The sequence below is a fragment of the Pogona vitticeps genome, chromosome 5 (assembly GCF_051106095.1).
Source record: "Pogona vitticeps strain Pit_001003342236 chromosome 5, PviZW2.1, whole genome shotgun sequence".
NCBI classification, from domain to species: Eukaryota; Metazoa; Chordata; class Lepidosauria; order Squamata; family Agamidae; genus Pogona; species Pogona vitticeps.
Window position 1 is genome coordinate 164,528,272 of NC_135787.1, and position 230,620 is coordinate 164,758,891.

The 230,620-nt window shown below is 41.5% G+C and overlaps 6 protein-coding genes across 12 annotated transcripts; all 6 read left to right on the forward strand.

The window, feature by feature from the left end:
- The first annotated feature begins 21,720 nt into the window (after positions 1-21,720).
- CBX7 (chromobox 7) lies at positions 21,721-46,836 on the forward strand. 3 transcript variants are annotated; one of them, XM_020787612.3, is made up of 6 exons: positions 21,721-21,958; positions 24,077-24,120; positions 30,531-30,596; positions 32,295-32,361; positions 33,368-33,710; positions 42,059-46,836. In XM_020787612.3, the coding sequence occupies exons 1-6, from the start codon at positions 21,890-21,892 to the stop codon at positions 42,214-42,216; spliced, it is 747 nt and encodes a 248-aa protein (XP_020643271.1). In that variant the 5' UTR covers positions 21,721-21,889; the 3' UTR covers positions 42,217-46,836. The 3 variants fall into 3 exon arrangements, with proteins under 3 accessions (XP_020643271.1, XP_078232278.1, XP_020643272.1); XM_078376152.1 differs by lacking the exon at positions 21,721-21,958 and adding an exon at positions 23,531-23,977; XM_020787613.3 differs by lacking the exon at positions 21,721-21,958 and adding an exon at positions 23,531-23,967.
- Positions 46,837-66,188: 19,352 nt separating this feature from the next.
- On the forward strand, positions 66,189-81,848 carry CBX6 (chromobox 6). Of its 2 annotated transcripts, none has more exons than XM_020787650.3 (5): positions 66,189-66,566; positions 66,772-66,815; positions 67,084-67,149; positions 67,325-67,391; positions 76,009-81,848. In XM_020787650.3, exons 1-5 carry the CDS (start codon positions 66,498-66,500, stop codon positions 76,969-76,971), a joined length of 1,209 nt encoding a protein of 402 aa, XP_020643309.3. In that variant the 5' UTR covers positions 66,189-66,497; the 3' UTR covers positions 76,972-81,848. The 2 variants fall into 2 exon arrangements, with proteins under 2 accessions (XP_020643309.3, XP_020643310.3); XM_020787651.3 differs by having other exon boundaries at positions 66,218-66,566; positions 76,063-81,848.
- A 24,119-nt stretch (positions 81,849-105,967) lies between these two features.
- NPTXR (neuronal pentraxin receptor) lies at positions 105,968-138,451 on the forward strand. The gene is made up of 5 exons (XM_020787652.3): positions 105,968-106,853; positions 126,089-126,314; positions 127,941-128,185; positions 133,048-133,227; positions 134,631-138,451. Exons 1-5 carry the CDS (start codon positions 106,215-106,217, stop codon positions 134,853-134,855), a joined length of 1,515 nt encoding a protein of 504 aa, XP_020643311.3. The 5' UTR covers positions 105,968-106,214; the 3' UTR covers positions 134,856-138,451.
- A 7,453-nt stretch (positions 138,452-145,904) lies between these two features.
- On the forward strand, positions 145,905-155,041 carry DNAL4 (dynein axonemal light chain 4). 2 transcript variants are annotated; one of them, XM_020787762.3, is made up of 4 exons: positions 145,905-146,028; positions 150,476-150,586; positions 151,598-151,681; positions 154,075-155,041. In XM_020787762.3, the coding sequence occupies exons 2-4, from the start codon at positions 150,515-150,517 to the stop codon at positions 154,237-154,239; spliced, it is 321 nt and encodes a 106-aa protein (XP_020643421.1). In that variant the 5' UTR covers positions 145,905-146,028; positions 150,476-150,514; the 3' UTR covers positions 154,240-155,041. The 2 variants fall into 2 exon arrangements, with proteins under 2 accessions (XP_020643421.1, XP_072856221.1); XM_073000120.2 differs by having other exon boundaries at positions 145,918-146,028; positions 150,408-150,586.
- A 734-nt stretch (positions 155,042-155,775) lies between these two features.
- Positions 155,776-187,822, forward strand: LOC110075916 (extracellular serine/threonine protein kinase FAM20C). Its single transcript, XM_020787607.3, has 10 exons — positions 155,776-166,757; positions 168,719-168,882; positions 169,375-169,453; positions 172,716-172,808; positions 174,987-175,102; positions 175,894-176,074; positions 178,145-178,254; positions 182,778-182,859; positions 184,205-184,264; positions 186,027-187,822. Exons 1-10 carry the CDS (start codon positions 166,264-166,266, stop codon positions 186,292-186,294), a joined length of 1,647 nt encoding a protein of 548 aa, XP_020643266.3. The 5' UTR covers positions 155,776-166,263; the 3' UTR covers positions 186,295-187,822.
- Positions 187,823-193,303: 5,481 nt separating this feature from the next.
- On the forward strand, positions 193,304-229,670 carry SUN2 (Sad1 and UNC84 domain containing 2). 3 transcript variants are annotated; one of them, XM_020787643.3, is made up of 18 exons: positions 193,304-193,789; positions 199,672-199,836; positions 203,719-203,915; positions 204,912-205,052; positions 206,037-206,132; positions 206,961-207,054; positions 209,011-209,081; positions 209,431-209,552; positions 210,672-210,887; positions 212,994-213,071; positions 213,553-213,596; positions 214,747-214,912; positions 215,427-215,642; positions 217,440-217,524; positions 218,038-218,153; positions 219,547-219,714; positions 223,338-223,430; positions 224,824-229,670. In XM_020787643.3, exons 2-18 carry the CDS (start codon positions 199,703-199,705, stop codon positions 224,938-224,940), a joined length of 2,154 nt encoding a protein of 717 aa, XP_020643302.3. In that variant the 5' UTR covers positions 193,304-193,789; positions 199,672-199,702; the 3' UTR covers positions 224,941-229,670. The 3 variants fall into 3 exon arrangements, with proteins under 3 accessions (XP_020643302.3, XP_078232280.1, XP_078232279.1); XM_078376153.1 differs by having other exon boundaries at positions 193,408-193,789; positions 203,722-203,915; XM_078376154.1 differs by lacking the exons at positions 223,338-223,430; positions 224,824-229,670 and adding an exon at positions 223,196-223,316.
- The last annotated feature ends 950 nt before the right edge of the window (positions 229,671-230,620 follow it).

Consider the following 230,620-nt stretch of genomic DNA (forward strand, 5'->3'; position numbering starts at 1 on the left):
TCCACTCAGAACAGGCCTCACCATAGTCGACCAAAGAAGTTGAGTGCCCGTGCCCAGTGTCATATCCAGAGGTTGGCTTTGGGAAATAGAAGTATGAGTGCTGCCAGCATTGCTGCAGAAATTGAAGAGGTGGGAGGGTCAGCCTGTCAGTGCTCAGACCATGCATCGCACACTGCATCAAATTGATCTCCAGGGCTGTCATTCCAGAAGGAAGCCTCTTCTAAAGATGATGCACAAGAAAGCCCACATACGGTTTGCTGCAGACAAGCAGACTAAGGACATGGATTTCTGGAACCATGTCCTGTGGTCCAGTGAGACCAAGATAAACTTATTTGGCTCAAAGGGTGTCAAGCGTGTATGGCGGCAAACAGGTGAGGAGTACAAAGACAAGTGTGCTGTGCCTACAGTCAAGCATTGTGGTGGGAGTGTCATGGTCTGGGGGCTGCATGAGTGCTGCTGGTACTGGGGAGCTACAGTTCACTGAGGGAACCATGAATGCCAACATGTACTGTGACATGCTGGAGCAGAGCATGATCCCTTCCCTTCGGAGACTGGGCCACAGGGCAGTATTCCAACATGATAACGACCCCAAACACAACTGCAAAATGACCACCACCTTGCTCAAGAAGCTGAAGGTACAGGTGATGGACCGGCCAAACCCTATTGAACATCTGTGGGCATCCTGAAATGGAAGGTGGAGGTGCGCAAGGTCTCTAACATCCACCAGCTCTGTGACGTTGTCATGGAGGAGTAGAAGAGGACTCCAGTGGCAACTTGTGAACCTCTGGTGAACTCTATGCCCAAGAGAGTTAAGGCAGTGCTGGAAAATAATGGTGGCCACACAAAATATTGACAATTTGTGCCCAATGTGGACATTGTCACTTAGGGGTGTACTCACTTTTGTTGCCAGCGGTTTAGACATTATTGTGTTACTTTGAGGGGACAGCACTTTTACACTGTTATACAAGCTATATACTCACTGCTTTACATTGTAGCCAAGTGTCATTTCTTCAGTGTTGTCACATGAAAAGATATACTAAAATATTTATGAAATGTGAGGGGGTGTACTCACTTCTGTGATACACTGTATGTTCCGAAACATAAAATTGTTTCCTTTGCATGAGTATTGATTGCATTCTAGTAGTTCAATATTTAGTTGAGCTATTGTAAACAAACAGAGAGGTCACCAAACAAGTGAATTAAATTAATGGCCTTGGATTACTTAGCCAAAACTATTTGACTTGAAGATAAATATCTTGTTTCTCAGATTTAAATGTTGTCATCAAATATTAGATTTTTTTTCCAGCTACAATCCCTTCCTCCCACCCACTTGGGATGCATTGCTACAGGCAGAAGTAGGAGAACTGGCTGTACAAGATAAGATACAGGTGTGTGTTGTTAACCATTGGCTCAAAATTCTTAACATACAATTTGGCAGATTATCATCAGTTCTCCAGATAAGAAGCAAAACACTGAATGACATGTTTGCACCTAAGCCTGCAGCAGCCCCTGAATGCGGAACCTGAGAAATACCACCTTGGCCATTGACAAATGCAGCCAAAGGAAGGAGCTACAAACAAAGGAAGTTTCTTAATAGCAGCAGATGAAAGCTGTTCTTTTAAGTGTTTTTATTTCTCCTTCATTAAAAAAAAAAAGCACCAAAGAAGTATCTAACAGATCAAAACTAATAAAAATAACAACTCCAAAACATTTTTTTTTAAAAAAATCTGGAAACAATTCAAAAGGCCAAGTTACAAAAATGTAACTTGACACCTTTTCTTAAAACAGAGAAAGCTGGTTTTGGTTTTGGCTCTAAGGGATTCCACAATTTGGGAGTAACAAAGGAAAATACACTCCTATATGTGTCTCTCAAGAGGGCTTTGTGAAGGCCAGTACAGTTATCTCTACCTCTGGATAGCCTCAGGTCATTTGTGGTTGCACCTTTCGCTCACTGGAGCAAATAAAGGACCTAATTTTCGCTTGTAAGTGTGTTGTCTGCAGATCTTAAACCTGACAGGCTTGTAAGGAAGCAGAGGGACCTTAGATAGCTGGAATCTGCATTAAACATATTAGGATCTAAAGTTAAAGCAAACAGCTTGAGTAGAATCTGGACTATGATTTGACAACCACATTGTACTGTTGGATTTGTATACAACAGTGATTCTCAACCTTTCAGCCTCCAATTGTTTTGAATGTCAGCTCCTAGTATCCAGCAAATATCAAAGTCAGGGGTTCGGATTTTAAGAAAGCCTTAAAAATATATCTTGTTAGGCTAACATGATGCCCTGCAGGATTGTTTTTAACTGTACTCTTCCTTGATTTTGATGGTCTTTAATGCATTTAGCTGGTTTTAATGGCTTCTATGGTGGGGTTGTTTTATTGGATCATATTTTATTGCTAAATCTACTTTTACTTACTTGTTTTTATTCTTTTATCAAGATTATAAACTGCCTTGAGTGCTATTTTCTACTTAGTGGAAATGTGGGCTATAAATGGAACCATTAAATAAGGAAGCAACCAAGGGAATGAACGAACTGAAGTCCAAAACATGGAGAGTCACAAGGTGAGAAGTCGTCGTCATCGTTTAGTCGTTTAGTCGTGTCCGACTCTTCGTGACCCCATGGACCAGAGCACGCCAGGCCCTCCTATCTTCCACTGCTTCCCGTAGTTGTGTCAATTTCATGTTGGTTGCTTTGCAGACACTGTCCAGCCATCTCATCCTCTGTCATCCCCTTCTCCTCTTGCCGTCACACTTTCCCAACATCAGGGTCTTTTCCAGGGAGTTTTCTCTTCTCATGAGATGGCCAGAGTACTGGAGCCTCAGCTTCAGGATCTGTCCTTCCAGTGAGTACTCAGGGTTGATTTCCTTCAAAATGGATAGGTTTATTCTCCTTGCAGTCCAGGGGACTCTCAAGAGCCTCCTCCAGCACCACAATTCCTCCAGTCCAGCCTTCTGCATGATGTATTCTGCATGTAAGTTAAATAAGCCGGGGGACAATATACAGCCTTGTCATACTCCTTTCCCAATTTTTAACCAATCAGTTGTTCCATATCCAGTTCTAACTGTTGCTTCCTGTCCCACATATAGGTTTCTCAGGAGATAGACAAGGTGGTCAGGCATGCCCATTTCTTTAAGGACTTGCCATAGTTTGCTGCGGACCACACAGTCAAAGGCTTTTGCATAGTCAATGAAGCAGAAGTAGGTGAGAACTAGTGCTGTACAAACCTCCAGGCCAGGTGTGTTTGCTGGCTTGAACAATAATGAGACTCTACTGATGCTTCCTGTAATAGATATTTTTGACTTTCAGCATCTTCTCGCAAGCTTTATAGGAGATCTGTGAGACACAACTGTTGGATGGCTCAGTGGTTTAGGTGTCTGGCTGTGGAGCAGGACATTGGGAGCTTGATTCTCCGCTGTGCCTCCTTGACAATCCATAGGATCCCTTCCAGCTTTGCACTTCTAAAATCACCATCATGGGGCAAGGAGAAGGGGTTAATGAATGCTTTTACTGTATCCTGTAGTTCGGCTGTTGAAGATTTGGCTGAAAAAACCTCCAGTGAAAGGGTGAAAAAAAATCTAAATATATCAGCCTAACAAGATTAGCACCACTAGAGTCTCACATGGTTAACATTAAAAAATAAAACAAAAACCCTGCTACTCAATGGTGCTCCCTGAATAATCTACCCTGAGTAATCTAATTTCCAGCTGAGGAAAATATTTGTATCACAAAGAACCTATTTAATGCCAGCTAATGGACTACATGGTTGTTATGCAAAACAAAAAACACACAAAAAGCCCCTAGAGTTATGAACTACGTGACTGTGTTTAGTGTTCTGATGTAGTAAAAGATTTATCGGACCAGCTGCTTAACTTTGTTTTAGCAGAATGATAGATTAGATAGGATTTTAATTTTAACTGCTCTATAGAAACTTACTTTTATTCTTGATGATAAGAGTGTAACAATTTCTGTAAAGGTTGTTGGCTTCTCAGGAGCAACTGCAAAAAGTAGTTCATTGAAGGCAATTCCTTCCCTGTATTATTCAACCTGAAGTATAGATTATATGGTGCATTTTGGTTAGTTATAATGTCCTTTGGTTGATGCGATCAAATAAAGATGAAACTCCCTCCCACACAAAATGACTCAATTTCAAAATCCAAATATTAAGATTTTAAAAAGGAGATTTTAGTTATTTATTTATTTATTTAAACATTTGTCACCTGCTCCTGTATGACAGGATCTCAGGATTTCAAGAGGCATTTTGTACCTGAGTTTGAAATGTAACCATTTCAATTAAGATTCTTTGCCCAAAGTTTGATTCAGTTCACAATGTGAAGCAGCCATCCTAGTTTCACAACTGAATTTTATACCTTTTCATCCTTAAATAAGGTTCAATCACAATTGCCAAAAAAAAAAGTTGCACTGTTTCTGCTCTTACTGTATTTGGATCATTTCAAAATTTTCTGTTCACACAAAACATGGCTAATATTGATTCATTTGCCCAGGCAATTGGTTTATTTCCTCCTCACCAGGAGGGTAGTTTTAAAATGTACCGATGATGTATCGCTTCATTCCTTATCATTTCAGCACACGTGAATATTACTAGTGATTTACTTCCTTTGCTAAGAGGTCAGGTTTTTGTGTGCTGCGACCACTTCATGGCCACTGCAGTTCTACCTTATTAAAAATAATATTTTAAAGGAATATTCATAAATCACTAGTAGCATCCGCCACTACCACACACACACACACACACACACACACACACACACACAAACATGAATACATAGCTCAGAAGGAGACAGCCTCCCCACCGCGCCTTGTGGGTAAAAAAAGGGCTTGAAAGGAGAAAAGGACATTTCCTGCTATGAACTATAAAGAAAGGGGAGCTGCATTAACATCTCTTCACAATACTTGGCAAGTCTTTTAATACCTGCTTCCTCCTCTCAATACTGTTCAAGAGGGAAAAGAAAAATGAAAGTCAAGAACTGAGAGAGAGCTATGCAGGTAAATAAGGAAAAGGGGTTGAGTAAGTGAAAGAGAGAAGGGAAAGGGGGGGAAATGCTTGCACTGCTTTAGTGATATATCACTTTTGTAATTTTTGACCCAAGAAACAGTAGAGCAAATGAACTGATACAAAATTAGAGCACTGTAGCCTACAATAATGGTTCAAATAAAAAGAAATGTAGTGCTGTAGTTCAAAACCATGTAAACGTTCCCACCGATATATATATATAGCACATGACCACTGGAAAAAAGTATCAGTACAAGAGAGAGTGATGAAAACTATCAACTATCAGTATAACTGATGTTCTTTTTGAACGTGTGATTGAACCCTAGTTTAAGTGAAAAGACAACTTGTCAAATGGAAATTCCCAGAAACAAGCTGGAAATAGGCATTGTCTTATCCAGTTATCTTGATTTTGCATATCTGTCTTTTACTGACTGCTAGCAGGACTGCCTCTCCACTAGCCTAGGGGAGACCATACACTCTTCCATTGACTCTTGATCTGCTTGTTCCAGAACTGGGCCCTTGCCTGCAACTGATGTCTAACCTGGCAAAGTCCTGATATGTCATCTGCCCGCATTCCCAACAAAGCCAAACAGATCATTGCCAGGAAGGTGGCAACTCTCTTGCAGTTCCTGGGCTAGAAATGTGTGAAATGGGTTTCAGGCCCAGCTGCATTTTCAAAAACCAAGCCATGAGCTGAAAGGCAGTAAATCAAGAACAAAGGTCAGAAGAACCACAAAGATATATTTTCAGGATAGACCATTTAGGAAGGCTGGCCAAAAAAACCAAAAAAAAAAACATTAAATTTACTATTTAAAATTTGTGGCAAGGACACAAAGGAAAAGAGAGATCTAAAGACAAAAGACTGTATAAAACTGTGAGAGAAATTTTAGACAAAGAAAACCACCCACGTCTGGAGAAAGGGAGGAATGTGTGTGTGCCCTTTGAAGCTTCTTGCAGAGCTGTATTTGCCAGATACTATTATCTGACCTGGGTGGGTCAAGTTGTATCACTCTCCCTTCCCCTCCCTTTGCTCCTTGGACCCAGTTTGCGCTTTGAGTTCAGTTCTTATGTAATCTAGAAAGTCTCCTGGGAAATCTGCAACCAATCCTATTTCAGTCACTGAAACTCAGTCTTATGCCAGGGGAGAAAGGTAGGACAGAAATGGAATTAACTAAGCAAGCAATGACTTGCAGTCCATATGGCAAAGATGGCCAATTGGTGCCCCTTCAGATGGTGCTGAACTTAACATCTGTCATCCCTCACTGTTGACAATGCAGGTTAGGGATGACGACAATTGGAGTAGGACCACAAAGTGCTCGCCCTCTTCTACATATCTCGGCAAGTGACTAAAATTGCCCACTAGAGGGCGCAGTCACACTGGCACCCAAAGGGGCTTTGCCAGTTATATTGGTGGGCTGGGAATTTGTTGTCATCTTGAATACATTTATTACAGTCGTGGCCAAAAATATTGGCACCCTTGCAATTCTGTCAGAAAATTTCTTCTCTCAGAAAATTGTTACAGTTGCAAATGTTTTTGTACTCACGTGTTCATTTCTTTGGTTTGCGTTGGAACAACACACAAAAAAAACCCTTAGAATAAAAGTCAAATCTGATACAATCCCATAGAAGAAATGTAGTAGCCCTCATGGTCAACCAAAGAGTGGGGAAAACTGTACTGGGATACAATCTCAAAAATGACAGAATGATTTCAATACGAATCTAGGCAATCCTTTCAAAATCACAGTCATCCAAGTTTATGAACCAATCACCCATGCTGAAGAGGCTGAAATTGACCAATTCTACAACACCTTCTAGAACTGACAGCAAAGAAAGATGTTCTTCTCATTCTAGGGGACTGGAATGCTAAAGTAGGGAGGCAAGTAATAAAAGGAACAACACATAAGTTTGGCCTTGGAGTTCAAAATGAAACAGGGCGAGGGCTAATAGAGTTTTGTCAAGAGAACAAGCTGGTCATCACAAACACTCTTTTCCAACAACACAAGAGGCGACTCTACACATGGACATCACCAGATGGGCAATACCGAAATCAGATTGATTATGTTCTCTGCAGCCAAAGATGCTCTATACAGTCAGCAAAAACAAGACCTGGAGCTGATTGTGGCTCTGATCATCAGCTTCTTATAGCAAAATTCAAGCTTAAACTGAAGAAAGTAGGAAAAATCACTGGGCTAGTCAGGTATAATCTAAAGCAAATCCCTTATGAATACACAGTGGAAGTGAAGAACAGATTAAGGAACTAGATTTGGTGGACAATGTGCCTAAAGAAATATGGATGGAGGCTCATAACACTGTACAGGAGGCAGCAACAAAAACCATCCCAAGGAAAAGGAAATGCAAGGAAACAAAGTGGCTGTCCAACGAGGCCTTACAAATAGCAGAGAAGAAAGGGAAACAAAATGCAAGGGAGATAGGGAAAGTTACAGAAAATTGAATGCAGACTTCCAAGGATTAGCAAGGAGAAACAAGAGAGCCTTTGTAAACGAACAGTTCAAAGATACAGTGGGGTCTTGACTTGAGAACTTAATCCGTATTGGAAGGTGGTTCTCAAGTCAAAAAGTTCTCAGGTCAAATCTGCATTTCCCATAGGAATGCATTGAAAACCATTTGATCCGTACAGTGGGGTCTCTACTTAAGAACGTCTCTACTTAAGAACAATCCAACTTAAGAACAGCTCCATTTGCTAAATTTTGCTTCTACTTGAGAACAGAAATCCAAGATAAGAACAGGAAAAAAAAACCTTTCCTGCTCTTTTTTTAACCTTAGGTCATCTTAGGTTAAAAAAAAATTCTCCCCATAGTGGTAGAGTATGTATTAACCAGCTTTGGTTAATATACGAACGCACCTCTACATAACAAAAAAACAGCCAGAACGGATTAATTGGTTTTCAGTCCATTCCTATGGGAAATTTTGCTTCAACTTAAGAACATTTCAACTTAAGAACACCATTCCAAAACGGATTAAGTTCTTAAGTAGAGGTTTCACTGTAGTTTCTATGGACGGAAAAGAGCAGATACAGATTAAATGGTTTTCAATGCATTCCTATGGGAAATGCAGATTCAACATAAGAACTTTTCAACTTGAGAACCACCTTCCAATACGGATTAAGTTCTTAAGTAGAGACCCCACTGTATCTGCTCTTTTCCGTCCATAGAAACTAATGGGAAGCTGCTATTCTGCCTTCGACCACTAGAGGGGGATATTTTGTTTCTTTTTTTCTTAGGTCAAGAAAGGTTCAGGGAAGGCAGGGAAAATACAGTCCAGGCAGTACAGTACCAGGCAGTCCGAAGACTGTCTCCCAATCCACTCTCTAAACGCTGGGAGGAGTGAGGAAGCAGATAGGCACCCTTTTCACTGGCCAACAGTTAACTGAAAGTTCACATTTTGCACTTTCCCTGCCTCCCACGTGGTTTTTTTCAGTTCTTAACTCAAATCTAAGTATGTAAGTCAAGTCAATATTTTCCTATGAGAGCAGTTCTTAAGTCAAAATGTTCTTAACTCAAGCCGTTCTTAAGTCAAGACCCCACTGTATAGAGGAAAATAAAAAGGAGAAAACCAGAGATCTGTTCAAGAAAACTGGAGATATTAAAGGAATATTTTGTGCAAAGATGGACATGATAAAGAACAAAAATGGTAGTGACCTCACAGAAGCAGAAGACATCAATAAGAGGTGACAAGAATACACAGAGGAATTATACCAGAAAGATTTGGATGTTCCGGATAACACAGATAGTGTGGCTGCTGACCTTGAGCCAGACATCCTGGGGAGTGAAGTCAAGTGGGCCTTAGAAAGCATGGCTAACAACAAGGCCAGTGGAGGTGATGGCATTCCACTTGAACTATTTGGCTAACCAAAGTGGACTTTTTCAAATGACTCTGGAAACTTTGAATATCTGTTTATAAGCATTTGGGCAGCAGGAACAGAATGGCACAACAAGGACAATTTTGGAATGAAATAAAATCTACTCTTCAAACAATACTAGAAATAGTGAGATCCCACTATCAAGAGACAAAATTGTCCAATCAACATCAGAAGAATTACAGTCCGCAAGCAACAGGGAACAACGAAGAAGGAAATGAGAATATTCTAGATGATATATGCCAATCAAAGCAGGAGCAGGAGAGGAGAGTACTAAGGGAAGACAAAGAGATAACAACAGCAAAATTAACAACAACAACGAAAAAAGCCTGGAAGGTCCATTGAAGATAGACCAAGTACATAAAGAGTTAGTGGACATAAATCAGATGTATAAAATGGTTTCAGAGGATATGAAAGATGGCAGAATGCTTAGAGACACAGAAATACTAAATGAGAAAAGAGAAATTGGAGAGGGAATTACCTAGAAAGATGAAAAAAGGGAAAACAAGGAAGGGCCCCTTAATATTGAAAATATGTATATATTTAACATCGGGAACAGTAAAAGGGTATACTCTGTATATTAGAAAGGAGAGTTAAATTGAAATAAGGAAGCCCTAATCAGGGTAAAGATGTAATATGGTGGTTTTTTATTTTAAGTAAACTAAACTAGATACAGTATAAAGCTGGGTCATGGATCTGGAACCACTTTCAATAAGAATGTTATTAGAGGACCTTGAGAATATTATATAATATGAGAGTAATATTATGATAGTAGTCATACTATATACTAAAATGTGTACATGAATGGTTTGAATGTTTGAAAGATGTTTGGAATTTGGGGGGACAACCGGGAAGACACTGAGATGTAAAAAACAAATAATTGTAAGCAAGCATGTAACACAATGTTTGACAAGCACAAAACAATGTAGATAGATTGAAAAATTAATAAAATGTTTATTAAAAAAAAGAAAGCATGGCTAACAACAAGGCCAGTGGAGGTGATGGCATTCCAGCTGAACTATTTAAAATCTTAAAAGATGATGCTGTGAAGGTGCTACATTCAATATGCCAGCAAGTTTGGAAAACTTAGCAGTGGCCAGAGGATTGGAAAAGATCAGTCTAGATCCCAATCCCAAAGAAGGGCAGTGCCAAAGAATGCTCCAACTACCAGGCTGGGTGGCCCCGCCATCGGTAGTCTGGGAAACACCCAATTGCATTCACTTCACACGCTAGCATCACAAGTTCAAAATCCTCCAAGGTAGACTTCTGCAGTATGTGGACTGAGAACTCCCAGAAGTACAAGCGGGATTTCAAAGGGCCAGAGGAACTAGAGACCAAATTGCTAACATGCACTGGATTATGGAGAAAGGCAGAGAGTTCCAGAAAAACTTTTATTTATTTATTTATTTATTTATTTATTTATTTGTTTGTTTGTTTGTTTGTTTGTTTGTTTGTTTGTTTGTTTGTTTGTTTGTTTGTTTGTTTGAATTTTTTGGCCCTGCCCCCCCAGACAGCGTCTACTTGGGGCGGTTTACAAATATCAAAAAATCATAAATATAATTAAACATCATAATCATTAAACATCTATTTCTGCTTCATTGACTATGCAAAAGCCTTTGACTGTGTTCACCACAACAAACTATGGCAAGTTCTTAAAGAAATGGGAGTGCCTGATCACCTTATCTATCTCCTGAGAAATCTAAATGTGGGACAGGAAGCAACAGTTAGAACTGGATATGGAACAACTGATTGGTTCAAAATTGGGAAAGGTTTATGACAACGCTGTATGTTGTCTCCCAGCTTATTTAACTTATATGCAGAATACACCATGCAAAAGACTGGACTGGAGGAATCCCAAGCCGGAATCAAGATTGCCGGAAGAAATATCAACAACCTCCAATATGCAGATGATATCACTCTGATGGCAGAAAGTGAGGAGGAATTAAAGAACCTCTTAATGAGGGTGAAAGAGGAGAGTGCAAAAATGGTCTGAAGCTCAACAGCAAAAAAACAAAAACAACCCAAGATAATGGCCACTGGTCCCATCACCTCCTGGCAAATAGAAGGGGAAGATATGGAGGCAGTGACAGATTTTACTTTCTTGGGCTCCATGATCACTGCAGATGGTGACAGCAGCCACAAAATTAAAAGAAGCCTGCTTCTTGAGAGGAGAGTGCTGACAAACCTAGACAGCAACTTAAAAAGCAGAGACATCACCTTGCCGACAAAAGTCCGCATAGTTAAAGCTATGGTTTTTCCAGTAGCGATGTATGGAAGTGAGAGCTGGGCCATCAAGGAAGCTGACCGCCGAAGAATTGATGCCCTTGAATTGTGGTGCTGGAGGAGACTCTTGAGAGTCCCCTGAAATGTAAGGAGAACAAACCTATCCATTTTGAAGGAAATCAACCCTGAGTGCTCACTGGAAGGACAGATCCTGAAGCTGAGGCTCCAATTCTAATGAGAAGAGAAAACTCCCTGGAAAAGACCCTGATGTTGCTAAAGTGTGAAGGCAAGAGGAGAAGGGGACAACAGAGGACGAGATGGTTGGACAGTGTCATCGAAGCTACCAACATGAATTTGACCAAAGTCCGGAAGGCAGTGGAAGACAGGAGGGTCTGGTGTGCTCTGGTCCATGGGGTCACGAAGAGTCAGACACAACGATTAAACAACAACAAATCGTTCTGAAATAGAGAAGTTCCCAGTCATAGTGTTCCTTAGCAGAAGCGTTCTGCTGGCCTTTAGAAAAATTGATATATCTAATGTGCTCCAGAATAGGATGGCTACTCCTGCATGTAGCAAACCTGTCCCTCCCTCCCTTGGATGAAGACAGGTGGACATCACACCATTGTTTTTGAGCAGGAATTTCTGGAGTGATCATCATACAAAGACTTTCCTGGACTGGGCCATGCATTCATTCAGTATCTAGATAAACCCAAGATGCCTTTTGGAAGTGCAACCCTTCCATTGGTGCAACCCTTCCATTGACTTTCCTGATGCTACCTGATCTCAACAATAAAAATGAACCCCTTCTGATCATTATTAATTTTTAAGCAACACCTGTTTTGATTTTTTAAATAAATGACATAAAGAGATACAAGAAAATGGTGTCCCTTGAGGAAATCTTCTACCTGAAGCGCCTACTATCCTCGGGGGGGGGGGGGGGGAGCCTGTTTCCCCTGTGATCAGAGGCACCAGGCGCCACCTTGTGGTGGAGCCAAGAAAGTTCAGTGGCTTCAAACACAAAATCATGCTGCTTTCCCAAGGAAGAAAGTTCTGCCCACAAGGGTCCACGATGGAGCAGTTATTTAATGAAATGAAATATATTCCAAAGTGGACATTATCCATAATAAATGTTGTGGCCATTGTAAGTTGATTGCCAATATTCCATTCCTTTGCAAGATGCTGTAGTAAGTGGTTGCTGATGTCTCTTGCCTGGAACTGATTTTCATTATCTATCTGAGTCCAGTTTCGGGGTCTGGATGTTAAAAACGAACGGCCTTCTTCATCCTTGTGGAACGACCTGCGTCAGGGAGGGGGAGAGGAGTCCAGCCCAGTCGGTTCTCTTTGGCTGGTCCTGGGCTTCCAATGCTTACCCATATTGGTATCCTTCTGGATTGGCTGTTTGAGTTGGACATGCAAGGAGCCTTCCTGAAGAATGTGAGGACTGAGAATACATTTGAGCATCTCCTAAGCAATGATGGCAAGCTGTTAGCTGTTCCTTCCATTCTAGAAACACCACTAGATTGCTTCCCACATGAACAAAGAAGAAGGCAGTCCGACTTGGCACGTGGGACTTCCCGAAGGTGATGCTCTGGGATTATTCAATAGCAGCCAAGCGATGGGTTTCCTCTGGATTCTGCTTAACCCCCGTGCCTTTTGCTATCTACAGGAAACCCCATGGTGATATTATTTAGGGATATGAGTTAAAAGACTCACCAAAATGGAGATGGCATCCAACTCTCACTCACCTTTTCTTCTAATGCAGGCGAGGACAGGCCATGTTCATCAATGGTAAGGCATTTGATTGAACTGGATTAGGGCCAACAAACTAAGACTCAGCAACAGAAATTCTTGTGCATGATTTGTCTGGTTAAATTGTGTTAACAGCATTTGATGACTCTTAAGACTCAGGTAGAATAGCATAAAATTTCAGGAGAAAGAAATGCTCAAAATTCCCTTTAAAGTGACTAGATTTTTTTTTAGATACATTAAAATGTATATCATTTCCACCTTTAGGTTATTTTTGAAATTTAAGTTCATTACATGTGTGTTTTTCCATTAGGTTATTTATTAAGGTAATTGAATTATTTGCAATGCATTTACAGCTAATTAAGCTTCAGGCCCTTTTGGATGAAACCAGTGCTCTGGATCCATTCCAGTCAGGCTTCAGGCCATGTCACAGCATAGAAACAGCACTGGTCACCCTGTTTGATGGCCTGCTGAGGGAGGCCGACAGGGGCAAAACATCTCTGTTGATCCTCCTCGATATCTCAGCCACCTTCGATACTGTCGACCACGGTATCCTCCTGGGGAGGCTCTCCGAGTTGGGAATCGGTGGTCTGGCACTTGCCTAGCTCTGATCCTTTTTGGAGGACCATCCTCAGAGAGTACAATGTGGGGAGAGTGTATCGGCCCCATGGAGTCTCAACTGTGGGGTTCTGCAGGGCTCAACTATTTCCCCAATGCTGTTTAATACAGTGGTGCCCCGTATAGTGAGGTTAATCCGTTCCGGATTAACCTTCGCTATGCGAAAACATCGCTGTACGGGGCAGGAAAAGCCTATTGGAACGCATTAAACTTAGTTTAATGCGTTCCAATAGGCGCCCAAACTTACCCCTCCAGCGATGTTTTCGTGGTCCGGCGGCCATTTTGGAGCCGCCAATCAGCTGATCGGTGGCTCCAAAATGGCCGCCGGATGACCCGAAATGGCCCCCGTCAGTGTTTTCGCGCCCTCCCCTTGCTTACCGAGGTCGCGAAAACGCTGCGGGGGGGCATTTCGGGTCGTCCATAGCCATTTTAATGCGGCAATTGGGGCAGCTCCGTATAGCGATCCCCAAAAAGGGATCGCTATACGGATTCTTCGTTGTACGGTGCGCTCGTTAAGCGAGGCACCACTGTACATGAGGCCACTGGGTGGGGTCATCAGGTGGGTGTGGGGCTTCGTGTCATCAGTACTCTGATGACACCCAACTCTACATCTCCTTTTCTCCAACAACAGCAGATGCTGTTCTGTCCCTTCAGCGCTGCCTGGAGGCTGTACTGTGATGGATGCAGGAGAACGGACTGAGGCTGAACCTGGACAAGACGGAGGTCCTGAGGGTGAGTGGCCCCACCATCGGTAGTTTGGGAAACACCCTCTCTTTTCAGCGGTGACTCTCACCACGAAGAGTGATGTTCGCAGCTTGGGGGTTCATCTGGATCTGGTGCTTACCATGGAAACCCAGGTGGTATCAGTGGTCCGTTCTGCCGATTTCCATATGTGGCGGATTGCCCAGCTGCGTTCCTATGTTGATGTTGGGGCACTCGCCACTCTGGTCCATGAGCTTGTAATCTCGAGATTAGACTACTATAATGCGCTCCATGTGGGGCTACCTTTGAGACCGATGCAGAAGCTTCAAATGGTGCAGAACGCTGTGGCCAGATTTCTCACTGGGGTAAGAAAATATCAGCATATTTCCCCCACTCTAGCTGCCCTGCATTGGCTGCCCGTTAGTTTCCACATTGATTCAAAGTGTTCATGATGACATATAAAGCCCTAAATGGTTTAGGACCTTGATATCTAGCGGAACGGCTCCTCCCACCTAGATTTACCTGAATCCCTTGTTCTGGCCAGGACAGGTGGCTGAGGGGCCTAATGCCAACGGAGGCCTGAAGAGAAAGAACAAGAAACTGGGCCTTCTCACCAGTGGCCCCTTGCCTCTGGAACAGTTTGCCCACAGAGATCTGCCTGGCTCCCTCGCTGAGTGTTTTTAAGAACAAACTGAAGACCTGGCTCTTTAGGCAGGCTTTCCCTCCTGTCATCACTTAATTACTCTTTGCCACCTTGAATTATGTTATTAATGTTGTCTATATTTTATTATTTTGCTTTTATTTTTATATCTTATTGATAGCTGCCCAGAGTAGACTTCGGTATAGATGGGCGGGAGTATAAATCAAATAAATAAATAAATAAATTTCTCTTCCCAGCACCAGGAGAAGATCTGTATATGCTTTTAGGACTATTAAGAACTGTATTTTTTCTTTAATCTTAGAAGGTACAATCCACTTCTTCACACAGATGGAGCAAAGGAGTTTGGCCGCAGGTTCATATACATAGAAAGACAGGATAAGAGGGATGGGGACCACACACATTGGGGGGAAAGAGAGGTGTGTTGGATGAAGTAGGTTGTAGTGCCCTAAAGCTCATAAAATGTTGTGAGCTTCTGGGGGATTATTTAGAGTAGACTATGTCTAGATGGGCAGCATATAAATGCAATAAATGCAATAAATGCAATAAATAAATGCAATAAATGCAATAAATGCAATAAATAAATAAATAAATAAATAAATAAATAAATAAATAAATAAATAAATAAATAAATAAATGTTGACACCTGCTGATACAGACTAGCATGGCTAGCTCAGTAAGACAATTTGCTGGTTTTGCCTACATGGCATCTCTTGCTGTTGTCCCTCTTGGTCATGTCAGCTTGTTATGTCTGTCTGTCTGTGAACATCTTGAGTTGCAAATGGGAGCAGTTTCTCCTCATAAAGGAATTCCAGGAACACCAAACCCTGCCATTCTCTATCATTGCTATGCTTCACTTGATTCAGTAATGTGTCTCTAACAGTGATTAGCCCAGGAAGTGCAAGACCCCTCCGGCAGGCAGGTGTGCACACGATAGCTTCCCACTGCGAAGGTTTCACTCTTGATTGCTCATGGCAGAGATGGACAAGAAAAACATCAATGGAGGCTAATTGGCCCTACCTTTATAGTAGGAAAGGAAAATGCAAATTCAATCCTCATCCCAGTTCATCCCATGAAACTCGCATTTGATAAAGTCTCTCTCTAGGGAAAGACTTTTATTTTTACAGCTTTTCCTCTCTCCACAGGCAAGACTCATCTATCTGTTTATAGGTCAAGAATGGAGAGCAAAGTTTTTCTCCCTTGGCAATAGTTTTCTTTGTTTTTAGAAAGATGAGATGGAGTAATAAATAAATGAAGAAGGGAAGCTTTGTTTACCCTTATTGACAATTTATGGGGTAATTCATTTGTAATGGCATCACCTGCTGGACTATAAATATAACTGCAAATAAGATGCAAATAAGGCTTTTCCTTCTCTCTACCTGTATAGCCAGTTAAAGTGAAGAGACCCTGGGACACATGAATACCCCAGTGCAACTTCATAGTAAGTAAATGTGAGTGAATGCACAATCTGTATATACCTCTGTTGCATAAACTACACTATCGATTGTGGCATGCAAGATAATAGAGGCTGATAAATTGGGAAAATTGTCTCTGTGTTCAAGGACTCATCTGAATATGCTAAGCACCAATTATCAGAATGCCACAGGAAGAGGCATTTTCTGATGGCATCATCTTCAGGTGAGCCCTTAGAACCAGAAAAGGAACATTTTTCTTTTCCCCCAGGTATAACTTGGGAAAGCTGTCTTGGCGAAAAAGGAACTTTTCAAGGCTTTTCTTGGGATTATGGATGTGAATGGAGAGGATAGCCAATTGGATGATTGGCTATCTGCTCCTCAGGCCATCCTCAAATTCCTATCATGTAATTGATCCTGTACTTCTTTTAACATCCCAGCTGCCCAAGTGCATAATAAGTGAAAGTGTATAAAAGCGTGTCCGCACTCCAGCAGTGCACCAATGCAACTTTGCCAATGAAAAGGATTTAACACAGAGTGTATTTGATAAATGTCAATTAATCCCCATAATACCTGATTTAAAAAGGGAGAACACTAGAATACATTCAAATGTTTGACATTTGCAGTTGATTTCTTTATTACATTCTCAAGTCCATAGCAGAACATTTGCTGAACTGCCCTGAAACTAAATTGTTTTAAACAGAATGCAATAGTTGTACACATGCTGTATAATCTGTGTTTCTCTGTGCTTATTTAATAAATACAACTGTTGAACACCAGCCTTTATTACCTGTTTCAAAGCTGTTAGTGATAACTGGTCCTATTTATAGTAAACAGTCCTACCATTGCAACAGCCAAGCAATTAGATAATTATTCAAATGAGTAGCTGACAGTCCTTATGGTGAGGATTCCATCAAGCAAATTCCAGTTTTCAAATGTGCTACATGCAGCAATGTACTTAAACCAAAGATGTTATTCTTATAGATTAGAAGATAATTTGTGAAACTGGTTAATAGTCTTTGGAATGGGTTACATATTAACATAATTGAACAACTAGCCATTACGGAGAACCATCTTATATCTTTGTGTGTTGCAGATAAATAGACTTTTTGGAGGATGAAAGGAGCACATTGTTTGCTTTGGTACCTTTGCTTGATATCAGTCATGGGGGTGTCTACACTGACAAATAATGTGGGAAATGGTCTGGGACTTGTATGACCAAGTTTTTATTATTTTCCATTGACTACATAATGCACATGTCAATGTGAATCAGTCTAGAATCCTGCCCCCCGATCTGTAGTTTTCCCCTCCACTGTTGGGGCTTCCAATTTTTTACAGTGCATCCATTCACATTGATTTAAACAGTGTAACCAACTGAGCCAGTGTAGAGAGGCTATTTCAAGCTACTCCACCCAGCTACAGAAGCACGGAGAGAGGCAGGACAAGCTGGGAAAACTCCCTCCTGTTTCAATCCTCTGTTCTCCAAACCTAGTGCCTGGTTGTTGTTTTCTTTTTCTTTTAAAGGCTTACTGTCCTAACACCAGGGCAGCTAGGTGACTAAAGAAAAAAGAGCAAGGGGGTAGCAGAAAGAAGGAAGACTGCAGCTTGTTAAGGTGACTTTGTTCTAACTGTGCCTCTTACAAATCTAACAACTTCAGAAGACGTTGCAAACAAAACTGCAAACAAAGTTGAGTGGCAAAAGTTGTAGTCCAGCAACATCTGACAACCCAAGGCTTAGATAGCCTGTTACTAGAGTGATAGTGAGACTTAGTAATGGCTTGTTGTTGTTGTTTAGTCGTTAAGTCATTTCTGACCCTGATGTTGGGAAAGTGTGAAGGCAAGAGGAGAAGGGGACGACAAAGGATGAGATGGTTGGACAGTATCATCGAAGCGACCAACATGAATTTGACCGGACTCCGGGAGGCAGTGGAAGATAGGAGGGCCTGGGGTGCTCTGGTCCATGCGGTCACGAAGAGTCGGACATCACACACGCACGCGCACGCGTGCACACACACACACACTTTGGGTAGTATTCTGTGTACCTCACAAAGAGTCCACAAAAGCTCATGCAATAATAAATGTGTTTGTCTTTCAGATGACAGTGGACTCTGAGTTGTTTGACTAACACTGTAATTCCTTGGAAATCATGCGCTATTTCAACCTCACAAGAGAAAATGCTCAAAGCCAAGCTGTGCCTGACTACAAGAAATAAAGGAATCTACTTTTCACCAGCTCAGACTGGTTGTCCATCTAGCCCAGTACAGTACTGTATTCAGTAACTAGCTGAAGCTCTCCAGGATCTCAGATGTTTTTCTCATCATCTGCTACATCTGCTACCCGATCCTTAACTTCGGATTCCAGAAATGGAACCTATGAAATGGGAGGCAATGTATACAGTGAGTGGCTTTTCTGTGTTATGGCGCTTGCATGGCATCATTGCTACAAGGAAGGGTTTCAGGTGTTGGTGTTTCCTTCAAAGGCTGTTTGGTTGTTTTAAAACTCCCAGAAGCCTTCACCACTACCTGTGCTAGCCAGGATTGCTAGGAGTTGTAGTCCCAAGAACATCTGGAGACTCAAGGTTGGGAACCACTGTTTTAGCCAAAAGAAGACACATAGTTCATTCTTGCTATGTGCCATCAAGTTGCCTCTGACTTACGGCAACCCTATGAATGAAAAAAAAAATGAATGAGTGCTCTCCAACATGTCCTGTCCTGTCCTGCTCAGCTCTTGTAGTTGCAACCTCTCTTTTTCTTTAGGGAGTTGGCCCATCGCATGTTTGCTCTCCCTCTTTTCCTGCTGCCTTCAACCTTTCCCATCCTTATTGTCTTTTCCAGAGAATCTTTCCCTCTCACGATGTGCCCAAAGTAGGACAGCCTCAGTGTCATCATTTTTGCCTCCGGAGATAGTTCAGGCTTCATTTGCTCTCGCAGCCCACTTGTCTGTATTTCTGGCAGTCTAAGGTGGCCACAAAGCTCTTTTCCAACACCAGATTTCAAATGAATTCAATTTTTTCCCCTGTCAGCTTTCTTTCCTATCCAGCTTTCACACCCATACAAGGTGACTGGAAATACAAGAGTGTGAATTACCTTGATCTTGATTCCCAGGGATACATCCTTGCACTCAGTTATCTTTTCTAATTCCTACATTGGTGTCCTCCTGAGTCTCTTTTCTTGGCTGCAGTCTTAACACGTTGACACCAATTGTTAATATTCAGAGCGCCATCTGCTGGCAATTGAAGAAGCCACCGATGGGGCCAGAAGTTTGTACAGTATACATTACAGTCAGTGGTGCTGCAGTCCTTCTCTGCAAAAAAGGGCTCTAGAGATTCGGCTTTGAATAGACTCCAGCTCTTCCGAATGAAGACATAAATGGTATCAGGCTGCCAAATCTGACTACCACTGGTCATGCTGGTTACGGGGTTCTAAGGAGTGTTTGTTCAAACTCTTATTCGTATGAAGGCAGTTCTTTCATCGGAACGAGTCAGCACAAATATTTGTTACAGTTTTATGAGACAACACTGCAAGTGCAAATCCTTTTTATTCCCAGTTAAATAAACTGGGGAAAAGAACACCCTCAGCTACCCTGATCAGGATGACCCGGAGGATTTCTCAATTAAAAGCAAAATTATTAACTGTCGACCTATTACAAGGCAAGGAAAGAGCCCAAACATTTCCCACGAACCAATGACAGCACAAGAAAGCCGGTTCCGGGTAGCAGTGGACCAATAGGGATGCACAGGATGGGTGCAACAATTTGAATCCCAGATTTGTAAACAGGGCAGGAGGATGAAATTAACGTTTTGCTACAGGTTGTTTTCTCCCTGAACTACAACCTCTGCCTATCTACCGCACGTGGCATTTGCTGGTTCTTGATAATTATTATTCTGCCAGGTTTGTTAACCATTTGAATTTTCCTTCAGTACTTAGCTGGCGGAATGTTATAAATGTGAAGTGACAGGAGGCACTTTTTCCTGATGCTGATCAACAAGGCGCAGTCCTACGTGTACTTGCCTAGGACCAAATCTCGTCGAATTTAACACGGCTTTCTTCACAAGAGACACGCGTGGTTGATTCACTTTCCCTACCAGTGTGTAGAAAACTCAGTACTTGTTGATGGAGGGGGGGCGTTAAATGCAAGGGCGAACGATCTCTTACTACGTACTAGGGCAGGGAGAGTAAGATGTTAAGAACAGGTGTTAACTCAGGGACTGAACGGAGAACGAGAAGCAGCATCACCCGATTTGGCAGAGGGGGGGGGGAAGAAAACCCACACGTATAAATCATGCGAAGGACCAACCGGTCCCAAATCTTTGCAGCTCGGCCTTGATGGACGGCTTGCTTTTCGAGCTTAATTTCCAAGGGAAAGCACCAGAAAGCAGCACACTGCTCCAAAAATACTCGTTGCTCGGTTTGGAGGGGGGTTCAATCTCCTTTTTCCTACGCGTCAAAGTGTCTTATATATATTCAGGCGCCAGAGGAACCCATTAATATTATACATCGAATACGATTTTGGGGGGGAAAATCACTCGGTGTCTCTTTTAAGAATTAGCTCATCTGGGGTACGTTTTCGGAGACTGCACGGCTGTTCATCAGACACACAGAATGTAGGCTCTCTTGACGGATATTTGCACACGTGCCAGGTAGGATACGCAGGAAGTCCTATATAACACAGGAGAGAGGCTCGTGTGTAAAAAACCCAAAAACCACCCTTCCTTCACCTAACCGCAGAGCCTAGCCGCTGAGAGAAGAGCGCTCTCCCGTCCTACGTTCCCCAAAAGCAGTGCTAGAGGCCCTTATTCCCAGGTAATTGCATACACAGGACTGGAGTCGTCGTGCACCCTCCTAGACGTGTGCATGCGCGCGCGCCCGCGCGTGTGTTTTAATGCAATGTTGCCGGTGGTGGGGTTCTTTTCCCCCCCCCCGCCCCGTACTGCACCAACTCTGGGCATCGGTGCGCGACCCAACAGGCTGAGAAAGGAGGGACAAGAGATTTTCTGTATCTTCTCCCCAGTCGCACCGCGCCCGGTTTTGCTTTAAAAACCGAACCGCTGAAATGGGTGGCTCTTTCCCCCTCCGTCTGGAAGAAGGCAGGTAAGAGAAGCTCGCGCCGCTTCCCCATCTTGCCCCGGCTGGAGGGAGAAATTTCCAAACGACACCAAGGGTGAGCGGGCGGGTGCAGCCCGGAGTCAAGCAGGTTGCTTGTGGGAGGAGCAGCAGCAGCAGCAGCAGCGCGCCGCCGCCGCCGCTCAATCAGGGCTGCCGAGGCCGGAGCGGGTTCCGCCAGGCTCGCTTCTTGACAGGAGGCGCTCCCGACCAGAGGGGCGGGAGCTCGGGCGCTTTCCCTTGCTCGCGCGCGCCTGGGAAAATGTTGCGCAGGTTCTAAAATGGAACGTTGGAGGCGGCGTGATTGAGCGCGCGAGCGGCGGCGGCGGCGGCGTGCGCCTGAGAGGGAGTGAGGGAGTGAGTAAGCCAGCCAGCCAGCCAGCCAGCCAGGGAGCGAGCGAGCAAGCGCGAGATTTGCAACCGCGGCCGCAGCTCAATCGGCGGCACGCAGACCGACCCGCACAGAATCTACGACGAGCAGCCGCCTTCGTTTTCCTTTTCCTCCTCTGCCACCGCCGCCTCCTCCTCCTCCTCCCGCATGGAGCTTTCCGCTATTGGGGAGCAGGTGTTTGCGGTGGAGAGCATCCGAAAGAAGCGCATCAGGAAGGTGAGTTCCCGTTTGCTTTGGCCCACTCGCCTTCGGTTTTGCCGAGGTACAAAACAGTAGCGAGGGGAGGAGGCGGGGGGCGCATCTCGTGTCCATGCCTTCTCAACGACTTCTAAAGCAGAAGACGCACGGGCTCCTCTGCTGCCTGTTGGTTTTTGCAGATGTCTAGAACAGCAACGGCACATTGCCCTGTGCGCCCGATCCTCAAGTCTTCTACGCTGCGAGGAAGGGGGCGTGGCGGAGCATCTGATGTTCCTGCCGGCAGGGGGCGGCAGTGAAGCCCTAGTGACCGTCCTAGAGCCCTTGAAGGCACGTGCGCGGTTGGCTGCTGTCATACTCCGAACAAAATTTGGGAAGAATACAGATTATTCCAAGTCACCACGCGGTGAAAGCATGGACTGATATTATATTTCACTATTTCAACCGCTCAGTGTTCAGTGTAATTCTGTGTTTGCTACTCATAAGTAAAATTCAGTTTAGTATCTCTTACTCTTAGGAGAATGTTCCTTTTGCAGTTTTTAGATCCCTTAGTGCTTTATTTGTAATCATAACAAAGTGGTACAGCAGAGGATGCTTTCTTGCTAGAAGAGCAGATGGAAAGTTGCCAATTAAAATGCATATCTGCCTCATAAAGCACCTGCTCTTCAACTTGAACTGTTTGCCCATTTCCTCCTCCGTAGACCTGCAAAGACCGCCCTGTAGAATGGAGGAATTTCTATTGGATCTTTCAGAATTTGTTGTTAGTTTTCAGTGCATGTTGATGGAGCAAAAAGGAATTACTGAAAGCTGAGTTAGATGTTGGAAAGATCAACAAGTTATTGTGTCGTCTGGGTGTTTTGGAATAACCTCTTGTCTAATTGTTAGGCCGTTAGTTTTGACCATCCAGTTGCCTACCCTTTGGTGGGGTCTCTGTGTGTATTGCATGTGATAATGTATCCCATTTCATAGACGCTGGCATGGTCAAACAGTGGGAAATGTGACTGCCTTATAAATAGGCTTGTACTGAACTGTGGAAAGTCGGAAGCCCCACAAACACTTTACTGTATAAGCTGTTGACTAGCAGATTCCCCCAACAGAAAATGTTGCATTGGGGAGGCCAAATGACTTTCCCAAAAGCCTCCACATCTTATGAGGCAAATTTCCACAGACATTTCCAAGTTAGGCCCAGCTGTTCAAGAAATTTGTGGTTTTTAAAAGTATAGAAGCATTTTCTGATTTTTGAGGCCCATATTTCAGCTTCATCTTTTCAATCTTTATAACTCTGCATGTTGTACTTTGGAAATCACAGTTGCACAGTCAAACAGTTGTGCCTAATGTTGCTGTTCTGCTGGAGTTTACTGCTCAAGCCTTCTTTACCCATCCATGTATGGTATGAAACCAAATCATCACCGTTGGACAGGCTCCTGAATCAGACAGTAAGGAGCACATGATCTCTAGTATTAAAGGAATGGGGGAAGTGGCAGTAGGCTGACCTTCCATGTTGCAAACCAATAGGAGTGAAGGTGGGTGGAGATACTGGGGAATTTGCACCTCCCCAGGCAACTTTCTGTACTTCCTTAGGAAAAGCAGACTGAGAGCCATTCCCGTAGCCTAGACTCCTACTCTATGCCCGCTGTCATTATGATAAGATTACATCATTGTAGAAGGAGAAACTCGGTTAATCAGATTATAGTATGCTTTAAAGTAGAGCACGTGTATGTGTGTGGTATGTGTAGAAGACCGGAATGGCTCCTGGGACAGCAAAAAAGCAAGACTGATGCATATCAAATAAGCCACGCAACCTGGAGGAAAGATTCTTAAGAGCTTCTGCAAAAACAGTATTCCTTTCTCCATTTCTAAGCACTCCTCCTTATTGATATACAGTATTCACGGTCATCCATGAAGTCCTTCAAGATTGCTGGGCGTTTTTGCACAGAGTCACTGATTATATCTGTGTGGTATATCGAAGGATTCAGCTCAGCAAGGAAAGGTTTACTTTTCAAATGGAAAGGAATTGGACACATCTAAATGTATGATGAGGTTTGTTAGGGCAGACATTCTGGTTATTTGTTTATTTCTGCATCCTTCTGTGGAACTGGGTTCCATAACTGACTTTTTCTCCTTCTTCTTTTTCTGTAGGGTAAAGTGGAGTACCTGGTGAAATGGAAAGGATGGCCCCCCAAGTAAGTTTCAGGGTATTTGTGCAAGTAGTATCTATGTTGAGTGTTTTCCATTTTATTTGTCTGTATACTCAATTATGTTGGCCCCAATTCCAAAAGAAGTGCTTTACTTCCGTTGCTAGTAATATTAACCAAATTCAGCTAATTGGTTTTAATTTTTTTTAAATCTCTTTTTTTCGAATGCTTGTTGCTAGGATGTTGTAGAAGATAGCTAATTGCCAGGAAGATGGTTTCTTTCCTGGATGTTTACATAAAAATCTTTAGAAAATACCACTGGAGTAATCCCATGGAAATTGTTGCTATAGTCTTCAGGATGGTGGAGATTGACATAAGTGCATTGTGATTACAGTACTTCATTTGAGTAGCAACTGGACAGTAACCTGGAGTCCACAATGTTGGTTTGACTTATTATCCAACCACTATTTGTGGTGATCACAATCCTGTCCCCACTCTTAAGTCTCCTGACATACTCAGAAGGCAAGAGAGAGAGAGAGAAGCACATTTGTTTTTCCTTAGGTGGGGTATTATTTGGAAGCATTTCCTATAACTACTGGAAAGAAGACCTCCAAGTTGTGGGTGGTTCTTGCTCCTCACAACTTGGGAATGTGGATTTGTCAGTACGTAACAATCAACTTCCAATGTAGTACTCAAAAATAATTGGCAGTTGGGTGCTTTCCCCCCTTGCTTTGGGTGCAACAGAATCAGCGCTGATTCTTTGAAGAGTAAAAGAAGCTTTATATTCACTGAGGCATTTTATATCGATTAAATGGAATAATGCTGCCTAGGGTTTATAGCTATGTAATGCCTCTCCAGAGGTAGCTGCATTTCAATAGGAAGCAATTGTTCCTTACTTTGCAGTGTGTATCAGCATGAAGGATTGATACAGCTGTCAAATCATTCATTACTAATGTATTGGCTATGTAAAGAAAAAGTTTCCCTGTTAATCCGTGCATAGAGACATATCCATTCTTCTGCCCTGCACAGATAAAATTACAAATACAGTAATGTAGTGCACATTTAAATTGAAGAAGTTGGAAGGGGCTCGGTGCTAGTTAATATCAGATGTAGCAGGTGGTGCACTTGGATGAGTTTAGACCCTGAATTTAATGGCTTTCAATGTAATATAAATCACTTCAACTTACACATCTTAGTACATTTTAATAGGCAGTTCCTTATGAACTTTCTTCAGACTTGAATTTTGACCCTTTTTCATTAACTGTATCACATTTCAGAGCAGAAATTGTTTTTTAGTCCACGATACTTGTCCATTGTTTATTTTCTTCCATAGAAGTATAGTGGCAGCCTACATTCATTTGGCCTAATAAGAGTATTATAATAAGAAGGACTTGGGGGATTTTTCTTTATGGCCAGGAAAGATACCCTTGTTCTGTGGTTTTCCCCATCCCTTCCCCTTCATTTTTTCCCCTTACGTTCCGTGGCAATCAAATCCTACGATAAAAATATGATGAGCTTGCTGATTCCTGAAGATTGCAAACAACAACAGGGCTTCATCTATGCATCACAGATCATGTTGAAGGTTGCCACTTTTTAACAGAATCCAGGTCCCCAAATATCAGAATTATGGGATGTTGTCCCCCACAACCTTCAAAAGAAGATGTATCTCATGGCCCGGTCCTACATCCTTGCGTTCCAACGCAATTCCTTTCCAGTCTCCTCAGTGCTGATTTTTACCAATTATCCGGGTGTGTTTGCATTTGTCTGCTTTACTCAGAAATCCTACCCAGCTTTTTCTGTTTTTCTCCTCTCTGGCTCAGAAAGAAGGCAAATGTCGCAGTTCAAGAGTTGTTTGGCCTTCCCCTGCTTCTTTCCCTGGGCTGTCCCTCCTCCACCTCTTGTCATTTATGATCCTCTCTCTCTCTCTCCCCAGAAGAAAAATAACTGCTTGCCCGCACACCCCGCCCATTAGAGCCGGGAGCCAGGGATTTGAAGGGTTATGGCTCTGAGTCAGCTGCAAGCTTGTTTACAACTTGGATTGGGACGGAGGGAGGGAGGGAGGGAGGGAGGTGGTCACATGACTTGTATTTTCCAGAATGCGTGGTCTGCAGTTCTGCTGCAGTCTAGTCTCTGCGTTTGGGTTTGTGTGTGTGTGTGTGTGTGTCTTCCTGCCTGCCTGTGGTGAACTGCACTGTTTTTCTATATGCAGTGTTTTCTCACTGCAGTCAAGCAAGAAGCTGTACTGCAGAGGAATGGGCAACACCCACAAGAGATTTTTCAAAAAATATATACATAATAAATTCCCAACCTTCTCCTTGCCTCGCGTCTCTCCCCTTTCCTCCCTTCCCCCCCCCCGCCCGCTGTCACCTGTCTTCCTCTGAGGACCCCTCAGCCTCTCTTTCATGCATTGCTCGAAACAGATGCCAACATTCTCTGTGGCAGGAAGGGAGAAGACAAAACACTGTCATTTGCTTGAGTCAAAAAATTTGGTTTAGGTTGAGGATGTTGCTGCTGTAGCTTGGCATGAAGAGAAGGGGTGCCCGGGATGGGAGAGAACTCTTAAAAGAGAGGAAGAGGTTGACTAATAATGGAAACCGAAAGAGAATTAATGAAAACGAGGCTGGAGAAGACCTGAACTATTTTTAACCTTGCCCTTCCCCAGAGAGATGATGTGAAAGACATCTCTGAATTAAACGTATTGACTTATTTAACACCAGGCCTTGTTTGCTGAGACTCAGGGCAGGTAAAAATGCTTTCCCTTGCTGCTGATGTTCTCAAGCCAGGCATGTGAAGCTAGAGGTTGTTACTGTCCATTGCATTTGGCAGGCAAAACCTACAGCTGGGCAGTTTATTAAGGTTGAAATATCTAATATTCTGCCTCTCAGTCTGGCAAGAAATCCCCAATGAGAGACAGCAACCTGAACCCAGTGAATCCATTCCTGAGGTGGAGGCCAGGATTCTCTCAGTTTCTGTACTTATCTACCTCATCTGTAGCCATCCTGCCATCCCTCCTTTTTTAAATTTGTTATCAAAGTTAACTTATCAGAAGGAGTTCTGCAATATATGAAGCTACCAAAAGAGCATAATTTGTTTTTTTTAATATACAAGGATAACATTTTAATTTTGAACACAAAATACAAAACATGGGACTCCATCCAAAAATGCTACAATAGTCTCTGTGCTTGCATCTATAATGGTTGCAATTAGAATGTCATAATAAAGCAAAGTTTGTCATTATGAGAATGACCTGAGAAGAGAGGTTCCCAATTTTTGGATAACAACCTGAGAGTTTCTTATGTTAGCTATGCTGTCCAGGCTTCCAGATGTTGCAGTGCAAATTCATCTGGGAACCTGTAAGTCGATAACCACTGTTCTAAGACCTTTCTAGTTGTAATGATAAACCAAAATTTATTATATTCTTATTGCCGCTATTATGGATTCAACAACAGACAATATTGTAGCATTTATGGAGAGTCCCAGAGTCTGGATTTTGTGTCCATTATTAAGAAATTATGGTCATAATAGAGGCTCTTTTGGTTGTCATAATACAGAAAATTTCGGTATGTTTGATAGCACATTAGAAAGAGAGATCATAGGAGGCTTACAAGGGAGATAGGAGAGAACAGGGCCTGAGAGAATAGAGTTTCATATCCCCACCTCAGGAATGGAGTCACTGGGTTCAAGTTGGGAACCTCTGCCCTACAATCTGTCCATACTGGCATATTACCTCCTTCCCCCACACTCCCTGTGCAGCTTTATGTTGTTTCCGCCACCTCATTTCTTTGCTATAAGAAATTTAGCTTTTAATGCAATTCCCATCAATTACTGTACCTTTGTGCCATTTAAATGAAGTTTATCTTGTGGCCTAAATATCTTGTGGCTCAACTCCCATCTTCAGAATAAATTTTACCTTTTATTTTCATATGTAGCATTGTATAGCTCAGCAGGTTGTTGAAAGAATTAAAAACCAGCTTAATCACCTCAACAGTTTTGATTTCTATTAGTGTTACCATACTTTAAAAATTCATATGGGGGTATTTAAAACTATTAAAATAAAATATTGTAGATATTTTCCATAATTGCAATAGTTAAAGCATGTGATGGGCCATTTTTTAAATGCATAGTGCCTTTCTGATAACTTACTTTTCAAATCACTTCCTCATTTTCTCTTGTATCTGTCATGTCTGTTTTTCATCAAGATACTGTGTCATTTTAATAAAATCCTGTTCAGATTGATAATCATCCTTTCCATGGTGTATTTCTTCCAAATTTCTAATTTGTAGGCAACGAAAATATGTGGAAGATCAACTTTGCATTTTATCCCCTCATCTCCTTAATGGTCTAATCCTGCATATGCTTACCCAGAAGGAAGTCACAATGGGCTGAGTGGGATGTATTTTCTAGCAATCACAACCTAAATGTCAAAAACCTATTTCTAGAAAATGAATTGTGTTTATTTTCATCATAAATATGAAAACAGTTGTAAATATGAAATATGGAGGTTGTCCTAGTCACAAAATGGTCAGTATTTCTCTCTAGCTTTGGAGGGTATGCCAGAGGTCCATGTTGGGCAGCTGGTGAGTCCAGGTTTGCAGGGGCAGTGCATCTGCTATAGCAGTGGTCCCCAACCTTGGGCCTCCAGATGTTCTTGGACTACAACTCCCAGAAGCCTTCACTACCATCTCTGCTGGCCAGGATTTCTGGGAGTTGAAGTCTAAGAACATCTGGAAGCCCAAGGTTGGGGACCACTGTGCTATAGGTTTGGACGTGAGTTTTATGAGATCTATCCAGGGTGCTGAACCTTATCCCTAAACTAGGTCCATCCCCTTGGGTAGATGCAATGAAGTTCAGATTAAAACCCATAGTGGATTCATGGGCCCTGCAAACATGGCTGCTATTGTGCTGCCAAAACAGATTATAGTAACACACTATATGTGGAGCTGTGTAGATTGTGAATTACAAGGATAGTGGCTAGTGCCTTGTCTATTAATGCATATAACTGCAGTTTTTCATGCCATCACAATACAGTGTACTTGCATTGACCCTTTCAAAATCCCAGACCTCCCACCAATACATTTTGGATTACAACTCTCATCATCACTGATTATTGGCCATAGTGTCTGGCAAATGGGACTTGTATTCTGGTATACCACAGGTTGCCCACTCTGTCTTACATGATCTTTACATGTTACTATATGTGCAATGGGAGGGAGATGGTCACAGAAAAATACGCCTTTTAAAATGAAGTGAAAGTTATGGTTCTCTTTTCTGAGAAAGAGCCTAGAATGTCCTAATAATATGGTCCAACTCTGGGCATGTTCAGTGCTAGTACCTGCTAAAGATGTTGCCCAATTCTGTTTCTTGGTTTTACTCATGGCCGTACATCTACTTCTGTTTTTATTTGCTAAGGAAGGTCCATCATGTAGACCACTGGTTCTTAACCTTGGGTTACTCAGGAGTTTTGAACTGCAACTCCCAGAAGCCTTCACCACCAGCTGTCCTGACTGGGGTTTCTGGGATTTGCAGTTCAAATGCATCCAAGTAACAAAGGTTAAGAACCACTGATGTAGACCTGTGCACTTGTCCTTCACCTGTGAACATTATGTTTCTGGAAGAGCTAGGAATAAAAACTCACACACACCCTTGTTTTTTGCTACAACTTCCAGACTTCCTGAGCCATTGTAGCCACTGGCTATGCTACTGGGATCTGTAACGCAACTTCACCCCCAAAAAGTCATTTTCCCCAGTTCTGATTATTGTTAGTGTTTATGTTTTCACTGAGTTCTTTGGTAAGAATGTGTTATTGTCTCCTTTTGCTCGGTTATTTGATGAAGATTTTTTTTTTAATCTGGTGGATATTCTGGGTTTTATATGGCTTTGTTATGTTTGATGTGTAAGTCATTCTTTGATCCATAGTGGATAGAAAGAGTTCTTATAGTCAGCTTACAGTGTGTAGAATTCCAGAAATATTTGCAGTGAGTCCTAGATTGCAGCTCTGACATTTTTAACCATACAGGCAACAAAAACCATAATATCTACAAATCTTAAGAACCTAGCATTGTGTTCTATCTTCAAAGACAGCATTGTATTCTATCTTTGAATCCAACAGAATTTTCAGGCTTTCTGCAGAGGAGGAATGCTCTGTTTTTTTTTTAATGGAAGACCTTGTTTTGGTTGGCTGCTACAAGCAGATGTAGCCCAAAAGCAGAAGATTTATAATCTACCTTGTTCAAGAGGAATCCTCACTCTGATTTGACCTGTCTCTTCTATAGAATGATGTATGACATAATTTATATATTCTACAGGGACACAAGAAATGCAAAGATTTCAATATTCACCCTTTGATTGATTATAGTGTCTAGATGATAGACAGAGAAGTGCTAGAACTTTGGAAGTGGTAGCAGATGCTTACTTTACCAGAAACTGTTTGGTGTTTTTCTCTTAATATTTTCTGTTAGATACAGCACATGGGAACCAGAGGATCACATTCTTGACCCACGCCTAGTCATGGCTTACGAAGAGAAGTAAGGATCTGTTTTCTTTCTTTTGGGGAAATTAATCCAAAGTATCTGGCATGTCCACTGAAGAGGTCTAATGGGTCTAAGAGGAACAATAATAATGTTATATAGTCTAGAGACTGGGCTAGAGCAGTAATGGAGAATCTGTGGCCTCCTAGATGTTGGATTGAAACTCCAAGCCTTCTTCGCTATTGGCTGTGTTGGCTGGAGGAAGTTGCACTTAAGCAACATTGGGAAAGTTGTGTGTTCCTCATCCTTGTCTTATACTTGAGTTTCCCTGTGTAAAGGATTCTCTGAATATGAGTGGTTCATATAATAAAAGAATATATCATATTCCTGTTTGCCTGAAAATTGAATCTCTGTTACATGTTAGGGGATTACATGGGTGCTACAAAACTGTTCTTTTTGTCTACACATTGTGTGATAGACATGGGGTAGGTCCACTAGCATCCATGTGACTTCCTGTAACGGGGTGGGAGTCCAGTGGCCTTCTAATGTTATGGATCCCAGCTTCCCTTAGCCCCAGTCCCCAGGGATAGGGATTATGAAAACTATAGTCCAACTTTGGGAAATCTACCCCTGTGATAACATATAATTGAAGCCTCACATATCTACGTCTTTTGTGTTATAATGGGAATGACCATTCAGTATATACAATTTTGATTCTTTTCTGAAGGAGCTTTATAAGGTATGAGCGGAACATTCATGTATTAACAAGCTTTTCTCTAGCAGTTTGATGCTTATGTACCAAGTAGATATGAACTCAAGACATGGTTACATTGGAAAAGAAATTCATTAAGAAAAAACCCCATTGAATTTAGCATGATTTAAATTGTATTATTAAACAGCGACTAAACGACACACATTCAAGCAAGGATTTTTTTTTGACAGGAAATTGTTTTATTTTTACCATAAGCAAGTTATTTTAACGCCTTGTGAGTGGCTCATTTATTTAAACATAGAAGTGAAGTTGATTTACTTTAAATCAGTTCACCAAATGGAAACTCCTCTGTCAGTTCAATTTTCACCCCAATTTCTTGACTATTGTATAATTAATGTATCACACTGCTGCATCCTGCCTGCAATCCAAATGCAATTTAAAAAAAAAATTCATGTCCACCTTAGCGTTGTATCACTTAGCTGCTTGGTCAAACATTTTTTAAAAATTATTTTCTCTGCATTGATTGCCATTCTTAACACTACAGGGAGTTTCTTGTCCATTTCACAAGAAGATCGATGAGTGATATGTACACATCACATAGTCTGTGGGGTTGGCTTTTGGAAATGGAACAATATATATAAACATAGTTGAAATTGGTACAACACACATTGTACAACACAGAGAACAACTTAAAAATGGATTAAAATTCATTCCAAGGGGACACAAATTTCGATTCAAATACTATGCAACTGCTGTATGATTCAGAATCAATTTAACTTTATTTCATTTATACTAACACATATTCTGAGCTGTTATTGTAATGTAATCACACCGTCAGCTAAGCACTGCTGATTTAGATTGTAGGGAAAGGAAACAGTTCTAACTGGAGTCAGGTAAAACCTTTTTCATTGTAATTTATATTCATATCAGCTTGAGATCTTTAGTATGTCTGTGTAGCATGTGTGAACAAGCTTACAAAAGGCTTTGTTGATTTTCACATTAGGTTAACAGATAAAAGTGCTAAATATCTTCTGTCTCCTCAGGGAAGAAAGAGAGCGTGCCTCAGGTTATAGGAAGAGAGGCCCTAAACCGAAACGACTATTGCTACAGGTAATTCCTAGATTTGCTCTGTGCTATCCATTACTGTGGTGCTGGAGGAGTGCAAGGAGATCAAACCGGTCCATTCTGAAGGAAAACAACCCCAAGTGCTCACTGGAAGGACAGATCCTGAAGCTGAGGCTCCAAAACTTTGGCCATCTCATGAGAAGAGAAGACTCCCTGGAAAAGACCCTGAAGTTGGGAAAGTGTGAAGGCAAAAGGAGAAGGGAACAACAGAGGATGAGATGGTTGGACAGTGTCACCGAAGCTACCAACATGAATTTGACCAAACCCTGGGAGGCAGTGGAAGACAGGAGGGCCTGGCGTGCTCTGGTCCATGAGGTCACAAAGAGTCAGACATGACTTAACAACTAAACAACAACAACAATCCATTACTAAGTCTCACTATTACTCTGTTAACAGACTATCTAAGCCTTGGGTTGTCAGATGTTGCTGGACTACAACTTTTAGTCCTGTAGGCTGTCACCATGGTTCACGGGAATTGTAGTCCAGCAACAGCTGCAGGACCAAGTCTGGGGAAGACTGCTTTAGGAGTACTTCCACCGCATTTTAATGGAGAAGTTAGCTTTCAGAATCACAATTTGACTTAATAGCTTGTCGTCAAAATTATGCTTTGACCACAATCCTACTTTCAAAGCAGCAGTGTTAAGATTATTTTGTGCACATAGTTTTAGTAATTGCTCTAACTTGCAAAAGTTGTATCTCTGTACCGAGCTGTAGGAGCAAGGGAAGGAAACTTGCGGCTCTCCAGATGTTCCAGACTTCAGGCTATAAGTCCACATCCAGTTTTGAAAATTAGGAACTCTTAAGTATTAAGCAATGTATTGGGGCATGTCTCCCTGAGGCTTCCAAGAAATGCAAAACATCATTTTATGTTGGGGGAGATTTGTTGGGAGTGAGTTGCTGCATGCCACAACCATACTTTGCTCGCCCTGCTACAAGTCCCAAGCATTTCACAAAATTGTCAAACTGAAAGCACCTTCTTCTGTTTTGGCAGAGGCTATATAGCATGGACCTCAGGAGTGCGCACAAAGGGAAAGAGAAACTCTGCTTCTCTCTGTCACGAAGGTTTGGCGGAGGAGGAAACAACCTGTCAGGGACCAAGGGAGGGCAGACGGATTTGCCTGAGAAGAGCGGGGGAGCAGTGTTGCCCTTCCCTCTTCGGAAGCAGAGCAAGAACCAGAAGTACCTGCGCCTTTCACGGAAGAAGTTCACCCGCATGTCAAGCTTGGAGAGTCGGAACCGTCGCCGGGAGTTCTTCCTGAAGGAGCCAGTGGCACTGGAGGAGAGGCAGACTCCCAGTGACTGGGATGAAGCCACGCAGCCTGCCAGCAAAGAGGGTAATGTTTGGTGCCTTGCTGTGCCCATCACCTCTCACTTTCTTAACATTCTTCCTCCTTGACTGCTGTATTTTGTATTCTGGGTGTGCAATATTGAGCTGGCCCTTTAGCTTTTACTGGACCCTTTCTCCCAAACAGAGGCTTTCTGCAGATGGACTCAAAGGAATATCCCCAAGCGAAGAGTTGCACTGGCAGAAGACACACTGTCTCTGAAGAGGAGACAGCAGTAGAGGTGGGCAAAAAACACCAAAACAGTGGTTTGTGCCAGTTTGTCCTTCAGCCGAACAGCTGTTCGTGCTTCCCAGCCCTGCCCCCTCCAGAGGGCTCCTGGAGGAGGCAGGGTAGGGAAGTTAAAGCACTGACACTTGAGTGGGTGCCTGCTGGAGGAGGCAGGGCTGGGAAGCACCAAATTCTTCTTTGGATGAAGGATGAACCAGCACTAACCGGCAGTTGTTGTCCATCTCTAATCAGTAGCATTGTATGTGTTTAATGGGGCTGATCCTGTACTAGTAGCTTGTTTGTCCAAATGGATTAGCAGTCACAGCACTATCTTCCCAAAGAACAATGGCAGCTGTTACAGTAGGAAATGCTACTTTGTTCAGGTGCTTAGGGCTTGGTACTACATAAGCAGCTTTGACGGCGAGCTCAGATGTGTCTCGTAACTGTTGTTTCCTTTGGAGACTAAGGCGAAGGAAGAAACACTTGACTGTATAGCTCTTCCTTCTGCTGCAATATATTGTGGCAATGGTACAAAGTTAAGCTAAGTTTAAACGTTATTCCCTCAGCCTAGAAAACGTAGGCAATTCAGGTTTGAGGTAGTGACAGTTAGAAACAAGGTTATCTAACAGAATAGCCTGTGCCAGCCTTCCGCAATTCAGCATCTTCCAGATGTGTTAGTCAACAACACCCATCAGTTCTAGCAACGTTCCTGTGCCGGGGAATTATGTTTAGTAGTTTGACACATCTAGAAGGCTGGTCTGCTTCCTCACTAAACTACAACTACCAGATATAATAATCATCTGCAAAAATGTTTCCCCCCCCCCAGAAATAACTGAAAATTTTCAGACATTTTACATTTATTATTATTATTTTATTTATATCCCGCCTATCTAGTCAATTAAGACCACTCTAGGCGGCTTTCTAGAGAGAACTTAAATATATAAAGTCTCAGAAGTCTTTCATTAAGGTCTTCATGTTATATAATTTGAATACCATGTCCTAGACATATTATTTATCATTGTAAAAAAAATTCCACACTCCTTATTTATTGTTTGATTTTTCTGGAAAAAGCCCAAAAACTGCTTTTGGGAAAAAAGGGGGAAATCCTGGGTTGTTGTTTTTTTTTTAATTTTCCCACCTTTTTTCCGGGCCTTCTCATCTGTGGTCCAGTCTCAATCAAGAAGGCACAGTGGGGAATCAAACTCCCAACCTCTGGCTCTACAGCCAAATACCTGTTGGCAGTCAGTTGACCAAAGATGTCCATAGAGGTAGTGAAGGACAGGGGGATCTTCAGCGCATGAGTTGAATTTTCTGGATTGTTTCCATGCTTCACCCTCCCAGTCAGCAACATAGTAAGGAAAGAGTAATCTCCCTCTTACTTAAGATCAGAGGTAGTACTGGGGAATTTTGGACGCATAGAGGGAGCAAATGCAGGTTCTCAGCTGCAGTGTGAGGGTGAAGCTCCAGCTGGCACTCGGAAAGGGGATCCTGTGATCTCTGGAGGACTGGGCATACCTGTGATGTCAAGCATATCGCCACACCATCTGATGTCGTCTGTTCTGCGCAAGGTATGCAGATGGGGTCTGGCTTGCAAAAGTGGTAAAGTGGTTCTCCACCCCTGCCAGTGAAATATTTTGCATTTTGAAGAACTTTGCTTCCCTAAGTAAACATCACACTCAGCAGAACAGCTACTGTATTGAACACCAGCAAGCCATCCCTCTGTACAAGGACTATGTACATATTCCATGATCTGAGAAGGAATATTCCCTTGGTGACATGCAACTGGAAAGCCCCGTTTTATAATCTGGGTGTGCAGGGCCAATTCAATAAAGTTGCTACCTTTGAATAGTCTACTTCTGTTAGCAGTGAGGGTGGGGAAGGAGTTTTTGATGTCATTGTAGTTCCACAGTGCTTTATTTCCTATGGTTTAACTTGGTTTTGTCCTGAGATGAAGCTGATTGTCTTTGGCCTAAAAAAACATGTTTAAAGATATTTTCTTATATAATGATAAAAGTTTATAAAATGTTCACGATAGATAGGTAGATAATTACAGTGCTGTGCTGGGCATACAGTAGTATCTAGTTCTGTGCTTGGATCTGAACCCTGGGGGGGGGGGTTTCCTCACAGATTTAGCCAGAACTGCCAATTCACTTGATATAGACTGTAGGCCTTTGCAAAGAACGTGGAACATTTAACAAAAGATTATGCCAAGCATGTAACTCTGCAATCCTTCACAGATTGAATACCTGTTCCTCTTGCTGTTCCTGTAATAGGAATTTTCCAGTGAATGATTTCACATAGGTGTTGTGTGTTAGATGTCTGTAGTTATTCAGAACAGATGCTTAGTTTACATGTTCAGTCCCTGATGTCTTTCGCAAAAAGTTCTTAGGAAGCAAATGCTGGGCAAAGCCCTATTGCGTTGAGATTTAGGCAACCAATGTGAGTCAAAGTAGACAATATTGGCCCAAATGAATCAGTGGTTTATTTTTAGATAAGGCAGCTGCACATATTTATGGAAATAGGAAAACAATTTTATTTAGCTATCTTAGCCTCTGTGATATCGTTTTCGAAATTTGTGCTTTATAATTGTGGTAACCCCAACATCCCCCTTCACGGATTGCTGCCTTGTTGTGGTGAAGGGACTTGAGTAATTCAGAGAAGCTATGGGCAATGCCAGGCAGGGACACCCAAGACAGACAGGTCATAGTGGAGAGTTCTGACTAAACGCGATCCACCCAGCTGGATGTGGTCAAACAGATGGCAAGAATAAACATTGACATCCTGGGCATCAGTGAACTAAAATGGACAGGAATGGGTGAATTCAATTCAGACGATTATCATATCTACTATTGTGGGCAAGAATCCCATAGAAGAAATGGAGTAGCCCTCGTAGTCAACCAAAGAGTGGGAAAAGCTGTACTGGGATACAATCTCAAAAATGCTAGAATGATTTCAATACGAATCCAAGGCAGACCTTTCAACATCACAGTAATCCAAGTTTATGCACCAGCCACCGATGCTGAAGAGGCTGAAATTGACCAATTCTGTGAAGACTTACAACACATTCTAGAACTGACACCAAAGAAAGATGTTCTTGTCATTATAGGGGACTGGAATGCTAAAGTAGGGAGACAAGAGATAAAAAGAACAACAGGTAAGTTTGGCCTTGGAGTTCAAAACGAAGCAGGGCAAAGGCTAATAGAGTTTTCTCAAGAGAACAAGCTGGTCATCACAAACACTCTTTTCCAACAACACAAGAGGCGACTCTACACATGGATATCACCAGATGGGCAATACCGAAATCAGATTGATTATGTTCTCTGCAGCCAAAGATGCTCTATACAGTCAGCAAAAACAAGACCTGGAGCTGATTGTGGCTCTGATCATCAGCTTCTTATAGCAAAACTCAATCTTAAACTGAAGAAAGTAGGAAAAACCACTGGGCTAGTCAGGTATAATCTAAACCAAATCCCTTATGAATACACAGTGGAAGTGAAGAACAGATTAAGGAACTAGATTTGGTGGACAGAGTGCCTAAAGAAATATGGATGGTGGCTCATAACACTGTACAGGATGCAGCAACAAAAACCATCCCAAGGAAAAGGAAATGCAAGGAAGCAAAGTGGCTGTCCAACGAGGCCTTACAAATAGCAGAGAAGAAAAGGGAAACAAAATGCAAGGGAGATAGGGAAAGTTACAGAAAACTGAATGCAGACTTCCAAAGAATAGCAAGGAGAGACAAGAGGGCCTTCTTAAATGAACAATGCAAAGATATAGAGGAAAATAATAGAAAGAGAAAAACCAGAGATCTTTTCAAGAAAACTGGAGATATTAAAGGAACATTTTGTGGAAAGATGGACATGATAAAGGACAAAAATGGTAGGTAGGGACTTCACTGAAGCAGAAGACATCAAGAAGAGGTGGCAAGAATACACAGAGGAATTATACCAGAAAGATTTGGATGTCCCGGACAACCCAGATAGTGCGGTTGCTGACCTTGAGCCAGACATCCTGGGGAGTGAAGTCAAGTGGACCTTAGAAAGCCTGGCTAACAACAAGGCCAGTGGAGATGATGGCATTCCAGTTGAACTGTTTAAAATCTTGAAAGACGATGCTGTTAAGATGCTATACTCAGTATGCCAGCAAGTTTGGAAAACTCAGCAGCGGCCAGAAGATTGGAAAAGATCAGTCTACATCCCAATCCCAAAGAAGGACAGTGCCAAAGATTGCTTCAACTACCATACAATTGCAGTCATTTCTCACACTAGCAAGATTATGCTCAAAATCCTCCAAAGGAGGCTTTAGCAGTATGTGGCTTGAGAGCTCTCAGAAGTACAAGCTGGATTTCGAAGGGTCAGAGGAAATAGAGACCAAATTGCTAATATGCGCTGGATTATGGAGAAAGCCGGAGAGTTCCAGAAAAACATCTACCTCTGCTTCATTGACTGTGCAAAAGCTTTTGACTGTGTTGACCACAACAAACTATAGCAATTTGTTAAAGAAATGGGAGTGCCTGACCACGTTGTCTATCTCCTGAGAAATCTAAATGTGGGACAGGAAGCAACAGTTAGAACTGAATATGGAACAACTGATTGGTTCAAAATTGGGAAAGGAGTGTTCTTGGGCTCTGTGATCACTGCAGATGGTGACAGAAGCCGTAAAATTAAAAGACACCTGCTACTTGGGAGGAAAGCGATGACAAACCTCGACAGCATCTTAAAAAGCAGATACATCACTTTGCCGACAAAGGTCTGCATAGTCAACGCTATGGTTTTTCCAGTAGCAGTGTATGGAAGTGAGAGCTGGAACATAAAGAATGCTGACCACTGAAGAATTGATGCTTTTGAACTGTGGTGCTGGAGGAGGCTCTTGAGAGTCCCCTGGACTGCAAGGAGAACAAACCTATCCATTCTAAAGGAAATCAACCCTGAGTGCTCACTGGAAGGACGGATCCTGAAGCTGAGGCTCCAGTCCTTTGGCCATCTCCCTGGAAAAGACCCTGATGTTGGGAAAGTGTGAAGGCAAGAGGAGACGGGGATGGCAGATGACAAGATGGTTGGACAGTGTCATCAAAACTACCAACATGAATTTGACCAAACTCCGGCAGGCAGTGGAAGACAGGAGGGCCTGGCGTGCTCTTCTCCATGGGGTCACGAAGAGTCGGACATAACGACTAAACAACAACAAATCCCAACACCCCACCCTATTCAGCAGAAGTATAATTTTAATCTGTGAGGCTGTTCAGCAAACACTGTATAGACTGAGTACTGTACTAAGACTGAGTACTAAGAGTACAGAGGTCATATTTTAGGAGAGAATATACTTTACCTTGAACTGCATAGTCCTGTGCATATGGGACTCTTCCTGATGTTTAAATGAGGTTGGACTACTACAATAATATGGTGGGCAAAATACAGTATACATCTATAGCAGTATGGCTATAGATTAGAGGAAAGGCATTTGTTTTGAACAGCATGTGTAGGGGAAAGAGAATTATCCTGTACAATATATAGAATCCTTCCCACTTTGGAAGGACTCTGTATATCAGATAATTCTCAAGCTTGGGTTTTTTGCCAACTTTAGAAGGAGGAATGACTGAAAAGTGGCTTGAGATGTTTGGGGCAACTAGGACAAAGCAGGTTATGCTTGGTTATAGGCAATTCTGAAATATCCTTTTAATGTCGGTTGTTGCAGAATATAAGTGGTGCACAACTGTAATGTGGGAGCAACATTCATGTGGCTGCTGCAAACATACACATTTAAAAAATACTTCTATCACATTGTTTCCAGTTGTAAACAAAGTGGCTTATCCTTTAAACTCAGGTAATCAAAGAAGATTTATCCGGTTCAGTCAGTCTAGGGAACTTTCAGTGGCTGCTTTGCAAAGCCCTTGAGGTGCAGTCAGCAAAACTAATAGAAATATGTAAACCTTGTATATATATTTTTTAAAAATCTCCTTTCTATATGTGCACACATAAGGAATTCCAGGAAGTGCCCAGAGAACAGAGTCATTGTCAGGTGAGAGTAGACACACCTCATTTATCAGAAGCCAGGAATACCCAGCTAAAAGGCACATGCTCCATTCCCAGGTGAGAAAGCAGAGAGCTGGTCAGGTAAAGTAATAGAAAATGGAGGCTTTCCTCCTTCTCTATGACCAAAATCTTACCAGGAAGAAATCATACAGTATCCCATGAAGGGAGGCAATTGCTCAAGCAGTTTTTTCCCCTTGTCTTTCCATCCATCACGCTGCCAGATGCACCATTGCTTCCTTTATCAGTTGATGTGGCAGAGCACAGGATGGAACAACTTGTGCAGTTGTCCTTGCACAGTTGTGTTGGGCAATAGGTTTCCAGCCTATGTATCTTACATTGGGATGGAGCTATTGCCGCTCTTCTCTTTCCCCAAGACCCAATGTGGCCATGTAGAAGAAGGGCCCCCGCATTACGAGCTGGTTTCTTGGGCCACATAACAAAACAAGCTTGTTTATATGGAGGAGGAAGAATGTAACTTCCCACTTAAGCTTAAAAAGAAACATGCTTTGAAAAGAGTTAACAGCTTTTCCTTTTCGTGCTTTGTGGCAGCTGGGTGGAGAGAGTGCCATTTTTCCTGAACTGTTTTCTTCAAACATTTTAAGCCAGAAGAATAGCAGTAATATATCACAAAATAGTAGAGCCATGCAGTTTGAAACAGAAAAGCAACTCAATGAACAGTGCACCTCTCCAGAGTGGTTTAACTAAGGAGGACCTTAAATTATGTGACAGGAAAATACTGAAAAGCAGTAAACTAAGGGCAAGAAATACAGTCAACTCAACACTGACCCTGGAACTCTCATCCTAAGAATATGGGACTGGGGATTTTACTCACTTCCATCATTTTGATGAACTCTGATGAGGATGAAAATGTTTTAACCGAAGAGCAAGATGATCAGGGCAAGCCAATGGGCAGCCAAGCAATCCACGGTGTGTGTGTGTGAAATGGGAGAATGTTGCCCCAGAAAAAAAAATAATGGTTTAAAATATTTTGAAAATGAAAGAATTAAATTAAACTAAAATAAAGTAAAGTAAAAAATGAAGAGATAAATTCCAAACTGAAGACAGGGCAGCACAGACAATGATGAGCAGGGCGAAAGGGAATTTTTTTAAAAAATAAATGTAAACCAATAGTGAAGGAGAGGCAGCAATTCAGTCACATGACAGTGAATCCAAAATGGAGGAAGGGCAAGCCAAGGAGCTCAGTCAGCAGCAGAACCTTAAAAGGAACAACTAGCAGCAAAGAGCATCGTTTCAAATTTCCTTCCACCTTTCCTCTAGGACATTCTGATTGGCAGCTTGACAACTCTTGTCGCCAGACCTGTGACTTTTGGTTGGGATAGCAAATGAAGTGATTTTGCATACATGGGGTGAAAAGCAATTAATGAGAAAACAGAGATGGTGACAAATAGTCTGTGTGCCTCTTATTCATCACAACTGGTCATTCATTTTAAGAGGCTCTTTTCCAGAAAGGGATGGTAGAAGACAAAAATGAATGAGAGTGCCTCTTCCTTGTTTGTTTTCACTCATCCTAACCCGAACGTCCCATCTTTAGTAAGTACATTTCAGTGCTAGTTCTTGATGTTAACATGCTGTCAAGTCAGAACCGACTTACATGACCTTAACAGGTCTTTCAAGGTAAGTGAGATGTTTTAGGTAAAATCCAAAGGGAATCCTTGCACAGCTACTTTTTCTAAAATTACAACTGAGATATTTAAGGGGTAATTTTATCAGTTCCACTCCCACAGTGACTTCCCATGGCTGCACAAGGATTTGGACCCTGGTCTCCAGAGTCCTAGTCCTTCAGTCTCCAGACTCCTAGTCCATCAGTCTATTCGCTACACCACACTGGGTATCAGTGTTAGCTAGAACTGCTGAAGTTGCATTCTTTGGACAGATCAAGTGTACAGTGTATGTCAGTCTGTACATGCTGCCTCTTTTCAGCTGTGGTGTTTTGTTTGTTTTTGTTCTTCCATCTCTCTCCACTGCCCCTATGCCAGTTCTGCCATAATTGTCTGAAGATCCTTGTTTTTCATTGGTCTTCAGTTTTTGTGTTTCCACTCTCAAGTGGTATTATTTTTCTTCCTTCCCCTTCCACAGTGGGCCAAGAGATGGCAGAAGGCAGCCTTGCTTGGAGCCCCGCCCTGCCCCCAAATGAAGTGACAGTGACGGACATCACAGCAAACTCCATTACCGTGACTTTCAGAGAAGCACAAATGGCAGAGGGCTTCTTCAGAGACCGGAGCATCCAATCCTGAATCTCCATTTTTATTTAAGGGTTTTCTCTTTCTTTCTCTTTCCTTCTTTCTTTTTCTTTCTTTCTTTCTTCCTTCCTTCCTTCCTTTCTTTCTTTCTTTCTTTCTTTGGGTGACTTTTTTCTCTTTTGCTCTTGTTTATTTCCCTGTGTTTTGAATGATTTTTTTTTTTAGAGTGGGTGACTTTTTAATTATATTATTTAACAAGCAAAATCCGAAACCGTTCCTTCACAAATGTTTACAGAGGATTTTGATTTTATTTTGACTGTTTCTCTCACCGGCTCTCTTTCTTTTCTTCCTCGTTCTCCTTCCAAATACGCAAAAACAAAAAAAGGCAATGTGGGGGTGCCTGTGTTTTTCCTCATTTGTTACTATAAGATATATAGATATATATTGAAAGAAAAATAGCATATATAGATATATTACTTGTCTCTTGTTGCTTTGTCTGTCTGGGAAACTAAAGCTCTTTTCACTGGCAAAGATTCATACTCACAGTGAATTGTAGAAGGATATCCGTTCCCTATAAAAATTATGGCATATCTTCATAATAAGTGTCTGGAAATAGGGGAGATGCCAGACTCAAACGTCCCTTCCGTATCTCCGTGTAGATTTTCCTTGTTCAAACTAAGCTCTTTGGCCAACTCCCCTTTCTGGTGACATCCCTGAAAAGCAGGGGTCTCTTCTTCTTTGTGTGTGTGTGTTTAAATGTTTCTTCCCCGACAGGACTTTACATGATATGATCCACTGGTATCCACAGTGCTTCCACAAATAATATGGGAGGCGACCTGTACAGTTGGCAACTGACTTGCTTGCGTTACTCACAGGGGCTCCTGCATTGATGCTTTCCCTGTTAGTTCTTTTTTAGAAATGGAAGTGTAAGGAGCCATGCTGTTATGAGCAGGCACATAAGTACAAGTGAAGGCCAGCTTGCTACCGTTCATGCCGTGGTAGAGACCAGTCGTGTTTAGACTCTGTCCCTAGGGAATATTCAGCTTCACAGCAAAATTAATGGGTTGCTCGGTAACTGCCACTTTCAAGCAGGCCTTATATTGTATAGGAATATGTTTTTGGTCTGTGTGGATCTCTGTGGAGTCCTGAGAGGTCATAGCTGTCACAGTTGTATACACTTGAAGTGTGTGTTCTAGCATTTTCTGCAGTGCCCATAGATTCTGTGGCAGATGTAGAAGAAATCTCCATCAACCACTGGACATGGAAGGGTTTTTTGCTAGGGAGGAAACATGTAGCTTCCTTAGTGCAGAATACCTCTGAGGATTATGACCATGTTAGTCTGTGTTAGTGAGGTGGGAGACCCACAGGGTTGAAGACGATCTCAGGATGGACTCTGGGGGCTGTTGGACGTACATTGGCCCCCATGCTGTGCAGACTAATTCTTTAAAAGGAGGTGAAGATGCATATTCCAAATAATGAGGAAATAATGAGTTGTAAGAACCAAGCTACCATGGTTAGCAGCTAATGAACAGTAGCTTTATGAATGTGCTTTCTATTGACTTTGGCATCATGAGCTAGAGGTGGAATTGCCAACTATTTGTAAATTTTGTATGTGAATAACTGGAAGAATTTCCTAGATTATCTGCTTCAGCCAGTGTTCCTTGAGCATCTTTTCTGGTTAGGAATGTGGCAGTGACAAGATGTGCATTGCTACCAAGCGAGTGTTGGCACTTGCTGTGGTGTCTTGTGTTTGAATATTTGCCAGGCTCTGGCTAATGTAAAGAATGCTGCATAAATTGCTATTCTTAACTGAAATTGATGGGATCTTTGTGCTTGGCTTTTATTACGTGCCCACCATCGTGAAGTTTACATTACAGATTTCATGGAGCTATGGCTCTTTGACTGAGTTAAAGGTAGGGGATGAAGGGAAGACTTTTCCTCCAGAACCAGAAGAATTGTAGCCATTGCCTTTCTGGCCAATATTTTGGGCCATGAGTAGATATAGATGGGCACTAGCAAATGTTGATCTGTTTGATCAAAGTTGCCTTACACCGAGTCAAACCATTGGTCCATCTATCCCAATATTGTCAACTCTGATTGGCAGTGACTCTCAGGGTTTCAGCAGGAGGTTTTCCTAGCTGTATCTGAAGATCCCTTGTGGTCTCCCTTCCAAGTACTAACTCAACCTGATCCTGCTTAGCTTCTGAAATCAGATAAGACTGGGTGTACTCAGGGTGATGTTGTGGTGAGTGAAGGATCAGAAGTACTGGATAGGGGGAATGACATATTTGGAAGATAGTTATGAGGCTTGTGAAATTCTTCTATTTTTAATTTGGTGTGAAGGGGACAAAGTTCTCTTGATATTAGTTCTCTAGTCCTAATTTCAAATCTCTGGAAATTATGTAAGTCTTTCCATTCAAGTGGAGGTATCTCTCTGTCAGGATCGCTGCCTTTGCCAGAGGGAAGCTGCTTACAGTTCCACAGAGCCTTGTCTTGCACTTTAATGCCTTGAAACTTGTGCTGGACTTCCTTGTGGTTTTGTTTTTCAAAAGAATTGTTGTATCTTCGGACTGTATAGCTTTAGCATATGTTCTTGTGTGTGCGTGTATGTGTGTGTGTGTGTGTATGCTTTTTAAAAGTTATTTAAACAAGTGGGAACTCCAGAAAGATCTATCTTTCTATGGAAGGTGAGGACGAAAAGCTACAAAGTAGGGTTGTAATCCTCGTCAGATATACTTAGACTAAGTCCCAATGAAATAGTGGGGCATATTCCTTAATAACAATGTTTAGGACTAGGGATTGAAAGAGAAGATAGTAGAACAGAGAATGTTGCAGTATATCTTTTGATTTCTTCCACTTTATTTACTGACCTCATCTTTCTCCCTGGGTGTGCAAAATTATATTAACTCAGAGGTTTATAAAGCTGGATTTTAAAATCCTTTGGAGATTCTTAAATACATTTTGCATGCAGCTGTTTTACCACAGACTTGATTGAAGCCTCAGGTCGTGAAGTAACACTACAAATCCCATACAAGGTTATCACCTGCCAATTTAGAGAGAGTATCTGCCTGTTTAAAAGCTGTACAACTGCTGTGAGTTTTTATAAACCCTTTCTTTCCCAGAGGTCATAAAGGGAGAGGTGCCATTATGATGTCAGAAGATATAAATCATGATATTTCAAGCTATTCACACTAACAAAAGAGGGATGGCTCCTTGGGAGTGGGAGGTGTATACTATGGTTCCTTCCCCCTTTAGTCTATTCTGCCCTCCTTTGTCTTTCCATCGAGCTTCAGAATAGCTAAACATCTGGGTTATCTAGATGCCTGGCTATAAATGTTTCACTTTCCAGGCAGCATTAGGGGACTAAGAGCTTAGTTCTGAGTTCTTAATGTGAGTTGTTATGTGCTGTCAAGTCATCTCCATACGGTTACCCTATAAATGAGCAATCTCGAAAATGTTCTGTTCTCCATAACCCTGCTTAGTTCTTGCAAGCTGAAGTCTGTGGCTTTTTGGGGGGGATCAATCGTATCACATATTTGATCTTCCTCTTTTCCTGCTGCTTTCAACCTTTCCCAGCATTATTGTCTTTTCCAGAGAATCATTCTTTCCCCTGATGTGCCCAAATTGAGACAGCCTCAGTTTCATCATTTTTGCCTTCAGGGAGAAATCAGGCTTGCTTTGATCTAAGACCCGATTGTTCATCTTTCTGGTAGTCCAGGATATCTGCAGAGCTCTCCAGCACAATTTTTTTTCTTTTCATCTTTATTGCTTCACACCCATACATAGTGATTGGAAATACGAGAGTGTGGATGATCTTGGTCTCTAGTAACACATCTTTACATTTGATGGCCTTTTCTAATTCCTTTATTGCTATCCTTGCAAGTCTTTTGATTTCTGGTTTTGATTGAGACCTGGACCAATTGTGAGAAGTGGACTGTTTCTCCTCAAAATAACCTTCTGAGAACTGAGGAAAAGAACAAATTTCATGTGCACACTTTAGTTAGCTCTTCCAAAAAGTTACAACTACAGTGCTATCGGCACGTTCACTACTCAACGTTGGCCAGTTCGTTACATGAGAAGAACATGGTCTTTTCATGAATATCATCTGCTATGAATATATAGGCCTTTGTCACCCTTGGTGTCAAATATGTGGAGGCTTCATGGGTGGGCAAGATCTGAGAAATTGCATTTATCCTTGGGATGTTTCAGGAAGTGCATCAACCCCTGAAAATGGAGAGAAAGCACAACACTGGAAGTGGCCAAAAGTTCTTTTCAGAGTTTGTAAAATGCTTGTTTTAAATCTCAAAGATTTTATGGGTCTCTGCACCTTTTTCCGAAGGAGAATCCCTACTTGTGGAAGCTTCCAGGAGAATTCCCTCCTTTTTCTTTCCTTTTCATTCTCCTTCCCCTTTCTTCCCTCTTTCTCTCACACACATATTTAAAGGAGGGGGGTATGGAAGCAGGGCTATTTAAAAAAACTGCCTTGAGGTCTCATGCAGCCTGCAGGCAAATGTTATTCCCAACCCTCCTCCTTCATGTCATTAGCCTGTCTTACCAAAACGAATAAATGGCTATCCTTTCAACTGGCAGTATCTGAAGCATGTCAACAGACTGTATTGCTAGACCTGAATAGTGAAGTGGACTAGCCATCAACTGACTGCCTGTTTATCCCCCCACTGCAGTTTTAATCCTCAAACTGGCTTCAGAAATTGGCAGGCAATAATACCAAGAAGTGCTTCATGTTTCAGTTTTAATTCCCAAGATTCAGATTGTAGAGGTATAGATGTCAGCTAAAATGTTCTCGGTTTTCTATATGGATTCATGTTCAAAAAGGGCAGGGATATGATGTTGTATAATAATACTGGGTTCCTAAATTTTATATAGCCTTCTTCACTTCATTCTTAATAGAGTGTAGAAAGTGTACTGCAGGTGTGACTTCTAATATATTTGTTCTACTTTTATCTGTTCTGTAAATGGAAAGTCTTCCTAGATGTTTCCATCTCCGCCTAATTTTAAAACAGAAGAAACTGTTTTGAAAGAAAACATAGTTTGTCATTTCTCTTTCGTCAATTCCATATGTACAGTACAAACATAGAGGCCAATATCCTGTTAGTAGGTCCAGCTAAGGTAGACTTATTGACCTAGTAGGATTTACTTAAGTTTGATTCAGTGGTCCTACTCTTTGTTTGTGACTGGCAACAGGATATTGGCCAAATTAGTTCTTTCTCATATCTCACCACCATCACCAAAACCCTATGAATTCTATTGTAATAAGGAGGCTGTTAGTCTTATTAGCCTGTTTTATAGTTCTCTAGGGCAGGAAAATGACTGTTAAACAAGTTCACATCTACAATACAGATGTGCCGATATTTTTTCCAAGCCTAGTATCCAGAACTCTATGTCTCTTCCCTGCTGACTTTTGATAATAATAAGAAAAAATAAGGGGGAAAAACTGTTTTGTTTATTTGTGCAGGAGGAAGCCCTAGCATAGCCTTTCCAAGGTGCTCTGTGTATGTGTTGACCACAGCTCCAATCATTCCATCCAGCATGGCCATGCTGTTTGGGCCTAATGGGAGTTGTAATGCATTGTCGGTGTCATTCCTGCACACCTAAAGAGTGCCAGTTTAGGGAAGGCTGTACGAGGAGTTCCCACAGGCGGAAAGGTCTCTGCCTCCTATAAGAGGATGTGCATTTGTATGTAGGCGTATGTTATTTTTAAACTTTGAAAGGTTACTAATGCCTGTCCTTATATAAAACAGTTTCTACGCATATTTAAGTGCATCAGTGAGAGAATGGCATTTTCTCAAGAGAAACTGAACTTTTTAAGCTATGTGAGGCCAGACTCTTAGGAATAATAAGAGGAGGAGATATAGAAGAAAAAGAACGCTTTACATTCTGTCTGACATACAGTAGTTTGCCTCTCCTAATTTAGGTTTGGAGTATTCCTCCCCAGTCCTTTTTGCAGAGGGGGGTGGAAATAATTTGAAACAGCGTTGTCTTGAGAACTTTTTTGGTGGCACACACTTTCAGTAGTGCTAATTTTAATATTGAAAAGTAGTTTTGTATAAATCTCTCCTCCCCCCCCCCTTTTCACAGTCTCTTAGGAATGTGTTGAATCTAAGGTGTTGCCTGTTACTAAAGAGCAAATGGATGGATTCTGAGAGCATGAATCTAGAACTTTCCCCTGCCAGTGCCCCCACCATACTAGCCCCTGTGCCCAAGGTTAGTGCTGTAAGGGCTTTGAAAAACATTAGGACTAGAAACAAATACAAACATAAGTTAGCCAAATAAAAGAAATATCATCAAGAGAAAAATATTGCCAACACTTTTAAAATCCTATACACGCAAGCCAGAGACTGAAATCCTCTGACCTGCTGTTGTACGTCACAACTGGAGGAGGCCTATTGAATCAGTGGAACTTGCAGAGTAGTTGACTCACCAAATTCCCACTGATTTAGAGGACCTAGTCTTCTTGTGATTTACTACACAACACCTGTATTTCGGTCTGTATGGATTAAATGGAACATTTGCTTGGGCTCACCCAATTTTAAATCAGGGGCTTACATTGGGTATTGGGTATACTATATGAAACCCATTGGCAGTTGGATCACACCAAATCATCCTGAAGGCCCAGAATGTGCTCTTTAGAATTGGGATGCAATGTCTTCTGTTTTGATAGAGCATAATGTCTCCCCTAGCGGTTCAAAAGCATGCAGAATGCACAAATGCGAGTAGATAAATAGGTGCCACCTCGGTGGGAAGATAAATGACGTTCCGTGTCTAGTTACACTGGCCATGTGACCACAGAGGATTGTATGCGGACAAACACTAGCGGAGATGAGCACTGCCACCTAGAGTCGGACACGACTGGACAAATTGTCAAGGGGAACCTTTACCCTTAATGTATCCCCTATTACATATTTTTCTCATGTGCTCAGTGAATTGCTGTGAAGGTATGTGTCTTTTTATGGCAGGGTTCTACCTTTTGTCTGATGAAGCAGCAATCCGATATGTTCAGTTTTCCATGTGGCTGCATTTTCTTGCTTGGAGAAGCTGTGCGTGTTGAATTTCTGTATGTCCTGCTGCTGTTTATGACAGGGAAGTTACAAGAGTCACAGGCAAGGGAGTCGGTAGCCCTAGATACAGTCAGTCCTTTTGTCATCTTGCAGGAAATGTTGACATTACTATAAGTATTTTTCTCATCCCTTTCAACAATGCCTTACTGTGTGTACAGGATTCACGGTTATCATATGGCTCTGCACTGCTTTTTTAAAAAAAGTGGTAGTGCAGTAATTCTGGGAAATTACTTCACTGTACATCTTCTCAGCATCCATTTAAGTTCATTCATTTAAAAACTCTTTGCATTTAAGTATAGAGTTCTAGGTGGCAGAAAATAGACATTTGACTTAGTATGTATAGTATCGCATTTTGAGGTACTGGTTCTGTTCATACGCAGTGGCAAGCCTGAATTGCTAGCCTGTCTGGGCTTACTGTAAATGAGCAGTCGTCGGGTGTTTGCAGCTCATTTGCTTTTATGTTCATGCAAGTTGGTGAACTGAACCGGAAATTAAAAATTTCATACGATTTCTGACCCTGATGTCCTGATTTGCTGCTCCCAAACAAGCAAAGGTTTGTAAACAAGGACTAAAACAGGGGTTAATAATGTTGTCTGCTTAAACATGGCGGGTGTGAATGTAGACAATGACACTAACATTCTGTTCTGTTTATGACAATTCAAATGTGCAAATGTGACCTTTTTCAGTTTATTTTTTAAAAAAACAGACAGAGCTTTCTGGTAACTTCTGAATAAATAGAAGATGTTCGTTTATAGCAAGAAATGTGTTGAAGCACTTTACAGAAATATCAGTTTTCTGGTTCTAAATAAATTGTACAAGCAAGTTCAAAACTTAGGATTGGGTTTGTAGATGATTAGTTTCCTTCCTTTTCAACTATAAATATACCAGATGGGCGGGATATAAATTAAATAAATAAATAAATAAACTACAGTTGGGTATCACTTTTGAAATGTTAACATCGAAGTACAAGTTTCCTCCTTGTGGGAGATAAACAGGACAGAATTTGTAAGTCTGTCATTATTGAGTGAACATTAAGCAAGTGTAAGGAACAGGGAGAAAGAATGTCAGTTTAATAAGCTTTAAATTGCTTTAAATATATGGCATATTTCTTGCCCAGCAGAATGCAAGTAAAGAAGATGCTGATGCTGAGTGGATACACTGTGATGTTTAAAATAGTTACATTATGCACGTGTGCAATCAACAAATAGTAATCAGTGAAGAAAGTTTGAAGACATGAAAAGTGCCCTCAGATCATTAAATGAGATGGCTCATTAGCAGAAGTTTTTCTTGGTTTCCAAAACTGCTGTAGAATTCTGTTCATTGCTAGTAAGATTCTTCTTACGTGGTTCAAGACTGAGGTGCACTCTCTCACCAAAGTTGGCTTCAATATTACGATGTTAACATTTCAATCTTATAATCTTACTTTACAAAACCATGCCAAAGTGATTAATCTAATTCAGCTTGTCTTCTAGATTGGTGATTGCAAGCTAATCCAAATTGAACTCCAGCCATTTTTTACTGTTGAATAAATTCCCTCTATGCACCTAGTTAATTTTAGTCATGGAGTGGTCCACCTTTTTTGGCATGTGAGTGGTGGTGGATATATGAAAAGGAGTATATAGAAAATGAGCCACGTTTCAGTTCAATTAAGACTAGTGTGTATAAAAGCTTGTACACAGCATGTTCTAATGCCCAAGTCAGAGAGAACATGGGATCATTTAATATTTCAGCTTTTGAGCGTATTGTTCTGGAAAGAATTGGCTTTAAGCTGTAGCAGGAAGAGATGTGAGTGGGTGTATAAGAAGCTGGGACATGTATAGTCTAAAAGGGAAGTGTAGTCCTGGAACAATGGAACTTTAAGAGCTATGTATGCTCTAAAATTTGGTATCTTTCAGTGATGCAATGTCTTGCCGTGTGATATTTTTACTTCAGCCATAGAAAATGTAAAAGGAATAAGACCAAGACCATAATGGTTATGAAGAGTTGACTTCATAAGTTGTTGTATAATCATATTGCTGGTTCTTGAGCAATCTGTACACATTGGCCAAAATCCAGTTGCATAGTATAGTAAATCGCACTAGAGAAAGCCTATTGAATCGGGGGGGAGGGGGTTGAAGAATAAACTCTCTTCCATTGCTTCAGATTGGCCTTTTCTAATTCTAATTCCAATTTACTCTAAAGTAAATTTACTTTAGTAAGTCAGAATAGTCCTGTTTGAATCAATCAAACTTTTGGAGTCACTAAATCCCCATTGATTCAGTGGACCTACTCTACTGTAATTTACTACACTAACCCACAAGATTTTGGCCAGTGACTCAAAATAGATAATGCACTGACAACATGAATGAGTTGACTGTAGATAGTCATTTTGCTTGATGATTTTGGGCTGTCAGTTTCACAGGTATTGTAGTACCCTTTAAAGAAAAGGGAAGAGCTGTGAGCCAGTGAAATGTGGGTCAGGTTTATCTTTTCTAACAGTAAGGAATGTTCTTGGAAGAGGTAGCCTTCCTCTGTTTCCCTTGATTTGGGAAGTGTAAAAGGTATTGTAGAATACCTTTCTCTTTCTGAAAAAAAAAATCAGAAATACCACAAAGCAAGGGTCCTCCCCATGTGTTGCATATTGAAGCTAAGTTTTCATTTGCAAAGCCAAATTTAAGGAAATCTCAAGAAATGGGGGTGGGGAATACATTCAAAGCATACAAGTGTTGGCTCATTTTATGAGAATGAGATTCTGTCCTTTTCCAAAATGATTAAGCCAGTGGATTTGGTGAAAGAAAGAAATGTGAAACAGGGTCTTTAAGGAAGAGGGGCTTGTAGTCCTGGTACCAAAGTTCTAATTACTCAACAAGCATATCTGATTTTTGGCCAAAGTACTATTGATTTGTTCTGTAAAAAAATGCACCAGTTTAAAGAGAAGAGAGGCAAACACCATAGTTACACTTGCTTGCAAACTAGGCTGCATATTCTGCCTTAGCATCCATCTGGTTAACCAACTAGCAGATTTGCACTAATATTGAATATGAAGGCAGCAGTCCTGTGAACATTTATCTTGGGAGTAAACTCCACTAAACCCCAAAACTTCCTTTTGTGTAAACATACATAGGATTGCACTGTAAATGCTTATTTCTGTGGTCTTCAGGAATGTGGCTGTGGTAACATCCACTGCAGTTGTATAATGCCACAGGTTGCTCTTAAATGTTATCTTCCTGTCTTACAACTAGCCTTTTGGGCTCAGGTTCATGGTGAGCTTACCATTCTAGGAAAAATATATACCATCCTTCTCTAGAATCGGATACAACTCCAACTTCATTTAAAAATCTCAGTACTTTCAAGTACTACGTATCAGCAATAAATTGTGTTGCTTCAACCCCTCCCCCATTCCCACTTCCAGCAAGCTCATCAAATGCAACGTTGTGAATCTCTTCCATTTATATGTGTGTGTGAGAGAGAGAGACTTATATCTTAATGCATCTTTTCATAGTTTTCCCTGACAAATTGCACTTTAATACCTAATTATGGTTATGGGGCTAAGTCAGGCTCTGGGTGGGATTTAAGCAATGCAGCAGCAGCTTTTTCCTAATGGCTGTTGTGTTCTTTAACTAGTAGCAGGCTCTGCTTGTGAAACTGGGTTGGGAAGTGCTGAGTGAAGAGTCTAAGAAATCAGAAGGGAACATTAGGGCAATCTGATGAAGATAGAAAGCTTCTTGTAGTGCCAAATCCAAGTTCATCCTGGTGAAGGGGGTTTGAGATGTGTTCTTCCTTTGTCTTTGCACTGCTTCTTATCTTAAGATGCTGGCCTGAATCAACTGCTTAATTCTGTATTGTTTTCTTTGGGACAAACTGTTTGGGATGGGTGGGAGAGAAAAAACAGACCTGAGGCACGTTCCTTTATTTTAATTTAATTGTGTATGTATGTCGTGTTGTGTGTTTGTTTGTGTGTGCGTGTGTGTGTGTGTGTGTTTCTCTTCCTCCTCCTTATTGGCATGATCTCTGAGTTAGTATCTTGATGTAGTATCTGAGTTACCCTTGCACATGAAAACTTCCGTTGCACAGAATGAGCTTCTTTGGATTTTTTTTTAAATTTTGTACAGACTAACTGAATGTATTTGGGGAGGGAGGGGGCTGAGGGAACAAATTCCAAACAAATTTAAAAATAAATAAGTTGAAGTTTTAATGCCTTTTGTGAGTGAATGAGTGTTTGCTGCAAACTGAGATTGTAATACAAATAAAAAGGTCAGAGCAAGTTTTAATTGACGCAATGTGCGGCTTTATTTTTGTACTGATAATGGTTAAGAGACTGTACAGCATCTATTTATTTAGATGATTTATGTGGTATATGTTGCAAATAAGATTATAAAAGAGCATTAAATGAGAACTGACATTTAGCTAATGTCCTGTATCTGTGTCTTCCTTTGATTGTATTCATTTATGGGGAATGGTGGAGAGCCAGGGTGATGTTGGGTGACTACAGTATTCAGTTTGGATGTGAAGAAACCTAGATTTTAATCCCCGTGCAGCTCGTAGGATAGTCGGCCAAAGCTGCTTCCAGGTGCTTGTAAAGACAACAGTGCTGCTCCCAGCTCCTGGAGGAAAGGTAGATTTTAAAAGTCAAACAAATTTTGGTTTTTCTAATGAGCTCTCAGCTTTGCCCTGAAAATTGGAAAAGATAATTGGATAAGTGGGAAAGGGTTTGATAGCTGACAATGTGTGTGAAGTTGTTCAGGATGTTGGGTTAAGTCCATCAGGATGTACACTGGCCACTGCAGCTCTGTGAACATCTAATGGTTACTGAGCTCTGAATTTGATTGATAGTGAGCAAGTGGCGAAGATGCTGAGCACTGTCATTTTGCACAGCACGTGGAACTTAACAAGTTGCAACTGCATCAGTTTCTAGGTTTATTTTAAAAGCAAAGGCTCTTATCTCTAGGTAAATAGCATTTTACACAGAAGATACCTGGTCATCACCGGACAAAGAAAAATATTTTCAGTGAGAGGCTTGTCTTGTTCTACAGCAGTGGTTCCCAACCTTGGGTCCTCAGATGTTCTTGGACTGCAAATCCCAGAAATCCTGGCCAGCACTGCTAGTGGTGAAAGCTTATGGGAATTGCAATCCAAGAATGCCTGGGTTACTTAAAGTTGAGAACCACTACCGTACAGTAACCTGCTCCAGCAAACAAAGATTCTCACCAATATAAATGTCTGAGCGTACAGTGAATGAAAGATGGGAAGAGGTGAGGATAACCTGGAAAAAAAGAGGAAGATAATATAAAATACTGTAGGTTCATCAGAGAAAGTGTCAAGCAATGGGGAATAACAAAGGATGGCACCATGCTTATAGAGTCAATATAATTTCTTCCTTTTACCCAAACAGGTTTGTTGTTGAGCCGACATAGGTTTCTTAAATTTTCATAAAATGTGAGTCTACTCAGTCCTTGTTGGGTCTTCCTAGTAACCTCTGAATGGAAGCTGAAATGTACTGTCTCTCAAGCTGTTCTTTCTGCAATGAACTTTGCAGGTGCTTCTAGACTCCTCTCCAGGTAACGGCTGAAGTCCTGTTGCTTAACATAGTTGCAAGTAGAGTAGGCCCACTGAATCAGTGGAACTTTTGGAAGAGTTGACTCAACAGATTGCCACGGATTTGGTGGGCCGACTCTACTTGCAATTGACTGCAAAGCAAAGGATTTAAGCCAATGTGTAAATTGTTCCTTGTTCCACCCTTTGTCCCTCTTGATAAAATTATTTTTTATGTTAAACATTTGGCTCTGTTGTTTTCATAGGGGATTTCTTTTTCAAAAATTCTTCCTTACTTGAAACATCACAGAGGTTGCAAGCCTGTTGTGCAGCTCCATGTGCACAACAGAAGTGGCAGCGGCGGCAGTGAACTTCATCACATCACATGGGCACCTTAAAATAGCAAAAGGAAACTTTTAATAGGTGGTGATTTGTTGCTGCTGACTGTGTCATGCCTCTTGCGCGTAGAGTTGTGCAACAGGATTTTCGCTAGAAGTGCAAACTAGCACATTTTATTTTTAGGAGTTTGATACGGCTTTGTTAAAGACTCTCATGTAAAGGCAACTAAATGGGGAAAAAAACACCACCAGTTTTCTCTCCATTGTTGCCTAGTCCTGGGCAGAATGAAGGAGTCATTGGCAGTAGAGCTCATTAACTCTCCAAGCAACTGCAGAGATGTGCCGGTGGGCAGGCAGGGGGTTCACCCTGACTGATGGAGATTATCAGCAGTTCCTTTATAGCAGTGATCCTCAACCTTGGGCCTCCAGATGTTCTTGGACTTCAACTCCCAGAAATCCTGGCCAGAAGAGGTGGTGGGGTAGGCTTCTGGGAGTTGTAGTCCAAGAACATCTGGAGGCCCAAGGTTGGGGACCAGTGCTTTATAGGATAGCCTGTGTAAAGAAGAGGGCCACCACTAAGGGGGAAAAAACACCCCTTCTAGATCTGTAATGGGGGGGGGCTATATAGTCTTTTTCAAAAAGACAAGCAAAGCTGGACAGTTGACTGTGGAGCTAGGGGTCAAGAGTTCATTTCCCCACTAGGTCTCCAAGGAACAGAGCCAGCCAGTGTGGCCTTGGGCAAGCGACATGGCCCCAGAGAGCCTCTAGAAAAAAAGAGGCTGGTAAACCACTTCTGACTACTTTATACCTAAAAGACCCTGAGAAGGATCATTATGAGTTGGAACTGACACCATGACACACTCTTATTAAGGGAGTGAAGTGGCAGAGTTCTACAAAGTTATGCTAGGTATGGATGAAGTGGGCTAAAGCTGAATGGTTAGAGATTAAAGGCGAGTGGAAGGAGGGTGCAACTTCACATGGCATGTACTTAAAACTGTGGAATTTGCTACCACATCCTGTAGTGGGGGTGCCAGACTGAACAACTTCCCAAAAGTGTCTGGACAAAAATATGAAGGATAAAGCTATCAATGGCAAGTAGTCAGGATGTCTGTATATCACCTCCAGTATTAGATGCAGTGTGGGCCTTTTGATCTTCCTTCAGCAGAGGTCTTAGAAATTCCTGCTATACCACGCAACACTGGCTTAGGGATGAAATATGAAAGAGCACAGCAAACAAAAGTTACCAAGTAGCAGTTTTACCTAAGTCTTCCCGTTTTTCTGGGATGTGCTAAAAAACACACACACACACACAATGTCAAAGCCATATGTGAGGCACAGACTATATTTGTTTCATGTATATTCAGTTTAACTTAAATTGTGGTGACAACATGCAGATTTCCTGATGTTGGATCATAATGTCCATGGTCCACAACTACTGGCAGTGTTAGCCAAGTCTGATTTGCAGTCCAACTATGTCTGGAGGGCCACAAATTGTTTGCACTGGTTTTATATAGGGAGGATATAGGAAGGGAAGGAAAAAACCCAGTTAGGATAAGTTACTAGTTCCCCTCTATTCAGCACTGGTTAGGCCTCATCTAGAGTACTGTGTCTAGTTCTGGACACCACACTTTAAAAAGGATCCCAACAAACTGGAGCAAGTTCAGAGAAGGGCAACAACGATGATCAGGAAACAAAACCAAGCCCTATGAGGAAAGATTGAAAGAACTGGGCATATTTAGCCTTAAGAAAAGAAGACTAAGAGACAATATGATAGCACTTTCCAAATACTTGAAAACTAGTCATAGAGAGGAGGGGCAGGATTTGCTCTCGGTCATCCCAGAGTGTAGGACACATAATAATGGGCTCAAGTTACAGGAAGCCAGATTTAGGTTGACTATCAGGGAAAACATCTTAACTCTTCGAGCAGTACAACCATGGAACCAATGACCTCGGGAGGTGGAGAGCACTCCAACGCTGGAGGCATTCAAGAGGAAATTCGACAACCATCTGTCAGATCTGCTTTGAAATTTATTCCTGCATTGAGCAGGTGGGCTGGACTCGATGGCCTTACTCAATTATTCTATAGGCAGATCTGGTCTATGAGTTGGAGACCCTTGTTGTTAATTTTGCACATTCTTTGGAATTCTACCTTTGTTTTTTTTTTTTCAGCAGCATCACTTCAGCCACACAACAGGCAGAGTTTGGGAGAAGCTTCAAATCTGTTTGCTTAAAACAATTAAAGGATAATGTCTGCAATTTCATGGAGTGCAAGAAGCCCTAGAAGGGATGAAAGTTCCTTTCTGAATCACGGCTCTTATTTCTCTAGCTCTTGAACAGGCCTGAAGTGCTTGATGAAGGAGATATTATTTAGATAATGTTAAGAAACAAGTGAATTAGTTGGTAGTTGTCTTGACTCCATTCCCTCATTGCTTACATCAGTACAGTACAAGAGGTCAAGGAACCTATAGTTGGCCTAAAGGGTGGATTTTTGTTTGGGCTGTATGATATCTTGGACTGATGCAAGCAATATAGAAACATGGTGCCATTATATAAAGCTGGGATTGTAGAGGCCACCTGGTTCAATCCTTACCTTGGGACAGGCTCTGCAATGCAGTGTGCAGCTACAACATCCCTGCCAGATTTCTCTCCAACTTCAGTTTAGATGCTGCCAACAAAACTGAGTCCATCGCCACTTCTCTGATGCAATAATGTCTTTAAAAAAGATTGCCACAACTCCCTTTGCATACATCCCGCTTCAAGAGAATGTGGGCAAAGTGTTCCAAATTCACAGAGGGAATCAATACCTTATCCAACTTGCTATGAAAATATATTAACACAGTAAATGACTTACTGGGCTTTGCTGCATAGTTAAACATCGGTTTGAATCTGACATGTGAAGTTACAATGCCATTAACTGAATGAAGTAATACTATGGAAAAAAATACGCTGTCTTGGAGTGTGGGTGTCTGCATGAAGAGGCAGTGGTATAACGTAATGACATGGATAGCATGCCAAAGAATGCTGCAGAAGTTTCAAAACAGTTGGATAGGCATCACAGCAGCTACGAGAAAGAGCTTGAGTAACAGCAGCTGCAGGCAAGGTATGAGGCTGAAACTTTACAGACAATTATATTTATTGTAACAGTTCTTGAACTTGAAGCACCTCGTGGAGAACCCAGCTCCAGAAACTTGCAGCTACAGAACCTCTGACAGATGACCATCCAGTGAAGAGGAGTCCACCATCTCCTGAGACAATCTATTCCACACCTCCTCCTGTTTGGAGCCTTCTCCTTAATGTCTGCTTAAAATCTAGCCCCCTACTGTTTGCACCCACTGGTTCTAGTTCTGAACTCCAAGACACCAGTTTACCCCATCTTCTGCAGGACAGCCCTTGAGTTATGAGAGCTCCTATGATTCCCTTTTAATCTTCTCTTCTTAAAACTATACATACGCAGTTCTTTCAACTGCCCTCTAGAGCAGGGGTCCCCAACCTTGGGCCTCCAGATGTTCTTGGACTTCAGCTCCCAGAAACCCTGGCCAGCAGAAGTGGTGGTGAAGGCTTCTGGGAGTGGTAGTCTAAGAACATCTGGAGGCCCAAGGTTGGGGACCACTGCTCTAGAGAATTCCCAATCACAGCCTGTTTGGACACACTCCAGATTTCCCATGTCATCTAAAATGTGACAGCCAGAACTAGGCACAGAACATGGGCTTATGGATCAGTTTACTGCTCCCTCTTTATCTCTCTCTCGATCCTTCGTAATAAGGTCCAGTGTTCTGTTTCCAGCATTCTCCATTGGAAGTCTGTTTATATAAACCTGTATGCAATGATGGTTATCTTTCCCTGTTTAACACCAATTTCATGGATTCTGAAGCGTGCCACTTGTTTTATAGAGCTATTCATCCATGTCAGCTATCAGGACAAATACAGATACCCTTCATGAATGTGTAAAGTTGCTTTTTGGAGTATATAACTCACTAAATTCAGCCTGCATTAGCTGGGGGTTTCTGGTCCAGAAATTTTAAGATGTAGAATTGATGTAGCGCCTCCTATTTGAAAGTTACTTAAGTTAATGCTCTCCCTGATATCTTTATTTGTGAATTTCCCAAAATATGTAGCATAACAATCACCATTCTTGGTTACAAGGACTGGCTAGCAAGTGATAGGGAGAAATAGCCTGACGGAGCAGCAGTGTTCCATTGTCAGAGGAGACAGCATTGGGCTACATGGTATAAGGCAGCTTCCCATGTTGGCAAGACATGTTGATGACAGCAGTGTGCAGTATAAAGCAACAAGAAGATTTAACCTTCACCATGCTGATAGTTGTACAGAATCTCAGATGATAGCCCTTCAGATGTTGTCAAACTACAAGTCTCATAATCCCTGACCATTGGGTGTGTTGGGTGGTGCTAATGAGAGTTGGAGTCCAATCATCCCTAGAAATATAGAGGTCCCTCCCACTATAATTCAAAGATAGGTTTATGCTCCCTTCCAACTGTACTATTTTTTAAATGTCACAATCATGTCTTCAGATATGAATATTTAAATCTCATTGTGTACAAGCCAGCCATATGAATAAGGAAGACAAGAAAGAAAGAAAAAGCAGAACGGGGAAAAGGAAGTAACATGATTCTATGATACTAAATTTGTCATCACCATGTTTGGCCCAGCTGTCTAGAGACGAACTATACCATGGTGAGTATTTACAAAGTGTGTACATATTAGTGTCATCTTGTGTACCCTTACAATATCATCCTCCACACTACTCTGTGGATACAATGGACTGCCAGAAAGACAAGCAAGTGGATCCTAGATCAAATCAAGCCCGTATACTTCCCAAAAGTAAAAAATGATGAAATGTTGTATTTGGGGCAACCTCTCAAGATTTTCTGGAAAATAAAATAATGCTGGGAAAATTGAAAGCAGCAAGAAAAGAGGAAGACCGAATATGAGACAGATTACTCAGCAAAGGAAAGCTGAGCAGAGCTGTTATTGATAGGAATTTTGGAGGTCCCTCACTCACAGGTTTGTCATACATCAGAGGTGATTTGATGGCACATAACCACAACATCCCTTAAACTAATAATTTTGACCAAACAAAATATAAACATGAGAAGTCCAAAGCAGAAGCAAAGAAAATATAGTAGCACGATACAAAATATGGACGAGTGAGTGAATGTGATGGCAGCAGGCATCACCATGGGTTCCTGCCGATTGTACAATGTTATGTCAGACGGTGTTGCAATTCATAAGAAATGCCCTGCTGGATCCAACCAAAGTCTTGTCTTGTCCAGTGGTCTGTTCACAAAGTGGCTAGTCATTTGTCTATGGGGAGTTTGCAATCAAGACATGGATGTAACTACATCACCCACTCCCCAGCAACCAATATATGGAGGCATAACTCTCTGATAACTGGAAGCGATATAAAGCCATCACTTCTAGTTGCCTGCTTCTCTTTTCCAAACTTATCACTAACATTCTATGGTGATCAAACAGCTTAGATCACAGTGAATGTGTGTATGTCTTGGGGCTGTAATCTTACCTTAGAGTTCTTGAACAAAACACAAATAAAAATGTCTTTGGCCCTGACCCCTCATCAGTTCCTTGATTGATCTAAGGATAAAATTATGCTCCTCTTTCTTTCACTTCTGTTTCTTATAAAATGTCTTTGTGAAGCAGACATAGAGGGCAAAAGATCTTATCCTTTCCCTCTCAGCAAGATGTCACAGCAATTTTGAAACATCCTGTACAGTATTGTGGCATTTGCTAGCAAGGTTGATAAAGAAGTGATGACACATTGTGATTTTATAGCAAACATTCAAAGCACTGTATGAGCTTTTTCTGAAAGCATTTTTAAGAGGAAGATACAAGCTGAATTTATGTTGGCTTTGGAAAACAATATTTGCAAAACTAGATGTGTATATTTTGATACTTTTCTGCTCCAACATTTATTTGGCAATCTGTATATTTGCCACATTTCCAGTTAGCATTTATCAGTAATTTGATGTTTAGCATTGTGGACTAATTTTATGAATACATAAACTGTGAAATGAACAGAGGGATAAAATGATCAACTAACGGTAAATAATAAAGAACAAGTGGTGGAAACTACCGGATGTAGTCTTTTTCAGTGCAATTCCTCTGGGAAACAAAATGTGTAATGTGGCAGACCTTAATTTCCATTAATTTCCTTATCACTTTTATTCCAATAGTGACTTGCTGCTTAATTTCTTTGTGTACTTCATCTTTGGGGCATTTTCTGATAGTAAACAAAACAAGGTACCAAGCGCTCTCCAGAGTGCTGATTGCTTCAGCAAAACAGACAAGCACCTTTATATCAGAGTGCTTGTTTTGTCAATATGACGAAATTGGGCAACACAGGTAATAACAATATTGAAGCATAAAGAATGCGGTTTATACTTAGAAATCTATATACATAGAATCTAACATGACAAAGTAACTTATGTGTTATGCATGATTTGAGATGGTAGTTCACTGCATGGAGGCACTCTTAGATTTAACAGAGAATACACATAGTGATAGTTCACACAGCATGCAGTGATAAGCAAATCCTTGCATGCATGTTCTGTGCTGTCAAATTGTTTCTGAACTTACGTGTCCTTCACAGGGGCCTCAAGGTATGTGAAATATTCAAGGAATAGTTTACCATTGCGAACACATACATCCTCAGTTTCCATGGGTAAGTAAGGGTTTCCTGAGTCCTAGTCTAACACTTTGTCCACTACACTGCACCAGCTTGCTGCTTAATATATACACCTTATCACTGTGAATGTATTAAACATTGTTGTCTCCTGTCTCATCTTTCTGGCATGGGTGTGCATCTGACACATGTGGCCATTGGACAGAGAAAGAAACAACAGCCAGGTATCCTTCCACCACAACTGGATCTAGCTAAGAATTTCTGTCAATCCAGTTTCCTGCTGTCCTCACTGGTTGTAAGGGAGAGATTGGAAAAAGAAAGGAAAACAAGGTGTAGGTCCAGCTTGGAATCTTTTTTTTCCACCAGGATTTCATGCTGTATATTAACTATTGCAAACTGCTTTGGGAGTACTTCGGGACTTAAATGTGGGGTTGGTGTGTTTGTGTTTGTACATATAAATATTTTTATATACTTATAAGAATCACTAACAAACAGAAGTATTTAAGCAAATACTCTTTTCCAAACAAAATACTTCTGTTGGAAGCCAAAACATTTTGCTTAAATACTTCTTTTAGTTAGTCACTCTTACAAATGTACCTTTATTTTAATTATTAAAACAGATCCAGAAAAACCTGATTGAAGTGCTCTTTAGTTCTTTTTTATGTGCACATGAAAAAAGCAAAACAGCCGGTAAGACTTACTGCAAATGGAGAAGCTAATCAACTCATCTCACAAACATACAAGTAAATGTCACAATGAATATTCAGTATACCACCTTCCTGAGAAACAGTTCTATATAGCTTGAAAGCCATATTTGGTTTTTTTAAAGTAATAGTAACAGATGTAGTACACAACTCTGAATTTTGCTTCTATTCATGCATCATACGTTCTCTTTTTATTTTGAGGGATCTTGTGGCCGACCATTCTGTCACTTTAAAGTGACATGATTTAGCATCAAGAGGTAAAGCAAGAAGCTGACACTTACTTGCATTTAAAGTTTAAATAGTGGTAGCTTCTTGCTTTACCTCTTAATCATGCTACATGATGAACTGTATGTGTGGATCAGCTACCGTGGATCAACTGCTGCTACTCTAACTTCCATTATCACCACACGGCCTCTTAAACAAAATACACTGGAAATAGCTGTGAGCTTGGCTGGCTTGGTCTCTTTGACAAGAACTTAAAAAAATGAATGTTAGCAATTTTTAATGATTGCAGATGGTCCCTTGAATAGGTAATTCACTTATGGAGGCTGAGTGCCTACACATTGATGTTAAAGGGACCAGTGTCTGAAGGGAAAGGAGAGAGAGACCAGAGGGTTTCTAGCTAGGTAGCTTCAACTGAATTGCCTAATATGGAGGATGAGGCAGCACAAGTTGCACCTGAGGGATTTGTTGTCTGTTGTATGGGTGCCAATTTGGTTCTTCAATCCATTATTTTTGGTGCTTTAAGATTTCATCTACACTGCTCATTTTGGAGCAGGGTGGTGCAGGCTAAATAGGATAACTTGGGTTGGGTAGATATATGATATGCCATTTGATGTGATTCTTGCATCCAAATGTCATATTGAAGCTGAAGCTGAAGAGGTTTGCCTCTTTCCATTTTGAATGTTCAATATCACGAAGTGGCTTAATATGTAAGCCACTTTAGGATATCTACAAATTGAACACTTCCTCCGCTCCTTGGTGAAGGGAGAGGGAACTGATTTTTTTGAGACACTGATGCACCATTGCTGATGTCCTGATAATTATTATTTTTTTATTAATTCATTGTTATTTTTTTTCTTTGCTGTGTCTTAAAGAACTAGTTGAAAAACTGCCCACAGATTCAGCTGTAGCTCAGCCGGCCCTTCAGATAAAGCAAAGAAGAAAATACTTTAAAATTATTTAAAAGTGATGCAGTGCATCAGCAATGGTATAAAATGTGGTTGGGGGGGAATTAACTTCCCCTCCCTTCCACTGAGGAGCAGAGGAAATGTTCAATATGATGATATCCTGAAGTGTGTCTCTTATTAAGCCACTTCACAATATCAGAAGTTCAAAATGGAAGAAGCCTTGATAGACAGAAGACTTGCTTTTGGTCCATTCCCTGCTATTACTTGCACTAGAAACAGACCAAGCTAGAGAGATCCCACCATATCAAAAAAAAAGTAGAAGCCCCTGACAGGGGCTCAGAAAGGAGCAAGAAGGAATACTCTGGGGATGTTTTGATTCACTCCAGTAATTATGTCATGCAATCACTAGAAAAAAGAGTGGCAACCCATCCCCAAAGTGGGCCAAACAGTAGGACAAATGCCAGTCTGATTGCTCTCTTTCTCTTGCTGTTTGGAAGTATGGAGCATATACTGTATATATACTTCATATAATTAACTATGAATGCCATCCTGTATGTATCAGCAGCAACGCCTATAGTTTTCACTTACATTTTTTATTTGCAGAATACACATGTAAAGAATTGCAGAGAACCAGGGTTGATCAGTTGTTCAGTTCCAGGAGAATAATAGGCCAATGTAGTTATGGTCCAGGAATGCGCAATACACTGGAAGCGCTGTGAACTGTATGGATACTGTTTTGTTTTTTCAAGATGTAACGCATCTTGAGAACTGTTGTGACATATATGGTTGGGACATAAAATTTGTAAATAAATGTATTTAGGGAAAACATTGCATGTGAAATGGTTGTGAACATTCATTCAGATTGTGTTTGGAGAATTTTCTGATTTACATGACCAGTCTAATGTGTGAGCTAGGACTTGGCGTTCATCTTTCTTATAATAATAAATATAATAATTTATTGCGGCCATATGACCCATACAGAAATGGAAGCCAAACAGCACAAAAGAGAGAAGAATGAAGGGGGGGGGGTGAGAAAAACAAGGAGCATCTTTCTTGTAGTGTAACTGTGATTCTGATGTTTCAAAACCATACAAGTTATCATGCCTTATATACATTCCTCTCATAAAATAATACTGTAACTGAAAAATAGAAAGTTGTTCAGGAGCAGTTCATTAACTGGATGGGGGAGCCTCCACTCCCAATTTTCAGGGGGATGCCTCCCACCCTGATCACAAACCACTTATGGATGCAATTAAGTTGTGAACCATTTGATTTGTCTGGTTTTCTTTCTGCTTGCAATATTAGTTTTTCTTCCACTGGGCCTTCATCTACTTGTTTTTGATTATCGCTCTGCTGCTTCCTTCGTCGAAGTCTTGCCCTCTCCAGTTTCCCACATAAGGGGTGGGAGGATACCCAAAACAAACACCTTGGATCTGAATATAGACAGGGGAAGAATGTGTGCGGTGTTGTACTATTTAACCAGGAAGGGCTGTAGGACAGCAACAAACTATGACAACAATGAGCTCCTTAAGTTTTTATGGCTCTGTGACATGTTGGGTTTTTCAAATTATTAAAATTATCTGTACTTTCAGAGGCTCGGATAAAATAGCTCATGGTGTAAAAAAAGGTTACCTCAAATTCTCAAGCCCTCACTATCCTCTAAATTGTAACGTTTTGCAGAGTCTAACACCGACCCAAGGCAAAACAGAATCAGCAATAAATGGACAACGTCCTTCCTTTGAAGACTGGGAATCTGGGCTGAAAAATGTCTAGTATCCGATTTTACGTGTACAAAAACATATTTAGAGAATTAACCTTTTTTAATTGTCCTACTCTTACCATACTAAGGTCGAAATCAGATGTTTATTATACATGTATGTACAAATATATACTGTGTATGTATATTTATAAAGAAAAGGTGCATATATATACATATGTATACGCGTACACATATACAGTACACACCTATATAATAAAAATCAACTTTGACGTTAGTACCGTAAGAGCAGGACAATTAAAAATGGTTAAGTCTCCAACTATCTCATATACTGTATTTGTAAAAAGATACCCCCTTCGTAGGTTCGTTGGGAGTTTTTCTTAACAAGGAATAACCCTCATGATGTTGTGATGGTGGTGGGAGCAAGACAGGAGATAAACAGAGAGCGCGGCGGGCGCCAGCTGAGAAAATGGAAAGAATAGCGGGAAACCTTCGCGAGGGCGGGGGCGAGCGAAGACCGAGGAGAGGGCGCCCCCCGTGCCGCCGAGTCCACGCTGTACTTTCCTGTCCTCGCTCTCGGCACGTCCGCCACCCCTCTTCTTCTTGAAAAACACACCCCTCCCGGCCCCTTTAAGAAGCTCGCGCCTGCGCCTTGCCGACTTCTCGTCCCCTCGCCCCCGAGGCCTGAAGGAAAAAAACAACAACACATACACCACAACGGGGTAAGGGAAAGCGGGAGGGGGGGGGGTTGACGGTGGAGGTCGTCGTTTTACGTCACGTGTCTTCCGCGCGGGCGGAGCGCGCGAGAGGGTGCTTTAGACAGGAGCGTACGCAGGCGCGCGCGCCTTAGCCTGTTTGCTGGTGCGCGCTCCCGCTCTCTCTCGCTCTCTCCCGCCCCGCCCCCCCCCTGCTTTCGCGCGCGTGTTCGCAGCTCGAACGAGCCCTTCGAGTCGCTGTAGCGGGAGCCGCCGAGTCCTGCGCCCGCCCGCCCGCCTCAAGTCTCTCTCTCTCTCTCTCTCTCTCTCTCTCTCTCTCTCTCTCTCTCTCTCACACACACACACACACACACACACACACTCACACACTCACTCACTCACTCACTCACACTCTCTCTCTCTCTCTCCCTCAGCTCTGAGGAGGGAGGAAGACAGGCGAGGAAGCGGGCGGGATTATTATGGGCTGTGGGTGCCGCTGAGCAAAGATGGAGCTGTCTGCAGTGGGTGAGCGGGTCTTCGCGGCCGAATCCATCATCAAACGACGGATCCGAAAGGTGAGCGGCGGCGTTGGCCGGCGAGGGAGGGCCCGGCCGGGGCTTGGCGTGGGGTTGCTGCCGTTGCCACCTTTCTAACCTGCTCCCGTCTCTTCTCCCCTCCTTTCCCACTTGCCCCCCTCTCTCCCCCCCCCTCCCGTTTTTGGCTTTGCTTCCCTCTCCTCTCCCCCCCCATCCCTCTCTGCCAATTCCCCGTATTTTGCAGGGACGTATCGAATACTTGGTGAAATGGAAAGGCTGGGCCATCAAGTGAGTTGTCTTCTGATCTCTCTCTCTCTCTCTCTGCCTGCATGAAGCCCCGTTCGCGCCTCCTGGGCCTCTCGCTGGGCTAATGTTATGCGTCCCTTCGCTGAGTGCACAGACACACGGTGCCTGTAGGGTTTGCTTTCTTTCTCATTTTTCCATTCAGACACCCACCCTCAACTCCTCAACCTCGTCTACACTAGTATCTGCCTTTTCTTTCTTTCTCCCTTTCTGTCTTTTCCTTGTTTAACGGTGCCTGTCTGCGTCTCTGTAGGTACAGCACTTGGGAACCTGAAGAGAACATCCTCGATTCCCGTCTGATTGCTGCTTTTGAGCAAAAGTGAGTTTAAGATTGAGTCTGGAAAGCTAAGGGAAGGAATAGACACAAGTTGGTATGGCTTTATTTGGTGTGGCAAAGAAATCAAAATGTTACTTTTTTAGAAGGAACTTTTCTTTCTTCCTTTTTTCCTCTTGAAATCAGCGCTTCTTAAAATCATTTGTTTTCCTTCCCACAGAGAGCGCGAGCGTGAGTTGTACGGACCTAAGAAGAGAGGACCCAAGCCTAAAACTTTCCTGCTGAAGGTAACTCTCTCTTTGACAGCTTACAATTTCTTAGAAAGCCAGTTCAGAGTGTCACCGTTTTATAATGGTAAAGTGCTTAGATGTCAAGTAATATTTGAAAGGAAAATAATTAATTAGGGAAGGGATGCAGGTCAAAATGACAGCATCATATGTTGTCTTGTGATGTGCTCCCAGGAATGCTATACGTTATTGGAAAGGAGCAGATATTTCTCTGTTTCTGTGTCAAGAGTTAATTCTCACTTTAGTAAACAGTAAAGGTGTGCACATTTGTATTTTTGGACTGCAGCTCCCAGAATCCCTCAGGGAGCAAGCCAATAGCTAGTGTAGTGCAAAAACACAAATATGTGCACCTCTCATAAAAAGATTTTCACTGCTATATCTGAAGAGTGGTGTGCTTGTCCAGTGTGGTAGTCAGTGTATTCACAAACACACTCTAGTACATTACAAACTCCAATACTAAAACACACATACACACACAGAGTAATTGTCATAAGTGATTGGGAAACAATTACCAAATAATATTAGTTTCTAAATCAGAATAAAGTGAATCTGGCTAGAGTGACAGTTACCGTTTTGTCTGAGCTTTCACAAGTTGTCAAAATTCCCCAGAGAATCCACCTTCTTCAGGTTGCACCAAATTTGGTGGGTGGACTTGCATAAATTTTCTTAATCCCTAATTAAGAAGTGCTTGGTTGCCCTTTCTCCAAAGGATTTGTTTGAAGGTTTTATTGTTTGATCCTTGCCCCGAGTTTTGCAGATTGGGGATGCAAACTGGAAACATTAAAATAATATTGATGATCAAGAACTCAACTCTGCCACAGCGAAGTAGTTAAGGAATGTGCGGAAAAAGCTGCAGATGCTAAATATGTATTCTGGAGTTTCGTCATAACCTGATTAGGATCTTGCATGTGTCCAAAACAGTTTAAATGAATTTTAGCACTGTTGTGATTACATCAAAAGCAGCACAAAAAGTCTCTATCTTTCATTTACAAAAATGTCCATAAAAGTAGAAGGCCTTATGTGAATCTTGGCCATGTTGGGAGGGACTAAACCTTGGATGCTGAGGAGAATTTGCAGAATTTGCATTGAACCTAGGATAGCACAGCTTGGAAAAGATTATCTGTCATGGAGTTGAGAAATTTTAAATGATTGTCAAGAATGAAAAAATTCTGGTTGCCTGAGTGCTTCATAGATTAATACTGAGACTTAGAGAATTGGAGGGGGAATTCTAGCACTTTCCTTGATAGAGGGTGTATAATGTCTTTATCTAAGATTTGCAAAAACGTTATACCTAAACATTTGTTCATAAATACAGATGTGGTCCAGTAATTGGTTTGATTTGAAAACCAACATGTCTGTTTTTACAAATCAAATTTAAGTGCTAAAATTCAGAAACTCCTGGCTTTTCTTGTGTAGTACTGAAGTAAGATGGCCAGTACCTGAGGACAACTCAGTACTTGTTCAGCACTTTGAGGAGAATTGTGTTGGTTTTCCACAAATTGACCACTTCAATGTCCACAAATTGACATGGGTTCCATAGCAGTAACCAGGCACTAACTGGTAGAGCTCATTCATCAGACTGGAAGATCTATGCTGAAGCATTTCATATAAAAGTTTGACCATGTGTGTGCTTGCACATAAAGATGCAAATGATGCATTTACATGCAAAATCGGAGGGAGATTTAAAGGGTGTTACAATCTGTTTCTAAATGGAAACATTTCTTTTCCAGTTAGAAAAGCTGTTAACACATTTAATGTACCTTGATTAAAACTTCATAAGGCTGCTAGTGACTAGATAAAATTTATTTCAAGGATTGGCGTCCATATTTTGCCAAATGGCCAACTTTGCATTATAAATATTGTATTCCATTATCAGTAGATTTCTAGTTGTTATCTTGGAGATAGAACAGGCTATAGTTTAGTGGGATTTAGACAGTAAAACTGTCCTGAATATCAGAGGTCGTCAACCCCCGGTGCGCGGCCCAGTACTGGTTCGTGGCCTGAGCCAGACTGGGCCACAGAGACAGACCCTCCGCCACCTCCGCATGGACTCCCCTCCCCACAGCTGCTTTGCGCATGCACATGCGTGCCAGCGCTGGTGTGAGCACTCCCCCACCCCTTCACACATGTGCCCGGGCACCCGCAAGAAGGGGTGAGTGGATGGGCGTGCAGGCACTCCGCATGTATGAAGGCGTAGGGGAGCGTACACACTGGCGCATGCATGCTCCCCCACCACTTCGCGCATGAGCCCAAGAGCGCCTGTGGAGAGGTGCCCCACCTTCCTCAGAGGCTTAGCCATTCCACAGTCCCAAAAAGGGTGGGAAGCGCTGCTGTATATGACCGAAGAAGACATGCCACAAGGAAATGTAAGTAGTGATTTGCCCATATGTTTACAGATTATGGAGAAGTTGGACATAGACTATTGGACATCTAATATAATTTATCTAAAGCATCTAATCTGTGATAGATTCATTACCTACAGGAGGTAGACATACACTGTATAAGCTGAAGAGTGAACAAATCTTTTAGTTTGGCTTTTTCAGTCTACATATGGGCTTCAGCCTGGCACAGTTATTTCTTCAGTTGCCACCCAAGATAATCAGATACTCTGATAAAGCAGAGACTTAAATATGGTAAAAGTAACCAAGAGTCTTGCGGCACCTTAGAAGCTACCACTTTTTGATTTTGTATAACCTTTCGTGGACTGTAGCCTCCTTCATCAGGTGCATCATAAATATAGTAGGCACATTTACTTATGTAGCTTTTCACTTTTCCGCCTTCTGGTCTCTTGCCACTTTGCCACACTGAAGTCCTTACTTCTGCACGCCCATTCTACTAGATAACTGGTTTTCAAAGAATGTGATTTTAGTTGCCATATAAATTATAAATGTAAAAGTGGATGTTTGTGAGGTGGTCTGTAGCAAGCAAAGTTTTCTGAGCTCACTAGGGAATTTCCCAAGTATGGCTTGCAAGATCTAGCCTGTGATTTGCAGAGCAGTGGTGGAAAGAGCTGCATGCTGGAACAAGCAATGCTTTCTCCCTTCACTCAACATCTGCTCTTTTGCTTTTAATCTTCTATAATTCCTTCATTAAATTATCATTTTGGAAGCCTATTTATCTTCTCTGCGGTCTTTCCTTTATTCTCTAGAAAGGGAAAATATTCTGAGCTAAAACGACCAGATGATTGAAACCCAAAAAAGGAGAAAATGATGAATTCCGCATTCTGCTTTTGATGAGAAGCCGGAGAGACCTATTTCATTAACAAAACTGTTTTTCTTCCCTTATGTGTTGGTTCAGACCTAATTTGTACTTCGACTAACTTCAGTTGTTTTGATTTCAATGAGGTTGTTCTGAATATGATTAAGTTTGGATCTCTCCCTGTATATTATCATAACTCATGTACAGTGATGCCTTGTAAGACAAAAATAATTCATTCCGCGAGTCATTTCATATTGCGAAAATTTCGTCTTGCGAAGCATGGCCATAGAAAAATTTGTCTTGCGAGTCACCAAAATTCGTCTTGCGAGTTTTCATTTCACAAGGCATTCGTCTTGCGAAGCATCACTGTATAAGTACGAAGAAGCACAACTTAAGACATGCCCATCTCTAATTATAAATGAGAGTCCCAAAAATTCATGGCAGGTAGTTGTGCCAGGCTTGCTTCTTAAAGGTGAGTTAGAAAAATGTAGGCTGCATTGGAGATGTGGTTTTCAAAGTACACCCCAGGCAGCTGCTGGTTGGATATTATGCCAGCTCCTCAAACAAACAATTCCCATGTAATTTGCGTATTCTCTGCCCCCCCCAACATATAGCCTTCTTTTGAAACTGTGAGTTGCTGTTTGGCCAGGGAACAGGACGGCACAAAACCTGGAGGGTCCCCGTCGGGAAATTGGGGCTAAAATGTAGTCTATCCACTAGGTGGAACCAATTGTAGCTAAATGAAAGCCAAAATAATAATATTACCTACTGGTTGGAAGTAGATCTTCGTTTTGCAGTCCTGCTTGGTTGTTCAAAGTCCATGATGTATCCTTGGTGGTGCTGGGGGGAGTGGCAGCTTTTTCTGATTTCCTCAGTAGTGCCAAAAAAACCCACAAAGAACTGAAATGTTATTTTTCTCTAGAAAACAAATATCAGGGTCTATAACTTAGTTGACAGTAGTGACATTTGAAATTTGCATGATCAATACAATAGAAAACATGGCACTGTTTCTCCATTAAAGATAAAATAATAAAGCTTCCCCAGGCCAAAATACATGCTAAATGTGAGTGCTACTGGACACCTGTACATGAATATATAAAGAAAAAAATGGTTAGGGCAGATTTGGAAATTAGAAAATGTGTGTGTGTGTTTTTCATAAGGGCTTTCATAAATTTCGTAGAGTCAGACCAGATTTAGAATATTGAGAACAAATAGGAAAAATGAGAACCTTAGCCATAGTGAAATCAGTGTAAATTCTTAGAAATATAGTGTTAAGCGCTAGTCTCATTGGAAGGTCCTTTTTAAAATGCAGCATAGAAAACATACTCTTTCGCAATTTGATACTATCATAATACTGTACCCTGTTTTGCTTGAATATATTCATTTCTAAAATTGGGTTTCCAGATTACAAAAATCTATATGAAGTACTAGTTGACTGGAAATCCTTATGTGTCTCTAATTTCTCAGTTTCTTGGGTTTGTTTGAAAGATCTGTTCCTTAATGTGAATATACTGTTGATAGAGGGAATTACAGTATTAAATGCTGGTGGGTGTTTAATACAGAGATTTCTGGGTTAGTCTCCCAAAGCCCCATGCCCTCAAGCTGTACCTAGGGGCAGAAGAACTAAATTGCCACTGTTGCCATCTTAAATTGGTGGGAATTCCCATGAATATTACTCTCCTAGTGAAGAGGAAGAGATGTGCTAAGCTGGCGATTGTGGCTGAAAATACTTTGCTCTCTTCCCCAGTTCCCCAGATGGGGAAAGGGAAGACAAGAAGTCTGGGCTCCCTAGCAAAATATCAGGCAGAGAAGCTCCAGTTAGTCAGATATCCAGTGACATGAAAAGACTTGGCAGTGCTTTATGAGATTGTCTGCACAGGGAGAGGTGTGTGTGTGTATAAGTGCATGGTCCCACTCCTGCACTAAAGGAGTAAGAATGTAAGCATTTGAAATAAATAGGTGTGTTATGGCAGTGGAATACAGGAGGGCCCAGCGTGCTCTGGTCCATGAGGTCACAAAGAGTCGGACACGACTTAACGACTAAACAACAAAGATGTGTTATGTTTCTAGGAGATGGGGACAAACATAAAATTACTATGTAACTGATCATCCATGCTGTCTTGCTCTGTTGCTGGAACTGCATTTTGACACATCAAGAGAATAGAGAATTACTAGTTATGTTGCTGTTAAAATCTTAGATGAGAGGCTGTATGTCTATATTTACAGGAAGAAGGAAACTGAAATATTTGCCTGCAGTTCTTCTTGTGGGCACCAGATGGTGGGAAAAGCTTATTGAGCCTTAACTAAACTGAAAGGAAGGGTAGTAAATGGACTGGTGACTTTGGGGGTTGGATTGAAACATATGCTGTGTTCATTGCCTATAAGCAGTTGGGCCGTTATAGACATTGTGTTTTTAAACTCCATTGATGAAGGCAGCTACATCTGACAAAGAGTTTGGAAAATATATTTAACATAGAAACAGTATATTTATCATTTAGATATTTGCGGTGTAATGGTATCCTAGACCTGCTGCTATTTCTTTTTGAGGTGGGCAAGGAAAATATTTTCATTCTGGTTTTTATTGCTCTATTGGGGTCACAATTTTTGATGGTTGCCATCTCCTTCTGCAGCCCCTTTTCTTAACTTTTACACTTTTTGGGCAGTTTCTTTAAGCCTCTTGAACTGACGCTTGGGTGGAAGTATGACAGTAGTCAAGAGGAAGAAATTAAATGTCCTTTTCCCTCTTCTACCGGTACAATTTCACTGCTGCAAATGGAAAAAAACCTTTCTGTTTATGGGAAGCTTTTGTTGGATCTGATCCAATGATGGTGTTTGCAAGTAATGCTGAGTAGTGGCCAAAAAGATATTCTCCCCTCATTTTCCCATGTAGCTGAGCAGGAATAAAACAGAACTCTACTCCATTTTAGCAGATTCTTGTTTATTTTAACTATGAAGTAGGAATCATGGTATGAAATTTATAGTAGTTATTTGCTAAATAAACCAAGAACAATCACTAGGTTTTTCTGGTTTGTTTAAAACCTGTTTTAACCTGTAATTTTGGGTTTGTATGTGATGACAAACCACAAGTTTGCTAAAACAAAGCTAAATTCTGACTTACTAGTTCTCTGTGGGTGTGGGAGGAAGATGTGGTCCTTCTCTGCAATTGTATATGAGCTCCTTAAATTGATTTCTGAACATTCCTGTTCAGCATTGGTTTGCTCTAGGTCCATTATAGGCAAAGCTTTCTTTCAGAAATGTTTGCCTTTCTGTTCCTTCAGATCCTTTTGATTTCAATCCCCAACCTATTAGAGTTCATCTAGCACAGGGATAGGACTCATCCTCCCTACCCATTTGTCTGGTGCCAGATTCCTCAGACTACCCTGCTCAAAACTTGGGCAAAAAAATTGAGAATCGCTGCTGTTGGAGCTGTGAAGTAACACAACTACCCCTCTGAAAAGTTTTGAACACAAATTCAAAATGAAATAATTTCAAAAGGACAAATTCTTAGAAGTATGGAGTTCTTAGTACAGAAAGAGAGAGGATAATCCTTGCTGAAAAAACTCCTCAGTATCCTTTGAAAATTGGATTGAACAAGGAGAGTTGGTAATTAGCTATCAGCTTGCATTCACATAAAACACAAAAAATAAAATTATAAAATGATGTATTTTAGGTATAAACAAGGGCTTTAGTGTTCAACACTTTTTAGCCTTTCAAATATTATGAACACACTACAAGTAAATGTCAAGGGGTCATGGATTTCTGCTCAAAGTGTATTTGACCGTGAATATTCCAGCTCCTTATCTGCTGCCTGAAATCCTAATAACAAGTTGATAGAGAAATTTATGGGAAAATCTAGTTGCATTCCTCAAACCAAAGCTTCATAGCTCAATGTGGTACATTTCTTAGGGCCCATAACCCAGCCTTAAAAGGTCATAATTGCTACAGTAATTGGTTTTGTGCCATATGCTGACCATGTTATCACTGAAACAGCGAGTTGTATTCATTTGTGTGATTCTATCCCCTCATTTTTTTATATTACTTAACAAAATGCCCCCTTCAGAGGCTGCAGCTGATTGATAGTGGAAAAAGTGCTGCTCAGACCTTTCCTCTGTTCAGAACTGGCTTCCTCCCTCACCTTTCTGCCTGAAGCAAAATGAGAAAAGGATGTAAATATCTCTTCTCTCTATTACAGAAGGAAGGTGAATTAGAATTTATTTATTACGGTCAGGTGACTAGCCCAAGAGGAGGAAGGTGGTGTTTTTGAGAGAATAAACAGTGTGAAAGGACAGCCCATTCCTTTTTGCACTTTTTTCCTGCTCCTCTGCTCTTGCTTGCTGCTTCCAGGGCTGATTTTTAACTAAAAACAAAGTCATCAAGGAAAAGGAACAAAAGCAAATGCATCACTTGTCATCTGTTGCTTAGGTGATAAGCTTGTGCCTGGGTTATAGCAGTTTTTAATAAAGAAATGCTGCATGTCAAAGGCTAACCCAGAACTCTTCTGCTCCTAACTTCTATGTACAGAGATTTTTTTAAAAAAATCAAGGGTTATTTGATCATGTGTATTCCTTCCTTCGTCAATATAGCCCAAATATGAGTATACTACCTCCGTGAGAACTAGAAGACATAATAGAAATTGTGTAATAATTGTTCTTTGAGAATTAAATGGATCAGTATACTGATCATTTTGTTAAATCCTGTGTCCCTATTTACTCATTTTCTAAGCTCAACAGTGTATTTAACAGATTTTTATTCTCATACATAGAAGGAATCACTTTTTGATACTGTAAAGTAGGATCTGCTTGAAAGCTTTTTTGAAATATGATTAATTACACTGTTGCTATCCTAGTTGGTGGCTTTTCCTCTCAGGAAGGGCTGTAATGTTCTAGTGGAAGTCATTTGAAGACACAATACGTGCTAGCTCTGTGTACAGACAAAATTAGTTACCTTTTTTTAAAAGCTCCTTTCCATAATGACATATAGCTGATGTTTTGGTTGTTTCTAACTTGTTCTGCAGTTTATTTTTCTGTTTAAATATTCTCAGCAATAGCAATGTAACCACAAAGCTGGATAATAAGCATACCTTAGAAAAAGGACTTTTATTCTGGAAAAAAATGTGGTATGATTTTTTTAAAACAAAAATTCCAGAAAGTGAAAATGTGTGGCATGTATTTCATATATTGTGACTGGACTCTGTGTCTACAGGAATATCCTTTTTAGACTGAGTTGAGCCTGAGCTATTTATTCATTTCATTTTGTGTTTTGGAACATGATAGATTTGAGTTTGAGACTTATGCAGAGCTCAATCCTTGTTTCCTTCAATTTGGAATATCTGTTATTTAAAGTGCTTAAAGTTTGGTATGTAGAATTGGTTGTACTCCATTCTAACTTCGTGTTTTCTATTTTCCCCCATCCACTGCAGGCTCGGGCCCAAGCGGAGGCCCTACATATTGGGGATGTACATTTTTCTGTCAAGCCTGGTTCTAGCACATCCTCACCAAAGCTTCACTCTAGTGCTGCAGTGCACCGGCTGAAGAAGGACATCCGGCGATGCCACCGTATGTCCCGGCGCCCATTGCCACGCCCCGATCCCCAGAACAGTGGTGTGGGTGGAGGCACTGGCATACGTCCCCCTGTCTCTCCCTTCTCGGAGACCGTCCGCATCATCAACCGCAAAGTGAAGCCTCGTGAGCCCAAACGCAGTCGAATCATTCTCAACCTGAAGGTCATTGATAAAGGTGGGAAGACAACAAGTGGTGGAGGAAGCTTGGCACGGCCCAAGATACCCTCACGAAACCGTGTGATTGGCAAAAGCAAGAAGTTCAGTGAGAGCATGCTTCGCAACCAAATCCGACACATGAAATTTGGAAGCTTTCCTCTGTACAACAAGCCATCTGCTCCGACTCCGTCTTTGGAGGGGAAGACAGAGGCAGGAGGCTCTCAAGGTGCCTCATGTGGGATCATGGGCTCTGCTGCCTATGACACACGCAGTTCCAGTTCCTCTGACTGCCCTTCACCAGCGCCACACTCCTCATCTGATCCAGATGATTCCCCACCTAAGCTGCTTCCTGAGACACTAAGTCCTGCCATTCCTGACTGGCGTGAGTCAGAGGTCCTTGATCTGTCAATTCCACCTGAGTCAGCAGCCACCAGCAAGCGGTCTCCTTCAGGGGGAAGTGGAGGGGGTCAAATGCCATCCTCTCCATCTTCTTCTGACCCAGAGCAGGAGGCTGGTGATTGGCGCCCTGAAATGTCCCCTTGCTCTAATGTGGTGGTCACTGATGTCACCAGCAACCTCTTAACAGTCACCATCAAGGAATTCTGCAATGCTGAGGATTTTGAGAAGGTTGCAGCAGCTGGAGGTGGTGGAGGCACCGGCAAATGATAGGCTCTTTCACTAGGGTTGAGGGAGGGGGATGGGACAGGGAGGCTCTACTGCAAGATCATGCATGGTGTGAATGCCTGTTTTCTCCTATCTCTTTCTTCTCATCTGTTCTTTCTCCTTTTTTGCTAGGAAATTGAGATGGTAGAAGAGTAATGGGAATAGATATGTTTGAAATTCCCAAACAAAACAGCTGCTAAGGATTATGATGGGACACATCTTTTCCCCTTTTGTTTTCAAGTGTTCCATCATGCTGACTTTTGAGTCCCATGAATAAGAACTTCAGTGGCTGAGTGGAGATATTTAGCAGAAGATGGATATATTTTGCCATCCCATTTAATGAAACAGGGAAGTCCTTTGACCAAACACATATGCAAGGTCATTGTTCCCTGTTTTATATTTCTCTGCAATTATAATCTTTCTCACCTTTCTCTTACATCTGTCATTTGAGTAAGATGGCAAGCATTGCATATACCACAGGAAAAAGCAGATTTGAGGGCAAAAAGTAAGAACAAAAGAGTAGATCACTGTGGTTAGGTGCTACTGAATTGTGGGGGGATTCATTTGTTATAACCCTATGGTGCGCTCCAGTTACTTTTTCACCTTACATAATATTAGAGGTGCTAACTTGGCTATTATGATAGCGCTTTTCAACAGCCTGGGTGCATTTTCTCCCCTTTCCATCTGTCTTGAGCTGTCTTTGTCAGTCCTGGTTCAAGCACATCCTTAGCATATGGGTTGGGCTTGTGATTTAAGCTTCTTCCCCTTTAATTGTGCTCTCAGCCTTGCCCTGTCTTTGCCTGCCATTCCTTCTGCTTCTTTACACTGAGGCACATGGGTTTGCTTCCTGAAATCTAGTAGTGGTGAAAAGGAGAGTAACTCCTCATCTGTACTTCACTGTGGGAGTGATGGAAATGTGTGGAAGGATGAAGCCTTATTTTGTTTTGATGAACGTAAATCCATTTAAAGTGGGGTGGTTAAAAATGTGTGCATTTCCCCCATCAACATCTCTTACTAGGTGAGTAAGATAGAACAACATTAATATCTGCAGTTCCCAGGATTTCAAGCTGCCTCTACAGTTGCCAACCAAAGGTGCTCAGAAGCTGTTGTAAAATTTCAATATTTTTCTCTTGGATCTTGGTGTGTATGCGTGTCATGCATGTACAGCGTATGTTCACCTCTCCCTCCCATCCTCTTACCCACAGCACCTTGCTTTTCATGAAATTATTCCAGTTGAAACCTTTAACATCTTGCCTTGAAAGCAAGTTAAAAATGTGGCTATTTTCACTATCTCCTTCCACCACCCATAGTGTTAATAATCATGAACTCATCTGCAGCTGATGTCCAGGGTTCACAGCATAAGTAAAACCATTTCTACAAGCTTCTGCTTCATATTATGTTCCAGCCTTGTTGCAACCTTCTCTTCCCCCTCCTGTGTGCCTCTGTTTTGTTAACTGGTGGCACCTGTGTGTGTGTGTGTGTGTGTGGTGTATACTGTTGCCTGTCATTCTGTTTGTAAACTTTGTTACCCTGTGGGGGAAGGGGTACGCTTGAGGTAATAATTCTAAGGGCTTGTCTGCATGCTACACTGTCACTGAAATGACTAAATCCAATTTTTAATGGCATCTCTCTTTCCTGTATTCCTGTTAACAACTTTCTACCTTTCAAGGGCTTGCTTTGTGTACTTTCATTTTCATTTTTGTTTGATTTACTTGTTCTTTACCTTGAGTTAATTATTTATCAGTACATGTAAAGGTTGGTGCTGCAATTACTGTGGTTTTCAGTCCTTGACTGAGAGTTTTTTTCTTAAAGTGAGGTGCTTTGACCCTAGTCTCTTACATTAGGAAGGACTCCTCCCTTTTGTTTTGTAAGCTGCCCCACCTTTCTTCATTGGCTTGCAAAGTTCTACTTGACTTTATCTTGCTTAATAAGACACCAGGACTTTGCCAAGTACAGGATAGAGAGATGATGTGTAGTAATACCTTATTAATAATCTTAAATATGAGTGTCTGTATGTAGAGATGCCTACCAAAATCAAAATGTGTAATGTTAAACTGTGTGATTGTCTGTGACAGCTTGGGTGTAGTCCGTATCTAAGACATGAGATTCAAAATGTTGCTATTCCTTTATCTTACCATGCAATACCTTTTGTGTCTTCTTACAAAACTCTTTCAAAACCAGTGAAATCTAGACGGTGTGCAGGGTTATGAACCTTCACATGCCTCCCACTGATGTTTGAGTCCAAGGCTTTCTGTAATTCCACAGGTGCATGCTTTGGAATAGCTCTTTGTTGTTTTTATGAGTTAAGTAAAACTGTATCATTGCTTTGCCTCAGAAAAAGTGGGAGGCTTTTTTTCATGGGAATTAGTTTTAATGGCTGTAGCTTCAAAGGTGGGTGGGCTGGGTGCGGGTAGAGATGTATAACGGGTTCAGCAGGGAGACTTGTATTAAAGAGACTTTAAAGGAGAAAAAATAGAAGAAATATTTTATGAAGCTGCAACAGAGGAACTATTATAATGGGTGGGTGCATACTAGTCAATCGTGTTTTAAGATTGCTGGGTATGTTTGTGTGGCATTTTGGTTTGAATTTTGTCTAATATTTAAAAAAAGGTTGATGGGCGGTTTGAAAGGGAATTTTAATAGGAAAATGTTCTATGATTGTAGCACATGTTCCCTTGGCTTATTTGTCCTTCCCCCATCAGTGGCTTATTTTTTGTCACCTTGGTTTCTGTGAGTTTCCACTGAGTAGGGCATTTGCCTTCCTTAAATATGTTGTGCAAAATTGTAGTCTTTTAGAAGCTGTCTGGCTTAATATAAAGTACCTCCAAGGGCATCAGGTTGACTTGTTTGTTTGTCTGTTCTGTCAGTGACAGAAGAAGGCTAGGTCAGGGCACTAGGTTTGTTGGATTTTTTTCCAGCAGAAACAACAAGATCTCCACTTACCAGAAGTAGTGGGTTGGGGGTGTACAGAGGACAGCTTCACACATTATGGTAAGGACAATTGCACAGCGGTTTTTTATTACCCCTTCAGCATGAAGGTAAGAGAGGCATACCTCTTTTCTGGGCAGTAAAACTTTAAATGCATGCCCAGGAGGTATATTTTTGCCATTATTCCAGAGTGTATATTTACCACGTGTCTTTAGATGTGCAGCTTCCTCAGTATTTTTGTGTTCTAGTATGATACATAATGAACAAATAGGAATTTATTTTTGCTATAATCTGTGAAGCAGCCGGAATGTGGAGTGGATTAAAGCCTTAGACTATGGCTGGGCAAATTGCAGCCCTCTTGCTGACCTCCAGTTCGCAATGGCTTTTGCCAGCATAGCCAGTGACAAGGAATATGACTAACTGGAGTCCAACCACATCTTGAGGGACACACGTCACCCACTTACCTCAGGCCAGTGGGACTCAAATTGCAAGCATCTGTTTCTGAATCCAAAGTATGTATTCAAATAACAGCTCCTCCATTGCTGTGGTGCCAATATAGGAAGTGGCATCAGACAAATTGTACTATAGCATCTTAAGTTGTGTGCAGATGAGGACTGGTGGTGTGCCACATTGTTGATACTTTGGTCTACTTGGAATGGTAATCATCAGAGTGGCATTGAAAACCTCGACCTGGCTCATAGCTGGTGGGTGCTGATTCAATTACAGCCAGCACTCAGATTTTTCATCTGGAGGTACCCCAAAGGGTTTCCTCGGGGAGGAGGAGAAAAGTTGACAGCAAAGCCATTCTGGTTGACACACAGAAGCCAGTTGAGTGGAGCAGAGTCTGATGTTGTACTTGGTGGCTGGTTGCAGACGTGTTGTCCCTTCTGTCTCCTTACAGCTTCATCTCTTAAGAAGCCCAGGCTTGGGTTGTGGACTGGAGGAACTGTTTCACAGAGATTTGAGTTTGCATAGCATCAAGAGCCACTCTGATGCACAGACAAGCCTGGTCACTTGGTTGTGATATCAACCACTCATTTTGGCAGCTCCTTCCCCTGAAGAACTTACTGGGGAGTTAGGATTATACTGGCTAAGTAGCTCATTTTCTCCCAAGGATTTAAATATTTCCCCAACACAAATCCAGAAGGAACTGTTGTTAAAGGGAGAGGATGTTAAAGGTGTACATCCTTGGAATGTAGGCGGTGTTGTTTCCTGTCATGGAACTTTCCCACTTGTTTGGCATGCACTCTCAGGAAGCAAATTTATATTGATTAGTGGCAGCCCTGGCCTCTGACACAATTTAGCCACTAGAGGGTGATGGAGAACTACTTAATGGTTGACCTATTCTTCATTGCCTTGAATCTTATCAATTCTTTGTTGTGATTAAGAGGATAAAAGACATTCTATAGACACATTTTCATTGAGGATGGCATTTATTATTTGTGTCTGTGCCATGTTTTTTGGTCCTTTTTGTTCTTAGACAGGAGTGTTTGATGAAAATGGGGGAGGGGGAGGAAAGGAAAGACTAGTTTTGCAAAAAAAAGAAAAAAGGAAAAGTTTTTTTAAAAAGGGTAATGAGATTTTTACAGAGAGAAGAGGATAGAGAATTTAAAAAATATTAAATGCAGTGATTGCACAAACTGTAGTGATATTAGCTGGTCTTTAAAGAAGAGAGTATTTTTAGTATTTGTGTGTGTTAGAGAGAACAGTGTTCAGATAATTCAGACTGGGTAGGAAAAATCAAAGTGTGAAAAGAGCAGCAGCTGGTGGAAGCAAATCCATATCCTAGAAAAATATTTTTCTTTATTACCTTGAAGTAGGTAGAGAATGCCTTCTTTCCTTTCGCCATGGATAAGATAGCACCAGAGTTTAGCCTTTTCTGACAAGTCTTTGCCAGATAGACTGTGTGGTATTCTGTTATTAACCTGTTGTACAAGTTAGCCTAGTCCCCAAGATGACCTACTGAGGTGATACCTACTGAACTGAATAGGACATGTTGTTTTGTGACTGTTCAGAAAGATCTAGGATCCTTAGCAAAGAAATGAATGTTAGTCAAGTGTGAAGGAAACAAGATCTTAGAAGCTGAGAAAATTTCCCCCTCATTCCTTACCATTTCAGTTTCAGAGCATCCTGGGGTGACATTTTAAAATTTCATGTAATTAACCAAATTCATTCTATGTCTCTCCCCCCCCCCCCCCATATCTCATGTGCTCAGAACAGCTTTCCTAAAACAGGAGAAATCATCAGGACCTTTCTGGGAAAGACAAGCACCCTTTAAGACAAACTAGATGGTAATATTTGCTTTCATTCTGAGTCCTGAGGGAAGGCAGATGAAGGGAGCAAAAGTGACCTTCCAGATCTAATGTGTAGCCTAGATTTTGTAGGAAGTGTCATGAAAGGCGAGTACCCACATACTGTGTAGCCTAGTATGGAGTTCACCAATGTGATAGTTGGGGCTAAGACTGTCCATAAAATTACTAACAAGTGTAGGATGGGTTGATGTACCTGGCCTACAGTGAACCAAGGGGATGAAGGATTCCTGATTTTATTGGAGTAAGATTGTGTCATGCTACTCTGTAAACAGTGTTCTTTTGGATCTGTGGAAGTAGCTTTTATTTTTATCTCTTGCATGCAATATTGCACCTTTGCTTCCCTGTTCTTAATTGTAGTAACCAGTGGCAAGGCAAAGCTAAAATGGAAGTTTGGCACTTGTTTAGGAAAAGGTATTAGATTTATTTCTGAGAAATGAGCTCTATGTTTAGCTATGTGCTTGCATCGTTCAGAGAACTGATTTTTTAAAATCTGTTCACTCAAGAAGGCTCCCTTTCCCCCATAATATTGACTCATATCATGTGAGCAGTGATCTCCTTCCTCAGAGGGACTTCCATCCTGTGTTTCAGTACGTGCAAACCTATACTTCATAATTCATTCTTGATTGTTATGGTCGTATGCACAGGGAGTGGACAGTGATAGGGAAGTGTAAGAGAACAATAAGCCAGACTTGTGGTTTTGAGTGAGCCACTGAAACAGTGCACTTCCCATCTCAGGAAAGACATTCCTATTTGTTGTTCAGTAACTCAGTCCCCCAAGGATGAAGATGGGGATGCTATATGTAGCTCTACCTCCATTAAAAGTGGGTGCTGTTTAGACAACAAAGACCCATGCGTGGCTTTTCATGTTGAGTCAAAAGTTCTGTTGCTTTGCAACTTGATATGCACTTAGTCCTTCATGTGGACTGGCTGTGTGAGCGAACTATTTTGGGGGAAGAGGAAGGAAGCAGGGATAACAGCAAAAAAGATAATGTTTTTCTTACAGCAAATATTGACTCCACAGGGGAATTGTTAGGCCCATGTTCCCAGTTCATCAAGGATCCTTGATGGAGCTTGGGCAAGGGAGGAAAGCAGTATGGAAAGCCGTTCAAATTCAGAACACTTCTGTGTGAGCCATCATGGCACTGTTCTTCCTCACCCCCTTGTGCCTGAGGTCCTGTCCTGTTTTACCTGGTTTACACTGTACTTCACTGTTGCCTGCTTTGCTGCATTTTTGACTATCCACTAATAATGTAAGAGCTAGGATTTTTTTCTCATTATAAGTATATGTACTGTGTATATATAGATAATCCTCCATTTAACCAACAATGGTGCTTTGTATTAAACAAAGGCAGTGTGGGCCAGTAATGTAATCACATTGTTGAGAATAAGGAATGCCTAAATGCTGTGACCTGCAAACTGCTTAGCTTCCTTTTGAGGATCTCCTGTTTCCCAGGCCAAAATAGGGATTAAATGTATGTGTTAAGAGGGTGGGTGAAGAGCTGCTGTTGTGAAAGCAGTTCTCAGTGCTTAAAAACAGCTCTAGTTGTATTCCCTGTTAATATTTCACCAAGACCAGTAGTAGCTTTGAACAAGTTAAGGTTTTGAAGACTCACAAAAATGAAGCTTGAAGTGGGAATATTCTTCCCTTTGTGGCTTTCATCCCCAGATTGCTGCAACTATAGCTACCTTGACTGTCTTTTGTTCCCTGTCACCTGCACTCTCTTGCTGCGCTCAAGAGCTATATTGCTTCCTATTCATTTAGCTTATCAGGGGTTCTGAATAGTTAATCCATAACATATTTACAGCATATAGAGCTAAACCAATCCCTTTGTCTATCTATTTCTGCCCGGCTATTGTGATGGACAGTGGTTTTCCTGTATTAGTGCCATGATGTCATTGTCCAGCATAGTTTCACTTGCACCTCCTGGTGACTAGCAGAAATAGAATACAAAGTATATTTAAAAATATATAAATACGCTATAGGTGGACTTAACTTGCATTGCTTAGGCATCCTGCACAGGAATGTAAGGTTTGGATTGCAGTGTTTCAGTTGGATAGATCTTCTGAACCACCAAATACACCCAATCTTCGTTAAGATATATGTTGTGACAAAGAAGAGTTTCCTTCTATACTTCATCTCAGGGTTGGTTCATGAAAACTCAGAGGGATTAGGCAAGTAGTTAGTCTATATACTACTGCTGCCTCCATTGGTGGCTCTTAGAGATGGTACATACATAATAGGACACAGTTTGAGAACAAAACTAATTTTTTATTCCCTGGGCTGAAGATCAGTTTGCCCAACTGTAATAAGAATATTGAAAGACTATAATGCTCAGGTTGATCTTGTTGATTTGCTTAACATTGCTTGGCTGTGTTCTGTATTTCACAAATGCTGAGTGGAATGAACAGAATACTGTATTGCATTTTTTTTTTCTTGGCTGTATTTCCTCCTTTTTTATATCACAAAATAAAACTGTCTGGGGATTGCAACAGTTCTTTTCTTGTTAAGGAAGAAATACACTTAAGAGATGTTAAGGTCCAAATTATTTCTTGTCCCTTAGGGACATCCCATATCAAGCACTGTCCCTGAATAAATTCAGAGAACACCTGAATGGGCATTACGTTCCTTGCATTTCAGGGTGGAAGAAACAATCCTGCCTCAGCTGCTAAAGAAAAAGGAGATGCCGCTAATAAGCACAAGGCAGAGTTATATTCTCTGGGTGAAAAGGGTGTGTGTAGAACAGAATGAATAGATGGAGGGAGAAGTGGGGGAAGATGAAAGAATACAGAATCCGAAAGATTCTTTACAGTAAATAGTAAACTATGCTTTGTAGATGGAGATATTTTGCAGATTAATTTAAATTTTTCTTTTTGTCAAATTCATTCACTTCCTGATTCCAACAAGCTAGAAACCCATTCCTGTTTTGCATAGCACTTAAAAAATAATTATAAGCACATGCTTTAAAATTTAAGTAGTCTCATACCATGGTCTCTAGCATGAGCCATTTTAACCCCCTTATTGTTTGCCTCACCTCTTATGTGTGTTGTTTCTTTCAGGCTCTTGGAGAAACAGCTATTCCATGCAATGTTTGCAGGAATCAGTCTGTGTCATTAAATAGTATAGCAGAGAATATTTACTCAGAGGGCAGCACAGTTCTGCTGAACCTCTTACATCAAATCTTTCAGTGGCCGTTTCTTCAAAATTAAATGTATTTCAGAATGGGGTAACATTCATGCATTATCTAGGAAGAAGCTCTCTGAAGTTGTATCAGTATCTGTGAAGCAGCCATCAGCGCTGCTGCAATGGTGCTTTTCCATTAATCAAGGCAAATATTGTAGTAAAGGATCTGACCTATGGAAACTGCTGTAAGTATACTATGAAATGAGTGGTAGATTGCTCTGTGGTGTTCATAGGCCCTTTAAGTGGTAATGCAGCCCTTTAATCTGATGGTAATGAGGTGGTTTTAATTCAGAGGATACATTTTAGTCATAGGATCTAAAATGGGAAAGGCAGTGCAAATATAAAAAAGCAAGAAGACACTGAGCTGGGTGAATGTTCTCTGAATATTTTCTAAGACGAATTGGGATTCCTAAGGAATTCAAATGTGCTTCATGATAGCTACTTGTTACACCTTGAGATAAATATATCTAACAATGACTTTGGTGAAGTTCTAGATACTTTTCTACCCAAAAACCTTTGGGTCTATCCCAAAACCACTTAATATATCATGTTGTTGTCTTTTGTCAGTTCTCTGGAAGAAAAGCCTGCCATTTTAATATAGATAATTGCAAGGAGGTACAGAATTGGTGCTTGCTCCTCATTTTGCGTCCACCATTTATACTTGCCAACATCAGGCCTCAACACTGAAAGTTCTGATGATGATTCCTCAAATAATTTATGAATATTTGTGGCCCCTTGTAACATATAAGGGTTTTTCAAGGCAACTGGGGTACTCAGTTTGGCCTTTCAAAACTCAGATATTTGAGTGCTTCATTAGAAGCCTGTGCATTCAATTTTTGCAAAGTTGAGGCCTCGTTCTAAATCCTGTAAAAGTGTGAGTTGAAGTTTCTGTGTTCTTGCCTCATGGCATACAAAATAGGCTTTAAAACCAATAGCTAAATATATATCTGGTAACTTTTTTATTTTGGAAAATATGCATTTAATGAAATAATTGTGCACGAATGAAATGTTATCTATTATTATTATTGTCTTATAATTCTTCATTTTTAAATATAGTGTTTGCATTTGCTTGGTTGCTTTTTAAATCCAGTTCTCAGCTGGCTAAACTATCTAGATTGGATGGATAGGAAGTGTTGTGAGGTGGGTGATTTAATCACCCCTCCCACTGGCATTTCCATCAGGAAAATGGCTTGCTCCAGGTTTTGCAGGGTGGGGTGCTAATTACTCTCGTATCCTTGTACATTTTGTTCTTTCTGCTGCTCTTGAGTATTGTATCAATGCCAGAAATGGGGAGTTAAAAAGATGGACCCCAATAAATTGTTACATTCCAAAGCTGCTTGCCTTTCTTGTATTTTTGTTCTTCAATTGAAAAAAAAAACCTCAAATAATACAGATTATATCTGCCTTACAATGGGCTCAGACCTCTTGATTTCACTCTGGTTACTCACTGCAGGCCAGGCCTGTAGCAGTTACATCTCATTGCCGTAGTAGGCTAGAGTCCCGTGTACTGCAAGGCATGTGGAGCTTTCATGTATGTTAGTGCCTCGTTCTCCTAAATGTCAAAGTGCTTTGGTCTTTCATATTTTGAAATCAAGAGATATGTGCAAATTTGTTTGCAAGTTATCAGAGTATTGCCAGGACCATGAAATAAAACTTCCAGAATCATCAAAGAATTATGGTGCTAGAACTGAAAAACCAAACACCAATTTTCTTTTGATAGGTTTTCTTCCTGTTGCTATTACAAGGTGCTGATCCCCAGTATAGTGGACACATTCCTTCAGCTGTTTGATAGTTCCTCCACTTTGGAACATCTTAGTGTTTTGTTTTGTTTTTGCAAATCTCATGGGCTGATCCTATGGAAATCTAGTTCCTGTTTTCAGTTGCAGTAGTTTAAATAGAAGACTGGATGGCACAACAGCTCTCACTGTTTTTAAAGTTTATCCTTCTTACTTTAAGGAGCCCAGCTGTCTATGGTTCATCTCTTGTCTTTTCTCTGAAAGGCAGTGCTTTTCTGAAATAGGTAGCATGGTGTTATGGGTTGTGGCCTAGACAGAAAGCTTACTGAGTGACCATGTATCCATCACACCACCTATTATCCTAACCTAAATGAGAGCATGGTTGAGTGGGTTTAAGGGCTGTACTCTCATTCCCAATGCCTTGGAGGAAGACCATATGAATGCCTTGGAGGAAGGGCTTATTAAGAATGTAATGGAAGTTCAGCCTTCATTTTCAAAGATGACCATCTTCATCAGATTCACCATTTGGTGAGGAGGGGGTGAACAAAGAAAGTCATTAACTAGCCCAAACAAGCCTGGAAGATACAGACACAATAGGGGCAGATTAGCTGATCCTAGGCATGTTGGGCTGTCAAGAAATCACATCCTTCCCCACTTTTCCTCTACATCCTTGATTCTTTTTCTTTTGAATCTTTAACCCCTTGTTTGATAGCATTTCACCAAGTGCTTTGGTTTTGAATGACAGCTGCCCAGTTGACATGGTCAATACTAAAATCTTTCATGTCTTCAGTGTATACTTGAGTTATTTCTTTTGTCCATCATGCAATCAAGCATCTGCAACAAGTTTTCCATAGAAGATCTATTTTGGGAGACAGTTGGCCAACATTTTGAGAATGTGGACAGCCCACTAAAGTTGTCATTGTTTCAAAATTGTAAAGATGCTTTTCATGTGTGTTTGCTCCAAGACTTCAGTGTCAGAGACTGCCTTTTGATGTTTAGAATTCTCCAAATACAGGTAAGATGAAAATGATTGCAATCTTTTGCATGGCATTGATAGATAATCCATGCCTCCACTCCACAAAGTAGGGAGGATAAAACAACAGTTTTATACATCTTCAGCAACAGCTTGATTCCATGTCAATTCCACACAGAAGATCAGTTTTCCAAAGACAGTGTTGACTTTGGAGATTCATCGGGTCACTTCATCAATGGGAATGCATCAGGAGATACTGCCATCAAGGTATGTAAACTTACCTATTTCAGTAAGGAGGTGTTCATATACCTTCACCTGGAGCAGGCTGATACATTATCACTATATTATACTTACTGATCTTTAGGCCAAAATTGTTGCAGGGCAGAGGAAAACAGATCAAGATTTATTTACATATTCGAAAGTATGGTTGCATTTAATGTGCAATCATCGGCGAATAGAAGCTTACACATGTTGCAAAATGAGATTTTAGTTATGGCCTGTAGAAACTGCTGATTGAACACTTTCCCATCCATGTGATATTGTCACAAAAGGGTGACTACTAGATCTTCTGTATCCCAAGAAGAAGAATATTAAACAGCAAAGGACCTCACAAGACGCATTTAAAAATGCAAAATGAATATACTTTATTACTTATTGATTACAATTCTAATAAATGGGGTTTCATGCATTCAACACATTCACACTACATACATACTCACCAAAGAGAGAATAATTCTTTATTCGCATTGTCCAAGTTCCAAAGAAAGTAGTTCAAAAAGCTTTTTGGTCTCAGCAAATTATGGTTGCCCAGACCCCTCTTTTTATATTCCTTTTAGGCAGGTTGCTAGCTGGGCATGTGCATTAGATGTTTCTTTGTTTCCCCCTAGATATATGCTCCTTATCACTTATTGTGAAGTATGGAATGCTTAATGTGTCTTCCATCACTTAGTGGACCAGTGTGGAATCTGCTTGCTCAGGAGGATCCTCGTACAGACCTGGGCAAAGTGCGTCCCAAGGGCCACAAACGGCCTGCGAGCTGCTCCTGTCTGGCCCGCAGACAGTTTTGAACATCAAAACCATTTATAGTTTTTTGTCTAAAGTTGATCAGTTGCTTAAACATACCGCAAAAAAACTCTTCAGTATTTGTGAAGATTAGCAAGTTTAAAATAAAAACAATCCTAACATCACTGTTTCATTTTATTTTTAAGTAAAGTTGGTTTGGCCCCCGAGCACAGTTCAGATTTTTCATGTGCCCCTCCTGTAGAAATTAATTGCCCACCCCTGTACCAGGGCCTGCTTACTCCCCTTTGCTCTACTCCCTCAGCAGCAGATGGTTTTTGTCAACTTACTGAAAGCATAGTTCAAAACGTTCAGTTCAAGAATTGGATTTCTCACAATGAGGGCTTATAGCCAGAAATACGAAGTCTCATAGTTCTCTGAGTTTTGTTGGTCTCCATCTTTGTGTCCTAACTCTCTCTCTGGTTCTTCACCTTATCCAGACCAAACACGCACACACCTTACATTATTGAAGGCTAACACAAGCATTTTCATCCTTGTAGGCATCCTAGAGCATCGCAGAAAACATAAAAGTTGAAGCAAGAAAACAGCCTTTTTTTAACCCTGTTTATAATGGGGAAAGGATCAGAGATGTCAATTACAGGAGCTTGCATACCATGGATTTCTCATAGGATATTTGTGAAGTTCTCAGGACACCCCAATTTCTTCATGATTTTTCATGCTGTATCAAGCTGTAGTCAAATCTATGTTGTGTAGAGGTTGACATGCTGCTCTTAATACTTTCCTTGTAACCATCCTAAATGGCTTGAAGGAAGAGCAGAACAAGAATGCAATAAGTAGATTGCAATTGCCATCTTTTGCATGTGCTCCCTAAAATACTTCAAAAGGAATAATTTAATGTGGCCAGGTACAATGTAAGATTCTATTTTCTAATTTGCTGTGAGCCAAAGCTGCTTTAAGTTTTATTTCACATTTTGCTCCCCTGGGCTGCTGCAGAATTCGTGAGATTGCATAGACATAAAGGCTGCATATTACATAGTAGTACCCCCTTAGTTTTTGTTCTGTTTTCTGTTGTTTTGCATAATATGCCTGCTGTAATGTGCATGTCAAAAACAATTGGAATTTCTGTCTCACCAAGACTCTCCCCATGTGCTGCCAATGCTGGGTGAGAGAAAGGCTCAGGATTTTGCAACATCTCTAACCAAACAAGTGCCTAACATGGCGCCATAGAAGGATATGCATATGACCTTAGTAAGACTTACTAGTTTATTTTCTGTACCACACTGTCCTGTAATATGAGTAGCATCTCTTGCTCCTTGGGGTTGGGGGGAGAAGCTGGTGCACGAAATAAGCCTTAAGTGATGAATCAGAAAAGTGTCTTGACTGCCGGTTCCAACATGGACTCCGTGGTAAGTCCCACTTGAAATGAATGGGACACGTGAAAGAATACGGAAGTCCTCTTGCGCAGTGTGATGACATTGTTACAGAAGCAGATCCCAAGGAATTGTGCCCCCTGCTCAGATATTTGAGATTTTTGCTTACACTATCTGATTAAAATCCTGCTAGTTTCCACCCAATTCACTAAGATATTTCTGGCACATTTTTTAAAAAACAGAAATAAAAGTTTTTAAAGTCCTGTCCCAGCTAAGAATGAGCAGGACAATCCTTACTTCAAATTTCATCTGAGCTGTTGATTCATTAGACAAGCTACTACCCTTGGTTTTCTTGCCCTGCAGTTTGTGGATAATATTGGCCTCCCTTTTAGCACTGCTGTAAGGTTTACTGAACATATGGGATGACACCTGGCAGATGAAACACTGCTAGATTAAATGCTGTTGGGGATTGGAGCCTTCAAAGTGTGAAGCCATCCTCTACTGTCAATAGGATATAAATTGTCGCAGGGAAGTCTTTCTTCCCCACCTAACTAAATTGCCTTATTTATTCAGCTCCCTGGACCAATAGGTCTGTTGTTTATTTTGCTGCCTCTTAGTTTATTTGTTTTGAGGCCGAAGGTTTAGTCATGAAGAACTTCAGAGTTCATGCCTTATTCTTGCAGGCTGATTTGCTTGCAGTGTGCTAACAGCCCATGTCTGCCTTGTCACCTCTGCATTTTAACCTGCCCAGTGCTTTATATTTTTGCTACCAGTTCTCCAGAAGTTGGCAGCAGAGCATACTGACTGGCTGTTAATTACAGGCAGCCTTTTGAAAGAAATCCTTTAATCTCTCATTTGGTTGATTCTCAAAGCTGCTGTTAAACCAGCATCTGTCACCAGCCTTCTTTCCTGCAGCATCTTCCCTTCTGAAAGAACAGCTTAGGGGAGGGAGAGGAGAAACAAGACGGTGGCTGTTTCCAATAAAAAGGCTGGAACACAGAGAACCTAAGTGTGCAGGGCAATGCCAAACAGAGCTTATTAAGCTATTATGGGTCTCTTTGGCTCTGTTCAACAGCTTAGAATGTTAGCCTTGATAGCCTGGCTATGATCCAGCAGGGATAATGGCTCTCTGTCCAACACTTTGTCCTTTTAGAGCAGCCATTCTCAACCCTTTATTTATTTATTTATTTATTTATTTATTTATTTATTTATTTATTTATTTTATTTTATTTTATTTTATTTTATTTTATTTTATTTTATTTTATTTTATTTTTGGCCATGGCCATAAATGCAATATGAGATAAATATAGGTCAAATCAGGATTGGATAAGCCTTGTAACAAAATTTATAAGGCGGTGTAGGAAGAACTGTTTCCAGTCTGTGCCCCTCTTCATATATGCCAGGTCCCCCCCGCCGCCCACTGAGAATGGCTGCTTTAGAGCAACTAATAGATAGCACCTTAAGATTTGTGTTCCTTCCAACAATTACACCCCAGGGGAACAAATTATTTGCATATATTCTGTTATGCATATGCATGTTACTACTATCCATAATGAGAATTACCCTACACACTTAGGTTCTGCCTGCTCCAGCCTTTTTATTGGAAGCAACCCACAATGAGTCAGACTACTGTCATTGAGTATTATGGGCATAATATGCTTAGATATTTTTAAAGAGTTATTTGACAAAATTCCTTTAAAAGATTCATCCAGGGTCTTTGGATTGTGCAGGCTATTGCATTTCAGCAAACAATGAAATACATAGTAGACAGTGAGATTTTCAGGTTAGGAGTATGCCTGGTTCTTTTATACAGAAGAGAAGCTACCCTGTTGTAGTTCAATCCCACCAACACACATCACACCACAGACCTGTACATATTTGGCAATTAATACTGTAAATTTGCTAGATATCCTGAAACCTCCTTGAGGTTCATATTTTATAATATGAGAAACAGTTTGAAACCATCACTGCCTTACAGACAGCTACACTTTTCTTCTTGTAGACATGTTTTAAAAATTAAACTTATTAAATATTGTGTTTTCTTAGTTTGAAGAGTAGTGCATCTAACATGCAAGAATTAATTCATCCGACCCAAGAAGGCCAATGACAAAATTTCCAGTTCGCAAGGCTCCTTTGGAGCAATAGCTTCTAGGCTGGCCTCACTTCCTTCCTCCTCCCTCCCCCCCCCCACCATTGACTAGATAGAGGTGGGGCAGGTCAGGAAGGAAGATGACAGTGCTCTTCTCTGACAGAAGCTAATCCCACTACCACTGCAACTCTTCCACCCACGTGTTTCCGTGCCAGAAAGCTAGAGCTTGGTGTCTCCTGCCTTTTTAGTGCCTAGATTCTCCCTTCTCATTTTTGCATCTTGGACAGGTCTAGGAAAGTGAAAGAAAAGGCAAATGTGCGATAACAACCTGGTGTAATCAGCCTTAATATCCTGACTTTTCCTCCAATGCAACCTTTACTTGGAGCAGCCTGGTCTTGAAGGTTTCTTCAAGTCAGGATTCTCAGTGTTGTTGATACTCTTGCAGAGAATGAAAAATGTTCTTGCAGCTTGTGGTTGCCCCACTGCCCAACACACTCCTTGCAGACGTAGGCTGGTGTCCATGAGTAGTTCCATGTCATTGGTAGGATCCTCCCCTACTGTGCACCTGCCAGCAACCTTTAAGGTTGAGATGAAAAGGACAATGTTGAAGTTATCTCTTCTGCGTTTCCATCTATTTTGTTTGCAACGTTTGTCAGGGTCCTCAGTGCCAAATGCAGGAGCTGGAACAGCATTGATCTGCCCCTTCTTTGGCTAAGAAGTTCCATACTTTGTGTGTGGCTGCAGTGGAATGTCTGAAGGTTTCTTCAATGCATGTTCCGGTGGTTACCTCCAGGGCAGTGTTCCTAAAAGAGGGCAGTGAATTCTCTAATAGCCAAGCAGAATAGAAACAAAGCAGCACCAAGGCATGTGCATAAGTAATCAGCTCTAGCAATATGGGCCTCTGTCTAATTCCATAATCACTCGGGCTTCTGTGCTGCAGGTTGGGTTCTTCCCAGAGGGCCATCACCCCCTTGAATGCCTCAACAAATTAGCAAGAACCCTTGAGATGTTGGTAGACTCCTGCATAGTCTCAATCTGTTTTTTTCTTTTGCACCATCCCCTCCACAATGGTGGTCTCCATTAATGAATGCATCAGCAATCTGAGGCTAATCTGATAATCATCCCATTCTCTGAAGACAAGCTTTCTAGTCACCCTTGGATTCTGTACTGTGTTGAGTCAAATGACAAGAAGACAGATTTTCTAGCCAAGGAAACAATTCCTCTGGCTTTTCTGGGAGTTTGTTTCTTCCCCTCCTTCCCCCCCCCAAAAGAGATATTAGAGATGATGTACTTTGGTTGTGCCCTCAAGTTTTACTCAGTGCCCAGGGACAGGTTTTCCCCCCAACTGGCCACAACAATCATCCAGTCATACACACCAGAACCCTAAGAGCCATTTGACATCTTGTTGAGGCCGCAGAGCCTATGCCTCATCTTGAGAGATGGCGCAGCATCTCCTCTGTGTTCTGTATTGTTCCCCAAAATGACAGAGACAACTGGGCCATAGTGAAATTCAAATTTATCAGCCTGTTCATCAGAGAGATTAGATTTGGAATAGTCAACAGCAGAGGCCTCAGGGACTTCCCCTCCACAAACCTGAAGAAAGCCTACCTGTTCAGTCCTATTGGGGCATTTCACAGGAAGGATCTCTATAGGTCTTCTGTGGAGCCTATCAGTATCAATTAGGAGCACTATCCTTCAAGATCTTCATTGCCTCCAAGATGTTTGCAAATATCCTGGTGGCCCTGACTGGCCGCCTGAAGTCCTCAGAGGCACACCATGGTCCTCCTCTAGAGAATACCCTTCTCTGCATGGGCTCTATCAGTGATTGTGAACCTTTTTGAGCCCAAGTGCCCAAACTACAACACAAAGTCAACTTATTTTTTTTTCAAAGTGCCAACACTGCAATTAAACCTGAATACTGAGGTTTTAGTTTAGAAAGAATAACTGCCTGACACCTCAAGGGTTAGATGCTTGTGTGTTTTTTCCCCCTAGGGGCAGTATTAACAGAGAAATATTTACCGGTCCTCCAATCTCCCGTCGGGCTAGACCGGTAATGGCCGCCATTGCACCCCTCCGCTGGACCACTGCACTAGCAGTGGGGAGTGCTGTAACTGGAGGACAGGTAACTATTTTTCAATGGCCACTTATGGCTCATGTGCCCCCCGAGAGGGCTCTGTGTGCCAGCTGTGTCACGCATGCCATAGGTTCACCATCACTGGGCTATACCAACTCTTGCCTGATACAGCATTTATTTGTGGTAAGCAGGGATTTTCTGGACTACAGATACCATTATTTTCTGTTCCACCTCCTTTGCAGGCACCATAGAGACACACACACACCCCAATGTGATGCACCTGGGAGAAAAGCCTAAAGCTCTGCCCAAGCTTCCTTCTCAGAAAGAAAGCTCCCAGCTAGCATGGGGAGGAAGAAGCATGGGCAGAGTTTGGCCTAGAAAGGCCTCTCATGTAGGCCTTTCTCCCAGGGGCATCACACTGAGGTGTCTCTAAGGTGCCAGGAAAGTAGGTAGAACTCCCAGAACAACAATGGCGTTTATAGTCCAGAAAATCCCTGACTTTCTCTTGCACCCTCTGAGTTCCCAATAAACCTTTGCTCTAAACACATATAGGTTCTGACTTGAAGACGGGACTCAGAAGATAGCAAGGCTGAATGCGTTCTTTTTCCACTGATACCATAGGATACTGACTAACTATGAGTAGTATCCATGAATACCTATGACTCAAAGAGCAAGTCCATACAGATGACTCTCAAAAGAAAATGCTTACATGCGTTTCAGTGGATGACTATGGATCAAAGCCAGTGACACCGCTGTACGTCTTCTATGCACAGTCAATTCCTTTCGTATAGCTTGAGCAGTGCACAATATGGGGAGTGTTGCGGGAAGTTAGAAGAACCATGTCATTGGAGAATTAAATATAGCCTGAGATGTGTGTGTGAATAATCATACCACCATCTGGTTGGAAATGAATCATAGTTACTTTCTTTGTAACCTGTAGAAAATCAGGGAGAGTGGCTGAAAAACTCGGCCCCAAACCACATGTTGCCAGAACAAAGCAGATCATCAACAGATCATCAACCTCTCTGAACACCAACTCTCCCTGGAAGAAACCTCGGTCTTAGCCAAAGGAGGAAACTTCGCAGACACACCCAGTAAAATTTGAGTGGAAGACATCATTGCCACAAAATCAGGAAACCTCTAGACTCTACCACCCACAGAAAACTGAAACGGGACCCAACCAACAAAATCACAAAACAAACAAACATGCTGATCAAGAGTTCCTCCCTGCACCCCAATATCATTCCATGAATCTGCAAGACAGAAGCTCTCCCACCAAGACTATATGGACTCCCAAAAATCCATAAAGACTCAATCCCACTCAGGCCCATTGTAAGTTCCATTGACTTCCCGACATATGAATTTGCAAAATACCTAGCCACCCTCCTACAGACCCACATTGGACAAACCTCATCCTACATCAAAGACTCAGGACATTTCATAAACAAGATCAGCACCTTAAAACTCAACCCTGGGGACAGACTGATCAGCTTTGATGTAGTATCCCTGTTCACCAAGGTACTGATAAAGGACACTGACACTCATCCACCAGATCTTTCCAGAAGACATCAAAGCCCTTTTCCAACACTGTTTAATGACCATTTACTTTCAGTGGGATAATGATTTCTATGAACAGAGAGATGGAGTGGCCATGGGGAGCCCCCTCAGTCCAGTTGCAGCAAACGTCTCCAAAACACGGCCAAACAGCCCGGAAAACCTACAACAACCATCAGATCCCAGCCGTGAAAGCCTTCGAGAATACATCAGAACAGATCCTTGTCTGATGAATTTCCAGACTCAACATCATTTGGAACAGAAGCACCTTTCACTGCAGGGACTGGCATTGTTCATGGAACACTCTATGTATGTCTCAATAAGCACCAAGAGCCAACTATCGAAGGCTTTAGTGAAGGCCTGTCCAGATAAAGATGTCACAACCCTCTCCAAGTGAAGAGACTATGCAGCTGTAATTGTTATTGTTATATATTTATAAGTTTCTACCTTACATATTATCTTGAAATGTAACTCTTATAGTATAAGATTAAAATCAGCTACAAGGGTTTTAAAAATACATTGAATAAACCAAGCTATGATGGCAGTTGCTGAGCAAGGAAAGAAAAGGATTCTGCAAGTGCTCTGAAGCATGCTTTGCTAGCCCATTCAGATAGCTGTACATCAAGAGAGAGGGCTTCTTTCTTTCCAGGGCTCCTGGGGTTACAACCACATGAAAGATTCCTGCTGGTGAAGGCCATGCTTCCCGGTGTTCAAAACGGAAGGCAGATGTTGCCCTTAGCATATCAGTATCCCTTGTATTGTATATTTTTTTATAGGCATGGATTAAAAGCATTAAATTTACATGGCAGAAAGTAATGAATACACATAGAGATCCAGTGACACCTGAGTGCACACTCTGGCTTGGCCTCCCTATTCATTCATTGCTCCATCCTGAATTCTGTTTTGTGTGGCACAATCGGAACATGTTTGGAAACTTAGATTGCTAGTCATTTACCTCAGGTACCTCATCTTTTATTAAACCATGGATTGGATTGTGGGCTTTTGCATGCAACACACATGTTGCACCACACACATATGTTCTACCATAGTCACTTTATTCAGAAGCAAGTGTTACTGTTTTTGGACAGTCATCGATATGTTTAGGGTTATAAGTCTACATTTTACCAGACAATAGGCATGTAGAAATGCAGCAACACATGTAGAAAGTGATCGGATTTGGGCAAAAGGGGAAACAGACAGATGCATAGCCCAGGGGTTTCCCTCTTGTATTGTATGTGCAGAAGTACATTTGTAATATTCCTTCATATCTCAGAGTGAGCCCTAAGATCCTACCCAGCTTCTTCCTCCTCCCATATCCATACAAAAAGCTGGGAAGCAGCAAACAGTTGAGTCAAGGGAAAAGGGGGCATGGCCTTCTCAGGGGGGGTCTAAGATCGCATCAGTACAGGATCCACACCCAGAGCCTGAGGATCCTCACTCTTATTATAGGAAGATAACAAACTGAGAGCACTCGATGCTGAAATTTAAGACCCTGCCCATTATATAGAATGGAGATGATGGAGAGAAAAGTGAGTTACTGGAATCTGAAATGAATGAGGATAAGCTTCATTACTGATATATAAATAATCCTCTGGGGTGGGGGAAAACTTGCCCAAGGCCTTGGAACTATACATTGGACAGGACTTTGAGCTGGACTGAATTCAGGGCAAGTTCGGGTTTAGGAAGAAAATGGCACCATTTGCAGAATGTAGAGGAGACACAAAGAATTCTGTAAACTGGCCACATTAAGAGCCCAGGATTACAAGCAAAGAATGGAAAAGGACATGGGAACCATCTCCTACCGATCTGCCACTGGAGCATCCTGCCAGCAGAGTAATGCAAGATTGTGTCCCTTGTGCAAGCATTGCCAATCGATAAGTGATGATCTCCATTTAATTCCCCAGCTGGCATGCCCATAATTAGACTGTGTTTTGATAACAGCACACATGAAGGGGATTGAATAAAGGCTTAGAAATATATATCTTAAAAGTTGTAGTTTCCGGGCCTTTAGTGTTCTTGCTGTAGCATGATGGGGGAACAACATTTGGTTGTCAAGTACACCATGATGAAGTGCAGGCAATTAGAGAGAAAATATTAGAAACAGCACGTTCTAATGCTTTGCTCTATCCAATTCAATTAAAACCCATTAATCTTCAATAATTAACTGAGTAACAGAGACTGTTAGGCTCCGCAAGAGGGAACACAGGGTTGCTCGAATATGTGTCTGCCTTCCTGTAAACAAGCACGAATGAGAATAAACTAATGGGTTTATATAATGGATTGTGATGCTTGTCTTGTCTATACTGATTTCAGCCACTGATGCTGTGAAAGAGGAAAGCCCTTTCGTCCAGAGAGGGAAGTGTTTATTGGTGTTGGAAGACTGATCGGTGTGTGTGTGTGTGAGAGATATTACTCTTCCAGGAAGAACTATAAGCGTTATAAGCATTAACAAGCACATCTCTGGGAACAACAGATCTGCTAATGGGGATGGGAGCATGTGCTTGGCCACCTTGATGATCACTGTGGATGAAGAGCCTGGAATTTAACAAGCTTTGCTTTGCTTTTAATGGTCCTGATGGACTGGATTTTCTTCCCCAGGTATTTCAAAGAAGGAAATCAGAAAAACACACTGGTGAAAGATCTGCTCTTTATTTGAAACTAAAGGGCGGCGAACACAGAGGTGCCTGTAAGTGAAGCATCTAGGGATATAAAGGGACTGATGCAGAGTTATCAGATCTACTTCTTGTCACAAGAGTGGATGTTCATCTCCAGGATGCTCTGTTTATAGATGTGTAAATCAGCGGTTAACAATAAAAATATTTTTGTAAGTAAACTAACAACAATAACATTATACCACAAACAAAATGTAAAATGTCTCTTCACTCAGAGAAAATCAAGCCTGTAGCAGTGCACCATGTCCTTTCTTGTAACTTGGGAAGCACAGAGAGAAGTGTCGGCCAATGCAATCCACATCCAGTTTGATTCTTCTACCCAACATTCTATGGCACACTGGAGGAAATAAAAACACTTGTTTTCTACCCATATTCTTTCCATGTTAATATGTTACACAAATAGTGGCATTTCTTGAACAGTGATATAGGATTGCCATGTGCACAGTAAGGAAACAACATTTTAAAAATCCCCAGAGATAACAGGGAAAATCCAACATTAGTCTTAGCTAGAGTAGACTCACTGAAATGAACTGCCTTTTTCGGTGCTGTTGATTTTAGTGGGTCTACTCTAGGTGGGACTAATGTTGGATTTATTTCATAGGCTCTAGCAAGACAATATATTTGCATAATATAGAGAGTTCTCTGCCTTCCTCTGGTGGTGGATGTTCTTTGTCCACAAATGATACATCAGACAGACAAAGGGCAAGCCCTGATGATATGTTTTCTTGTTTATATAGGGGGTGAAATAATAAGTAAGTTCTGAACTGCATGCATAAAAGCCAATGTTTGGACTTTCTGTAATCAAATGTAGAGTGCTTTCTCCTTCACTATTCCTTCTTCCTTTAAGGACCTAAACATGTATAAAAAGGTAGATCAACAAGAAGCGAAAAAGATGTGAGAGACAAGAGTACATATCAGGGTCATAAACTACTTCAAGTGTGTGTTTTGTGAGAAGTATAACAATGTACTAAGATGTGGGCTGAATGGATTTACATTGCAAGTGAGCACACAGTGAAAACATTATTTAATAGCCTCACTACACATCAATATTAGCAGTCAACCAACAAAGTGTTCAAGCATTCATTTTCTTTTTTCACTTTCAGTCTTTTCTTTTTACATTTAATGGTCTGACTAGTGATTTTACATCAGGTCCAAATGAAACAATAGCAATACAACAGAATGGTCTGTAAGATGGATCCACTCAGGCTGCAACTTTTCACTTCAATTATTTATTATCTTTTTATTCTTGCCTAGAGTGGTCCGGTGGTCCAGATAGGCGGGGTATGTATGTATGTATGTATGTATGTATGTATGTATGTATGTATGTATGTATGTATGTATGTATGTATGTATGTATGTATGTATGTATGTATGTATGTATGTATGTATGTATGTATGTATGTATGTATGTATAAAGGAAGGAAGGAAGGAAAGAAGGAAGGCAGGCAGGCAGGCAGGCAGGCAGGCAGGCAGGCAGGCTAACAGACAACTAAAAACAATTCAAACAATAACCATCTGCAATGATAAGTGCAAATAATCTTTCTTTCAGAAGTAGGGAAATTGTGGGCCACACTGGCAATTCCAATAACATATGATGGACTACAATTCATGCATCCCAGTTTTATGGGTGTAGCTGATTTATTGGATGAGGCATTCTTCAGTCTCGAGAGACTATGATAGCATGCTCTGAATAGAGGACTTGGAACAGCATCTAGTGTGGCTGAGAAGGCCAATTTGAGAGTGACAATCCCTTCCACACTGAAGACAAACACAATGTGTCCCCTGTCCAGCTCCCTGATTTTGCTGGTTTCGGTACTGCCTCTTTGCCTCGGCCTGCTGGACAAGTGTATCTTTAAAATGTGAGAGGCTATGATGCACTGCCTGCCTCCAGGCTGAATGCTCAGATGTCAAAGTTTCCCATTTGTTGAGGTCCATTCCTAAGGCCTTCAGATCTCGCTTGTAGATATCCTTTTATCACAGATCTGGTCTCCCCTCTGGGGTGATTTCCCTGTACTAATTCTGCATACAGGAGATATTTTGGAATCCAACCATCAGCCATTCTCACGACATGCCTGAGTCAACGTAGACATCGCTGTTTCAGTAATGTGTATATGCTAAAATTTCTAGCTCGTTCTAGGACTACTCTATTTGAAACTTTGTCGTGCCAGGTGATATAAAAAATGCGCCAGAAACAACACATATGGAACGTGTTCAGCTTCCTCTCCTGTCATGCACAAAGGGTCCAGGACTCATTGCAGTACAGGAGTGTGTTCGTGACACGGGCTCTATAGACCTGGATCTTGGTATATGCTATCAGCTTCTTATTAAGCCATACTCTCTTTCTCTTTGATTCACAAGACCATAGTGTTATTGCAGAGAATTTGGCTTTGTTGACTTCATTTTGTTGTAAGTTGTCATTCTTTTATGGGCTATATACTGTATATCCCGTAAAAGAAAGACTTAACGAAGAGTCGGACACGACTAAACAACAACAACATAGTGTGGTTGGGGATGACAAGTGTTATGGGTTAAATCTCTTGTTCACCACACAGAGTAGTGAGTTCTCACTAAATTTGGCAGCATAAAAATAAATTCAACCAATCAATAAAATTATTTTTAAAAAATAAAGAATTAAGTAAAACTGTATTTGAAATGGTGCATATAAACAGGCTGACATGGAATTCTGATTATGAAATCAAATTAGGATAAAATCAAGAAAGTGTTTCACCAGCAAAAGTTTCCCCATGAGTAGCATGGGAAAGGGCAATAACCCCTCCTACTCTGTAGCCTGAAATCTGTTCCACAGGGTTGGAGAACCCAATGAACAAAAGTTTGGAGGTTGCAAAGAAGAGAATAGGGAGGGAAAACTCCACTGAATGAATAGAGAGAGGTTTGTTTATCAAACTTTGGAGGAAATGCTTTATGAGCAGCAACAAAAAATAAGCAGGAGTAGAATGTCTGGGAAGTATGATGACCGAGTAATCATAACATATCATTAGATGTTAATGTTACTAACCAGAAGGAATCCTATAATTCCCAATCCTTGAATTAATCTTATTAAAGAAGATCCTGATCAATGTATATTGAAAATTGGCTGTCTGCCATACAGTCAAATAACCAAAGAGACAAGTCCCTGTTTCTCTGAAGTAAAAATATTGTTTGAGAAGGGGTCCTGACAGCAGACTTCATTCCCTGAGAGAAATTCATGGGTGTTGAGCTTTCAGTTCAACACCACATGTACACAGGTACACTTTAAAAATCCTATTAGAATCAATATGCCAGGTATGCCCAACTATATGGTGATTTGGGTCTGCTTATACCCTTATCAATTAAAATATAATAAAATAAACGAGAAACCATGAATAAAAAAACTCAAACATCCAGATAACCAAGAAAACAGGAACAGCCAAAGACATTTTAAAGAAATGTAAAATATGCTGGAAAATCCATTCTCCAAGCATAGTGGAAACCAGATGCAAAAATGAAAACTAGTGTGATTCTGATGTGAAATCTGTAGAATAGGAAGATTACTTCATGCTAAAAATCATATTCTGCTATAATCTGAAGAAGGCATCGGTCTAATTCAGTGGTTCTTAACGTGGGCGATAATGCCCCCCAGGGGGTGATTTAATTTTTCAGGGGGGCGGTAGAACGAAAAGGGGCGGTGTGGGGGCGCTGGAGCAAAAGGGGGGTGGTAGGGGGGCGCTGGAGCAAGCCAAACCTGTGAAGATGGCTGCAGCCTTTTTACAGTGTACATGAATATATATTTTCCTCCAATCTTAATTTAGTTTCAGAGTTTTTGTCTTGAAATTTTTAGTTCCTGCATTGTGGTTTGTTTTTATGCCCTTTTTATATTTCTTTTTGCGTCTTAAAATTTGCTTGCAACTAAATCATTAAATGTTGCTTTTTGGGGGCATTTCATTTTCTTGGAATTGAATTTTGTTTTCAGGGGTCATTGGATTTAAGTGTCTTAAATAAATAAATAAATAAATAAATAAATAAATAAATAAATAAATAAATAAATAAATAAATAAATAAATAAATAAATAAATAAATAAATAAATAGACAGACAGACAGACAGACAGACAGACAGACAGACAGACAGACAGACAGACAGACAGACAGATTGCTAAATAGATAAATAGATAAATAAATAGGATATCATCGCTGCGGGGAGGGGGGCAATGATAACTTCCTCAATGGCTCAAGGGGGCGTTTCTTTCAAAAAGGTTAAGAACCACTGGTCTAATTAAGTTTGTTAAAAGTTTGTCCACAGAAAAATTGGCTGGGATCCCAAAAGCTATATTAGGAGAGATAAAGGATTTGTTTATGATCACTTCAGTTTTTACCTTCTCTCCTCTGCAGCCCCTGCTGAACAGCAGAGCCTTTTGCTATATTATATGTTCACTTCTGTAGCTCTCTTTAGTCTTAAAAGTGGTTTGCTATATCATCTTGGGAATGGCAGTTGGAGAAACATAAATCCAAAGCTCTTTTCATGACCACAGATTGTCGCAGATTTCACTGGACCTTCGTCTTACATAAAGAAATTCCAGAGTCTCTCACCAGTGAAAATGAAAGATGAAAATAGAGGTTGTAATCTTGAGTTTCAAATTTGCAAAAATGGGGGGGGGGGTTGCAGAAGAAAAAGAGAATGTTACAGTGCTTAATAAATTACTTTCTGGACTGCAACAGTCAACATTTCTGAGCCAGATATAGTTTAAAATCCCACCAATCATTCGTTCGTTCATTTGTTCTTTTTCTTTCTTCTTTCTTTTTCTTTCTATCTTCAAATTGGAGAAATGCACAATTTAAAATTATAGATTCATATGAAATATAGGTAAAATTCAAAACAAATTAAAATTTAATATGATTAGACCATTTTTTACCAGAAGCAGGTTACTTCAACTGCATTATCTTGGTCATTTGTTAGCTCTCCTTTTGTATACATGGTGGGGCATAAATTGCAAGGGCATAAGTGCTGCATTTATTGAATTTCTCCACAGTCACAGAAAATTTGTCCTTTTTAGGCAGCCCCATTTTACTTGATCTTCCTACTTCATTGTGAAGTCTATTAGCTGACTAACTGAACAGATGGTCCAGGTAGAGTCTAGCACTGGTGGGAGATACTCTTCAACATTCATTCATTTGGAAAGATTTCTTGTTTTTCTCTCCACAGATTTAACCTGTCCTCTTCTGGTTTAATTTTTAGAGCTTGCGATGTGTGCAGTGAACCTTTCCTCATTTTCCTCCATTTTAGCTGTTGTCTGGGGGGGGGGGTTGGGTTTGGTGTCCATGTAGTAGATGGGTCTGGTGCTATTTTATCAGTGTTACAATGGATATATTGCATTGTAAAATTAACAGTGTTAATGGCCTTCTTTCCCATCTCAATTTGTATCTGATTTTCATGTGCACAATGGATGCATCTTGCAGATGAAAAATGTTCTTATGTAACCCTTTCTACTTCCATAAATAGTGATTCAGAATTCTTCAAAAATCATGTAGACTGTGTACAGCTTTCAAGGGGGGGGACATATATATAGAAAACAAGCCAGCTGCTTGGAAGTGTACTGAAAGACAGTGAGGAAGATATGATGTGTTCAGGAAAGAAAATGTTCCAAGGGTTTAGTAACATGTTGACCACATTTTAGAAAAATAGGCACGACAGGGCTGGAGGATGTCAACAGTGTAGCTAAACAGCAGTATCAAACCTTTCAAAGGGAAGCAGATTTTTCAGATGTAACGAGTGTTTAAAAGCATGAAAAAGTTGCAATTCTGTGTACACTTCCGTAGGAGTAAGGGAAGTGTATCTCAGAATGAGCATATCAGATCATTCAATAGAATTCAATGAGCTGATATGCATAGATCTGTGCTATAAAGACCTGCAAGTCAAATGCATTAAAATGTAAATGATAAGATTAAAAAAGCTAGACTATGAAGAGCAAATTCTGTATTAAAATGAATAATTAACGTTTGTTTAGACATTGTCAGAAAGGGAAATACCAGCTATAGTCGGTTATTCAGTCATTAGGTAATTAGGTAGCAAAAGTGTAAAAAAACCACTGTAAAAGAAAAAAAGTTGGGTTGAGTGATGGACTAGGACTTGGAAAACCTGGATTTGAATCCCCACTCAGTCATGGAAACTCACTGAAGGATGTCTGGCACTGATACTACCACTCCTTAAATTATCTCACTTACTTTGAAATCGCTGTTAGGGTCACTTCCAACTTGACAGTACATAATGCACACATAAAAAGGACATGCCCTCATTGAATTTGAATCACTCTGTATTTCTTGCAGAAGATGGGGAAGACCCCGCTTTCTAAATTCTCCTTCTGGTACCACATGTTGAAGATTTATTGAAGGACCCATCCTTACCATTTTTCAGAAGATTACTAAGGACATAAGGAGGCTCAGTTATGACTCATACCTGACAGCATTTTATTATCTGGTATTTATCATATATTGTACAGTATATGTATTAATTTTGCCATGGTTCTGTAATTTGGTTTGAATTATTAATGTCAATTGTCAGCTGTGGGTTGCCTGTTTTCTTTTTGTTAATATCGATTGATTAGGTCACTGAGGATATTTCCTCTGATTCCTCTGTGCTTAAAGACAGAATCAGTCTTGCCCACTTAGATCACGATTTGCCTTTTAAAATTGCACCTCAGTGTTTTCTCATTAGGTGTACACAGCCACTTCCTTGGCCATCTTTACATCTCCTCCCTCCGTCAGCCTGAACTTGACTGAAGATAATTCCACACAGACTACTGTGAAAAGTTTCGATCTCTTTCACAGACGTAGACATATTCCCCAAGGTGGTCGATGGTGCCTGAATAATCTTGGCCTTCTCTTTCTCCCACACCTCGCCTTCCGCTCTTCCTTTTGAAAAAGAGCTGTGTCTGGATAAACATAGGAAGGGAGAGGGAGGGAGGGAGGAGGGAAGGAGGAAAATGCTTTTCCAAGGTGGCACCAATGGTTTTCCTTGCCTTCTCGGTGCTGGAAGAGTTAAGAGGAAGGCGTTGGAGGGGGGGCAGAGGGGAAGAGCCAGTGACGTTCCTGCTCTCCCTCTCCAATCAAGATATAACCAACAGCTCTGGTTCAAGTGGCAGAAGGAAGTGAAGACTCCTCCAGCAGCGCTTCCTCTCTCCCTCTCTCTGTGGCCTCCCTTGCTCCTGGGGCACTTTCTTCCCCATCTGGTGCTGCTCCCCTGCACCTCCCCTTTCTCCCCACCCCACCGTTCGCTCCCACCCCTGAGGGGTGTCCATTTCTCTTGGCTTCTGCCCCCGGAGAAGCTGCCACCCTGAAGTTTCTGGTGGTGCTGCTGGCCGCAGGGATGCTAGCGTTCCTTGGTGCAATTATTTGCATCATTGCGAGCGTCTACCCTGCGGCCGGCAAAAGCGGAGCTCTCCACGGTGCTGACAATGGCTCCAACGCCGCCGCCGCGGCTTTGCTCCCCGCCGCCCCCGCCTCGGACAAAACCCTGGGAACTCTCCATGGTGCTGGAGAGAGCGCCTACGGCGGGGGCTTCTCGGCCGGCACACAGGACTCTTTGCTAGACCTGCTGGCTAGCGCTCGGCCTCAGCAGCACCAGCAGCTCTTCAGCCGCTTCCTCTGCACCCCCCTGACCGTCGAGTGCCCGTCGGAAGGGAGCCCCCAGGGAGACAGCCCCGGGGGAGCAGCTGCGGCAGCCAGCGAGGAGCTCTTCTTCCTCCAGAGCACGGCGGAGCAGCTGAGGCAGACGGCACAGCAGCAGAAAGAGCAGATCCGCACCGACCAAGAGACCATCCGGGAGCTGACCACCAAGCTCAGCCAGTGTGAGAATGGGCTGGAACTGAGCTTCCAAGACAGTCCTTCTGTCTGGGGTGTCCCCAGGCAGGACACCATGGGCGATCTGCCCTGGGACTCGCCAACCATGATCCAAGAGCTTGAAGAAGCAGTCAGGACGCTGAAAGACAGGATCGACAAGATGGAGGTAACAAAATGACACCCCCTCCCCCATTCACTTTGGCATCTTGCAAATCAAAACATGATAGTGTCTCTTGTTGTTTATGTGATGTCTGGTTGTTCTGACTTACAGTAATCCTGGCAGAGTTTTCAAAGAATGCTTGATGTTCAACGAGTGGCTTGCCACTGCTGCCACCCCAGTGAGTTTCCGTGGCCCAACAAGGTTTTGAACCCAGGTCTTCTGAATCATAATCTAACACTACAGTCACTTCACTACATTGGCTGTCATTACAACTGCTACAAACCTCCCACTCCCCTGTGTCTTTTGCAAGACTTATCCACACTTTACCTTTACTGACTTTGCTGTAGTAGTCAGAGGTTCCTTTTACTACGTTGTTTGGTATCCATAACTTAACATTTAAGCAGCGTACTATGAGAGATTCACTGCAGTGAAGCCAAAGTCTAGTAGGAGGTAAAGGGACAGATGGCAATTTCATCCTGCAAAAATAAATTGACTTCAGAGTAAATGCTGCAGAGAATATGATGGCACACACTGCCTCAGTTGCCCAGGCTGGTTTTCCTCCCTTAACACATAACATCTCTTGGTTCGTAGCTCCCTCTGTGTCTTACCGGGCAATCACAAATCATAGGTGTAAAAAGCACCATATCATAAGTTGGAAAATATTTTTTAAATACCCCTTCCCACTAAGGATATGGTATTAGTTTGCAAACACTCATTCCGCTCTTCTGGTCATAGAGCTTTGGGAGGAAAAAGGAAGGAGTTGTAATGAAATTTTAATATTTAATGTAATTAAATGTAATTTCATCAGGATTGTGGTACATCATTCTGCAAATCACTAGCAATTAAATGGGTAGGATGTGACTGTACAGTTCTGGGACTTTGCAATGAAGCATAACCGTATGTATAGAAAGACAGAAAAGGGCGAGCTTTTTGGCTAAAATGCTCGTATTTGTGTCAATTGCCTTGTATGCCTTGTATGCACTGTAAACCATCTCTTTGTAATGGAGTACAAAGAGCACTTCCCATAGAAATTGACTATACTATATAGTACATAAAAATGGGTATATGTATGGATGAACAGATAGGGAGGTGGAGATCTTTGCAAAAACCACACAAATAGACATGTGCTTGAAATATGGCTTACTTTACTATCTTCCTTACAGCTATGTTGTCCCTAGGCAATATAAAATCCTTAGAGAACACTTTATTTCCAGCCGAATTTTAATTAATTCTCAAGAGACAGCATATACTTCTATTAGAATGCTGTGTCTTATGGAAAGACCTAGGAGGTATTTTACACATCGGAGCCTCTGATAGCAGAAGTATTTTATGAAAATTGATTCTGTATGCAGTGATATGTAGTGATACAAGCCTTAATTTTGCTTTCAACTAATTATTGTTTCAACACCAACATAGCTAGTCTTTTCTCTGGGTTATTAATTGCTTAGAAACATTTGTTTTTGTATTTTCAGCATTACATTAATAATCTCATCAGTCACTCAAGAGTAATAAAGAAAACAAAATAAGTTATTGGAGTCAGATGCAGTCATTCCACCCCTCCCCCACACATAGTAAACTCGTTCCTTTGAAGTCAATGATATGACTGTCCTCCATTGTATAGTATTACCAGTAGGCCAGTGACAAAAAGCTAGAAGAATCTGGCTTTGTGTAATCTGTATTTTTTTATAAAGAAAAACACACACACACAATATACAGGAAGTTGCTTGGTGAAGTAGGATATTTTCAAATGCCCACACATTCATGGATATGGCCTCAGGCCATTTGTTCTTTTTTTTCTTTTCAGTATTTTTTCCTCTTGTCACAAATCTTAGAATCCTTGTTCTAGATTTCTTCCTCTTGTCTGATTATGGATGGATGTGAGCATATCTCACACAGTGAGAGGCTACTGTGGTCAATGATCTGCTTGAAATTATTTTATGTCAGAAAGACTGGGGAGGGGGAGACACATGGAATCCAGTGTTCCATATATATTTCCATATACATATATATTTGAGTAGCTGAATGCTAAAATCAGAGTGCCATTTTGCATATTTGTCACCAAGTGCATAGTCCGCAAGGAATCAAAGCTCTCCCACCACTATATCCTTATACATATTGGCAAATCTGTGCTCATTGTATTCATCATTAATATTTGTAGGTATACATGTAAAAAGACAACAGGAAGCTGCATGTGACTTATGCAGTAGGATCACTGCTGAATTCTTATATCCATCTGACATCCATGTTGAACGATTCCTAGCATGAACTCTCTGCCTGCCTCCCAAGACTTTAGCCCCTGGGAAAGATAATAAATCACTGTTTGAAGCCTAGCTTCCTACAACAGATAGAGGAAAAGAAGGTTTGATGGCAGCAATTATATCCTGGCAAGACAGGGAAAGTCAGGGTGTTGAGTTTTGGGGGGTTTTAACTTATTTTTATAACACCTCCTCAAATGATCCAGGTTGGCTGAGGGATTCTGGAACATATCATCTTAAAAAGGAACAAATTAGCTTTTCCACACTCTGTACCCTGGTCAAAAATCCAGTCTGAATTTCAGTCTGATGAGCAGAGTAGGATTGTTTGGTTGAATTAAAACATCTTAGGATTTTGTTCACAACAGATATCAGTGACTGGAAAAAGGAGGAACGATCTTTAATAAACATGTTAAGCAACTAGCTTCATTTTTTGATTCCACCTGGCCAGGCTATGGATTCCATGAATGTTTTTTTTTAATTAAGGCACAAAATTCACCGTATTGGTCAATTTTTAATAATAACCATACATTTAGAGCATTAAAATGGTGAATCTATGTTCACAAATCTTCTCTTTTAGTCTTTTTATGGCAGCCCTACACGAACCCTAGTTTTCTAGGTTTCTAAGTAACAGACACTTTTGAACATTGTGGAGGTAAATTTTTATAATGAAGAAGTTTTTAAAATGTCCTTGGCAATCATAAAGAGACAGTGCTACTATAGTATTGTTTTCATAAATACAATTTGCTCACAAAACCCACTACTGGTAAAAATAGCTCCAATGGTTCATTTTATCAGCTTCTCTTCAAGATAGCTAGGGGGAGGTTGATACACGTTTATGTCATAAAGTATCTCTTGTCATGCTGGCCAGGCTAGCAATACTGAAGATTTGTTGTCCTCCCCTTTGTATAAAGCCTATTGATGTTTTATCAGACAACATCCCCGCTGCTTTCAGTAGAGCATATTTCCATGGAAGGATACATAGAATGGCAGGCTGAAGGATTCAACAACAGTTGCATTGCACCCATTCCCTACGTATGTATGATCTCTTTTGCACAATCAGATCTGTGGATGCTTCTGACTTTGGGCAAGGTGTGCATATGTGTGTGTTCACATATGTCTTCACGCAGAGACACAGATTTAATTATGTTATTATTTGGCAGCAATACAAAAGCAAGATCCCAATGAGTATGACAGGGCGTGCTCACCGGCACATTTTTCCCTTCTTCCTTTTATACCTAGCATTCCTTACCAAGCTGGCGTCCTGCTTATAGGCTTAATTACAACTATGTTAAATCCCAGCACCAGAAACTAAATTTTGCTGGTTTGTTCATAAAATTTAGCATCTTGCTTCCAATTCCAACAAAAGCAAGGTGACATCTTTCTGTTGCGTGAATCTGGTCTCAGTCACCTTTTTAGGCTACATATAGACAAGTTTAGGAACATACATATCTACCTCCAGAATAAAAGATGTCAGGAAGTGTGATGGGTGATTTCCAGAGAAGTAGCTGTTTCTCAGCATGCTGGCAAAAAGAAAAGTGAGGAAAAAGAGATAGAAAGGCAAAAATATTGTAGCACTTTAAAGATTAACAGATTTGTTTCAGTGTGAGATTTTGTGGATCAAAATCTACTTCTTCAGACACAGAGGCTGCAAATACAGGTTCTCTGTATTTATATATATTTCCATGGTGCTGAAAGACATGCCCAGGCGAGGATACAGATGATAGTTACAATGGTTCACTTGTCACTGAAGCGGGTTTTGATCCACAAAAATTTGCACTGAAATAAATCAGTCTTTAAAGTGCCACATTTTTTTTCTTTTCCCCCTTTTCCCTTTTCTTTTTCCCCTTTAATTTTGCTAGTGCGATGGGCACATTGTGACAGGTGGTTTTCCTAACCCTCGAAATAATTATCTGTATAAATGTTGGTTTATTGGCCATTAAAAAATGACTTCCCCCTTTTTCCCCCACAAGAGCTTGGAAATGTTACCTTTTTGTAACTTCCAGAGCTGGTTGAGGGCTTCCAGGAGCTGTACTCTCCCACCCCCCAGAACCAGACTCTGTCATTCCCCCCCCTCACAATAATTTGGGTTTATCGAGAAAGTAAATAGCTTTCTAACTGAATTGCCAGACAATACGCACTGTGTAAATGTGACTATCTGGCTCCAGTCCTACGAAAGAAGGCTCACAACTTCAGTGAGCTAATTCTCACCGTAGGCTTATTGCTGACTTTATATATGCCTAACCAGCCACCAGAGACCAAAGTCAAGATCATCCATACTATGGAATTTTTCATTGCTATGTACGCATGTGAAAGCTGGATGATGAACTAAGGTGATGAGGACGGGGAATTGTTTTATTTGAGATGTGCTTTTGGAGGAGAACTTTACAGATAACCATAGACGGCTAGAATGACAAATAAGTGTGTGCTAGATTAAACAAAGCCTGAATTCTCCCCAGAAGCCAAAATGACCAAACTAAAGCTACTATACTTTGTGTCATCATGAAAAGAGAATAATTACTGGAAAATAAAATAATGTCGGGAAAGGCTGAAGGCAGCAGGAGAAGGGGAAAATTGGATATGAGATGAATTGACTGAATAAAACAAGCCACAGCCTTGAGGGTGCAAGTGTTAAGCAGGGCTATTGCTGACAGGACCTTTTGGGGGGTCAATCACTCATAGAATTTTTACCAGCTGGAAATGACTAGAAAAGCACAAAACAATAACTGCCATAAAGCAGAATAAAGGAACCATTGGAAGCAGCAGGGGTTGGATCTTTTTTGTTGTTGTTTAGTCGTTAAGTTGTGTCCGACTCTTCGTGGCCCCATGAACCAGAGCACGCCAAGATCTTAAGAAATAAATTCTTAGGTGCAAATGAAGTTATTAGTGTAGAATAGAGTCAAACCATTGAATAAACTGCTGAAAGGTGACTCAATGCAAAATAGGACGCAACTGGTATAATTCTTGGTTAGCTTCAGACATATTCTTTGAGACTGTTTTTCTTGTTATGTGCCATCAAGCAGCCTATAACTTATGGCGACCCTATGAATAATCTATCTTCAAAATTTCCTGTCCTCCGCTGCCCTGCTCAGCTCTTGTAGATTCAAGCCTGTAAGTTCCTTTAGAGAGTCAGTTCATCTCATACTTGGTCTTCCTGTTGCCTTCAGACTTTCCCAACGTTATTATCTGTTCCAGAGAATCCTGCCTTCTCATGATGTATCTAAGTCTGGGGATATCTTTCTGGGGGAAAGTCATGAGGAGATGGGATTCCTCTTTGGTGGCGCCTACCATTTGGAATTATCCACCCTCTGCAATATATGCAGACTTAACAACAGTGTGCTTGAGGTGTTTATTGAAGACATACCTTTTTGCCTTACAGTCCCCAGCTGTGAGCTTGTTTGGAACTCTCATATATTGTCTGATTGTGTGTGTGCTTTCTTTTGTTATGGTGTCACTGTAAACAGCTTTGGCATTTGTGCAAATGAGAAGAATTTGAAAGTTCGCAATAAATAATCTTATGGAGGTGGGGCTGAGGCAAATAGATGCTTAAGGTTAACTAGTTTGTAGCTAAGGTGACCTCATATTTGGTATTACTATATATTTTTCCTATCAAATTCTTACTTATTACCTGAGCTAGGAAAATTACTTCCCAGCCACCAGTGGCTATGCTGGCTAGGAAGGTTCTGGGAATTATAAAATAAAATAAAATAACATTTCCCAGCTCTCTATCACATGCAGTTTCTTAAACTCTTGGCTCCTCTGACATAACCATAACTATTTTAGTGACCAGGGGGGTTTCTGCAACCAAAGAGAGGGGATATGATGCCTCACATCTGTCTCAAACTGATTTGCAATAAATCAATAATGTTCCTTACTGCAAGTTGAGATCAGGGGCTCCCAAGACAGTCTTCGTTATCTTAGCAGCTGTGTATGAGTTTGCTGAAGGCTCAGCTTCTGCCAAGCTGTGTGTATTAAGGGGCTGAGTCTTCTGATGCCTCAGCAACTGAAGCCTTTTGATCTCCTTATATAAATGTATGTGACTTCTTGACGATGAATGAAATTAGTCAACTCTAAGGAAACTTGCACTCTGCAACAGCACTGGGTTCTTTCCCCCCCTCCCCATTCCTGCACCCCTTCCAGACGCTGACATTTCACATGATTAATACTAACTGGCGTATTTCAATCTTTTTGATGGCTTAGCAGCCAAGAAACAGAAGCAACTCCCCACACCTCACCCTCGCTTCAGCAGATGGGAAGTTATGAGCTCATCAAACAGCTTTTCAATATGCATTCTGAATATTTTTCTCTCCCCCAAATAATCTCTGATAAATGCCACCCACCTCACAGAGCTTTCAATACATGGAATGGGAATAGGAGTGGAGGGGGGGGGGGAAATGCTTCAGGCCATGAGATCTGGAACATTTGAAATTCCCTGGCAATTTACAAGCAGCATTTGCTGAGGGTGAAATACCTGACCTGCATAATCCTCACTACTGTGCAAAGAAACTCCAGTAATCCTCCAGGTTTCCTTTGAGGATTCAGGCTTCAGGCATTGCCAAGGCCCCAGGAAATTATGTCTGGGTTTGCAGAAGAGCTCAGTCAGCTCCCATTTGCCCCAAGTGAGGGGTTTGATGAATAATCTATTTATTAGGAATGCAATAAGAACTAGTGCAGGGATGTCCCTATCTGCCAATCTGGTTCTCCTGTTGCCAGTTTGGTTCTCCTGGGATGGTTCAGAATAAAAAAGTGAGCATAGCTTGGAAAAGTTACCTTTGGTGGCGGTGCTGGTGGGGCTACAACTCCCTCAACTCCTCAGCTAGCATGGTTAGTGGCCATGCTGACTGAAGGATTTGAGGAGCTGTGGTAGCTTTTTCAGGCTCTGAAAGTGAATCCTCCTTCTAAAGCTGTACACTTCCACACCATTCAGCAAACAGCGAAAACAGGTCTGCAAAATGTTAGGGCGACAGTGTAGGTAATGATGTCTTTGGAGGATTACTATCGCTCCTTTCTGAGTGCATTCCACACACACCCTCTACAGCAGTGATGAAGAAGCTGGTAGGCCTTTCCACCCACCATAATACAATGGGGCTGATATCTGGGCCTTCTCTGCTGATGGCACAGGGCAGCTGAGTAGGGCAGTGGTTCAGGTTTTGCACTGTTCCAATAAAACAGAAATGCACAAAGCTGCCTCATACAGATCCTTGGTTCCACTAGACCAGTATTGTCAACTCTGACTGGCAGCAATTCTTCAGGGTTTCATGGAAGATTTTTTCCTAGCCCTGCCTGGAGATCTCTGGTAGTTCTTGGTGGTCACCCACCCAAATACTAAGCGGTCCAAACCAAATTAGCTTCCAAAATTAGACAAAACCAGATTTGTTCAAGGTAGAGGAAAAGTCCATCGCAGGTTACAAGCATGATGGGGATGTATCATCTCCAGGCTTAGAAGGAAGGTACCTGCAAATGCCAGATGCAGGGGAGGGGCATCAGGAGACAGGTATCTAGTTGTCTCATGTGCTCCCAGAGGCTTATGGTGGGGCCACTGCGAGATACAGGACTAGATGGGCCCTTGGCCTGATCCAGCAGGGCTTTTCTTATGTTTTTATGTTCTTATGTGCTATGCGGTCTTAATGACAGGATGCCAAATGGATGGGTTTAAAGAAGAAAACAATCTTTATGCAATCCAGTTTAGGCAAGGAAGAAAGCGGCACCCACAAACCGAACGGCACCCTCCTTCGTAAAGCATGGTGTGACTCGTAATTGGGGCCTGCCGCTATGTGGCCAGGAAAATAGCCGCATCGCTGCGTAATGAGGAGCCAGGAGGGCCTGCAGTGATGTGCCAGAATCGGGTGTGCCAGTTTGGCAACCCACAAAAGGGGGAAATGCAGCCGTCTGCCTCTCTTCCTGTTGATCAGGTTTGCTCTCCTGCTTCTACCTCAGAAGTTGGGATCCAGAAACCTCAATCCTGATAGAACAGACTAGGTAATGGCAAAGGGGGGAAATGATGGCTCATTCGACAACTCCTGTGCATGCCAGAAATGAGAATCCTTTTTGCTTCTCTCCCATGTCACTGTTTCTCAATGAAAACTTTAAATAAAAAAAATACTTGGTGAACTCAATAAAATGAAATAAAATAAAAAAAGAAAACCTTGCTCTGCATTCCATAGTGAGAAATCAGATGAAAATACTTCCATCCAGCTGATCTGTTCAGAGTGACCTGCCAGTCCAAAAAAAAGCCGTGTTTCCAAGCTACAGGGCTGAATTAGTTGTCCTGTTCTAGTTGTCAATTTCTGTGAGGTATCTGTTGAACAATGCTGTGCAGACAGCCTAATGAATGGTTGCAATTGGCCTGAGCTGTATAGAGGATTTGTTGTCAATTTAGAGAAAGGGTGTGAACATTCCATAAGCTGATCTCTAGTACCTGATTTGGTGATTTTGGAACTCAGGTGTGTCTTTTGCTGAATCCAGAGTTGGAATCTATCTGGTAGAACATCTTGCCTGCATTAAAAAAGATTTATTCCCTGGCACTGTGCAACCAGATCTCTATTCTCTGCTTTATATGGTGCCTTAATTATAACATTTGTTAATTCCCAGTTTTATCTCCTGACTGTGGAATATAGATGTTGAGGAAATTGTAACACTATGAACTAGGTTAGATTTTACTTATTATTTATTTATTTTATTTATTTAATTTATACCCGCCTATCTGGCCCACCGGACCACTCTAGGCGGCTAAAGGCAAAGGTTAGAATAAAATATGTGACAAGCTTACAAATGTTCTAAGAGGCTAAATAATCAGACAAATGGGTAAGGAACAAAATTCAGTTTTACCTATCCCTCTATAAAACTTTGAGGAAAGTTCTACCTTGTACTCCATCACATATACAGTATTTTTACAGGGAAATCATTCTTCACAAGTGCTATTTCCTAGCACTCTGTTTCTTTTACTTTCAGTGTATGGTAACAAAGTCTTTTGTGGAAGACTTTAATCATCCTGTCAAAGAGAAGTTTGGTGTGTGTGTGTGTGTGTGTGTGCGTGCGTGCATGTGTGCACACACATGTGCCTCTATTCGTGCATGTGTCTAATTACAGAATAATGGAGTTGGAAGGGCCCCATAAGGCCATTGAGTCTAACCCCTGATAAGTGCAGGAATTCAAATCAAAGCAGACCTGACAGATGGTTCTCCAATTTTCTTTTGAAGGCCTCCAGTGTTTGAGAACTCATCACCTCCCATGGTTATTGTTTCCATTGTCATACCGCTCTAACAGCTAAGAGGTTTTCATTGACAAGTAGAATTCCATGTCCATCTTCAGATCATTCCCATACTGCATCGAGGTATCTGATTTGGATTAGAATACAAAGCATGAATCTTAAGTGGAAAATTATGGGTGCCATTAAAGCTGGATTGGACAAACTGCGCACCTAAGGCCACAGGCAGCCCATCTTGATCTCATGCCTTCTGTGAAAGCAGATCTGTATTTTCTATAGCAGCCCACTAAACAGGGAAGAAGAAATGAAGAAAGAAAGAAAAAATGATATTGGAAAGAGAAAAGCAGTTGGTCCCCTTTGGCTTCAGCCATACTCACCAGTAGAATGCACTCATCCTATAGCTAACACCTGTGAGAATGTAGCACTTGAGAAAGAGAAACCTGTGCCTGCATTTAAGAGAGTGTGTACAACTTAATAGTGTACTGATTCCAATTCCAATTTTTCCTCCACTGAGTTCAAGGTGGCATACATGACTTTCTTCCTCTTCATGTGATTCTCATACCAATTTGGTTAGCTAGCTCAGGCAGAGTGACTGGATCAAGATCAATCAGTGAGTTTTGTGGATTTGTGGGAACTTGAATTCTCCTTAGTCCCAGTTGAACCATCTAATCATTATGCTACACTGCCTTGCTCTGATTGACTCTAATCAACAAATGCCCAAGGCATCACACATCTAGCAAGCTAGCTAGGCCATTAGGTGAAGCTAGCAGAGCTAATACATCTTTTCCCTTTTCAGTTATCATCAATTTATATTATGGTGGCATAATATAAATGCTTAGAATGTGTAGACACAAATTTTGTTCCTCACTTTGGCAGTGTTCTAGTCAGAACAATTATTACTTAAAACAATGGGAAATAAAGTTTAGGAGAGGCAAAAGGAGGGAATGAAGCAGGGAGAAAAGAAAAATGAATGTTAAAGCCAGAATTTTATTCTGCAAAGGCTACAGGAGGTGAAAGAGATAAATTACAGAGACATTAAAAGGAAAGACACAGGGAGGGAGGGATGTGTGTCTTTTATTCAATGTAGGACAGATTGTCTTGATGCTAACAACAGTAACAAAAGCGAAAACCCTTTTTTTCCTTTTAACAGATGGAGTCATACATGAAAACAGGGATGTGACATTTAAATCCAGAACTAGAACAATCAAAAGGTTCAGCAGACAGTATCTCTGCACCCTTCTCAAAACCTGCCAGACTCTATAGTTCATAAAACCTCTCCAGCTGCTTAGTAAGATCAATAGGAAGGGAGGAAGGAAGGAAGCCCAAAGCACCCACATTCAACACAAATGAGCCATTCACAAATCTAAAAAGCGCTTATCTTAAATCTTAGTCTCTCAATTCCCAAAGGGAAGAGCTGGCTTGTCATTGTTATATTTTTCATCCCCTCCTCCTCCTCCTTTTTTTACCGCTCAGTGCTCCCAGTTTTCTTTTGCTTTGCTTTTTCACTGCTTGTGCCTCCATTCTCCATCTGCACGGCATTTGAAGAGTCTCAGTCTGTAAGGCATATTTTGTGCAGGGACTAAACCCAGATCTAATCAGGACAATTGAAAAGCCAAAGGAATAGATGATTTGGAGACCTGAAAGATCCCCCTAATACTTATCCATTTAATACAATGTGGAACAACCTGTTAAAAAGCACAGCATGAGTCTCCCAGTGGAAAAAAAAATTAGAACTAGAGCATTGACATTCATCAAAGGAAAAAAGCAATCTGAGGTTCTATCCTGGTGGGAGGTAACAGATAACCCTAGCTAATATATCACTCCCATCATTAACACCTATGATTCAATTACTGCAAATGGATCTGAAGCTTCTTTTTGTCCCCCTGCAGAGGGATGAGACACAGAAGAGCTCAGTAGGTGATTAGGAAACACAGTTGTCCTCTTCTCATCTCCTGATGAAACATTTTCTGTTCCAGTTCTCTCTTCATGCAAAGGGTGTCATCATCCAAGCACTTTTATTCTATATTGCTTGAGCCATACTTCTTTCTGTCCACAAGAGGAAATGAGTCTATTCCTTTGATAGCAATGGTCATCGCTGTTTTAGAAGAAAAAAAACCACCGTTTTGGGGGGGAAAAACAACCATTTTTCATAAAAGAGCCATGCTTGCCTAAATAAATGGGGCCAAAATGAGCCCCATTTCAAAAGTTCTTCTACTTTTGATGGAGGGTCCAGACACAATACTGCTCTTTATGAAATCAAAACAGAACTTGAGAGAGAGGCACATAATCTAAGATCACTCATCCCTCCCTAACTAAAAGGTTTGTGCTTGTCTTTATTAATATCGGTGTCATGTCAGACAACCAAAGAGTCGGGAGAGTGACTCATCTCAGTGGAAAATAAGGTTTTCCCACCTCACTTTCTTCTTTGCTTTACTTAAAAGTTTGGATGGAGAATTGGCTCATACATTATCACTGGCACAAATACATACTCATGAGAGAGCTACTTGTGCAATGAGTGGTGTCATGCCAGAGGAATGGATGTGTGTGTGCGATCACAGCAGGATTGCTCTGACTCTTCATTATTAATTTACATGCTCCCTGGACTGAGCTCTGGCATGAAAAATAGCTCCGAGGGCTAAGCAAGTAAATACTGAAGCCGAACACTGGAAGTGCAGTGCAGGGGCTGAAAATGAATGGCTGTAACAGCTGTCAGAATCTTTAGCTGGTGTAGTCATCCAGAGGCTTTTTGGTTACATGGAGAATCCTCCATTATCTCATGTCTGAATGAGGCCTTCAGATTCCTCAGATCCTTGAAAGGCTCAAAGCCCACATCTCACATACTTTGGTTTGTCCCATATTTACAAAATCGAATTTTGGAACATGATCTTGATGGCAGGGGAAGAGGTCCAAGATACAACTAAAACTAAGCAGGTCTGATTCTTATCCAAACCCCAGATGGGAAACTGTCCAGGAAAAAGCTGGTCTGGATATAAATGGCAATGAATAAATAGGTTTCCTATATGCATTACCCAGCATACTTCCGTGTTGCGTATCAGAAGAATATAACTAGCTTTCTTTCCTCATTTTCACATGTACATTTGGGGTTGTCGTTGCATATGTTGAAATGATCACCACAGACACAGCAGGCAGAAAAATTCATGTCATCATTATAATATATGAGATAACCCCGTCACTCTCCAGATGATCAGAAGCTTTTGGGTGATTGAACAGCTAAAGACCTAAATCCAATTGCAAGTCCCAGCAAAGGTAGATCCAGTGAATCATTTGCTGAATGCTAAGTTAACAGCCACATAAATTCCACTGACTCAGTGGATCTACTCTAGCTGAGAGCTCTAATCTTGATTGCGTAGAAATTCAGGCTCTTTGCTAAGAGCACAGTAGCAGAGCACTGTTCAGTGTTGTGGGTCCACAGTCTGCTGCCATTCAAGAATTTGGCTGGTGACAAGAAGAGATAAAGTTTTCTCCACGGTAGAACGGTAGCAGTGGAACTCATTACCTTGATAAAATTTTTATGATGTAATTCTAGGGCATCTTGAATACTAGGCAGTGGCTTACCAGGCCCAATTCAAGCAATTAGTCCTAGTGTTTAAAGCCCTAAACAGCTTGAAGCCTGGCTATCCAAGGAACCACCTATCTTGTGATGAACTTATCTGGATCATAAAGAGAGGCTCTCTTAAAAATTGCCAGCAGTTTCAGAAGCCCATATAAAAGCATGAAGGCATGTTTTCCCTGTCCGACTGCTAAATACACCTCCTTCCAAGTTGTGATCTGTTTCCACTCTGACTGATTTTAAGAAGGGTGTAAAAGCACATCATTTTAGAAACGTATATGATGTTTACCCTTTCCCACAGTGTTGTTTTACCTGTATCCTTACTGGTTACATTTGTTTTTAATGTATTTACTCAGTTTTAAAGGTTTTACAATCAAGTTGTTTATATGATTTTGTGATTTTTTTTAACTAAATGTGGTTTTGTCTGTTTTTATTCTTGTAAGAAGTATATAAGCTGCCTTGAGCACTATCTTTTAGTGGAAAAGTGTGATTTGAATGTAATAAAATATAACTTTCTGAAAAAAAACCCAAATCATCCCCATTCAAACAGTAGTTGCAGTGATGTAAAATATGTTTTTCATTTTTGCAGCAGTGTTGCTTTCAGGTTTTTGTTGTTGTTGTTGTTGTTTGGAAGGCAATGCTATACTCTCTCATCAGCAGAGCCTAAAGATTATAGTCCAGTGTAGTTGGAGTGCAGCAGGTGGACAAGAATGCTTTATTACTTGCCTGAAGCCAATGGTAGAGAAAAGGGGAGGCTAGAAAGGAAACTAGCAAACATCCCTTGATTACCCATGGTTTACAAATCTAGGTCTAGATGTATGCTTGGAGAGTTCAACTGTAAAACTAGGGCAGACACAAAACCACGTGGTAGGCAGGAAGCCGCTGACAGATCTCTTCTATAGAAACTAGTTTGGTGACCAAGAAAACTATGTTAGGATTGTTTAGATTCAGAGATGAAGGCAGAGAAAGTTCACAATACAAGCCAGCTCTGAACTAGCATGTTTTCGCTGCTCACTGTTTAGCTCACCTGAGCTGGTCATATTCTCAGATGCCCTCTCCCTGAGTAATTGATTAAGCTGCGATTATCCAGAGGTCTTTAGTGTGATGACCTCACCTTAGGCCAGCTTAGTACACAAAAAGTGGGTCTGACCATATGTTTCATGCATACCAGTTTCACTTGAAGGAACCATTGTTACATAGGCATCTTTTTATTAATCTACTGGAGGAAGACGAAAATCAGAGGACTATGAAGTATAATAGAGAAAGAGGCCAACAGCTTACAATGGAACAAGGAAGCAATGCTAATGGAACGAGGGGACAGAACAGGTCAGTAGTTGTATCATTACTGACCAGTCTTGCTCCCTTGTTCCACCCAATCGTAAGAGCTGAATGATGGTTTGCTTGCCTCTAAACTCCAGACCCTGAATCTTTCACGAGGAATGCATGGCTTCTAAGGAACAGGTCTCTAAACTGAACACTACCTCTCTTTCTTCATTTTGGCCATTTCAGCCAGGAAAATTTCCTGTGTTGTTGATTTGACATGTAGGGGCAAGGTTCTTCCCCAGTGTGGAGGAGGTTGATTTTTCAGGGATGAGGTCAACATTCTGGAGGTACTAATTGGAGATCCTGATTCAGGATTCCCTTGCCCGAGAACAGTTCAGCTGCCCCAGGCCAGGGCATGGATTGGTTTCCAGCCCTTCTGCTGATCTAACAGATTTAGCTGACCACTCTGAACTGGAATCAGAGCTCAGGCTGCTGTTCAGCTTTGGTAGGAATGTAGAAATACAACAGCATTTTAGCTGAAGAGACCAGGAATTGGTCATCTTACGTTTTAGTGATAAACAGAAGATCGAAGCAGGGTATCATGCAAGTGAAATAAGGCATGGACTTACTTAATTCTTATTTTATTCACAGAAGAACGTTTTATATTCTGCCTTCCAAAGACGTTCAAGGTGGCTAACAAATAGTAACTTTTGTTATGTTTGTTTAATTCTCCATATTTTGTTCTGGATTTGGATTTATAGTTTTAGCTTTTATGCAAAGCTTTTCTTTCATTGTAAACCATCTGGAGAACATCTATGAGGATATGGCACGCACATGTTATAACATATTTATAATATATTATAATATATCACACTATAACATATTACATGTATGTTATAATGTGATATAACATATATTAAATATTACAAATACAACTAAATCATCAAAAGTACTGTCCTTGAAAAGAAACAAGCATTAGGGGGCTGTCAAAGAAAAGCAGTAAGAGCTGGATTTTAAACCAGCAAAGCAGGTTTCAGTAAAGCCAAAGCCAAAGTTGGAAACCTGTCTGTGGAAGAGCCGAGGTAGACCTCTTTGATCAGGGAGTTCCAGAACAAAGCTATGATCTTCTTTGTCAGACAGAGGTTTTGAGAAGGATTTCTGATGATGAACATTATATTTTGGCTAATAATGGAAAAAAGTCATTAAAATGTACTTGTATACTTCCCTCAACATCTACATTTGGCCACTGTCACCAAGACGAATGTGACACATGCTATGTGCCCCCAAAACACAACTTTTCAAGGGAAAGAAAGCTGATAGTGACCTGATACTTTGGGTTTGGGTTGTGTGTGTGTGTGTTAACCCAGCCTTAAAAAACAGAACACTCAACTACGGAAAGGGCTGTTTTGCGTAGATGTAGATTATTAACATATCTCCTGCACATAAGAGAGAATACACATTGAATAATGATGAGCTACAGCATTAATTAGGAAGGCCCTGGAGGTACCCCATCGAAAAAAAACACCACAGAGATTGATTTGAATAATAGACACGCTTCTTTAGATAAGCTTTTGCTGCAATGACAGCGCACAGTGGGGAATCATAGAGGGCAAAGGAGGTCTACAAAATCCATTTACCTCCCTTGAAGGGTAGCAAAAGGGTTAAGACTAGCCTTGCTGATGATGATTAATAGGTAATGGTCCGTGAAATGGCATCCTGGGTGGGAAAAGGAGAGAACAGCAACCTCCTTCCCCTTGCATTTCCCTGTGTCCTCTTTCTCTCACTATATTTTTGCCTCTCTCTTTCAACTTTTTCTTTGATTTCAAACCCACAAAGGATCCATGACATCAGTTGATTTCCTCTTAGTAACTGTTTCTTATGAATCAATGTGTGCATCTGTTCTGTCTGGTTTCCTTCCAAATCATCACTTAAAAAAAAATTGCATGAAATTTCCTAACATGCATTTATTTGTAAACATATTTTTTACCAAACATTTTTTTTTCTTAATATATGTTTTATATGCATTTTGGCAGAACTTGGAAAAATTGGCTTTTGAATGACAACTCCCATTCTTAGAGCTGTTGTCTAAAAAAGCAATGTTCCCAGGCTCTACATTTTGGCCCATAAAAAAAAAAAAAAAAATCAAGAGCTGGATTGCAAACATCAGAGGAAGTGAGAGATCCAAATGCTCACATTGTTTCAATCCACAAGGGCCTGTGGACCAGGTTGGTTTGCTTTGAAATGGGGTCCAAACCAAATCCTTGAGCAAATCCTCATTCCCTGCATCACCAGGTTCCTCTTTTCTCCCTCCTTTTTTCCTTCCTCTTTACATTGCCATTACTTCCAGCATCGTATAGAAAAGGAGGGCATATACAATGAGAGGCAGCTGGCAGCTGGTCCAGGCGTAGCTTCCTTTTATTCAAATAGGTACTTCTGACTGTGAAACCCAAAATCCCTCAGTCAGATTCTGGGAATTAAAGAACTGTAATTAACGTCAAAACAAGTAACTTTTCCAGTCTCTGCATAGAGCTTTGTTTTACACACACCCTCTTTTCTCTCTTCTACACACACAACATCTCACAGGCTCATGAAACCATTTTGGTCAGGCAGCTTCAGATACACAGACACACTCTGCATTTTATTTAAAAGTGCCATGAAATGCAAAGATGGAAATGAGTTCTGTTGTACTAAACCCAGAGCTTGGAAAAATTAATTGTGGGGATTACAACTCGTGGAATCCTCCAGTCAGCATAGCCAGTAGCTAAACTGGCTAGGGGATCTGGGGTATAGTAGTCCCCCGCCACAAAAAAGAAAACCCAAACCAACAAACAACAACAAAACAAAAAACCTCTGACCAAGCAAAGGGCTGCTTGGCTTGCAGGTGGGTGACATCTGGGTACGTTAAATGCATGTACCCGACCCCTGTGCAGAAACCCAAATAAATTCAATGTTTCTCATTCAGGAACAAGCACAAAACAGTTGCCTTTAAAATGCAGTCTCGCCTCTTTGCCTGCTTCTTAGCAAAATTGGCTAGTACCGGCAGGCAGACTGGCTATGACAAGGCCATGTTTCTAATTGTGAGTACTCTTCCTGCCTTAACAATGTAATGCCTTCTGCACAGAACCTCACAAAGTGTAGAGCCTCTGCTGAGCTAAGCAGATTACAAAATTATTATGTCATTTCCAGAGGACAGATGTTGCTCCCAGTGGCAGGCAAGAGGCCCACTTCTTGTTCATCCTCAGCTGTAGTTAAGGGAAAACATTGGGTCCCATTTCTACCCACAGTAGCTGTTTTTGAGGAGAAAATTGTCCTCAGGGGAAAAAATGAAATGCTTTAGGATAATTTTTTTCCATTCTGAATCAAGAAAGTATGAAAAGATCAGAAATAATCTTTTGTACTGCACAAAAGGCACATATGTGCCAACATTTATTTTGTTGGTTTTTCAAGTAGTTGTAGTCCATATTTCAACTTGAACTCACATTTCTGAAAGAGCAATCTAATCTAATTGTAAAGACAAACAAAATTGAAAAGACATGGTAGCAGCAGGTTAGACAGCTAAAAACCTAAGAGGAGTTTTCAAACATACCACAGAAGAGCAGGTTAAACCAAAGGTGGGGGAATGTGTGGCCCTCTAGAGCCAGTGAATTACAGCTCCCATCATTCCCTCGTAATTGACTATGCTGGTTAAGACTGATGGAGCTGCAATCCAATGATAACAGAAGGGCTACTTCTTCCCCACTACAGTCCCCCACCCTCCCCCTGAGTCATTGCTTACAGACTTGTGCCTATTTACACGTCATTTATTACAGGTCGCACCATCATGACTACTGGCCATGGATCTTCTGACAGTAGTGGCAAATGCAGGAAGTAGGAATGTTGACAGGAAAAAGCAAATTCAGGTTGATATATGAAAATGTGTTGGACTGGAAGAAACACAGGATAAAGGACAAGTGCAGTGATAGGCAGAAAGGTCTAAAGCAAAACAAGGGAGTCCATTAGCAAGAAGAAGATCTGGCTGCCATCCTGACAAAGACCTAGGCCTGAGCACAAAACATTTGCAGCCAGGTAAAGACAGGAGAGACAAATAGGCTGTCAGGGATAATGATGGGATCATGCTGGAACTTGGGAGGATGACATCGCCTCTTTCTTTCTTCAGTCTGTGGGCCACATGAAGCTATTTTATAGTGGTTCAGAACAAGACTCCCAGTGTATGTTCGGCAGTAGTTTTCCAGTGTCACATGGAAATATATTTCCCATCATCTACTACTGATCCTTTAAAGCCAAGGGGAGGCGCATAGAACAGGTGGTGTGTCCCAAGAAGATTTAAAGGTAGTGCTTGAGCTACAGGCCTTCCAGGTGCCTGTTGCTCCCTTGGAGTGCTCCTGGATGTTTCAAATTTGTGTTCCTATTATTGGACAACAATCAACAGGGAGATACTTTCACTGGCGCGCGCGCGAGCACACACACACTATGATCCATGTACCTCAGCAAGCAGGGTGAGGAGGTTTATACTTCCTCAACCCTTTGCACTGAGATGTGTCAGAATGCGGGGAAGAGGAATGTGTGTATGTGTGCATGTACACATGAATGTGTCCTCCTGTTCATCAAGGGACAATAATGTGCCTTCAAGCTAAAAAGTTTGTGCACTCTTGCTTTAAGTGGAAATAGCAAGGAATTGAAACTGAGATCTCCTACATACAAGCTATCTGTTCTACTATTGAGGTATAATCCCTGTCCTGTGACCTAGGGAGTTCAGTATAATGGGCATACCAAAACACAATAAATGTCTGATTTGTAGCTGATTTTGAGGGCATTCTCCAATTTTTCATGACAGTTCAGTTCAACATTTTATACATATGTTCTTTTTGCTATGATGATGGTACTGTTGCTACATTTTAACAATGTATTTCTTCTTCTCTTTCCTGGCTTACATTTTCCGTGCGAGTAGCAAGATATCCCAGCCCGAATGAATGCTTCTTCTACTTCTGCCCCCATGCCAGCCCAAGAGACAATCCATACCAAGATGGAAGAACTGGAAGAGCAACTTCTCTCCAAGATCTTGGCTCTGGAGAAAGAACGCTCATCCATCGCCAGCAACCATGAGTTGCAGCAGCAGCATGAGGTAGAAAAGGAACTGGATGCCCTCCAACACCGGGTGGCTGATCTTGAGCATGGTTAGTCCTTGCAAGGAGAAGAGCAGTTTTGTAGCAGAATAGACTACCTTGTTGTTGTTGTTGTTGTTGTTGTTGTTGTTGTTGTTGTTGTTGTTGTTGTTGTTGTTGTTGTTGTTGTTGTTGTTGTTGTTGTTGTTGTTGTTGTTGTTGCTGCTGCTGCTGCTGCTGCTGCTGCTGCTGCTGCTGCTGCTGCTGCTGCTGTTGTGAGTGTGTCTCCTTGGTTAGAATTATTTCAGCAGAGATGGAATGGCCATCTATCAGGGATCCTGTACCTGGGTCCTGCATTACATAGCGTGGGCACTGACAAGAGAGCTGAACGAGATGATCTTCTAAGTTTCTTCCAGTTCTATATTCAGCCAGTCCATTAGATGTCCAGTCTATATGTGGGAGGTGTCCCATATTCACGAATTCTAGTCAACATGGACAGCAAATATTTATGACTGGAAAAGGAACAATACATGCACCACTACAAGGAGTCACCCAACAAAAGCACCTTGTCCATGGCTCCCTCACACCCGGAGCCAGACCTGTTCTCCCTTAGGACAAGGTGGCCTGTGGGTGATCATGGAACAAAGGAAGGCTAATTGCCTTAGAGAGAACAAAGGAGTCGACAGTGGATGTCCTAGCCAGCGGAGCCTACAGGCAACGCCCTGAGAGCTCTTTTATTTACTTAGCATGATTTACATAGTATACTGTGAGAGAGACAGATAGGATCCTAGTTACCTAATCGTAACTAGGATTGGCTAATATAACCCTTTGATCTTATACTCTACCTCTAAGTGAAGGGGCAGAATAAGGGGTTACCCCGCCTGCTGGCAGCTGCTGCTTCCTGCCAGGAGTGCATGCACGTCACTGGAACAGAATGCAGCTATAACCTTTAAGCAGACGTTTCCCACAGTGGCCACAAACACAAGGACCTCTAGCAAACAGCCAATTTAGAATACAGCCATTGCAAATTAAATGTTTGAATCCAGAGGGTAACCAGCAAAAAGCATCTTAAGTGATATTTATGGGAAGAGGCAAAGGTACATGTCATAATAGTGTGCACCAGTACAATGCAAGCCTGGGGATCTATACAGCTCTCATGGCAGAACTAGCAGGTAAATTCCCCTTTAAAACTATCTATGCAAGTGGCCATTAAAACATCTCTAATAAGATAAATTAATTATATGTGCTATGTGAAGAAGAATTTCCTTTAATCTATTGGATAGGTATAGTTAGTCAATTTTGTTTGATGAGTTCTAATGGAAATAAACATGTGCTAGTAATTTGGAACCTCTCACCCATGTTTTAGCAATGGCTCTAACAGTATAGATACCGTACAGTATTTTGAAGTATGTAACTGAATTTCTGGACTAAAAGACTGAATTTAAATCAAATTAAATTTCTAGGGTTAAGGATTACTTCTCATCAGAGACTGGCAATTTTGCCTTTCTGGATTACAACTTCAGTATAGACCCCCACTGGAGAGTACGGCTGTGCTGGTTAGGCAATTGTTGGAATTCTAGTCCAAATAAACCCAAACAAATTTTTACAAGCCCTGTATCTCAATCTATAGTCTTGTGTTTTTTCAACTTCCATCCTTTTTCATCTTTTTTCAATACATTTCTCTGTTCTGCGCAACAGAAACAACATCCTTCAACTCTCCTGACGCCTTCAAAATCTCAATTCCTGTCCGAAACAACTATATGTATGCCAGAATAAAGAAGAGTTTGCCTGAATTATATGCCTTCACCATCTGCATGTGGCTAAAATCTAAAGGTCCAGGAGGGGTAGGAACCCCATTCTCCTACTCGGTACCTGGACAATCCAATGAGCTTGTATTGTTAGTGTGGGGACACAATCCAATGGAACTGCTAATTAATGACAAGGTAAGAAAAGACTACCTTAACATAAGCAAGGGAAAAATATGTGTATTAATTTAAGAATAAATGAGGATAAATAGATTTAATACTTGCAGGAAAGAAAGGAATGTAAGGACTAGAAATGCTATGGAAAGGTACCTAATCACAGAATTTAGAGCCTTCTCAATAAACGACTTGATGTTTATTTGCTTTCTTGATTATCAAATGTATAGCTTGTCTTTCTGCCTAAAATTATACTCAAAACCCTAGAAACAGAAATAGAGTTAACATGTAAAAAGAGATGTGAAACACATAGAAAAATAACAGCCCATTAATCCCTCTATAAGCATAATCCTGTTTAAATGATAACATCCTGTGTGCATATATACATATTTGCCTTCTACTGGAAAAGCAGCAGAGAGAGAGTACTAGAGTCTGGGAGTGGCCACTGAGAAAGTAATTTCATCCACTTTCCCACTTCTTTTCACTTCCTCTGTGTTGCTTTGTTCATCTTCACCTTCTCTTTTTTTCCTATGACTCCTTTCTCCCTTGCCCACCATTTAAAACCACTTGAAAACCACTCAAAGCCACTTCAAAAGGACATTCTCATTCATTCATTCACCCACCCATATTCTGTTGCAACGGGGAGAAGAACTGAAGTGTTTCCGGATTCCCCCCTCCCCTTAAACAGAGAAAAAAAATGTGTGACTGAGATGTGAAGGACCAATTTGGGGTGTGTGTGGCCAGACAGTAATGGGAAGATTCCACAAAACTGCTACAAATACCCATCCCATGTGCGGATGCAAATACCAGGATGATCTATCTATTCAAACTTGCAACAAATAACAACCGTAACAGCAAAATGCCAGAATGACCAGGGACAACAACACAGTGTGGACAAACCCAGTGTTTCCAGTTCCCCTCCAGCCTGCAACTGAGATTTCTGTAGCTGAGCTGGCCTGGAGTCTCTTGTAGGCCTTCCAGTTACAATAAACATCAGGATGAACAGAAGGATCAGTCAAGTGAGAGATAAACTAGATCACACGGAAGATAAGAACCTTTTAAGCATGAACCAGACCAGTCCAAATTCTTCTGCCTGGACAGGCCCTTTGTCTCCCTTCCTCCCCAGAAGGGGGTTCAGCAACCCACTCTGAGGGTCCAGGGCCTTCCGAAAAAGCCTGTTCCTTTCTGTCATCTGGCCCTAGGATGCTCTGCATCCTCATCAGAACAAAACGGTTGCATGAAAAGCAAGACCAAATAAAATAAAATAAAATCCATTTTAAATTAGAGTCACACTAATTCAATGAGAAGTACTTAGCACAAACCATTAATATCAAAACAATAATTCCATTATCAGTGCACATGTGCGTACACACACGCACCCACAGAGAGAGAGAGAGAGAGAGAGAGAGAGAGGCATGAAGCACCCACTGGCCTTGCTAGTTAGTCGCAGCAGGAGCATATGGCCTTTCAAAGAGCTTCAAAAGGAATCAAGGCAGTTAATCATCCCCCTTTTTCTTCCACCCTGCCCCCCCACACTCTTTCTTTCACTGGCTTTCTTTCTCCCTCTCCCTCTGTTGTGCACTTGCTATCGCCTCTCCTTCCGCAATTTGTATTCTTCTTGCACATATTCTCTTACTCTGTTATTAAAATTATTTATTCCAGTCCCCAACCCCTCACAAAATGGGAAAGAAAAAGGAGGCGGGGGTAGTTGTGTAACTGTGGACTAGGGACATCTATTAATTTAAGCTGAATGTATATTTTATGAAAAATTGTTTGGAATTTGTGTCAATAAAATAAGCATCTTTGCGTAGTTCAAGTAGTTAGCCTTCTGACCACCGAACAATGGAAAGTGTATGTTTATCTTTCCACCCTTGATACACAAGTCATTTAGCAACAGTAACAGCTTGTAAAGTCCAACTGTGTTAAACCACTAGTTAAGTTGCACATTTCAGAGATGTAGTTTAAAACTGCATGCAAATACAAGCATGATTGTTTTCTGATATGACGTTAATTTGTTGTAACACATCCAACCAAGAAGGGACCAACACTGGATACCTCTGTACCAGATGCCTCAAAGAAGCATTATCTATATTACAGTTCCAGCATTTAGATGAAACAGCCAATTCCTTTCTAATAAGGAGATGGCATCTAATACATTCAAAACATTCAGTTCTGCAGTAACCAAGCACAGCTTTAAGATATGTTAAGTACTGAAGCTAGAGCAGAAAAAGGAATGCTTTTTTTAAACTTTAAGGTTTTTAAATGTTTTAAAATGGTTTTTAATCTTAATTTTTAATCTTACATTAATTCATTTACATTAATTATTTTTTAATCTGACATTTATTAGTAGTTTTCAAATTGTTGTTTGTTTTATAGTTTTAGTTGTTGTGAGCCACCTTGGGTCCCTATAGGGAGAAAGGCGGCATATAAATAAAATTAAATAAAACGAAACAATAATTTGTAATAATTAGGTCTGCAGCCCAGTTCTTTGTTCCACTCCATTCTCATTTCATTAACATTAATTTCAGTGCTTTCTTATAGACATTTATAAAATATGGTTGTTGTTTTCATTTCCCCTGAAGGCAGATTCTGTTTCTCTCTTTCTCACTTCTCTCCCGAAATCCTCCTCTAACCAGTCAACAACGCCTTTTCTTTCTCCTCCTATTTCTTCTAGAAGAACAAAGGGAGGGAGAGGGCCTTGCCCTTTGGTTCTTCCAATGTTTGGGATCTGAAAGCCCAGAATCCCTATCCGGTGGCTGGGGCTTCTTGGAGTCAAAGCCCAAGGTCTCTGGAGAGTGACTGCTGGAGAACGCTTCGGGCACATTGCAAAAGAAGCTGCAGTCACATCTGCCCTTCTCCAGAAAGAATCTAAGCAGACCTAAGTATGCTCACAGATGTTTGTCTGGCTATAACAGCGCTAGAATACAGTGCTGTACAACATTCTGCTCTTGAGTTGCAGAGGTTTAGGGTACATTCCCCCCCCCTTCAATGCAAATTTAAAGCATGGGGAGCTGGTCTAGATTGGGCTGCAAAGGCTGATGCTTATGCCAGGTGAAAGGCCTTCCTAGTCTCCCTCCTCTGTCAGTCCAAATCTTGATCAGGACCTTTGCTGCTTACTTATATGTGTATTTGTAGTACTGGGGGAATCTAAGCTCAGGGGCTGAGCTGTAAAGTTAATGTCATGTATTATTAGGGGTTTCAGTCCAAGGAATGAATCTGGCTGGGAGGACTGAAAAATCACTGGAAGGAAATAAGCTACAAACGAGAGGAATGTTACTGGCCTCTACTCTCATACATATCTATATAGCATAGGCTTATTCCCTTTTTGCACATGATGAAGGTACCCCCACCCCAGAAAAGATTCATAATGATCTCATCTAGTTTTGCTTGTCAGACACATATTTGCCAGCTTAATACTGTGCAATATTCTTTTTTTTTCCTTCTAGCCTACAGCTATCAAAATGCATGCTGCCTTTAGAATAGAGTTGAGGCAGGTACAAAGAGAAATGTAATTCAGTGACTGAGATCCACAGGAGAGAAACAAGCTAGAGATATAAATGCAACTGAGTTCCTGATAAAATTGTGTTGTCATTTGAAAGAATACACATTTTACCTGATGAAGTGGGCTGTAGCCCATAAGCACGCATGATCCAATAAATTGGTTAGCCTGTAACATGCCACAACAAAACTCCTCATTGTTGATATCTTTGACTATTTTGCCTTCAGCTTTCTTACTGGTGTAGGGCAGGGCCCATCATCAGGGAAGAGTGGGCCAAACAACAATAACCCAACCACCCAATAAAACCCTGCATTGTGTATTTCTTTTGCTGTGCATGCTTCAGTGGGGCCTTTCCCACTTCGTTATGCCACATAATTAAGCTGAGTGGGTGGTAGATTTCAGCTGTCATGAACAGGCAGAAAATTGTTAGGTACTGAGTTTTATATGATTGTATTTCTAGCACCAGGAAGGGAGAGATGAAGTTGTGAGGTTTTCCACATCAAGTGCCTTAAATGGCTGCCCTAGGGGACTAGGTACCTTAAGTATGGGAGTATATGCACCACTTGCTGCTCTGCTTCAGCCAGCAGAATGTCCTACACTTGACCTTGTGGGGGTATTGATTCATGTTACATAGAGCTGTCTGTTCAACTTTGCAGCAACTCTCCAAGATCTCCAAGTGAGGATCTTGCCATCTTTTCTGCTAGAGATCCTTAACTAGAGATCTCAAGGGTTCAGCCTGGAATTTTTGCATGCAGAGACTCTGATGTATAACTAAATAATGCAGTGCTGCTGTCTGATGCTCATGTCTGCAAAATGAGTAAGAGGAGCCTCCCAAAACAGCGAGTCTGGTATGCCACATTGTGATATATGCAACACAATGTGCCACCTGAAACAGAAGTGTACGAAGTGCTGACTTCCAGATGTCATCAGACTGCATCTCCTGGCATTCTTCACCTTTGACTGTGCTGTTTGGGTTTCAGAGGAGTCCAAAGACATCTGGGCAGTTACATTTTGCTGCCCTAGATCTAAAAGCCCCTTCTAGAGACATTTAAGACTGTAGTTTTAAATTACCGAGCTACTGCTAGAATTACACATAGACCTAAAACACACACTCAATAAAGCACATTCTCTTTAAAAGAAATGCTGCTGCTGTCAGATGCGATAGTTTGTAGCAATCCACCTCTCCTCTCTCACCAGTAATCCCTCAGTCTTTTTTCATGTTGTCATTGGTATTGTAGACACAAAGGATGAGAGAGGACTGCCTAATCTTGGCATTGACAGAGACAGGAGTGTTAGCAACAGGCAGAAAGATCTCAGCGGGGCATCCTATGAAAATATAATTGTCCTGTCCACTTAACCTAAGACCCTGTTCTGTTTTGTTGTCAAGGTGGCTTTGCTGCCCATGACTTTAAAGGATGGGACCTGGCACCACATCTGTGTGAACTGGATCACACGGGATGGAATATGGGCAGCATATCAAGATGGCGAACAGCGTGGAGCCAGTGAAAACCTGGCATCTTGGCATCCAGTCAAACCTCATGGGGTACTGATCTTAGGCCAGGAACAGGTGGGTCTAAAATTCCTTATTTTGTCTTAAGAAAGAATCATCTTTTGATGAACCCCTAGTTTGGGGAATCAAATTACTGTAGTAGAATATGATGATGTGAATGCAAGAGAATCCAGGTAGTACTAAGCTATGTTGTTTGCATCATCTTGGAAACCTGATATGGAAAGTCCAGTGCCACTGGGTCCTTCCGAGATCCTAGGACTCCAGCAGCTGCTCTAGAATGTCAGGGGCTGACACAGGAACTGGTTGGGCAGAAGCTGTAGACTTGTCTACACAGACTCATTGGAATGAGCTGGAGCAGACTAAATAGGGTTGGTAGAGATCAAGTCAAGTTCTGGTATGCAATTTGGCACCATCCTCGCATCCAAATGGTATCTGCACCTCAAGTGAGCTATTTGGTCTAGCTCCTTCCTCTTTGAATTTCCCATATCATGGGAAGATAGCCACATCACAATATTGAGAAATTAAGCACTTTCTCAGCTCCTCTGTGGAGGGGCACAGAAAATTAAATATATATACTGTATTAGGGCAGCACTGATGTGTTGCATCACTGATAAAGAATAAAAGAAAAACTGAAAATGTCTTCCTGGAACCTGCCTGCAGCTGAGTCCACTGCCAGCCAGTACTCAGTGGTTCATTTCTCTGCGTGCAGGTTCCAAAAGGAAGTTTTCACTTTTTCTTTCTTTCTTTATAAATATTTTAAAATAATACGGCACCCTAATACAGTGTAAAATTTGTTTTACTTCCTCTTCCCCTCCATGGTGGGGCAGAGGAAGTGTTTAATTTCCCAATACTATTGTCTGTCCTCTTCAGCCACATCATAGTATGGGAAATTCAAAGAGGAAGGAAAATTGACAGTAGATGTCTTAGTTTGGTTTATTTCCATCAATCACATGCACCGGAAAAAAACCAAAACAGAGTGATCCCACCTGCATCAAAACATAGAAGCCCTTGTCAAGGATCCAGAAAGATATGGGTAGGATAGCTCTGAGGACAGGGCTAGTTCACACAAGCAATTACATTGTGTGATTGCCATCTTTAAGAGCAAACCAACCTATTCCCCTCAGTGGACCAAACAGTAGGCTAAATGTCTGTGTAGTCACTCTCTGTGTTATTTAGCCATGCAGAATGTTCTGTCACATCATCTCCCTATTCTCATTATTACATAAACACAGGGAAGAACTCTGTTTTTTTCCTTAGTCTCCATGGAAATTGCATGCTGAGCTTAAGATAATGGACATCATTAATTACTATATTCTCTCCCCTCCATTCCTGTTACCATCCTGCTCCTGTATTTCCTCATTACCATGTTCCCCCCCCCCTTCGATCTTCTCCTTTCTCTGATTCCTTGTCTTTCGTTGCTTTTATTTGCCCTTCCTTTTCTTTAACATAACACCACACAGGACACATTGGGAGGAAGATTTGATGCCACTCAGGCCTTCGTTGGTGAAATTTCTCAGTTCAACTTGTGGGATCGTGTCCTGACACCAGCAGAGATTGCAGGCCTGGCCAACTGCACCCACCATCTGCAAGGCAACATCATCCAATGGGATGAAAAACTGGTTGAGGCCCACGGAGGTGCAGCCAAGCAAAGTTTTGAGATCTGTGAGGAGAAGATGAAGGCATGAGAGGTTGTGCCAAAGGAATGGTGTACAAAAGCTATTTCCTTCTGCCTGTTTAAGGGGATCCTTAATTGTTTATGGCAGGAAGGGGATCGTTTCTCCTCCTCTGCAGACACAATCTGAGAGTTTGAAGTGGCAGAGGAGAACTGGGTGTACGAGTGTGTGCATGTGTGCTTGAGCAAAGGAGTACTGTACTTCTGAACTTAAAAGAAATTGTGACATTGTGTTTTTCATTGTCTCAGTAAAACTGTTTCTGATTCATACCATGAGTGGCAAAGCCCTTCACCTTGAAGGCTTGGGCAATTAGACAGTTCCAGCCCACTGTATATCCAAACAACAACGTGTGATAACAATCAGGAATTAATGTGGTGAAAGGGGACTTTTTAATGGAACTGGCATCACCAACATTTCTCTTAGTTCACATTCTGCTGATACTTTCAGTGACATGATGTGGACACTGAGTGGATAGAATTTGTCCAAGTTTTAAAATCCCCAGATTGATAAAATTTGCTCACAAGAAGCCATTGATCATTTAGGAATACATAAGCCAATATTCCTCTAGTCACTGCATGCATCCTCCGGGAAATGTACCACTGATTTATCTGCCTTCTAATCTCTGTTCCATAATAGCCTTCACTCATAAAATCTTGTAAAATAATCTCTTGCCTATAGGCAGCAATGCCAACTGATTATTTAATTCCACAAAGGCCTAAATTCTAGCTGCGGAGAATCTTCTTTTCATAAGGATCCATCTTTCCATTTTAGATGTAATTTCACCTATGGACTATTTGAATTGCCATGTGATTCCATTGCTCTGTTTATTTCAACAGGGAGTAAGAGTCCCGATTTCTTCATAGCTTTTTAAATAATTGCTTATTTTATATGGAATGACAGAGTTTAGAAGTGTATAAATGGCAGTCACAGAATTTTACTTGTTTGACTTTTTTCTGCCATAGTTTTTCTTCCCACCCCTGTCCTCTTGCTAAAGGGGAGATCCAAACATGCATGGTCCTTCATCTGACCATCCCATTTTTTTCATAACATAATAATAGGGCAACTCACAGTTAAATGTGTGAACTGTTTCCATTCAAAAGCACCATATCTGAAATGATGGGATGCAGCAATGATATGCAACCATGTGATGTCCACTCCTATCTGTATCTACTAAACGAAAGTCTCTTAGGTTCCTCTCCCAGATAAGTATGTATACACTACATACTGTGTGGGATTGCAGCTTCCCATTGGTTTGATTATCATTCTCTCTACATTTGTCTTGTGAGAGAGGGCAGGATCACATTGAAAATCACAATCAAACTGCAGTCCCTGGAATTCTTCGTGTGGAAACCATGAATGATGAACTGGCAGAAGACAGAGACAATGCTAACAATGCAGATATATCTTATAAAAACCGAAGGAATGAAGCTGCCTATTGTTCCTAAAGCTTGCCACAAGGCAGGTCACCTCACACTGATTCACTCCAATTAAATTATAAAGATGCAGCCTTCTGGTGAAGAAAGGGTAGATTTTACAGCACGGATCCATTTGAAGCAAATACTCTTGACTGTTATGAGGCCTAGAGTTACAAATGTAACATGGGTTTGGCAAGACTCGCAATGTATACAATTAAAAGTTCAGGGTAGGGCCTCAGAATAGACCCTCAGGGTATGAAACCTGTAGTCCTCCAGATGTTCTTGTATTCCAACACCTACCAGACCCAACTAACATGGCCAATGGTCACAGATACTTGGGACTGTTATCCAGCAACACCTGGAGGGCCACAGGCTCCTATCCACCCCACAGCAGAGCAAATCAAGGGACAGAGTCACAGTAAAGACAAGTTGTTTTTATTGGGCCAAGAAGCAAAAAGCAGCATGAAAGCAATCTATTCATGTACAGCTTAAAACAAAAGACAGAAAAGGCGACAAAAATAAGGGTCTTGTACTCCCCTGCAATAAATAACTTGAAAACTTTAAACATTCACACACACACACAAACACATACATGCCAAAGCTTCCTAAACCCTGACTAAGCTAAGGTTCTTCTCCTCGCCCACCTCCTACAAACTGCCAGTCCTAAATCTAGGCTCTCATGGAAAATAGCTAATATTAAATCCCATTTGTGCTGAAGTATTTCTTTCATCTTCTCTCATCAGAGGATTTCTTTGCTATGTCTGTGGTAACTTTTCACACATTATAGGAACTATGTGATGTGAATGCACACTCATGGCAGTTCACATGTACATGCCATATAAGGGCCAGCCCTTAATAGGTTTGTTCTGAAGGAAGGTGATGCCACATTCACACAGTAATTTAGCTATGTACCTGTACTTGTTCCAGTCCCCACTGTTTTTTATTCTCATAGTGCCACTTTTGAGGTGGAATTAATAACACTTCAGGAACAGCAGCTGGTGAAAATGTCTTCAGTACCCCAGTAGAAAAGATGAAGGGTGCTGGTGAACCTGTTCAGTGAAGTTTGTATGCCTTTTGAGTGCCTGATATCACAATGGTTTTGCAACCTGTGAATCTACTGATAACTACACATATGTGAGTTATTTTTTTCCTTTGGGGAATCTTGTGATTTGCTTGTGTCGTGTTTTGCTTCTTTATTAGCCATAAATTTCCTACTTGCCATGACTGGTGATACAAAATGGTGGATATTCTCTCTCTCTCTCTCTCTCTGTCTCTCTCTCTGTATCTCAGTTTCTTTCTGAACAAATGGGGGAGGGAAGGTGGAGCAAATGAAGTTGTTTCAGATCAACTCAATTTCAAATCCTTTATTACGATCAATAGATCAGATAAGAGATCAATATTAATGACAAAATTGGGTATCTCCTTTTAAGGATTGGTTTCTATCTGGGATGGAGAATGTGTTACTGTCCAGATGTTGTTAGACTGCAGCTTCTCCCAAAAGTAGCTAGAATAACTAATGGTGAGGGATTATGGGAGCTATAATCTAGCAACATCTGAATGGTCAAACCATCTTTATTCCTGCTTCATATGTTGCACTTTTAATGGGAAAAGATCTGACATCAAGCAGTGTATATCTGCTACACATGAGTTAGAGCTAAGCCAGAACTTGGAAGGGGTTTTGTTTTCTTTGTTTGTTTGGGTTTTGGCCAGAGGCCATATTACCTGTGGAATTCTGGGAGCAGCAGCCTTTAAAAGCCATTTTCTCAACCTCTTGATGTATTCCAGCATTTATACATAACAATTGTCTAAATGGTACATGTGGTGACATAAAAGTATGCTATTACAAACCCATTTTAATGTGAGTCCATGAACAGTGTAACATGAAAAAATGTTCCCACATGTCTTGAACCCAAATGAGGTTTAAAACATTTCAGAGGGAGAAAAATAAACAGGAGTGGATAAGAGGATGGAAGTAAACATTTTCACATTCTACAACACTGTGATCTTAATGCACCATGCCTGAGGGTAAACACATACTCTCTCTCAGTCACTTTCACACTCTCCTTCTCTCTCCCATTCCTTCTTTTGTACAGCTGTTAAATCAGATTTGATGTGTTCACACATGTATATGTCACATGTACCTCTTTTTTTGTATATTTGACGGTTGACAATAAACTTGGTGTTTATATTTGATTCCCTTTTGTATATCTGGGGAATTAAATAGGAGATGGAAAGATGACAAAGCTCATGAGATATCTCAAGGTTAGAAACAAAATAATGTTAAGATGGGAAGATGGGAAGAGTTTTTAAAACATGTTCTTCATTAACAGAACTATATATAACAGAACTGTGTGTATATATATACACACAGTTCTGTTAATGAACATGTTTCAGAAAGGAAACAGGAGCCTGCCATCCAGAGTTTATCTAATAAAGTTGACAGATGAGAAAGGAAGTACATGGAGGAAACAGTGAGGTAAAGGGTAAGTATAAACAAAGGTAGTTATATTTACTTAAGAGGGAGTATGATGATTAAGTTGTTATGACAAAGGCCTCATGGTTTCTGATGGTAAAGAACACATTGCCCCTTGATAGTAACATTGCAGACATTATCCCTATCCTGTGGCATTTGCTCAAGCACATTTCACACAATGCTCACAAAACTAGGTGTGTGTGTGTGTTCTATTGTACAGAGGACTGTCCACTAGTCAAAAGTGTCATCTGTTTGAAGTGCTGCTTAGTGGCAATCTGGTTGAAGGACAAAGAGCTACAAGAATAGAGACCACAGATCTTGAAGTAGCCCATTAACATTTAATGTTTAAAAAGTCACAATCTCCCCTGCTACAGTGAGATATGTTGTATTTCAATTTATGGTACTGTACAGGGCTTTTCTAAACTTGCATCTATACATAAATTAGCATATCCACATTTTCCACAAAATTATGCCCACATTTTTGATTATGCATTTCCTTCTTTTTTGAGATTACATAAGAATGCACCTTACTCAAAAGCCAGGAGAATCCCCAGCTTTTTCTAACATGGTCTTTAACAATTTGGGGGGAAAGAATGGAGAAAAAGCTGTCAAAATTAAGAATCTAAGAATTGATCTGTCTCTATTCATGGGACTGTTATCAATTTACGAATGAAGCAACATTGCTTTCATAAGAAATTACAGATCTTTTGGCTGGTGGCCTGCATGGAAAGAGAAAAACAGGATTGTAGAAGTTAATGTTAATAGGGAAGCTTACTTACACCTGGAAGTGATATGGCACAATCACAGTTTTGATAAATAAATGCAATGATAGATATTTGGTATCCATTCATTAGTTATAGGGTGCTTAATAACACTGCTTACACTCTGCCTTTCCCCACATGGAGATGTATGGAAAGATACCTTAGGCTGCTGAAGTCATTATCACTATGCAATGGTAAGAATTAGCATCTTAACATTTTGGGGAAAATGCTCCTGATAATGCTGCAATTCATTAAGACCCAAATTTTCCAGCTCTTGATACCAAAACTCCCAGATTATGGATTTTTTTTACCTCTGACACACAGGCCACATCTTTCTCATAGCTGGCTGGTGTAATTCATATAACAGACATTTTTAAAAACAAAAACAAATTAACCACCAGGTCAAACTGGGTCTGTCAGCATGTCATTAGCAGCAGATCTCCTTTAAGAGATAAAATAAAGAATCTGCCACCATCACAAAATTCTTTCATACTGAGGTGTTGCAGAAAACAGGATAACACAAGGTTGCTGATTAGTATTTTGCCGATCTAGGTGGCATTTCATTTCTTTTCCATCAACTAACTTTACAATATGTGATGCGCAGCATGAAGGCACAGCAATGAGGCATCTTTGTTGTACTCCCCATCCCCTTCCTGCTTGCAGTAACCATTCACAAAACAACCTAAGTCCGAACCTCGGAGAAGAAAAATCAAAGAAAAACAGTCATTAGAAAGCCTGACTGTTGTGGCAGCAATTGCCTGACGCAGCACAAGCATGGGTGTCACTGTTGATTAGACCTGGGACTAAGCCCAGAAATAGCAATCTGGTCTGGATCTTTGATCTGTGAAACATTTATGAAGCTTTTCACTCTCCAGAGAAACATCTCAGCCCTCAGCCACCAAATGCTGTTTGCTTGGATATGCATTGCTCAAAGACAACAGGTGCAGAGTTAAAAAGGCATGGGCACCTGCCAACACATACAAAGTACATTCAGCAAAGTATATTTACCTTTTCATTCAAAGTTGCACATCACCTTCACCTTCACCAATCATTTTAAACAGAAAACTGAGTGGATGGTGAGGTACTGAAGGAAAAAGAAGAGGAGAAAGTTTAAAATTTGGGAAGAGGGAAGAGGTAGGAAATTGGGTGGCAAATGGGGAGAAAATAAGAAGATGGCAAAGTTGAGAAGAGGGAATGATTGTGTGGGAAAAGGAGAAAAGTAAGAAAGTAATCACTCCCTAAACAGCAGCATCCTGTGGAAAGGACAATATTTCCAAAATAAACACCCAGTGGTACCTAATGTGTGATGGATGGAGTGATGGACTAGGAGTCAGGAGACTTCGGGTCACATCCCCACTGGGTTATGGAAACTCACAGGGGGAGGGTAAAACTCATAAACCCCCCTCCTTAAACATTTCACTTACCTTGAAAGCCCTATTAGGGTTGCTGGAAATTGGTTCCAACTTAACAGTGTATAACATGCAAGCACACAGCCAGTTCCTGGCATCCTTGTTTAAAATAAGGGTGGGCAACTCTGGCCTTTCAAATGCCAAACTGCAAATGCCAACTATCCTCACCATGATCTATGCTGGTCAGGGCTGATGGAAGTGGCAAATCAGCAATCCACATTTATCCACTTCAAGTTTAAAGAATTAAAGGGCAGGTGCTACTTAAAATCCTGCAGAGATGTTACCATTCAGACAAGACATGGACAAATAGTTTTGTCTCGTGTAAAGCAATTTCCTATACTCCTAAACTGCTGGAAGGGCATTTTTCCTATCCTCTTCACCAGATCTGGAGAAAGATACTGGCCTTAATCTTGGTCTTTGAAAAATCATGTTTAAATAGAAAATTATTTTGCAACTATGAACAAAAGGAGAGGAAGGTTGGTTCAATATACTGTACACTGCACCTTGAGACTTTACCAGCACATCTGATTCCAGCAACCACATGCGATTCCGACATGTCTGTCTTTGCACACATGGTTATCTGTAACCAGTGGGATCAGCCACTGTCCTCCAATACAGAACAGATGGGTAAAGCCTAGGAAACTGCCACTATTGTCCCCTAGTATTTGCAGCCAAATGCTATCACCCCATTTTGCCTAACCGCAAAGCCATTCCTGCTGTGTTGGTCTGCACGGCACCAGGAATTGTGTGGACTTCTTCAGTTTTACAATTCTTGAGTCTGGAAGTATGATAAACATACTGCCTTCTGAATAATGTTAAGTAAGAAGCAACTTCTAGCTGACCTCAGAAAAAAATTCTTTTTGACAGCATTTCCTAGAATCCAGATAGCATGCCATTTTCTGACGTCAACCTCTAGTACAATGACTCCTACAGGTAGGCATCCCCTAGTACCTACACAGATCAGAAGCTGTCATTTAAACAAGACTGATACAGCTGAGTAGACAAAGGAAACCATGCATTTATTCAGAAACCTCAAATAAAAAATATGAATGCTCCTTTTACAATAGAATAACGAAAACAAAAGGGAAGAAGCATTGATTGATATAAAAAACCCTTCCCTTTGAAAAATAAAGGGTTCTATATAAAGTATTTAATAAAATGGTGCTACTGAGAAGGGAAACTATAAATATATGCCCATGTTTCACACAAAACAACAGATTGCCTAACAATGGGGAAAATATTAATAGAATTTCTGATATGAATATATATAGGGTGGGAAATGAGATGGTGGAGATTAAAGGCAAAGAGAGGAAATTAAAAAAACTAACATTCTACATGAATGCTATTTAGGGATACAACAAGAAGAAAGTATACGTAGACTTGCTTTAAAAAAAAAAAAAAGAAAGCAACAAAGAGACCCGAGAAACAGGACAAAGTTTAATTTAAAAGAAGTTTAAAGGGCCTGGGGAGCCACCAAAAAAAGAAAAACTGTAATTTGGCAAATGGGAATATTGCTCTTTTCTAAACAGTTGCAATGCAAATTGCTACATATAAAGCTTAAGAGAGAACTGGCAGTGATTTGACAGCCTTTACTTGAGTAGATCCATCAAATAAATGTGATTTACATTAGGGTTGACTGTACTGTAGTTAGGACTAACCATTGGATTTAGCCATGAGAGACTAAGCAGCCAAACACATAACAATATGCAGCATATTTTAAACCAGTTAGCATTTCCATAAGTCAGGCCTCCATAACATATGAATTATGCATAATGTGACCCACCAAGGCAAATGCAGGCCACCAGTCATATCTATTATAGATATACTGGGGTGGGAAGTGAAACAGTTCCCCAGAATACACTATTTTTGTTCAGTACTTTCAGACTAGGAGATATAGGGTAGTATGGAGTGCTTCAATCTCAACCTTTTCCTATAAATGTCTTTCTCACATTTGCACCATAAATTAACTTCATCTGTGATTCAAAGGCTGAAATCCTATTGCTCAGCATAGCAAGTTTCGCTAACACAGGTCTTCTGAATCAGTGGGGATGTGGTGAGTCAACTCTTCATAAGTTCCATTGACACTATAGGCCTACTCTAGTTGCAAATCCCAACTAGAGAGGGTGTATTTGAATCAATAAAACTTATGAAGAGTTGATTCACCAAATCCCCATTGATTTAACTGGTCTACTCTAATTCAGCTTACTACATTGTACAACAGGATTTCAGTCAAAATGCATACGGACCCACATCTCCAGTTTTCCCCCACATCTATTCTCTTGCCAAAAATCAAAACAAGCAACAACCTCAAACCACTCTCTGCTTCTTTTTCAGAGGCACTGAAAAGGCAGAAAGCAGCTAACTGTCTATGTACAGTAGTCTTCTCTAATTTAGCTGCTCCTAATACAGGAAAATAAGAAGAGCTGTGCAGGGTCAGACCAATGGGTTTGTCTGCACTGTGCAGACAAGTGTTCGTACAGGTGAGGCTAATGCAACAATGTTCTTAAAGATATCTGATGTGACCACAGTGAGATGTGCCTTAGTAGCATTATGTTTGGGCTGCTAATTCACAATATGTAGGGCTACCTTTCCAAAGTATTTGGTCATTTCAGCTGGTCCCAAATGTTTAAAATCATTTATTCTTTGGCAGCTATCTCATGACTAGAGTTGTGTGATACAGTCATCTACATCAGAGCTGGATACACATACATCTCTAACGGTTCCTGCCTTGTTCCCAAATCTCAGCACATGCTTTTGCATGAATGACCTACTGACACGTCCACCTAGACTACCTGCTAACTTCGTTTATAGTTTTTCATTGTTTGGACTATGAGTTTGGTATAACTTTGATATATGTTATGACTTGTGCTTAAATTTTGACTATTCTTTTGCTTGCTCCCTGAATTCTTCAGTAATGTTGCTCTTGTATATAGATTTGGACTCTCTTTTTATCACTTTAACCAAGACTACTCCCTTATTGATCACTTGTCTTGGTGGGCATTTGCAGCCTGCAACCAGGTTAATCCCTAGAATGATAAGCAGTCTGTCCTTACACAGAATCATAAAATAATGGAGTCTGGAATGGCCTATAAGGCCATCGAGCCAATGTACCACTCATACACACATTGCTTGTATACACTGCTTTTGGTACTCTAATAATGTTTCTATATCACTCTTTAATTAGACATAGGAATTGTATTCTTATGCGCATTCATCCTTATGTGTATCAGCCCCATCTGCAAAGGCACATTTCTTTTTTAAGTCTGAGTATTGCACTCACATACAGTGGGGTCTTGACTTGAGAACTTAATCCGTATTGGAAGGCAGTTCTCAAGTCAAAAAGTTCTCAAGTCAAATCTGCATTTCCCATAGGAACGCATTGAAAACCATTTGATCCGTATCTGCTCTTTTCCGTCCATAGAAACTAATGGGAAGCTGCTATTCCGCCTTCAACCACTAGAGGGGGACATTTTGTTTCTTTTTTTCTTAGGTCAAGAAAGGTTCAGGAAAGGCAGGGAAAATACAGTCCAGGCAGTACAGTACCAGGCAGTCTGAAGACTGTCTCCCAATCCACTCTCTAAATGCTGGGAGGAGTGAGGAAGCAGACAGGCACCCTTTTCACTGGCCAACAGTTAACTGAAAGTTCAAATTTTGCACTTTCCCTGCCTCCCACGTGGTTTTTTTTCAGTTCTTAACTCAAATCTAAGTACTTAAGTCAAGTCAATATTTTCCTATGAGAGCAGTTCTTAAGTCAAAATGTTCTTAAATCAAGCCGTTCTTAAGTCAAGATCCCACTGTATTAGATGTTTCCCTAACACTCTTTTTCTGTACAATATGGTCTGGCTGGGTACAATTCTTTATGCTGAAGTAGGGCTGAAACAACATAAACAGTCTGTCTAGACCTTTTCTGTTTGCTGCTATTGTTTTTCTACTGGTGACCCATACTCTGCAGTTCACACGTCTCTTTGAGCCAATCCATATTTGAAAATTTCCTACAAAATTTCTTTCCATCTAGTCCAGATAGCAGCACTATATCCAGCACCATTCTTTCTATATTAATTTTGCACCATATTGCAAGTTACAAAATTTGGGGGGAAAATCACACTTATTATGCTGCTGTGTGTGGGGTGTGTAAAAGACATAACTCTTAACACCAAATGTTGTCTGTCAAAGATATGTGTTTTCCTGAACTGCATTTTTGTTATTTGGAATTTACCACTTTACCATGAACCACTTTACCATGGCATGCACAGAGTCAGTCAAACATAAGGCGTCCCACCTTGGAACCAGTCAGTATCTTCCATACTACAGTAGTTCATCTGGCATTTGTACTACATGCATTTTCTAAATTTACACTATGTGCAAAAAGGAAATAAAATAGACATTTTGGTCAGTTTTTCTCAAGTCACAGTGTGTATCAACACTGCTATATTTGTATTTTTTTTCAACTTGCATGGTCACATTTGTTAACTCATTCACCCTTTCCTGTGTTAACTTGTTAGTTTTATTTTAACTTTTTATTTTTACTTATTTTTAGTTTAACTTTTTTATTTGAACTTTACTTTGTCTGAATGTTACTGTCTACATTTGCAACAGAAAAGTAGTGCTGTAATTCGAATACACTTATGGAAATAACTAAGCTCCATAGGGAGGCGGATAACACCTGACTGTTGAATACACGCCTACTCAGACCAGCCTTTTTCCTTCCTATGCCAAGAGAGGAGACAAGAAGCGCTGTCTGTGGGTTGAGACAGTGCACAGCTAATTCACTGTGCCTGAATACAACATATTTTTGTAATTATTAACATTCAACGTAACGATGTGGTCGATTTTGAGTTATTTGAGTTTTTCTTGCATGTGTAGACGATAAAACAGAGGAAAACTATCTGACTACACTCGTCAGGCATTTCACAGACTCCTATCTTGACCCAGCTGCCGAGGCCGCTCAAGGACCCTTTTGTATAATCGACAATACATGGAACCAATCGTCTCTTCTCCACCGTTGACTGCTGTCCTATGGTAGAAAAAAGGCGGGTCTTCCGGCTTCGGTTGCTAAGACAAGCACGTTTCTCTCCTTAACAACCACAGGGAGACTGGCATTTGGGGCTTGGGGTCGAGGTGAAGCAGGTGAGAAGGACTTTGCGTGTGTTTCGGGCTTCCCGTATGAACGAGGTGGCATCCTTTTTCCTCCTTGGTGCTCCCGGACCTCGGTCCTCCTGGACTCTCACGTTAGCCTGAGGTCCCAAAGTCGCGCATCTCTCTCAGCCGCCAAGTACAGCTTGCTGTGCCCTTGGGGAGTCCCGGGTTCTGTAACCACCCAGCCCGCTCGGTTTGACGGGTCACATCTCTTCCGAGACGGAACGCCCTCCTGCCCTCTGAACAACTTGGAAAGTTTCCCCTTTGTCTCAGGTGGCTGCTTTGGCTCCCTTGCCACTTGGAAGAACTGGGCAGGAAGGCGTGAGTCGCCTCCGGCAGTAGATCAGGCCACTGTGAAGGCATCGAGTCTTCTGTTATTTCAATGCTTGTTCTTTTAATAGCATTTTTTTTGGGGGGGGGGAGGGAGTGTTTATTTGAATGTTTCTGTCTCAGATATGCAGTATCTCTGCTCAAGTCTGGATTTGAAGAGGGGAGTTTGCTTCCGAGATAATTTCTCATGCCATTAACTTAAAATGCTACGTGGAAGGTAATGCTCCTGAGCTATAGAGTGCATCTCTTTCCCCAGAAGACAGCAAAACTAGTGCTGATGTATTTGGGAATTGAAAAAATGACTTCCAGACCAGAAGAGACAGCTTTTTAATTGTGTTCTGGTTACAGGATGGAGTGGGTTGAACTGGGCCTTCTAGTCCAAGCCAAATGGCAATTTGTTAACAGCTTCCCTGACCCAGTTTGGTGAACAATCCTAGACCAAAGAAATAATTCAGTACATGTATTATCAAAACTTTTGAGGTTCCTTAAGCAGCCCTGTAAATTGCACCCATTTAGTACATTCAGATATTGTTTAGTAGTCAAACTGAACATTTACTGTAGGTTACATACCCAGCCTGGCATCCTTTAGATGTGTTGGGCTACAGATCCGTCATCCCCAAGTAGCCATATTTGATGGGACTGATACGAGTTGTAAACCTAATGGTTGCCAGGCTACTGTATGATTGAAGATTAAGGAGAGTTCAGGCACCACATGGCTACTTTGTGGTGCTCTGTGTCCTGATTTCGTTTTGTGAACGTAATATATTAAAAACAGCATGCCTCTTACTGGCTGTGATTACATAATAGCCATGCAGGTATAATTTGCATGTTGATTCTTCTTTCCTTGTGAACTTTTTTCATATTTCAATCCCAAGAGAATTACTTTCATTTGGTTTTCTTCAGTTCATTGTTACAGCTTTTCACCTGCATGACAGCTTCCTCTGGATAATCAAGATATGTACTCCAGTGATCAGCCACTAATTTTGGAATATTTTCACATTATAAGTTACTTTACAGCAGTGGTCCCGAACCTTGGGCCTCCAGATGTTCTCAGACTACAACTCCCAGAATCCTTCACCACCACCTCTGCTGGCCAGGATTTCTGGGAGTTGAAGTCCAAGAACATCTGGAGGCCCAAGATTGGGGACCACTTCTTTAGAGGATCTCAAATCTGTTTTGAGACTTGAATTAGTAAATATTTCAGGAAAAAATGTCACAGCAAGGAAGTAAAAGTAGCATGAAGATGGAGGCTTTGCTTTTGTGCAGTTATTAAATTATGAAAGTTTTTAAAATAAAATATTCAGGTGTAAATGTAAAATTGTAATATAAAAGTTTATGCAAAAAGTGTGAATTGTGATTTCATTTATTAAAACAGCCAAAATCCAATTGCATAATTGTCCTGGAGGAAGGACAGGGGAGTAACTCTCAGCTGCAAATTGCTGCTAATTAACAAGTCCCCACTTGGATTCCTGGTTGTGTGCCAGGCCATATGACTGATTTACAGTAAGGGATCCAAAAAGGAACTCATTAATTAGCAAGTATTTGTCACTGTGGGTTACGTCAGTGCCCGACAAAACGACATAATAGAATTTTGGCCATTGTGTTACAAAATCACACAATTGTTATCATTGACCATTAAGATGTTATATTGGAGTGTTTTGATTATTGTTTGTTAATTTGAAAATCATTCAGTAACACCACTGATAACATAGCTCAGGAAGAGTCAAGTGAGAAAATGTTCTTGGGTAAATAAAAAGCCAAAAGACAGTTTAAAATGCTGTAAAATCGTAGGGTATCTCGCTGGCCAGTAACCCATAGCTTAAAGGCCCAGAAACACTTCCAATTCTGAAATGATTTATCCTGCTTGTTTCTCATTGCATGGAAATAACTACGTAGTTGTGAATAAGTGCCTGCTTGTTGTTTCATTTTCCAATAAGAAATTTCTGACATCAGTGCATTATGATGAGAACAAGATGAGAGATAACTTTATTCCTTTTGCAGCATATCTGTCCTTCATTACTTTGGTTGGTACTTTGGTTGTTACTAGGGAATGGCCTTTCTAAATAGTGGAGGACGTATTACACTCATTATTGGTGGTCTTCTTACATAATCCCATGCAGGTTTAGGGTGCTTTTTCTTCTTTTAATCTCCCTAATATATTTGTAAGTAGAAAAGTCCAAGACCACTTAGTCATTTAAGCTGTTTGCAGGGATTACTATTTCAAAACCATTACCAAAGTATAAGGGTTGATTTAGTTTGCCTGAAAAAACATGGCAAACAAAATCTTAGAACTACAGAGCTGTAAGGGACCCTATGGGTCATCCAGCCACTCTCAAAGAGGCACAGTGGGGAATCGAACTCCCAACCTCAGGCTCCACAGCCAAATGCCTAAACCACTGAGCTGTCTTTTCAGGTCTTTAGCTATCATATTTGCCCCAACTAATATTCTGAATTGTCCTTGCCAAGCAAGATACAAACTTTTATTTTTCTAAAAAGCATGCAAATAGGCATATAGGTCATACTTTAAAAATGGTAAAAAAATATTCATGTGGAAATAAATGTACTGTAGAAGGACTTTCAGTAAAAAAAATAATGCAAATGAAAGTACACAAGGTAGCAAAATAATAGCTTACTCTTCACTATTCCCCTTATGTGGGAGTGATAAGAAAGGCTCAAAACTTGCATGTTCCATGTTATCTGTTTTACAATCTCCTGTAACTTCAGCCCCCAGTTTAAGAATTAGAGCTGCTCCAGCCAAAATATAATGTCCTCAATCAACATCACCTACATTGGAAGTGGCTATAAGAGAGAACTAAATGACCCAGGAAAGCTCAGAATTTGCAGTTTCATTGAGAGAGAGAGGTATATTTCAGGATTTAAAGATATAGTCCATCCACTACAGCAGTGGTTCTTAACCTTTGTTACTCGGATGCTTTTGAACTGCAACTCCCAGAAACCCCAGCCAGCACAGTTGGTGGTGAAGGCTTCTGGGAGTTGCAGTCCAAAATTTCTGAGTAACCCAAGGTTAAGAACCAGTGCATTACAGTATAGATATTTCTAGCCAGAAAGACTGGAAAGAAGCAGCCTAGTGTGAGACTAATCAGGGAAACTGATTTTAAGTTAAGATTCTGATTTCTCAAGTTAATACTTGTTTCCTTTGGATTAAGGACTCTTTAAGTGACAAAATTTAGTTAGACCAAGAAGGATAGAATTCCTAAGTTATAAATCCAAACTATTTATGAGTACATAAAGTTTGTGAACATTAACTAGACAATATGCAGAAGGGTCAAGCACTGTTCCCTATTGACAGAGAGGAAATATAAGGCTTACTGCTTTGATAACTTTGGCTCCCAAAACAGAGTTTTGGCAAATTATAATTACTGCATCAGCAAGTTACAGTCATCACAGCCCTAAGGTGTGTGAGTGACAGTTCTCAATAACAAGTGGAGTATACATGCATGCTATTTTGTTTCTTCTTCCCATTATGCCTCAGAAGAGTTCTGAGTAACCTGAAAACATCATAGTACCTGATGGAGCCTAATTTGAATGTCAGTAGCTCCCTTCCACTTTCCATCTTGACCATAATAACTTAAGACTCCATGACTTGAACATCTTAACTCATCTGATTTTTATGCTTTGTTCGCCATCTTGTATGAAGAAGCGTCCTGGAGAACTTGGAAACATACACAATATTTTGTGACCTTTACTATTAAAAAATCATAACTCTAGTAGAAGGAAGTAGTAATCTACATCTCAGTTTTCCTAGAAAACTCTGGAAAGGATCTCCATAAGTTGGAATCAGCTTGACAGCGTATAATTATTTATTAATTAATGCATGCAAGCATATCATTATGTATAATATGAAATAACTGCAGAAAAAACACAATATAAGCTATAAGCTTATTATGTCATAGCTGCCCTACTGACTAATTTGTTATTTTTTTCTTTTAAAGGTCTTTACTAAATAGCCTTAATAGTTGTTTTCTAGATTATATTAACTGGACTTAATTCCATCCCCATTGCCTTTTTTCTCTAAGCAGCAGGATATCCTATTTTTGCAATACAGTTTGGCCTGAATTCTAGCCTGCATGTGATTGGTTCCCTACAGGCTGCTTTGCCCCTTCCCACGGGTCACAGTGGACAGACAATGGCAGACACTGGGGAGGGGAAGAAAGAGGAGGCAGACTATAAGAGACTTCACAGCTTCCCCCTGATCAGGGTAAGGATGGGACTGAAGAGGTATGATATGATCTTGTTTAAGAGTGTGTATCAGTATTCAATGCCACTGTATTTCATTTTAATTTGCTGCAAACAGGAGAGTTGGGCTGGGGAAGCAAGCCAATTGCTGTAGCAAGAGTGCATTGGTACATATGTGCAGATATGACTGCCTAAGGCTCCCTCAGCAACCATGCTCAAAATGGGAACTTCTGTCTATAGCCCACTATTCGGCAAGCAACATCTTCATTCAAGTTGCTTTCCCCATTACCATGAATTGAATGTCCATTACCATATACAAAAGCAGCGGTTTCAGTACCATAGCAGTTAGCTAACATATGCCAGCATGTAGGCTTTGTTTTGGCAAGCTAGCATTCTCTTGAACTCTGGCTTGTGATATCCAAATGTACTTCCTGTGAATATCATATATGGATTTAGAAATGAAGATCCTTTAACAAGTGTTACTTAAATTCAAGTCCTGCATCTGGTGCCATATTACTGTTGCATACATACAGCTGTATATATGAACAGCCAGCTTTTGTAAAGTGTTGTTAAGTATTACTTTGTATATCAGTACAGTACAACGAAGAAGGAGGTTCTTCTCATGAGCTGGAATCCTGGAGAATCAGGGTTTCAACTAACATGGAGAGGATTCATGGATAACAAACGATCTGTCCCTCAAACTGCTACCATCCACGCACAGGGTGGAGTGGGGGGTCAAGACTAGTCTACTTCCCCTCCTCACATATTGTCTCGCACAATGAAACAACTGAAGAGGGCTGGGATCTTTGGTGGTTCTGCTCCCAAGAAGCATGGCAAGAGGAGAACAGAAAAAAAATTCAGGGTACCTTAGTACTGTGGCTTCTTGGAAAGTCATGTTATCCCAGACCCAGGTTCTCTCAAGGTGATCAACCATATTCCAGTGGAGGTGATAGAAAGGTATAGCTTCTACAGCAGGCCCTGCATGTGTAGACAAATCTCCAGTGGCTGATGTCTTTCTTGTGTTTTCTTCCAGCATACAGACATGCCAGAAGAAATGCGAGTAGAGGCCATGGAGTTATGTGTCACTGCTTGTGAGAAATATGCAACCAACAATGAGGTATTGGCCATCCCTGAAAAGAGTGTGCTTGATAATCCACCATATAGGCTCTCATTGTTTTTAAATTGTGTATTATAAAAGATAATAGCAAATATTATAAAAGATAATAGCAAAGGGCAAATATAGCTTAATTCTTAACTCCACCATGTGTATCTGTGTGAGTTCGTTATGACCAGACAAGTTATGCAAGTTACACTTTTTTACCCCTGCTTCTGATAATCAATGTAACTGTGAAAATAGCTTTTGATGGGAATAGAGCACTAAACTAGAGCATTCCTGTGCCTGCTTGAAACAGAGACAGTATAAGATAAGTTCCTTCCATCCGGATTAGATTGCCAAGGTAGCGTGACACTCAGTGATTATTTCCGCAAGAGGAATTCTTTGATTTGTTTTTGCCTCTTCTGAGTGGAATGGGAAAGTCTGATCTAAAACAGTGGAATTAAATAAGTTATTTGACAAACAAGAATTAACTCTAACCTAAATGATGTTTCATAATAGAAATGAAGCTTTGTCTTGCACTCCCTTCATCTTCATCAGCTTTCCTTAGCTCATGAACCACATTATTTTGAGCCTGGAAGGAAGATGTTTCCTTTTGTTAGCCACTTCATCTAAACTCCTGTTGTAAAATATCATGCATGTAAGAGCAGGTGTGCAAGCAGCATATCTGCCATGTGCTGGCTACACAACTGAGAGTGCAAGCAGTTGCACAACTCAGACATGTTTGAGCACATAACAGGCAGAAACCAACATCGTGCATTCCACACGCACAATTTCTAGTTTATGCTGCACAATGGCAAGAAGATTCTGACTTTTTTTGGGGGGGGCTTTCTAAATATTTTTTGAAAATAAATAAGACAGTGCATAAAACAATGCACAATTCAAAAATTACAGTGGGGTCTTGACTTGAGAACTTAATCCGTATTGGAAGGCAGTTCTCAAGTCAAAAAGTCTGTAAGTCAAGTCTCCTTTGACCTACAGTGCATTGAAAACTGATTAATCCCGTAACAGGCCGTTTTTGTTCCATTTTGGTTTTTTTCTGGTCTGTAAGTCAAATCTCAGTCTGCAAGTCAAACCTAAATTTTGCGGCCAGAGAAGTCTGTAACTCAAAAAGTCTGTAAGTCAAGCCGTCTGTAAGTCAAGGGTCCACTGTATATACAATTCAGTAGCATGTAAATTCATAACAAAATGATGAAGGTATTTATCATAATAAAGTAAACAAGAACTATATTTCAATAAATAAGCTATGTTTTTAAAATAATGGAAGAACATTTTGGCCTCCCATGACATTGAACTGACATTAAAAAGTTGTTCTTCAGTTAAAAAAAAACAGAAAGAGATACATTGATAGTCATCAAAAGGTTCAGTCTCCTGTGACTTCAGTTGGTATAAACATCTTTTTATTGCACTGCTGGTGCTAATTAACTCACGTAATGTCATGTTGTTTCTGTTATGAATGGCCACTGTTAACCCACTTTTCTGTCTCAACCTCTCCCCCCTGAAAAGGTCAGAACCCTCTTGGCATTGAGCAGCATGAACTGGAAATTGTGCAAACTGTCACTGTAAATTATATGTTCTACTTCCTTCTGACCAAACTGGTTAATCTCCTCCTTAACTACTAGATTATGTATACTTGCAGCTGAGGATTATGTTATTGCAATTGATGCAGTGAACTCTTAAGTCAGTCTGTAAAGATGATTGCACAATAAATGTATTAGTTCCCGAGGTGCCATAGGATTTATTATTATTTTAATATAACTTGAGGAACCATTACAAATTCATTTTGAAAACAACAAATATGCATCAGAAGTAAAAGAAGAAGAATTTATTGACATAATTGACATATTCTTTTTAAAAAGTTATTAAATGAAAACAAAAACTACATTGAAAAACCACTGATAAATAAGTTTCCTTCAGCTTATTCCAAGGTATTTTCAGATTCTCACATGGTTTTGGTTACTTGCTGGGCTGATCTTGTTTTCTAAATTTGCCTCCTTTTCAGCATTTCTCAGCATTCCAGGGACAGGATGACTGTCTCTCTCGATAGTAATGATGCTATTGCTAGTTCTTGATTCTCTGTAAAGAATGGGACTGCTTTTCCTCATGTAATGCCGCCACTTTTCAGGTTATCTTTGTTAAATTCTTGAATTAATTCCTGAATTAAATCAGTTCTATGGGAGGAAGCTAGGCATAATTAAGATCCTTGGGTGTTCATACATTGGCAGCTGAAATATTTACTATAATTTGTTTCTCTCTTCCAATGTGTTAACCTTACTGCAGATTCTCCTCAGTGGAAGGCAGAGGCATGTGAGACAGATTTCATCCTTCTAACTTGCTGTTTCTTCCCTTTTGTCTTCTGTTCACTTCCATGCTGGATCTTCATGTTTACCCTTCAGAGTGCTGCCAAGATGATCAAAGAAACAATGGACAAGAAGTTTGGCTCCTCTTGGCATGTAGTGATTGGTGAGGGCTTTGGCTTCGAGATCACCCATGAGGTGAAGAATCTGCTGTATATGTTCTTTGGAGGCAGTCTTGCTGTTTGTGTTTGGAAGTGCTCCTGACATACTGTCTCGATATCCAGGCTTATTAGATTCAGGAGAATTTTTCTCAGACTTTTCATTGGTTTTTGTACAATTTAAAGGGCAGCTTTATTTTTAATAATAAAATATTGCGTGTTTTCTTATTTATATACTGGTTTTATGAAAAATATTTAGTATGTCCACATGTATGTAAATCTGTTTGAGCTACTTAATCCAGCTCATAGAGTCTTTGATTTTACCAATGTGGCTTTTTTTGCTTAGAGGTGGAACCACACAAGAGGAATCAGGAGTTTATTAAGCCATACTTTGCAGGTGATGTGAGAGAGACCTGCTTTGCTTTGCTTTGCTTTCCTATCCCTCCCATTTTCTGGGAGAAGTTCTGAAACTGACAGCTGATTTCTTTCTGCCTGCAAGACAGCCACCTGGCTGTGAGAAGTTTCTGTGCCAGCTTGAAAAGCCTGACCTAGTGGACGGTTGCTAGGAGAATTGCCCTTCCACCTCCTCACAACACCTACAGAGCACTGATATAGCTTCTGAAGCATATGGCACACAAATAAGACTATTTTGCATAGCATGTGGGATGGGGTGGGAGTGTCACGATGCCAATATGTTGTTCAGAGACTGGTAGTGTGGGAAGAAGTTCGGTCTGAACTGCCAGTTTCTCAAACTTCTAAGTACAATTGTACTTCCATTTTGTAGAGACTAATAATACTATCAGAAGGGCGTTTGATTCATGGAACGGTCCTAATTGTATTTTCTACATAGCTTATTTGAATTTGGAGTGTGAAGGGGACTTTTTACAATAAAAAGTTTTGTAAATGTATGTTTGAGGAATGCACTTGATGTTCATGTTGTGTGTTCTTTCATCAAAAGAGTTTCAATATGTTACCCAAAATGCCTGTTATGCCAAGATGTGTTATAGTGATGTCTGATGAATTCAATATGTGTGCCTCAGTTGTGGCTTATTCCCTCCAAGGAATTTGTCTTCTACTTTTTTTAAAAAAAGAAACATGAATTGGAACATTGGGGAGGGCCATACTGTCACTAGAGAGCATGGACATCCACCCCACTGCCATTTTCCTTTGGGAACTTCATGAGATACTTTTGGTCTTGCATAGCCTATGACTGCTTCCTTAGTTCTTTAGATGCAAGAACATGTTCCAGAATGGATATGCATATTTTTGTTTGCTTATTGCCTGTATGTAGCTAGCCCTTCTTCGGAAGAAGAGTGTGACATAGAGAAGACTTACTTCATTTAAAATGGCCGCGGATGGCCCGAAATGCCCCCCCCCGCAGCGTTTTCGTGACCTCCGTAAGCAAGGGGAGGGCGCGAAAACACTGATAGGGGCCATTTCGGGTCATCAGCTGATCGGCGGCTCCAAAATGGCCGCCGGAGCGAAAACATCGCTGGAGGGGTAAGTTTCCACGCTTATTGGAACGCATTAAACTAAGTTTAATGCGTTCCAATAGGCTTTGCTTACCCACACAGCGATGTTTTCGTATAGCGAAGGTTAATCCGGAACGGATTAACCTCGCTATACGGGGCACCACTGTAACTGGTTTATCTCTTGTTGTATTTCTGGACTTGTTTATGGCCTCGTCGGGACCCTTCAAACATTGCTCCTCTTGTCCGAATAAAATCCCCCTTTTGGATGGACACTCCCAGTGTTTATTTTGTTTGGATGAGGAGCACCAGCCGCCTTTGTGTGCTGTTTGTAAAGGTTTTACCAAACTGCCTTTAAAACAAAGGCTCCAATGTTTTCAAGGGGGTGCTGATAAGTACTGAACCTTTCCCAGAAAAAATTGAGCTAGGAAGCTGTAACTGCCACACTATTCTACATATTCCTCCAGGAAGTCAGTGCACTTCCGACATCTGTCCTGCAGCTTCTTGAGTCCCTGCAAATAAAATTCTTCTGACTGCTGGTGTAACCACTCATTTGCAGCATTAGTTGCCTCCAGAACACTCCCAAATCGTTTAGGTGTTTTTTGAGTTTGGGGAAGAGTTAGGTGTTTTTTGAGTTTAGTCAGAAGGAGCCAGGTCCAGAGAATAGGGTGGATGGGGCATCACTTGAAAGCCTAAGGATGTCAGTTTTGCCATTGTTGCACCTGCAATGTGTGATGAGGCATTGTCATGCAACAGGATGACACCTTTGGAGAGCTTTCCTCAATGTTTTTCCTTGATGTATTGTCTCAACTATGTCAATAAAGCACAGAAATATTTTGCATTGATGGTTGAACCCTGTTGGAGGTAGTCCACCAGCAGAACTCTCTTCTTATCTCCCCCCAAAAAAACTGTTGCCATTTGCTTCTGCACTGACCTTTGCACTCGGAACTTCTTTGGCCTGGGGGAACCACTGTGCCTCCATCCCTTAGACTGTTCCTTTGTCTCAGGATCATAACAGTAGATCCATGTCTCATCACCAGTTACCAGTTTGCCCAGGAAATCTGGGTCATTTCTTGCAAAATGTTCCAAAACAGCCACCAATGACTCCACACATTTCCTCTTTTGTTTGGTTGTCAAAAGTTTGGGGATCCACTTTGCTGCCAGCTTTCTCATTTCCAAGTCATTGTGGATAATGGCACCAACTCTCTCACATGATATTCTCAGATATATAGCAATACTTTTGGCTGATATTCGCCAGTCCTCCATGATCACGTCATGGATGGCTTTCAGATTTGCAGGCATAATGACAGAAACAGACCTTCCACTGGGTTTCTCACTTTCAACACCAAAATGTCCAGTTTTAAAATTGACTACCCAACGTTTAACTGTTACATATGAAGGGCCACTGTCACCCATAGTTTGTGACATTTCATCATTGATCTGCTTTGCACATTTCCCTTGGAGAAACAGGAACTTGATTATGGTCCTATTCTCTTCCACACTGAACTTTTCTGGAGGTGCTGCCATGTTCACTTTGGACCTGAACATGAAAGATAAGTTAAAATCATTGGTAGTTGATTTTTGCACCATTGAATACAGACAAATTGGCCAATACACCCTGCATTTTATAAGCTTCCTAGCTCATTTTTTTCCGGGAAAGGCTCAATACTTATCAGCACCCCCTCGTACGCTCCTTCTTATGGGAAAAATCTCTTTCCCCATCCCGAGAGAACTCATGGAGCTGTTGTAGTCTGCACCAACTGACACTTTGTCAGCTGCAGCCTCATCACCCAAACAGGCTTAAAAATTTGCAAAACCATCCTCTTCAGGCTTGAATTCTATGGTCTTGGCGTCAATGCCAAAGAAAAAGGAAATTGACTGAGGATCCCTTAGCTGCTGCTTTACCATCTCTGCCGCCTCGACCCCAAAGGGACTCTTTGGGCCCGAGTGTGCCCTCTGGAGATGAGGATGTCTTGGGCTCCAGGCTGCCGGTTGCACCATCTCCACGCCTGTCCCTTTCCCCAGATTGGATGGACATCTCTGCGGAGGTTCAGTTGGTGGAACAAACTAGCCCTGGCTCAAAGACGACACTATACCTGAGCTTTGTAGCATGTTTCCCGTCCAGACCCCCAGCCCCGAGAGTTTACTCCATCTCCAGACCAAAGGAGGCTTACACTTCTGATTCTGAAGGTTCAGTTGAAGACTTAGTTAAAGATTCTCCTCCGAACCTTCCTACACCAGACTCCACGGTAGTGGGTAGCCACCCATCTTCTCACTCGGAAGATTATACAACTTACTTGCATCTCATATGTCGGATAGCGAAAGCAATGGATTTAGCAGTGGATCAACCGGTGACAGAACAGATGGACAAAGTGTAGGAGGACATTACAAAAGATCAGTACCCACTGCTTCACATGGCGTTTATTTGTTCTCTTCTCAAACTTGCGAAAGAACCATGGAACAAGCCCTCTACCTCTCATCAAATACCCAGAAGGGTAGAGAATTTGTATAAAACACATGGTGCTGGCTACATGAGCCCATTCCACCAGGGCTGTGGTTTTCTCTACAGCCTTCCTCAAAGGAATGGACTTGACAGACATCTGTAAAGCAACCACATGGGCCACACCATCCACATTTGCAGCTCACTATTGCTTAGACATCCAAGCTAAATCCGAAGCTGCTGTCAGTCGTGCTGTGCTAGCATCTGTTCTTTCGTGACATCCCTCTGCCTGGTAGGTAAGCTTGCTAAACACCCATTAGTGTGCATTCACAGAGACCATGAAGAAGAAAAAATTGTTACTTACCTGTAACTTTGGTTCTGCGAGTGGTCATCTGTGAATTCACACTTCCCGCCCTTCTTCCCCACTAGCCGTCATGTGTGCCGCTCAGCATGCTGCGCAGCAGCAGAAAGTCCTACAGAACTGAGGCACTCGGTGCCAGTGCAAGGTTATAGGCAGCATGAGGGAGGTCCTGGCACCATGTGCCTATGTTCTAGAAGGTTCTGAGATCACTCTGCGCAGGCGCAAGTTAACCCATTGGCGTGAATTCACAGACCACTAGAAGAACCAAAGTTACAGGCAAGTAACCATTTTTTTAATGACATTGCCAACTTCTCTCATGGTGGCAAGAAGTATAAAAAGTTTCCTCTGTTCATATTTTGCAGCAGGTGATTGAAATGGATGTCCTTTTGATCCTTCTCAAGCCTTTCTTTTACATTGATCGCCATCTGGCAGAATATCACCATGATAGAACCAGTGTGTTGTGGTAAAGAAGAATATATGACAATTAAATGGGAGCATCGGTGACATCGTGTTCTTTGCCACATCAGCATAGGGACATTGATCTCAAACCATTCTTCCAGGGGGTGATTTAGTCATCACTTGGGCTATGGAATTATCCCACTGAAATCAACAGGAACTGCAGTGACTTCTCCCCCAATAGAAAATGGGTCAGTATTTCCACATATGTCTTTTCATTGCTCAATACTAACAAATCAGCTAATTCTTTTAATAGATTACATATTGCTGTGAGAGAGAGGTGGAAAGGGTACATTCATGCTATATGATTATATGGTAAGGTCTTGATGAGCAAAGTGAGTAATATCCTCTCTTGTGAATAGAGAATCTGTTTCATATATTTTAAAATGATATTTCAAAAATAAAGACAAATTTAATTCCTCCCATACATACGTATGTACGCATACACACAAGAGCACACATAGGTCGGTCATGATGACCCATCCTGCTGTCACATTGACCCATAAAAATTAGTATGCCAGGGCAAGTGCTTATCTCAGCAAACAATCTCTTGGCTATTTTGGCTGTATCTTATCAGTGTCCAGTAGTCATGTGGACTAGAACAGTGATTTATATGATGCAAGGCTGGACAGTAATGTGTCTGTGGTCAGCATCCATTGCTGACAGATGCCCCTCTAGTAGAAGTGTATCTGGGTTCACTGCAGTTGATATCTGCATTTCCGTGGTAATCCTCAGTGTATGGTTTGTGTCACTCTACAAAACTTCATCTGGGATAGATATAATATTTATTGGTCTGGGATGCAAATAGACTTCTAGTTTGTCATCACACATAGAAAGTGCAAAAAAAAAATTTCTTTTCTCGCAAGATTGTTTTTGGTTACTCTTTCCCCCACCATGCAATAGTGCAACACTTAAGGCTAACCACTGGCATGTTACGTGGATGTCTAAAAAGTAGACATATTTGATGGGTTGTTTGCATCTTTGCAAGCAATATCCCTGTCTTTTTGTACTGTCTTGTGTGCAAAAGGGGGGGCACTTTATGTCTCAGTCTCATGTTGGAGGCAATGGCTCTCATGATCTCATGGTGAACAGGAAATCTTTGACAGGCTCCCTTGCCTTGTTGACATAGTCTCTGGACTATGAAAAAGACACTAGTAAGATTTTGTCAGATCCCTTGTCAGGACTGAGGAATCTTTTCTGCCCTGAGGGCCACATTCATCAGGGTAGAGCAGTTATATGCTTATAGTGGATTAAACAATTCCTTATTTCCCTTCTCACCCCAAAACAACATTGCCATATGTGGACATTAATCCTCTCACTTGCTAGTACATGCACAGTGCTTTCAGACAGAAGACTCCCACATATACAAACAATAAAAAAGCACTGCACACATGTTCTGTTTTTTTCTCTCCCTTAAAACAGGTTATTACACTTGAAGGTGGCAACATCTAGGCTTCTTATGAAATTATGTGAACAAGGTATGACAATGGCATAATAAAAGCTTCATATAGAAGGTCATCCCTTTATGTGGCTCACATACCATGCCTCTGGTGCTTTGAAGCAGCAGCTCACCAAACAGCTGGCTTTGTTTGGGAATGGCTGGTTTAAGGTGGCTCCCAAGGTAGGCAGCTCCCCTCCCAAAGGGGAAAGGGGTTCCATAGAGGTTTTGGTGAGTCAGATGGGAGGTTTGAGAATGAATTCAGCTTCTATATTCCTATAATCTCTTTCATCACTCTACAAATAGGACAGTGTCCAATCCATCTCTTGCTCACTGGTTCAATATGACATTGATATTTCTGATATCAGTTGGAGAGTGATATGCGCTGGCAGCAAATACCATGACTTGACAGCTAGGCCCTTAACAGTTTTAAGCTAAGCATTACCACTATTATGACTTGGTTTTGCCACGGGAAACCATGAGAACAGTATATTCTGTAATTGGGTTGAGTTGGGTTATATAATGTAATGCATGGTAGCAGTAGCAGGTTGTTTTTTTTTTTTGGAACGGAACAACCTCCTCATGGATTGTGAACACTGCTCCATGTGCTACCACCAAAGGCTGGGAGGTGGAGAATAGTATCTTGCTTTGCAATGACGTCATGGCAGCAAAGTGCATTGGCACATCATCTGGTGCGAACAGCTGGCTTTGAACCACTCTTGACATTTCATTGCAAGCTCAGCCCCAACTTGATAAAAAAAATTGTTCAGGCGATAAGGTAAGCATTGAAAGAATACAAAACCCCAGGTTTGCAAGATCATACTCCAGTTTTCACTTCACCCTGTGACACAAAAACAGCCTTTTAAATGGACCATAGGGACAGTATTAGATAAGCAAACTGATATTTGAAGACAACCATAAACCTGTGTGTAATGTCTCATCTGTACCTCCCTATTTTATCAAAGAAAATAATGTTGGCAAGCCTTTCAGGATTGTGATTCCAATTTAGGGCAGGTGTGGAGAAAACTGTCCTCTAGATGTTGAGGGATTTCAGCTTTCATTAACCTCAGCTAATATGGGCAGCGACACAGAATAATGGGAGTAGGCACTTAACATGTGGAGGGACACAGTTCCCCGCCCCCAAGAGTGTGTGAAGGAAGTTTTCCTGGTGGAGAAACAGTTGCATAGTGGTACGTTAGAATAATTCACACAAATACTGTAGTCCATAGTGCTATGACACAGTGTGTGTCTCTGTAAAAATTATGACAATGAAGAAAGCCTATAGGTCACATTCTACTCTGCTTGTGTAAAAAATGAGGCCAACGTTTAGTGAAGCAGGAGAGTGAGGTCTTATATGACTGTCCTCTCTCCATGCTTATAGAGCAGTGATTCCCAACCTTTTTCAAGTTGTGACCTTTTATAATAGCCAAGTAATCTGTGACACAGACACACACACCCTGCTATGTTTGCATAAAAAGGCATTTGAATTGGGTAAAGCAATCCCTTCTCAGAAAGTAGAGGCTTCTTTCTCCCCCGAAGGCCCAGTTTTTAAACATAAACATACACACTAACTTTAGTATCCCACTCCGAAAGCTCAAGGAAGAAATTATTTCACAAGAGCTACAATACATATAAGGTGGCTAACACTCTCCTTGGGGGTGGTGATTCCCAGGTTGAGAAGCAGTGTTATAGAGCAATGCTAAATAACCACATTTGAAATACACAAGCTTTGCATCATGCACATTTTAAAATCTCCAGGGTTTTTTGGTACATCATGCCAAAAGTATGAAATAAAAAAATACAGTTTTTGAAGTAGAAGCCCTGTTAGTCTTTACAAGCATATCAACAAGAAACAAAGCAAAACAAAAATATTGTGGCACCTTAAAGAATAACTGTTATAGTTAATTAGAGCTTTTGTAGAACAAGTTGATTTCTTTGCACATAGGGTAAGAATGCAAAGGCTACATGGCAAAACATGTATACATGGCAGAAACAAAATATAGTAATGAGCCCCAGATTTTACCTTTGAAGCTGGTTCTGTAAAGGTAGTTCTAGTAGCTGGGAAGGAACCTGGGCTATGGAAATTAATGGCATATAACAGCACACTTATTGTCGTATTTCACATTTGGTAAAGACTTAAGGACCCCTGACTAATAGTTTATCTGTTCAGCATATTAATAACTTTTATCTCAGCTGTCTCCCTCTGGATTCTTGTTCTGTAATTTTTCTTCTCCAGAATAGCAACTTTCACATAATGTGAAGAGTGTTTGGATAGACTGAAATGATGTGAAACAGGTTTCTGTGTATTGTCATTCCTGATGTCCAGTGTCTATTAATTCCTATGTGCAAAGGCTGTCCCGGTTGTTTTATATATAGTGCAGAGGGGCATTGTTGGCAAAAGATGGCATAGATCACTGTGAGGCTGTGGGTGAGAGCAAGGCCCCTCTCACGGGAGTGCTGTCCTTCCCATTCTCTGCCGACAAGGAGGTGCAAACACCACCCATTCCCCTCCCAGGAAGATTAGACCACCTGAGCAAAACCCAGGGAACGTGGAGGAGAAACTGAGGGGAATGTCCATTGGAGAAAATGGGAATATTTTGGCAGGAAGAGAATGACAGCCCTGGGTAAAAGTGGAGGCGGGGCTGGGAGATATAAAGAAGGGGAAGGACAGCTTGCCTCGTGGTTGGGAGTGGATATGGCTAGAGGACCTGTGGACTGGGAAGGCGGAGAAGCTGAGGGTCCCAAGATAAGAGGTAGATGCCTGGAGAAGGAGTGAGCTTATTAAGCCCTCTTATTGGGGGGAGCTTGAGACGAAGGAGTGGAGGAAGAAGTTGAGGAAGGAAAAGGAGAAAGCTGAGAGGGAAAGGAGAGAGAGATTGGAATGGATGATGATGCTGCAACAGCAAAGAGGTCCTTCAGGAGACTTTTGCTGGAGAATGGCTCCTCCCAAGACCCAATCTCGGCAGATGACTGGGACGAAGATACAGTACCCCTATTGGAAGGGGAGAATGGACAATTATTAAATGCAGACTGTACCCTGGACTGGCTGGGTCCCTGGAATACCCAGGAGACTAATTCGTTCAAAGTTGAAGACTGGAAGCCCTCTTCTAACCCATTGTTAGAGGGAGACAATGGTTGGAATACGTTTGTAGACATAGGCTTTTTTTTAAATAATCCAATAAATGTGACTCCAATTTCCAAACCAAAGAAGTCTGCCAATTTATTCGAAGAAAAAGTGGAGCCAGGACTCGAACCCTCACAATCACATAAGTAAAGGGGCAAGTAAAAATGCGCTTGATTTAAGTCAAGACTCACTGATGCTCCACCTTAGAATGTGCTTTAACTGCTAGATCTCTGCCCTCAAATATTTGCAGCATTAACAAATGCATTTGAGCATGTGCAGAGTGGTTTTTCACTACTAGCCAAGGCATCCATCATGGACCTGAAGCTAAAGATAAAGGTGTCATATCCAGGCACAAATTGGACCCTAGAATCTGTTCTATAGGAGAGGGAAATGTTTCCTTGGCTATTGTCAGTTTCCCCAGATATGTAGATAATGAATTAAAAATTGCCTGAGCCATGTAGACTTCTCAAATTACATGGCTTATTTGTTGAGTCTTTAAAATTCCAAGTCAAGGCTCTACCTTTATCAGTCATAATTTCTCCCTGCTTCACCTTTCAATATTGAAGTTAGTCTTTTTGATCAGACAGCTCTGTTCCTGCTAATTGTCGCACATGAATGCAGTAAAGAATCTATTTCTTCATATAGGCCTGAGGAAGAAATAGGGCTTACTTGCTTTGTCCTGTCCAAGTTATTACTTGCACAGCAATGGTTGGAGAATTTGGGGGGGGGGGGAGAGAAATACAGTGTTGTCAGAATCTGGGGCGACTGAAAGTGTTAGCTGCAGACAGTTACTAGGCAACGGCCTCACCATGGGACATGAGCGAGCGGAGAACTCATCGTTCTCGCAGCAGCTCGTGGCGTTTGTTTGTGAGAGAGGAAGTGAGTGTGCCATAATGAATGTGTGGCTGTGTGTCACAAATGGCTTGCAGGTGAGAAAGTGGCAGCGTCTGTTCGAAGAATATTAGACTGTTTGCCCACGCAGGCTGTCCATCTCCCTCAAACAAAGTCCCAGTAAGAACTGATGAGACAAAGATTAAAAGCTTCTGTGCTTGCCTCTGGCTATGAAGCTCAGTAAATGGAAAGGCCATTTGTGGTGTCTTGCTGCCATTTAGACAGGGCTGCTCATTGTGCTAGGCATTGTCATTCCCTTCTGACGGAGGATGGAGCTCTGTGTGCTGCATGACCCATCTTATTCCTCTAAATTGGCCTGGTGTCCTTAGGAATGATAGAGGATGCTAGTCCACAAGCAGTCAAGTTAGCTATTGCATACTGAGTGGGCACTGGAGCACTTCCTTGGTCTTTCCCCTCGGGGACTAGCATGTCTCGAGCTGGCTTTGCTTACAGGAAAGGAATGGTGGGTTGTGACATAAGGGAGCCAGGGCTACGTAGCAAGGTGAAGTCCTAGGACTTTCTCAATAGGACAGACTGTGACATCAGCTGCCAACTTCTCCTTGTAGCATCTGATCTTACCTGAAGTCTTCAAAATACTTGGGAGACAAACTGGATTTTCTCAGTAATACCACATTGTGATAACCTGTCTTTATTATGGGGTGTCGTAAGTCAGAAGCAATTGTAATAACAACATCTCTGTGGATAGCATGGAATAACAACGCCCCTGACATATAGCAAAGTGTTTGACAGTGGCTTGGTCTTCAATGGGCAAGTCAGAATCACTCACCATACAAAAGACCTGCTGTTTATTTGTTAATATAAACTTATCCTGCTGCTTGTATTTGTTAGACTCTTCTTAAAGGGGGATGGTTATGTGGACTGCTATGATGAAGACTGCTTTTCCAAAATTTACTGCTACCCCACTGGAGTTGGGAATAAAATGAGAAAATCACACGTAAGCCACACTAAGCTCCATAAAAGACCAGGCCAGGCAGTAGTACAATTAAGTATTTTTCAGTTCCAGATTGAATCAGTTTACAGGCGATGGTGGGTGCATTTTAGATTGTAATGTATAGTCCTTCACTTTCTTCAAAATGAGGTAAGTCAGTCCTGTTATATTAGCAGGCTCACCTCCTCATTCTGCTGAGTGAGGCCTGGACATTGACCCCCAGACCCTGCTGTCATGACAACAATGTGAAACACAACAGATAAAGGAACAAAAAAAGAGCCACTCTTAAAATGTTTCTCATTAAAACAGTTTGTTGTATAATGTATCTAATACAGACAGGCTTATTATGGGAAAAGAAAGAACTAAGTCATAAATTTATGTATTCGATATCAAGAGTTCCAAATGAGTGAGATCTTTAAAGCTTGCAACCCCAACAAACCTGTTTCCTTTTCATTTGTTTACATTATCAGTCATTGACGATGTATAGGTTAAGGGAGAAAATTGCCATGTTGCCATTCTGGATGGGCCACTGAGGTTCTGCAAAAATTTGTTGTGTGAGAAAATGATTTGAAGAGACTTGTGTCATTGGCCAATCTCCTGCTATTGATTTTGGAGTTTGTTCTGTTCTTGTTAACCTTGATACCACCTGATCTTCCCTTATCAACATGGTTAAATTCATCTGCGACCTCTATTTCTACCCTTTTCTTACTGAGGATTTCTGCATGAACAAAAATCTTTGCTGGAGAACCATTTTTTCCCACTGCAAAGGATGGTCAGTACGTAAGTGGGGAAGTTTCTTGATTTTTTTTTTAAGCTACATATTTTGCTGGAAAATCTTGAACCTCTGCCCTTTTCCTCTGGACTGTAATGCCGGGAAAACCATTTGTTTTGCTACATGGGATTCTTCAACCCTGTTAGGGGACTCAAGCTACACATTTCTTTTCTTACTCACATGTAGAACTTTGCCGTCTAGTTGTATCTTGCTTCCAGAACTCCAAGAGGATGGTACGGTACCTGCCTCCTTTCATCCAAAGGAAGCTTAAAGCCATTCTTTGTTCTCTCCTCCTGTTAGTGGTCCTAATACACATGGTGTTGGACTTGACACACTCCACAGGCCACGATTCTTGTGAATGTACCCTCAAAGTAGCAGATCCTGTGGGCCACCCACTACTTAATCACATACCGTCAGTAGAGAACAAGCTGAATCTGAGGATTCTTCAAGACTTCAGTGGTAGCAACAGTTCCCTGGAGAAAGGATTTCACTCAACTGAGCTACCACACAGAGACAGCAGGAATAGCACACTTGTCCACAGTCAGAATGGCGAGCAGCAAGCAGAAGAAGAAAAACCAACGTGGACAGGAAGATCGAAGCTGGCTGCCCTTTTTGAAAATCCACTCTATATGATTTCAAATCCAAAGATTACAAATAAAGATAAGTTGTTTGGTGCCAAACCAAAACTGAACTTCTTTGTGAAGAGTAGTGGGAGCAATGAAAGGTGAGACATCCACCTTCTTCCAGAAAGACAGCCGCAGCTCCTCAACCTGGTGGTACTAACAAAGCAATGGCCATGTTGCTTGGTGTGATGAGAGCAGTAGTCAACCACATCTGAAGTCTGCTAGGTGAGGTGAGGCTAATTTGGCACACATTGCCATCCTCTAGCTCAGCAGCATTCAGATGTGGTAGACTACCACTCTTATTACATCAAGCAACATGGCCCTTCCTTTGTTAGGGCCACCAGGTTGAGGAAGGCTGCTTTACCTCCTTTTCAGAGATAGCTTGGTCTACATTCATACATACCTAGGTCATATAATGTTAGTTAGTTCTTTTCTTCCTTCTTTATAAAGACCAGAACCTGTTAATTGTGAAAATAAGAGGCCAACGCTTAAGTTGTGTTTTATCAGTTTGTTTTCTTACTATCATTATTGTGGGGTATTGAGGGTTTGTGAGATTTAATCTTGTGTAAACTGCCCGGTGTAGTGCTTACACAAACGGGGCAGTATATAAATCAAATCAAATCAATCAATCTAAACTTAGGGACCTGCATATATTGGGCTGAATAGTTCAAGTATTGCTTACTGTACTAAACTGAATATTGTTTCTAGCATTGTAGACAAGTTATTTCCTGGTGTCATTTATGCCTTCTAAAAGAGCAATCTTCAGTACAGGTGTGAGAAGTCCAAGGCAAAAATATGACTTAGAGCTTATTCAGAAAGAGCATTTTTTTTCCTATAGAAGTACTGAGTTCTGCACAGATACCTTTGACGTTTTCCCCTCTGTCAAGATGAGGCAAGGTTTAGCCTGATATCTTTTTTTCTGCTATGACATTCTGAAGGTTTTTAGTCATACCCCCCTCCACAAAAGCACTGGGTAAAAACTAGTGGTAAACTGTGACTAGAGCAAGCCTGTTTGAATCAATGAAACTTACAGAGGACTTGAATAACCAAATCTCCACTGGGACTTCTCTAGTTGTGACTTACTTACTGGGTTTCAGTTTATTATGGATTTTGTTCCAATAGGTGGAGCTTACAGGCATCTTTCCATAAATTTCATTTTTGTGTCAGAGGCTTCTGGATGGAATCTTTTAATTAGTACAGAATTCTCTCTTTTTAAAAAAATGTCCAGAAGCGAAACTCCATCAGGGAACGAAGTTTCTAAGTTCTACTGTTAAGTTTTTTGAGGGTTAGGGTTTGTAAAGAAATGGTAAAAAAAAATGTCATTTGAACATGAAATCTCACAAGCCTTCTTTCCATTATGACCAACTGCAATCAATTTTTTTAAAGTATTTATATAAATCATGACAATCCATCATGTTACAAGTAATACATACAAGGCTTATAATATGATGGATTGTCATGATTTATATAAATAATAAAAAAAATTGATTGCAGTTGGTCATAATGGAAAGTAGGCTTGAGAGATTTCATGTCCAAAATGGCATTGGTTTTTTTGGGCAGAATTGGGGCAGAATTTTTGCCTTGCCTGTTAAGCCCTTAATAATATGAAGTGCACCTTTCCTATGCGTAACCTCAGATTTGAGCCACAGTGACCTCCGGGTGTTAAGATCTTTTTCTCCATTGAGGTTGTTTTGAGACTGTTGTTGAATTAACCTAGAAGTGGGCAAACTGAGATCACAGAGATTACACGTGGTCTGTCTATGTCTTCTTTTCCCTGCATTAGCAGTAGATGAGTCCCTCTTTCCAGAGCAGAGAGGTAAGACTAGTTTGAAAGCAGAACTCCCACCAGATCATCACTTTCAAAGGCCTTCCCCCATTCCTCCTGCTCAGCTGATTGATTGCTATAACTGCTGCTAACGCACTCTTGTTTCTTGGTCAGCCCCATTTCGCTATATTGCTCTCATAACTCAGCACCTGAGTTCATTATTAATAGATATGATGCCATGATAAAACATACCCAATGCTCTTTTTTTTCTGTATGTGTTGTGTGTGGGGTCTGCAGGGTCAACAGTGAGAAGGCAGATGCGACTCTTCAAAAACACAATGCCAGTCCTCCTTGGCTACATTTTTACAGTGGCATCAATCGCTATGAACTGTATGCTCGCCATGACCCTGCTCGCCAGGCCTTGATGGATGATTTGGCCACACAGAAAATTATCAGTTCAGGTACCATCATCATCATCATCTCACCTTTCTCCCAATAAAGGGACACCACTACTAGCTATAGGCTGACTAGTCAGTCATTCTGATAAATAAATAAAGAGAGAGAGAGAGAGAGACATCACTTTCAGATTTTCCCAAGCACCTATCATTTGTTTTTCTTCACTTTGTTGTTTCCATTTGCCTCGCCACTTGCTCTTTCCCTCTTTAGTCTTCACTTATGCTTCTACTGGATTTGATATCTGGCCAACTAAACCATGTTGAGCAGACTTTTTTTCCCCTATGGGGGGTGGGGGCTCTGCCTTGATGGGACTGAGCCATACAGATTTTGCCATCCTTTTTCTCCTCAAGAGAGGAGCGCCAAGTTGGTTCAGGTATCTGGCTATGGAGCCAGAGTTTGGGGGTTTGATTCCCGACTATGCCTCCTTGATAGGGCCTTCCAGTTCAGCAGTTCTAAGATGGTGATGATGATGATGATTCTTGCTCATGTCATTTCAGTCCAGAAGCCTGGAGGGACACAACTGAAGCTGATCATGTCTTTCCCAAATCATGGGGAAGCCCTCTTCAAACCTATGAAGTAAGTAAAACACTTGTGATAGCATTGTGAAGTACAATAGTCTGGATTTAAGCTTCTCTTCATGCATTGGAACACACTTTGAAGGCTTCCATTTGGAGAACAAATAATGCTTGGAACATTTTGTACTACGAAGTTAATTAGCAACCTCAGGGACTCTGTACAGGAAGCTGATGTAGTGACCTCTTCCTTCCCCTTTATACCACAGGTAATGAACCAGGCTGGGATTAAATATAGGCAGCACGTGCACACAGATCTTCAGTGTCAAAAGCTCCTGAATTATAACAATATTACTAAGGAATAAATCTGCCACCTCAACATTTCCTTCTCTCAACCAATACTGGTTGGTAGGGGTGTTATCCTTGAGCATTGCCCAGGTTTCCTAGGGCCACAGCCAAGATTCCTCCCATTCCCAGCCACAAAGGAAAACACAGCAGTTCTCCTTCTGTAACGTAGGATGGTAACTGATGGAGCTACATATTCAGGATTGTAGAATGGGAGCATTTTCAACCTTCTCTGCATATGTGCACTGAAGGAGGAGCACTCCACCACTTCTGACTCCAGTTCTTTACTTGGATTTCTCCTTAATTAGGTTCGGACAGTGAAGTAATAGAATAAATCTTCCCTTCTTTTGGGCAGTATGCTCCTTTCTGCATCCTCAAATGAATATCATTTGTAAAGGACAGGTTTGCCCTTCTCTTGTATTTTCAACAGGGATCTGATTTTCAGAAGAAACAGCTTTTCATAGTGTGAAGCTTTTAAAAAGAACGTCAGATGCTATAGAACAGACTACTGTACGATTAAAGGCACTGTTCTCTTTCAGTGATTGATAACCCTATGTGTCATAGCAAAGAGAGGGTCTACAAAAACAGCTCAGGTTCCTAATAGGCTACTGTATATCACATTTTAATTACCGTATTTTTCCATGTATAAGACAATAGGGTTGTCTAAATTCTTTAGACTAAAAATTGAGGGTCGTCTTATACACTGACGTAAGGAGGGGAAAGCAGATCAATGCACTGCAGGATTGCTTTGATCCCTCTTCTCCCCTTTTTTGCTAAGCCCCATGAGGAAAGAAAGGAAGTAAAGGGAAAGCAAGGATCAAAGCAACCGTGCAGCACTTTGATCCCTGTTTTCCCCCTTAACTTTCTTGCCAAGAAAGTGGAGGCAAGAAAATGGAGGCCACGTTCGGCAGGGATCAAAGCGCTTTTATCCCTGCTTTCAGCACTTTGATCCCTGCTTTCCCCCTCCACTTGCTAAGCCCCACTTAGATTTCTTAATTTTGCATTAGAAAAGGGGGTGTCTTATACATGGGGACATCTTATACACAGAAAAACAGGCAATTTGGACTTATGGTGAACCTCCCAAGATTTTCTAGGTATAAAATACTAAGAAGCTGTTTACGATTACTTTTTTCTTTGGCACTCTAGACCTCTGCAGTTTGCTCAAGGCTACATAGGCTGGCTCATCTTGCAGGAGACACAATGGGGAATCAAATTCCTAACCTCTCACCCTGCAGCCAGATTCTCAGCAAGCTATTGAACAAATTATGTTTTCATTACAAATGTTGGAAAAATTTTGCATGTTCTCAGGAAAAGATACCAAATTTCAGACCACCTGGCCTTTCCTTAGGAATCACCACACCATGGTTGCCTTCAAAACGCACAGTCTTGTTGCAGTTTTAGAGATATGTGGGGTGAGGTTGGTACTTGTCCACAATGGGTACTGTCACCATCACTGTTGTGCCAAAACTGGTGTGTGTGTATGTTCCGTGCTGTCAAGTTGGAACCAACTTATAGCAACCCTAATAGGGCTTTCAAGCTAAGTTAGATGTTTAAGGAGTGAGTTCCACTCCCCTAGTGAGTTTCCATGGCTGAACAAGTATTCAAATTCCATTTTCCAGAGTCTTAGTCCATCACTCTATCCACTACACCACACTGGGAATCCAAAACTGTTAGTACAAGCTATTTGGCTTTACCGTTTATATCTAATTTCTTCACAGTTTCTGTGGACTTTTTGCACCACATTTTAATATACTTGCAATCACTTAAAATAAGATACATAACAACAAATGACACTGTTATCACTATTCTTCAGATCAAATTTAGATCCTACAGTAAATGGCGAACAACACAGCCCTCCATGTTGTGGCTTGTTTTTCAAGGAGAACTGTGCCATCTGGTGGTGAAAGGTTTAAACTGGACTAAGTTTTTCTTTCCCATGTAGTGTAATGGAAAGAGCATTAGACCAAGACTCAGAAGAATGGAAACTCACTGAAGAGTGGCAATACAGTATACTCTTTCACCCTCTCACTCACCTTAAAAAGCCTATAGAATGTTAAGCGCTGTCCAGTCACATCCAATTTATGGTGACCATCGTAAGGTTTTCTTGATACAAGAGATGTTCTAGGAACGATCTTACCAGTGCCAAACCCAAGTAAGTTCCTATGTCTGAGTAGGGATTTGAACTCAGGTCTCTTGGGTCCTAGTCCAATACTCTATCCACTATACCAACTGTCCTTCAGAAAACCTATTAGGGTTGCTATAGGTTTGAGTCAACTTGATGTCACATAACAACATGTTTTCTTAGTGGATCACTCCGTCTGCTTCCAGATGAAAGGTCCCTAGTGCAAAATCCACTGTACAACTGTTCCGTTTTAATGGGGCTATATCCTCCTCTGGAGCAAAAAGATGTAAGAAATAACAGCGAAAGATGAGAGGACTATAAGTTGAAGGTAGCAACTTCTGAACCCACCGGCACTCATTAAATTCCAGATACAAGGCAGGACAGTTGCAGATTAAAAACCTTGTTTGGAAGCAGCATCTGTTTAAAACAACAGTTGCTACACTATTATCTGGGTCTTGCCAACACTAGTTTGAATGCTCAGGATTTAGGGACAAGCTGTAATTAAAAGGGAGAACACGAGAGGTCCCAGTTTCCATCTCTACAGGCAACTGCTGAAAACTGTAGAACCCTGAGCAGCACTGCCCACATGAGAATCAGTGAAGAATCAGATGTATCAGTGATCTGATTCGGTATAAAGCAAATTCTTATGTTCCTACTAAAGGCCACAAGAAGAGCTTGGGAAAATTACCTTTTTTGGTAAAGCTCTCAGAGCTTTAATTTTTTGTATTCCCCAAGAGAGAGGTTTCTACACTTTCCCAGAGTGATCACCAGATGTCAAGTCAAATGTAGGTGTGATCTGAATGCTAGGTGGTCAACCTCTCTGAGAATCCCACTCTACCTTTCTCGTTCTTCTTCCTAGGCAGACTAGAGATCAGGAGACTCCTGCAGACTTCTTCTACTTCTCAGACTTTGAGCGACACAATGCAGAAATAGCCGCCTTTCACCTGGACAGGTGAGTCCATCTAAGCCTTTCACTCAAAATACATCTGATCTGGACTTAGCGTGAAAGCAGAAGGGCAGCGCATGGGATGGCTACAGCCTGGTGGTAGAGAAAATCCCAGATTTAGTTACAAGAGGAGCCTGGAACACGAGGCCCAAAGGACCTCAAGATCTGCTGTGAGTCAGAATACGCACACGGTCCGATGGTCAGGTTCTCTGCAGTGTACCTTCAGATCAGAACAAATAATTTAGGCTACATACTCTAAGATCCAGCCAATGAGACAGGTTGAGTCCAGTGGTAGGGAAATTGTGACACCTCCAGATATTGTTGAGCTGCTATTCCCATCACCCTGGATTGTAGATGGTGCCATCCAGAGGTGATGGGAATCAGAACTTAACCACAGGTGAAGCCCATGGCTGTCCTCTTCCAAGGCCACAAAATTGTGCCAAGATCAGATCAGAACAGGAATGGCTCTGTCCAAATCAAATCTTGGTTAAGGTAACTGAGGATAGCATAAGGAACCTGAAGTGTGGCAAGCAGAAAGCACTGTTTGGCCAGCCTTGCTCAGAGTCAGTTCCCATATTTAGGTAGTGTGAGGTAGCTCCTTCAGACAGCAGACCTGATGGGTCACGAAAGAACAACAAATTGTAACTTAGGTATTAATATAAGGAGCAGTGGTACAGTGCAGTCAGGGCTCACCCGATTTAAGCCCTGGACATTTCTGATCAGCAGGGACTAGGACATCATCAATCATCTCTTGGCTCCCCAGTCCTATCTGCAATCTTCACAATAGCTGGGTGTGGGGGATGGATTTTCTCTCAAACACATGTTTTTTTCATGGTATTGTCTCATGGTAGCTCTGTTGTCATGCAAAGTATTTGAGGGTGCTACAGTTGAACGGACAATGAAGAGCCATTAGTTTTACAATAAATCGGCTTCTCATTTGTTGATATGGAATAAGATACAGTGGACCCTCGACTTACAGACGGCTCGACTTACAGACTTTTCGAGTTACAGACTTCTCTGGCTGCAAAATTTAGATTCGACTTGCAGCCAGAGAATCGACTTACAGACCAGAAAAAAACCAAAATGGAATAGAAATAGAATAAAAACCACTGGTTATGGGATTAATCGGTTTTCAGTGCATTGTAGGTCAATGGAGATTCGACTTACAGACTTTTCGACTTGCAGCCACCATTCCAATACGGATTAACTCCTTAAGTAGAGGGTCCACTGTAGCTGCATGCATTCTTGCATCTTTCCTTTGGAGAAGATTGGTTATCAGTGATAAGCACCTGTGCTTCGAGATTCAACACTTTATGATAAGGAATGGGAGAGAGGAATCTGTGGGAGTTTCTGCCTTGCATGCCAGAATAATGTGGTGGGAGCCAATTTCTTTTTTTGTCTTGGACAGTAATGTTGCTTGGACCAGCTCTGGCCAAGCTCCTGGTGGGCTGTTCAACTCTAAGCTTGCCCAGGACTGGGAACAGGGCAAGAAGCAACATAATGAGTCTCTCAGCAGATTCCAAGGCTCTAACAAGGTCCACCACTGACACCTATCATGAATCCCCTTTTTAAAATGGCCGTCAGCTCTCAGAGATAGGAAAACATTCACTTATTTGGAGTTCTTATCGGGCCTTTGGCTGTAGAATAAAATTTGTTGTTGTTATTTGGAGTTCAGCTCCCAGTTGACCACAGTAGCTGTGGTTTTCAGTGAAAGGTAGTCCCAGCAACCAAACATTTTCCATCTATGCCAGTTTGGAGCCAATAGACAAAGTCTATTGGGGGCATTGTGGAAAAGTGAAATGGTAGTTGGTGCTCTGTACCTCTGGTACTCATAGAACAGCTTCCCACCTTCATATTCCAAGCCACCAAGGTACGGCCAGATCCACTAGTAGGGGTTTCAGCAAAAAAAAAAAAAAATCCTTTTAAAGCTGGGGCAGGCCTACCATAAACACAAGGTAGTTCGCTGGGCACAGTCTCAGGCATAGCATTCACTCCTACAGTCCCCAAAAAACAATGTTCTATCAAATGATGGCAAATCTAATTGAAAAACACTGTTGATTTTCATCCAGACATGTATTCTCTGAAAAGGAAAAGGGGTTGTTCATGTCTGTATCCAGGATTATCTATTCATTTATGAATAGAATTTGTTCTAGCTCTCAGTTTTGTTTTTCTTTTTGGGGGAAGGATTCTGGATTTCCGAAGAATTCCTCCAGTTTCTGGCCGTTTGGTGAATATAACCAAGGAGATTCGTGACATCACAACCGACATGAAACTGTTTAAAACGTTCTACACCTCTCCAGGTCAGCATCTTTTCTGTTGCTCTGTTTTTTACATGATGAATACATCTGGACCATTGGGGAAGCAGAATATACCTATTCTGCTTGCGCTGGTTCATCTTCAGTCATAGTGATAAGCTGTGGAGATTTAGTTGGGATGCATGCTAGCTGCTTTCCTCTCCTCTTGGTTCATAGTAGCTTGAATCAGTGACCTTGGGGTGAATTTTGAAGTGCAAACAGTCATTGTCATTTTTCACATAGCCATTTGCCAAGGGAGATTTAAAAACTGCAGAAAGCTGCACTGATCCATATGAACAGCTATTGTCAACCAGAGCTTGAAAATGTTCCTGTTTTGATGATGATGATGATGTCTTCCAGAACTCTCTAGCCAATATAATCAATAGCCATGCTGGCTGGGGAATTCTCGGAGTTACAAGCCAACAAAATAATTTTTCCAGGTTCTGGTTCTACTTACTTTCATCTCAAATAAGAGCAGGTCTTCTGTAAAGCTAAGAGGCCCAATAGCCTAACTAGACTATATACTGTAACTCTTTGCAACTTTGTTCAAGGGAACAGGGAAGCTTGAGGTGATGGAGTGGCAGATAACATTAACGGATAATTATTTTATTTCTTTATTTCTTTAAAATATTTAATCCATAAACCATGATGTTCTGGCCCTGTACGTTTTTGCTCCACTACACGGCTTTTTCACTGTAGCTGTAAGGGCTGGTATTGGTGCTACCAAGAAAGGAGGGATACTGATGTTATACTTCTCTTCATCTTTGTGTCTCTCCATTTTGTCTGGGTCAACCCAGCTGGCAATATTTGCTTCTATGGTGAATGCTCCTATTATTGCTCCACTGAGCATGCTTTGTGTGGCAAACCTGATCAACTCGAGGGCTCTATGGCAGCCTTCCTGCCTGACAAAGAACTTGCTGCCCGACAGTCCTGGAGGAGTCCCTGGAGGCGTTCTTACTCCAAAACTAAAAAAGCTGAGTGAGTATGTTAAGGAAGCAAGAAACTGCGTGGTGTGAAGTCATGGCCTAGACTTGGGAGACCTGGGTCTAACCCCCAGCCAGCAGAGGACACTGAGTGGGTGGGGTTGGCAATGGTAAACCATTCCCAATTCTGTTGTTCGTTTATTTAAAACATTTTTATCCCGCCTTTCTTAAAAAGAACCCAAGCAGCATCTCACGCAGCTTGTAAAACCCAGCAGAGTCACTGTACATCAGAAGTGATTCAAGAATACAGAACAAGAATGTAAAAAGTCAGTATGACTTTTTTTTTTTAAAGATAAGAAGTAAAAAAAAAATATTCTGGATCAGGGGTACAAAAAGTTGAAAGAAAGTCCTGGGTAGAAGGGGTCAGGTCAAGAAAGCTATTAGGCTAGGACTTTAAGAAAATGGTGAACTGATGTATGGAGCCAGGGTGAGAAATTTGTATGGGCCACTGAAGGTACATTCCCAGCCCTCTACTTGGATGTTGTCATCACACCTCCTCATGTCAATTCCGTACTCCCTTTGCCTTGCCTTTTCCCCATCAGAAGCATGCCTCTGAGAGCAGCTATGTTCTCAGAACCAGCTATAGGGGTGACAGGCACATCCCAACAATCTGTTACAGTTCTTTCTGAGCTGGTAGCCTGGGAGAAATTTGCCTTTTGTCCAATTACTTTTTTTGATATTCAGGAAGATAACCAGAGGTCTAGAGAGTCCCTTGTGAGCATGTGTATGGATGGTGATTTTTTTTGTGCATGTGTAAACCATCTTAAACAGGAATGTGGTGGCACTGCGGGTTAAACTGCAGAAGCCTCTGTGCTGCAAGGTCAGAAGACCAGCAGTCGTAAGATCGAATCCATGCAACAGAGTGAGCTCCCGCCGCTTGTCCCAGCTCCTGCCAACTTAGCAGTTCGAAAGCATGCAAAAATGTGAGTAGATAAATAGGTACCACCATGGTGGGAAGGTAACGGCATTCCATGTCTAGTCACACTGGCTACGTGACCACAGAAACTGTCTTCGGACAAACACTGGCTCTATGGCTTGGAAACGCAGATGAGCATCACGCCCTAGAGTCAGACATGACTGGACTAAATGTCAAGGGGAACCTTTACCTTTACCTAAACCATCTTAAGCACTGGATGATATGTATAAAACCCCATGTATGTGTATGTGTAAAAACATGCAAATTTTTTATCATCCAGTGTGTGCACATATAATCCAGTGCATGTATATATTTAATATGCCATCAAATCGCTTCAGACTTTTGGCAACCCTATGAATTAGTGGCCTCCAGAAGATCCTCTCATTCCCAGGTCTTGCAGAATGGAGACCATGTTTCCTTTACTAAGTCAACTGATATCCTATTTGGTCTCCCACATTTCCTTCAGCATTTCCCAGCATTATTGTCTTTTCCAATGAGTCTTGTGTTCTCACTATGTGGCCCAAATACATTAGTTTAATCATTTTTGCATCTAGAAAGTGTTTATGCTGGATTTGACCTAGAATGCTTTCATTTGCCTTTCTGGTAGTCCATGGTATCCATAAAGCTCTCCTCAAACACCACATTGTGGTGACAAAGACAGAGATGGGGGGCATGGGTTTGAGATTGCGTATAGGGAATGGAAAGCAAGCAGAAAGATGGATCTTATCATTGACCATGGCATAGAAATATACTGATCTACTATTCACTAGGCAACCTGCACTTGTAATTAGGGTTAGGTTTGTTTTAAGCGATTGAGCCATGGCTTAGTAGTTTTTCATGGCTGAAAGACTGATTGCTGAAAACTGCCTTACGCTACCAGCCAGTAAGACATCCCAATCTTAAGAGCTTTAGTTACTCCACTTATGGAAGCTCTTCTTTCAGCCTCTGAGAGCAGCTGCCGCCTATATAAACAAGCTCAAGAGAGGATTGTTGTAAGCCTCCTTCTAGCCTTTCTGCATTAGCAGGATAAGGGAGAGATGACCCGAGGGAGCTGAACAGAGTGTTAAAAGGAAATATACAGATGGTTCAATGAAACAATATTATGCATGTAAATTCTAACAACAGCTTGTCATGGTTGACTCTCCTAAGGTGGGAACTGAATGAAGATTACTGTGCCAAGGTGCGACAGACCTCACCCTACAACAAGATTTCCCGACTTCTTAGCCTCATCGACATGACCGTGCTTGACTTCCTAATGGGTAAGCATGGCTGTTCTGTCTTGCAAGTTGCATTATGTTTAGAGAAGGGAAAAGAGAACATGTGCTTTGCATGCCGAAAGACAACATTCAGTCCTTGGGATCTCTCGATAAAAGGGTGTGGTAGCAGGCGATGGGAGAGGGACCTGCCTGAGACCCTGGTGTGCTGCCATGAGTCCCAACAGGCAGTATTGGGCTAGAGCTAGACCAACAGGAGAATATATAGAAGAGCCCCAACAGATCAAGCTCATGGCCTCTGTAATCCCCAATTCTGTTCACACAGGAGCCGATCAGTGGCTCAGGAGGGCAAGAGCACCCACTCTCATCCATGCCCCAGAAAATGGTAGACTGAGACATGGATCCTGGGGGAAGTATTCGTTTACCTTGACTAGTAGGCATCAATAGCACCCCCTTCCATTAATCTACGGAATCTACTGAATACCCTTTAAAAATTATTCAGTTGCCAATCCATTCCTTCTGCTTCCGTCAGCTAGAGAGACTTTGGCTCAGTGCTTTTATTCTTAGAACACATTTCTCAGTGACAACAGAGAGGAGCAAAATAGCTCTGTGTGTGCACACCTGCCCCCTGTTCATCAGCTTCCGCAGAACAGACCCCTTTGGGCTTTGTAGTGTGTTAATGTAAGTTATAAGAAAACAACACCTAGGCTGATAGTGTTTTATTTCCCATTGTCTTTTGTTCTCATCTGGCTCTCAATATGGCCCAACTGTCCGGTATATCGTAACCCACGGGGCTATCTTCTTGCACTTTTCTCAGTCCATTTTCACACCTTCGGTGAAGCAAATTATTGGCTGTGAGGATGTACCACAGTCAACCAGTTGCAGGCTTTGGAGCATGAGAAGGAAAAGGGCCTGTCCCTTCCATCCCTTTGCAGCCACGTGCACTCCCCTATTGCCAAAAGGCCTCTCTAAAAGGGCCAGGAGACCCTCCTAAATAAAACAGGATGCCACTTAAATGCTTGTAGAAGACAATGGGGAGGCTTGACAAACCTCCTTAAGCAAATCTACCTTAGGATACAAAGCTTAGTCATTGCTGCCATTTCTTTCTTTTTAATTTTTGAAAACTGGAAAGCAGCCGAACAAAATAAATGGCAGATTGTGAGGGACAGGTTGCAGATGTTAACTTGAAGCCCACAACGAGGAAGCACAATGGAGTCATTGTTTTGCTGAAGTGTGCAGAGTGTAGGAATGGTCACCCTTGGTGGGTCATCTAAGACCATAGCAATCGATATCCATGAAATTTTATTCATAACATCTTTTTTTTTCTTTTAAGTTCAGTCTTGTATAAAATTGCTGAGCTGGGCAATGTATCTCCTTCTCCAATGTAAATAAAATTCCCTCAAGGTTTTGTTTTTTTTCTTTAGGTTTAAAAAAAAATCCACACGCCTCCCCTTTCAGAGTTAAGGGCCTGTTCAGGCATTTTACACTCTAACATGTATAACAAAGCTTTGACAGCTGTTTGCCTCAGGAAAGCAGCTTTGGAAGCCAGCAGAGCAAAGACACAGCAAGAAGAGGGGTGTTTAACAAGTGTTTGGAATGCCAGACTGTTCTAAACCCCCTTCTCAAAGCTCATTTTCCTTTAAAAAAAAACTCTTCAGGTTTGTTATATATGTCTGCATTCAACATTGAGTAAGTTTCATTGAAATCAGTGGGGCTTGCTTTCAAATACACATTTAAAGTATAACATTGTACAAATCGTTTCACGTTGTGCCTCGTTTGATTTTACACTGGTTGTATCGTTCTAATTATTATAATGCAGCACTTCAATTATGTTTTCCTCTTGGGTTTTGATACCCACTCAAGTCATTGTTGGAAAAACATAGGTTAGAATTGGAAATGCTTAATTATAGTTATTAATAACTATACAAGGATCTTATAACTGTCCTATTTTGTATTTTTTGCTAGAAATGTGACTCATTATTATGGTTTCTTTAGTTAACATTATGAACTGAGTTCCACACTTCTTTTGCCCTTTCCCTACCTGCTTCCCTATAGACATTTTCAGAATTTAAGAAAGGAAACACACATCAAAAGCTGCTCTTTAAGAATCATTCACACAAACGCACCATTATTCAATATTCTTCAGGGTATTTTGCAGCTTCTGCCAGCAAGTATGTCTCACCATACCCTCTAGTGGACACACAGTATTATAGTACTGTATAAACAAAAGGCAAAGCATACGCACACTGCCCTAGTCCCAGAGAGAGAAAAAAAATCCATTACCAGGCAGCATGTTTATTAGGAGAAACCAAATAAGTACAAAACTGGGGGCAGTCCATATACCAGATGTACTAAGAACTGCTTTTTAAAAGGTATTTTGAGTTTAGCTGCAGAGCATAGTCCTCATTTTAATTGCCAGAAACAAATACATAAATATAACAGCAGATTCTGAATAACAGTACTGTACAGTCCATCTCTTTCTAGCTCTACAAAGTGATCTTGGTATTCCACAGAGCTTGGGAGATTTCTCCTTGTGCAGAGGTGCTATTTCTGCTGCTGCTGCTATTGCTGTGATTTCAGAGCACAGTTAATTAGTTGAATGAGAATTTGTCTATGTGGATAAAGAAGGAAGAATATTAATGGTGGAAACCATAATAAATGGTGGAAACCATAATAAACCAGGTGAAAAAAACACTATTTGTGGCAATCTATGCAATCAATAATAACCTGGGGAACTTTTATAAGAAACTATACATATATCCAAATAGCAAAAAGGAACCCCAATATGTTTGTCCCTTAGTGAGGGAGAGTCTGCCACCTTCCAAGCTAGTCTGTTCCACTGTTGAACAGCTTGTATTGCTGGAAGTTCCTCCTATCGTTTTGCTGAACTGTCCTTTATGGTAAATTCATCCCATAGAATTGTAAAGTTGGAAGGGGCCTGAGGGTCATCTAGTCTGACCTCTGTCCCAATGTTCACATGGCTGCCATGTAATCTCTTTCATTGTTAGGAAGCTGTGGCAGTTGTGGGACAGAAGTAGGAGAAGTTTTAATTTCTGAAAAAATTATCCAGGCTGATGAGGATAGGCAGCATAACTTCCATGTCCTGGTTTTCAGTCATAGTGTCCAATGAGGCTTACTCTCTCGTATGCCTGTTCATTATTGCAGCCAGAAACATCATTTCAGTGACTCTAAGACTTTCTTTCTTGCCCAGCAAATTAGTGCTAGAATGGAGAGTAACACCTACTCTCATCAACGCAACATCGCAGATCTGAAACTGTTCGTAGAGAGGTTATAAAAGACCTTGGAAATTAAGCCTAATTTCCTCCCAAGCACTCCTGAACTATCTGAGCACAAAAGTGAAACCAAAATGTCCTACTATTCGTTGGTTAGTGGGAATAGCTTGAAAGCAGATAGTTCAAGCAGAAGTAATGATGAAATATTAAACGGAGCAAAAGTAATTGTGAAGAAAGAAAGACCAAGTCAGCCGAAAGGGCTGGCCATGATAACAAAAGAATGAAGGGGTGAAGTCTGTCCGGTTTACGTAACTTGTTAAATTGTGGCTAGAAACCAAATGGTGGGGCAATTAGGTTTTTTTCAAAGAGGAAAATTCTCTCAGCCGTACATGGGAAGGATAAATAGTTTTAAAAAAAACTGATGAAAGAAAAAGAGTGAGGGTGAGAGTGCCAAGACTGCCAGAGTAGAAGGATGGGTGGAAAATAATTATTATTTTATAGGACAGAGCTTGGAAAGCTACCTCTTAAAACATAGTTAGCTAGGCAGCACATTACAAAAGCTATTAAATGGTGCCCATCACCATTACAGTTTTTAAAATTAACTTGTTACATTGCTCCTAGAATTGCTCCTTTTTTGTTCCTTGAAACCATTAGAATGAATAAGGCCATGGCGTAATAAAACTAAAAAGAATCCATGCAGAATGCTGCTAGCAATTTCTCAAGATACTCTTTAAAAGCAACTTTAAATAGTAACTAGACAACATGACAATAAAAAAAAAATGTAAATCCTTTATCTCCACAGTATTTTTTAACACACCTGACTGTGCTGGCTAGAAGATTCTGCAAGTTATAGACCAAAGAAAAACAAGAACAATAATTTTTCCAAGCTTCAGACTGACCCCTTTCCATGCAGCACAGAAATATGTTCTCTCCTTCTCCTTTCTGTATTTTTGTGTCACATCTTATGAAAACTTTTAAAGACTCAAAAGCTTGCTCACTTTTAGTTGGCCCAGTGGTTTCTTTTTGATATTGTCCATATGATCAGTTCCTGATGTGTCTTGTTTGGTCTTGAAATGGGTTGGATACTGTATTTTGCCGCAAGGTCCTTTAGAGCAGTGGTCCCCAACCTTGGGCCTTCAGATGTTCTTGGACTTCAACTCCCAGAAATCCTGGCCAGCAAAAGTGGTGGTGAAGCCTTCTGGGAGTTGTAGTCCAAGAACATCTGGAGGCCCAAGGTTGGGGACCACTGCTTTAGGGTCCTCGAGAGTAGTCTTCTTAAACTCTGCTGCCTCATCACAGTCTGCCTTCTTCTCTCAATTCCTTCTCCATCTGCAGGAAACATGGATCGCCATCATTATGAGACCTTTAAGAAGTTTGGCAATGACACTTTCTTCCTCCATCTGGATAATGGTCGAGGGTGAGAGTGCAATGTGTTTTCCTATGGGTCTGCAAGAAACTATTGGAAGCTTGTGCGTGTCAACCATCTGTGTCTTGGAAGGAACAACAAGGCCAGGCATGGGAAACCTGTGGCCCTCCAGATGTGAATGGACTGCATTTTTCTTGATTTTCACTAGTGGCTATGCTGGCTAATGCTAAAAGGAGTTGTGGTCTGACAGCATCTGGAGCACCACAGGTTGCTCACTGTTGCGCTGAAGGGTATCCAGCTAGAAGGCAATCCTGAATTTATCTGTCTATCTGTCTATCTGTCTATCTGTCTACCTACTTACCTACCTACTGGAACTTGGAAATGTGAAATACTGTAAGGAACAGCCAAATCCAAAATTATTATGTGATTGGATTCCTCTCTGAGGCCCCTGCACGTCTTATTTGCATATGCCAACGTTGTTTTAATAAGTGAAGCACAAAGCATAACTAATGGCATCAGCTACAAGAGCCTAAAGAAGGATGGAATGCAAATCAGTTTGGCACTACAAGAATAAAACTAGAAGTTCTTCCCTGTTAATAATAATAATAATAATAATAATAATAATAATAATAATAATAATAATAATAATAATAATAATAATAATAATAATAATAATAATAATAATAATAGAGTAATTTCTAATGATGACCCTTTTTCACAACTTTCCAGGCAGAGAATATTCAGAAGTGGTTTACCATCCCCTTCTTCTGGGGACGCCCTGGGACTATACAGCTTGCCCAAGTCCACAGAGGCTGGTTCCAGTCACAGCTATCCAGCCAGGAATCTAGTCAAAAATATTTTGCTGAGTATTTGCATGTCCTGTGATTCAAAACACTTCCCTCCTTCAAGGTTTAAATAGTTACAGCCTTACCACAAATTAATCTGATGTTTTCAGAATTATTCAGTAAATGAACAGGTCTCTAGCTAGTGGTTGTTGAAAGCGAAGAACTAAGCTTGTCTTACTTCCAAGGCTCGCAACTTACTGTTTCTGGATCTAACCATATGCTATCCTGTTTTATCTTCCTCTCTTGTGTTTTTTTCCTGTTTTATTTGTTAGGTTTTTGGGTAGGGAAAACAGCTGATGCAGGAGAGCTGGAAAGAATACAGCTGTGCTTGTTTCATGCTAATATCTAGCAAAATATTTGAACTCCACTGGGAAAGTTAACTATTGAACAGAATAACAGAGGAACATTTTGTACATGGAAATAACAAGCACAGTTGAATTCGCAACATTCAGGCTTTTAAATCTCCAGAATAAGCTTTTTGAGGAACAAAATACAGTAATGGGTTACCTATAAAACAGCCCAACTCATTATGTTTCACTTATTTTTCATAGGTTTGGAAGGCACTCTCATGATGAAATGTCCATTCTGACTCCTCTCCGGCAATGCTGCATGTAAGGACTATTTCATTGCTTCTTCAATTGTTTTAATGCTCTGTCTTAGGGAGTGAGGCGATGTAATTAAGGAAGGCTTTCATTTTGCACCAAGAAAAACCTGATTTGGCCACATTTTTCCTTGTCACAAAATGACTTTTCCCACCAAGAAGAGGTAACCAGATTAGTGTCTCTTCAAGGCTTTCTTCTATTGCTGGAAAACTACTTCCAAATCCAGTTTTGCCATTGTTCATCTTACTAAGAAAGAAGTTAAGATTGTAAGGGACAATGGATAGGTAATGACTGGTGAAAATATAGGATTTGGGAACCACTCCCTTTTGAAGAGGGTCAAAAGATGTTTTTCCTTCTTCACATTCAGGATCAAACTAGATAAAATGCACAGCGTTGTTCATATAAATTATAGCCATGGAGCAGAGAAGGAAAGGTGTTATCCCTGGCACATTACTGATTGAAGGGAAGCTACCACCAATGCCAACAGGAGAGTCCCTTTAAATGAAAATGAAACGAAAATACCATTTCCCACAAAGCAGTTTCTGTTGTGACCATGGCATAAAGCAGAAAACAGGGAACTAGTACATCCACCAGTGGCAGAATTCCAAATGAGAAACATCTCAGAATGTAAAAAAGACATGATAAACTTTATTCTTGTTTAAAAAGCTCGACACGTTTCAGTAAATGGCCTTCTTCAGGACCACTGACTGATAATCAAGGTGATTATCAGTTGGAGCTGAGACAGACCAAATGAGCTGACAAAGTTTTAAAAGAGTGCTCCATCTTTTTTTACACCCAGAGACCCAGTCTCATTTGGAATTCTGTGACCATGGCATGGAAAGAGAGAATGAACTTCTCCTTTGTCATCCTTTATGTTCCTGGAGCTGTCCATGCTGCTCCTTGACTGTTTATTAACATCAAATCTAAATGATCTCGGCTCACAGGTTTAAAAGGAACTATGTATGTGTGTTGATTACATTGACCAAGCCAATGTGCTTCCTAGGAGGATGTAACTCGAGTTGTGGTCCAGTGTATCTTGAAAGCACAAGATTGGGGAAAACCTAGTGCTGCAGAAAGTAGACCATTTGTCTTCTGTGTCCATTGCAGTGGAGCTTGGAACATTTATTTTCGGAATACAGTTTCCAGAGTATCCTGGGGGGTTCTGGGGATTATAATGCAAAAAATAACATTCCTAAGGGCTCTATTACAGCTATAGTGGCTGTTGGACTAGGTGAACTTTTGCTCCCTTCCAGCCCTAACATTTCATAGGCTGGCTTTTTTCCCAGAGATCTGGAGGATGCCTGCCTAATTGGGCTTCCAGTGCTGAGCCAGAGTGTAATTGAGCATGCAAGCTCATTTCTTCAGGAAGCCAATTGACCTGCTCATGCTTAGGTTATAAGAGGTGTCTACCCATTGCCATCCTTCCCCGTGCTCTAAGAAGATGCACGTGTTTGTGATTAAAGCATGAATCCTTTTATTTAGCCCATCAAATTAGCCATGGTTGGCCAAGATCAGTCACAGGACTCTGTATGTTTTTTTTTTCTTGAAATTCCTCTAACATTACACTTTTTAGCAATAAATGTGGAAGAAATTATTTGGCCAGAATTCGTAGTATTTGCCACTGTTCAAAACTTGCCACTCTCATTACTTAGATTGGTTTTAATATCTCAAGTCCATACATTTTAGTAATGAAAATACTGAACGTGACATTTCTTACATTTCTTTTAATTCTTTCTTTCATTCTTTGTTTGTTTCCTATGGATGGTTTCAGTATTAAAAAGTCAACGTTCTTGAGGCTGCAGCTTCTCGCTACAGAGCCCTATCGCTTGAGCGATGTCATGCGTGAGTCTTTAGCTACAGACCACCTATCACCCATCTTATCTGAGCCTCACTTGGAGGCACTGGACCGGCGGCTCCAAAAGATACTTGCTATGGTGTCAGACTGCATGAAGAAGAAAGAAAAAGAAGAAGTGCTGATAAACGATTTCAAAGGAGAGCAGTATTTGATCTTAGAGAAGCAAGGGAAGAAGACTGAATGAGGCAATCACCGGACTTGTTGCCTTTTAAGTGACATCTCTTAGTGCCTCTTCTGTACTCAAGACTTGCCACAAGGAACTCGCTGGCTGGCTGTACTGTGAGACAATAGGAACATAAATGGTTTAGGGAGCAATCCCATAGTAGGCAGGTTTATAATCTATTAGGAAAGCGGGAAGAGTTTGGCTCAATAAGTAGAGCCGAGTGTGAATGTATCTTAAAACAAGAAAGGGAGGCATAGAGAGACCAATCTTAGATCAAGGGACAAAGGGGAAATGGTTAGCATTAAAGCTCCAGAATAGCCCCAAGTCTTTCAGTAAAGTAATCCTGGAAATACGGTGGGCAAGAAGTAGTTAAATTGAAAGACAGCCTAGAGTAACCCAACAAAGATCCATTTTTGCTGTGTGTTAATGTTCCTTTGTGAAAACCAAGGAAAGGACAGCCACAAGGAAAGGTATATTCCACTTCCTTACTTCTGGGAGTGGTTTAAGACTTTTTCTTCTATCCACTCTTGTATCTTGAGGGCATTCACAGTTTCTCAGTTTCCTATATGGAACTATGAACTCTGCTCATTAAAGTAAGCAACCTTCTACTAGCTTACATTGTGTGTGCATCTGACCTAACAACACTTACTCTGGGTGATAGCAGCTCTCAGGAATCTCAGTGCAGAGACAAACTTTGTACTACCTGATATTTTAAACTGGAGATGTCAGGGAGTATATATCATTATTGTATGATGATTTTACATATGGCTTTGCATTAACAGATGCATGTGCCTTAAGTATAGGAACTTGGTAATATATCAAATAGATTTTTTTTTGTTTTTGTTATGTACTGTCAAGTTGCCTCTGACCACAACAACCATAGGAGTGTTCTCCAAAAGGTCCTATCATGTGCAGCGCTGCTCAACTGTTGCAAACTCAAGGCTGTGGTTCCTTTAGGGAGTTCCTGGAAACTAATGTTTGGTCTTCCTCTTGTCTTCATATGATGTGCCCAAAGTATGATGGCCTATTTTTTTCCTCTAAGCAAACATTGGGCTTGATTTAATAGAGAACCTCCTTGTTTGTCTTTATGGCAGTCCAAGATATTTGTAAAACTCTTCTCCAGCCCCATATTTCAAATGAATAAAAAAAAATTCCTGCCAGCTTTCTTCACTGTCAAGGTTTTGCAGCCATATATAGTAACTGGATATACAATAGTGTGTATTTAATACAGACCTTGGTGTGAAAAATATTAGCATATCTTATTTCTCCGACTGGTCAGTGTCTGCGTGGGTGGTCACTTGGAAATGTTATGCATCTCACTTTTCCTCTAGGGAAGAAAATGGAATATAAATGCAAGAGATGAATTATGAATTATTTTAGTGAGGTTTGGAGGTCCCTAGAAGAGGAAGTAGCCAATACCATATTTCTTCTGCATATGTCAGAGTATTTGTTTTATGATTTCCAAGTGCTGATCTCTGCCAGTTTATCTGTTGTTTCTTTCATTATTTTCTCCAAATAAATATTGAAGCTCCCTAATGAGAGAAGGCAACCTTGGCTACAATTTGAGTAACAATTAATCAGTCTATCATTGCTTATTCAAACTGCACCGTTGTTTTCTAAAAATATTGCCTTGTACATTTCTTGCACATCGCACCTCAGTGTTCACACAGCCCTTCCTTTTTAACAATTTTCGGAGTTACAGTTTTTGTGAAGGCCACAACAGATGGGCAGCATGATAAAAATGTAAACCATATGCAGAAATAGGTGCAGGCATATGTTTGATTTGTCACAGCAGTGAATCTCTACACTAAACTCCAAGGTTAACCTTTAGCACAGACCAACTTAAGATCTGATGGCCCCTCACCAGCAGAGGGCTTGCCTATTGGCAGAGCCAAGTTGGGGAAGCCATTGCCATTTTTATTTCTCATAGACCAGAATCCTGTTGCAGGACCGGAACTGGTAATGGCCATTTTCTGATATTAAAGAGTCTCCCCTCCCCACTGTTCCACAGCTCCCAGTCTTCCCCAAGATCCCTAAAGATCCCCAGATCCAGGGGAGAAAGGAATAGGAAATGTTTAAGCCCCTCAAAATGAAGGCAGATGATGATGTCATCTGTGTTGCACGGCACAAAGCTACACAATAGGATTCGTTCTGGAGCAATGCTTTGTTGAGAGTGGCAGGTTAAATACTGTATTGCAGCCTAACCTTGCAAGGCCTTCTGAATACTTCTTGTATTTGGCTATGATTTATAAAATACAAATTTAGTATACTGCTTCAAACTAATTTTAATACAGGTTAAACATTCTTACTCCTGTAAATGTGGAGTAGTGGGCAATAGTCAGTTCAAGGTACAGTAATGGACAGAATATTTACTCTCAACCATTCCTAATTTGAAAAGGACATTAAGTGAATACCATGAATAACACAAGAGCTTAGAGCAAGGCCTGTTTGTGAGTAATCTATTATGATAAAAGCGAATATGCATTTTGTGTGTCTGTCAGTCTATCTTCGCTATAGCACCAAGAATATGAAACTTGGCATAGGCTCTAAGGAGGGTCTGTAGATATTCACTCTGGCCTCTTTTAAAAAAAATAATTTTGGTTAATTAAAACTCTGTCTGTAGCCTATAGCAGTAGTTCTTAACCTTTTTGAAAGAAACGCGCCCTTGAGCCATTGAGGAAGTTATCATCGCCCCCCTCCCCGCGGTGATGATATCTCACTTACTTACTTACTTACTTACTTACTTACTTACTTACTTACTTACTTACTTACTTATTTATTTATTTATTTATTTATTTAAGACACTTAAATCCAATGACCCCTGAAAACAAAATTAAATTCCAAGAAAATGAAATGCCCCCCAAAAAGTAACATTTAATTATTTAGTTGCAAGTGAATTTTAAGACGCAAAAAGAAATATAAAAGGGCATAAAAACAAATTCAGGAACTAAAAATTTCAAGACAAAAAGTCTGAAACTAAATTAAAATTGGAGGAAAATATATATTCATGCACCATGTAAAAAGGCTGCAGCCATCTTCAAGGTTTAGCTTGCTCCAGCGCCCCCCTACCGCCCCCTTCTGCTCCAGTGCCCCCACGCCGCCCCTTTTCGTTCTACTGCCCCCCTGAAAAATGAAATCGCCCCCTGGGGGGCATTATCGCCCACGTTAAGAACCACTGGCCTATAGTACCATCTTCTGTGACTAAGTGGCTAAATTCCATAGTCCACAAATAGGAAACTGGGGTCAGTTCTGTCATTGCAATTTATCTCACGTTCCACAGGGCCCAGAGACAAATGACAATTTTGCTTCCCTCTGCAACCCACCCCTGGCCTTTGAAGAGTTAAGAAAAGGACCTGATGCCTGGTAAGTTGGAGGATAGGAGGAGCAGAGTAAAAGGGTGGACAAGCACCAAAAATGAGAAAGAAAAAGAGTGGAGTGCAGGAGAAAATAAAAAGCAGAAGGACAAAGAAAGGCGGATGACAGGTAAGAAAGAGCACTTGAGTGTGTAAGGAGAAAGAAAAAAAATTGTTGCAAGGGAAAAGAAAGACTGGGTCAATAGGTACATGAGCACCCAGGACCATGGAATAGAAAAACTCTACCGTTGGGAGCTGGAGTCCCGAAGGCAGCATGTGTCGTTCTGCCAAATCCTGCGACGTTGCTGGAAGCAGTTGTATTGGCTCTTGCCTTTCCATTGGACCATTTCAGCAATGTGGAGAGGGGGGATCTGCTGCTTGGGTAAAAGCCAATCCTTACCCGGGCTTCATGCTCTGGATAGGACACTCCTCGATTCAGAGCATGTTACCATAGTCTCTCGAGACTGAAGGATGCCTATACCGTTGGGAGCCAGGCTTTCTAAACCACTGGTTCTTAATCTTTGTTACTCGGATGTTTTTGAACTGCAACTCCCAGAAACCCCAGCCAGCACAGTTGGTGGTGAAGTCTTCTGGGAGTTGCAGTCCAAAACTCCTGAGTAACCCAAGGTTAAGAACCAGTGGTCTAAACCACACGAAGCTGGGTCATTTTGCTTGTGTCTCCACGTATGTGTATGGCTTTCAGATAGAAAAAAACCCCATAGTTGCTATTATCTTTAGTCCCACAATGTAGCTCCTCTATAACTTGATCCTACCACCAGAAATTGCTGATGAGGATGACATTCTTCACAGTTTCTCCTGACATTTACCACAGAGGACTTCATTATATTCAATTAGTATGGGATTATAGGACTTTGAGCCTTTGGTAGTAGAAAGAATTAAAAGAGGGCAGAGAGTACACATTTCTTTTTCATCTGTCTTATAATTAAGTATCAGCATTTCAAAAATCTTTTTGAGATCATTTGTGGAAAGCAGAAGCCATCTAGCATGCCATGTGCCTTATTTTACAGGAAGCGGTCCTGTATTTGCAGTGGTGCTCGGTCTGTTTTATAGATGAAGAACCTTACTAAGAAAGGAAAAGAATCTGGGGCCTTGAAATTGCTCATCACCCAATCAGCCTTTTCCATTATGATGTGATGTTCTGCATTTTTATTAAATGTACAATAATTATTTATTAATTTGTATTGATACATATAAATTATCATGTACATTTTAATGCAAATCAGTGTCCGCTTTTGTTTTTTGGATGATGCACTTCCTCTTTTGGGAAACACATAAACCGTCTAGCTTTACCCACCAGACAGTGAGAATAATTTATCTTGATCTTTTACTTCTACACCCTCTGGCAATACATAAAACTATTTAATAATACATTGACTACAATAAAATAAAATAAAAAATAAAATATTTTTTATGAACCACAGTAATTTTATCATCTGGAGGCTGAGTATATAAATGATCTTCTGATTCCTCTAGAGGGAGTAGTACATATACTCTCTCCACCATTTCATATCAACAGCATAGCTGGGAAGGGAGGGCTGTTTAAAACTTTTGCAGCTGTTATTCTTAGACTGTGTTAACTCCCTAGCATGTGCTTAGGATACACCCTCTTTTCATTTTTCCAGGAGTGGAGAATACCTTGTAGGGTTAAAAGAACTAGATATGTATCTCTGGCTCAAGGGACATGATAACTGCAATTTGGGATTATAGGATGGGAGAAGAGAGAACCAAGGCTGGTCTGACTCAGGTCAACCAAGGAGGAATGAAAAACAGACTCAAGAGAGTGCTTGTAATGAGAGCATCTGCGTAATCCAGTACTTAGTCTGAGTCGTTTTACCTTAACTGCTCTCTCATAGTGAGCCTGGGCAAGTTTCAGCCACAGTTCCCCAAATATTACAAGGGAATGAAGGTTACACAACTAAACACAGCTGAGGTTAGGATGATGTCCAGCAGTGCTGTATGAGGGGAGAAAGTCTCAACAGAAAGAAGGTGTTTAGTTGCTTCTAAATCTATTTTAGTAATGCTTTTACCTAACATTTAAAATATATTATTTTTAATACTTGAATAAATTACTATTTTTCGCTTTTGATTTTTTTTAAAAAAAATTATGTAAGCCACCTTAGGTCCTTTCTTAAGAGAGAGGTGGGGTAAAAATATTTTAAATAAATGAATAAACAAATTAGGTGGCAAAAAGCACCTGAACATTACTCTGAATGTTTTGGGCTATGGCTAGAATATTGCTTAGTCACATGGGCTAGTGCTTCTGAAAGCTGAAAGTCAAAACAGCTGGTGGTGACAGGTTTCCACAGCTCTTCCTTGTTTAAAGCTGGTGTAGTGATCAGCTAGTACAGTATGCTATCAAGGTTGAAGTGGTAGACTTGGAAGATCTAGTTTTTAGTTGCCACCGAGCAACCTTGGGCATGACCTGTCTCACACAGTTGTTGTTGCAAGGACAAAGTTGGCTGAGTTTGAGACCTTCTACATACAAAGTGTATGTTCTGCCACTTGAACCATGCCTGCAGAAAGCATGAATGAGGAAAGCTCTTTTGGTAGAGTCTCTGAAAGCAAAACAGCAAAACTCCTACGTTATTTTGAGACAAACCATCTATAAAGTACCTGATGCTGAAGCACAAGACCTCAGGTACTACTGTAATGCTAATTCAAACATTGCTCTTGATATATGCTGTCGGGAATGTGTTTCATTTTGATTACTGCAAATAGAATCATGCTTGTACAGTACTGTGTTGGCTGTTACTGAGTTCTCCTAATGGGATATATACATCTAAACTGAAGTAAAAGGAAAGACCCGCAATGTTTGCGATGATTGATTGATAGTACTGAAATTTAAAATAGGTATGTTGTTCAATATTTTACAGCTTTAAGAGCAGTAACTAACAAGAGGCAAGTTAAGCTTTTGTGACAGTTTTACAAAGAACTATTTACCGTATCTATTCTATTTAGTACAGTAATCCAATAAAAGATAGCACCTACTCTTACATATTTATTTTAGCATGAATTTTCGTGGATTCCAATTCACTTCTTCAGATGCATGAAGCATAATCTTAAAGATTTAGAAGGTACTCGGAGTATGCAGGGCTGTAACCGGGAGAATAGAAGGACTACAACTGGTTGATTACTGTTGCATTTTTTCACTGCCAGGGAGCAAAGGGGAACAGGCGCTTGTACTATTTTGTGTCTCAGGAGCTACAATATTCGCATATTATATGCCTTGAGTTGGGCGAAGCATCATTGCCGTTCTACCTCAGACAGCAAAAAAGTCTGGGGCCACCATGAGGATGAAAAAATCCAAAGGGGCCACCGCGTGAGGTCTGTTGTACGCCTTGAGCCGTGTGACCTTTTAAGCAATAGCACGTGCACCGTTTCAGCTTTTGTGTTGTTGTCAGCCTGGGTTCCACACCCACAGCTCTTCGAACAAAATTGCCGGCGAGAGAAGCGCGTGCAATTCCCCCGGCCGGCGAGGGGGGGCGCACTTCCTTTATTGCCTTCTTCCTAGGCGGCATCGCATTCAATGGAAGGGGCGGAGCTAAGCCTTGCCGCAGCTTAAACCCGCTGCCGGGGCCGATCCTCTTACGCAACTGGACAGCTGAAGCCAGAGAAGGAGGGAGGGGGGGCGGAGGCGGAGGCGACGTGAGCTTTTTGTTCAAACCAGCCAGTAGGCGCAGGCCGGGGCCACAGATTGACAGGCCTGGTGTGGCGCGCGTCCTGCCAATAAGCTACTGTTTGTGGGATTTGACAGACGCACGCACACGGCCTCCCTCTCTCTCTCTTCTCCCCCCCCCCGCCACCGCCACCGCCACCTCAGGGCCATATTGTTACCGTGTGGTGCTTTTGGAGGGCTTAAAGCGGGCGGCTCCTCGGGAATTAATTCAGTCAATTACGACCGCCAGCTTTGTTCGCCCAGGCGATCTGTCATCCCGTTGGAAGAAAAAGGCTCGCTGTCTTTTTCTTTCTTTCTTTCTTTTTTCGGTTGAGAAAAGGTGGTTTCGTGTTTTGTTTTCTAATCCTTGTTAGCAGCTTGGCCGCATCCTGCGAGGTAAAAGTTTCTGCCCGCTTGGCTAATCGGGGCTCGAAGAGAAAGAAGCAAAAGAGAGAAGAGGAGGAGGCGGAAGAGGGCGAAATAAGAGGTGATTTCTTTGCCTATTCTCACCCCCCAAAAGTCTGCTTATATTTTATTGTTCACCTATCCTTCCCCCAGCCTTGTTCCGTCCGAAGATCGCTTCTCCTACCCTTAAGCCACTCGAAAACCCCATCTATCGGGGTGTCCTCTCAAAGCTTTGGACTACAACCCCCATCGTCCCCATACCATCATGGGAGTTGTCGTCCGACACGTGTTGGAGGGCACCCGCTTGGAGGGAGGCAGTTCCACCCGGCTTTCCCTCCCTTTTCCAGGAACAAAGCGCCGCTTGTTCTTTTTTTTCCCCTCTCTTCCCACCGCCTTCCCATCATGAAGTTGCTGGATGATCATGATCGTAATAATAATAATATATATATTATTTTTTTTGTTAAAAAGAGACCCTCTTGGAGACGGTTTCCGCCCCGCCGATTCTTCTGGCGCCGGTCTCGCCCGTGCACGCTGCTTTTGTTATTATTATCGAAAAGCAAACAGAGCTGCAGATTGGAGGGAGTTTCTTAAGTAGAAGAGAGGAAGGAGGCGAGGAAAACGAAATGGGAGCCCATTTTAGGCATGCATATTGTTGGCACGCGTGTAAGTGCCCTTCAGACGGCGTTTTTCTTCGGGAAATAGACGCGGGACTGCAGCCCAAGGGAGCTAGAGATTTGTCTGGTGGAACTTCTTTTAATTGAAATACCATCAACTGTGGGTCCTGATGGCAATTTTAATTGTATTTTAATCATTTTATCTTTTATTATATTTTAATTTACTTTTTAATTGTTGTAAGCCGCCCAGAGACCTTTGGGTAGAGTGGGCGGCGTATAAATTAAATAAATAACTTGAGCGATAGTTTTCGCCTTGCAGACCGCGTGGACGACAACAAATTGACACTCGGATGAAATGTGCAGGGGACATCATTTTGACCTGGCCGTTTTGCTGTCATTCAGTTTTTGTCTCTTCCCCTCCCGATTCCTCTTTTGTTTTTTTAAACCACTCTCAGTATTTGTAATTTTCTTCAACGGCCCTTTTTATTTTTTGTATAACTGGGATAGTTAGATCTGTATTGGCTAGTTTAAAACGGGATGGTGGTTGCTTGTGATTGATTTAAAACGAGAGAGAGTGAAAGTGGAGGCCGGAAAACTACCCAGAAACTGTATTTTCTCTTCTGGAAACTCTGCGCCTAATCTAACGTGGATTGGAATGGAGAATATTTTTTCTTACTGTGCACAACAACCCTGTGAGGTAGTTTACTCCAAAAGCGAGTGTTTGCTCCAAGATCAAATGGTATTTTTTAGGGATGGTTTGAGCACAGTTTTTTTTTTTTTAGTCCAGTGCTGTCCACCGGCAGCTGCTTATCTCTGGATCTCTTTCTTATGACAGCCCTTACCTGTGCAATGTTCCTGTGACGGTCTTTACAACAATCCTGGAAACTAGCCTGAAAGAAAGAGAGGATTGTTTAATAACTTTGATAAATCTTGCCGGATGACCTTGGGCCAGTCACACAACTTCAGCTTGACCTCCCAAACAGGATTGTGGTTGTCATGATAAAACAGGAAGGGTATTGACATGTCTGGAGAAAAGGTGGGATGGAAATGTAATTAATAAATAATTTTACAGTGGCAGGATTCAAAGTGGGGACACAGTGATTCTGAGCACATGGTCTATTAGCTACATTGCCACATCTCTGATTTCTGGGGTTTGCACTGAACTGATGATATCTCCGTTTGTTCATTTGTTTTTACACTGGAAAGGAGTCTCAGGATATGTGAGTGAGCTCTCCTTCCGTCTTCCCCTTATCAAAATCAAGACTTTGCAAAGGCCTCCAGCCTTGAAGACTTTCCCACAAAGAACCAAGAAAAGATAAGGGCTTTGAAAGATGTGCAGGAAGTAACTTGACAGAGGCCTCTTTCAATTTGGCTGCTTCGTGCTCTTCTCTTATGAAAGGAGGAAAGGCGATTTTGGGAGTAATGGTACTGATTTCTAGATAGTTCCCCCAGGGATTAATATGGTTTCCTCCTAGCACTGAACAGATGCCTTTGTATGTTTCTTCTGCTCTTGGGGATTTGCAGTTAATTCCTCTTTGCTTCCTGCACATTTTGGAGGGGAGGAGCCAGTGTCAAAGTATGAGGCGGGGAATGTGACATAACAGGAGGTGTTGTTTGCAAGGAAGGGTATGAAGAAGACTCTATTCAAGCAAGTCATTCAAACTATATATTCCCATATCTTTTACTGTGCTGATTACTTTTATGATTTAATTTCAAGGGGAAGGCAGCCATGTTAGTCGGTTGCTGCAAAAACAACAGACTAACAGTACATCTGATGCAGTCCAGAAAAGCTTTAGGACAAATAAAATACTGTATGTTAATCTTTAAGGTGTCATGCAATTCTTTGTTGGTTCTGGCGATATCAAGAGTTGCATGGTTCAGCTGGGTTTTAATCATTCTTTTTTAGCTGCATTGAGCACTGGTTTTTAGCAGAAAAGTGGCAGAAAAATATACAGTACTAAAGTAATAGCTGGATACACAAGTAGAGCAGCCTGCTTTTTCAAAAGCATGGGATACACCAAGAACTGAAGAATGCAGGAGCCAGGAGCAACCTTTTGCTTGAAATGCAAGCCTGGAATTCTGTAGTTGCTGTGTAACCTGCTGTGTAACCTGAAGTGAATTAGGAACAAGAGCTATGTCGTAGGAGGGAGACATCGGTTGTAGCATGATAGAGACTCAACTGGTTTATTAATTGCACTGTAAGCTTTCATAAGCAATTGCCGACGAACAACCTTATGACTTTGTTTGCGTGTTGCGAGTGGTATAAGCAAGGCAAGACTTCGTAACCGTATAAGGGATGGAAGACAGAAGTTATGATTGGGCCGGGTTTCTCCTCTTTGGGCTGTTTTGTATCTTGCCAAGGCAAATCAGCCGGTGACTGGAGAGGTATAAATACAGTTGGGGGTGGGGGTGGGCACTTCCATGAACTTGGCTGGCTGGATCACATGTTGTTGTGTTGGCTAAGAGTTCTGCACTTCTCTGCCAAGCTTTAGATGCATTTGGCTCATGATGTTCTGAAAGAGGGGGGGGGAATGTGATTTGTCTGCCTGGTGGGTAGAATCTGATCTCACGTGCTACTGCCAGTCGTGGCACGAAAATGGTTGTGGCATACAGTTAGAGCTCCACAGCTCCCTCTGCTGGACAAGGAGAAATGCCCTAGTGTTCTTCTGATCTCGTTGTACTGTTGATTCCCTCTGACTTCCCAGTTTAGGGATCTGGAAGGTAGAAATGTTCACAAAACTAATATATCTCCCTTTACTTTTCTAGAAGCACATGCTCTTTCCAGTGAGTTTCCAACTGATTTACCTGCTGTGAGAAAGCTGAATATGGTAGTGTTGTGAGAGTATGGAAATTATTTCTTAACTGAGACTCTAGTTTCTCTGTAGAACAATAATTTTCAGGGATCTGGAGTTCAATGCATATGTTTGAATTATTTAAATCATCATTATTTAAATTATTATTTACATTGGAGTTGCTGGAGACAAAGGCCTATATAGTAATCTTCTCAAGGCCCCTGTTTTTCTTCACCTTCAATTTAAGAAGCTTCTCTCTTTGGGTTTAACACAATGCAAAACAATCTTATTTTAGTCTATAAGAAAAATCCCAGAATTTACCTTAATTAGGTAAATTAATCAGTACCTTAATTAGGACCTCCACCAAACTATTCCAAAATAGTAAGTTTTCTAATTTTCACAACCTCTTTGTCAGGTTGTATTTTAAGCACAAAGGCCAGGGCAGGCAGCGCAAAAAAGGGTGGCATGACATTTTGTACATACTATTTGCATTTATTCATAGATGAATAAATCTCCCTACCCTCGATCTTGGACTGTACCCAAATGCAGCATTTATGGCTAGAAAGTCATGCTACTCTTTCCCCCTCTCTCAATTCCCATCTGGTTTAACACCCACTCTGAATGAATTTTGGAAAACTCAAAAGTTTGCTTGTTGTTCTGATACTACATTCAATTTGGGGGGAGGGGGTACTCATTGTTGAAGCATTCTTAACTGGAGAGACTGGAACGAGATTGAGGGAAGCCAAATGTGCTTATGAACCTGTGCCAAATCAAGGAAAGATGGGAGAATATTGGTTTTTAGTTCAGAAAAGAAGCCATCTGGATGGGGGATGTTAAAGAAGCCTGTAAAATTATGGATGCTGAGCATCAGAGGTATTCAGATTGATGATGTTGTTCATCTTGTTTGTTGTCTTGGAGGACTTTGTAGTTGATCCTCCAGGTGTTTTTATATTTTGCTGTTCTAATGTTTACTCACTGAACCACCATGGTGAAGGATGGTATACAAATATTTTAAATAAGTGAAAAAACTCTCATAATTCCTGACTACTGGTCATGTTTACTGGGTCAAATGGAAGCAGAGTCCAACGACCTCTAGAGTGACCTTATGTTTTTTTATCCCCAAGTTAGAGAAAATAGAAATGTTCTTCTCCATTTTCCCTGTTGCTAGATTTCAGGGTCATGCCCTGCATGGATTCAGGATGGATGTTAGTCCCAAATGGGGAGAAAGACCGGCTCCAAATCAAATCAGTAAATAACTTGACTAGTTGAAGGAAACAGAATACACATGCTTCATGTGTGGGATTGATAGCCACAAGACAGGGAGATGACCAGTACAGTAGTTCAAAAATTTAACAGGGGATCTGGCAAAGTCTTGGAATATGAAATTATCACTGGGTTATAATGGCGGTATCATCCTGGCTGTCTTGTTTAGAGGCAGTATGCTTAAAAGTGCACAAACCTACAGCTGCAACCAGCATGTGGTCTCCCTCTTTCTGTGCTCTATGTGGCGGCAAAGCTGGAGGATGCCCACTCATCTTTTATCTGGGCTGAAGTGGTGGCAGAATGCTCTTTCTCAGTTTCCAGGACGTTTGGAGCACAGAGAGTTGTTTATCTTCACCAGTCACTGGTCCCTAGATTTCAGATTGCTATGTGCTGCGGGAAACATCAGGAAGCTTGTGCACATGTGTGACCCTCCCTTTCCGGCCAACACTGGATGTAGCTCTCAGGACCCCAAAAAAGTTGTGCTCTCCTGCCTAGGATATAAGAAGCCGCTGGAGATGTCATTTGTTTTTGTGCCCTGCTCATGGACATTCCAGAGGCATAGCTTGAATCCATAAGTAGATAGAAAACTGCCTTACATTGAATTTCACCACTCACTTAGTATTGTCAGCTGGTTGGCAGTAGTTCTCCAGGGATTAAGGCAGGAAACTTTCTGTCCCTCCCTGGGGGATGTTAATATTGCTTGGAGACCTCCCATCCAAGTACTAACCATGTTCAACCCTATTTAGCTTCCAAAGTTAGATGAGATCAAAGTGGCATGGTGTTTAAAGAGCAGGGAAGAGATGCTTTTCCTTAGAAGAACACCAGGAACATAGGAAACCTTGTATAGCAGGTCAGACCACTGATTCCTCTACCCAAGTATTGCAGCAGCTCTACAAGATTTCACAGGCAGGCTGGTTTCCTAGCCCTAGATGGAGATCCTGGTGTTTCTTAGACCTTTCTAAAGAACTTCGTATTTCCTGGTCATAAAAAGTACGACCGTAGGCTAAGCCTCCAGACTTTGCCTTCTGGAAGTAGATGGTATCAGGTGTTTTGGGGATGATTTGAAATCCGGTTTGCCACTAAGAAGAATCAAAATGATGGACCAAATTGGGCCTTTGACTTGATCCAGCAGAGCTGTTATGTTTCTAAGACATCTCTAAGGACTTTTTCTTTTTTGCCCCAATGTACATATATTCATCCCTTCCTTCTATCAAGAAGGAATACTGTACCATTAATTGAGTGTTAGCTGATGATGTTGCAGTTCTTATCTCCTCTTTCCTCTGTTGCTTTCCTAGGCATCTGGACAAAGGACTGGTTTCTTTGATCATGTCCCGACGAAGCCAGCGCCTGGGTGGGACTGTTCATTATTTCCAAAGTGAAGATGATGGCAACAGCAGCAGTAGTGGAGGGAGCTCATTGCTTGGCGGACAGCAGTCCTTGTTTAAAGACAATTCCAATAGGTAAGTAGAAGGAAAGGAAAGGAGAGCCTGGGTGTTCCCCTTGAGTGTTCATAGCATTTCTTTGAATGGGTAGGCGTGGAAGCCTGGTGCTTTCTACATCTCTAAGTGGCAAATGGTAATTTACAGCAGTGGTTCTGAGTCTTTCATATTTTACATACGACCAGTCACTTGTATCAAGAACCATAGTCCACTGAAATAGAAACACGAAGTCCACATTTTCCCCAAGAAGGACTTTTAAATATTTACGGACATTCTTTTATTATATTTAGCATTTGTAATAACTTTTCAAGTTATAGTAATATTAATGGAAGCCAGCACACACACACTAAATCATAATTCTATTGCTATTGAAAATTAGAATGGTGTTGTTCAGTATAATTTCATTGCTATGGTTTCACTGTAAAACACAAAAATGATGCCTTTTAAAAACATAGTACTTTTAGGGATAAATATTATTGTTATGACTAATACACACACCCTGCCTGCAAATTATTCCATTATTTCATGTTATGAAAGCTTTGTGTTCGACTTACAGTATTCCTGCCTTTCAACAGTAGAACACGTAGCACTGGCTTACAGAATTCCTGGCATGAATGGTTATTCTGAATTGAGATTTTTGTCTAGATCTCTTTCAGTGCTTGTTAAATTAAGCACCGCTTGAATTATAAAATCTGAATTTGCACCTTAGGTCTCACAGGATTTTTTAAAAAAACTTGACCTTGCATGTTGAAATCTTTTTTGGTTTTCAACCTTTGCTTTAAAATTTCAACATTGAGAGTTGGGTTTGGTAAATAGTACATCTAGAACACGGATTATCACAGACTATCGCTCAGTGTTGCTGTATTTTAAGGCAGTGCAGTGCTACTGAGCTTGCCTTAGTTCTGCATCACATTACCCATGCTATTATTAAATATCTGTTGTGCAGAGTAACTCAAAGGATTTCACAGAGATTGTTAGAAGAGTCTTATGTTTGTGCCCTTCTAATATGATTCTTGGGAAGTACTTCCACATCAGAGCACTGAGCTACATGCTATCCCGAACATATAGTATGTTGCCTAGTCTCACTTTCTTTTATCATTCCAGAATATGTTTCTCCCTGCAGTGCTTTCCCTGCTAAAATTCACCCCCCTCCCTGTGTGGAGGCAAAAATCAGCAGAGAAATCCTCGACTGCCATCTATGGAAGGTCCACATACACACTTGTCTTTTTTTTAGCTCCTGTGGCATTTTGGCAGAATTTAAGGAGGGAAGCAGTTTGGTGGGATAGTAGAAGCTTCCCCATCTACACATTATTGTCTTTATCCATACTGGAACTCCTTGTGCTTGCTTTGAACAAAGACAACTTACATACTGGGGATGTGTGTGTGTGTTACACTCATGTATATTATACATTACAATAAATCAGAGTAAACTACATGTGTTATGTATCTATTTATGTATATACTTTAGTGAATGTATATACTTTAGTGAATATATAACATAGCATGCAGTTTAACTCTGACTTCCTGTAATGTTCCTTGTTTCCTCAGGCCTCTCGTGTTCCTTCCAAATAACAACAGAGGCAATCCTTGATGCACAGCTTATTTCATGGATTTTTGGGGGGCAGGGGGCATTGCAGAGATATTTTTTCTAGTTCTTTTACTATTTCTGGGGAGAAGGACAAAGTGAAGGGCAGGGCCTTGGCACAAGGAGGAATGATCTCTGCTCCACCCTCTTTTCTTTGTTGTTCATTTCACTTTGTGCTATTTGCAGCTGGATCAAAATCTAGTGTGGCCAAAAAGGATGGGTGGTATTAGACGAAATTTGCGGCTCCTCTGTCTGCTGTTTTGATGTGTCATTTCCAAAGCCACTAAAAGTTTTTTGATCAATCAAAAAGTAGTTTGACGCAGTAAAGCAACTTTTTCAAACCTGACATCCTTCAGATGCCTTGGACTCCAACCCTCATCATCCCTAACTAGAAGGCCAATGTTCTGATGGCCAGGGCTGATTGGAACGGGGTTCTGGGTGATAAACAAAGAGATCTTGCATATGTCCGTACTCTGCCCTTTGCTTTGCGAGGAAAACTGTAGCAGTGTCACAGGAGAGTCAACTTCCTTCCTGTTCCTCTACAAGCACCTGTTCTTTGCAAAAGCCTATTCAGGAAACCCAAAGTGACTGGAGAGGAAACAGTGGTGGGAGAAAGAGAAGGCAGAGCGTTCTTTGTCTTGAGTGCATCTTCTTTGCTATATTAGCTTGGCCCCTGTCTGAATTTCCACACACACACACTCCCACTGCTTCTTAACATTTTCTAGGCCAAGCAGAAATAGCTGCTTGTCCTATTTAAAAAAAAAACATGCTCAAATCTCTCCTCAACAGTGAAGGGCTTATTTCCTGCAGTTTCTCGTAATTCTGTACGAAAAGCAATTTCTGGTTGTACTTTATTAGTCTCCTCCTGTGATAGAAGTCCCTTGGGTTTACCTCATTGGCTAGTCATAATGTAAAGCTAACACAGTCAAGGGAAACACAGTTACTTTATTGACATAGTAAATATATTTCCTAGTTCTTCCAATGTCACTTTTAAAGCGGTGTTTTTTAGGTTTTTGCGATTGTATAATTGTGTTTTTTAACAACAAAAAGTAATGATTAGGTTAATCTTAAAACACTAAAACAAGTAATAGGAACAAATGGCTTTTGAAAAAGTAACCGTGAAGACTCCAGGGTTGTGAATGTGCAACCCATTACAGCATACAAGGATCAGTGAATGTCCACATCCATGCAACAGTGGTGAAAAGGAAAATACCTTCCAAAGAAAAATTATTTAAGGACACGGTAGAGTAAGAACGACCCACCTTTTGCCAGATGTTTCTTTCCCCCACAACACTCATGTGTAGGGCCAGCCTGGAGTTCCTTGTACAAAAGTTGTCACACATATGTTATGTGCAAAGTGGTCCTTTCTTGCCCTACACTTTCACTTCTCTGACAGGGCAGTTGGTCCTTTGCGTAACACCAACAAATGTCAAAGGCGACTTAGAGGGAGCGGGGCGGGCCGTATGACCCACCGATCCCCCTCAGCATTTTGCTGCCACATAATTAGCAGGCCCAAGTGGCGCTTTTGGCTGATCTCAGTCTAATCTGTGTCAAAGGGTAGAGATTTTAAAAATAATCATATGAGGCAAAATTTTTATTGTTCTGAGTTGCTTTAGGGCCTTTGTTTGCCCCAGGGTGTAAAATAACACAGGATAACTCGTGTGCATGGAGCTGAATTACTAGGAACAAACATACTGGGTCTGAATGCCAGCAGTGGGGTCACAACCCAAAGGGGGTAGGACCACCCCATATCTGTCATGTGGCTGCCAATTGTCTCAGCTTTCACAAGTGCTCAGTTTCACTCACACATACAGATACAGTGGTCTTCCCCTGCCTTTCCTTATTCTGCATAGTGTTGGACTACAATTCCCAGAATTCCACAGTAGCAATGCTGGTGGAGGCATTCTACAAATATAGTGGTCTTCCCCTGCCTAGAGTGGATGAGCAGTCCAGATAGGTGGGTATAAATCAAATACAAAAATAAATTCTAGGCGTTGTAATTTGAAAGGAAAAGTTATCCAAGCTTTGCTTCTGAACAAGCACTACTTATGGGTGGTTTATCACATGGAATAACCTCCTAGCTCCTAATAATCTTAAACAGGCATCCTTCCATCCTCCTTTTCTGTCTCCTACTCTGTTCAATTCTGGGACATCTGTAGATACTGCTGTTCTGTGGTAAGAGTTTATCTGTGGTCACTTACCAAACAGCATCAGCGTTGTTTGAGAAGGCCCACTGGTGCACATATAATGTGGGGTCACCTACCTGTGTGTCTCATGTCACCAATATGTCACCTAATTCCTGTTTTTGTCTTTTGCAGCAGGAACTTGAGAAGAAAATCCAGCAGTGTGAAACGCCCCTCTCCAGCCCCTAGCCTGGGAACCAGCCCTGCCACTCACACCAGCTCCTACTATGAGTCTGTGGTCAGTGAGACTTTCCTGAATGATGATGGCAGAGGACTTTCCCTCAGAAGTAGCACTGCCTTGGATGATCCGCTGGACAGCAGTTCTTACTGGAGTGAGTATTTATCATCTGTGTAGTTTAGATCAGAACTGAAGAACCAGTGGTCCTTCAGATGTTCTTGGACTACGGTTCCCATTGTTCTTGACCATTGGCCATGCACTCGGGGACTGATGGGAGATGGAGTCCAACGACATTTAGAAAGCCACAGGTTTGGCATTTGTAGAAATCCTGGACAGTCACTCTGTATGCTCCCTACTTATATTTTACTTATTTGGCAGTATTAACTCTGCTGCACAGAGCACTTGGAATGGACATCTTTACAGAATAATTGTGCAACATAAGAATATGTTGCGTTGTACTGTCTTGTTCATTTTTATGCCGCTTTTCAGCCAGAGACCACCAAAACATTGAGCTAATTAAAATACATAACAAAAGTGCCAAAATATTACAAACATTTTGTCCTGAATTCAGTTATTAATCCCAACTAGAGTATACCCACTGAATCAGTGCTGTGTACATAAGTGTTGACTCATTATTTAGCAGTGGACTTAATATGCCTGTTATAAATGGGATGAGTATCAGGTTTTTATAAAGGAAGGTAGCAAAAAATATCAATAAAGGTAAAGCATTTTCTCACTGATGGGCTTTTATTTTATCTAGGTAATTATGGCTTTGGTTCATTGGTTTCTATTTTGAATTTGAATGTCTTCTATAAACTATATTGGTATTGCCAGCCAATTAGATTCTCAAATCCTATGGTGTTTTATAAAGGACTTTTTATCATCATCATTATCCAGTGCATTCACTGCTTTGTTCTACTTAAAAAAGTGAAGGGGGAGCAGAGAATTCTAACCATCCCCCCCCCAATACATTAAGGGAGCAAAGGAGTGCTCAACTTCTAAGCTGTGTTTAAATGTTTTCTTGAATGGTGTGGCTTCCTTGAATAAATGTTTTGTGTTCTATTCTGTGTTCACATCCGTGTGCACACACTGAGATGAGATTGACCATGCCCAGAGCTTCTTTCTAAGCAAGGTTGTGCTTCCTGATCAGGCAAGGATCTGTCCATGAGAAGCAGAAGAGGCATTGGAGGCACGGACATGACCAATAAAAAATTCAATGGACTGGCAGAACGGAAGATCTATGACACCTATGCTTCTTCATCAGGATACTCCTCTGAGGACGACTACACAGGTATCAGTGGGTTCTTTGTCATAAAGGCAGGGGTGAAACTTGTGTGGTCCACGGGCCACCGAGCCACCCAATGCGTCTCCCCGGCCCTCCCATTTATGTAAAATAAATATGCATAGCTGAAGCATCCAGAAAGGTATGCATATTCTGAACTAGTATGTGTGTTCTGAAATTGAGGGTCTTCACCTCTCTTTGTATTAGTGGGGCTAACGTATATTGGAGGTGGAATCTCGGGTAAAGTCTGGATTACTCAAAAAAATTTGCAATAGCCCGCCATCCCAAGATAAGTCACCATACATTTTGCTGATGCTCCTGCACTTAAATCAGACAGTGGATTAAGAAAAATAGATGACCATCTTGCTGCCTCTGCTTCCATTCCTGGTTTAGTCAAGATATACACAAGCTGTGGCCTGGAAGAATTAGATTCATTTCTAACCCCCCAAAGCAGTCCTCTATAGTTCCTTAGTCTGGTGTTCATCTAACTTTAAGCAAAAGAGCAGCAGATTCATGCAGAAATAAATGTCATTTCCAAGCCGAGGGGTTGGAGGGAGAAAGAGATGACGAGATGAAGGATGTTACCTCATATGACCTTCTGGGCAGACCCTTCTCTCGGTTCCACCACCTTCCCAAGCTTGTTTGGTAAGGACAGGAGCGAGGGCCCTCTCAGTAGTTGCTCCTAGGATTTGGAATGCATTGTCCTGAGGAACCAGGTTGGCTCCTTCAAGCTTTTAAGCAGTAAATTGTCTGAGGAATGCTGGTTTTTAACTTACAGATTTTTAAATTTTTTTAATTGTTTTTAAACTTGATTTTTAAAATACGAATTGTTCTTTTAAATATGATGTTTAAGTAGTGTTTTTAAATCTGTTGTTTTATCTGTTATGAGCCGCCTTGGGTCCCTATGGGAAGAAAGGCAGCATGTAAATAATAAGGAGGGGCGACTGAACGAATGATGCCTAATTTCCTGACAAATTGTACTGTTTCCCACAGGTCACACTTACTCAGACCAGAATGCTTCTGCTTCTAGGTTCAAGAATGCACTCTCCAAAGTAGGGTCTTTTCTGTGGCTCGTGGCTACCTCACCTGGTAAGTGGAAAAGCTACTGATAACTTGGTCTTGCATTGACACAACACAGGCAAAAAGTATGACATGACATGGGGCCATGCTTGCATAAGGAAGTCTTGAATGCCTTCTTGCTCAAGATGGAAAAAGTGCAACAGCTTGCATAAATTGTAATTGTGCAAGCCTGGTGACCCATTGGCTCCTAGCCTAAACAAGCACATGAAGTGTAATAGCTAAGAAGCAAGGTGCACAAGTGGTAACCTCTTCCTCTCTGCTCAGAACTAAGACAAACAGAGCAGACTCTGTTATTTCAGGATTTACCCATCTAGTGTGTGGTGGGTAATAGAGCTGAACAACATGACCGGGATATGCATGTGTGCATGCATGTGTACCAAATAGTCTTGATTTCCCCCTTATTTGATATTAATTTCGAGTAGGTAAGTTTCTGAAAGGGGCATCTATTGTCCTGGTATTGCTAATTAAATCAGCTCATACAGTGTGGCAGGAAACAGTGCTTGTTTATGCTGATAAGGAATGCAGTCAATTATCCTGATAAATTCTGCTTTATCTGTTTCATTATTTGAAGTTCCGTAAGATAAAAGCATCTTCTCTTAGTCAGCAGAAGAGCAACTTGAGAGTTCAAAAAAGTTTCTTCCTCCTGGTTTCTCAGGGTTGCTCAGATTTTCCTGTATAGCCAATGAAGGAAGACTTTTGCCTGGAAACGCTTCTGAGGGGTTGCAGAGTAGATGAAGGGAAGTGGCATTCTGGCAGGAGCAGGAAGAGGGAGGAGTCCCAGATGGTGAATATCAAAATGGCGATTGCTTTTTATATTGTTTCTGATCTTTCTTACAGGGCGTTTTTTTGGACTGTTATATTGGTGGATTGGGACTACATGGTACCGCCTCACAACTGCAGCTTCTTTGCTGGATGTCTTTGTCTTAACACGGTCAGTGCAGGAGAGAAATTAGGGGAAGAGTAAATGGCAGGCTGTGTTTACTGAACTATGTACGGGTGTGGTCGTTGGATAAGGGCTGAACTCTGCAAATGCTTACAATCTGGGGGCTCTAGAATTCACCAGTGTGAAAAGGGTGACGGGGGACTGCATTAACTACCGTGGCATCTCTCTTCTCAGCATTGTAGGGAAGCTGCTTGCCCATGTTGTGCTGAAGAGGCTCCATGTGCTTGCAGACAGAGTCTATCCAGAATCACAGTGTGGATTTCAAGCTAATAGATCCACCATTGACATGGTATTTTCCCTCACACAGTTGAAGGAGAAATGTAGGGAACGACAGCCACTCTTTGTGGCCTTCATAGATCTCACAAAGGCCTTTGATTTGATTAGCAGGGATTGCCTTTTAAAAATACTTCCCAAGATTAGATGTCTACCTCGACTCCTTAACTTCATCAGGTCCTTTCATGAGGAAATGAAGGGCACTGTAGTTTTTGATGGCTCAACATCAGATCTCGACATCTGAAGTGGAGTGAAACAGGGCTCTGTCCTCGCGCCAACCCTTTTTGGGATCTTTTTTCCTGTCATGCTGAAGTACGCCTTTGGAACTGCAACAGAAGGTGTCTACCTCCGGACTAGATCAGACGGAAAGCTCTTTAATCTCTCTAGATTGAGAGTGAAGACCAAAGTCCAGCTGAAATGCATGTGGGACTTCCTCTTTGCTGTTGATGCAGCCATTTCTTCCCACTCTGCTGAAGACCTCCAACAACTCATGAATCGTAAAAGCAAGGCCTGCCAAGACTTTGGACTAACAATCAGCCTGAAGAAAACACAAGTCATGGGCCAGGGCATGGACTCACCTCCCTCTATTACCACCTCCACGCAAGAATTGGAGGTTGTTCATGACTTTGTGTACCTTGGCTCAACGATCTCCGACACCCTCTGCTTAGATGTTGAGCTGGATAAACGCATTGCAAAGCAGCCACCATGTTCTCTAGACTCACAAAGAGAGTATGGCTCAAGAAGAAGCTGACGGCATATACCAAGATGCAGGTCTATAGAGCCTGTGTCCTGAGCACACTCCTATACTGCAGTGAGTCCTGGACGCTTTGTGCACGGCAGGAGAGGAAGCTGAACACCTTCCATATGCATTGTCTCTGATGCATTTTTGGTATCACCTGGCAGGACAAAGTTCCAAATAGAGTAGTCCTAGAACGAGCTGAAATTTTTAACATGTACAGTGGTGCCCCGCTTGACGATTACCTCGTTAGACAAGGAAATTGCTTAACGATGAAGTTTTTGCAATCGCTTTTGCAATTGCAAAACGATGTTTTAAATGGGAAAAATTGCTTCATGATGATCAGTTCCCTGCGTTGGGAACTGATTTTTCGCTTTATGAGGATCAGAAAACAGCTGATCATCGGGTTTCAAAATGGCCGCCCACTGTTTAAAATGGCTCCCCGCTGTGCTTAGGACGGATTCCTCGCATTACAGGCACCAGAAAATGGCTGCCCTATGGAGGATCTTCGCTGGACACTGAGGTATTTCACCCATTGGAACGCATTGAGCGGTTTTCAATGTGTTTCAATTGGCTTTTTCATTTCGCTTGACAAGGATTTCGCTTAACAGCTATTTGAATGGAACGGATTATCCTTGTCAAGCGAGGCACCACTGTATACATTACTGAAACAGCGATGTCTGCACATGCACAAAGGGGTGGGGGAGCGCTCACGCCGGCGCTGCTGGGCACATGCACGGTCCCCCATCGCTTCATGCATGCACCCAAGAGATAGAGGAGAGAGAGCCTGTGCAAGCGCAGGAGGAGTGCCCCGCCTTCCTCAGAGGCTCAGCTGGTCCGCAGTCCCAAAAATGTTGGGGACCGCTGCTGTAGGGGACAGGTAGTATAGCTACACTTACATATATACTCTCTCTCCCCTTTTGTTTGATACCCAGGAGTTATCCAATCCTGAAGAAGCTGCTGCTGTTGCTCCTGCTGCTGCTGCTCCTGACAGCTGTTGGTTACGGTGTGTTTCCTATTTTTCTTTGCATCTTAGTTTTATGGGACTAATATATGCGAGTAAGAGCCAGTGTGGTGTCATGCTCAGAGTGTTGGAACTGGACTCAGGAGACTTGGGCTCAGTCAACACATGTCCATGGAAAGTCACTGGGAGGTAGGAATAGTAAATCACCCCTTGAACATCTCGTGTATCTTGAACACTATGTTAGGGCCATCTTAAGTTGGAAGCAATTTGACAGCCCATAACAACATATTTCAGTATTGTTCAGTAGAATCTGTAGGTTTGACAAAATGCTCCTAATATATCCTCTGAAATTATGTTTAGCTTGGTTTCCTCCCTGTTCTAATCATTCTAGGTGCCTGGTATTTTTACCCCTTTGGACTGCACCCTTCCGTGTTTTCTTGGGGAGCAATGAAGTTGGTTCCTCCTATTACAAAGAAGGATTATGAAGCAGGAGATGTGGCTGGGTTCTCTGAGGTGAATATTCGGTGAAACATGGTGTAGGGGGAGGTGTACTCATAGAAGCTAGGAACCTTTCTGAGTTTCTCTGTTGGATGTTAGCCTAAGTTGAAGAGACACACAGCATCCCAAGGAGAGTGAAGAGCATTTTAATCATTCTTGTTCTGAACTTTGCTCTGCAGCTTGAGTTACCAAAGTATGCATTAGGAAACAGAGCACTTGGTTGGCAGATTCCATCATTTAGAAAACAGGTTTAGCTCTGACAAGTATACTTGAAAGATAAAGTGGTGTGGTCTTCTGTTGCCTCCCCCACCTCAGTGCTACAGCCAATTATGACGGATGCCATCCTGCCTATAATTTTTCTTGGAAAAGACTTTGCCTTTGACCTCTAGTTCGTGTTGACTTTTCTGCTGCCTGAATTCAGGTGGATTTAAGGCAGTTTAGTTTCCTTAAAGATTCCCAGACCTGCTGATCAGTCTCTTGCGCCTGAAGCTTTTGGCTTTCCCAGAGCTTGGATGAATTAAGTCTGGTTTTGGCATGGATGAGAGACATGGTAGAACCATTAATCAAAGTTGGTTTAGAGGCTGGCCCATCTGCACAATTGTTCATAGGTGCTATAGTTATTTAAAGCTGTCCCAGCCAAAGTCAAATTAACCATTACGTTGTCCAGTCTCTGCTAGGAGTGGATTGAGGAAGAAGGAGGAAGTTGGTGTGTCTAAGTGGTTAAAACAAACCCCTAAGCCATGGCCCAGAAGGTCACTGGTTCAAATCTCATCTCTGCTGTGAATTCACCAGTGGCTTTAGACAAGTTGGTCTTCTCTTGGCTTTAGGGCCCTCTCATGTGTAATATGGCAAATAAGACTCAACAGGACCTTTGTAAGGGTCCCAGCTAAATAATCTACATGAAAACTCTAACGGTGAACAGTTTAAAACTATTTAACAATTAAGGGATATTATTCCTTTGAAAGCCTGCAGCTGTTCCAGGCCCTGGATCCTTCATGGATTTCTAAATACTCTTCAAGGGTCACACCTCATCGTGCTTCCCATGTTACTCAGTTGTGGAAGTTATTGAACTCTGGTGGGAAATGTAGTTATGCGTTTCTTTCTCTTTCTCTTTTATTGCCCCTGGGTTAACAGGTCCAACAGCAGGTTTTGTCTCGGCTCCAGGCACTGGAGAAACGTTTTGAGACCTTGGAAGCTGCTGCTTCACTACTGGAACTTCAAAGAGGAAAAACAACAGAAGGGCCAACGGTGTCACATGAGGACACCCTGGCACTGCTGGATGGGCTGGTGAGACGTCGAGAGTCTGTCATGAGAGATGAGTTCCATGCAGAGACAAACCTTCGCCTCCAGGTAAGGAACCTACAAGCAGAGCCTGGAGATGGTGGTTGTAGGTTCTTCAGGCTGTTTGACCGTGTTCTGGAGGTTTTTCTTCCTAATGTTTTGCCAGTTTCTGTGGCCGGCATCTTCAGAGGACAGAAGCTGTGTTCTGAGCCTGGAGACTTCATTTTTTTGGTCTGCAATTCCCAGAATCCTCAAGCCAGTTTGGCCAGGGTCTGTCCTAGCTCCTGCAAACTATAACCTACAATGTAACTTTTTCAAGTTCTGCTTCCAGACAATGAGAAGGACTTGGAATCTAGGGTCAGGATAGGCTGGAGGGCTGCAAATGGGAATCGTAAATTGATGGAAAGCAATTGTTTTTGGAATTTTCATCTCCGGCTCTGAAATTTCTGTAGTTTGACTGGGAATCTAGCTGCAGGCAAAGTCTTCCCCAACTAGTGGCTGTGCTGGCTGGAGATGATGAGGGTTGAAGTTACAGTCCAACACATCTGGGAATATGCTGAGTTGAGAAAGGATGGTTAAGTACAGTAGGACCCCCTTATCCGCGATCTACCATGGGTTCATGAAACCACGGATACAAGGAAACCCTATATACAGCACACAAAGGAGCAGGACAAAGGTCACAAAGGGGTGCCTTTGTATGTTGTATGTACAGCTGTGCCAAACTACAGGTACCGATCTCAGGGATATGAGGGTCCTACTGTGTATAAATCTATTACCTAATTGGAAGTCCGTAGACCACTGTGCCTCTCCCAGGCCTCCTGAGCTCTCTCTCTCTCTGCTGTCCTCCACATGCAGTCTCGCTCCTTTCCATTCATCTGATTTCACGCTACCTTGTTTCCTTGTGATTTGCTCACTCCGGGAAGAAATGAAATAGCTGGAAGTTTGGGGTGGGATTTTAGAACAATAAGGTCTGGATGTTTGGAAAGGCGGTGACTCTGGGTGAAAATTATATGAGTTTTTTCACAAAGTTTAAATCAGCCTTTCTTCTTTTGTTTTTACTAACATCTAATTATTCTACACTCAGAAGAGAAAGAGGAGGGGAGAGATTTGCAATGCAAATGAGCAATTTGGCCCTTTCAGGTTTTACTTTCACATCAGAGTCAACCTAAGCAGCCGTGCCTTTTATGTTTCATTTGGGAAAATGCCCTATGGCTCCAGCAGAGGACAGCTTTCTTTTTTTTTCTCTCTCTCCTTTGCTCCCTAGGTACCAGCAACTAACTTTAGCTGCGATATGTTGTCTGTCTTCTTTTTTAAAAATTGGTTCTCCTACAAATCTGCTTTTGATGGTACTAATGTTTCCTTGCTGCTTTTTGCGGTTACCAGTGTTTCCTTTCACATACCTCTTTTGTTACCTTGATCTGCATTTTTTCACAGTTGATAAGCTTTAGGAAACATGTTTTACCATATCCTCTTCTGAGCAACTGCTGAATATCTGCCACAGAAACCTTGTGTTCCAGGAAATGGGTGCCTGAGAACGCATCAGGACTGTGGTGCAGGAGGGAAAATTAAGCCCTTTCCTACATAAAGCTCCCCTCCTGAAGTTGCTATTGGTTGGCTTCCAAAGTTACCAATAAAGGAGAACTTGAGGGGGATTTTTATCAGAAAAAATGATGACAAGGAGATTATAGTTCAGAATGTATAGAATTAGAATCTGAGCCTGTGATCCTTCTGAAAAGAATGACTGAAAACCTGTTTTCTGGTTTCTCTGTTACAGATTTGCAAAATCTAAAGTACGACCTGTAACAAAGTGTTGTGGCATGTTCTTAACTTACCATAGCCATCAGCTAGCCAGCTATCCTCTCTCCCAGCCAGAATTGATTTCTTTATAGTGGTTCCTAACCTTTGGCTTCCAGATGTTCTTGGACTAAAACTCCCAGAAACCTTCACCACTAGTTGTGCTAGCTAGGATTTCTGGGAGTTCCAGTCCAAGAACATCTGGGGACCCAAGGTTGGGAACCACTACTCTATCACTAAGAACAGGAAGCTTTGGCTACTGCATGTGCTCAGATTCACAGGGCTGTTTTCAGAGCATTTTTCACCTTAATAATAAGTTATATGTCTTTCAATTTGCTAAAAGTTATGTTTCACTTGTTAGCTGTATTTATTTTTCTGCAGAGTGAATTGGATGTGCTCCGATCAGAGCTAAAGAAGGATTTGGACCATCTCCAAAAGAAAATCACTCAGGCTTCTGAGGTAAAATGCAACCACCTTTTATAAAACCATTCAGATTCTGTGATCTATAGAAGCCTGTCACATATCAAAACTGGTCTTGTAACTTGCATTCCCCCCACATCTTTAAACCAAATCATGCACCATAATTTTTACTACTTCTTTTCTTATGAGTAGTGTTTAACTTTTACTTTAACACATCAGTCTCACTTTTCAGTAGCTGTTGAGACATCATCTGGCTACATTACTAGACATGACTCAGCACTTTTCCCATTAATTTCAATGGGAGAGGTTTAAGTTGGGGCTTAATATTGTATAAAGAAACTGTGTGAAGGCTAGTAGATGTAGTTTATCTTATCCTGCTTTGATTTCTCGTCCTGATCCCATATTGGTTGTTGTGGGTTTTTCGGGCTCTTTGGCTGTGTTCTGAAGGTTGTTCTTCCTGACGTTTCACCAGTCTCTGTGGCCGGCATCTTCAGCTGATCCCATATTGTTTCTCCCACAGGCAACGGAGACCCGGATGGTCCAAATGACAGCTCAGTGGCAAAGGTATTTTGAGCATCACCAGTTCCACCCTTTGGCAATTCCTGTCTTCTGAGAATAGAGGAGTTGTCATTTTACAACAAGGAGGGCGCAGAAATAATCTTGACTAGTAGCGGTCTAGACTGTTCATACCATTTTACAATCATATCAAGGAGAGATGGTGACAAATCCATGGGCTTGTAGGACAAATACTTAACGTCTTTGGAAATGAAAGGAACTAGAAGAGCCTTTACTTTGGCAAGGTGTCTGGCCCTCCCCTCTGCTGTACTAGAAGAGAAGTATAAAAATACCCCTTTTGCTGAAAGGTTATGCTCCTGCCACCTGAGGGAGATCGAGACCATACAGCATATGTTCTTCACCTGCCCATTGTATGAAGCAGTGCGAAAAGAGACTATAACCCCCTTAATAAATAGATTGCCAGGACGTTCGGAGGGAAATAGGCTTGAGTTCCTTCTCTCGGATGTTGATGCGCAAATCACCTGTCGGGTTGCGAGGTTCTGTGTAGCAGTACTTCGACTGCGAAAGTCAAATACCAATTAGATTGCAGTTCCCAGTTGTATGTATGCCAACATGTTTGAATTGAATACTGAAAGTTAGAAATGTTAAGGTTTTATAAGGCTTTATACTTATGTGACTGCTCTAAGGACTGTAAATAAGCTATTATTATTATTATTATTATTATTATTATTGTTGTTGTTGTTGTTGTTGTTATCATTATCATTATCATCATTATTATCATTATTATCATTATCATTATTATCATTATTATTATCATCATTATCATATACGTAGTGGCAGACCACTAGAACCGTGAGAGATAGCTACCTTTTTAAAAGTTATTGTTTCTTTAAAGCATTTTTACCCCACTTAGCCTAAGGCTGCTAAAGTTAGATTCGTAATAAATAAGAAAGTATGTTTTAAACTCAGATTCTCGGGGTTGCACTTACCATGCAGGCTATAAGACAGTGATAAGTATAGACATTCAAGCAACATAGCACAGGCTATACAATCTGGTGTTACTCTGGGTTTATTTAAGTGAGCTTGTTGGTGGTAGTGTTACTGAGGGCTAGTTACTGAAGAATCTAAGCATTTGTTACTTGGATTGCATATTTGGGAGTTTTTTTTTAAAAATGTGTGCTTTATTTCCCTTCTGAAGCTCTACTCAAGAAGGTCTAATGAGTAATTTCCGAAATGAGATGGACATACTGGAGGCACAGCTGTCAGGCTTAAAGAAAGAATTTGGGATCCTGACCTCTGAACAGAAGGCATTGTCAAAACAAATGGAATCTCTTCCAGGACAGTTTAAGGAAATGCGAGAAGATGTGAGTTTCTTGTTACATTTTGTCTCATTGGGAATCCTTGTGCTTTTATCCCTCGTCCTGTTTACAGCCAGACCCGAAGAGTTGGAATGGGCTGCTTTACTCTCTTCATGCACAGATTGGAATTCCATAAACTCTCATCCAGAAGTATTATATGAATGTTCATATCTGTAAAATCTCTATATAAAGATCTTTCCGAGATTATTTATTTATTATTTTACTCATTACAATGTGGAGATTATTACTAGACATTCTTGTTTGTGAATTGCATGAACATCTGAAAATCCATTCAGAAGAAGGCTGAAAAAGAATTTAGGAACACAAGAACTGCCAAGATGGATTGGAAGAAAGACCCCTCTAATTTATCGTTCTGTTCCCCTTGTAGATAACCAAAAGCTCAGGGGAGGTTCATGAGTTAATCCATAAACATATCCACGTGGGTAGCAGTCACTATATCTTGTGGTAGCAAATTTTGCCTTACGTTTCTCAAATGTTTCCGCCCCTTTGGTGGTTTTAGGTAGAAGTCCAGTTTCCCATATGGCTGACCAGATTCCTGTCCCAGCCTAGAGAAGATGGGTCAGGCAATTTGTTTCTTCGGCGTGATGAGTTACAGGAACAGCTCCACAAACTGGAGCACAAGATCTTTGCCAAGATTGCTGAGGACCAGCAGTTGTCTGTGAGAAATGTTGGAATGGCACTCCGGAAGGAAGGAGTCATAGGAATAACAGAAGAGGTGAGGAGCGACTTAGCCACAAGCCACAAGTGGTTTGCCATTAAGTATTTCTGGGTACTTTGCCACGATTACTGCTGACCACTGATCGTGTTTGTATGTATGTTTAGAATATGAGATTTGTTCTTTGGTTCCTGGTTGTCTCTGCACCAATAGCCTTGATTTATATCTTAATTAGTTTTCTGCCTAAAAGACAACCTATTTTTGTCTCCCCATAAATAACAAGGGTTTCTTAAAAGCAGAGGGAGCACAATCAGGGATTTTATTTCCTCCCATACTAGCCATATGTGATTACTTAGGTTAATAAGGAGTAAGTCTCATTCTTGTCTTACTGTCAGTCCCCTGTCGTCATGGGCACTCTGCTGGTAAAAAAAGCATCAAATAATCCTAATCAGTCACCATTCCCCTATGGAATGGTAGTGCTTGCTTTAAACGTTCCCCAAATATTTGGGGGTGGGTTTGCCCCTTTTTTCCTCTTTTCCATTTGGTAAATAAAAGCTAAGTAGGTGCTAGTGTAGTATGGGGACTAAGAAAATGAATGGTGAGTCAAAAGGTAACCAGTTCAGATATTCTCTCAGCTGTGAATTTAATTACTTGGAGAACTTTATTTTCTTAAATATTGCTCATGGAACCACTTACTTTACCCAACTACTGGCTATACTGCATGTACGATTCTGGGAATTATAGTGTAAAAAAGAAACATTTCCAAGCCCTGCCATGAGGTGCCCTTAAGTGAGCCACAGCCTTTGAGATTCAACATCTACTCACTCCTGTCCCCTCTGCAATGGGGAGATGATAGTACTGGGTAGCTTTTATAGGGTTTCACTATCATGATACATAGGAAGCCCATGGAACTCTTGCTATCCATAAAGGTTTTAGCAGTTTTTGCTTTGTTTTGAGATGCCACAGATAATACTGTATTGTACAAATGAGCTTGAGTTAAAGTTATGGCTCTTCAATTGAGACAGTCCCCTTAATGCAAATGGTGGCACAGTAGCCACTTGCAATTTATGGCACAGGTATCAATACACCAGCAGTACTGGTGTACAGTGGTGCCTCGCTTAACGAGTGCACTGTATAGCGATGTTTCCGTATAGCGATCCCTTTTTCGGGATCGCTATACGGAAACATACCCGACCTTCGCAATGGGGAAAACCCGCATTGTGAAGATCGGGTATTGCGGCGGCCATTTTGGAGCCGCTCCAAAATGGCCGCCGGAAGCCCGGAAATGGCTGCCGGCAGCCGTTTTCACGCCGTGCCCTCGCTTAGCGAGGGCGCGAAAATGGCTGCCGGCAATTGGAATCCTCGCTGAACGGGTAAGTAAGAAAGGTATTGGAACGCATTAAACTAAGTTTAATGCGTTTCAATACATTTTCCCTACCCATTTAGCGACGATTCCGCATAGCGAAGGTTAATCCGGAACGGATTAACCTCGCTATGCGGGGCACCACTGTATTGGTATTTGTTGTTTAGTCATTAAGTCATGTCCGACTCTTTCTGACCCCATGGACCAGAGCACGCCAGGCCCTCCTGTCTTCCACTGCCTCCCGGAGTTGGGTCAAATTCACGTTGGTAGCTTCGATGACACTGTCCAACCTTCTCGTCCTCTGATGTCCCCTTCTCCTCTTGCCTTCATACTTCCCCAACATCATCAGGGTCTTTTCCAGGGTGTATCAGTATATTGGCAGCATAAAGCCCACCTATGTTACTGTACCAGTCCATCAGCTGCAACTTTGCAAAACAGAATGGAGCTTTTTCTGACAGTCCTTTCTTTGGATTTAGTCTTCTTTCTTTTCCCAGGAAGTGCACGGCATTGTGAACCAGGCTCTGAAACGCTACAGTGAGGATCGTATTGGAATGTTTGACTATGCACTTGAATCTGCAGGTAAACAAAGTCCAGTATCAGTTTCTGGATCGTTCATGGAGGCACTGAATGAAAAAAATGACGTAATGTTGATCGTGTAGAAGGATGGGAGCAATAGTGTTGCAAGAACAAAGCATGAGAATCTTGCATTTCACTCAAAAATATAGCAACACCATGATTCTAGGTCTCAAGAGGCAAAGAATAACAAGACTTTAGATCAGTTTCAGCTACAAGCTGAAAAATCTGAGAGCTCTTCTTTTGTGTCCCTGCATCTGTTGTTTCTTAATGTTTGATGGAAAAGGAGTGTTTTCATCACTCCTTTTTCCAAGTTTCAGTTTCTTGACAGAAACCACCTCTTCCTCATTATGCAACCAGAATAATGTAGGCTAATATGTATAAAATATTCCAGTTTCTGTTTAGGACTATTTGGTTACTGTGCTTCCAAATGGAATAGTCTGTGCTTCAGTCCTCTTCCTCTTGAACTGTGGACGAAAATGACGTGGCTTGTCTTCAGATGTGTCTCTTTAATTGCAGGGGCCAGTGTTATCAGCACCCGATGCTCAGAAACCTATGAAACCAAGACTGCACTGCTTAGTCTCTTTGGAATCCCTTTGTGGTACCATTCTCAGTCTCCACGGGTAATACTGCAGGTAGGGAATCAATGAATTACAGATGCAGTGGCTCTGTCCTGGTTTTTCCTCCAGTCATCTTAATCTCCTCAAAATATCTACCTTCCGTTTATAGTATCTCAGTTGGTTTATTCTCAGTTCATCTAGTCCTTTATCCTAGGAGTTCAAGGTGGCATAGGTGAGTCATTCCATGTTAGCCTTACAATAACCTTATAAAACAGACTCAATTAAGAGAACTGCTGGATAGCTCAGTGGTCTAGCTAACTGGCTGTGGGGTCAGAGGTTTGGAGTTCATTTCCCCACTGGTCCTCCTTGAGGGGCTGGACTCGATAATCCATAGGATACCTTCCAGCTCTGCAATTCTAAGATGATGATGATTATAAAGGCGGGCGGGGGGGATAAAATGACTGGCCCAATGATTGTATTACACATGTTGGCAACAAATGTAGAGCTTGATAAGATACTGATGCATTTCTGTGTGCTGCTATAAGCTCCTCCCAAACCAGAGTATCACATCTTTGTGTATACAGGACGGAATTTGTCTTCTTGAGAAATACGGTATTTTTCCTTGGGTCTCTTGTGCCCCTCATCAGGTAAAAATCTAGAAAGCAGACAGTGGTGTGAATAACACTTTTGAGGCTTCTGTGGAGACCCTGATGTCTGGATGGTTAGTCGTCCTGCCCTGCAAGGGCCAAGAAGCAGTTTAATCTCTGCGAAGTGATACCAAGTGCTCAGCCAGAGTTTGCTCTGTGCTCCTCTTTCCCATCGGTTCTTGAACAGGGGAGAGAATCAGACATAACCAAGCTAGCCTGTATCTAGTTTAGAGCAGGGGAGGAGGTGAGGAAGGAGCTTATGGGCATGATAACCTCACAAGACAGGATTCTTGGACCTGCTCAATCTGACTAAAGTTAAAAAGTAACATCCCGGTCAGTTCTTGCCTGCCCTGTCTTTATCCCAGTAGCTTCCTTCTGGCCTGCGTTAGGAGCACGTTCTGCATCTGTGCTAGAAAAAGAGTGAAAATGGGAATTGGGGGGGGCTGAGATGTATAATATAAAATAAAGGTGCTTGAGGTTGCAAGTGCAGCACTGCTTCCTCCATCTCCAAAAGTATTTCGAAGTTACTCAAGGACAGTACTTTAACAGAGCCAAGCGTTTCACAGGTATCCTGTGAAATGCTGGGCTCACTCATTGCCTCACTCTGCCTTGTGGCATTGCCAGTCCTGCCCTTGCGTGTTAAGAGTACCACTGTGCTGAAGTCTAACACACACAAACACACCTGAACATATATATGGGCTGCAGTTTGCAAAATCTTGTGCCAAACCTGTTAATCATTGAGGACTCCTTGTTTGTAGGAAATGCACATGCTTGGTAGGATAAGCTAAAACTGTGGGTTGTTTTTTTCCATTTGATTGCAGCCAGATGTCCACCCTGGGAACTGCTGGGCCTTCCAGGGGTCTCAAGGCTTTGCTGTCATCCGACTTTCCAGCAACATCCGTCCCACTGCTGTCACACTAGAACACATCTCCAAAGCCTTGTCGCCCACCAGAACCATTCCCAGTGCCCCCAAAGACTTTGCAGTCTATGTAAGTCTCCTTTGTTGGGGGCTGGGGAAGTTAGTGGGTCCAGCAGGTTCTAATGAAGAGCCCTTGAGAAAGGAAAGAGATTAAGGAAAGGAGAGGGGGAGACGGCCTGTGATTAAGTGGCTCCTCCCAAACTTTGGAGGGGTGGGGCTCCCAATTGTTTCTACAGCTTTGTCACTAGATGATTCTCCTGAAGCCTGTCAAAGGATCAGAAGATGGATGATCTTCATCCGTCAGTCCAGTTTTACTTTGATTCCAGTTGAGCTTGGAAAAGTTATTATCTGGGGCAAGAGGATTCTTCTTCGTGGCCTCTGCGAATCACACTCTGCATCTGTGCTAGAAAAAGCGTGCGCCTGCGCAGAGCCTCATCAGAGCTTCTGCGGTAGCAATGAACATTAGAACATTAGAATATGCCCCTCCCCACCCATATTGTATAAGTACCTTGGCGCCAAGCATCCTCTTTCAGTTTTCTTTCAACCACCGCATTGAGAGCCTCATAATTCTGCTTCTGTGAGTAAAAGAGAAAGAGAGCTTATTCTTGATTCCTCAATTAATTTCTCCTACTCCTGGCCCCTTTGGGCCCGTTTAAGCACTGCGTTGTCTGTGATAATAAGATCCCACTTTCCGACGGACACGCTAAGTGGCTTTTCTGTTTCGGAAAACAACATCAAACAACCTTCTGTACCCATTGCAAAAATTTTAAACGCGGAGTTCTTCGATCTTGCCGCTCGAGGCTAAAATTTTGGGAACAAACCTTACCACCAGTTCAAATGGTCCAACCTCCCTGTAGGGTCACTTCCCAAACCAAAGCAATGGAAAAAGCCATTACTGAATCATTGAACTACGTCCATTGACTACACCAGTGGTTCTTAACCTTTGTTACTCTGATGTTTTTGAACTGCAACTCCCAGAAACCCCAGCCAGCACAGTTGGTGGTGAAGGCTTCTGGGAGTTGCAGTCCAAAACTCCTGAGTAACCCAAGGTTAAGAACCAGTGGGCTACACCAGCTCATTCCGATTCTCCATCTGCATCGTCTGAAGACACACAAATGGAAACCCTCGATAGCGAAGTCCTTGACTTCGAAAACAGCTTCTATACGTCAGAGACCGACTGAAGCTGCTTCAGCTCTGGAGCCTGTTCATCCTAAACAAGCTAAACAGTCGTAAGTCTACAGGCATCCCGCCACAACCACAACTCTCTGAATCTATTTTGGTCAGATCTCCCTCAGATGATGACAGACTTCCATCTCATCAACCCTGTTCTCAGTCTCCAGAATGGGATGATTGAGTCGACCAACTAATGTCCTCTCCTCCTAGCCCACAACCTTCCATTCCTTCCAGCAATCTTTCGGTTATTTCATTGCCTGAGGATCCCCATTCCGAACAGCTCGACACCATTCCATATTCGATGCCCTCGGATTGCCCACCGACCCCTAACCAGAACCGTCAACATCAACAATCTTGACAGCTCGCTTCTTCACACTCAGGATGCACATCAGGTTGCCATTTGCCCCGACCAGTGCTCTGCTCGACAAACTGCAACAACTAGTCAACCAGGTGTTTTACCCAGTTCGATAATGCCATCTAGTAGTCGGCCTATCTCTCGACAACCATTGGTGTCAAAGCGGCCACATCACTGAGAGGTGGCTATATCCCAACCTGCTTCCCACTTGGTATCAAAAAAACCTCGAACGGTCGAGCAGATTTCATCCACATGTGAGGCTTTTGCTGCTCCAGACTCCAGATACTTTCCTACTACAATAGATGACGGAAATCACTCTTCGCTCTTGGCATCGCCAGCGTCCATTTATTCTGCTGCTATGTCATCGCATCAGCAACCTTTGTTTCGACATCACAGAGACACAGGCTCTGATATCGATGATCCTCGATATTCATCCTGGTCCATGGACACTCACTCCATTCCGTTACATCAGGCACGTATCAAAGACCTCCCCTTCAATGGAGAAGGTCTTTTTCATGCTGAAACTGACAATATACTAGAGAACGTACAAAAGAAATATTCAGCAGCCAGACTTTGGGGAGTTTACCCTTCCTACCAGCAACGTCCTCAACAAAATCAATGGAAATGACTCTGTAACTCATACCAGAGGTTCCAACAAGACCCTCCACAACAAACCTCTTACAATCCATACTTCAAAAACCAAAGAGCCAAAACCCGGCAACAGCCTGCCACTAGGCGGAATGACCGGAACACCAAACAACATGTTTGACGTTCCTCTGACCGAGATCACAGAGGCCACGAAGAAGAACGACAGGTTACCCACCTGTAATTGTAGTTCTTCGAGTGGACCTCTGTGATTCACACATCCCGTGCATCCTCCCTACTACATATTAAGTGGTGGTTGAGAAAACCGAAAGGGGATACTTGGCACCAAGGTATTTATATGGGTGGGGAGGGGCATGTTCTAATGTGTTCATTGCTACTACAGAAGCTCTAGAATATTCCGATGAGGCTCCACGCATGTGCGAATCACCCAGGGTGTGAATCACAGAGGTCCGCTCGAAGAACTACAATTACAGGTGGGTAACCTGTTAATTTGTCCAGCCCCCACATAATATTATCGATATGCTGAAGCACTTTCAAAGCTCTGGATCCCGCTCTTCCTCTTCTACATGAACAATTCCCAAGAGATCATGATAGAGTATTTAAACTCTCACAGCTAGAGCCTTCTAATTCTCATCTTACGTTTGTCAATGACTTTTTCCTCTTTTCCACCGATTTTAGCATTCTGTTTTCCCATAAAACAAAATTTATTTATTATTTATTTATTTATTATTTATTTGATTTATACCCCGCCTATCTGCTATTCAACCACTCTAGGTAGAATAGTAAAAAATCTATCATTTTTCTAAAATGGTAGAAAGCAGTACATTGGAATCAGCTGTTATATATATATTTAAAAAATCAGTGTAAATCTATTCCTCACCTAAAATCTTTCTTGAGTAGGGGATGCTTTCTGCAGATAAATGTTACTTCATTTCTTTCTTGCCTTTATGGATGCAGAAAGCTTTTGATTTTTCAAAAGAAAGCTTGAGAACCTTGGAAGTCTCTTCCAAAATTCTGATATAAGGTACCAAGCGACTGAATGTACAAGGTCACTCTGAAGCAAGGATGAAAGGGTCCATTGTTAGAGGTGGCAGAAGGACTCTTTGTTGGAGGTGGAGGGGGGAGAGAGAGTTGCTGAGAGATGGCTTCCCCCAGAGAACCCTGGGAATTGTAGAAGGGGCTGGAGGTTCTCTGTTGGAGAACATTTAGCATTTGCAGAATGCAGAACTGAAAATTCCAGGAGGAAGGAATTGATTTGACTTTTAAAAGTCTATGGTGCTGATCTGAGATTCCATAGTTGTGTCTGTGTTTGGGAAAGTGGATAAAACATTCATAACTATGAGTCTTCTTCCTCTCACCTGCTGCCCCTGTGTCTCCCTCGCCTCCGCACTGCCCTGTGTTTTATTTTGGCATGCAGTGACAAGAGTGGCCTTTAACTGCACTTGTGTCCCTCCTTCTCTCTGATCCTGTGATTGCTCTGTTCTCCCCATGGACCTTCCCTCTCCTTTTCCACCTTCCTCACTTCTTCCCTCTCCCCACATCTGTCTTTGGTTCCACAGGGTTTAGAAGATGAAGGGCAGCAAGAGGGTGTCCTCCTTGGGCAGTTTACATACAACCAGGATGGGGATCCCATCCAGACATTCTATTTCCAGGTAAGGAAGAGAACGTAACAAAGGGGTGGGAGGGTGGGGATTGACTAGCACTGAAGAAGGGCCAGTTGGAGCTCACTGATTTCTAAGGTAGGAGTGGGCAGCTGTTGAACTGTGATTCCATCCCATTATTCCTCACATCTGGTTTGTGCTGGCTAGAATGGAAGAGGGGTTACAGTCTAGCAACTATTGGAGATCAAAAATTGCCTGTTTGTGCTTAAGATAGTTTGATGGTTATGGAAGAAAATCCAACATATACACTAGCTCTGGGGAATAATGACAGGACTGGCCATTTTGCTGCTCTCTTCCACATGACTTGGATGCTTTTCTCATGCTAATGTCCCTCCTGACAGCCGAAGAAATACAGTGGGGTCTTGACTTGAGAACTTAATCCGTATTGGAAGGTGGTTCTCAAGTCAAAAAGTTCTCAGGTCAAATCTGCATTTCCCATAGGAATGCATTGAAAACCATTTGATCCGTATCTGCTCTTTTCCGTCCATAGAAACTAATGGGAAGCTGATATTCCACCTTCGACCACTAGAGGGGGATATTTTGTTTCTTTTTTTCTTAGGTCAAGAAAGGTTCAGGGAAGGCAGGGAAAATACAGTCCAGGCAGTGCAGTACCAGGCAGTCTGAAGACTGTCTCCCAATCCACTCTCTAAACCCTGGGAGGAGTGAGGAAGCAGACAGGCACCCTTTTCACTGGCCAACAGTTAACTGAAAGTTCAAATTTTGCACTTTCCCTGCCTCCCACGTGGTTTTTTTTCAGTTCTTAACTCAAATCTAAGTATGTAAGTCAAGTCAATATTTTTCTATGAGAGTGGTTCTTAAGTCAAAATGTTCTTAACTCGAGCCGTTCTTAAGTCAAGACCCCACTGTAGGATTCAGAATCTCTAGGCTCCCTCCCTTTTATGAAGTTGGTTAGGGTCATTGAGGCTTATCACAGAAGAACAGAAATGGGCGGACTTCCCTGTATCTGAGATCTTATAATGCTATTTGGAGGACGGTGCTCTTGTAACTATTGCTCTGGTAGCAGTAGCAATAAACGTGCTTCTTTAAGGGCGAAGACATTATTTAGATTAGTACATGGGTGCCTTAAAAGAAATCAAGGCCAAGCTAGACGGAGAGGGAAGCAATCCTTCAAATGTTGTCTCTTCTTATGCAGGACAAAACAAAACGTGTGTGTGTGTGTGTGTGCGCACGCGCGCGCGCGCGCTCTGGGTCTTAATCAAGAACAGAGCGTGGAGAAGTTACTTTTTTGGGTTACACCTCCCATAATTTCATGCTTGCTAGGCGATTCTGGGAATTATAGTCCAGAAAGGCAACTTTTCCAAGCTATGGTCCAAATATATATTTCATCTTTCTCTTTATCCTCCCTCTTTCCCCCCCCCCCCAGGGTGAAGACAGGACGGCGGCTTTCCAGCTGATTGAACTAAGAGTTCTCAGCAACTGGGGCCACCCAGAATATACCTGTATCTACCGTTTCCGTGTGCATGGGGAGCTGGTCTCTTAACCCCTTCCTAGCACCACAGTCTTGCTCGCTGGCTACCTCAAGTTCTGCGCCTCGGACTGACAATGGCTGGCCGGAAGCCACAGCGGAAGGGAGAGCAACTTGGGAAGGGCAACATTGCTGCTGCTGCTTTTTGTTCTGTTGCTCATAGGAAGAGGATGTGGAGGACTTGGCAGCGTCCACCTTCCTCTGCTCGATGGGTTCTCTCCTGGAAAGAATTCCCTTTCAGTGCGCAAAGGGAGTACAAGAGGGCTCCTAGATGTGGTATTTTCTTATTCAGCTGTTTTTTAAAAGTTGGGGTTTTTACACTTTAAAACAAGCCTATGCAGGTCATCTTCTTCTCTTCCCTCCCACCTCCAAACAAAAAAAAATGTTTCCATCTCTAGAGAAACATATGAATAACCCACAGAGTTCTGGTGGTGTTTATGTAATTGTCATCTCATAGTGGGTGGGATATCAAATATTTGTGAATTCTGCCTTAGTTGAGAACGGTTGGAGATTTAGTGCCGTTTCCCTTCCCTTTTCTTGGGTTTCGATTTATTCATAGAAGTAGCTTGGCATTGACATTTGTGGGAGCCCACAAAACTGCACGGTAGAAAAAGGAAGAGGAAAATGGGTGTTACTTTCAAGGAATATGACATATTTAATGGCTAGAGGCTGTTATCCTGAAGGGGAGGGGGAAAAAGATTTGTTTTCTACAGGGGGTGGGGAAGTAATCAGAAACTCTCACTTCCGTTACTAAAGATTATGGATGAAATTCATTCCCATTTGGCTGAGCAATGGAATGAATAAACCGTGTGAGGCCCTTAACGCTACTGTGGAAGTGGTTACACAGAATCCCCCCCCCCCATGTGGGGACTGGTTGTTTGAGTGGTGAGCAAGGAGCGCCCTGTACATACTCAGAGATGCTTGTTCTCATCTCACATATTTCACGGCTGAATCCTGTTATTAAAACATAGGTTCCGTAAGCCTTGAGGAACCTTTGCTTAAATTAAATTCTCCCTTTGTTCTCCTTGCAATGGGGAGTGTGCTTTGCTCTCATGCTCCATGTTTCCGCTTATAAGCTGCTGCAAACTTGTGATACAGTACAAATGGCTGCCTATGGTCAAAAAGAGTTACATGCTTATTTTGCCATGTACATTATCTCTTGATTTCTTTCCGGAGACAGTGAGTTAGCAAAGACCTGATGGGACCACCAATAGTTCCACCTTTGACACATCCCCCCAAATAACTTAAGATGTCCCTGTAACTACTTGGCGAAGGGACACATGAGCTTGCTAAGAAAACTACCCTTGCTTCTGCAGCATCACAAGAGACGAGAAGGAGATGGAGCATCTTGTGCTGGCACAATCAGATTCTACTGTTTAAAGGTGGATGGTTTGACTCGTTCTTTCTGTTTTTGAAAAAAATACCTCTGCCTTCCTAACAAGTAGAAGAGGCTGAATAGAACCTCTCTTCTGACATGTCCGTTTTAAATATACAAGAACTTTACTCTCAGGTGGTATTGTCTACATGTCTTTCTCAATCTGCTGCATGTGTAGACCGGACTACTCTCAAAATATAGGGAAATTGAAGATGAAATTCTCATTCTTTCATAAGACAGTAGAGAGTTGCTTTGTGAAAAATTGCCACTCACTAACAAGGATGTGCCTATTCACTAATAGTAAAAACTATACTCGAAAGGAACAGGCTTCCTAGTGTGGATGTCTCATTAAATGAGAGCCTCGTGGCGCAGTGGTTAAAACGCTGTACTGCAGCTAAAAAACTGTACTCACGACCTGGGGTTCAAATCCCAGGTAGCCGGCTCAAGGTTGACTCAGCCTTCCATCCTTCTGAGGTCGGTAAAATGAGTACCCAGCTTGCTGGGGGGGGGGGGGGGCAATGTGTAGCCTGTATAATTAAAAAATTGTAAACCGCCCGGAGAGCGCTTGTAGCACTATGGGGCGGTATATAAGTCCAATAAATAAATAAATAAATAAATAAATAAATAAATAAATAAATAAATAAATGGTGCCAACATCTGAGAGGATTCTAGCAAATATAGAGATGTTGTATGCAGGTTAAACAGCAAGATGAATATGGAGCCTTTATGGATGGACTGACTTCCAAACAAAATAAGAACTTGAGAGTAACTAGTTTGTCTTATTTTCAGGGGAACTGGCTGTGTTGATAGCAGTGTGCTGCTTATATACTGCCCCATAGCATTTACAGCTGTCTCTGGGAGGTTTACAGTTTAATTATGCAGGCTACACATTGCCCCTCAGTGAGCTGGGTACTCAGTTTATTCAATTTTACCAACTTTTGAAGGATGGGTCAACCTCATTCTGGCTACCTCAACCCACTGGAATCAAAGGCAAGTTGTGAGTAGAGTCTTTGACTGCAGCTTAACTGCTGCATCGTGAGGCTCTCTAGAGAGCTGAATGGGCTGGCCTTTGTGCCCATCAGCAGAGCTGCCTCCATTTTGTGCTCCCCCATGGGCTGTACGGGTTGCTGATTGCCACAAAAGGCCATTCTCCGGCCAGTTATGAAACCACATCCCCCTCAGCTGGAGCAGTGTTTTCACTTAAAGGTCAACGCAAGTGTGAATAATTGTTTAGGTCAGGGGAGGGCATATTGCAATTCTCCAAATGTTGATGACACTGCAACTCAGCATTTTTGTTGGTTGTGCTGCCTAGGGCTGATGGGAATCGGAGTCTTACCGGAGACTTGCACTTTTGCTCACCTGGATTAGATAGCTGTGGGGTGACGGCACTTTTTTTGGCAAGCAAAAAGGCAAAATCTAGAGGGGTGTCAGAGGTCTGTGCGTCAGTGCAAGAGTTGAGGGTCCTGAAGAAGCAGCTTGCTGTGAAGTAGAGAAGCTTGCACTCCTTCCAGGTATATAATGTGTAGCCTGTATAATTAAAAATTGTAAACCGCCCGGAGAGTGCTTGTAGCGCTATGGGGCGGTATATAAGTCCAATAAATAAATAAATAACTTCTTGCTAGTTCAGCGATGAGACCACGGCTGTGTCCAGCTTAGGCTGTTTTTTTGCTCTTCCTTTTTTGACATAACAGCCTGTACCCACAGGGCTAGGAGACTCTGTGACCTGACACTGACCAGCACTCTCGCTGGACCCCCTTGAGAAAACTATGACAGCACAGTAACATTGGAGGCCATGTGTCTGGGGAGAAGAATGGCTGAAGGGAGAGCTTTGATCATGCAACCAGAAGAAATGGAATACGCCCCTTAGATTACTAGGAGAGCTACAGTATTATGTTGGTCTTGCCACTTCAGTGTTGTCAATACCATACAGTACGTGCTCATGAGTATGACTTAATGTGAGTACTTTAAAAAGACTGAAAGGTGTTTAATTAATGAAGAAATTGTATGAGGTTATTTCCTGACATGCATTGTAGTTTAGCAGGAATATGTAGCTAGATTATCTGAAGGCTCGTCTAGTCCTAATGTAAAATTTCATTGTATCGTAGAGTTAGCCGTGTTAACAGCAGATGCATTCTGAAGAAAACTCTTCTAGCTGTTATTTATAATACACTTAGAACTGCAGGGCTGGAAGGGACCCTATTGGGGAGGTGGGAAGTGTAATGTCACACTAAACCACTGCCATCACCTTTTTCTGTCCCTGTTTTCTGGTGCAGTATTTTGATGACTTCATATCAAGGATAGGGGACACGTACGTGGCCCTCAAAATGTTGCAGAACCAGGACTGATGGGAGCTTCTTTCTGCCATCTGAAAGGCCACACATTCTCCTACACAACCCTCCACCTTATGTGCCAGATGGTAGTAAATGCAAGCAACAATCCTTTTCCGTGAGGCATGTGGGGAAAAAAAATCCTGCATTAATCAGGTTGTTTAGGTTGCATCATCAGCCTCGTGGAAGAGCCTGTGTTCCTGAAGGAATGTGGCTTAGGCTGGCACATTACAAAAATGCCTCAGTCATTCCCACGCTTCACCCACCCATTTTACTTAGCATTTCCCTCACAACATGCATATGGAGGGACTTACATCTGAGCTGCCCCTGCATTTATAGGCTGGAGTGCTTCTGGAAAGATTTTGCTCTGTGCTTTTAGTCCAGCTAACAGTGTTAAGATTTTTTAAATATCAAATACACAGATGTTTATCTTCTGTGTGTGAAATAAAAGCTTAATTTTTGAGTTACAGCTTAGCTCTTATCGCTGTACTCCCCCAAAATGGGTGAGTGTTAAGCACTGGTTCTATTTTTAATGTGTTGCTTATTTTTTATTTTCTACCTTGTAAAAGATGAGAGGCTGGCTGTAACTGAGGAAACAGATACATGGAAGTGTGCATTCATAAAACTTCACTTCTAAAATGTCAGGTGATTCTATCTGGTATATGGGGGGCAAGATATTGTTATTAAAATCCTTTGCATGAATGCCAGTGCTCCTTTACTTCAGTTGAAAATGTTTCCCAGAAGGTGGCTGTGCTAGTTTATTACAGCAAAAATGACAGAGTCTTGTGGCACTTTAAAGATAAACAAATTGTATTTGACATAAGCTTCTGGGGATTGCTGCCCTCTTCTTTACATACATATTTAATTTGTCTGGTGCCACCAAGACTCACTATTGTTATTGAAAGGGTATATATTTATTGTGACTGCCAAAAAAGAGAAAAAAAGTTAAGATTAAATCAGTGTTCAGCTATTTTAGGTGTGCACTTGGAGGGAGGTGACATCTTTCCATTTGTCCTTGTCAGTAGCCAGAATTTTAGTCCCATATCACTATTAGCATGTGTGATAAAACTGAGCAAAACCGATGATTCAGACATCCACTGGTTCCATGGTCATTCAGTAATCTCATGCTCACAATTAAGAGATGGGGATATTCGTGTTCATAAACCAATACAAATATCCCCATCCCAGGTGCACCTGATGCAGGTCCGGCCCTTGGAACTGGCCCATCCACTCAACACGCTGCCAACCTCCTGCTCCAATCGCGGAAGTAGCTCTGCTGTCTTCCTGCTCTTCTGGCCACTCGGCAGCCGTGCAGGGAGACATGTCCTCCTACCTGGAGTGGCCAGCTGAGCCAGGAGACGGCACAGTGACTTCCACAATTGGCAAAAAGAGAGGCTGACAGCCCATGAGTGGACGGGCCAGTTCCAAGAGCTGGACCTGCATTAGGTGCACCTTGGATGGGGACACTAGTTTTCGTTTACAGATATGAATACCCCCATCTCTACTCACAATAGTTTCCTATGTGCAGTAAGATGCTGCAATCCTCTTTATAACCTGTTTCGGCCTAGCCACAAATGTGTGTTCAGTGTTTTATTGACTGGAAAGTATGTCACCGCCATGAGTCAAGAAGGCCACAGAGCTGGCATTTGGAACGCAGCAACTATCTTTATACATACTCTGCATGGTGCCGACATAACTGAAGCAGCATCCAAGTTGTGACTCCCCCTGCCAGCTTTTCTTTATGGCCCATCCTCCTGTGCTTTCTGATGGCCACTACATTAATAAGGTTAATAAAAATGCTTCTTTGAAAACAGCTATCTGCAATGCAAAGTGGACAGAGAAACCGGTCTATATCTAAAACTGTAGCCCACAGCAACTGCTGCACTGTTTTGTTCATTATTTCATATCAACTGTTAATTTTTGCCTATGCAAAAGAAACCCAAGACAATAAATGAGTTTTTAAAAAAAAAAAAAAGATGTGAGAATGTCCATT

What these genes read in the sequence shown, in the direction of transcription:
- CBX7 (XM_020787612.3), top strand. Translation starts at nt 21,890, where the DNA reads ATGGAGCTTTCCGCTATTGGGGAGCAGGTGTTTGCGGTGGAGAGCATC. An exon ending in GTCATGGCTTACGAAGAGAA is followed by an intron (nt 30,597 to 32,294) that starts GTAAGGATCTGT and finishes CTGTCTCCTCAG; the next exon opens with GGAAGAAAGAGAGCGTGCCT. An exon ending in CGAAACGACTATTGCTACAG is followed by an intron (nt 32,362 to 33,367) that starts GTAATTCCTAGA and finishes CTGTTTTGGCAG; the next exon opens with AGGCTATATAGCATGGACCT.
- CBX6 (XM_020787650.3), top strand. Translation starts at nt 66,498, where the DNA reads ATGGAGCTGTCTGCAGTGGGTGAGCGGGTCTTCGCGGCCGAATCCATC. An exon ending in ATTGCTGCTTTTGAGCAAAA is followed by an intron (nt 67,150 to 67,324) that starts GTGAGTTTAAGA and finishes TCCTTCCCACAG; the next exon opens with AGAGCGCGAGCGTGAGTTGT. An exon ending in CTAAAACTTTCCTGCTGAAG is followed by an intron (nt 67,392 to 76,008) that starts GTAACTCTCTCT and finishes CATCCACTGCAG; the next exon opens with GCTCGGGCCCAAGCGGAGGC.
- SUN2 (XM_020787643.3), top strand. Translation starts at nt 199,703, where the DNA reads ATGTCCCGACGAAGCCAGCGCCTGGGTGGGACTGTTCATTATTTCCAA. An exon ending in GGACAGCAGTTCTTACTGGA is followed by an intron (nt 203,916 to 204,911) that starts GTGAGTATTTAT and finishes CTTCCTGATCAG; the next exon opens with GCAAGGATCTGTCCATGAGA. An exon ending in CTCCACGGGTAATACTGCAG is followed by an intron (nt 218,154 to 219,546) that starts GTAGGGAATCAA and finishes ATTTGATTGCAG; the next exon opens with CCAGATGTCCACCCTGGGAA.
- LOC110075916 (XM_020787607.3), top strand. Translation starts at nt 166,264, where the DNA reads ATGGTACGGTACCTGCCTCCTTTCATCCAAAGGAAGCTTAAAGCCATT. An exon ending in ACAGAAAATTATCAGTTCAG is followed by an intron (nt 168,883 to 169,374) that starts GTACCATCATCA and finishes ATGTCATTTCAG; the next exon opens with TCCAGAAGCCTGGAGGGACA. An exon ending in CATCTGGATAATGGTCGAGG is followed by an intron (nt 182,860 to 184,204) that starts GTGAGAGTGCAA and finishes TATTTTTCATAG; the next exon opens with GTTTGGAAGGCACTCTCATG.
- DNAL4 (XM_020787762.3), top strand. Translation starts at nt 150,515, where the DNA reads ATGGCAGACACTGGGGAGGGGAAGAAAGAGGAGGCAGACTATAAGAGA. An exon ending in ACAGCTTCCCCCTGATCAGG is followed by an intron (nt 150,587 to 151,597) that starts GTAAGGATGGGA and finishes GTTTTCTTCCAG; the next exon opens with CATACAGACATGCCAGAAGA. An exon ending in AATATGCAACCAACAATGAG is followed by an intron (nt 151,682 to 154,074) that starts GTATTGGCCATC and finishes TTTACCCTTCAG; the next exon opens with AGTGCTGCCAAGATGATCAA.
- NPTXR (XM_020787652.3), top strand. Translation starts at nt 106,215, where the DNA reads ATGCTAGCGTTCCTTGGTGCAATTATTTGCATCATTGCGAGCGTCTAC. An exon ending in GGTGGCTGATCTTGAGCATG is followed by an intron (nt 126,315 to 127,940) that starts GTTAGTCCTTGC and finishes TCTGCGCAACAG; the next exon opens with AAACAACATCCTTCAACTCT. An exon ending in AACTGCTAATTAATGACAAG is followed by an intron (nt 128,186 to 133,047) that starts GTAAGAAAAGAC and finishes TTTGTTGTCAAG; the next exon opens with GTGGCTTTGCTGCCCATGAC.